Raw genomic sequence first — 255,913 nt, forward strand, 5'->3', positions numbered from 1 at the left:
AAATAGATTTATGAAAAAATATCACATGGAAGAACTAAGGGCCAAATACGTAAACTCTAGGCTGTGAATTTAAAAAAGCTTCTATAAAAACTTGTATAAACACACAAAATCTTGCTTTGGCTTTTCTGTATAGGTTGGGTTCAAGGCCGGTAAAACTGGAAGCAAGGAATTCCATGATAGTAATCTGTGCAAGAGGAAATGACCCAAGCCAAGGGGATAATTGCAGGGAAATATTTAAGGAGTGAGATGTACAGACTTGGTGATTAATTAATAAATATGGGGAATAAGAGAAGGAGAGAATAGGATGATACCAAGCGTTTCAGGCCTGGTAATTGGGTAGATAGTGGTTCCATTTCCTGGGATAGAAAACACAAAAGGAGGACTGGCATTTGGGAGAGAAGATATTGAATGTAGGTTTTGTCGATGAAAATTCAAGTAACTATCAAGAAGAAAAAAAGGGAGTTTTATTAGAGCCAAACTGAGGATGGTAACCCAGGAAGCAGATTCTCAGGAAGCTCTGAGAACCGTTCTGCCTGATAGAAGTCGAAGGCATAGTCGTCTACATTTTTGAGACAAAGGATCGTACATCAAAATGATGTACTGATATTTTACATAAAGTTCCCCAAGGATTCATAGTTCAGGTAAGCATGTACAAAGCGAGCAACAAGTCATCATCACCCCCTACAGAACTGGGAAAGAATGCTACTGTTTAAGAAGTTACATTGCTAACGTCAGAAGAAAGAAAAAAATTTGATCTTTACTGTCGAGCAGGCACTCCTGTCTTTGAGCAGCTCCGGTTAACGTGTAATGTCAATGCCCACTGCACATTAGGGAGGGAGGAGGCCCAAACAGACACACAGAGAGAATTTTATGTTTAATTTTTTCTTGTCCTGATTTAACAGATAAATTTTATTTCATCAGTTTAGACAGAGAGAGTTTGTAATGGATGGGCTCATCCAAGTGGAGCTGTCTGAGAGGTAGTTGACTGTATAGGTCTGAGAGCCCAGGAGAAACATCTGGGCTGGAGACCTAAATCTAGGAATCTAGAACATAATAGAAGCAGTAAGAATGAATGAATATCACCAAGAACGGTCATTAGATAAGAAGAAGGTGTGTTTAAGAACCCAGAGAAACAGGCAGAGCAAGCAAGAAAGAAAAGAGGAACATCCAGAGGGGTGGGAGGAGACCAGAGTCTTGTGCCAAAAGCCAAGGAGAGGGAGCCGAAGGAGTGAGAATGTGGCTAGTGAGCAAATGTGGCTGAAGTTCATGGAGAAGATGACCTGAGTCTGGTCAACTAGATCAAGCAGCAGGGGCATCTTGGGCACTTGGCAAGAGGCCTTTCAGCAGTGCGGGAGGAGAGGAACCCTGCATGGAGGGAGTAATGGCGTGCACCAAAGGCAAGGCAGTGGGGCAGTGACGTTTCTCTCTTAATCAATTTGTGTAAAAGTGTGTGTGGAGGGGAGGTCAACGATTCACTGGTTATGAACAAGAGACTTGGCATCTTGGCCAAAGCTTAGTTTCATTCTCTGTGCTGAGAGGTGGGTGGAGAGAGAAGTTCCTCTTCATTTGTCCTGGACCTATCTGATGAGAATCAGTGATGAATTACAGAAGACGGGAAGGAATCTAGCTGTTCCTCAAAAGGCTCTTTTGCATAAAGCAGGGTACATCCACATAAAAAATCACTCTGAAGACATGAAAAAGAATGGAGAAGATTTCTCTATACAGATATAGGTTGTTCTCTAGGATATATTGTTAGGTGTGAAACCACACAAGACCCTGTGGGGCTCCTGGGCATGGAAGCCTTTCTGTGTCCCCCATTTCTTGTTTGTAGGGAATAGACTCCAGCCTCTATGACCTTCCCTGAGTCCCAAAGGGCAGATTCAAACAGTCACAAATCAGGGAAGGAAGGGGATGCAGAGACAAGGGGGGAGAAGTCAAGAAACAACAGTGCAGCCTTGGGGCAGGGTCCTGGTTCTACCTCAAGGGATACACACAACAATATCTTTGAGCTCTTCTGCAGAACTGAAACCCCCAACAAATGGAAGATGTTAATATTCTTCATTCCAGAGAAGGTCACAGTTTGATAACCTTGAGAAGCTCATCAGGAGACCACCTGAGGCCAGATTAAAGGAGTGCACACCCTGCCCACACCCTGATCCTTATCAGCAACTCTGCCCTTGAACAACTGCTATAAGACTCCTCACCAAATCCTCCCAGGTTGGGACACACAGTTTTGTGAGACATGAGCCCACTCTGTCCCCCTTTGCCTGGCAAAGCAACAAAGCTATTCTTTTCTACTTCACCCAAAACTGTGTCTCTGAGATTTGATTTAGCACTGGTGCACAGAGAACGAGTTTTTGGCATCAGGTGAGAAACACAAGGTGTAGAATGATGTTTATGGTATGCTACTCCTTGTGTAGATATACATATTTACTTGTGTTTTCAAAAAGAGAGACTAGAAGAATACACAAAACTAATAGTGGTGGTCATCCAAAGATGGGGTGTAGGAGACGAGGTAGAAGGTTTCCATGAATATATTTAGTATATGGTTTTATTTTGGAACCATGCACATGTTTTACATAGTTTAACTAAAGAAATAAAAGTAAGATAAAAAGCAATTCCTAAAAACTGAAAATAATTGACCCTACCCCTATCAAGGTGAAGAAGAACCACACAGAAAAAATACTTCCTTGGTGTGACTTTCAACACAATATTTTGAATCCATATCTCTAGGAAAATTCTTCTAAGGATCGATAGCAGATCAAATAATTCTTAAACTCCATTCAGTACTCTTCTTGTTAGTAGTAATATTAATATTGTTAATATGAGACTATTATAAGTTGTTAATGTAAAACAAATACATAATTATTGGACTGTCATTAGAAATTAAGATTTCTAGTATAAAAGAGATACAAGCATAAAATCAAAGAAGTTAAATCAAAACCTTCTAATATTAAATTTGAATGGGATATATCAGAATGGTCTTATGATTTTTTTTCTCTTAAAAGGTATTACCTAGTTCTGTTCATCAAAAGGGCCAAGAGGCAATGACATCCAGATTGTGGTTTCTAGTACAACTTCCCTGTGAAAGGAATCAGAGGTTTTTTTGGGAAAAAAGAAAGACTGACTCGTGGTCTGAAGCAGAAAATGGGCAAGATTTTCACCCTGTTGTGTCAGAAAGCAAGGAGGCTGTTGTAGGCGCCATGGGGGCAGAGTAAGGATATAGGACCAGCAATCCAGGTGGCAAATGGCTTGCTAGAAAACTCTAGACTGGAACTTGACTCCTGTTTTTAGTTCTAGCTCTCGACTTTGGGCAAGATGCTTAATCTCTCTGAGACTAGGTCTCCATGAAATTTATTTTTCATTAGTAAGAAGAAGATAACCACCCTTTCCTTATCCTCAGCTCAGGGCTATTGCCATCCCATAAGACTACCTGTGCATAAAATAGAAAACTGCCCCTTCTTCCTGGCCTCTTAGCTAGGTGCCCTTGGGAACACAGTATAACCAACATTTATTATCTCACAGTTTCTCTAAGAATCCAGATACAGCTTAGCTGAGTGTCTCTGGCTCAGGGTCTCTCATAAGGCTGCAGTCAAGGTGGTGGCTTGTGTCTCATCTGAGGGCTTGACTGGGGGTGGATCCATGCCCAAGCTCACTCAGTGACTGTGGGCTGGATTCATGTCTGTATAAGTTACTGCTCCACCAGAGGGAAACAGAACCAGTAGGATGTGTCTACGCCTATGTCCTTGTCCAAGTCCATGTTCACGTCCACACCTGCCTCCAAACCCACACCTGCATCCACACCTGCACTCACATCTCTATCTAGATCTATATATTGCAAGGACCTGGCTTATGTAATTGTGGGGTCTGACTACGTTAGTCTGAAATCCGTACGGCAGGCTGTGAGGAAGGCAGGTGAAATCTTTTGGGCAGAAGCTGATGCTATAATCCACATCCTCAGGGAAACCTCGGTTCTGTTTTTAAGGGCTTTCAGTTAATTGAATCAGACCCAGATTATCTAGGAAAATCTCTTTTGCATAAAGTCAACTGATTCTAGATGTCGATCACATCTACAAAATATCTTCGCAGCAACACCAAGATGTGTGTTTAATTTAATAGCTGGGTACTGTAGCCTGGCCAGGTTGGCACATAAAACTGACCGTCACAAATTCCTCAAGAGCTGCCAGCCAGCGGGTGTCCTCACTTCCTTGCCTTGTGGGCCTCTCCATAGGGCAGCTCACAACACAGCAGCTGGCTTCCTCGGAGCAAGGGAGTGAGAAGAGCCAGAGAGAATGTCCGAGCAAGACAGAAGTTGCAGCCTTTTGTAACCTGATCTCTGAAGTGACATCTTGTCACTTCTGTTGTATTCTATTTGTCAGAAGCAAAATCTGTAGGTTCAGCCCAAACTCAAGGAGAGGGGATGACCCAAGGGTGTGAGTAGGAGTCTGCAACCATAGGGGTCCTACTCAGTAAATGCTGGGATGAGTAAGTGAGATAATGTGTGTGAAAGAATTGTGTCATCCAGTAGATAAATATTAGCTAGAACCATATAAAATTGCTAGTATTAGATTGTTCATTTTTTTACCCACAAAAATGGCTCTCACCTAACGTAAGTTGTAGTTAAATAGGGAACTGATAGGGTGTAAAACAACTTTATAATTTTGGAGGGGGCCAGGCATGAATGGAATCTTGGATAAATGGCAGCGGTGAGGGGTAGAGAGAGAGAAGCAGTGTCAGTTTTACTAGGTTTGCATTTGGCTTGCTGCTCTCTCTCTCACTCTCTCTCTCTCTATAATTTCTATCATCTATCTATCTATTATCTATCTATCTATCTATCTATCTATCTATCTATCTATCTATCTATCTATCATCTATCTATCTATCTATATCATCTACTACCTATCATCTATCTATCTACCTATCTATCTATCATCTATCTTCTATCTATCATCTATCTATCTATCTACCTACCTATCTATCATCTATCTATCATCTATCTTCTACCTATCTATCTATCATCTACTATCTATCTATCTATCATCTATCTTCTATCTATCTATCATCTACTATCTATCTATCTATCATCTATCTTCTATCTATCTATCATCTACTATCTATCTAGCTAGCTAGCTAGCTAGCTATCATCTATCTATATCTATCCCTATATCATTGTCTACTGATTAACCTGTCTTCCTATCTATCATCTATTTATTATGTATTTTGACTGGTCAGCTGCTGGGATTGATTTGGGCATATTTAAAATGCAACCCAAGGCTAGCGCTTTGCAAAGGTTTTGTCTGCACCTTGAGAAATGAGTTTGTTGTGAACTAAGGGAGTACCCGCAGCATACCCCTCTGAGGCATCCGTCCACAGTGGATTCTCTTCTCTCCTTTCATTTTCTTTTCTTCTTCTATGTTTTCTCTTTCTGATCCATTTGGCACCAAAGGCAATAGACTTCCCAGCCCTTTGTGGATGAGAGAAAAAGAGCAGGTCCTCTGTAACCCTAAAGGTATAACTTTTAAAGCGATAAACCATAGTTAGCTTATCATCCTGAGGCCACCCTCAACGACACACAAGTCCTGTACACAGTCTTACCTAGAGAAACAGACATGTATGTTATTTCTATATTATTCTACAGATAGAAATATTTATCTAGAGAAATAAAAAAATAAGCAAGGAAACAAAAGTGCACATGGAGCAACTTTCCACCTGGAGGAAAGGTGTATCTCTTCTGTCATAAATGATCCTGAATTAGGTTTCTGCCACTGCCAACTGACACTTTTATACTAAATTGTATTTTTTTTAAAGGGGCGTGGTCAGAGGAAAGAAAATTCTCACCAGTTTGAAATAAAGTAGGGCAAGTCAACATACTTCTACCCATTTTCTTTGAGTGCAATTCTTTTGTTCCTCTGTTTCTTCCATAGTTTTTAATGGGCATCATCCTCAGATTCAAAGACCAGATGTGCTTTCTTATCATCCAAGATGAGCTCTTATTAATGGAAGAGAAGAAAATCAGCAATGTGGATTTTTAAATAGAACTTGGAGGGAACAGAAAGTAATGCCACTCTGCATTCAGAAATCCCAAACGTAGTGCCATGCTGACCTGGAGGAACAACCAACTTCGTGGCATCGAACCCCTTCAGTTAACAGGATGGCACCGGGCTTACTCACTTGCTTCCCTCACTCTCTCCCACTCAGTCCCTCCACAATGTGGTTCTTGTCTCCCAAGTGTGAGGAGTAATAAAGTGTGTGAGGTTAATAAAGAGGCGAAATGCGTGGGAAACTGAGGTTTTCCTTTTTCTTTTTCCTCCTTTACTTATTTTCATTCCCCCAAGACTTGTTCCTCCCCTCAGTCCCTCTGTCTGCAAATGAAATATTGTCTTTTTAACCTAAATACAAGAAACACAATTAAGATTCAGTAATCGACATGTTCACGAAAGACATGCACAGATAAGTTCATGGCAGCACTCTCCATTCTAGCCCCAAACAATCCAAATGGTGTGATGGGAAATAGTGACGTGTTTGCACAGTGGGGTCCTACGTGGTAAAGAAAATGAATGAACCAACTCTACATGCAACAGTGTGGGTGAATCTCACACACATGATTTTGCATGAAAATTACACAAACACAAAAGAATAAAATGCATTTACGAAAAGTCCCCAGACAGGCAAGACTAATCAGTGGTGTTGAAAGTCTGGCTAGTGGTAACCTCTGAGAAGAAAGGTTGGAGCAGTAACTTGGGGGGTCTGAGAGGGGCCTCTGGGGTGCTGACAACGTTCGTTTTTGGTCTGACTTGGGTGGTTACACAGGTGTGATCACTTTGTAAGAATTCATCAATTTCTATACTTACAGCTTGTGAAATTTTCTACACGTGACTGACATGGATAAAAAAGTTTAAAATAATACCAATATGCTAATAGGGAAAAAATACAACAAAGGAAGTAGACACTTTGGAAAAGCTCCCCATGAACTGCTCGGAAGTTTGCCAAGGGAAAAGCAAAGGAAAGTTGGGTGGAGTCAGAGTTGAGTGGAAGTGATAGAATTAGTTCCTTTTCTGGACTCCTTGGAGCTTTGATACAGGTGTGTAATTGGAATTTGGGCTTTATAATCAAAACTGAAGTCCTTTGAAGGATTTCCAAATAACTCAGTGTATTGCTAAACATAAAAAAAAAAAAAAAAAGTGCAGGGAATTCCCTGGCGGTCCAGTGGTTAGGACTCTGTGCTTCCACTGCAGGGGGCATGGGTTCAATCCCCGGTCAGGGAACTAAGATCCCGTGTGCCTCACGGTGTACAGAGATCGTAAAAGCCAAAATATGTACATATTTCCAAAATGATTCAGATAAACTAGGAAAGTCAGAGCCAAGTCTAACCCTCCAGGAATGTGTGCACTACTCTGGTAGTTGGGCCTTGGGTCAGAGGAGGAATCCAGGACTGGGTTTGCCATTGTTCTGGCACCAAATTCCATTTAAAAAATTCCAGTGCAAAACAGTGGTATCTATTTAGACCTGAGCCACCAAGAAAATATTTCAGAGAGGGTCTTCTCCTCCTTAAAGTGCAAAATCAACGGGTCCTGCAGGACGGAGGATGGAAGGGATGTATTCTGGCCTTCCTTGCCCTGCAGGGTCTCTGTTGCCAATCCTTTCTGGAGACCAGACCGATAGGAGATGGACTTCTCAGCCTTTTTCCCAGCATCCATCTCCACCTGGCCCTCCATCCTGACCTGCACTGCCTTGTCTCCTTCCTCAGGACCTTGTCTGAGGGCATCACCTTGTCAACGTTCATGGAATTGACCCCTAGGTGCATTTTCAGCTCCTCCCTCTCCCTCCCCCACCCAACGAGTCACCAAGCTCTGTGGCTTGCCCCTTGCCTCAGCTCTGGAAGAGGGGTTCTCATCCTTAGCGAACACTGCAATCACCTGGAGAGCTTTAAAGCACGGATACCTGGCTCTCACCCCTGAAGTTCTGGTTCAGTTGGTCTGCAGGTGTAACGTGGGCATCTATACTTTGAAAGTCCTCCTGACTCTGATATGCAGCCCAGGTTGAGAACCTCAGCTCCAGATCTGGCCTCTTCCTCTCCACTGCTGTCCTGTTTTCCCTTGTTCCCACTGACACTACGTTTCTTTGCCCTATTGAGACAGCCTCCTAACTTTGTCTATGTCTGGCCTCACTATTCTGATCCATATGTGCTGTCCTCTTGATATCCTAACCTAAAATCCTACCTCTGGCATTCAAAGTCTGCCCTAAGTAACTCCTATCTACTTTTTAACTTTATCTTACCCCACCCACCGGTGCCCTGTACCTCCAAGTACGCGTCCCATCCATCTACGTGCCTGCATTTTCCTGGTACCTGTTGAGGGTGTGTCACCCATACCCGCCCCTGAGACCTAAAGGATCCGGCCGGTATTTGTCGAAGATGTTTTACAGCCGTGCTTCAAGAGATATGCAGTGGTTTATGCCCTGAACCGGCTCTGACTTGACCACAGATGCACAGATGAGACCTGGAAGTGTCCGAAAGTTCCCTTTGCTTCATCACCACGCTAAGATCTCCGCAGGGGGTGGAGGAGGTGGGGTGGGGTGGGCTAGAGAGACTTGCCCTCTGCTAGGCACAATTTGTGCCGAGTGCAAAGAAGCCTGGAAGACTGCGCATGCCCTGGCTGCCCCTTTGCTTCTCCCAGAAATCTCCGCCCCTTTCCTAGAGCCTGCCTCCTACCCCTTCAAATCCTTCGCTCCCCTCCCCTTGGAGAGAAGGTACTTTTAGAGCATGAACCCTCCTTTCTCCATTCCTTGATCAATGAATCAAGTTTCTGCTCTGCTCTACCTGACATTTGATTGGCATTTGCAGCTCTGGGCAAAGGACTCATTAAGGGGTCACCCACCCACTGGGGATCAGTAACAGTTGTCTTCTCTCAACACCCAGCTGGATCTCCATACCCCTGGACACCTTCCTTCCGTCAGTTAACACATCTGTTTCTTCTCCATTTTCCCCCAGCACACTGTTTATACCCAGGAGACACAGAGTCTGCCCTGTGTCCCATATAGGTAAGGATTTTCTATTCCGATGAGACTGAGAGATCCCAGGAGATGGGGCCCCTCCATTGCAGGTAATAAGTGACCTGGTCTCCTCTGCATCTAGGATGCTGTGAGTAGTATTCCATCCAAGGGAGAATTGAGAAATAGCCACTCACATCATTCTCTGTGCTCTGTGGTTCCGAACCCAGCTGAGAAAGACATTCTTCAAAGTGGATGCTCTGTAAATGCAAAATTCATGAGATAATACATTCTGAATCTGAATTCCAGAGGCAGTGGGATTTGAATCTGTGTTGGAACAATCACTCCACACCCTTTTCCCCTTTTCTTGCTCTGCTCTGTACTCTAGAGGCTATCGAATGAGAATATTTAATTTTGCAGGCTCCTTTGTAGCTAGGGTGGCTCTTTACAGAACTCTGGCTCAGGCAGAAGTCCCTGGGGGAGGCCTCTCTTGTGCTTCCCCTCTTCTGTCGACCTGGAATGCAGGCGTAATAGCTGGAGGAGCAGCAGCCATTTTTTCACACTTAGAGTCACATGGTAATTATGATGAAGCCAGAAGACACAAGGATGACATTGTTTTGGGTTGGTCTCAGCCTATTAATAATGATGCTATTCACTAGGAATGCCTGGGGGTGTTCATCTGGGACCTTTTGGTGAGTCCTCAGAGACATTTCCCTGACCAGAGCCAGTATTGAGGCTGGACTGCTCTTACAGATCTTATTATAATTGCAAGATGTACCTCAGCAACAACTATTAGGGAACTTTGAAAAAATCAGATTTATTACTCTGGGTTCTGGAGGGTACATGCCAGGTTTAAGACCATACTGTGAGGTTGCAGGTAGAGAGGGAGAGAGAGAGAGAGAGAGAGAGACTGAGCATGTGTCTGGGGTTTTTGCCTTTACTGGGGTTGAGGGTGGGGTGTCTAGGGTTGCAGGTTCATTTTTTTACTGACAAATTTACAACATAAGAGTGGAAATTAAAGCACAGGAAAGGACACACAGGGTCAGTCCGCTGGTCAGTTATCTAGGTCATCCAGGACCTTCTAAAAGGAGAACTTTATGGGTGGGGGGCGGCCTGGCCCTTGACCTAGTTATGTAGCTGGCAATGTGTTTATTTGAGATGGATTTCTTGGCGATCAAAAGCTTAACATCAGCACTTATGCTCAGAAAAGCTACTTGTCAGGCATTCTCACTGCAGACATCTTTGAGTATTGGCCTCGGCCTTGGACTGTTTACTACGAAGCTTCACATTGTATGAGAAAAATAAAACTCTTTACTTCTTTAAACTAGTCTTTGTCAAGTTTTTCACACACACACACACACAAACACGCACACACGCCTGATATCTCTAATGTAGGGGTGGAAAAATTCCTTTCTTCCCTTCTAGGTTCTTTGGATGGTTTAATAATGAAATTGACACAACACAAAGTAACAAGAGAAAATTTAATTACATACATATATACGAGAGTCCCATAAAAATATGAGACTCAAAGAAGTGACCAAAGCAGGAAGCTTTTATATCTTTTAGACAAAGAAAATAAATTTGTGAAGAATTGATAAGACAAAGGGGTTTAGGCTTGGCATAGCAAATTGGTGAAAAAATAACCAGGTTCGTTTACACAGCCTTCTTGGCCCTGAATTCCCAGGCTCTGGTGATAAGCATGCCTTCTCCTCTCCTGGTACAGGGAGGGCACCTTTCACCCTGGAGATTGATCTCCTGCTTTCAGGGACACAGAAAAGGGTCAGAGTGTTATTGCAACAGCTGTTTCTCAAATACCTTTAATTCAAAATAATCAATCATATTTGGGGGTGGCGTATTCTGCTCCCCTTTATCTCCATAAAATCCTCCTCTCCCATGCTTCCAGTTAATTAAAGGAGAGGGTTCTTCAACTCTCCTGCTTTAAGCTAATGCTTTAAGGGCAGGGTGGGCACATTCAACAGCAATAAGGTAATTAATAAGTAATTTATTTTCTGCAGCTCATTTTTCCTTGAACCTCTTATAAGCCTCCTACACTTACTAAGTGATTTCTGAGAACTTACTACCGGCCGTGCTCTGGCTCTGGAGTGGTCAGCCAGCCATGTAGCAGCGCTGGCTGTGGTGTGATGGTAAATGCTTAGGGGTGGGGGGACCCCATGCCATTTGTGCATTTCCCATTTCTACGGTGTAAGTACTACCATCAAGGTGATTTCAAGCGTCCAATAGAGATGCACACAACTGGTCCCTGGGGGCCCTGAATGCCATCTGCAGCACACCTCTGGGACTCGGTGCTCCCAAAGATAACATCAGGGCTCTTGCAAAATTCATTTTCTTAAGAGTGAGCCTTAAACACATTTCTCCAGATAAAAGGCTTTTGATGGCTAGATCCAACCCGAGGGGAATGGCTGGGAGGCTGAGTGGATTTGGTCCTAGACTAGTGGCTTCCCTTTACCCTGAACTCCCCAAAAGTCTTGTCAAGAGCTCCACCACCTTCCCATTTTCTTTCTTTTGTGTCATGCTGATTATGAAACACACCAACTTCACTCTAATTTCTTCTGGGAGGGAATTTAATAGACCCATTTTTTCCAACAGTTATGTTTAATCATCCATTCCAGGCTGATCTGATGTGTTCAAAATTGCTATGAATTATTTCTACCTTTGGTTATTTCACGTACTATTTCCTTATGCTGAAGTTCACATGAGGGATTCTGCCACTAGGGAGTATCTGAACTAAAAGGGACTGGCCACGCAGCATTGACAAAGGCCGACTTGGCTGTTAGTGATGCTGAGGAGAGAGCCTCCCCTAGTGGGTCCTCACCTTCCCCAACCACACCCACTCACTCAGACTATAGGGACTTGCCCTTCCTCTTGGGCTGAGCTGGTGAGATCCCAATTATGTCACCTGAAGTTACAATTTCATTAATTGGGTCTCATTAACCAGGGATTAGTTATACCTCTATTTGTTTAGTTCAGGTTTCCTGTTATACTTGGAAGGAAGTGTTTGCTAAGCAAATTAACAGTGCAATCAAGATCCCAGGGAGAATGTTTAAGTGATTAAACGTCAAAGGTAAATTACAATAGAGTATAATCACTATTTAAATAAATACCCCAGGGTCTTTCCCTAGAAACATCTTGGAAGGCAAATAATTTAGTTATTTTATGCACCTAGAAATCATAAAAGCAAGATTTTTAAAAATGTTATTCTATAATTGAGGATATTCAGATTGATGTGACTGCAGCCAAATTGTGCAAATGAGAACTTTGAGTATACTTCAAAGGATAGTTACAGAAACACTAATTATATCCTGTATGCATTATATTATTTTTTAACCATAAACAAGATGTACAGTCTTTTTTTTTATATATATATAAATTTATTTATTTATTTTTGGCTGCTTTGAGTCTTCTTTGCTGCGCACGGGCTTTCTCTAGTTGCGGTGAGCTAGGGCTACTCTTCGTTGCGGTGTGCAGGTTTCTCACTGCGGTGGCTTCTCTTTGCTGTGGAGCACAGGCTCTAGGCACACAGGCTTCAGTAGTTGTGGCACGTGGGCTTAGTTGCTCCGCTGCATGTGGGATCTTCCAAGACCAGGGCTTGAACCCGTGTCCCCTGCATTGGCAGGCAGATTCTTAACCACTGCACCACCAGGGAAGTCCAAGATGTACAGTCTTTCCATGTGATTCCAACTTAAGTGTGGATCACTTGCTAATCAATTCACTTCTGTTGTTCAGTTTCCCAAAATTAAAAATAGCATTATCTGCCCATACAAAGACTTGGACATGAATACTCATGGCAGTTTTTAATTTAGAGTAGCCCAAACTAGAAGTAACCCAAATGTCCACCAACAGGAAAATGGATAAATAAATGTTGATATATTCACACAACATAACAGTACTCAACAGTAAAACAGGAACAGACTACAGATACATGCACCATGGATAAATCTCAAAAATACGATGCTGAGCAAAGGGAGCCAGACACAAAAGCATTAATACTGTGTGATTCCATTGATATGAATTTTAGAAAAGACTAAAGTCACCTACAATGACCAAGAGTAGAATAATGGTTGTCTTGGGGGGCCAGGGGTTGAGAGTATGGACATCTTTGGGGGACTATTCACTATTCAGTCTACCACAGTCTGCCTCAGGCTCCCAAAGATTCGTGCCCATGCTACATGCAAAATACAGTCACCCGGTCCCAGAGACCCCCAGATTCTCAAATCATTACAGCATCAACTCAAGTCTAAAATCTTATCATCTGTCTTATCAGATCAAAAGTCCCAAATCTCATTATCTAAATCACTGAAATCAGGTATCAGTGAGACTCTGGGTATGATCACACTGGGGCAAAATTCCTCTCCATCTGTGGATACGTGAATTAGAGTCCAGAATTTCAATGATGGGAAGCATCATCCCCCAGGTGAGTCATTGGAAGTGATGGTAAGTAGGGCCAATGTTACTTCCACACTTGATTTCCACACTTACATGTAATACCTACTGGAGACACAGGATCATGTTTTGTTGTTGATTTACTACATCCTGGAGGGTAGTGCCCACGCTTGATGGGTATCACCTGCAAGCTGATGCTTTACCTGTGTCTTCAAAGAATTATTCCATTGTGCTATCAGGTCAGAAGCTTCGGTGTGGTACAGTATGTGATAAGACCAGTGACTTTGTGGTCATTGGCCCACTGTCAAACATTTTTGCTGTAAAGTGAGTCCCTGAGCCCATGAGATGTTACGTGGGATCCATATTCGTAGATCAAATATTCTGTAAACCTTCAGCTAGTGACGCTGCCTGAAGCCCTGTAGACAGGAAAGACAAACACACATTGGCATATGAGTTAATGCCTATCAAGGTGGGCCATTCCCTTCCAGGATAGCTGGTTGGTCTCTGAATGATGGTACCATTTTGAGAGTTCAGGGTGGCACTCTACTGTTTGAGGGTTGGACATTCCGCCATAGCAGTAGCGAGATGAGCCTTGATGAGTTGGAGCCCATGCTGCTGGGCTCTTGCATAGCCACCTTCCTGTCACCATGGCTATTCTATTCATGTATCCATTGTGTAAGGGCTGGTGTGGTCAAGGAATGAGAGGACTGACCTCAGTTGGCTGAGTCATTTTATCTACTTGGTTGCATGGTGAGTGCTCTCTGGTGGATGCTGACGTAGAACACAATGATCTTTACACTTAATGCTCATTCCCACAGGACCATCTACAGACCTCCTTGTCCCTAATCTTCAAAACTTCCTTCCTCCAAGCCACTGAACAGCGAGCCAAGCAGTTCACCATTGCCCACGAGTCCATATATGTTCGAACCTCAGGCCACTTCTTCTGCTCCAAGTGGATGACAGAGGTTTGAAGCTCTTCCCATTGGGAGGAGTTCCATCACCATGACTTTCAGGGCCCCCTCCCTGAGCGCTCAGCGACTGTAGTGCATCAATAGTCTGTTTTCAGGGTGTACCATGTAGCAAGCTGACTCATCAATGAACTAAAACTTAGCCTTTTATCTCCTCTTTAGCAGGTAATAAGGTACAGTCTTCATCCTTGTGGCCACAGGTGTGAACAGCAGCCGGCATTCAGCAGAGGTGGGAGCTAGAGCAGCCTTGGTGAGGGGGCCATGCAGAACCTCCCTCCACCCCTGCCATCTTGGCCACTCCACCCATGGGCCATTGCAGGGGCAATGGGTGACTGAGGACAGAGGCCATTGGACACCACCAGACCGGTCATCCTGTCCGACTGGTTGTAGGGGCACAGAGGCCCTCAGTGGACAGTGCCATGGACACGGGCATCTGCATGCCCCCTGCCCACTCCCAAAAGCCCATCCACATCCCTTTCCCCTGGGCTTCCAGTGTCTTTGTCTGCTGGGGCTGATAAAACACAGTACCATAGACTGGGGGAGGGAGGGAGCTTAAGCAACAGGCATTTATTTCTCACAGTTCTGAAGGCTGGAAGTTCAAGATCAGGGTGCAGGCATGGTTGGGTTCTGAGCTCTCTTTCTTGCTTGTACCTGGTCACCTTCTGCTGTGTCCTCACATAACAGAGAAACAGAGAGCACTCCCTGGTGTCTTCTTGTGAGGACACTAATCTCATCATGAGGATCCAACTGTCATGACCTCATCTAACCCCAGTTACCTCCCAAAGGCCCATCTCCAAATACCATCACATTGCAGGTTAGGGTTTCAACATATAAATTTTGGAAGGGGGAGGGGGTGGAGACACAATCCAGTCCATAGCATCCAGTCTCTGCTCTACAACCCTGCTTCTTCTAGGTCTCCACCAGAGGTCTCCACCCACTGGTGTAACAGTGGTAAATGACATGGATCTCTAGGCCACCTGCAGGCGCAACTTACCTGTGCCTTCTGGCCCTGCTGGTGCCTCATCTGTAGGCTCCGCTTCCATTGTAAGAATTATTTGCTGATTGCCTGCCTGACCTTGTGAGTGTGCAGGTCATGATGGGCAGTGATGGCTACATGGTCACTTGGTGTTCATGGTCAGGTAATCAGTCTCAATCAGGACCCAGCAGCAGGACAAATGCTTTTCTTTTCAAATACTGTGTATTTCTCTGTGGCAGAGGCATGGGCTTGCTCTAGAATCTTAGGGGTCTACATTGTGATTCTCCTGCTGGGGTTTGTCTTAAGTGGCACAATGTATTTCCCCACCGCAGACACACAGGGTCTACCAGGCTGCATGGCCAAGCAGCAGGCACACTTAACACCACAGCCTGGACCTACTGTGGTGCCCTTTCCTTTTCTCAGTGTCCCTGAGAGCTGGCACCTTCCATGCCACACAGTAAACGTGTTCGGTAATATTCTGAAGCTTGAAATATGCTACTTCCAGAAAGCAGAGAACCAAGCTGTCCTTCCTTCCTAGAGGTGGGAGGTAAAAGATGCAATAATTCATCCTTTACTTTAGAGGGGATGTCCCAGCAAGCCTTGGCCCATTGGGCCCTTAAAAATTTACTGAATATCCTGAATTTTTACAGCATTTTCTCCCACCTTCTGGAGCACTTCTATCTTTCAGAAACCTCCAGCATACTTGCCACTTTTGTTCATTCAGTCTACTTACCACGTCATCTATAGAGTGGGCCAACGCGATGTTCTGGGAAAAGTCCAGATGGCCCAGGCCTTTTCGGATTACATTATGACAGGGGGCAGGAGAATTAATGCAACCCTGGGGCAGAGCTATAAATAAATGCTGTTCTCCATCTCATGTGTAAACTGTTTCTAATCCTCTTCCCTGATAAAGATGAAAAATAATGCATTCATCAAATCAAGGGCTGCATTTCACATCCACGCTAATTGATTCTAGAAAAGAGACCACATCTGGCACAACAGCTGTTGTCAAGGCTGCTGTGTGGTTGAGTTTGCAGTAGTTCACGTTTATCTTCCAAAACCTCCACGACTTGGAAGGGTCCCAGTTAGTAAATAAAACGGAGGAGGTGATAGAATCCACCGCCCCCTGCACTGGTTTTTAAGGATCTTTCATTTCTCTGGGAAATATTGTTTTTTATTTAGTCTCTTGGCCTGAAGTCAATTACATGAGTTTCTGCTTGGCTTTCCCACTGTGATAGCTCTGACCACTTAGGCCAAGGAATCCATACGTGGTAGAGCAGAGTCCTAGGGCTACCACAACAAAATACCACCAGTGGGTTAGTTTAAACAACAGATATTTATTTTCTCACAGCTCTGGAGGCCAGAAGTCCATCATGAAGATGTGGGCAGGGTTGTTTCCTTCTGAGGATGTGAGGGAGAATCTATCCCCTCCCTCTCTCTTAGCTTCTGGCGGTTTTGTGGAAATCTTTGGCTTTCCTTGGCTTGTAGAAGCATCACTTCAATCTCTGCTTCCATATTCCCATGGTGTTTTCCCTAAGTGTGTCTCTGTGTCCAAATTTCTCTTTTTTATAAGGACACCAGTCATATTAGATTAGGGCCTGTCCTAATGACCTTAACTGATTACATGTGCAACCATCATTTCCTAACCAGGGAACATTCTGAGGTACTGGGGATTAGGACTTCAAAATGTGAGTTTTGGGGGACACAATTCAACCCACAATGTCTGGGCTCTCCAACTACCAAGTCTGTCCATTCCAGTTATATTGATACATAGAGGATGGGGAGACGGCCACTGGGTGAGTCTGTGCACCTGCCAGACCTGGGCCAAGTCTGGCTTTATTATCAGCCCCAATGTGCCCCCCACTCCAAAAGGGGCACCCCAGTGATGCTTCAAACCCCTGAGTGTCAACCACCGTGTACAGCAGCCCTCAAACTGTGTGCGTCTCCTTTCCGTTAGTGGCTGTGGGTCTCTTTGGGGAACGACTGGGGAATCATTACCAGAGGCATTTGCTGTGGTGCTGAGGGCCCTTCCTCCTGAGAATCCAGCGTCTTCTTTAGTCAATGGGCTTCAGCCCTGAGAAGTGGCTCCGGTACAGAAAGTGGGCAGGGGCTGGGACTTGTCATTGCCCTCAGCATCCCCTTCAGTCATCCTTGATTTTGGTTGAATGTAGAGATGGGGCCGTACCCCACTGGCTGCCTCTCTGTCTTGTTCCTCGGAACTCTGTCCTAGTTTCCACATCCAGGGCTCTCCGAGGGGTGGGCTCTTCTAGCTGCCCTTCCAGCCGTGCTTCCCATCACAGTAATTGCATCCTTGTGGCTGCTGGTGGGGAAATGCTGCCCCCAGGCCTCTGTACTTGGTGGATTCCCTCCTCCCACTGCGTCCTGTGGTCAGCCAGCCCCTAGCTTCCCAGCAGTGCTGGGGGCTTCTCACCTGCGGATTCCTCACCAGTGTCTTCAGATGGTTCCCAAGAACACAGGTGGCACGGTCGCTGCTCTGGACAAGCCCCCCGACAAGTTCCCCCAGCTCCCGCTGGTGCATGTCCGCTGGGTCCTGCAGGTCCAGTGGGGCAGAGCCCCTCTCTCCTCTAGCCGAACCAACCCTTCCCTGGCTGGGTTACGTTGCAAGTAAACCCAGGTTGCTGGCGGGATGGTGAGTTTGGAGTAGATCCCGGGGAAAGGGTGGGGGGTGCATGTTTTCTTACAAGGCAGGGGCCTCTGCATTGTCTTCAAGCAAGGTTGGGGCGGAGATTCATTAATCAGAGAAGAGTTGGCTACTTATATAGCCCAGAGGGTTTAGGATTTTCGTATTGACTCAGCTGTCACCATCCAGAGTGTCTGAGTCTCTGTCCTTTCCCATCAGGGCCCTCACTTTGTTATACCAGGCTTGCGGGGGTGGAGTCAACCTTCCCTGCAGGTTTGTTATCCTTACACTTAATTCCTGGGCCGCAGCCTCAGCTGGTTCAACCCTCCACGCGTCTCTCTACACACGGCCAAGGAGGTCCTATGGCTTTCACCTTTGTCTTTTATTTCCTCTTTTTTAAAAAATTCAAGTATAGTTGATTTACAGCGTTGTGTTAGTTTCTGGTGTACAGCAAAATGATTCAGTTATACATATATATGTTCTTTTCCAGTATGGTTTATTACATGATATTGAATATAGTTCTCTGTGCTCCACAGTAGGACCTTGTCGTTGATCCATTCTCTATGCAATAGCTTGCATCTGCTACTCCCAAACTCCCAATCCACGTTTGCCTTAAGTTGATGATTGACCAACGTCAGGCTTTCGCTGTGTTTCGCCAGGGCTCTGACAGTGCCCAGCCGCAGCCTCTGAGCCCACAGTCCTCATGTGGCTCTGTCCCGAACCTCTTGGCGCTCCCTTCCAACGGGATCTCATCCCATCCATCGTCTGTGAGGGGCGTCACGATTACACTTGGGCTGAACCATCTGAGTACATTGAACTGTTCCAGGAATTGTCCATCGTTGCCCATCACCAGTGTGAAGTCCACATGGCCATCCAGATGGTGGATTATCCAACTACCTACTCCCATTTTAGAGCCCGCTTCTTTGGTCCAGTATTGCCCAGACTGTCCTCAGCAGGACACAGAGATGGAGGCGTGTGTGCGGAGCTTCACTGGGGTGGGGAGGTGCTGTCAGGGCCTGCGCTTGGCAGGGAGTGAGGGATGCAGGACTGGGTCAGGAAGGAAACGGAGCAGCAGGAATGTGTTGGTAACAGAGACCTCGGCCAGCCCCGTGGTGCTGTGAAGGTGGGACGGCCCTTCAGAGGTGTCCCGAATTGAGGCCTGGGGCTGAGCTGTTGTTTTCCCACACTGTGGGTCTTTGGAGACAGGTTGCCCTTGGGAGGGGAGTGAAATCTTGGGCAAGGAAGCTCGCTTTGGCTGAGGACCATTCCTGGAGACACAGCAAAGTGTGAGTCATGCAGGCGACAGTCCTGGAAGCCGGGGGGACATCTGAGGGTCTCCCTCAGCATCTGCCTTGGGGAAGGCTCAGGTGTGCCAGGCAACACATCCCCAGCCCGTCTCAGAAAGGAGCCTGTCCACCTGTGTCCTGAAAGTCACAAAGCCCAGAACCTACTCCGCAGGAAAGAGTTCAGGGGCCCCCAGGCCTGCCTGAGCCCCGACCAGGCCAGCTTCCCACAGGGGGGACAGGGGTGGACAGAGCACATGGGGGCCTGGATCAGGCCCCCTGCAAGTGTGTCCTGATGGGGCCGGGCCGGGCGGGCTCTATCTGTCCCCACTCCTCTCTCCCCAAATCCCTCCTCTTCTTGCAGGAACAAGGTGTGAGGCGCAGACAGAATAGTGGACCTGGCCACAGAGGCTCCAAGAGGCTGGGAATGTCTGCTCCAGGGTCAGGCAGGCCTCTGGGGGAGAGAGGAAGTGGTTCCTCCAATTGGTTCCTCCAACTCGGCACAATGGGCATTTGTGGACATTTTGGCTACACAGCATCCATTCTTACTTGTTAAAAACATCGAATCTCCTCTTGGAAAAGTACTTCTCTCCGATGTGTGTTGCCCTGGGCGTGTCCATCAGTCAAGGTGTTCTGCCAGCTCCAGCCAAAGGGTAGGCACATGACCCAAACTCAGCCATGCAGACTTTCTCTGGGACTTGAATTTTGAGGGGAATCATCTCCAGATGGAAAAAGGTGGTGGGAACACGTTCCTCCCACTGACGGGCCCTGAACCAGAGGGCTGAGAGGTCCTGCCGTGTAGACACCCAGGATCTGGTCCTGTTTCCAGACACTGTTCTCAGCTCCATCTATTCCTTGAGCTGCCCAACTTTCCCCTGAATTTTGCTTGTGACCCGGAGTTAGATGCTGTTTACAGCCAAAACCCTTGAATATGATAAGATGCAGCCCAGTCTGGTCCCCAGACGTGTGTTCATAACCACTAGCTATGGACGTGTTGGCTAAGAAACCCATCCTGGTTCCTCCGGGATTTGCCACGTTGGCTTTCCATGGGGTTCATTTTCATTTGGACCCCAGATCGTTTTGTTGAAATGTTATTGCTGAGAGCTGGGAGGATGGGGTGAGACAAGTTTTCTTATAAAGGACAGATTCAGGTGGGGGAAGGTGTCATTAGCCCTAAACAATCCTTTCTCATGAAGAACTTTCTGTCTTGATGATAACCCTAGATATTCATTTTCTTGTAAAAGCTGTGCTTCAGGCATCATCAGGACCGGACAGCATCAATGCTGACACTGCCGTTGAAAGTGTGTCTTCCATGCTCACTTCGGCAGCACACATACTAAAATTGTAATGATACAGAGAAGATTATCGGGGACCCTGTGCAAGGATGGCACGCAATTTTGGGAAGCGTTCCATATTTTTAAATGTCCATTGACAGATAAATGGATAAAGAAGATGTGGTATATATATATATGTATATATATATATATATATACATACACACACACACACACACACACACACACACACAATGGAATATTACTCAGCCATTAAAAAGAATGAAATAATGCCACTTGCAGCAACATGGATGGACCTAGGGACTATCATACTAAGTGAAGTAAGCCAGAAAGAGAAAGACAAACACCATACGACATCACTTATGTGTGGAATCTAAGATACGACACAAATGAACCTATCTACAAAACAGAAACAGACTCACAGACATAGAGAACAGACTTGTGGGTGCCAAGAGGTGGGGGAGGGATGGATTTGGAGTTTGGGATTAGCAGATGCAAACTAGTATATATAGAATGGATAAACAACAGGTCCTATTGTATAGCACAGGGAACTATATTCAATATCCCGTGACAAACCATAATGGAAAAGAATATGAAAAAGAGTATATATATGAGTCACTTTGCTGTACAGCAGAGATTAATACAACATTGTAAATCAACTATACTTCAATTAAAAAAAAAATGTGCGTCTTCTGTCTGCTTTGTCCCTCAGCTGCCGCTGGGAGGTTATTGTGGATATTCCTCTGATGTGGGAGTGTTTTATTATGATCATGAATTTATTTTGTACTAACAATATACATATTTGGTTATCAGGTGAAATTTTCTTTTTGTTAAATTTTAAAAGGCCAATAGGACTCAGTGTTTGAAATGCTTCTTTTCTTCTGTTTTGCTGACAGACATTTTTTGAGGTGCTTTTGGGGGTGTGTGTCTTATTTATTAATAGAACTGAAAGAGAAATTATTTAATGTTTTTCTTGGTGCACTGGCATGGAAAAATATTTTTATCTTTGACCAGTTCCTTGCTTGGTGTATGCTGGCACCTGAATGCTGGGTCTTCAAATCTCTCTTGAATGTGACTTTCTTTCCTTTCCAATAAGGGGAAAAGAAAACCCTTTATTTTCATATTGAGGGTAGAATAAGCAAAAAATCGAGCTGAGGAAAATTTTAGCTTTTTATTCTAGTTGACCTCTTTTTTCCAAGAAGAGCATTTGATTCTCCCTTAAGACATAGAGTTGATAATCCCTGGTGCCATAAACCTCTCTCTAAATGTAAATAAATATGTGCTTCTGTTTTCAACTGGGTCACATCACTCCAGCTTCCAGAAAATTTCAGTCCCAATTATGGGGGTCCATATATTTATCTGCTTAACGTTCAGCCCTGGCATTCATTCATTCTCCACTGAGCACTTATCATGCTTGGTACTGTTCTAGATACTAACGATGCATTGTAAGCAAATAAGAAAATAGATGTTCTTGTAGAATACCAAGAAAGTTCTGGCTAATTTTAGCCTGAATTATGAAAGTAGAAATACTACTTTATTCTATTCAAGAACAAAATATGGCTGGAGGATGATCATTCATGAGTTTTATGACTAGTGTTGTTTACAGTTTTCTTTTTTTGTGTTCCAGCTTTAGGGTGAGCATTCATAGAATCACTGAGTCACCCAGTATCACCGAATAAAATGAAGTGTGTGTGTGTGTGTGTGTGTGCGCGCGCGCGTGTGCTGGGTGCGCAGGGAACACACCCAGGGATGTTACTAAGGTAAAATTTTATGTACATCTTTCTCGTTCGGCTTATCACCCTGCAGTGCCATCTGGTGGTTGAAATGAAGGAAAACATTCCAACAAACACTGAGATAATGTGGTATAAACATTTGGCCCCTGTACCTGTGATGAACATATAATTTATACAAACTGGGATAGTATTGAATGTAAAAAGGAAAACTATTAATAATTTCCCAGGGGCAACAGGTATAAACTAAGACTGTCAAAGGCAAACCTATACTAGATACAAGAGTAATAATTTTAATATATTGGGCATTTATGAAACACCAATGCTTTACATGCATTATTTAATAAAATCCACATAGTAACCTCATGAAGGGTAAGTTCAATTATCCTCATTTTGCTGTTGAAGGCATGGGGCTTGCAGATTTTCCAGATGACACATAAGATGTCCATTTAATTACAAACAATCAACAAATCATTTTTTACTATAAGTCCAGATATTCAGGTAAGCAACAAATAATTTTTAATATAAGTATATCCCATGCAATATTGGAGACATATTTTTACTAAAATATTATTTGTTGTTTATTTGAGATTTCAAATTTAGTTGGATGGTCTGTTGTTGTTGTTATTGCTATTGTTGTTTTTCCCCTAAATCTGGCAACCCTAGCTTGGAGAGGTGAAGTAACTTACTTAAGGTAGTGTAGACAGAGAGGATGAACTGGTATTTGAAACCAACTCTTGCTCAGAATGAAGCTCAGGCTTTTAACTGCATGGCTTACTTTTGGTGACCACGAGCCACTCCTGGCTAAGCAGGACACATTTGGGTGGGGAGGCCGAATCCCGAGCTATTTAATTGTCTTTCCTCTTCAGTTATATATGTAGGTCCGGACTGGGTAGTATATGAAGATATAATGATTAACCCCACAGTTTGTTTTAATTTAGTGACCTTCATAGAATTTGGGGGCAGAAAGTGCCGTTGGGCCATAGCAACAACTAGACCCAGGCCCCGGAAGGTGCCAGAAGACATGAGAAGATTTCCACGTGGACAAATGGAGATGCCAGCTTGGAACTTTGGGTGCCGAGCAGCAGATGCGAGGGTGGGAGTGTCACATACAGAGTCCAGCGTTGTTGAACACAGACTTCTTAAAGGAAATCCTCCTGCCCGCTCCCCAGCAGGGTACCATGAGGAGGGGCACACTAAGGCCTCCAACAGCGGCCGGCTTCTCTGATCCAGGTCGGTGGGCAGCCCAGCCGTGGCTGGAGGGCTAAGCCTGGGTCACCAACTTCTAGAATGTGTGTTGGGAGGAACTTCTCATCCACGAACCCTTCTTAGGAAACCTACCCTCCAACCCACAGACGAGGCCCTGGCAGCTACTTTTGTTCTTGGTGGCCCAGCCCTGTGTGGCCACGACGGCAGGTGGCAGTGGGGACCCCTGAGCAAGCTGGGTGGTCAGAATCCGTCCCCCAGGAACCTAGAGAATGGACTCAAGACACTAGTCTCTGCTGGTCCCCTGAGGAGGAGATGAAACCTGGAGCTGGGAGGGTCCTGATAGGAGGGAGGGAGGGGGAAGGGAGAAAGGGGAGGAGGGAGGGGGAGGGAGGGGGAAGGGAAGAGGAGGGAGGGAGGGAGATCCTGAGGTCTCCACAGTGCCGGGAGCCCTGGCTTTCTGGTGGCCTCCCAGCCCCCAGTTCTGGACCCCTGCTGCCCAACGAGCATTGTATTCCAGTTCTGGAAGCTCCGTGTGCTCCCCGGCAGCCCCTCAGCCTCCCCGTCTGTGTGACGCTGTCAACACCGTCATCCCGCATGACATCCAGCACGAGGTCCAAGCATCACAGCCCTCACCCATGGGGTCCCCCTCATATTAGATACAGAGAAACACTGCGTTATCTCCATTTACCCAGAGGCGGGTTTCTTTGGATCCGATTTCCCTGGGACTTCTCCCGCATAAGTGAATCTTGGCCTCAGGACCATACTGAGTCCACTACGAGGTGCGTCAGAGTGCCCCAAAGGAGGCCGCCCTCTAGCCTGAGCTGAGGGCTCCTGCTCTGGCCTCCGGGGCTGCTCCCTGCCTGAGCTCTTCCCTGCAGCCTCGGAGTCTGTTACCTTCCGGCCTGGGCGGCAGGCCCGCTCTCCCAGGCTTCCTGGCTGTTCCCTCTGTGGGGCTCGGGGGTCTGGTGTCCCAGAGGATGGGGTGACCAGCTGACTGTGCGGCACGCGGAGGTCTGTCGCCACCTAGTGGCCAGTGGCGAAATAGTGCCCAGAGCAGATGACGTCGTCTTGGGCCCCCGGGGAGAGTTGGAGGACCACTGAGATGAGCAGAAACAGGAGCCACGTAAGTCAGAGAACAGGAGACTCACATCTGTGCGCTGACAAGCCTGCCGCGGATAGGAGGCTGTCGGTAGTGGACGCAGCGTTGGCTTGGTCCCCCACTGCCCCACCGCCCTGCCATGGACCATGTGAAGTGCCATATCCTCTTGTGACCTTGCTCCCCTGGCCACAGTGGACTGGCCTGGAGCTGGATACCAACTAAGACGGATCAATGAGCATTCCACCCTGGAGTTATGGACGTGAGACCTGCAGGATACAGTCAGTCTTTTTCCAGGGCTGGAGGGCAATGCCGATGGACCGTGGCTTTTGACGAAAGGGCAGCAGCAGGAGCTGAGCTTCACCCACACACGGGGAAGGGGAGGAGAGGGGAAGGGAAGCGGGAAGGAATACAGGTGTCGGGCTCCGCTGGGCCTGAAGTCCAGACCTGGTTCTGTCCGTGCCGTCTGTGAGCCACTCTGGGTCCTTATAATAAATCGCTCATTTTTGTTCAGATGACGCACATTGGATTTCTGACACTGACGGCCGACAAAAGTTGGATGAATGCACGTTCAAAGCCAATCGGCAGCCCCCCCAGTGTGTGCCGTCAGATCAGCCAGTGCTGTGTCCGCAGGGAGCCGAGGCACCTACAGCCCCCTGAGGCCCTGGACAAACTCATGGGGACCCCGCCCAGCCGTGGGGTGGGTAGAGGAGCCGAGGCCTGCGGGGGTGACCTGAGGGGTATTGGAAGGCCACCTGCCCCTCCCGCCTACACATCTTCCCTTAGTACCTGTCACAGCACCTGGGATTCTCCCAGTGGGGAAGCATCATTCAGGTCCGGACATCCTCCCTCCTGACCATCCACCCTCCTGACCTTCCCTGATACAAACACCTCAGGGGAGGGTCAAACCGTTACCCTCCACCCCTCACCGCTGTTAGACTACAGGCTTATACTGGTGAGATCTATTTTTATTGTGTGCCTTTCTCCTCCACCTGACTGTAAGCTCCATGAGGGAGGAAACCATGTTTGCTTTATGTCCCTGTTGCACGAAAAACAGGCCCTGACAGGCCATAGGTGCTCTACATGTGTTGAGTAAATGGGTGGGTATCGGGACCACCTGTATTGTAAATGACAACATTCTTGAGGTCACTTCACCTTTCGAGGCTTCACCTGGGCCGGTGTAGGCACAGAAGGAGACCCCAGGCTCTCCCTGCCTGCAGTTTGGCTTGGCTGAGGGCCAGCCTGACCTAATTCTCTTCCAGGTCATGATCAGGCTGATAATTGATGAGCTTAACTGATATGGGGAGATAGAAGAAACAGACAGGAAATATACATGCATCTCCTGTGTATATAATACCCACAGACTCACTGCATACTGCGCTGCTCAATAAATGTCATTAGTCCCTAAAATATTTTCCTACAAATATAGCATATAGAATATACGGAACAACCCATCTGGTTTAGTATTAATGTGTTTTTTTTTCTGCCACGCAGTAAGTCCTTGTGTGCTCTGGCCTTGAGAGCTGGTGAGGCCGACGGAAGCATTGTTCCCACCAGCACACCAACACCCAGAGCTGAGCATTATACTAATAATCACAGAGCAATCTTTGGCCATTTGACATTGTGAAGATGGTATCTTGATGATCTAGTTTTCAATTGACCATTTTTTTTGTCTTAGGCTTTTTAAAATGAACTTTAAATTTTAGAATTGTTTTAGATTTACAAAAAATTGAATATAGTCCAGAGGGTTTCTATATACTCCATACTCAGTTTTCCCTGTAATTAACACCCTACATCTGTATGGTACATGAGGAACATCAAACAAATCCCAACTGAAGGGCATTCTGCAGAGTATCTGCCCGGTAGGTCTCACAACTGTCAAGGTCATCAAAAACAAGGAAAGTCTGAGAAGCTGTCACAACCAAGAGGGGCCCAAAGAGACGTGATGACTGAGTGTCATGGTGGATCCTGGGTGGGGCTCAGGAAAGGAAAAAAGGATTCAGGGAAAACAGGAGATCTGAATGAAGTATGGACTTTAGTTAATTAGAATAAATCAACTTTGAGTTGTTAATTGTGACAAGGGTACCTACTCATGTAGGATGTTAATAAGCAGGGAAGCTGGAGGAGGGGGTACATGGGAACTCCCTGTACTATCCTGGGGATTTTTCTGTAAATCTAAAACTACTCTAAAATAAAAAGTTTATTTAACAACAACAACAAAAAATCCATGTGGAATCCAAAAAACAAAACAAAAAATCCCCTTGAGCTCTATAGATACAGAGAAGAGGTTGGTGGTTGTCTGAGGTGGGGTTGGGGGAAGGGTGCAATGGGGAAAGGGGGTCAAAATGTACAAAATTTCAGTTATAAGATAAATAAGTCCTGGGGGCTATAGCATGGGGACTATAGTAAATAGTACTATATTGCATATTTGAAAGTTGCTAAGAGGGTAAATCTTAAAAGTTCTCATCACAAGAAAAACAATTTTTGTTAACTCTGTGAGGTGATGGATGTTAAGTAGACTTAGTAGTAATAGTTTTATAATGTATACGTATATTGAGTCATTATGTTATATACCTGAAACCAATATATGTCAATTATATCTGTTAAAAAAAGATACTTCAAAACAAAACAAACAAGCAATAGTTGCCCTAACAGAGAAAAACCTTAGTATAAGGTGGCTGATGGATTGAACTGCAAGAGGCAGTAATGTACGCTGTAGAGACAGACATCCGAAATCACATCTTTCATGATAAGGGCAGTTTTCTGAATGAGGAGTTAGATGAGTGAAGCCCCTTATAAACTTTCTCATAAATATCCTAATAAAAAGACAGTGCAGTAGAGCAGGAAAAGAACGGGTAGACTTTGGTGTCAGAGACAGAAGCAGAGCTCCTGGCTTACCGATGGCATGGCTCTTGGCAACGCAATGTCTAGAGCCTCCGTTTTAATCTCTAAAATGGGTATGATACCGCCCTCTCAGGACTGCAGGGCCAGTTAAATGAGACTGTAGAAGCTGTTCCCGACACAGCGCGAGGCCCAGGGGAGGCAACCCCTCCACCCACCACACCTCCACAACAGGTGTGAATCACAGGGAAGGCATTCTGAAAGTGGAAACTCTGTTTGTAGAGTGTGCTTAATTCAGTGAGTTAGTTTTCTTTCTAGTACGTATACTATCTAAAGCTGGAACACCAATTCAATATTTTATTGCCTGTTAGAGGTCATTGGGATCTGCCTGCCAATAACTGAATAAAGTCCTTTAAAAATTATGCCCTCTGTGGGTATCTTACTTGCATCCTGAATTTGGTTCAGAACCGTTTAAATTAATTTCAAGTGTGGTATTACCATACATTCCAAATGAAAGAAATCTAAATCCATGAGATTTTAATTTATGATTAAAATAACCAGGTGCTTAAACAATGAGGTGTCCTTCCCCCATGGCTGACACTCTTCTGATAACATCAGGACTGGATCTGACGAGGCAGCATTAGATACAAATAGTATGCTTCTCTCCCACTGCTAAACTAGAGGACATACTAGTGGGGGGCAGAGAAACTCATTTTCAGAACACCCTGGGAAGCATTCTAAGGACCAAAAGGGAATCAGAGTGATGTGGTAAAATAAGCAGATAGCTAGGTAGCCAGAGTGGTTTAAAAGGGCGTTCATTCTTTCATTTGGCAGAGGGTAATGCTTTATATGTTCAAATGTGTGTTGAGACTCTCTCCAGGGGGGTTGAGTAGATCTTTCTGTGAGAAGAAAGGGCAGAGAACTAGAAGGAATTACAAGGGCTTTCAGAATAATCATCTCACTTTCTCAGATGACAAAGTGGTATGTATATTCATAGCAATCTTGGAATGTACAAATAAAAGAGAGAAAAAGTTTTAAAAAATTTAATTTTACCAGAAGTAACCATTGTCAACATTTTAGTGTATATAGTTTTTTAGTTTCTGCTGTGGACTGAATGTTTTTTTGCCCCCCAAATTCATATGTTGAAGCCCCATTGTGAAGGTATATGGAGATAAGGCCTTTGGGAGGTAATCAGGTTTAGATGAGGTCATGACGGTGGGGCCCCCATAATGGGGTCAGTGTCCTTATAGGTCAGAGACCTCTCTCTCTCTCTGCCATGTGAGGACACAGACAGAAAGTGCTGTTTGCAAGCCAGGAAGAGGCTCTCAGACACCGAATCTGCCAGCATCTTGATCTCAGACTTTCCACCTCCAGAACTGTGAAAAATAAATGTGTATTGTTTAAGCCACCCAATTGATGGTCTACCTCTCTCTAACACACACAAACACCCATAAACACCCACATACTTACACATTTTACAAAAAATTACAATTACATTGCAAAAATTTTTTCTATCATTCTTTTATCACTTAATAATATAGAGTGTACATTGTCACATGACATTCTTCTGCAACTTGGTTCTCAACGATTTTATAGAATTCCATTAAAGGGTTTCCCATTCTTTAGTTAAATTATAACCATACTATAGTTAACAAATTTCTCGTTCGGTTGCTTCCGCTGTATGTAGGTATGTATATATGTACGTACTGTTGACCTAAAACAAATAGACTGCCAGATATTTCTCCAGCAAAGATGGGTTTATTTGGGATCAGCAGAGAATTGCAATTTAGGGTCTGCAACCATGGTGAGCTAGCTTCAAATTCCCTGTACAGGGAGGGAAGGAGAGCGCTTTTATAGAGGGGAAAAGGAAGTTGGTAGGGCTCTAGTAAACAAAGAGTCCGCGGTGTTGCGCTGGCTGAGTCCTTGCCAGGAAAGGAGAGGAGCCTTTTTTTCTTCCTGTTGGGCTCTGCAATCATGGCAGGGTGTGAGAGCTCCCCCTTCTGGTCTCCCGAGGTTATTTAATTGAGGTAGGAAAAACACTGCTGTGTTTCTACTCTACTTTCAATATTCACACTGAACACTTCTGTGGCCAGATATGTGGGGAGGTGTGTTTACCCCCCGCCAAGCAATTCTGTGACACCACCTGGGTGTCCTACAATTTAATTCAATTCTGACACTACCTACCTGGAGAGAGTATCAGATCCCACATGTTAAGAATGTGGTCCTATAAGACTGCCCCTTCCCCTCACTTCAAACACCAATCTCAAGTCCAGGTTGTTACCTGTGCTTCCAACCAACTGCTATACATTGAAGATTTCCATGGACCCGTTCCTTGGGTTTGATTAATTTGTTAGAGTGGCTCTCAGAACTCAAGAAAACAGCTTACTTACTAGAGTACTGGTTTATTACAAAGGAGAGTAAAGGATCAGAATGAACAGCCAGATGAAGAGAAACATAGGGGGAGCTGTGCAAGGGTCCCAAGCACAGGAGCTTCTGCCTCTCTGGAGTCTGGGGTGAACCACCCTCCTAGCACTGGATGTATTCTTGTTCATTGACCTGGAAGCTCTCTGAACACCATTCTTTTGGGTTTTTATGGAAGCATCATTATATAGGCACGATTGATTAAGTCGTTGGCCATTGGTGATTATTCAACCTCCAGCCCTCTCCCTTCCCTAGGTAGATGCAGGGCATGGGGCTGAAACTTCCAACCCTCTAATCACAAGGGTGATTCCCCTGGCAACCAGCCCCCATCCTTAGGGGATTTCCAAACATCACTGCATTCACAAACACAGCCTTGGTTGAAGGAGGCCTTCTGTGAATAAGAAAGCCATCTTTATCTCTTATCACTTAGGAAGTTCCAAGGGTTTTAGGAACTCTGGGGATGAAAACCAGACACATATATGTCTTATTATAAATCACAATATTATACCATCTATTTACCTATCTGTATCAATGAGAGTTCTACCAGAGAAACAGAACCACTAGGAGATGATATATATATATCCAGATAGGCAAGTCTGAAATTCACAATATAGACCATCAGAAAGGGCAGCTGGAACTCCGTATGAGCTAAAGCTGAAGTCCACAGGTGGAATTTCTTCTTCTGAGAAGCCTCAGTTCTGCTCTTAAAGCCTTTAAATTGATTGAATCAAGCCCACCAAAATTATCTACAATAATCTCTTTTACTTCAAATCAATTATAGACATTAATCACATCTACAAAAATACCTTCTCTGTAGCACCTAGGTTAGTATTTAATTGAATAGTTGGGGACAGTGACTTATCCAAGTTGACACATAAAACCATTTGTTATCTATCTATGCATTCATTCATCCATCTGTCATTTGTCATAAACACTACCCTACTATACCTTCTTTTATATAAACTATGTGTACCTTCCTTGTTGTTTCCTCAGAAAGGGGAATTACTGAATGAAAGGTCATGCTCATTTTTAAAAATTCTGAGTATAGATGTAGATCAGGGGTCAGCAAACTTTCTCTGTAAAGGAAGATAATAAATACTTTTGGCTTTGTGGTCCATATATCTGCTACGACTACTCAGACTTGCTTTCAACAGCCATAGACCATATGTAAGTAAATGAGCATGGTTATATTTTAATAAAACTTTACTTACAAAAACACATGCTGAGTTGGACTTTGCCTCAGTATGGACAGATTATAAAGGGATGCTTTTAGAAAACACTATAAATGGAAAAGGAAGATAGCAAGAGACCCTGCCAAAGGCAGAGAGAAGGAAGGGCATCTCATTCGCGCTTAGAGCAAGGACAGGAGACTCGTGGTGATGAGTGTGTAAAAATGGTGACACAGTTGAGCTCCGTGTGATGTTAGCAGTGCCGTTCACTACATGGGGGTTTCCCTCTTTCCAAGCGCTTTGATGTTAGGTGTTGCCATGTGGTTTGATTTGGACAGTGCAATATAAGCAGAAATAACCTGTTACTTATGCAGGGAGTGGCAGGGGGTGGGGGACTTTAAGAGCAAGCACAGGATTTGTCATATTTCTGTCTCAATGAAGGAAAAAATTTTAAGATGAAACTTCCACCAACCTGGGTGTCTGAGTAAGCAAGATGAGCAGAATTCTCCTGAGTGAGATATAAACTTATGCTCTGTGCAGCCACCAAGATTTGGGGATTATTTGTTACCATGACAGAGCCTATCCTATCCTGACTGATATACTTAACAATAGCAACCCTTAACTCAAATCGTATCCTTTGTTACTATTTATCTTTTGTACCCTACCTTATTTGTCTTTATAACATTTACCACCACACAACATACATTTGTCTGCTCATTTATTGGTTGTCTGTTTTCCCCTCTAGAATATGAGGTTCCCCAAAGCAGAGATTTCTATTGTGCTCACTGCTGTCAAAGCTCAGTATTATTTATTATGTGAATTAATCAACATCACTGAAAGCATCCACACTATAAATGAGCACCTTCTAAGTGTGGGGTATTCTCCAAGGAGTTTATATGCAGTATCTCATTTGGTGCTCACAATGGTGTATGAGGTAGATAGTATTGTTATCCTTATTTTTCCTTATAGGTGAATTATTCTCATTTTACTTATGAGAAATATATTTGTTAGCTTTTTCTGTGTAGTAAATTACCACAAAATAGCTTAGAACCACACATATTTATTATTTCCTAGTTGCTGTGGGTCAGGAGTCCAGATAGTTAGCTTGGGCTTTTGCTTAGGGTTTCCACAAGACTGCAATCAGGTTTGGCTAGGACTCAGGTCTCATCTGACGGCTTGACTGGGGAAGGATACACTTGCAAGCTCATGTTGTTGCCAGCAGGGTTCAGTTTCTTGCAGGCTGTTGACTGGAGTCTGCCCACAGTCTCAGTCCCTTGCCGTGGACCTCTCCAACACGACTGCTTGCTTCCTCAAACTGTGCCTGCTGAGAAGGCAATGGAGAGCATTGGCTGGCAAGGTGGAAGTTACCACCTTTTGCAACCACAGAAGTGACACCCCACCACTTTGGCTGTATCTATTGGTTAGAAGGTCCCCTCACACTCAAAGGAAGGACATTACACAAGGGCATGAATACCAGGAGGGAGGTGTTATTGAGACCATCTGGGAGTTTGCCCGCCACAAGGAACTGTATGTTCAGAGAAGGGACATCACTTATACAAGGCCACATAGCAGGTAAGTGGTAAGGACCATGCTCCCCAGAATCTACCTCACGGAGGCATTATTAGAACTATATGTGATTACAGATCAAAAAGTAGCTTGCGTTCACTAAGCAAGACTCAAATATTAATTTTATTCCCATTAGGGTCAGAATCAGGTCCCTGAATAATACACATCCTTTAAAAAAATGAAATCAGAAAATTTAGACTCAATTTAAGAAAGAGATTGGTTTTTGATGGCATGAAATTATGAAACTAATTGCTTGGATCTAGGAGTACTTTGCTTTTTCAGATAATGTAATAAATTCTTCTCTCTACACTGATAACAGAAGTCAGTGGAACTATTTCTATTCACACCTTTATCCTAAGTCCTTTTATTTGGGCCAGAAAGAGTACATTTCTCATCCTCCTTTACAGGTACAGTGGACATTTGACTAAATTCTAGCCACTGTGTTATGTGTACCTCCTGGAAAGGTGCCTTACCACTGGGTGACTCAGCTGGTCAGTGCATCCTCTGGACCTTTCCTTTATCCTGCTCCAGCCACCAGCTGAGGCTGCAGAGCAGAGAGAAGGAAGGACTCTGGGAACTGGTCCAGGACTTTTACCTCTGGACGTTTTTCTGCAAGAGAAAATGCCTACATGAATGAGCCCCTGTTTTCTGGGGTTTCTCTCCTATATATCTGAAGCATATGTGGGTGCAACTAATCCTGACACAATAGGGAATATTTACAACCTAGGGATGTGTCATAAAGAGCAATTTGCCACCTCATCAGGTTAGCAATAAGGCGAGGTTCTCAGTAAGACTCAGGTGGACTGTATTTTGTTTTCTGCTAAATGTGCCTGATTGATCCGTTGTGATTTTCCACTCTTCCAAATCAAGAGATCATGACTCACTTGCCTGGTGGCTTTATTGCAGAGCCTGCTTTACCCATCTGGAATGTAAATCTCTGCTTTTGTATGAGTGCCAACATGCTTAAACATGTTTTAGATACTTTTCGCAGTCATTAAACATGGGAAATGGTAACAGCTCATAAATACTACTTGGTGTTAATCACGTCAGATGTCACTACATTTACTCAAAATGGAACCAGGATATTTTTCCTTTCACTGTGTAAAATCAAGTCCCTTTGTTCCCCTGACTTAGAAACCCCCAAGTGATTTTCAGCATTTGAAAATGGTTCCTCTTTCTTCTCTGCTGTGGTTACAATAAAAGCCCCAAATGTGAACCCAAAATCCAAGTTTTAAACACTTCAACAGATCCAAAAGAAGACAAGTTTCTTCTTCTACAGAAAAAAAAGGAATAAATATAAAAAATCTGACTTTGGGCCAGATGACCATTTTTCCTACAAGTGGTCCATTAGATGATTCTAGATAGCACAAACCCGATTTTAATTTTCATAATTATGACTTTATTTTAGTGTCAATCAGGAAAAAACATTACAAGAAAAAATCATGGTCTTAATTCCATGGATATTATGATTTAAGATGAGACTAAAGTAGGTAGTTGTGCAAATTAAAGTAAAATATGAAGTGAATATTGGCTGTGGGTTACAGCTGCTGTTTCGGAATTCTGGACTCCATGGAAGGTGAAATTGGTCGAGATGGTAAGAGACCATGGGCTCAGGTGAGCTGCAGGATCCCAGAGGGAGTGCAGACAAGGAGGCCCCAGGGGCTGGTTGATGCTTTACATCCCATCAGTCTATGTGAATGAAATGAGATTGAAATGTTTAATATGAAATTCACATTGATATGATTGATAAGAGATTGATATGAGAATGACATGGGGGTTGCGATTTTCCTTCACTGAATGCTGTCTGCTTCCTAACTCCCTCTCATTATACTAATTTTTAACCATATGAGTGTGTGTGCATGTGCACATGTGGGCCTTCAACTCCAGTGGTGGGAGGTGGGGAATGTGAAGAAAGGGGGCTAGAGTAGGAGAGATGATGAGGAAAGACCTCGATCCATAGGTATGGACTTTGAGAGATTTCCCCCTCATTTAGTCTGTGGGTTGGAATTATTTTAAAAAATTAACTGGAAATTCAGAAATTGGATGGAGACCTCTGGTGGAGACCTAGAAGAAGCAGGGTTGTAGAGCAGAGACTGGATGCTATGGACTGGATTGTGTTTCCACCCCCTCCCCCTTCCAAAATTTATATGTTGAAACCCTAACCTGCAATGTGATGGTATTTGGAGATGGGCCTTTGGGAGGTAACTGGGGTTAGATGAGGTCATGACAGTTGGATCCTCGTGATGGGATTAGTGTCCTCACGAGAAGAGACCAGGGAGCTCTCTCTCTTTCTTTGTTATGTGAGGACACAGCAGAAGTTGACCATGTACAAGCAAGAAAGAGAGCTCAGAACCCAACCATGCCTGCACCCTGATCTTGAACTTCCAGCCTTCAGAACTGTGAGAAATAAATGCCTGTTGCTTAAGCTCCCTCCCTCCCCCAGTCTATGGTACTGTGTTTTATCAGCCCCAGCAGACAAAGACACTGGAGGCCCAGGGCAAAGGGATGTGGATGGGCTTTTGGGAGTGGGCAGGGGGCATGCAGATACCCGTGTCCATGGCACTGTCTGCTGAGGGCCTCTGTGCCTCTACAACCAGTCAGACAGGATGACCGGTCTGGTGGTGTCCAATGGTCTCTGTCCTCAGTCACCCATTGCACCTGCAATGGCCCATGGGTGGAGTAGCCAAGATGGCAGGGCTGGAGGGAGGTTCTGCATGGCCCCCTCACCAAGGCTGCTCTAGCTCCCACCTCTGCTGAATGCCGGCTGCATTTGTCCTGTTACTAGCCTAGCCGTGGGGGGACCACCAGCCATTTGTTAGCAAATTGATAACATTGGAGTCCTTCAGTTGCAGCGGGAGGAATTTATTCTTATTGGAATTGACATCTGCTCCTAATATAGGTTTGCCTTTCCTGCTCCTGTCCTGCCAGCACCACCATCAGAGGGCCTCAGGATGAATGATTTATCAAATTGGATCTGCATGACATCAGCTCACACCAAGGACCCATTTTATGGACAAAGGAGTGTGTCATGAGCACAGGACCATATAATCCATTGTCTCTACCATGTACTACATAACCTGGAAGCAATCAGCCTAAGTCAAGAAAGAAAAGGCCATTAACGGCTCAGCAACTGTGCCAGCTCAGAGCTGATGTCCCCTGGAGTCAGACACATCCTCTGGGGCGGCAAACACATGGTGCTGCAACAGTAGCCAACGTGATGCTGAACCAGCAGCCAACATCTGGTGCTTGGTTTCTTACGGTCAGAATCTGCAGGTCTGGGAAGCAAATCTTGGAAGTGGGATCAGCTGCCCTCACTGTCACTCCCAGTGGATTTTGCCAGAAACCTTACATTCTATAGGATTAGAGATCCTGGTTCCTGGGGTTAGAGTTTGGGGGCTTCCACTCAGGTTCACAGTAAAGATTCCATTGCACCTGAATATGACATCACCCCGTCTTTTGGGCCTCCCGTGTGGATGGGTTAGTAAGCAAAGAAAGAAGATACTCTTCCCGCCAGGATCATTAGCCTCGGTTATCACCGGGCCTATGGTTGCTGCCACTCAGCGGAAACGGGGGAGGATGACTGGGGCTTGGAGGTTGTCTGGGCTTCTCTTGGTGCTCCCCCTCTGGTGAGAGTGAGGACTGGACAGCACTTAGGCAAGCGGCCCGGACCAGCGGGAGAGCTGATGGACCATGAGGAAAATGTAGAGCCAGCGGCGGAAGAGTGGGCATGACACATTTCAATCACGGTCCCTGGTTAGCTGCAGGTTGCTTACTCACCCACACCTTCTCTATGGAGTCATCTACAGAGATTGTGGCTTGTCACAGACTTGAAGATCATCACAGACTTGAAGATTCACCAATGGAATTAACATAGAAGAAGAGCAATCTGAGAGGTGCGAGGGGTGTCCAGCAGACATGCGATGCTCTGACTCGTGTCCTCTTGGCCTGGCCACTGGTTTCAGCAGGGGCCGGGACTGCATTTCTGCTCTGTGTTCAAGTCACTTCATGCTGATAATGGCTGATGTTAAGCATGTCTTTCAGGTTTTTACTTTCTATTCCGGGGCTTCTTGGATGCTGTGACTTGGGGGAGCTCAACGTGGGGAGTTATGTCCTTGGAGAAAATCCTCTACCTGGGGAGGCAGAGGCTGGCGGGAAGTGCTCACTCCTCCTGTCCTTTGGTGAATGGTTCTGGAGGCAGTGTGTACACTTCTCAGGAGGTCCAAACGGGATGGAGTACTATGGTCCATAGTGGTTTCCTTGATAAGACTGTTGCTTCCAAGAACACCTACTGAACACTGGCAGAAGACCTCAGACTTCCCAAAAGGCAAGAAAATCCCCACGTACCTGGCCGTGTTGCTGACAGGGTCTTGGTGCTCTGGCTGGGTGTCAGGCCTGTGCCTCTGAGGTGGGAGAGCCGAGTTCAGGACATTGGTCCACCAGAGACCTCCCAGCTCCATGTAATATCAAATGGTGAAAGCTCTCCCAGAGATCTCCATCTCAATGCTAAGACCCAGCTCCACTCAACGACAAGCAAGCTACAGTGCTGCACACCCTATGCCAAACAACTAGTAAGACAGGAACACAAACCCCACCTATTAGTAGAGAGGCTGCCTAAAATCATAATAAGGTCACAGACACCCCAAAACACACCACCGGATGCAGTCCTGTCCACCAGAAAGACAAGATCCAGCCTCATCCACCAGAACACAGGCACTAGTTCCCTCCACGAGGAAGCCTACGCAACCCACTGAACCAACCTTAGTCACTGCTGGCAGACACCAAAAACAACGGGAACTACAAACCTGCAGCCTTCAAAAAGGAGACCCTAAACACAGTAAGGTAAGCAACATGAGAAGACAGAGAAACACGCAGCAGATGAAGGAGCAAGGTAAAAACCCACCAGACCAAACAAATGAACAGGAAATAGGCAGTCTACCTGAAAAAGAATTCAGAGTAATGATAGTAAATATGATCCAAAATCTTGGAAATAGAATGGAGGAAGTACAAGAAATGTTTAACAAGGACCTAGGAGAACTAAAGAACAAACAAACAATGATGAATAACACAATAAATGAAATTTAAAAATCTCTAGAAGGAATCAATAGCAGAATAACTGAGGCAGAAGAATGGATAAGTGACCTGGAAGATAAAATAGTGGAAATAACTACTGCAGAGCAGAATAAAGAAAAAAGAATGAAAAGAATTGAGGACAGTGTCAGAGACCTCTGGGACAACATTAAATGCACCAACATTTGAATTATAGGGGTCCAGAAGAAGAAGAGAAAAAGAAAGGGACTGAGAATATATTTGAAGAGATTATAGTTGAAAACTTCCCTAATGTGGGAAAGGAAATAGTCACTCAAGTCCAGGAAGTGCAGAGAGTCCCATACAGGATAAATTCAAGGAGAAACATGCCAAGACACATATTAATCAAACTATCAAAAATTAAATACAAAGGAAAAATATTTAAAGCAGCAAGGGAAAAACAACAAATAACATATGAGGGAATTCCCATAAGGTTAACAGCTGATCTTTCAGCAGAAACTCTGCAATCCAGAAGGGAGTGGCAGGACATATTTAAAGTGATGAAAGGGAAAAACCTACAACTAAGATTACTCTACCCAGCAAGGATCTCATTCAGATTTGATGGAGAAATGAAAACCTTTACAGACAAGCAAAAGCTAAGAGAATTCAGCACCACCAAACCAGCTTTACAACAAACGCTAAAGGAACTTCTCTAGGCAGGAAACACAAGAGAAGGAAAAGACCTACAATAACAAAACCAAACCCATTAAGAAAATGGTAATAGGAACATACATATCAATAATTACCTTATATGTAAATGGATTAAATGCTCCCACCAAAAAAAATAGACTGGCTGAATGGATACAAAAACAAGACCCATATATATGTTGTCTACAAGAGACCCACTTCAGACCTAGGGACACATATAGACTGCAAGTGAGGGGATGGAAAAAGATATTCCATGCAAATGGAAATCAAAAGAAAGCTGGAGTAGCAATTCTCATATCAGATAAAATAGACTTTCAGATAAAGACTATTACAAGAGACAAAGAAGGACACTACATAATGATCAAGGGATCAATCCAAGAAGAAGACATAACAATTGTAAATATTTATGCACCCAACATAGGAGCACCTCAATACATAGGGCAAGTACTAACAGCCAAAAAAGGGGAAATCGACAGTAACACAATCATAGTAAGGGACTTTAACACCCCACTTTCACCAATGGACAGATCACTGAAAATGAAAATAAATAAGGAAACACAAGCTTTAAATGATACATTAAACAAGATGGACTTAATTGATATTTATAGGGCATTCCACCCAAAAACAACAGAATACACATTCTTCTCAAGTGCTCATGGAACATTCTCCAGGATACATCATATCTTGGGTCACAAATCAAGCCTTGGTAAATTTAAAAAATTGAAATCTTATCAAGCATCTTTTCCGACCACAACGCTATGAAACTAGATATCAATTACAGGAAAAAATTTGTTAAAAATACAAACACATGGAGGCTAAACAATACACTACTTAATAACCAAGAGATCACTGAAGAAATCAAAGAGGAAATCAAAAAATACCTAGAAACAAATGACAATGAAAACACGACGACCCAAAACCCATGGGATGCAAAAGCAGTTGTAAGAGGGAAGTTTATAGCAATACAATCCTACCTCAAGAAACAAGAAACATCTCAAATAAACAACCTAACGTTACACCTAAAGCAATTAGAGAAAGAAGAACAAAAAAAATCCAAAGTTAGCAGAAGGAAAGAAATCATAAAGATCAGATCAGAAATAAATGAAAAAGAAATGAAGGAAACAATAGCAAAGATCAATAAAACTAAAAGCTGGTTCTTTGAGAAGATAAACAAAATTGATAAACCATTAGCCAGACTCATCAAGAAAAAAAGGGAGAAGACTCAAATCAACAGAATTAGAAATGAAAAAGGAGAAGTAACAACTAACACTGCAGAAATACAAAGGCTCATGAGAGATTACTACAAGCAACTATATGCCAATAAAATGGACAACCTGGAAGAAATGGACAAATTCTTAGAAAAGCACAACCTTCCGAGACTGAACCAGGAAGAAATAGAAAATATAAACAGACCAATCACAAGCACTGAAATTGAGATTGTGATTAAAAATCTTCCAACAAACAGAAGCCCAGGACCAGATGGCTTCACAGGCGAATTCTATCAAACATTTAGAGAAGAGCGAACACCTATCCTTCTCAAACTCTTCCAAAATATAGCAGAGAGAGGAACACTCCCAAACTCATTCTACGAGGCCACCATCACCCTGATACCAAAACCAGACAAAGATGTCACAAAGAAAGAAAACTACAGGCAATATCACTGATGAACATAGATGCAAAAATCCTCAACAAAATACCAACAAACAGAATCCAACAGCACATTAAAAGGATCATACACCATGATCATGTGGGGTTTATCCCAGGAATGCAAGGATTCTTCAATATATGCAAATCAATTAATGTGATAAACCATATTAACAAATTGAAGGAGAAAAACCACATGATCATCTCAATAGATGCAGAAAAAGCTTTTGACAAAATTCAACACCTATTTATGATAAAAACCCTCCAGAAAGTAGGCATGGAGGGAAATTACCTCAACATAATAAAGGCCATATATGACAAACCCACAGCCAACATCGTTCTCAATGGTGAAAAACTGAAACCATTTCCACTAAAATCAGGAACAAGACAAGGTTGTCCACCCTCACCACAATTATTCAATATAGTTCTGGAAGTTTTAGCCACAGCAATTAGAGAAGTAAAAGAAATAAAGGGAATCCAAATCGGAAAAGAAGAAGTAAAGCTGTCTCTGTTTGCAGATGACATGATATTATACATAGAGAATCCTAAAGATGCTACCAGAAAACTACTAGAGCTAATCAACGAATGTGGCAAAGTTGCAGGATACAAAATTAATGCACAGAAATCTCTTGCATTCCTATACACTAATGATGAAAAATCTGAAAGGGAAATTAAGGAAACACTGCCATTTACTGTTGCAACAAAAAGAATAAAATACCTAGGAATAAACCTACCTAAAGAGACAAAAGACCTGTATGCAGAAAACTATAAGACACTGATGAAAGAAATTAAAGATGATACAAACAGATGGAGAGATATACCATGTTCTTGGATTGGAAGAATCAACATTGTGAAAGTGACTATACTACCCAAAGCAATCTACAGATTCAATGTAATCCCTACCAAACTATCAATGGCATTTTTCACAGAACTAGAACAAAAGATTTCACAATTTGTATGGAAACACAAAAGACCCCGAATAGCCAAAGCAATCTTGAGAAAGAAAAACGTAGCTGGAGGCTCCCAGACTTCAGACTATACTACAAAGCTACAGTAATCAAGACAATATAGTACTGGCACAAAAACAGAAATATAGATCAATGGAACAGGATAGAAAGCCCAGAGATAAACCCACACACATATGGTCACCTTATCTTTGATAAAGGAGGCAAGAATATACAATGGAGAAAAGACAGCCTCTTCAATAAGTGGGGCTGGGAAAACTGGACAGCTACATGTGAAAGAATGAAATTAGAACACTCCCTAACACCATACACAAAAATAAACTTAAAATGGATTAGGACCTAAATGTAAGGCCAGACACTATAAAACTCTTAGAGGAAAACATAGGCAGAATACTCTATGACATAAATCACAGCAAGATCCTTTTTGACCCACCTCCTAGAGAAATGGAAATAAAAACAAAAATAAACAAATGGGACCTAGTGAAACTTAAAAGCTTTTGCACAGCAAAGGAAACCATAAACAAGTTGAAAAGACAGCCCTCAGAATGGGAGAAAATTTTTGCAAATGAAATAACTGACAAAGGATTAATCTCCAAAATTTACAAGCAGCTCATGCAGCTCAATATCAAAAAAACAAAGAACCCAATCCAAAAACGGGCAGAAGACCTAAATAGACATTTCTCCAAAAAAGATATAGAGATTGACAACAAACACATGAAAGGATACTCAACATCACTAATAATTAGAGGAATGCAAATCAAAACTACAATGAGGTATCAGCTCACACCAGTCAGAATGGCCATCATCAAAAAATCTACAAACAATTAATGCTGGAGAGGGTATGGAGAAAAGGGAACCCTCTTGCACTGTTGGTGGGAATGTAAGTTGATACAGTCACTATGGAGAACAGTATGGAGGTTCCTTAAAAAACTAAAAATAGAACTACCATATGACCCAGCAATCTCACTACTGGGCATATACCCTGAGAAAATCATAATTCAAAAAGAGTCATGTACCACAATGTTCATTGCAGCTCTATTTACAATAGCCAGGACATGGACGCAACCTAAGTGTCCATCAAAAGATGAACGGATAAAGGAGATTTGGCACATATATACAATGGAATATTACTCAGCCATAAAAAGAAATGAAACTGAGTTATTTGTAGTGAGGTGGATGGACCTAGAGACTGTCATACAGAGTGAAGGAAGTCAGAAAGATAAAAACAAATACTGTATGCTAATACATATATATGGAATCTAAAAAAAAAAACAAAAAAAACCGGTTCTGAAGAACCTAGAGGCAGTAAAGGAATAAAGACGCAAATGTACAGAATGGACTTGAGGCCACGGGAAGGGGGAAGGGTAAGCTGTGATGAAATGAGAGAGTGGCATGGACATGTATACACTACCAAATGTAAAATAGATAGCTAGTGGGAAGCAGCCACATAGCATAGGGAATCAGCTCAGTGCTTTGTGACCACCCTGAGGGGTGGGATAGGGAGGGTGGGAGGGAGACACAAGAGGGAGGAGATATGGGGATATATGTATACATATAGCTGATTCACTTTGTTATAAAGCAGAAACTAACACACCATTGTAAATCAATTATACTCCAATAAAGATGTTAAAAAAAAAAAAAAAAGACTGTCACTTCCTCCTTCCCCATCTCACTGTTCTAGGTTGAACTGTGGAATTGTGTCTCCTTTAAAAAGAATGTTTAAGGCTCAACCTGTGGTACCTGTGAATGTGGCTTTATTTGGAAACAGGGTCTTTGCAGATGTAATCAAGTTAAGACAAGTCATACTAGATTGGGGTGGGTCCAACCTAACATGTCTGGTGTCTTTATCAGAAGATGAAGTGAAGATGTGGGGAGAGAAGGCCATGTGACAACAGAGGCAGGGATTGGAGTGATGCAGCCACAAGCACAGGAGCACCAAGGATTGACAGCAAACACCAGAAACCAGGAGGAAGCATCAAGAGTCTCTTCTACGGGTTTCAGTGGGAGCACCGCCCTGCCCACACCTTGATCTCAGACTTCCGGCTCCAGAACTGGGAGGGGGTAGATTTCCACTCTTCTAAGCCCCCAGTGTGTGGTTCCAGCAGCCCTAGAAAACTAACACACTGGTTCTTTTCATTTCCTCTCTCTTGCCCTGGAATCACCTCGCAAATAAACTACCTGCTCACAAATGCTTTTTTCTCAGGATCTTCTTTTTTAGAAACCCAGGCCAAGAAACCCCTATGCTGTGTAAAGAAGGTTACACTGGAGTCTAAGGAGACTTAAGTGTCTGCACAAACTCCTTTTTTCCTTTTTTTTTTTGAAATATTTTATTATAATGATACTTGCCCATTGCTGGCCATCTGTTATGTGCCTAGCACTTTACAGACATATCAAATTTAATCCAATGCAAGCCCATGTACTAGATATTAGTATCACTATTTTACAGAAGAAAAACTGAGTCTGGTAGAGGTTAAGTAACTTGCACCATTTATGACCGCAAATCATTGTTCTTCCTAACCACCTAGGACCAAAACCTTGGCCAGTAAATCTTGAATTTTCCTTATGGTCTCTAGCTTTTATCTATGAATCCTCTTGTATTAGTTGGTATATGAGTGTGGCTGCTATAGAGACCAAAATAGCAGTGGTTTGAACACGGTAGACATTTATTTCTCTCTACAGAAGCCTACATGTGGGGCAGTCCTGCTGTTCAGAGCCCCCGAGGGCTCAGATTCCTTCTCCCTACTCTCTCTGCCATGGATGTTTGGTCTTGCCAGTAGCTGTGCGTGGGACACACTTTGGGCTTGGCACTGTATCAAGCCTCGTTGGGAACAGGAAGGTGAACACATCGTGGTTCCTAAATCCAGAAGAAGGAGACCACAAAGGTAAAGTTTTGCTAGCAGGTAGACACAGCCAATGTGGTCTATGGAATGGCAAGAATACAACAAATGGGGAGAGAAGATATCCAAGTATGATCAGCCAACAGGTCCTGGCTGGGAGAATACACAAAGTAAACAAAGTAATAAAGAGGCAGGGAATTCCCTGGCCGCCCAGTGGTTAGGACTCTGTGCTTTTACTGCCGAGGATGCGGGTTCAGTCCCTGATCAGGGAACTAAGATCCCACAAGCTGTGTGGTGTGGCCAAAAACTTTTTTTAAGAAAAGAAAAAGAGGTGAAGAGAAAGTAATATTAAGCTAGTTCAAGACTTGAGATGCAGAGCTCCTTGGGATGCTATAAAAAATCCCCAAACAATCCACTGACCCCGACTTCCACTTTTGAAGGAAATACACCAGGTGACTTAAGCAGAGTGGGGACATGAGAGAAATGAGACCAGAGAAGTCCACTGGACCAGAGAATTTTCAGCGACTGGTGGCCACTGGATAAACAGTGACTTTAGCAAACCCTGGTGTATGTGTCCTTGGGCTGCCAGGACAAACAGCCACACCCTGACCGGCTTAGTAGAATGGAAATGACCACGTAGAGGGGTGGGATAGGCAGGGAGATGCAAGAGGGAAGAGATATGGGAACATATGTATATGTATAACTGATTCACTTTGTTATAAAGCAGAAACTAACACACCATTGTAAAGCAATTATACTCCAATAAAGATGTTAAAAAAAAAAAAAAAAAGGAAATTTATTATCTCAGTCCTGGCGGCCAGAGTAAGAAATCAGGTTGTCTGCAGGCCCGTGGTCCCTCTCAAGCCTGTAGGGGGGCATCCTTCCTGGCCTCTCCTAGGTTCTGGTAGCCCCAGACTTTCCATGGTTGACGGCAGCATCGTTTCAATCCCTGACTCTGTCTTCCCATGGCCTTCTCCCTGTGTCTCTTCACATTGTCTTCCCTCTGCATATGTCTGTCTTTCTGTCCAAGTTTCTCCTTTCTGTGAGGACACCAGCCAAGCTGGATTAGGGCCCACTCTAATGACCTCATTTCAACTTGACTTCTCTGTAAAGACCTTATCTCCAAATGATGTCACATTCTGAGGTCCTGTAGGTGTGGACCTTTTTGGGGGGAGACACAGTTCAACCCATAGTGGCTTGCTTGATAGACATTCATTATCGGAAGTCAAAGTCAATTTAACTCTCATCCTCAGAAGCAAGAAAGATCCCACTACCAAAGCCCATGTTAGCATCCAGGGAGTGTCATTTCCCAGGCAGCTCTGAGCCCCTGTGCAAGCACTAATTGCCAAAAAAGGGCAATGCGATCGTTTCCCAGACACGCGCACCTGTGATGTGTCAAGCCATTTTGACATGCCTAAAAATGAGAATTCTGTCATAAAAATAGAATAGAAGAAATTAGATGGTGATGTTCCCAAGGCAGTTTATGCTTTCCTATGCTTTGGAATTCATTAAAAAAAATAATTTATTTGTCTTTGAAAATCTGAGTTCACTTTCAAGGACCACTTTTATTTTGCTTTTCATCCAGTCATTAGTGTGTGAACTGTATCAGTGTGTGAACAGGATGGTACCTAAGAGGGGAACTCCTGGCTTGGGGCCAGGGTACGAATAGAAGCCCTTCAATTTAATGACTGCTTTTAAAAGATTTTGCACATTTTTAAAGCCCACTCATCCATCAGCAAGCACTACTCTTTGCCCAGTGACAAAGCCAGATTGACCTCACGGGGCTTCTTGTCACGTGGAGGACACCTGACACCTGAGGTCTAGGGCTGGGAGCCTGCTTGACAAGGATGTACTTGTAGACACAAATCATCCCCTCCCATTCCTTTAGGTCCTCTCCTGAGGCCAAAATTATTTGAGGATGTGTGGTTTTAAAACATGACCCCCGAATTCTTTGACACTCCTCCATAGAGGGGTCTCCCCAAATCTGGACTCTGTGACTTCTTGGTCAATAGCATATAGTGGGATGACTGGGGTTGGAAGAATTCTATGACCCCCAATGACCCCCACCTTTGTACACCCCCTGTCCTTTGAGTGTGGGCGCAAGCTGTGAGTATGCTGTGCCATCGCTCCTGTGATTATGTTACATCATAGGTTGAAAGGGAGATTATCCAAGTGGGCCTCATCTAACCACATGGGCCTTTTAAAAGCAGAGAGTTTTCTCCAGCTGGCTGCACAGGGGAAGTCAGAGATTGGAAGCAGAGGGAGGCCAGATGCACCGTTGCTGGCTTAGGTGGTGGAGGGAGTCACGTGCCAAGGAATGTACATGACCTTGAGGAGCAGGGAGTAGCCCTTGGCTGACACCCAGCAAGGAAACGGGGACCTCAGTCCTACAACCACAAGCAAGTGAGTTCAGATCACAAAAATAATGAACTTAGCAGTGGATTCATTCCCAGAGTCTCAAGATAACCCAGAACCCAGCTAAATCTGCCCAGAGAACCCAGCTGAACCTGCCCAGACTTCTGACTTACAGAACTGTGAGATAGTAAATGGGTATTGTTTTAAGCCACTAAACTTGTGGGAGTTCGATACTCAGTAACAAAAAACTAATACAGTGACACTGCCAATTTCTAGGTCCAGGCTTTAAAAGACTAGCAGCTTCCACATTCTGTCCAATGGGGCAATTGCTCTTGGAACCGAATTGCCATGCTATGAGGGAGCCCATGCAGTGCCACAGAGAGGTCCATGTGGAGAGGAGTGAAGACCCTCACCATTAGGACCAATCTTCCAGCCTTGTGAATGAACCACCTTGGAAGTGGGTCCAGCTCCAGGTGATCTGTCCCAGCTGACACTGTGTGTTGCAGGACAGGCCATCTCCACTGAGCCCTGCCCAGATTGAAAAATAAATGATGGCTTTTAAGGCACTAAGTATTGGGGTGGTTTAAATAGAGGGTGAATTTTCTGCTAATGGTCCAGGGCCAAAATTTCTCATTATGTCCCTAGTGATATGGTTGATGTTAAAAATAACTGAAAGACATGCCTGCATGAGAGGGTGAAATGGCTCCTGCAACTTTAAGGACACATTATTCTAGTCAACTTTCCCCCTAAGATTTCGTGATTGAGGAATGCAATGGGCAGAGGGCATTTTGCAAATTCCTACTTACAGAGGGATTTATTAACTTTGTACCCCAGTTAACCACACTCACAAAAATGATCATCTTCAGTGCTTTTGAGGGTGTGGTGAAATAAGCCATCTCAGACACTGCATGTGGGATTGTAAACGGGCATGGTTCTGGAATCAAATTTAACTCTATCAGTAATTTTAAAGTGAATAATGTTTTGACATATGACTCTAATTAAAAGAGCCTAATGTGAGATAGGGTACCAAATGCAAAATAAAAGAAAAAAAAAAGCCCCAACCCTCTACATGCATAAATACATTCATCTCGGTATTGCTTGCAATATTGAAAAGCTGGAAACAACGTAATGTTTAAGGGCTTGGATATTCTCACAGTTATTATGATAATTTATAATGATATTATGTATCATAGCATATTATTATAAGTCCATTAAAGCAATGCTCATGAATGGTTTTTTAGTGATAGAGAATGTTGCTTATAATATAGAGTTAAATTTAAAATGATATAAAATTGTACAGACATCAACATATTCTACTATGTAATACATGAAAGTACATATGTTTGTTCAAATAAAAGATTTCTAACAGTTAAAATACAGATGCAACTTAATGTTTAGTAATTAAAGAATAAAGTAACTGATGGTACATCCATAAAACATACACTTTTTAGCCACTCAAAATTATTTCATAAGAATACATAAATTTATGGAAACACATTTAAGCCATTGGTTAAGTGGGGATATTAGTTTCCTAGGGTTACTGTTACAAAGTACCACAAATTAGGTGTCTTAAAACAACATGTCTTCATTGTTTCATAGTTCTGGAGGCTGGAAGTCCGAAATCAAGGTGTCGGCAGGACCACACTCCCTCTGAAGGCTCTAGGGGAGGATGCTTCTTCGCTTCTTCCGTCTCCTGGCCGGCAATCCTTGGCATTCCTTGGCTTGTAGCTGCATCGTTCCACGCTCTGCCTCTGTCATCACATGGCCTTCTCCCTATGTCCTCATATAATCTTCCCTCTGTGTATGCCCCTGTGTCCAGATTTCTCTCTGCTTATAAGGACACCATTTATATTGAATTTATCACCTTCTGTAATCCAGTACGACCTCACTTTAATTTAACTAATTACCGAGGCCCTATATCCAAACAAGGTCACATTCTGAGGTTCTGGGTAGACATGCATTCTGAGGCGGACACTATTCAACCCAGTATAGGGGATGAAGTGAAAAAATTCAAATTTTGTGGGTAAAATTATATATAATAATGCAATAATGATTGCAGCTAGGTGGGGGGCTCCCCTGGCCCCCCCACCTAGCTGCATTCAGGTCCCACGAGCCTCTTTAACATCCTCAGGGTACCAAGTCTCCTGCCATCCATCCTGCTGCCCAGATGCACATTGTTCCCTCTGCCCCAGGAGTGGTCCTCCGCACCCTCCACCTTCCTGCCCAATTCACTACTTACATCCCCCTACCCCAATCTGAGCTCAAACCCAGTTTCCTCAGGGAAACTCCCTCCTCACCCCAACCTTCATCAGAGTTCCTTCAGAGATTTTACTGTGATAGGAATTACAGTGTGAATATGTTTTATGTAAATTTGAACTTTACAAGTTTAAAATAGCACAGGCTAAAAATATTAGTAAAATCTCTCTTTATGTTCAAACTTTGAAATAATGCAAATCTCCCAAATTAAAAAAAAAGAAAAAAAAAATCCCTCAGGACCACACAGTTTGAGCTGCATTTCCAGTGACTTGTCAGTAGTGTTTCCACTCTTGCCCTGGGGGAACCTCTCAGTAACTGGTAAATAGGAATACCCCGGGGTCGTCCGAGGAGGACCGTGCATTTGCTATGGAATTGCTGACAGTGGTTTTGATTATTATGTATGCATAGTTGCTATGGCACTTGTGGGGAATCAGAACATACCACCCTAAAATGTGCCACTTTGGCATATGGATTATTTTAAGTTGAAGATGACTGAGAAACAGCAGACACCAAACTCTCCACCCTCTGCTCTTTTGTACCATGAAGGGCAAAGGGATCTTAGTACTGGAGACTTTTATCAGAATCAACACAAACAAACCTTATCAACACAACACTCATCTTCCATTAGTCTCACCCATGTACTCACCTTCCCACAGTTTGCCACCCCAATAGCCTGAACTCCTTTTCCTTTTCTTGTCACTTCTCTACAAATTTATTCTCTTGTTAGATACTAGATAAGCCCGAGTCCTAACCGCCCCTTTGAGCTACCCGGCAATGAGTTTCCTCTGCATGTATCTGTACTGCATGTGTTAATAAATTCTTGTTAATCTCTTGTTTTTCTCTTGTTGATCTGTCTTTGTCAGTTTAATTTCCAGGGTCCCAGCCGCAGACTGAGGAGGGTAAAGTTTGTTTTTCCCCTCCCCTACACCCTCTTTGTTATTATACCTTAAATTTTTCTAGAAGCTCTAATGATATTCTCCAGTAGTACTGCTGAGGCTGAGGGTAGGGCTGGAAATCTTGGCTGATACTGTGCTCCGAAGGCCAGTCTGCAGAACTGGTGAATGAAATTCTAAATGTCAGGAAGGAATGAAGCCAAAAAAATTTAAAAAAGCACATTAGGGCAAATATGAGCTACACTGGCCTTCAATTTTTATTCCTGTGGCTCACTGCCCTGGAATTATTTGAGTTTTGAATTACGTTAGGCCTTCAGGGGCACAGCTCCTAAATAAGATGCTATAAGCCCGTGTATATTTGTGAGATTATTTGACAAACATATTGACTCTCTATCTGCTTGTTCACCATTTTTCTGACCAGCTCCTAGCACCAGAGCCTGGTAGGGAGGGAAAAAAACCTTTTCCTCTACCCTCTTATGTTCATTTCCCGAGGCCTGTGAATTAAACTGACGAAAGAAAGGTGAATGGGAGAAAAAGGTTTATTTTGTGTGCATATGGGAGCCAACAAAGGAAGTAACTGGCTCATTAAATGGTTAAAGACTTACATAGCTAATTTAGTAGGAGAAAGGGAGGGGATGAGAAAAGGTATTTTAGGGGAAGAATACCTATGTTTCTTCCAGACAGATGGGAGTTGAGAAATTTGTGGTAATATTTGTCTATACAGGTATGAGTGGTCTTTCTGTCTTCCTTAGCATCATAAACTCCCCTGAAGAAGGGATTTGGAGTAGGTTTTATTTGTGTTCTCCCTTCTGGGCATAGATCCACCCTGGAGAGGAATTTATGGCAGCCTTATTTCCCAGGAGGTCCTGCTTTTAGTCAGTAAAGGGAAGCTCTGAGAAAGCTGTTTTCCTTTATTTCCTTTTTTTTTTTTTTTTTTGGCATCTGTTGACTCTCAAATGTCTTCAAGTTAAAAATAATCTTTATGCCAAAGTGACATGTTTTGGGGTGGCATGTTCTGATCCCCTTCAACTGGAAGACACAGCATTTCCCCTGTTTATTCGCTTCAGCGTCTTACTCTAAGTATATGGTCCATACCTTCTGTTGTCACCTCTTCTGTGCAGATGCCCTTGACCCTGAGTCCCATGACAGGATTAGAATGCGATGAGGGAGACCAGCCAGATACTCAAAAAGAACCGTAAGAGAGCAGACAATTCAGTACACTGCTGCTTCAGGATTTGGGGGGATGGTTTTTTCCAGGAATTGTCAATGCTCTGAAAAGCCAAGTTCCTTAGTTCACTTCCCAGGGGCTGGGAGTGGGGTCTGGGATGCCTGCAGAAAACCTCTTAGCAGTTCTCCTGCAAACGCTCCACAGGAAACTGGACTTGACTTCTAAAGCTGGCCCCATTCCAGAGGACTTCATTCTCAGGACTTTTTGTTTTTTCTTTCACAAAAGAACCTGTTCTTGTGGATGTGGAGGAGCCGGGCTGCGAGAAGAAACCCGCTTTGCCAGCTCCGGGCCTGTGCCGGAGCCAAGAAACAAGGTTGGCCGGTGGCCGGCCACGTCCACGTGCAGGAGGAGGCCAAGGGTAGGAGGGGGCCACCAGCCTCCCGCTGGCCTCCTGCAGGACATAAGAAAGGCTTGGGGCAGGAACAGGGGGCGGAGGCCAAGTGCAAGGGCAGCCTTGGCCCTGAGGCATGGCGTGGTCAGCCTGAGCAGACCCGGGGCTGGCTGATGATTAACGGGGAATCTGCGGCTCCAGGGCCCGAGGCAGGGAGGCCACCTGTGTGTGCACAGCCCGGCCTGTGACGTGAGCGACTTCCTGGTTACAGGTGAGAGTGGTCCGGATTCTCCGTGGCTGAGAGATTTGTTCCTGTGTTTCTGTGGGGAGAGCTCAGAGGCAGGAGAGGGGCCTTTGGGGACCGCAGTACCTTCGCTGAAGCCCCAACGGGCAGATCCACCTGTCACAGGTGAGACACTGCGTGAGCCTGGTGTGTGTGGCCAGCAGATTCCCCGCAGGTACCCGCTTCCTCCTGCGGAGCCGGTGCTCAGCCCCGGGCAGGCCGCTTGCTGGTCTTGGGGGGAGAAGTGCTGGACGATCCAACACGTATCTGTTTCCCAAATTCCACAGAGTTAAAAATTAAAAGATCGGGCTGCTCTGCGAGTTTAGGAATTTGAGACGATTTCTCCTCAAGCTTCACAGGGAGCTGTTCTCCGAACGCCTTGAAAGCTGAGACTCGCTGGAATTTGGAAGGTCTGGATTCAAAGGCTGGAAAATTCCTGGCACTCCCGTTATTCATTGGACAGACTTTAAATGCCATTTATTCTTCCCCAATGAGAGGCCTGATGGAAAGGAAATTGCTCTAAACCTCTGGAAGTCCTAAGATTCCCCACGTCTAGCAGGCAGGGCCAAGGCACCTCCGAATACGGGGGCGCCCAGAGCTGGGGTACTGGGGTGGAGGAGGGCCCCTGGTGCTTTTGTATGTGCACATAGAAGTTTGTGGAGAGCCCCTTGTGTGTATTTAAATTCTCTCCTGTCCTACTTGTTTCTGGGTTTAGGATTTATGCTGATGCCTAAAAACAGGATGTCTGCAGCCTCTGGATTTTATGATTTCAAGCTTTTTCCAAGAACCCAGACATAAGGGTTTGTGTGTGTGCGTAAATAAGTGAAATGATCGCATCTGGCAATTTTCTTCCTGAGATGACAGGCTTGGTGGGTGCAGACGGGTCTCCTGAGTGTTTCTGCCTTGTCTGGGAAGTAGGAAGTGGTTGTGATTTAAATCCTGTCTTGATGCAATTTTAAAAAATATTTTTATGAGGGTGTAGCTGATTCACAATGTTGTGTTAGTTTCAGGTGTACAGCAAAGTGAATCTGTTATATATATACATATATCCACTCTTTTTAAGATTCTTTTCCCATATAGGTCATTACAGAGTATTGAGTAGAGTTCCCTGTGCTATACAATAGGTCCTTATTAGTTATCTATTTCATATATAGTAGTGTGTATATGTCAATCCCAATCTCCCAATTTATCCCTCCCCCCAGTAACCATAAGTTTATTTTCTACAACTGTAACCCTATTTCTGTTTCAATGCAATTTAATAAGATTTAAGATTTTTGAAAGACTTTGCAGTTTTTCAACTAAAAGTAGGTAATCCAAGTCTTCTGTAACAAAATGAATGAGAAGTAAAATCTCAAACTACTCCATAGAGATATGATCTTGCAAATTACCTGGCAGAGCCTTCCTTTAATTAAAGCAAACTGTCTGAGTTCAGTTACAACTTGGAATCAAGTTCCTTCCTGTACACACCCTTCAAAAAATACTGTCCCCTCAAGATCCACGTCTGGGGTCCTGTAGCACTCGGGGTGTTCCTACGTGCCCCCGCCCGGGAGGTTCTGCTGGGCTTTTAGTAATGGACTCGTTCTGTCACACAGAGAATAAGCGAGTTAAGTAATCTGGTGCTAGTCTGCAGCCTGGCTGACAGACAATCAGTGACTAGAAGCCTTTCCTGGTGGACCTTAAGCTCACGCTGCAGTTTCAGTAATGCTGGGTCCGCACTTCACATTTATTGCTTTCAGGAAAATGTGTGACTTTTATAACTCGGCAGCTCAATCTCTCCTCCATCCTCCGCTTGAGCCTAGATTTCTAGGTGACTCGTAGAGCGATTGGCTGGTCCACTTGTGTTCATTGAACCTTGAAAATTAGTAAATGATTTATTTGGCGCTTGGTAATTTGGGATCTTGGATCCATCTGGGAAGGCCATGATTTCAGTTTGGTTTGTGTTCAGCTGCTGGACCGCTTGGTATCAAGGCGTATTTGTAGGGATTTACTGAATCTTTTTTAGGTGATGTCAGGAGCTGAGTTGCTTGGTGGGAAGGTCCTGCAGCACAGTTGCTGGGACCCTTACATTACACACACGAGCAGTTATGGTTTACTCTACAGGCTGAATTTTGCTTTCCAAAGACATCAGAAATCAGAGGTGGAAACCCCACGTTCCTGCTCGTGAGCTGTAAGCACCCAGTGCTGCCCTTACAGGTAAAGTGGGGTCACGGGCCGGGCATCCCTCACACTCCACTCTATTTGATTCAGCAGCTTGTATGAGGTGCTTTCTGAGGGAGGGGGTGGGGCGGTTCTTACCTGTGTCTATTTCAGTTATTGTATTTGGGCTTGTGGGTTGTGGTGACCTATGTCCTGTTAGAGACGACAATATGGAGCCCGGGGTGTGTGGCAGCTTATCACAGAATCCCGCGCCGGCTCGCTTAGGGAACCCGCTGCCCCCTGATTTGGGGGGAAGGGACATATGCCCGCCAGCGGAGCTGTGAAATCCATGTGGAGGCCAAAGCCAAAGTGAAAACTCCCCGCAGGTCGGGTCGCTGTGCTAACGACGTGTGAAATAAAGAAACCCTTTCCTGGGGCTGAGAAGCTGGTGATTTTGTAGACAGTTCACGATATGTTCAGTGGGAGATTTAACTTACGTACTCTAAGCAGTGCTGGTGACCGCCCCGGATAGGCCTGTCCCAAGGAGAAGGAAAAAATAAAAATAAAAAATGGAGGGATGGAGAGTGAGCAAGAGGGTTATCAAAGAACAAAGGAAGGGCCGAGAGATGTACATGCCAGGATCCAAGCATGTGCTACCAAGGGGCCAGGAAGGCCTTACTTGGTCTACCCTGACCTCTCTCCTGCCCCAGCCCCAGAGCCCCCTCTACGATTCCCCAAACGTGCCAGGCACGGTCCCACCCCAGGGTCTTTGCACCTGCTGTTTTGCCTGGGAAGCTCTTCTGTACCTACCCATGTGCCAGTTGCATCACCGCCTTCCCTGTTCACTGGGCACCTTCTTGGGAGCCTTTCTCTGACCTCTGCATTCGAAGCACCAGCCAGCCCACCAAACACACATCCCCTCACACACACTGCTCTCTTCTATTTGTCTCCATGCCTCTTACCACCTAATAAGCTTATGATCTAGTCCTTCCTTTTGCTGTCTGTCTTCCCTCTTGCTAATGTACACTTGTTGTGAGTAGGATTTTTTTTTCTCAATGATTAAAGCATCCTGATTGAAGTGAGTAGCAGTAAGCCCACACTCTGACCCTCTGGTTAGTGATTCTGTGGTCATGGTATAGCACGTACTTCCCACGACTTATACGTGGGCTTGGGAACAAGGTCGTTGAATACACTGATTCTCACACATGAGCACGTACAGGAATCGGTACCATGTTGAACTTTAGGCAGATTTCTGAGCGTGCCCCCCAAAGCTTCTAATCCAGCAGGTCTGGGCTGGGCCCGAGAATTTGCTTTTCTAACAAGTTCCAAGATGAGGCTGGTGCTACTGGCCAGGCTGACTTATCTCTCCAGGGAAACACACGAGCTGGGAGGGTCCCCATGCGCCTCTGAATGGAGACAGGCTGTGACCTGCCTGCTTTGCTTTCCCAGGTGTGGAGGAGCATGCGAGATGCGGGCAGCTGCCGAGACATCCTGGCCGCGCTGGTCGTCCTGGCTGGGCTGGCAGGTAGGGACCATGGAGCTGGCTGGCGTGATCCCGGGCATCCACCTGCAGTGGGCGGAAGGGACTTGGAGGAGGCCACGGGGGCGCGTGGCTGCCAGCAGATTCTGCCTTAGGCTCTTCCTGTTGGGTCCCCTCCCCCCCCCACCTCCTCCGTTTCCTGCTGCATCGGCCTCACTCCGGAAGGGTCCTTCGGGTGCACAGGAGCCCACCAGCCCTCCTCACCGGCGTCCTTGCTTGGGTACCTTCCCAAGGTCATTGCTCTTGTTGAAGCATCCCATCCCCCTCGCCTGGCTATTCTCCCCTTCCATTTCTACCTGGTCTTCAAGGAAGACCTGACTTGGGCGTCACCTCCTCCCTGAAGCCTTCCTGACCTTGCAGTTTTCTGGGTGATAACCCCAGCTCCCGTTGTTGACAGAGTGAGGGACCCATTGCCTGTGAGACCCCCCAGTCCTCCCCACAGCGCCTCCTCATCCTGGAACTTTCCCAGAGTATCAGTCGGAATAGATTCCAGGTGTCCCAGGCCAGGGTCTCTGGATCAGATTCTGCGTTGCAGGAGATGGAGTGTGCAGACCCCGGGGTGGTTAGGGTAACAGGAGTTTGTACGCCAGCTTTCTTTTGACTATATCTTGTCTTGATTTCTATGGCTTCCGGTGTGTTTGTCTTGTTTTCCTCGCTAGGTTTTAAAGTCCTCAGGGTATTCTTACTGCAGGGATTTTTTTTTTTTTTAAACTTCCATTTTTTTCTTTTAATTTTACTTGTGACAGATTTTTTTTAAAACTCATTTGCGTTTTTTAAAAAAAATTAATTAATTAATTAATTAATTTTTGGCTGTGTTGCGTCCTCGTTTCTGGGCGAGGGCTTTCTCTAGTTGCGGTGAGCGGGGGTCACTCTTCATCGCGGTGCGCGGGCCTCTCACTATCGCGGCCTCTCTTGTTGCGGAGCACAGGCTCCAGATGCGCAGGCTCAGTAGTTGTGGCTCACGGGCCCAGTTGCTCCGTGGCATGTGGGATCCTCCCAGACCAGGGCTCGAACCCGTGTCCCCTGCATTGGCAGGCAGACTCTCAACCACTGCGCAACCAGGGAAGCCCCCTACTGCAGGGATTTTAAGGCGCTGTATTGAAGAATAATATACATACAGAAAAGTGCACAAGTCATAGAGGTACAGCTTGATGAAATTTTACAAACTGAGCACCTTTGTGTATCAACGATGGGCCCAAGAACACTTCACAAATGCTTCCTTCAGCCCCTCCCCCTCCCCCAAAGTGACCATTGTTCTGACTTTTAGTTGTGTAGATAAGTTTTGCTTGCTTTATATTTTACACACCTATAAACTCTGTTTCAGATGGCTAGATAACAGTTTCTTTTTTCTTTTTTTTAACTCCGTCCACGACAGCTTGAAAAAATCAAACAGAATAAAATAGCATAGGAATGATCAGAGTGTGTGATGTGCAGTCAGGACTGTTTTACAAATTTTGGTTTTGGGTGTGTTTACACATTAAGCCAAGGGAACCAGGCTGTGGTGGGTGTTAACGTGTATTTAGGGGCAAAGATGTTTGGAAGCCCGTGCCTTGTAGTATGTGGTGCTAAGCGTTTAGTAGGTTCTTGATATGCATTTGTTTGTAGGGTGGAGAGGAAAACATTTTCCCTGCTTGTGTAGGCACTCATGGGGTTAGCAAACCAGGCTCAGCACACATTTTAGGGATATGGCGCCAACGTGGCTATCTCAGCCACGCTGGCAAAAGTCTCTTCCGGCGGCTTAGTGGGAAACTGATGAACTCTGCGTCTACAATTTTTCTGAGCTATTTTTCCTGAAGTACTGTTTTGAAGGCAGGGATGGCTTGGGTTGAGGTCTGGAGATAGCTATTCCAGGAGGGGAGAGGATTATGGGTAATCCTAGAGCCCCCTAGGGGATGGGGTCCATTGCAAAAGCCTGAACTCCTAGGATGCTTCATCTTGGAAAGTGTTGGGTAGAGACACCTCCAATGGCTTTGAATAGCTGAGGACAACCTCCACGTGTCCCCAAAGGACTCCTGCCAGCCCTCGCCTGTCCACCTTTCTCCTAGCGTGATGGGTTATTTGATCACTCGGTGAATATTCACTGGGAGCCTCTTACGTGCCATTTAGGTGCAGGCACTGGGGTGAGCAAAACCAGGCACAGTCTCTGGTAACAAAGAGCTTAGACATCAACTGACAGAAAAATCAATACAAAATCACCACCATGACAATTGCTTCACTGATTCGAAAGCCTTTTATGGATCATTTGACCTGCATAGGGTGGTCTGGGAAGGCTTCCTGAGGAGGAGACGACTTGGCTGGGAGCTGAGGAGTAAGCGAGACTAGTTCTTCAGGCAGTCACTGCCTGTGCAAAGGCCCTGGGGCCAGAAAGACTTGGTGAGTTGGATAAATTGAAGATGGTCTGGTGGGCAGAGGGCATAGTTTGGGGCAAAATGAAGTTGGAGAAGACGTTGATGTGAGACTAAGAAGGGTCTTAAGATATGATAGTGTTAAGGGTGATCTGGTCTGTATCCTAAAGGATGGAAATATTTTAAACAAAGTCTGGGGTGTGGTGGTGGGAGGTTGGAAAGGGTACCTGGTCACATAGGCATGTTGAGAAGACCCGTCTGGCTGCCACGTGGAAAGCAGTCTTGGGTGATGGTGGTGGCACAGCGGTGATGATGGCACCTCCTGCTATGGTCAGCGGGACATGGGGGGCAGCTCTGATACACCTCGGGACCCCCTCCCTCACTTTCCAGTTTCCTTCTGATGCTCCCAGCCCCCGATGTGTTTTGACTCCCATTTTCTCCATCGGAGCTGTCTTACCTGGGCACTTCCCTTCTACTGCCCTCTGCTTTATTTCCCTTTCTCCCTTCTGCTTTTAATTGTCTGCTTGTCTGTTCATTTCCAATGTTAAGTAAGAGATGGGAGCAGGTGAGGGGTCTACAGGTGCAGGAGGGAAGCTGGAGAAGAGGTAAGTGGAAGAGTAGAGGGGTTAGTTGGTGCAGACCCTCTGTGCCCCACACGCAAAGGAGACACCCGGCTGCTACTCCAAGGAGCTAAGAAGCAGTTGCAGAAGAATGGTACTTATGCTTAGGATCTATCTGCAGAGGACTGGGAGGGGCCAGGCAGCTGGCCCATATGCTACGGTGTGAGTGATTTCAGTTCTGCAGCTGTTCGGGCACAATGAGTAGAAGAGAAGCTTCTCAATCCTGGGTGGCAGCCAGTCATTTACATGGAGAGGCCTGGTGGAGCAGGATTTGCAAGGCAGGAGGAAAGTAAGGGGGGGCAGGGCTGAAGCCCTGGATTTGGAATTGGAGGGTGTTGGCATGAATGAGCATCTTGCAAGTGGATCAACTCCTGCAAGGGAGGACCCGGTGTTGGGTGATCACCATAGCTGGTGGCCGAGGTGGGTGCGGGGACATTGATCGTTCCCATGGCTCTGCCCCTCGTTTGGCCCTTTGCTCTACAAAGTGAAAGGGAGAGCAAAGGGGAAAGCGGACTGTTTGATGAAAGGTCTTATTTACAATTTTCTCATATTTGTCCTGTGTGGGGCAAGTTACACACACCGCAGCTGATAGGATGCAGGTGAGGGAGCAGTGAGATTCCAGGGCCTCACGTTGCCAGAAATAGAGCTTCTGAGTCACAAGGCAGAGCTGGACCGGAGTTTACTCACGGTGGTAGCAAGGATCGCAGGCAACGATGTCAGGGGTGTTTAGTGATTAGGATTTGATGCCGCCTGTTTAATTTAAAGGCCAAGTTCAAAGTGGAAGAGTTTCCATTTGGTCCAGATCCCTCGCAACCTCCCACCTCCTGAGCTGCACAGTAAGGTCTGTACCTGGTGCATTCTTGCTCCCATGTGCAGTCTGCAGGGAATTTAAAGACTGGCTTGGAGTGAACAGTGTTTTGGAGTGAATAACCTACCCGGCACCGGGAAGTGATAGAACCAGGGTTTCAGATGCTTTGCTTATCCTGTTGGAGCGGCCTGGACGGAGCAGCTGGCCGGGCAAGCCCGGGTCTCACCGCCGCTGCACTCCCAGCACCCAGGCCCGTGGGCTGTGTTCAACCTACTCCCATGGACCCGAGTCCGAGTTGGGAAAGATGTTGTTATCACAGTGTGGAGTATGAGGACACGTCTCGTCTTTTTTTTCCTCGGGGTGTAGATTTGGCTGTTTCTTTCCTTTGAGTTTTTTTAAGATGCAATTCAGGGCTCGTGGAAAGAGCCAAGTTGGCACAGAGGCTGTGGCTTCCCTGGGGAATCACTTCTGACTTCCCTTCTTCAGGCTTTTTCCCTTTTTTTTAAAATCCCAGATCAGAGGGATCCTTGGATCAGAAAGATGTGCCCAAGGGTAAGGGAGAATACCCAATATGAGGGGTTATTTAGGGTCATACTTTCTCTCTCTTTCTATCATGCCCAGAGGCAAAACAAAGAATAGTGATCATGTTTATCCCCAAACAGGATTAGTCCTAGTTAATTCTGACCTTCTCTCAGTTCTGCCTCTTTGGAGCCTGGGATCTCCTAGTTGACCCAGTCCTACGGGCCTCAGGGACGCTGCCTGTACACCCCATTCTCTCCCATTGACCTGGCCCTGCCATGGGCATCATCCTTGAAGTGCATTCTGGGTACTCAGGTGAGCGTCAATGTGTTAATGCGTGTCTGGTGGGGAGGTTCCTTCCCAGAAATCTTTCAGGTGGTAATTAGATTCTTTTAGAACCTGCCTTACAACTTGACCTTATAAGATTGGAAGGAAAGAGGGGCTGCAGTTATTTGGGGGCACCCATTGTGGATGGGGGCTGCCTGGTGGACCCGCAGGGTTCATATAGCTCTGAAAGGTGATAGAAACATGTAGTCTTCATTATTTTAAAGATTTTTTTGATGTGGACCATTTTTAAAGTCTTTATTGAATTTGTGACAATATTGCTTCTGTTTTATGTTTTGGTTTTTTTGTCCATGAGGCATGTGGGATCTTAGCTCCCAACCAGGGATCGAACCTGTACCCCCTGCATTGGAAGGTGAAGTCTTAACCACTGGACCGCCAGGGAAGTCCCTGGAACATGTAGTCTTACTGATGGTGGCAGGCGTGGCTGAGAAGAAACCAAGAGTGTGGGCTGTTGGGGGGTCTTTTTACTATAAACTCTGAGTGAGATCAGAGGGCAAAGAGTGGGAAAGAGGGAAAATTCAGAGTGGGAAGGGCTGAGTTTGTGTCTCAGCCCCACCACTGTGGTCACAAGTCCTGAGACGTTGCTGGTCTTGATTTCCTCAGCATTAAAACGTAAGAGGTAACAGATGAGAAATCTTGGAGATTATCAATTGCTCTGCAAGTTCTACTTTGAATTATTATTACAAACATGGGAAAGTCTAGGAAAACTCTGACCACCAATTCGCTCTTCTGGGGTGATAAGAAAATCAGTCCTAAATGGCCGAAAGACTTCTTGAGTTCTTCAGGAGCAGAACACATTCCATCTTGAGTGTTTCTGACTGAGTTCCCATGAGCTGGAGAGGTCTTGATGCCCTCCATGGGGAAGGCCAGTTAGGAGTTGTCATTCCAGTTAAAACCAGTGTCAGAGTGCATCTGGTGAGCAAAAGGTAGAATGTTGTGAGAAGTCTGAAGGAAACATTTTACTTTCCTCTATGATTTTCTTGGTTTGTCTTGTAAGTCACATAGTAGTGACTGCTTACTGAGTGCTTGAGGGTCATGTTAAGGGCTTTATGTGGATTGTCTCATGTGGTTCTTAAAACTAGTTGCTGTGGTACTTTTAACCAACCTTGGGTCCACTTGCGCAACACACAGCCAAGCCAGTCTACTGACATGAGGTTGTGGTGAAGGAAGGTGCAGCGTTTATTCCAAGCACCAAACAAGGAAAACAGGCAGCTAATGCTCAAGAGATCCAGACTCCCTGTTAGCTTTCAGGGAAGGGCTTTAAAAGGCAGTGTGAGGGAGGGGGTCATGGGGTTCATGAACAGCTCATGGACATTCCTCTGGTCGGTTAGTGGGGAGATAACAGGGTAGTATTTCAGGAGTTAACATCATCAGCCTTCTGGTTCCAACCAGTCTGGAGTCTATGTGCTTGTGGTCAGCATGCACTTAACTTCTTTCACCTGGTGGGGGTTTCAGTATCTGCAAAACAACTCAAGAATATGGCTCAGGATATTATCTATAGCCCTGGAGGAGGAGCTAAGTGTCCTTGACTTTGTTTTATGGCTAAACTATTATTATTTTGTCTTGTTTGACTGTTTTCCTTTTTTTCTGCATTTTCTCACTTCTCTGGTTAAATTTGCTATTTGGAACTCAGGGAAGGTCTAAGAGGTTAAAGTTTTTCTACAAACAAGAGGCAGAGGGGATAGGGGAGGGGAGGGTCTGTCCCTGGGAAGGCCCCATAGTATTCTACTGAGTTTCAGTACTAGTGTCCCTGGTTTGCAGTGAGGGGAGTGGTCAAGGAGAAGTGTGACAACATGCCCAGTGAGGCAGGACTCTGGAGTTCACAGTATTATGCTCTAGAACTACCTGCCCACCCGCTGGAGTTTTAAACACAACACTAGATGCTCTAAGACTCTCTACAAGGCTGCCAAATGCATCCCCCCAGTGTTGTCATTGAGGGATCTCACTCTCCTGCATCCTTTACATCCCCACAGAGTTCTCCTTGAGGGATCCCATTCTCCTACGTCCTTCTATGTGTTTTCCCTCTCTGTGTCTCCCCCACGTATCTCTTCTCGTCCTTAGGAAGAGGGGTGTGGCATTAGTGACAGTTCCGTCCTAAGGGTGCAGGGGGTGTGCAGTGGACCATGATCATGGCAAGCTGGGGTCTCCACCCTCTATGCAAAGAGAAGCTTCTTTCCACTTCCCCCTTTGAGCCTTGGGATCTCCTCTGAGGTGGAAATCACATGTCCTTCCCACTTCACGGGGAGGAAAATTCTCACTTCATGGTGAGGCTGAAAAACTTGCCTGAAGTCGCAGAGCTAGGCTAGTGGTGGCTCTCTGGACAGGCTGGGGTCAGATACTTAAGGTAACATCCCGCAGGAGGTGGAGGAGGGACATTTCTCCCTCCAGTCCCAACCTCGCTGGGAGTTCTGTGGACTGTGGAGTGGGGGGAGGGCCATGGAAAGGCGGGCATGGACGTGGCTTCCTGTCCACTGGAAGCTCCTGAGCTACTGGGAGACCTGTTGTTGAGACCGGTAGGACATGGAATCTGAGCCATGGGATGGTCACCCAGTGGTCACAACTGGTACACAGAAGTGCTACATTGCACAGTTGACTTCTGTAGTCATCCCCTCACCACCTCGAAAAATTGGTTGTCTTTTAGCTTGTGGATCTGGCAATGAAATCATAGAGGGTCCCAAGAACGTCACGGTGCTGAAGGGCTCAGAGGCTCACTTCAACTGCACCATCTCACGGGGCTGGAAGCTCATCATGTGGGCTCTGAAGGGCACGGTGGTTCTGAGCATCACGCCCACAGAGCCCATCATCACCAACAACCGCTTCACCTCCGCGAGTTATGAAGAGGGCGGTAACTTCATCTCTGAGATGATAATCCACGACGTACAACTCAATGATACGGGGCAAATCAAATGCAGCCTCCAGAACAGTGACCGGGATGGATCCGCCTTTCTTTCTGTCCAAGGTGTGTATGCAGGTGACTCCAATGGGAGCATTTGGAGTTCACTGGGTTAAATGTCAGGGGGCTGAAAGGGACCTTCTGAAGTTCATGTCATATATGGGGGCATATAGGGTCGACCTTCAGTTAGTGCTGTGCTTAGAATTATTCTGAACTGATGGATATTTTGTTACTTATCACCACGCGCCCTCCCCCTCTCCCTTCTTCCTGGCCTTCCTTCCTTCTTTCATATGTGGACTCGCCTTCAGTTGGTACTATGCTTAGAACTATTCTGAACTGACTAGTGTTTGTTGTTTTTACGTGTTTATTTCTCTCCTCCCATCCTCACTGACTGTCTTGCTACTTTCTTTCTTTCTGCTTCTCTCCCTTTCCTCTTCCTTTTCCTTCCTTTCCCTTTCCTTTCCTTTTTCTTTTATTAAGACTATCAAAGACAGCTTTTATCACTTTTTCATCTGACCAATTTCAGTACTAATAACTTTTCTGGAAGTACATCCTGGAATTCTGGGGCCAGTTGCGGTCACTTGTCTTTGATTTAGAGAGAGAGAGAGTTGACGATCATTGCCCTTTTTCTAGTTTTTCATATACTTGACTCTATTTCTTTGCCTGACATCATTTATCAACTTTGAATCATGCTTTAACTTTTTCCTCTTTCCAGCTGAATTTCCCTAATCTATTACTCTTACTGCCCCCAGTGGTTCTTATAATCAAAGGTGTGTGTTCACTAAGCCCTACCAAGTCTTTTAGAGAAAATAAAAGAGTAAACAAAATTTATAATAATGGATAACTTATTTTTCCTTTTATCATTTATTCATTTTCATCATAGGGCAGTTGTGGGATCAAAGGTAATTTTCAGGTGCTGAAGATTATGCTACTTAGTGAAAAAAATAAAAGGATACAAGAATTCAAAACATCTTTATCAAAGTTTAATCATTTTGCATTCCTTAAAAATGTAATTATGTACTATTTGTAGATGCATTGGAGCTTTTAGAGTTCCTGATTTCTATGGCAGCATTTCTTTTAACAGACTACATTGTGTCTTTGAAATTTTTTCTTATGCCTGTTTATTAGTTTGTTCAGGAGAAATTTCCAATGATTTGGTCTATATTCATACTGCTAGCAAATCAAATTTGATAACGTTTGGTGGAGTTACATGTCTACCTATTTCTATTTGCATTTTTTAATTTAGTCAAATTGTTATATCTTTACTTCTATGTGTCTTTAATTTTGTGTGGTTTAATTAGGGGCACAATGATATTCTCTAAATAAGTGATTCTGTGAAGCTACCTGGATTATTGGCTTAGTTTGCATGACCAAATTATTATTCTAATAATTTGTGGTATAAAGGAAAGAACACAGGACAAGGAACCAAAGATATGGGTTCTGGTTTTGTTTTCATCAGTTACCTACCTTGGTGACTCCTGAAATGGCTCAATTTCTTTATCTTTAAAGTGAGGATAAGGCTCCCCTGCCCACATCACAGGTTTACTCTGAGGATCGGATGGAAAAATGACTGAGGATGGTTTGAAGACTCCAAAGCCCTGTCTGTTTCAACTTACTGCAAATGAAGCTGGTGGGGCAGAGAGGTCTAGTGGTAAATAGCACAGACGTGGGAGCCTGACTGCCAGGTTCAAGTTCCAGCTTTATCACTGACTGTGTGACCTTGGACATGTTACTTAATGACCTTGTGTCCTAGTTTGCTCATCATAGGGCAGTTGTGGGATCAAATGAGTAGGTCTATATAAAGCCTTTAGAACAGCACCTGGTTCATATAAATGCCCATAAAGTCATTTGCTATTATTTGTTGCATTCCCAGTAGGAGCATGCCATTGTGTTAGGCATTTAAGGGGGACCCAAGGTGAATGCAATAAGACACAGTCCAACCCTCAAGAATCCTACAAGAAGAGTAGATAATGCAAGTGCGTGAATAACAGTGGTACAATGTAGATGCTGGCAAGTGCAATGAGAGGGAGACAAGGTAAGGTTCAAATTGGGAAGGGAGATGAGAGACTTAGTGAAGGCTTCTAGCATGACTCCACGGAGCAGGTGCTTACGAGATGTGCCTTGAAGGTCTGTAGATAACAGGCAAAATGGGGAAGCAAGAGAGGAGGAGGGCACCCCTGGATCAAGGAAACAGGGTTAAAGGCATGACTTATTATTGCTATGCTTATGGCATATCAGATTCATAAATCCATGTGGTTTTATAGCATCTTTCCCAAGATGCATCTATGAAGTTGTCTGAATACCCCTAACATGCATTTTTATATGTTGGTAATTACTGTAGCTTTTGGTTTTAACACAGATGGAAGAACAAGAATCTAGGGAAGTTAGTCTTCCCCAAGGTCACGTGGAAGGAACCCATAGATCGAGACAGAACTCCATCCATTTACCCTGGTTGCACTGGGCTGAATGGCACTTTGCTGTTAGAGAAACAAAAATTCTCTGGGCAACAGGGTCTCTTCGAGGGAAAAGAACCATGAAAAAAGAGGAAGCATCCAGTTTATTTTGAAAGTGAATTTTCTAAAGTTTGTTTTTTTCCTTCCCGTGTATCCACAAGGAAAAGAAAGAGAAATTACATAACTCCATGTTGAGTCATCCAAAATCTACATGAATATTCTAGCCATCACCCTGTGTAAAGTGCTTGTCATGCCACTGGATGACCTTTGTGAAAGCCAGTGGGAAAAGGTGGATCACAAATATTGAGAAAGGAAATGCTTCAGATTGCTGTATTTTTGCCCGTACACCAATTAATCACACACCAAACTCTAGACCTCTTGTGTTTTGAAGGCCACTAAGCTAAGATTTGAGTTCAAGATCAACTGTTACTAACTGAAGCAATACCACCCCCCTACCCCCAGTTTCTGTCATCTTAAACCTCTCCATCAATGAAACAATGAATGAACTAAAAAGAATAAACACAAAATTCTGTAGTCTGACGGGACAAATCTGTTCCCTTCTCACTGCTGCGTTTACAGTAATCCTTGAAATAGCTAAGGTGATTTACTTGCTCCAAGACATTATTCAAGAAAGTAAAAACTGGAAATTAACATTTCGGAGTAAGAAGAGCTTTCAGAGCTGATCCAACTCAGTCTAGTTTGGAAACTCCCAGGCAACCCCTAGATTCTTTCAGGGTGGTCTCTGTGGTCATGACTGTTTCCATGGTAATACTAAGATTCTAGTTGCCTTTCTCACTCATTGTCATGAGTGTACAGGGATTTTCCCACTGTACATTGGGAAGGTCTGCATAACTCAGTGGACCGGCGTTTTCCAAATGACTGATGTAAAATGATACAAAATCATACAAGGGTAAAAGATCCATTCAAAGTGCGAACTAGAGCAATGGATTCTAATGTAACAGCATGAAAGTTCCTTAATACGGTTTCAGTTTCCACAGTGTAACTAACCTTTAGGCAACCACTACTTGTCAAGTTTTGGTGTATCAGTGGTATCAAAGAATATCCATGATTATCTGAAAAGCTTCCTCACCATTCCAACCAAATATCCGTGTGAAGTCAGATTTTCTTCATATACTCCAAAGAAGGCAATATATTGCAACAGAATGAAGGCAGAAGCAGATATGAGAATCCAGCCAGATGTTAAAGAGATTTGCATAAATAGAAAACAGTGTCATCTAATTTATTTTGGGTTAAAAATAAAGATATTTTTCATAAAAATATGTTAATCCATATTAACAGGTAATAGGTTATTAATGTTATTTTAAAACAAATGTTGGAAAAAAATAAGCAAATATTTAATTCTTATTTCAAATATGGAAAATATTGATAGAACCCACATAAATCAAAGGTCTTTGCAGTTCTCAGTGGTGTTTAAGAGTATAAAAGTTACTGAAACCAAAATGTTTGAAAACCACTGATCTTGTTAAATCATCTTGTTCACCAGGTAGTAAACAGAGAGCCCGAACATTTCAGTGACTTACCCAAGGTGATGGCAATTTTGTGGGAAAGCCAAGATCGAGAACAGATCTTTTGATTCTTAGTCCAGTGTTCTTTCCATTATATTACATGGCAGGGAGTTTTAGGGTATTTTAATCGGAATGTTTCACTGTCTATATAGTTCACTAACGCTGTGTTTTTACCGGGGCCAATCCTCAGGTTATTTTAGTAATATTAGCAATACAAGTGCTATTTTCAGATGGGTCATTTACAGTGTGAACCCTGGCATATGCAAGCAGGTCTTTACTAAAAACTTTAAAATAATTGATCTAAGTAATATATTCTGAAACAATTTAAGGTAGTTATTTCTATAATTATATTAGATTAGATTTTTATTTAATTTGTACCTAGAAAAATATTTTAAGGCAATATCATAGGAAATTATCCTTAAAAATGTGACTCAAAAATAAAATGAATCTGACTGACCAAAGGCCAGGAGAGACTTGTTTCCCATGAAACTTTGAGATGTGTTCTCCTTACAATGAAAAGAATGTAAAGGTTGTTTCCCTTTTTGCTTTGGCTCCTAGGGCGGCCCAGGGCAAGTTTGCAACTCCACTGCAGAGCTTGTGTAGCCCTCCATGGTGGGCACATCCGCCCTCTCTTTCCCATGTAATTTATATTCCCTTGGATCCTGATTTTTATTTATTCATTTTCTCTGGAATCTATGTTTTCTCGTGAGCCACCTTCCTTTCTTCTGTGAACCTGACAGGTATAAATTAAATACACAGATCAAACCTGAGTTAAGGTTTCCAGATACAGGCACAGTTAATTTGCGCTCGGGAAGATAGTGTTCATGCAATGTGATTTGAAGGAGAATTTTAAAAACATCTATCACTGAGAAACATGATCATTCCTTCCAAACATTTTTCTTTTCTTCTTTAGTTATGGGGCAGTTGTTCATTCCTGAAGGCAGTCTAGTAGTCATGGAGGATAAGCCTTGTAATGTGACTTGCCGCGCATTGGGCTGGACCCCACTCCCACGTCTTTCCTGGGAGATCGGGGTTCCCGTGAGCCATTCGAGCTATTACTCCGTCCTGGAGCCTGAGGACCTTCAAAGCACAGTGAGCGTTCTGGCTCTGACGCCGCAGGGCAATGGCACTGTGACATGTGTGGCTGAGATGAAGGGGCTGCACGTCCACGAGTCGGTAACTGTAAATCTTACTGTGGTTCAGCCTCCCTTGGGTAAGTGAAGACGTTTTGCTTTATACAAAGTGGATTATTATTGCATGCTTTACGTTTTGTATGTTGTGCTGCTTAATCAGTGATGCCCAGGAGAATCACACGGTGATCTTGATCTCAGGTAGGGATGGTAATGGAGACAAATGACTTGTGTCAGCTTCATGACCTTGTAATTTCACTTTTAAAATTCCGTCTTCAAGTGCTTCTCTCTTTTCTACTTACATATGGAAACCATTGAGAATCTTGACAATTACTTATAAAATAGCATCAAGTTCAGATGTAAATACTTGAATTCAATGTTTTTCTCTAGCTTTCATTCATTGTTCCTGTCTGATCCCATCCCCTGGGCCAAGGAAGTGAGCTCTTTCAGTATCTGAGGAGGTCTTGCACGTTCTCAAGGATTCCTTCCAATCTTAGTGGGATTAGGAGGGTTCATTTTTTTACCCAGCAAATCCCCAGTGTATCTCAAAGTACCAGGTCTATGTTTTTTGTGTTTTTTTTTAACTTCACAAAATGACATAAGTTTAAAGTTTAGATCCTGAAGAAAATCTGTTGTAGGGTCCTTGGCAAACACCAAACTCTGACCACACCTTCATGGGGCCTCTGAGCCTGCCTGACCTCGGAGGCCACCTGGGCCAATTAGAAAGCACAGGGGCGGGGGCTGAGTTTCATGCCTTCATTTTACAAAAGAGGAAAGGAAGGGAGGCCCAGAGAAGGACTACACTCCGTTCCAGGTCTTATGCTGATGGCACACGGGGATCCTGAAACCAGGATGAACTTCTCCCTTGGTCCAAAACTCTTCCCACTATGAAAACACTTCTACTTAGATCTTCCAAAGTTTGGAATAAAGTTACAGCCATAGCAAGATTAATAATAACAATAATAAAAATAAAAACCAGTACTACATAGCTCTTATTAAGTGAAGATGTGTGTGTGTTTTTCTTCCCCAACTCAGTGTTTCACTTTATTTAAAAAAAAATTTTTATTGGAGTATACTTGATTTAAAATGTTGTGTTAGTTTCTGCTGTACAGCAAAGTGAATCAGTTATACATGTACATATATCTACTCTTTAGAGACACTGTTTTAAGCAGTTCTCAAATATTAACCAAATTACACAACTTTCTTATGAGTGGATGCTGTTATTATTCCTGATGTAAAGGTGAAGCGACAGAGACACATTGTTTGGAACTTGCCCACGTTTATAGTAGACGGCAGAGGTGGCCTCGCCAGTGTGTCTCCAGAATCTGCTCGCCCGTCCACTCTGCCCTCCCCCTGTGAGCGGCCCTGGAAGGTTTGCGAGTGTCCTGGGGCTGCCGTAACCTCAGACTGGGGACTTAAACAACAGACATGGTTTCTCTCACAGCTGTGGCGTCTAAGAGTCCAAGGTCACGGTGTGGGCAGTGTTGGTTCCTTCTGAGGACCAATCTGTTCCAAGCCTCTCCCCCAGCTTCTGGTGGTTGGCTGGCAATCTTTGGTGTCCCTTGGCTTGTAGACCCTGCATCACCTGATCTCTGCCTTCATCTTCCCATGATGTTCTCCCTGTATGTGTGGCTCGTGTCCATATTTCCTTTTTTTAATAAGGACCCCAGTCATATGGGATCAGGGGCCACCCTATGACCTCATCTTAACTAAATTCCATCTGCAACAACCCTGTTTCCAAATAAGGTCACATTCTGAGGCACTAGGAGTTAGTATTTTAACAAATGAATTTTGGGGACAGACAATTCACCGCATAACAGATGATGTCTCTGTGAACCTGTAAAAAGCCATTTAGAGCCTAAGCTGTGGTTAGCACCAGTCATCCTGAGCTTTGCACTGCAGAGATTGATCCCCAATGCAGTACCATCACAAGCTTGCACTCCTGATGTCTGGCCCTTGTCTCCAACTCAGATGTTTCCAGAGACCAGGCAGACAACAGAAATTAAAGCGTGAGTGAATCCACGTGTCAGGTGGAAGACAGAGTGCAGGGGCCTGCTGGGAACCAAACAGCATCCCCATCGACACGGAGCAGCTGTACAAGCTCCAGCTGGTTGTTGCCATTAGGAATGGGGGCTCAGACTGCCAGCGCTTTGACCTGGTTCCGGGGAATATCAGTGCTTTTGAGGGTAAAGGACACAGAAATCTGTGTTTTCTTTGGTTTTAAGTCGAGCTTAACTTATTTCAGCTTATTAAATTCAAAGGATTTTTGCATATTTCCTACCAAGACTGTATATGAAGATGAAGACAGAATTCAAACCTAACTTGCCTTCTTATTCTTTTGGACAATTAAAAAACCTTTAGAAAAGTTGGTGCAAGAATAGTACAGTGAATACCAACGTATCTTCACTTAGATACAACAGACGTTAACATTTTCTCATGTTTGCTTCTCTCTCTTCGCTTTTCTTTCCCTTCCTCTCTCCTTCCCTTCTTTCCTTCCTTTCTTCCTTCCTTCCTCCATCTTTCCCTCCCTCCTTTTAAAATTTCTTTCTTTCCTTCTTCCTTCCTCCCTTCCTTCCTTCCTTCCTTTCTTCCTTTCTTTACCATTTGAGATTTAGTTGCAGATTTTATGACATTTTACCCCTAAATACCCCAGCATGTGTATCATAAGAACAAGGCCATTCTACATAGCCCCAGTGTAGTTGGCAGTCAGGAAATTTAGCATTGATACAATACTATTATACAATATTCAGTCCATATTCAAATTTCCCCTACTGTCCTTTCTAGATTTTTTTTCCCCCAAACCAGTATCCAGTTAAAGGCCATACATTGCCTCTGGCTGTCAGGTCTTCTGTCTCCTTTAACGTCCAGTGGTTCCCCCACTTTTTGTCTTTCCCGATATAAACATCTTTGAAGGATCCAGACCATTTTTGCAAGATACCCTTCAATATGGATTTGTCTGAATTTTCCCAACATACTTTGATTTCGTTTAAATAGTTTTGGCAAGACATGGGTAATGTCATGTGGGCATGTGATGCCAATTTTCTCTATTATTGGTAATAAGTTTGATCATTTGGATAAGGTGGTGTCCCCCAGATTTCTCCATTGTAAAGGTATCTTTTTGGCCTTTATAATTAATATACGATCTACAAATACTGTGTGAATATCTTGTTTCTTGACAGTCTTTCACATAATAACATTTGCATTCATGGATAAGTCGTTGCCTGAATCACTTATTTCTATAGTGGTTGTAAAAGAGTGATTTTTCTGGTTCCATCATTTTTCTATATTTATTAGTTTGGCATTCTTCTGTAAAGAAGAGGCATTTCTTTTCTTCCTTTTCTTTCTTTCCTTTTTTTAAAAAAAAATTTACAGTTTTAGTACGGACGCATTTTTATCCAATACATTATGATTTATTTCCATCATTACTCATTGCAACGCTCAGATTCCTCCAGATTCGGCCAGTGGGAATCCCTTCCGGCTGGCTCTGCTGTCCTTCCGATGTGTCCCTCTTAGTTTTTTGTGTTTTGTTTTTAACATCTTTATTGGAGTATAATTGCTTTACAATGGTGTGTTAGTTTCTGCTGTATAACAAAGTGAATCAGCTATATGTGTACATATATCCCCATATTTCCTTCCTCTTGGCTCACTAAGATGTTCCGAACTTTCTTCACCTTTCCCCTGTTCCAGCCTGGAATCAGCCAGCTCTCCAAGGAGCCAACCCAGCTTGCTTTTAAGCAATTTAAATATGACAAAGTATGGTCCAGGCTTTGAAAGGGAAGATTGAAAAAAGTTCCATTAGCACCAAATGGAATGAATTTGTTTAAAGCACACACCTTAACAAGGTAATAATGCAGCGAAGAGCTCTGGTCTATGATGATACTTCACAGAAATGGATTTGGATATTAGCTCGCCTGCAAAGCTTCTCTTTTGTAGGGGAAGGGCAAGGGACATTCGGTTTCCCATGATGGGGTTTAATTCGTCTGAATTCTTCTTAGCCTGGGACCAGTGAAGTGAGCGGCCTTAATTACGGCAGCTGGAGTCACGACAGTTTCACAGAGGAGAGCAAGTTAGGGGTGTGTTGCAATGAGTCTGACTTTATTGGACTCATTTGGAGAAGGGTAATTTGTTTCTAAATTGTTCATCAAGATCCAGAGAAGCTGGTGGCTGGCTGCGAGTTGTGTGTTTTATGCAGGTTTTTGTGTCTGAAGGCCTCGTTACTGCCTCGGCCAGGAGAGCTGGCCTGTAGAAGCAAAGCTACGTTTACAGAGAGCTGAAGATGCACGAGGCTGCGCTTGTTCAAGCTTCTTCAGGAATCAGACAAAAGCATCAGTCCTGCCACTCATTCCTAAAAGTGCAAGGAATTTGTGTTCATTTCCGGAATAATCCTTTCAAGTCCTTGAAAGAAGAATAACACTGGCAGCTTAGGAAGTCTAGTGAGTTCAAGCCAAAAGGTTGTATTACACACATTGATTCTTTAAAGAAAAGCATATTGAAAGGTCGCAGGCTAATGTTTTTTTTAAAAAAATCTATTTTCTCCATTATAGAGGTAATACAGACTTTAAGCATCACAGACGTACATACAGCTAGAAGGTGAAGGCCCCCATCATGCCTGCCATGAGCCAAGGTCCCTCAGTCCTCTGTCTGACCGTCTGGATTGTTTTCTCTACATACTTACAAGTGTGTAGGCTGTGAACTGTGAAAGTGAAGCCATATTTTTCGGACACATGAGCACCTTGTAGACTGTAGTGATTCCTGGGATGATCTGAGTTTTGTGGGATGTGGTCATTTCACGAGCAGACAAGAGCAGTGGGAGTGACCGTCCTGGTGGAAATTCTGGCACTAGCTGTGTGATGTTGGGCAAGTCACTGGCCTTCGAGGCTCAGTTTTCTTGCCCGTAAAACGAGGTGGGGAGGAGCATAGGGCAGGCGTTCCCTCTCCTTGGCTGCCTGTCAAGGGAGCTTTAACACATATGCTGATTCTCAGGCCCCACCCCAGAGGTTCTGACTTACTTGGTCTGTGTGGAGTCTGGGAATTGGCATTTTAAAAAAAAGCTCCCAAATTACTGAGCAGTCAGGATTAGGGGCTACTGAAATGGAAACTCTCCAAGGCCCCGTCTCCTGACCCAGCCTCATCAGGTGCTACTATTCACAGACTTGGACACCAGACAGCCTGGACTCAACCCCCAGCTTGCCTACTTACTCGCTGTGTGACTTTACGCAAGTGACAACCTCTCTGTGCCTCAGTTTTCTCATCTGGGAAACTGAGATAGTAATAATCCCTACCTTATTGGGTAGTTGTTATTGTGAGAAGTAAGTGGGTTAAAACACCGAGAGCACTTAGGACAGTCCCTGTCCCAGAGCCCACAAGACAGGAGAGTGAGCGATGGTTATCATTTATTTTATGGATTCAGAGATCTCCTGTGTCCCTTGTAGTCAGGAGCATGCTTTGCCCATGCTGGTGGTGACATTTTGTGGTCATCCAGTTGGTTTTGAGAAATTCTATGTGCCCTTTTAAAACTCTGAGCATTCCTATGAGAGCATCTGGGAAATACTATTTTCCTTGTCTTCACAGATGGGAAAAAGACAATCTCGGAGCTGAGATTAAAATCACACAGTAAATCCAGTCATGCAGCCCTCACGTGCATGTAGTTGTGTGAAGGAACGTAGGGAGGAAGGCGAGCTGTGTTGACCTTGGAGATAATCTTCCTTAGTCACTATTTGTGAGTTCTCAGGTATAGTATACCTATTCTCGCCTGCAGATCTGCCATTCACCTTGAATCATCACACCCACACCCTTCAGTAAGGCTTGGCGTCCAGCTAGATTCCCTGTTTCCTTTAAGACGTGGGCTGTAACTTCCCCAGAAGGATTCTTCCAGATTGGAGACCTAACATGGCAGAGTAGAAAAACATGAGTGAGAGCCCCTGGGGCTTCCCTGCTCTGAGCGCCCTTGACCCTTTTACCGAGCCTTTATCCTGAGTGTCTTATTTGCATGACGAAGGGGTTGGGTCATGGATGAGATCATTCCAAGATTCTGTTTTCTGTCCACTGTCACGATTTTTGCTTTATCAATATATGACTATTGTTTCTTTTTCTTTCAACCCACTGTAAAGGTGCTCATTTAAAAATTAGCCTCATGCTAAACAAAAATACCCATGATATATATGCGTGTGTGCACATATATGTAAGTGCTATATGATAAATTAAAAGTTATTATTAAAGTAAGGGAGGTTCTTCTGTGTAGCTCCAATCCTAAATTACATCTCTTCAGAGTGCACATCCCACACTTTTCTGTGGGCTCCCCTGGAGTAGAGGGTTTAAGTCTTTCTTGGGTAGGAAGCTCCGTTGGAAATTTGACCCCAAGTGGAAGCAAAGAATGAGCCCTGTGGCTGCCATTTTGGTGAGAGCCTGGGGCTTTTAGGTGAGTGCAGGCATCACTTCATTGAACTTGGTGGTTGAATTAAGGGTCATGAGAGGCAGGCAGGGCACAATATCACCCGCTCTCTTTCTTGATTCTGTCCCCAACCCCAGCGAGGTGGCCTCCCATCCTTTAAACAGGCCCTCCCTGGGGATCGCTGGCTGCCTCTGTGCAAGATCAGAGGAAAGTTGTTATGCCAAGACTCAGATGACAGAAGCTGGCGCGCTGAGAGTTTTCTCCAGCAGGGGAGGAAACACCGCTGACAGAGAGGGTCTGAGTAGGTCAACAGTGTGTTGACTTTTTCCAGTAAGAATTTCAAGCCTATCTCTTGGATCTTGAGCCAGACCTTAATGTTTAGCCCCAGCTGGCTCCCCTACTATGAAAGCTCCTATTATTTGCAAACTTCAGCTTGTAAAAGAGTTCATCAGACCGAACTAAAATGACCACGGCAATCTTGAACACGTGTGCTGGACTTTACAGCGTTCTGCACCTTGACCCCCATCTCTCGAGTCTCTGAACAGCCTGGTGGGGTGAGAATTGTTACCGACGAGTGAGCCCAAGGCCAAAGGGAGCACAGGGACACGGTGGCCATGAGATTTGATTGGTTCCACTGACACAAAGCCCAAAGGTCTCTGTCAGTCAGGAAGCTTCCGTAGAGTGGTCTGATTGTGAATATCCTAAATGCAGTTCTGGGCTTAATAATTTTATCATCACATCAGAGAGAGGGAGAATATAGGGGTGCCCTGTAATGTGGCAGGTTGCTTGGGCGGTGCTTACATTTTGGCTGCATTTTGGGATTCTCAAAGTGTGAGTCACTAACCACCTGCCTCAGAATCACCTGGGGTACCATTCCAGACCCCTGACTCAGCATCGCGGGAGGTGGGACCTGAATCCGTGTGCACAATAAACATTCCAGGAGATGCTTGGGATTCTGTTATCTGTGGAGCAAGGGGATGAGCCGTATTACTCTCTGGATGTGAAGGGTCTGGCTTGTTTTGTTGTTTTTGGACCATATACTATATTTTATTTTATTTTTATTTTTAAAAATTGAAGTATAGTTTATTTACCATGTTGTGTTAGTTTCAGTTGTACAGCAAAGTGATTCAGTTATATGTATACATATATATGTATATATATTCTTTTTCAGATTATTTTCCCTTGTAGATTATTACAAAATATTGAGTATAGTTCCCTGTGCTATACAGTAAGTTCTTGTTCTTTATTTTATATACAGGAGTGTGTATATGTTAATCCCAATCTCCCAATTTAGGGACTGGCTTGTTTTAAAGCTGCATTTATGGGACATGGGAAGTGTATAATCCTGTTCCTTCCTCCTTCATTTTTTTGGAGGGTAACTCTTTTCTTATCTCTATCAGTCCCAGCTCACCTCAGAAAAATGGTGACTGATGTGGAGATAGATGGCATTAGTTCTGACTTTTCTAAAGTCCTGTAATTCTTGTCTGAGCATCTTAATATGGGAGAAAGGTGAGTCCTAGGTCTGGCTCAGAAGCAGCTGACTGCCTGGTGTACAGATTTCTCCATGTAGAGTCAGAAGGAAATTCAGCCTCTTTATCTGTCCAGCCATCCATCTATCCATCCATCTATCAATTCATTTGTTCAAGGTGTCCAATATGTGCCAGGTGCTTGGAGTATAAGGAAAATAAGACACGGTCCTTGTGGGGACTAAGTCTAATTTAGATAGGAGCAGAAGTGTAAGAAGAATGGACCTGACAGTGGTCAATTTCATAGACATTTAAGATGGTGTCGAATGTGAGATGTTAAAAAAAAGAAGGAAATGTAAAAACCATTGTAGGTAATGCAGAGAAGCCTTGCACAAAGGGCAAAAGACAAATATCTTTCTATATTACATAGTTCTTCAAAACACAGAGTTCCCTGGATTTTAGCACTTGCTTTGAGATAAGCCTGTGGATCATTCTGCAGTGGGATCCTTGCTCGCCCATGAATCAGCAACCAGATGTCGACACCAGAGCATTAGTGATCATCTCTAACCATTCCTGCAACTTATTCTAAGGCTTTAACTTTGAAACTATGATTTCAAGGAAAACTCTAAGTCAGAACATCCAAGAGACATTTTCCAGCTATATCTCTGGTTCCAAAGTGTGGGAAGGCCGTTGATTTAAAAGCAAACCCTATCTTCCTTCATAGGAAGTCTGTTGTTTTAATATTTTTCTAATGACTAGCATCTAATAAAATAGCACAAATTTACACTGAGATGCTACCCACGTACTCAGGGTTGAGTGACAGACTTTCTTGAATAGCAATTCACATTTAAGCTGACCAACGTAAATGTGGTTTGACTTCAACGTGGTTCAGTAGGAGAAGTGAAATGCTGGATGAGGGCTCTCTGGGACACCCGTGCAGTTCCCACAGCCCATGGCTAGGCGGCCTGGTCCCACAGGACTCCCTGATGAAGGTGAGGGTCTACACCTGTGGCAACTGAGCCCTTGAAATATGGCCACTGTGACTGGCGCTATTTAATTGTATATAATTTAAATTAAATTAAATTTGAATTTAGACAACCATATGATATGTAGTAGAAAGTTACAGCTAGGACATGGCTATGAAAAATCAAAATGGCTTTTCTTCTCTCTTTCCTTCTCTCCCCAGCTCTCCCTCCCCCTTTTTTTTTTGACTGCGCTTTTTTATTTGGTCCAGATATTAACATAATAATCACAAATTTTCTTAGTACTACTAGCTTGCTTAATTAGTACAATGTATTTTGCACAATCACTATTTCAGCACCCTATTTAAAGTAGTGTACGTCAAAACTCTTTTTAAGGAAAATGTCTTTGCTATCAACAACTTGTAGAACACATCATCGTTGCAATTACTTTCTGGGGGAAAAAAACCTTTACATTGTTAAAGTACTACTAGACACATTAATGTAAATAAGATGAAAAGAACTTCAAAAGTGTCACAGTTGTTTCCATTCCTAAAAATAAGTTGGTGACGAGCCATAGCTTGAAACAGGTGAGAGTAGGTGAGAGTTTCAGTTATACGTCCGTTAATCTCTGTACAGATTTGAACAAAATAAGCAGCAAGCGATATCCCGGCTCCTTTTTTTTTCTGCTTGCCTTGCCCCACCTGATCCTTCCTCTCTCCCACCTCCATGACTACTGGATAGAACAAGAGGGCAAAGTAGACACTAAGGAAGGTGGCTCCCAGAGAGCCATGTGAGGGGCAATTACTAGAAGAGAAGCGAATTGCAGGTGAGGTGTGGGTGGCACTGGGGTGGAGACTTGCACTAGGTTCCTTTGGGAGTGACTCTTCCTCAGTTTGCTCTGATTTCCTCTGGGCTTTTGACTCTCCGTGGGTGGGGACATGGAAATGAGAACCAAGGTCACCCTTCCAGTCTTGTCCAGAAGTAGCTGCTCAATAAGTACTTCTTTTTTAAAAAAATTATTTTATTGAAGTATAGTTGATCTACAATGTTGTGTTAATTTCTGCGGTACAGCACAGTGATTCGGTTATACATATATATATTCTTTTCCATTACAGTTTATGACAGGATATTGAATATATAGTTCCCTGTGCTATACAGTAGGACCTTGTTGTTTATCCATTCTATACGTAATGGTTTGTATCTGCTAATCCCAAACTCCAATTTATCTCTCCCCCATCCCCTTTCCCTTTTGGTAACCATAAGTTTGTTTTCTAAGTCTGTGAGTCTGTTTCCGTTTTGTAAATAAGTTCATTTGTATCATTTTTTTAGATTCCACATGTAAGTGATATCATATATTTGTCTTTCTCTGTCTGACTTACTTCACTTAGTATGATAATCTCTAGGTCGATCCTTGTTGCTGTAAATGGCATTATTTCATTCTTTCTTATGGCTGAGTAATATTCCATTGTGTATATGTACCACATCTTCTTTATCCATTCATCTGTTGATGGACATTTAGGTTGTTTCCACGTCTTGGCTATTGTTCATAGTGCTGCTATGAACATAAAGGTGCATGTATCTTTTCAAATTAGAGTTTTGATTCAGCAATCCCACTCCTGGGCTTATATCCAGTCAATAAGCATTTCTTGAATAAGTAAAGGATGTCAGAGCATGGAAACCACTGTTCCAACCTCAGGGAGTTGTGGCCCAGCCCAGCTTATTCACCTCTCAGGAATTTTAGAGGGGTTAACCAGAGAATGCTTGGACTGTGTTACTAGGCTGGTATTTATTGGCAGCAATAAACACTGTAATGGAAAATACTGTAGAGCATTGAATATTTAAGCACACCGAAGGGAACTTGGCCTTTGACATCTGGCTGTAGCAGATTGAATAGTTACAACATTGTTGGAAAACATAATCTAATTTATAGTGTGGCGGAATCAGTGATTACATACCCTTGACAGTGGCAAGCATCACTAAATTATATTTTTTTCTTCTTTCTACCTTATAGACAGTATTGATAAACCAGGTACATCATTGCCTGCCTGGGCCATAGCTCTACTTGCAGTATCATTGTCATTGCTTTTGATCGTGATCATTGTTCTGGTTATAATGTTCTGCTGCTGTGTCTCCAGGAGAGAGAAAGAAGGTAATTTTGTTGTTGTTGTTCGTACAGATTTATATATATTTTTGAACTTTTGGTACAGGCATTTGCAGTTCATTAGCTCATCGGCTCTTTCAAAAGATATATTGGCTTTTAGAGTCCTTGAAAGGAAATGCATGCCATTCATAGAGAGGGAAAGGACTTTCTCAAGGAAGGAAGCCATTCCTCTGGGGCCTGAGTCAACCACCCCCAAGGAAGGCAGATCTTCACACTTTGAGAAGGTCAAGAGGCGGTGCCTTTCTCACCAAAGACACTGACTATTTGAGTTTTGTGTTTACTGCCAAGGATATAAGGCTGTCGCAATCTGTCATTTAGATGCTATGTTTTTTCTAGAATAATACCCACCTATCTGAACACATCAAAAGATTATTTTCTATTTTGTAGAATTCCGAGTCTCCTTTTGTAGGTGAATATTGGTGTAGTGGTAGAAAGAAAAACACGGTCTTCTGTTAACAAATATAGTACAAATAAAATAAATAAAAATAGTTACACATGTCTTCTAAATGAAGTCTTTTGAGATACTCCAAGATATATGAAGGAGTGGCCTTGTTTGGGAGCAGGCCAACATAGGGATGGGCTTATTAATATTAGGGTGGGCTTATTCTGGAGTTAGTTTGTGATTTCAGAAATCACAGGGACTTTGTCATATGGACAGCTCAGAACTTTCCAAGTGTTGAGTGTGTGTGTCCAACTTTGTCTTTCTTTCTCTCATGAAACCTCCACATACTCCTACTGAATATTTAAATTAAATATTTAATATTCAAAATTTAAATTCGAATATGAAATTAATTTTCTTAAAGTTAGAGTTTTGATGTTTAGCTACATGTCAGTTTAATTGCACTTTTAATTTTATTAACACTAACTGCCATTCGATGAGCACTTTTTGTGTGTCTGCCAGGCACCATGTTACCTAACTCTTTTACTCAGAATAGTTCTCTTAGTGAGATATTCCATGAGAAGTTCATGGTCCAGCCTTAACTAGGCTAATTGTCTAGCCTTAGCTCCTGCATGGGTTTGGTTTGTCCTTGGGGAATTAATTCTGTGCTATACCTTTATTCTTTAGGAAACAGAAGTGAGGAGTAGTAAATACCTGTTGACCCATATTTGATGGGAATTTGTTTTTACCTAGGAGTTACCCTGTATGCCACAGATGCGTTACTCAAAAAAAAACACTGGATTTTAATGAAAACTATGAATAACTTAAATTTTAATTTAGAACTGACTAGGATTGTTCATTGCCTTCAGATTATTATTTCTGACATTAGCTATTGTGGCATATTTGGAGAACATTCTGTTTATTTGGACTTCTGCATCTCTTAGGCTTTTGTCTGTCCCACACCAGCCTACTAAGAAGGTTTGTGGCCACACAGGATGTGCACCAGGGAGATTCTCTGATTCTCAGCTTCCTCATTTACAAAATGGGGATAAGTATTATCCTATAGATTGGTTATGAGAATTAAGTATATTAACATAATAAAAGTTTATGTGATCATGATCTGTCCTAGATTTTATCCTTCATTTAACTTTGAAAAGTTGATTCACAATGGACGCTACACTTCACCTTGACATAAATGTATAGGATCCAGCGAAGACTTGGATTGTCCCATGATAATTATTTCCATGCTTAAAAATATTAAATAGCAAGTGTTTTAAAGAGTATTTTCTGGTGCTCTGCTTTGTTGGTGCCTGGAGAATTCTCAGTACTCTGCCTGGTTTACTGGAGACTGACTGAGGACAGCTGAGGACCCCACTCAACGTGGCCTGGAGGCTTTGGGATCGAAGCTTCACAGGAACACTAGCGACATTCCTCTATTACCAGAGGGACACTAGATAATCTCTCCCCTTCAATTCAAAGAAGATTGCTTCTGAGGTTCAATATGAGCTGTGAATCAGTGGATGTTGTCAGAACTGCAAATAAGTGAGAACATTATCCAGAAAATAAGGAAAATGAATATTTTTTTGATCTTGATAAAGCTTGATGCATAGGAGCCCTAGATGGGATGGCAAAAGTGCAAAGCACACTGGCTTTAGTGCCAGATGGACGGGGGCTGCTGTGTGGGCTCTGTTACTCCCCATTGTGAAATGCTAGAGTCCCTCCAGTCCAAGAATTCATTGATTAAAAACATTAGCAATTTAATGAGAGCTTTTGGGGCATGGACACAACTGTATGAATTGATAACATTGGTACATATTGATTGAAAAAGTATTTCAGAACAAAAGAAATATAGTGCCGAGGCAATGAAATTCCTTATCTGTTAAAGACATGATTATACTCTTGTAATAGTATCTAGTTTGTTAAAAATATGATAATGCTAACACCTACCTCTTGGGTTGTTGTGACGATTAGATGAAATAACACCTTGCATAGCACTGGCATGGTGCCTGAACAGGTAAGTACTGAATGATTGACAGCACAGACTGGGAACACAGAGCATCTCTTCATGGTGAACAGTAGAGTCTTTATAACCTCAGAAATTAGATTCAGTACTCACTAAGTACTTACTGGGCACCTACTATATTTCAGGTACCCAAGTATCACAAATACTTATATTTATGATAGTGAATAGCGAGTTCTACTTTCCTTAAGCTTGGAAGCCATTTGATAGTTCACTGTTGGGAAGCTTAATATCTATTGGATCACAAACACTCAGTAATGTGAGTATTTAAAATCAGGGGACCTATAAAAATATATGAGATTTTATTTTCAGAATAACTATCCCGATTTTGCTAATGTGATTTTCTTCCTTTTTTTTTTTTGCAGAATCTAGTTATCAAAGTGAAATAAGGTAAGTAAGTTTGAGATCACATCAATTTTCTGAAAATAAAAAACAAATGAAAACCAACCAACACAGACACACAGAGCTGTGGGATTTTAGGATTATGTTACTCAAAATTAGGTACTAAAAATGGACAACTCTGAAAAACACGTATGCCAATCACAAACTCATAGGGCAACATTAATTGCAGAATAAAATAGGTGGGTTCCTACTGCCTAAGTTCGACTTGCTCACTTAGGAAAGTGGAGTGGAATTTTAGTTGGTGTCTGGCATTCGCAACTCTTTCCACAAGAGGACACTCTGTACTGTGACTGTTGGCCCTCCTGCTTTGAGTCAAGGCTAGAGATGTGAGGGCCATTTCAAGGATGTCAAAGAACCAGGCAGAGGTCCTGCTGGAATTTCTGGGGTGGTAGGGGCTGTGAGACCAGCTGGGTGGTTAAGGCAATGAAACTGACCAGGCAGACAGATTAGGAGTGTTCACAGCTCACTATTCAGGGCGGAGGGACAGAGAAATTCCTGCCATTCTCACGGCTGTCCAGAAGTAACTGTAAACACTTTTTTTTTTTAAATTTTATTTATTTATGGCTGTGTTGGGTCTTCGTTTCTGTGCGAGGGCTTCCTCTAGTTGCGGCGAGCGGGGGCCACTCTTCATCGCGGTGCGCGGGCCTCTCACTATCGCGGCCTCTCTTGTTGCGGAGCACAGGCTCCAGATGAGCAGGCTCAGTAGTTGTGGCTCACGGGCCTAGTTGCTCCGCGGCATGTGGGCTCTTCCCAGACCAGGGATGGAACCCGTGTCCCCTGCATTGGCAGGCGGATTCTCAACCGCTGCACCACCAGGGAAGCCCTGCAAACACTTTTAAGGTAACTATGTCAAGCACTTACTAAAACCAGTTTCAATGTCTGCAATATTTACATAATTATAAATACACTCAGGGGAAGGATTTTTAGACAGTGGTGATTTTGTTGGGGGTGTTAAAACCCCGTCTAATTTCAGTATTTTATTAGATAATTTTAATATGTGAAATGCTGTGATTTAAAATATCTTCTGGCTACATGTGGTGAAGGACGATGTATGTAATCATCATGTAACAGATACCATCCGTTTTCCCTCGACCCCAGTCGCTCCCTGGTGATAATGTGGTTCGCTCTCTCTGAGGGTGCCACAAAGCAGCAATCTGAAAATACACCTCCTTTGGGGCCTGACTTGGGGCAAGAGGAGAGGAAGGAAAACTGACCTCTGTAATGATACTGGAATTTCTCTCAGTTGCTATCACCAGCAGGGTGGCGGTCTGAATTCTTCTGTTCGTCATTATTGACTGTGTAATGTCAATTCTATTCTCTGGGATCTTAGGTGATTTCAAAACGTACTACAGTGATCAACAGCTATTCAAGGCAATGGGTAGAGAACAACAATAACGATGGCAATAATAATCATGACAAAAGTGACAGTAAGAGCTAGCATGAGTGCCTAGCATGCGTGTCAGGCTATTTTACACTTGGTGGAGGTGATCTTCCTTAATTCTCCCAATGATTTTATGAGGCTATTTTTCCATTTTGCAGATGAAGAAGCTGAGGGGTATAGGGAGGTTAAGTAATGTACTCAGTATCTCCTGTCCAGAGAATGGAAGGGTCCGAATGTGAACCAGCTGACCTTGCTCAGGGCCTGAGCTCTTGTCCGTGTGCAGCTCTCACCCTTAGATCCAAGTGCATTGGGCCCAGGGAAGAAAAATGGGGCAGCTCACTGGAGCCCCCGTGTTGCACCTGCTTCCCCTCCCACTGGGTCAACAGTGCTAATGCTAGCTGCTCACAGATTTCTACTGCATTAAAAGAACATGTATATATATTTCGTATATATATTTTTCCTGTAGGATCAATGCATGCTTATTTTAGAAAAAAAATCTTAAGTAAAGATAGTTTATAAGAAATGGTTTTAAAATCACCCCTAATTCTATTGCCCAGAAGTAACTGTTACCTAAGTACGTATATATTTACACACATGTGTGTTCACCAAGATACACACACGTATATGTTTTGTGAAATTTGGATCATAATAAACATCATTTAATATCTGTTTCTCCTCACTTGACACTATTCTGAAGATTATTTCTGTTGACAAATACTTGCCTACAATGTTTTTGTTTCATTTGCTTAATAAAGTTTTTTATTAAAATATAAGTATAGAAAAGTACACAAATCATGAGTACATAGCTTGATTAATTTTCATAACGCATATGCACCTGGACCTGGACTGCTGACGCAGAACTAGGACACCCCCAGGACCCCAACCCCTACTCGGGCTTCCATGAAATCATCTGCTGCCTCTTCCTCAAAGGTCATGTCTTCTGACATCTAACCCCACATCCCCAGAAGTTAGAGTTGTATAAACTTGATATAAATGAAGTCACGTGATATGTCTGCCTTCTTGAACTTCAGGCTGTGGGATCGATCATGTTATTGAACGTAGATGTCAGTGGTTTATTACTATATAATACCAAGTAAGGGGCATATAGGCAGTTGATTTTTCCATTTTACACTAAAGGGCATTTGGGACCATGATGAACATTACTGCACTAAGCGATCTCGTGTGTGTCTTTTGGTGACATGTGTACCAGTCCTCATTCCTGTTTTGCATTCTGTTGGGTATAATCTATTAGTGCAAGCTGGGTCATAGGGCAGGTATATGTTCAGCTTTAGATGATGTTACCATACAATTTTCAAAGTAGGTGTAGCAGTTTACACTTCTACCAGCAGTGTATGAGAGTTCTCACCTGTAATAATTTTTACAGGTGGCATGGAATTCCATTTTAGAGATGCATTGTCATTTATTTTACTAGTTCCCTACCTATGGCTGGGCACCTGTGTTTGCACTTTTGCTAGTATAAATAGCTCATGAATGAACATTCTTTCAGATAAATCTTTGCACATACCCTTGCATATTTCCCTTGCTTATTATAATCAGTTCTTAGTGGTTAAGCATAAATATTTAAAAATCTTTGGGTATCCATTGCCAAACTTCTTTCCCCTGGGAAGCTGCACCAATTTTTGCTTTATTTCAGAGGCTGGCATACTTCTTCTATCAAGGGCCAGACGGTAAATCTTTGGGGTTTTGTGGACCACATGCTCTCTGTCACAACTACTCAACCCTGCTGCTGTAACAGGAAAGCAGCCATAGACAATATGGAAGCAGACGGGTTCCAGTAAAACTTTATTTAAAAAAACAGACAGGGAGCTGGATTTGGCCTGTGGGTCATAGCTGGCCAGCCCTGCTTTATTTGGTCACTGGTGTCTGAGAGTTGAGTACCAACCACCTGGGGACTGGAGTCTATGGGCCTATCATGATAAAGTTCCATTTCTCCCCATAAGGGGAGGGTGCGAGACACAGGCCATCCACACAGCCGTGCTGGTGGCTGTGAGGGTATATCCCGTGGCTAGCCACCCTCCAGAGGCCAGTGCCCGAGCTTCGGCCTCGTGGTGAGCTCACCGTGTGTGAATGCTCTGGGTGGAGTAGTGAGACCCGAGCATCTGTTGCTGATTAACATTTGGCTTTTTCAAATGGTCTAATTCTAGGAAATCTGCAAATATGAAGACAAACAAAGACACTTCTGGGACAAAGTTAAAAAGCGGAAATGAAAACTATGGCTACAGTTCAGATGAGCCGAGAACCACAAGTGAGCGGCCGGGCGGGTGCAGCGGAAAGATCTGGAAGGGAAAGTGTCGGGAGAGAGGCTGGCCTATCAAACACCGGCTTCTGAAGGCGGCTGCCTTAGCGGTTGGCGGTCATTATTTGGGGAGTAATTTTTAGAAGAAGGAGACATTCCAGAACTAGAAATATTCTAGGAGAAGATAACAGTCAAAACCCACCTATTTGTCTAAAGTTTAAAAGAAATCGAGGTGGAAATCTAAGAGTTTTTTAAAAATAATTTTTTTCTCAATGTTTTCTCTCATTTTTTTAATAATATACTTTTTAAAAAATTAATTAATTAATTAATTAAATAATTTATATTTTTGGCTGTGTTGGGTCTTCGTTTCTGTGCGAGGGCTTTCTCTAGTTGCGGCAAGCGGGGGCCACTCTTCATCGCAGTGCGCGGGCCTCTCACTATCGCGGCCTCTCTTGTTGCGGGGCACAGGCTCCAGATGCGCAGGCTCAGTAGTTGTGGCTCACGGGTCCAGTTGCTCCGCGGCATGTGGGATCTTCCCAGACCAGGGCTCGAACCCGTGTCCCCTGCATTGGCAGGCAGGTTCTCAACCACTGCGCCACCAGGGAAGCCCTGTTTTCTCTCTTTTTAAAAAAATGCTTCTACCTTAAAGTGTGTGAGGAGGCATTTGAATACATTGAGGGTAACGGCCCCAAAACTTCAATTAAATCTGCAATTCTGCAAGAAATCTTTTCCTCTTCAATCTGACAGTCATAACGGGGGGTGTCTCTGAAACCACTGTCACTAGTGAGGGGCAAGGGTAGTATCTGAACCAAGATCCTTTTGAAAGCAGTTGAGAGAAAGAGAGATGGTGCAAATTACCCCTTAGAGGTTGGGGGGGGAGACTGGCCCTCACAAGTTGCCGACAAAACAAATTCCAGAGATAGATGTTTGGTTAATTGATTCTTGCTGAGAGGCTAGAAAACTTTTGTTCACTGAGATTGGGACTCTATTCTTGGCAACCCCATAATTTCCATTTTTCCGTGGCTGTCTCCTATGTACATTCCAAATTGTATGCTTCAGATTTAAAAGAATTCCACAAAGCATAGACAGTTTCCTTTGATAATCTGATCAAAGCCTCTTGCAGAATTTCCTGTGATAGAATATTTATTCATTAATATTTTATATGATTAATCAAGTAGCTTGACCAAAATCACGGCCCAAACTGAACCTCTCTGGCTCCTTTTTTTCCCCTGTGTTTATTTCCCTCCATGAGCGGTTAAAGCTATGGATTCATCTTGTCTCTGGATGAGACTAACGTGTCAAGAAAGGAATCGATTTTGAGTCCTTTTGCTACGTTTTAAATTTCATTAGAAAGACAAAGTTCTAAAAATATGTAAACTTAAAAAATACCCGTTTGTGGTTACAGATTATTGATGCCAGGGGTACTACTTAAAAGCAAAGGTATTTCTTTATGGATTGGAATTGTTAGAATAGGTAGTGTGGTTTTGGTCACTTGTGACGCTAAAATCGTTTTTCTGTTGCAGAGACTGCTTCTCTCCCTGCAAAGTCCTCTGAATCCAGTGTTCCAGAACAACGTGGCAGTAGGCAACCGCATCAGGTGACTCAGACCTTCCTCTCCCTTTTGGACTTTTTTTTTGCTACTTAAAAACCCTTCCCCCGTGGTAGGTGATTACATTACATTCATGATGGACAAACGTGGCCTTTGCTCACCTCCAAGTCAACGGGACAGCATGGAGGAATGGGGCTGGAACACGTAGTATCTCTTTGTAGTGGGTTTTTGGGGGAAAGAGCAGAAGTTTAATTGGGGGCTGGTAATCTTGAGGTATCTGTTAGACGTCCACACAGAGGTATGGGGCGTGCAGATGGATGTGTGAGTCTGGGGCTCCAGGCAGAGGCACGATCGCAGGTGTTCCTGGTTGCTAGGCAACTTTTGATGGGCACCTCCCTTCCAAGGGACGTTACACATAAAGAAAACCATCCATTAGGAACCGTGAGGACACAGTACATTCATTTTCCAACACTGAGTTAGCATTGGTTGTCACTCATGAATGAATTAGAGTTCATATGCAGAAAATATGATTCTCTATATCCAAAAATCATATTAAACAAACGTGTATATAATCAGGACCATTTTCTGGCCTGTGCATTTTCAAAGGAGAAGTACTTGGATGCGATTCTGCCATAATATCCCCAGTGGGTGTTTTCCCCATTTAGCTTTTGGGAAAGCCAGACTCACAGATTGGGTTTCCGGCAGTTCGCTGGATCAGGTGGCCTTGTCTTTGTTCCGCCTTGGAGTTGCTACTGGCCTGAGGCGCTACTGCTGAGCGTGTGCCTTCGCAGCCCCATGTTTCCTTCCTGGCGTAGATGTTCACTTGAGTTTCCAGGCAGCTCCAGGCTGTAATATTCCTTCCTGCAGTCGGGATTCAGCTCCATACATACAGCTTGCCAGTGAAGTGTGCCTCCCCGGCCTTTGGGGGGAAGGGGAGTTTTGATTGATGCTCAGCCATGTATCGGGCGGAACGAAATGATGCTATCAGCGGCAACCAAGGTAGCCAGGCGGGAAGACGTATGAGGGGTCTTCACAAAAGCAGATGGGCCTACGTGACAAATTGTGAGCCCCCGGTACGAGTTCAAGCTACTTCCTCAGGCTGGGTGGCAGGAAAATAGAGACGTAAAATTCTTCCCATCAAGGCTGCTCTCTTGGGCACATATATCTTTTGGCTGTAGAGATGCAACTGTTTCCCCTTCGAAGGGCTGGTCTCTTGACTAAGAGATGGTGGGTGAAAGGGAGTAATCGCCGGGCTGTGAAGGATGTTTCCTGTCAAGACCCCACGACTGGACCTGAGTGGGGAATGTAGTCTGATGAAGTGGCTCTCTCTCCCCCAGCGCCAAGCATGGTCACCCCAAGGACACACTTAAGCCAATCTTTACTTCCGTGGCCTTTCTGTGGTTACCTTTTTCTGTTGTGTGTCTTTCCACCTGACAAGCCACAATGCTCAGGTCTGCAGTGGAGGATGGGGCAGGTGGGGAGGAGATACAGAAGAGGGTCATGTCAGTTGATTCCCCTTGATAGAAATGAGGAGAAAGGGGAAGTCTAGATGCATTTGGATACAAGAATGGAGGCTGACGTTTGGAGCTCTGAATGGATGCTCTTAAGCTTGAAGTGTTGTTTTGAAAATATACAGGGAGAGAAATTTAAGAAGTTTCTGCTACCTAAACATGTAACCAGTTAAATAATCTATTGGTGGAAAAAGAACAGTGGCCATTGAGGTGCTGGGCCCTGGGGGCTGGTAACTCACATATTTGTGTTTCTTGAAGTGTATGTAAGGCTACTGGGGAAGCAGGGCATCTTGGCCAGAGCACCAGGGTCCTTAAGGAACAAAGAGGATGAAAGAAAGATGAACTTTTTTTTCCTGAGCTAGAAACTGACAAAGGGTTTTTAAATAGCTGGATTTTTCTAAGCGAGGGAACTTGGACAAGCACGTTTATGAAGAGGCCCATCTTTGGTCATTAAGCAAAGGGTGACTTGCTGGTGTGGGCCCAGGCACTGTGTCCTGGATGTCCATCTGAAGAACCTGAACATGAGATGTACTGTGAGCTATGCTTCCCGTGAGGCACTTAAAGGAGGAAGGGAGCAGACAAATATCATATAATATCACTTCTGTGTGGAATCTAAAAAAGTGATACAAATGAACTTATTTACAAAACAGAAATAGACCCACAGACATAGAAAACAAAATTATGGTTCCCAAAGGGGAAAGGGGGAGGAGAGATAAATTAGGAGTTTTGGATTAACAGGTACGCACTACTATATATAAAATAGATAAACAACAATGTCCTACTGTATAGCACAGGGAACTCTACTCAATATTTTGTAATAACTATGAGGGAAAAGACTCTGAATATATATACATTGGGCGTGGCCAAAAAGTTCATTCGGGTTTTCTGTACCAGTTTATGGAAAAACCCGAACGAACTTTTTGGCCAACCCAATATATGTAACTGAATCACTTTGCCGTACACCTGAAACTAACACGACATTGTAAATCAACTATACTTCAATTAAAAAAAAAAAGGAGGGAGGGAACAAGATGGTCAGTAGAGGAAAGGGCTGGGCCTTCAGTAGGTCCCTTCTGTGTCCTTATTCCAAAGAGGACATAGTCCTGCATGGGATCATCTGGCCACAGAAGAGCCACCAGGTGGTCAAGCCATAGCCTGTAGAAGCAGGTCCAGGCGACCCTTAGCCAGAGGTTCCTTTAGAACTTGCCAAGGCCAGGCCTGCAGCCCAGCCTGGTCTGTGTGGCCACGTCCCCTGCTGTGCAGGCTCATGCGGACTTTCCTCAGAACTCCTTAGGACACGGAGCAAGGACAGTGCAATCTGTCCTTCCTTTCCTCATAACCTTTCTCCATGTGCAATGAGCTTTGCTCCCTGGAGGGCCCAGGACAGGCAGCTGAGAGATATTCAGACCCCGTCCTTTGTCCTTTCATCCTGCCTTCCTCTCCGCGGGTCTCTGTGTGACTCATTTTGTCCACTTTGCCGTCCTTGCTGCTGTGGGGTGTGGCCACCCACGTGGGCCTCAGGGGCCCAGAGCAGGTGACCAGTGAGACCCACATGGGTCTCAGGGGCCCAGAGCAGGTGCCCAGTGAGGCCCACGTGGGCCTCAGGGGCCCAGAGCAGGTGCCCAGTGAGACCCACGTGGGCCTCAGGGACCCAGAGCAGGTGCCCAGTGAGACCCACGTGGGTCTCAGGGGCCCAGAGCAGGTGCGAGGCCCGAGAAGCTGGCTTGTTAGAGTTCAGGGTGGTTGACTACAGATGACACAGCTTTGCAGAAAATCTGCGCTAGGCTCAGGTCCCAAAAAACCTGTCAGTTAAACCGAGAGATCTCAAGCTGTGAGTCAGCCTGCAGCAAAAGCACAGCCCAGGCTCCATCACTGTGGAGCTGGCTGGGTCGGATGCAAGTCCTGTGGGTGGAGACAGGGTGTGCATGACAGCAGCTAAGGCTCCTGCTCTGGGTCAACAGGTCTCACTCAGAGCAGGGCCATCTTGGCTTTGGCAAGCACAACAACTCACAAGTCCACGTGTGTGTGTTCTCTCCACGCTGTCTTCTCTTCTGCTCGGCTGGTGTCTTGTTTGCCCTCTGCATCTCAGGAGGTCTTACGTAGTGGACGGCCATTGACTACACACAGACTGGCACAGCATTCTGGGCATTCTTTACACAGTAATTCCTTCCAGCGGAGAATGTTCTCAATGCCCAGCATTGTGTGTCACCAACAGGGCGACACCAGGAGCCTGTGTGCATATAGACTGATCATCACAGGGCAATCATGACAAAAAATACTATTTGACCAACATAGACGAGTATGCAACATTTTGTTTTGGATCCCTGAAGAAAGTTACATGATTCCAGGTCAAACTGCCATTTTGCTCCTTTGTAATCTTGGTCACTTCGGGTTTTCTTCAAGGCTCTCTCGTTCAAACATGATCCAAGAAAGGGGAAACCCGAAGGGCCTGGGGTGCTTAGGGGACTCATTGCTGTGGCCTTTGGGATGCCCAGGCTCTTGGCCCCACCTGCAGACTTCCTGTCTCAGTAGAGCTGGGGAGGCAGCCTGGGCATCTCTGCGTTTTAGAGCCAGCTGAGGGGGCTCTGACACGTGGCTAGACTGAAGGGTTATTGGCTGCCTTATAGTAAGATGGCAGTGGGGCTTGCAGGAGGGAAGACTTTGCCAAAGATGGACTTGCCTACTTTGTCATTTCATCCCATCCAGTATTTACGATTTGTTCGGCGTCCCAAGGCATTCACGGTAACCACAGTGGGCAGAGGCTGTACTGGACCCTTCCCCGGGGTTGATGGTGCCTGTACTCTTGCTGGCATCATGTGGACCCCCTTACAAGGAGAGAAGGCCCTGGAGTCTGTGACCACGTCCGCTCAGAGCTGAGCACAGGTGCTGAGGAGCGGGCGGTTTTCGGGGTCACTCCCACCCAGAGTTCCACCACCTGTGTCTACATCCGCAGGCTGCAGAGAGCTTCTACATGCTGTGTCTTCATCATGCATTGTCAAGTATGATTTAAATTACATCCTACGCTCAACAGTTACTAGAACAGGAGCCTGGATTCTTAATGCTTTAGGAAGGGGTGAAACCCCGTCCGCCACGGCACCAGCCCCCCATGACCCTCGCTCCTCTGACATCCTTCCCATTAAGGTCCGGAACGCCAGAGGCCCACTCTGCTGTGGGGAAGGGCAGTATGGATGTCGTGGCGAACCTCTTTTCTGAGATTTCCAGGTGTCTCCCGATGTTTTCAGTGCTGACGGTCCTTGAAAACATCAGAGGGGGTGAGGGCTCAGCTCAGGGACAGTGTCATCGGGGACAGGCTGTGGGCTGGAGGTTGGCTCCATAGAAGGCCAGCCACTGCGGTCAGAGGCCACAGAGGGCCATGGCTGATGTAGGCCAGGTCCGTTGGGAGTTGCTGGCTTGTAAACCATGGGAAGACGCCCCCGCTAGCCGCCTGGAGCATCTCCCATGCTCATCCCTACCTCTCAGCCCGCTGCCTTGCCAGGGTGCCCCGTGAACTTGGGGCTCTTTACCAGAGGCTGAGATGGAGAATCCTCGTTCCTATCACCAATGGGCAGAAACGGGGGTAGTGTTTCCTGTATCCTGGGTCCCAAAGAATGCTCACTGAGCGTAGAGGTGCAGCCAGCGCCTAGAGACACACTTATCTGGGTACCTGCTGATCGAGCCGTGGTCTTCAGTACAGAGAAGCTCTTTGGGGGCGGGGGGAGGGCTTGTTAAAATGCACACTCCTGAATCTCTTCCAGAACTTCTGGATCAGAATCTCTGGAAGATACAACCGAAGAAAGGGCATTTCTACACCTTGTTCCCCAGGCAATCTGCTTTAAGGGAATTGTTTTGTGGCTCAGCGTGAAAACAGACACGTATTGCATTGCTTCTAAGGGAAAGTCATTCTGAGTTTTGGGGGTTTGCTTACATCTGTGCATTTGGAATGATCCGTGTTCACAACCTCACTGCATGGAGCTTGCCACAGAGCATGGAGGATCCGAGATGCTTGTGGTGGGGCCGTGATGAGGGTCAAATGGAAGCGTCTCGGCACCAGAAAATTCCATAACCACGTGGCACCATAGCTGAGGAACACTTTTTAAATCTCCCATGTTTTAGGTGGGTCTAAGGCACATCTCATTCAATATATATGAATGATAGAAAGAGGATTTTGGGTTGTAGAGACCCCAGGTCACTCACTAAATTTTAAGAAGGCTCAGAAGGTAAAAAAAGAGACTTATTTTCCAAACTGACATAAACCAAAACATGACACTTTTCTACACTGATTATTTCTATCCTGGCTGCATCTCCAGTTAGAATGTGTAACACTGATGTTATTTTCCAGACAAGAATTTCTGTTGGTGAAGTACAGATAACGCAGGTGTAACTGCCCACGAAACACACTGGTGCAAAACTAATAAATAAAATCAGAAATTCTTTCTGAAAATTACAGTTAATGGGAAAGGGAAACACCTTTTATTTTGATAGGAAGCCATAGGGTTTGCAAATATTTTGCATCATGATGAATATTTCAATCAAACGGTCCACCTTTTCCTCTCCTTGACTCACTGTCAGTCCATTTCTCTGGTTATTTCAGGTAATTCTGTGTCTTTCTTCCTGACTCTTTCAGTTTTGGGGGGTGAGCTTATGAATAACTTGAAACCTGGACGATGTCTTCCCTGCTAATCTTTTCCCCATTGAGGTCAACAGAAATAAACTCTTGACAAACTTAGAAAACAACAATGGTTGGTGCAACCGTGTCATGGGGACAAAAGGCAAACGCCAGCAAAAATCCCAGGCATCATCACAGCAGAAGCACCGTCTTTACGGTGCGATGTAACCCCGTCAGCCCTGTGGGGCTACATCCTTGTGTGATGGGGAGTCAATGAATTAAAACCACGAGTCAGAGTGATTCCACCCCCCAGACTTGCTGACGTTCCATTGTGATGTAAATTATTTATGGCACCCAGTTACATTATTTAAGATGTTAAATGCAGCTCGGGTGCCCTGGAGTCTGAGTCAGCATCCTCAGGGTGGCAGGAAAATACGCTGCATGTATTGTATTTTATTTTAATTATTTATTTATTTTTAATGTAAAGGACTGATGACTTTTAATTAATTAATTAAGTTTTGGCTGTGTTGGGTCTTTGTTGCTGCACACAGGCTTTCTCTAGTTGTGGCGAGCAGGGGCTACTCTTTGTTGTGGTGCGTGGGCTTCTCACTGTGGTGGCTTCTCTTGTTGTGGAGCATGGGCTCTAGGTGCATAGGATTCAATAGTTGTGGCACTTGGGCTCAGTAGTTGTGGCACACGGGCTTAGTTGCTCCAGGGCATGTGGGATCTTCCCGGACCAGGGTTCGAACCTGTGTCCCCTGCACTGGCAGGCGGATTCTTAACCACTGCGCCACCAGGGAAGTCCACTGCATGTATTTTAATAGGGCAACACTCTTCCACAGGCATTGGCCCCTCAGAGGAGTGAGTGGTCTGCTTGGTAGTACATTTCAGAATGTAAGAGCCAGGAACACTGTCCGAGGAGACAGGTGGGTGATCGACACGGAGTCAGTTCTTCAGTTTTGCTCCTTTCCTTTAGAAAGAATGTGTGTTATTTAAAGAAGGTTAGAAATATTTTACATTCTCACACAATGGTGAGAATTTCCATAGTAATATTGAAAAACAAAACAGTGAATCTTTACTGTAATTTGCCTTCATACAAACGCTGGATTCTTTGAATTGGATCGCTCTTTAGGCCCTGAACTTGGGAAACATCTGCAGCGTGTATTATTGAAAATCATAGAGGAAGGACCTGTGTTAACATTTGTGTTCCTCTCTGCACCCTCGTTTTATCTTAGCTGACGAGTTGAGCTTCCTTCTCAAGTGTGCCGTTATGGTGATCCCAACCAACTCAATCTACCCTTTTCTCTCTGTCTCCAGGGATCTGATCAGCACCAGCTGGGCCCAGCAAGTCGCCCACAGGTTTCCTTTAATGTGGCCAGTCCTAAGAAGGTCAGGAATGTGACTTTGGTATAGTATAGGCATCCCTTTGGCTCCACATGGCACTTGGCTGATGACCTACATTGAGATATTGTCAGCACTCATGATGATGTCATCCCTGCTCATGATGATGTCATCATTGCTCACAATGGTGTCGCCATTGCTCTCCATCATCCTGTGGCTGGGCTCCAGCTTTGCCAACATGACCTAGAAGAAGCGACGTTGGCATCATCGGAATGGATATTTTATACGGAGGGGAGGAATCCATTTTCCCAGCTTCTAAAGTGGAATTTGACTTTTAAAATGTTTCGAGATTTCAGTGAATTCCGTAGTTACTAAGTAAAAGCTGCAAATTCATCATGATCGTGCTTCTCACCACTCAACACTCCTGCTTGCTAACCCAACAAATGGTAGATAAGTCTACATCCCACCATGACATTTAAGAAGTTCTTATTATCTGAAATCCTATGAAGTGATATTTATGTATGTTTACTATGTGGGTATTATTGCATATTATCTGTGAAAAAAAGAGGATAAAAATTAGGATCAATCAGACATCTAAAATTGCCCATAATGGGGAGCTCCCTGGTGGTCCAGTGGTTAGGACTTGGCGCTTTCACTGCCATAGCCCGGGTTCGATCCCTGGTCAGGGAACTAAGATCCTTCAAGCCGCGTGGCGTGGCAAAAAATTAAAATTGCCCAGAAAATCAGAACTTACAGGTTATGAGTAATTTTAAATTCTAAAGCTAATGTGTACCTTGAGAAATATCTCATTATTGAATATTGACATGAAGACATTCATTTTTATCTGCTCCCTTATCAGTCTTGTTCTCATGTCCTCGGATGAGTTAGATGTGGATTATGTTTTGTGGGGGACATACCTCCAGCCATGAAAAAACTGGAAATGGGCAATATGTTCTTTCATAAATAAAAGGGAAAACACCAAAAAACTTGTATTGCTTTTCTTAACTCTTTACTATTCAGGGGGTAGTTTAAAGAATCATAGAGTTTAGGAACCAAGAATTTTCTAAGAAACAAAACAGAGACCTCTATAAAATTTTCTTTTCTTTTTTCATGTAGAGATTCTCAGTGTATTTCGCTGTCCACCCCATCGCTTCATATTTAACGTAGAGGCTATTATTTGGCTGTGCTCTGCACTGGTTGGAACAGATTGCTATGATGGTCAGTAATTAGCAACTGCTCTGGGCCCCCAGGCCCAACCACGCTATTGCTGAAGTGGAATTCGACTTTTTTTTTTTTTTTTAACATTTTTATTGGAGTATAATTGCTTTACAATGGTGTGTTAGTTTCTGCTTTATAACAAAGTGAATCAGTTATACATATACATATGTCCCTATATCTCTTCCCTCTTGCATCTCCCTCCCTCCCACCCTCCCTAACCCACCCCTCTAGGTGGTCACAAAGCACCGAGCTGATCTCCCTGTGCTATGCGACTGCTTCCCACTAGCTATCTGTTTTATATTTGGTAGTGTATATATGTCCATGCCACTCTCTCACTTCGTCCCAGCTTACCCTTCCCCCTCCCCGTGTCCTCAAGTCCATTCTCTAGTAGGTCTGCGTCTTTATGGAATTCGACTTTTAAAAGTGTTAAGATTGTGGTGAATTCCTTGAAGTTACCTGGTAAAAGACACAAATTCATCGTGATGATGTTTCTTATCACTCCACACCCCTGCGTGCTAATCCAGTGGTAGAGAAGTCTATACAGGCAGACCTTGGAAATGTTGCAGGTTCGGTTCCAGAACACAGTAATAAAGCAAGTAACAGGAATGTTTTGGTTTCCCAGCTCATGTGAAAGTGACACTTACACTATACAGTAGTCTATTAAATGTGCCCTAGCACTATGTATAAAAAACAATGCACAGACCTTAATTAAAAAATATTTTCTTGCTAAAAAATGCTCACCATCATCTGAGAGTTCAGTGAGTTGCAATCCTTTTGCAATAGCCACATCAAAGATCACTGATCACAGGTCACCATGTCGATTGAATAAAGCTGCACAACCTAAAAGTTGAGAATTACGTTTTACTTGGCAGACTTTCTGAGGACTTCAGGCCTGGAAGGCAGCCTCTCAGTTAACTCTGAGGGAACGCTCCAAAGAGGGCAGGGTGGAGCCAGGATATATAGCAGTTTTGCAGCAAAGAGCAGATAGTTGGAACATCAAAAAGTTACTGTTAATTAAAGAAAACCAGACACCTCAAGCTAAGGAATTTAGTGCTTTTCTATGTATGGGAAGATGCAAGAGTCTGGGCTCATTGCAATCATTCCTTCGATGTGCACCTCAGCTCTCTGGGGCCAGGAGCCTCTTCTTTCCCATCCTGAATCCCCTCGGGGGCACCGCTTGGGGGGGCTGCAGTGGCTGAGGTCTTGATGGCTGCACCACCCTTTGTTTGCTGATATGGCAGGCAACGTTTTTCATCCACAACCATAACGAGTATAATAATAATGAAAAAGTTTGAAATATTGCAAGAATTACCAAAATGGACTCAGAGACGTGAAGTGAGCAAATGCTTTTGGAAAAATGGTGCCGATAGATTTGTGCTGGGTTGTCACAAGCCTTCAGTTTGTAAATAATGCAATTATCTGCGTAGCAGAATAAAGCAAAGAGTAATAAAACAAGGTGTACCTGTATACTACCATGATTTTTAAAGTATTTCTTCATCATAAATCACATTTGGTCTCTACCCTGGACCCCCCTCCTATGAATTGACAACTAACTCAAGGGGTATTTGCTGGTACAAAGTGGGGCTGTGTTCTGTTCTGTACTGTTCTGATTGGTCGGTGCCCCTACACTACCCACTCTGATTGGGTGGTGCCCATACACTATCCGTTCTGATTGGGTGGTGTTCCTGTTTTATAGGTTGTCAAATATTTTGTGTATGCCTGCTACTTAGAGGATCCGAAAAAAAAGATCACCTCTTCTAAGACTGTGTCCCTAATGTGAGGGAATTGGTCACTATTTTCTTTAGAGTAGAACTAAAATGCAAAATTTCAAAACACCATGAATATAGTTATATCACTTTTGTCACCTACAAATTGACACTTGCCATCTAGATTTACAAGGATTAAATTATGAGCCACTGCAGCTGCTGACCTTCAACACCGTCTGAAAGGAGTTCAGGGTGGAGATCAGGAATGAGGCCCTCTGTGCTCTAGAAAAAACTGGCAGAACAGGCCTTCAGATAGTTATTTTCAGGAGATGATTTTTATGAGCCTAATTCTTGCATCTCCACATATCTAGAAACACATTAAAATCCTTCATGGTGACGTCTGCTCCTTGTGACTAGCAGAAACCTTCTGCAAAAAAATATGTGCTTGATTGCATGGACTCCCCCTTCACCACAAAATCACATATATACTGACCTTCTCCCCTGCCTCTTTAGAACAGTTTCTTAGAGCTATCAGAGATGCTGTCTCCTGGCCTATAGTCCTCATTTTGCCCTCAATAAAACTTAACTCACAACTCTCACGTTGTGCATTTTTTTCAGTTGGTACTTTCCAAAGAGTCCTTTTTATGAGAAAAAAAAAAATTGACAATTCAACTGCTTAAAAGTGAGACTCTTGTTTATTATAACTTCTTTACTCCCTGTCAATGTGATCCTGTCTTCTGCCACCATCCTTAAATGGGTACAAGTCAAGGATAAAGCCCAGAAGGTTCAGGAGACCTTCTGGTCTCCTGTTAAGCAGAGCTGTTCAGTGAGTGAATTCCATATTCTTTGCTTCATAGTTTACTCTCCTTAAATTGCCACAGGACACGGATCCCGAGACAAAGCAAATGTCATGTCATTTACACTTTTTGTAACCTTTACAGAACCTAGCATTCTGGAGGCACAGAGTAAATATTGACCTCAAACAAGTCAATATTGAGAAACACAGTATATTGAAGTATAATGAATATTTGCCATCTGCCTACTATAAGAATCATATTCTTGTGGTTATTTTAGAAGTCGGTGGGGGGTTGCATGTAGAATATAGTTGAACGTCAAGTTTTAAACTCTGGAGATCAATGCCGAATGATCTTCATAGAAATTTCTTCAATTTGCTATGTGCTTGGTGAATCAGTCTATAATATTTTTCATTTATCAGGCTCGGGAAGTTTTCCTGTGTCACAAATAAAAAGGTTCTTTCTTATAGTAGCTTATTCTACGAGTAAGTTTTCTCAGAGGGACCCCTGGCTAGTTTTTATTTTGCAAGGGGTATGGATATTTTATAAACAAAACTATCTAGAGCTGCTCTGTCCAATACCATAGACACACGTGGTTATTTGCATTTAAATTATTTGAAATTAAGTAAAATATAAGATTTATTTCCTCAGTCCTACTAGCCACATGTAAAGTGCTCAATACCACGTCTGGCTAGTGGCTACTGTATTGGACACGCAGATTACAGCCTTCATTGTTGCAAAAAGTTTTTCTGGACAGTGCTGACCTAGAGCTAACTACTTGGAAATGACCTTGATGTGTCAAGTGTGGGCTCTTTTACACAAGCATGCAATCCATGTTTTCTCTCAGTGTTATGTCTGTGTACTTGCCAGTTTCTATTTAGGAATCCTGCAAACCCCAGGACAGCTCTCAACTGATAATGGGATTTTGCTGATGTGGTAAATTTATCTCTCACTCCTGCAGTGCAGAGAGCTGAAGCAGCCTCAAGGGGAAGGGGTGAGAGGAGTCAAAACATCACGGCCAAGGGTGTTTCTCAGAAAGATAGATATGGCTCTCTGCTAATAAATGGCTGATGAAGGCCCAGATATATTTAAACAAATGTTCCTCAAAGCCTTGAGTCATAAAATGCTACCCAGGGAGACCACATCTGCCCATCCTTCCAAGGGTCTTTGACCCTGGTTATGCTGTCAGATTCCAAGCCTGCTCTATGGAGTCAAGGATCCTTCATCGTTTACTTACGAGTAGGACTCAAGTCATAATGTCAGCGCATTGAAGATAATTGGAGAGGTCCAATAGAAGCACTTCCTTTGCTCTATGTGGCCCTGTTCTTGGAAAACACTTAGGGGCATTACAGCTGGGTTGCCAGTTCCTAGGCGGTGATGACCTCAGGGTGAATGGATTCTGCCGAGGATACAGCAGATGCTGTGTCAGCATCTGGACCTGCCATTTACGTGAGTACGATGCCCTTGGGGAAGAACACGTGTCCTGTGCAAAGAGGGAGGAAAATGCTCTCTGTGGAACAGATGAGAACGTGGAGTTCAGAGACGAGAGGAATAAGTGAGCGGCAAGACAGGAGGGAGGGTTCAAGGGCACGTAGGATGGGGTAGAGGGCGGTGCAGCAGGCCTGTGAAGGATGTGTATGTCTGCGGAGCTGTCACCATCCATAGGGCTGACGGGATAGGAGAGGTGGCCAGCCCTGTATGGAGAGGGTCTCTGACGGTTGCTGGGCCACAGGTAGAGGGACACAGCCAAGCTCTGGAAAGCTGGCAGGGAGGGAGTCAGGTGACAAAGATGCCACCTCCTCACTCTCCTGCTCACCAAGCCCATCCAGAGCCAGGGGTCCAGGGAGCCCACTGATGGCATCCACACGGGATGGAGAACAGTGAGGGCGGCCAATGGATGGGAGGGGCAGGCAGAAGACACCCAGCCAGGAGGGTTTGGCAACCTTTAGGAAACAAATCAAGGCATGGAGACATGCCTTGTGCTCGTGACATCACGGGAAAAGACGTTTTGCCTTGTAGGGTTCTGCTTTTTCCTCTCCTTGGGGTGAATCCATTTAACAAAAGAGGACACACATGGCGGGGAAAGGAATTTGGCTTCATTGAACTTGAGTAAGTCATGTCTTTGGTGACACATCAGTAGAACAAAGGGATAGAATTGTGGACCCCTGAAGTCCCTTCTGGTGCTTACCCTCGTGGAGATGTTCACACACAGACACACATGCACACATATACGCCCTGCCCTGTCTTCACCTGACATGGCTCAGTTCTTAGGCCCGAGGCTGCCCTGCTCTGAGTGTGTGCAGGCCTCCCTCATCCCCGCAGCATTTGGAGGGAGCTGCGTTCCCCTGCAGATGATAAATATTTAATTCTCACCCTGCACAGCCTGTAAATCATGCCACAGGCCACGGCCTCGGATGAGACTCACTCTCCAACGTTTATGAAGCAGGTGCCCTGGCTTCTCAGCCTGCAAAATGCAGAGTTTGGGGCAGCAGGCTGGGTCCTGAGCTGAAACAACCCCACAACTGTCTTCCTTCTTTTGTTGGGTGAGACATGTTATTTCTAAAACTACAGTGAGATTCAGGACCCTGCGGGCTGGTGGGAAGCTTTGTGAGAATCATTGCTCAACCAATGGCTTCAGAATGAGAGATTCATGCTTGGCCTCATAATCATACTGTGTTGACAAAGCAGAAGATGTATAAGATTCCAGTAAAGTCTATGGGGAAAATGTAGTACAGAATGTATTGATTACATTTCTCTACAGAAACCTTAAGAATGTGGGATGTTTCACAGAGTAACTTAATTTGGGAACTCTTGGTAATAACTGCTTCAATTTCATGGCTAATAAAGTCTGTGGTAGTTCAAATCATAGCACATTATTGTCTAAATCAAAAACCAATTTTAAAAATTCCGGTTGATCTAGTTTTGTTTGTTTTCCTCAGAATGTACAAATTGGACTGAATTAAAAGAAATGCGGTCAGCATGGAGGCTTATCTTATGGCAGCAGCCTCTTCACAGTTGTGTGGTGTGCACGCGTGCATGTGTGTGTGTTTGTGTGGTGTGTGTGTATGTGTGGCTCTATGTGTGGGTGTATATGGTAGTATATATATGAGTGTGTGTGCATGTGTGTGTAAAGAGCAAAGTTAAGGGGAGAGACACTAGTTTTGTGTCTACCACGGGGGCCAACAAACTCTAGGCCATGAGTCAAACTCAGCTGCTGCTTAGTTTTATATGGCCCGTGAACTAAGAATGGTTTTTACATTTTTAAGTGGATGAAGAAAATTGAAAGAATAATAATATTTCATGACATGAAAATTATGTTAAATTCAAACGTCCATGTCCACAAGTAAGATTTTTTCGGAACCCAGTCAATATTTACATGTTTTTTGTGGCTACTTTCAGGCCTGATGGCAGAGTTGAGCCGTTGAGACCATTTGGCCCACAAAGCCTGAGATAGTCACTACGTGGCCCTTTGCAGAAGAAGTGTGCCCACCTGCCTCACGCACACTGGCAGTTTCATGGGCTATTTCCCTTAATCCTCACTCAGTCCTGTGCGGTTCCAATGAACAAAGTGAGCTCATAAGCTGTGGTCACAGAGCAACACGTATGCCTTCTGACCCCAGGCCTTTCAGACTCCTAGGCTGGTGCTCTGCCTACCCTCTGTCTACGGCAGAATCTCCCCTGCATCTCCACCACTCTTAGGACGAAATCTAAAATCCTGCCAAGGCCTCCAGGGATCAGCTGGGTGTATCCCCAACCCTCCCTGGCCAGGCGCCACTCTCTACACATCCCACTGTGGTCTCCGAAGCGCGGAAGGCTCCCCCGGGGTCTGTGGTCCTGCCCGCCCCCCACCCAGGGTCTTTGTTCCTGCTTGGATTACTCGCTCCTTCTCCCTTCACTTTGTCCAACTCCGGCTGATCCTTCAGATTCTCCTTGGTGAAGCCTTTTGGATGCTTCTGTACTCTGTCAGTTAGCCACTCTTCCTGCTGTGGTTCCGGGTGAGAGCTGCCCGCACAGAAAGATGCCCGTGAAGGGCCAGAGGCAATGCACGTGGAAGGGTGGTGTGCAGCTCCCCGTGCCTTGGGAGCTCACACCTGCGGAGGCTGGCCTGCTGCCTGCTGGATCTGCAGCCCCTCCAGCACTGTCGTGACCTTCTCCTTTGCTTCTCTGGGTCCTGGCACGTGTGTGTGGCTCTAGGGGGAAGGGTGCCAGCTTCTGCTGGGCGCCTGCGTCATTGGGGGTGGGTGAGCTGAGAGAAAGGCAGGTGGCTGTGTTTCTCCCCGGGTTCAAGTTTGCGTGGTTGCTGACTGTTGCTTCACACCCCACTCTCTCTTCTACTGGGGCCTGATTGCAGGGACCATGCTTGTGGTGGGCTTCTCAGCTTCCCTTTGTACGCCCTGGTTAGTGACTCTTTTCTGACCATCTAACCCTCCGCTTCTGGACCTTTTCTTCCCCGGCATCTCCTGTGATGTGGCAGGTGGAATTCTGATAATTAATCCCTTACTCTGTATCACTCGGAACTTTCTGCTTCCCTAATGGAACTCTGACTCCCTCCCTGCTGGGTTAATGCTTCCATGCTGCTAATATGTCACTTTAGGCGTCTCCTTCATTGCATTAATGACGTAATTGTGTAATTAATCACTGACTGCCTACTTTCCCATTAAATTCCATGCAGGTGGGAGGGCTTCTCCTCCACCTGCTCCCACATGGCCCTGGCGTTGCTCCCATCGGGGCAGGCGCATTCCGCGTGGTCTATAAATGTTTGCAGAATGAACGATTTATTCCAGAACCAGCAAGGGAACATGGAAATTGGTTTTGCTCTTAGGCTGTGGTTCACATTATTTTCAGAACCTCCAGGCTGTCGAGACCCGTTGACCAAAACACACGTTAGTGGCCACTCTCCCCTCCTTGACTCACCTGGTTCCACAGTGTCCCCAGCCAAGGGGACACAAGCTGAGGCTCAAAGACGCACAGTTAAGGTAATCATCACGATTTAAAAAAATTTTGTGGGGGTTGTTGCAGAGTTAGATTTTTCCTTTTTGGAGCTTAGAAGCCCCCAGAAACATGATGCAGAGGAAACACCCTGCAAAGAAGCGACTGGGCTTGCAGCCAACTTGCCCTGTGACCTCCTCTGAGTCATGGCATCGTTGGTCAAAGGCGTGGCCCTTCTTCTGGTGTAGGTGCAATGCTTGAACTTCTTAGTGATTGACAGTCCTGGTGACTTTCAGTTGAGGGCGGGTTCCTAGATGTCCTACAATACTTGGGAAAAGCCTGAAAAATTTCAAATATCCCATCTGACATCTACGTAAGTGATAACTCTGTTTACTTGAGCCTATATTTCACTATAAATATTTCACAATAAAAAAATCATAAAGTATAGTTATCATGTGTGTAAGGTATATCTAATTTTCTATGAATGAAGCTACCTTGAAAATCAAGGGAAAGTTAAAGTTGGTTTTGGGAGAAGCTTCTTCAAGACTTGTTTGCCATTTTGGAAAACCGCATCACCGATAACACTGTTACTTAGAATATTTGAGTTGCTATTACAGCGTACTGGGATCCATCTGGATTTATAGCTGCTGCATCCTTGGTAATTCTTATTGTAGATTCAGGGATTTGACTACTTCATATGTCTTCTGGTGTTGTCCTACTGGGTATTATTTTTGCTGTCTTATAAATGACTTCCCTTTTATATCTCCTTTATTTTTAAAAAAATTTATTTTATTAAAAGTAGTTGATTTACAATGTTGTGTTAACTTCTGCTGTACAGTAAAGTGGTTCAGTTATACCTATATATATATACATTCTTTTTCATATTCTTTTCCATTATGGTTTATCACAAGATGTTGAATGTAGTCCCCTGTGCTCTACAGTAGGACCTTGTTGCTTATCCATCCTATATACACTAGTTGGCATCTGCTAACCCCAATCTCCCAGTCCATCCTCCCCCTGCCCTTCCCCCCCAACCACAAGTCTGTTCTCTTCATCTGTGAGTCTGTTTCTGTTTCATAGATAGGTTCATTTGTGTCATATTTTAGATTCCACAGATAAGTGATATCCTATGGTATTTGTCTTTTCCTTTCTGACTTACTTCACTTAGTGTGATTATCTCTAGGTCCATCCATATTGCCACAAATGGCATTATTTCATTCTTTTTTATGGCTGAGTAGTATTGCATTGTATATATGTACCACATATTCTTTTTTTTTTTTTGAATTTTATTTTATTTATTTTTTTATACAGCAGGCTCTTATTAGTACCACATATTCTTTATCCATTCATCTGTTGATGAACATTTAGGTTGTTGCCATATTTTGGCTATTGTGAATAGTGCTGCTATTCTATGAACATAGGGGTGCACGTATCTTTTCAAATTATAGTTTTGTCTGGATAGATGCCCAGGAGTGGGATTGCTGGATCATATGCAACTCTATTTTTAGCTTTTTGAGGAAACTCCATACTGGTTTCCATAGTGATTGCACCAATTTACATTCCCACTAGCAGTGCAGGAGGGTTCCCTTTTCTCCACACCCTCTCCAGCATTTGTTATTCCTAGACTTTTTAATGATGGCCTTTCTGACCTGTGTGAGGTGGTATCTCACTGTAGTTTTGATTTGCATTTCTCTAATAATTAGTGTATACCTCCTTTATATCATATACAGGGCATTATGTTGGAGTTTTTATCTTGAAATTTAGGTATGTAGTTAAGTTACATTATCTATGAATTTAATTTCAGAAAAGTAAAATAGACATTGTAAAATAATTGTTACTCATATGCAAAATAATCTTTACTCATATGGCGTTGCATTTGAAAGTGTAAGAGTCTTTAGACTATCTGCTCATGATTGTCGTTTTAGCTTTAAAATATCTCTGTGTGGGCTTCCCTGGTGGCACAGTGGTTGAGAATCTGCCTGCTAATGCAGGGGACACGGGTTCGAGCCCTGGTCTGGGAAGATCCCACATGCCGCGGAGCAACTAGGCCCGTGAGCCACAACTACTGAGCCTGCGCGTCAAGAGCCTGTGCTCCGCAACAGGAGAGGCCGCGATAGTGAGAGGCCCGCGCACCGCGATGAAGAGTGGCCCCCGCTTGCCGCAACTAGAGAAAGCCCTCGCACAGAAACGGAGACCCAACACAGCCAAAAAAAAAAAAAAAAAAAATCTCTGTGTTTCCCCCAGTCCACAGAGTCACATGTGGCTTCTGAAGGAGGTTTGGCAAAGGGAAAAGAGAGAAATCCCCCAAACTGTTTAGGTATGTTCAGGTATTCATTTTTTCTCTTCCCATCTGTTGTTTTTCTTAACTGGATATTTACACATTCCTTGGAAGTTTTCAGAGCCTCGTGGTAATTATTGTGCTGGGCTTGACATTGTCTTTTTGCAAAATGTGTTTCTGCCGGTGCTGAATTCAGCATTTACATGCAGCTAAGGTGCCACTTAAAATTGGATGTGGGTTCCACTCCTGCCTAGGATGGAGAAAGCTGGAAAGAACATCACTCAGACATTCATGAGAAAAAGCCAGATAAGCTACAAAATCATAGCTTTTCCTGAACCCATCAGAGTGGTAATCGAGTAGCCTGAATTCCAAGGGGGCAGAGTCTCTCCCCTGAGAAAAGTCAGGACACAGGTACTGCATCAGAACAGAGAGAAAGCCACCTCTGCCATAAAAGTGTTTCAGAGAAATCAGCAAAATTTAACTAATCGTTACAGGCCTAGTGTGGACTAGCATGGGGACAGCAGAGAGACCCCCAGACTTAATGGGGTTCACACTTACCCCCAGACTCTCTCCTATGGAGCTCCACCTGGGACTCTCCAGGTGGATCGGGTGTGAGGCTGGAGAGAGCCTCGTTGGTGGTGCAGGCCTGCAGACAATCTAGGTATCATTTCAGGGGTAGAGTGGGCAGGAAGTTGGGGGGAGGGTCAGGAAACCCCACCCTAAGGCCTGATCCTTCACTCAAAGCCTTAAGCTTCTGGGAGAAGAGGCAGTGGGATCTGTAGCCTCCAAGGTGCAGGTACACACCCACTGCTGCTGAGGGAAGGAGAGAAGACAGACCCTCTAGCCGGGAGAGGGGCAGAGAAAGCCATGGGCCCGGAATCCTACACACACCACTAGGATCTCCTGTCGCTGGGGTGGGTAGGGAGCACTCTTGTGTAGGACTCACTGAAGATACAGAGCAGCTTGACCTTCATGGGAAGAAGGCTCAGGGATACCCAAAAAGCTCCACCATCAAGTCCCAAGCACACAGGACCATCTGAGGCTGATGCTGGGCTGGGTGACAGAGATGCCGGGCATGTCCTCCTGCCAGCCCAACAAGGACCGAGCAGCCAACAGCAGGCTGCAGGGGAAGGAGCGAGAGCCCCCAGAAGCTCAGGAAACTCAGAGAGGCAGCTGCGCAGGGCTGCGTGAAAGTTGAGGATGGGGCACGAACACAGAGAAGAACCTTTCTGCACTCCAGCCCCCACCTGAGCACAGAGAATCTTAGGGAAAGTCAAGCCTTTGGTTCCATGAAGGTAACTGGATCAGTCAGCTTGGGCTGCCATAACAAAGTACAACCGACTTGGGGGTTTGGAACAGCAGAATTCATTTTCTCACAGTTCTGGAGGCTGGAAGTCCAAGAGCAATGTGTCAGCAGGGTTGGTTTCTCCTGAGGCCTCTCTCCTTGGCTTGCAGACGATGACTGTCTTCTCACTGTGTCTTCACATGGTTTTTTCTCTGTGCACATGCATCCCTGGTGTCTCTTCCTCTTCTTATAAGGACATCAGTCAAGTTGGATTAGAGTTCACTCTTTTGACTTCATTTAACGTTTATTACCTCTTTAAATGTCCATCTCCAAATGCAGTCATGTTCTGAGTTACTGGGGGTTAGGGCTTCAACATCTGGATTTTGGGGTGAGCAACTCAGTCTACAACAGTAACAATAAAAAAAAAACTGAAACCCAGTTCGATCCTAGATTTACTCAATTCCTCACACTTTTAAAAAATCACCTGCCATTATATTATAAATTCTTTCCCAGTTGCTGTACAATCTTTGTAGTTGCCATGTTTAATGGCTACATAATATTTCTTCATGTGGTTTTGTCATCCTTATGTTCCTTATTGTTGTTACACATTTTAGGTTAGTGCCATATTTTTTTTCTGCACGTAAAAATCTTTATGCACATGTTTTTCCATGTGCATAAATGATGATTTTAGAATCATCCCTTAGTATAGATTCTAAAAAGAGACATTATTGCATCAAAGGGCATGACCCCTCTCATGGGCTAAATTGTGTCTCCCCCAAAATTCATGTGTTGAAGCCCCTAACCCTAATATGATAGTATTTGGTGGTGGGGCCTTTGGGAGGTAATAGGGTTAAACAAGCTCATAAGGGTGGGGCCCTAATCCGAAGGGATTGGTGTCCTTATAAGAGGAGGAGGAGACACCAGAGAGCTCTCTCTCTCTCTCTGAGCAAACGCCCACAGAGGAAAGGCCATACAAGCACACAGTGAGATGGCAGCCTTCTGCAAGCCAGGAGGAAACATCACCAGGAATCAAATTTCTTGGCACTTTGATCTTGGATTTCCAGCCTCTAGAACTGGGAGAAAAAAATTTCTGTAGTTAGAGCCACCCCTTCTGTGGTATGTTGCATGGTAGACTGAGCAGACTATTACAACCCATTTCCACACGTGCATTACTTATCTATAAATGTCCATATTAAAAGTTAGCTGCTTTTCTTCTGGCTGTTTACACCAACTTCTCTGTGCCTACCCCTTCTGAATGGACTTTTCTGTCATCTGTAAACTTAAGATATTCAAATGCACTTCTCTCATTTAAATAATTTTTGAAAATCTATGTCAGATCCTAACACTGATATCCCATAATTCAAAAGTATATATTTTGTACTTTTAAGCTTATCAGTAACAAAGTGGTACCCTAATTCTGACATTTCTTTTTCTTTTTTTTTTTAGATCATCCTTTTCATGTACCAGGAAACAAACACATGAGCAAATAAACAAATAAGCAAAACAAAAAACAAAACTGAAAACACCCAAACGCCCCCAAACCAAAACACTCTAGAATTATAGAAATTCATGCCTAAAGCTTATAAATATTTTTTAACATAGAGATTTTTCCAAAGTATATTTTTATATGTTGATACATAAAGACTGTTATTTAAATACTTGTTGTTATGACATGATTTGTGTTCGCTTAAAAAATAGAGGAAAACTTTAATAAAACATTTTTCTGTCATGTGAGTCAGCAAACACTGTGAGCGAGAGTTATATAAAAATTACAAATGAATAACTGAGGAGAGATTTACCACTGCTGGATGATCTGACTATTAAGATAAACCCTTGATTTGCTCTGGGACATAGCTTTTCTGGGACTACAGAAGTATCCTGCCAAATTTGCTTCAGAACCTTTATTTTGCTATCTTCAGTTGAAGAGTCAGTCAATAAACATTCATTGATTTTCCAAGGTTCCTTAGGACACAAAGAATAAGATACTGTTCACATCCAATTTTCAAGTCATTGGTTTGTTAAAGTCTTGTTTTAAGGCTGGCTGCTGCTTACCATGGTCTCCCTGTAGACTTGTGTTTGGGTTCTCACATGAGCTAATATTGTCTGAGAGAGAGAGACATCTTTGCTTCTTGGGTCTGTCTACTTTGTGTTTCTTCAAAGACTGGCTATATTTCAGCCAATGTACAGGCCAGGACTTTCTGAGGAGTTAGGGAAATTTTCAGATGATCCAAAATTGTCACTTAGCAAAATTGGCTCATAAATTCAGTTACCTCCTCACCCAGTTTCTTGAGGACACACATAGCAAAATTGATGGAGTAGGGGGAGAGTTTTAGTGTGAGTCTCCTCCCCTACCAAAGGCCAAAGAAGGTGATTCCATGAGGTGGGAGTTAGGGAGTGAGAGAGGGAAGCAGGGAAGGGGGAAGCCAATGTGTGGGCATGCATGTCACCAGTCTCATCTATAAAGCCAGCAGGGATGCTGTTGACCCAGTGAGGGCTCCTTGAGGAAGGGTACGGGAGCCCCTGGAAAGAACCCCCTGAAGGACAATAGGCTGCAGCACCTGTCACCTGCTCCATTCCCACTGATGGGGACATTAATTTCCTTCTCCTTCTCTCCCAGCTTCTGAGAAGACCCTGCAGCACAAACGGGAAAGACTAAAGGTGGCTGCCTGAGTCGGGAGTGGAAGGGGGCTGCAAAGTGCAAGATGAGTCTGAGGGCGCCCCTAACTCCTCACATCAGTGGACAGTGGGTCGAGGAGGTGGTACTCAGGGCACCAGAAAGCATCTGCCTCAGGGAGCCTCATCTTCCTTTTCCTTATCCTATTGATCGATTGACTCCACAATCAAACAAGCGAAGATCGGGGAGGAGGAGAAGAGGAGGACTTGAAAAAGCTCAGATTTCATGAATATAACTTTGGTACCCAGATTTGAAGACTAAGTCTTTCTGCTTTATTGGCAAACCGCTGAGAAATTGTGCAGAGCTTGCAGCTGCTCTTTGATTATGATAATTATAAGGGAACGAACGAATGAAGAAGCCCAGGGGTATAGATGAGCATGCTTCCCTTGTCACTGATATGCAAGTGGTCCTCTCCATGGTCTATGGGAGTAACTAGACCTAAAAATGAATGAGTGTAAACTCTAAACTCATGCATCTTTTCAGGGCCAATGTGGGCAGATGCAAGGGCAACCTGCAAAACGCAAAATTTAGATCTGTTCTCTGGAAAATGCACGACTCTAAGCTTCAATGACCAATGGAAGATGGTGGTGAGAGCACGTTGGCTACAGTTGGTCATGTGTTGGGTTAGCACCAACGTACCCTTGACTTTTATTTCATCACCAAGATAAAAATAGTTAACGTCTGTCTGAATGTGACATGACATGATATAAAGATGTAATTGATGCCTTCTTAAAAGATTAAAACATAGAACAGATGGCTGAAGTAAGAGACTAGATAATGTAGCATCAACTGTGTAAATGTTTGAATGAATGTTTTGAAAAGTGAGCTGTTAACCTCATTACCAAGTAGCAAGTTTGTAATTGAGGACAGTTGACTTCGGGGAGTGGGGTCTGGGAGATTTTGCTGTTGTTTTCATATAGCAGTGAGTTATTTGGAGAAAATGCATCTGAAGGACTTTTCACATTTAGGAAGAGATAATGCTAAGAGAGGCGGTCAAGGATGGTGAGACTGGGACCCCAAAGGTGACCCAGAGATGGGACTGTGGCCAACGGTCCATCATACATGTTTTCCAGAGAACACATCCTTTAGGCAATTTAGAAAGAGTTGTTTTCAGAGGGCAGGCTCTTAATAATGTTGAATGAATGAGTAGAGAGATGGTGTGTGAAGCAAGGAAGCCCAGGAAAGGTTGTACAAAGAAAGTGATGTGGTGGATTATGTACTGATTCACTGTGTGAGGGAGGGAGGGAGGTCTCCAAGGGGAGAGAAGTCCTTAGAAGAGGAAGGAACATTACCAGTGGGTTAGGGTGTAGCCCAAGAGTTGCTCAGGCAGCAGACAGGTGGTCTAGGGAGGAGCAGGTTCCAACGAGGAGCAGGGTGGAGCCCAGAGCAGAGAAGGTGGGAAACATTACAAAGGACCTGCCCTTGGGCTGGGTCTTCCATGATTCGTGGGGGATGGGTTACTGAGGATCTTCCCAGGGAGAGTGTTTGTATGGCCAGGGTCTCCTCAGATGACATTGACCACGAATCATCTTCCAGTCTGTAACCAAAATCCTGAGTTTCACCTCCTGTTTTCTTGGTAGTAAGAGATAGTCACTGGTGACCTGAGCAGAGCCTGCCTGGTCAGTGTCCCTACAGCCCCCTCCAAGGGCACAGCCAGTGACTCCTGCAGGAGGAGCTGCCTCTCTTGGGCTCATGTGTCACTGAAATATTTAAGGGGACCTCCCTCCCCCAGCCTCCCTGCCCGAGGATGGAATTAGAGCTGCTTAGTCACTTTCTTCTAAAAGGCCACCAGAAAGCATCTCATCACTCTGTATGTACATCTCATTTAGGTCAGTCTCCACCAGAATGCCAAGCCTTTAAGGTGGTCTTTTTCCACCCTGATTTGTGCCCCATAAATTTCTTTATATCCCTTAATAGGATTCAGTCTCCTGTCCCTTCCTTACCACTCAAAACCTTCCAGTGTATCCTCTGCAATCGAGTCTGTCATCCTCAAAATCCCCTGAACCTTCAATCTCTTCTCAGAAAGCTCCCTTCTTTCCCAGAATGAGATCTGCTCTCCCCTGAGGACACTGCCGTCCTTTTGAGTGGTGGCTGTTTCTTCTCCCATTCCCCACGGAACACAGGTTGGGAGCTGGGGTAGCGTCCTTTCTGCTTCATGTGGTTTCTCCCTGACCATTTTCTCCCTGCTTTCCTCGAAGATTCTGGCCTTTTGAGGTAATTGCCATTACCATATGTATTAGTCTTGGATTTTCCAGAGAAACAGAATGGATAGAATATATTTGTATATTTATATCTATATCTATTTATATCTCCTATAGTAGGATATATTATTATAATACAATATAATGTTTTGTATATATTATATATTTTATATGTTTTATTTTAAATATATAGTATATATTTACTATATATATATATATCCACTAAAATTTACTATATATATATATTCTAAAATATGTATATATATTTACTATAAGGAATTGGCTCACACCATTACGGAGGCTGAGAAGTTCCAATATCTGCAGTTGACAAGCTGCAGACCCAGGAGAGCTGATGGTAAAGTTCTAGTCTAAGTTCAAAGGCCTGAGAACCAGCAGAGCTGATTTGTGCAAGGTCCCATCTGGATCCGAGTCTGAAGGTAGGAGTAGACGGCTGTTCCAGCTTAAAGACAATGAGGCAGAGAGAAAGAATTCTTTCTTACTCAGCCTTTTATTCTATTCAGACCCTCAACAGACTAGACAAGGCCATCCATACTGGAAGGGCAACCTTCTTTACTCCCGTCTACCGATTCAAATTTTTTTTTCATTTTCTCACATATACCTTTACTTCTCCTGTCCTATATTTTTTTATTGGAGTATTGTTGATTTACAATGTTGTGTTAATTTCTGCTGTGCAGCAAATTGATTCAGTTATACACATATGTACATTCTTTTCTTTTTTAAAAATCTCACCAAGAAACACCCTTGCAGACACACTCAGAATAATGTTTAACCATATGTCTGGGCGCCCTGTGGCCCAGGAAAGTTGACACATGGTATCAGCCATCACACCACACTTACCTGTCACCATCCTCAGCTCATCTTTTGGTCACTTCTCCTTGCTCATTGAAGATCTGAACACTTAGTTCATTCTTATTATCTGGGCAACTGTAGAGAAGATATTTTTATGTTTCTGTACAGTTAGGGTTTTCTGAGCAAATTTTATTGAAACTCGGGACCTGGGCTAAAAGAACAAGGCTTGGAAGATGAAGGGTGATGAGACAGCGAGAGGCTTTCCTGAGAGACCTACCTCCCTGGAGGTGTGTGTTTACATTTCAAGGTGGGGATGGGACTCAGCACCTTTGCATGTCCCTGGGTTCTCAAGCTGGAGACACTCACTTCCTCTCCTTCTTGGAATCATTTATTTACATTCCAAACAGTAAGAACCCAGGATCCTTTCCAAGGGGAATTTTTTTCCCTAGGGAGTGACAAAAATCCTTTCCTTGACCAATTTCAGTTGGGCTCCTGCACATTCTCCTAGACTCATCTGTGTACTTCCTTCTAGAAGCCAGTTTTGGCAAGACCCTTGCTAAGTCGGTTTAACCAGAAGCCCCATCCTTGATATCTGATCAGGTTCCTCATCCTCCACCATCCCCCAGATGATGTCTGGTCACTCTGGGCTGCCTCTAGCAAGAGTCTTGATAGGTTAGTTTAGCCAGAACCCTCCCTTACCCCTGATGTTTCCTCTCAGTAATTTCACCTCCACTGCACCCACCCTGCTCCTTGACTGTGATTCCCAATTGCCCACTCTGTACTCGGAGTTGAACCTGGTCTATACTGAGGTCTCTTTTTCCCTTTTGCAATAGTTCTGAATAAAATCTGTTTTTTACCACTTTCCTGTCCAACTCTGTTTTTTCTTAGATAGGAGATAAGTTTTAATTTTCTTTTTCAAGAAGGGGAGGAGGGCTACTATACAAGCATCCTATTAAACTACTCAGATGTATATTTCCATTTGCAACTGCAGTACGTGTAGGGGAACATCTGATGTAGCCTTCACTGCATCACTCCAGGGGCAAGAACTGGGGTGTGGGATGGGGAGGGGTGTGGTTATGATAAGTGAGTAAAATTAATTTATTCTTTCTCTGGGGACTCACATCTACCTCCAACTTCATATGAGAAAATATAGATATTGAACACTTCACATTGTCTTCAGTGCTGCTCTAGGTTCTCAGTGATTCAACATTCATGACAAACCTACATGCAGCTCCTTCTCAGCTCCTTCCTTTCCTCACTGCTCACACACAGGTTTCCTCTGTTTCACCTCAAGCACTTGCTCTTTTGGTCATTCTTTAGACCTCCGTAATTTTAATTCTAAATATATTCATCTCAAACTCCTCACTTATCTTTACGTACTTAAGTCCTGTGTCCCCACAACGCTTAGTCTACACCAGGACCACTGGTTAGGGTTAGGTCCTCCTTTTTCACTGAGCATTACTCCTTTTTTTTTTTTTTTAAATTAATTAATTATTTATTTATAACTGTGTTGGGTCTTCGTTTCTGTGCGAAGGCTTTCTCCAGTTGCGGCAAGCGGGGACCACTCTTCATCGCAGTGCACAGGTCTCTCACTATCATGGCCTCTCTTGTTGCGGGGCACAGGCTCCAGACGCGCAGGTTCAGTAGGTGTGGCTCACGGGCCTAGTTGCTCCGCGGCATGTGGGATCTTCCCAGACCAGGGCTTGAACCCGTGTCCCCCGCATTGGCAGGCAGATTCTCAACCACTGCGCCACCAGGGAAACCCTATTCCTTTTTTTTTTTACCCAGTTTAGAGTTCCTGGTCCTTAACTATAACGACTCCCTTGTGAACACCCTCAGCTCTTTGCCCTTCTCAGATTTGCTTGGCAACTTCAGCCGTGGCTGAAGTAAATTTTCTGACTATTTCACCCCTGCTTCCAAGCAACGGAATGTGCTAGAAACAATTGCCAGCAGTGCTGACTGGTCCCACTTTGAATTCATTACATCACCTCACGTAGTTCCTCAGCACTGCCCAGCTATCCTGTTACTTCTTCCATTCAATTCTTTCTATTACATCCAGAGAGAACTACTTCACACTTTCTCCTCTCTCCTTGGAACTGCCAATATCCTTTTGCATCAGTCAGTTTTTGCTGTGTAACAAGCAAGTACAAAAATCCCTGTACTTGCATACAACTGTAAGAATTTGTGATCTTGCTTACCGATCTATGGATCAGCAGGCTTGCTTGTTCCATGTGTCTCTTCTTATTCTGGAGGTCAGGGAAACATTCTTCTCATGACAGTGGGAGAAGTAAAGAGACCAGGCCCAGCTGGGCAAGGTCATTTCAATTCTCTATTCATCTCACATTCACTCACATTCCACTGGCCAAACTAAGTCATAAGACCAAACCCCACATCAACATGGTGGGAAAGTCTACTCCTCAGATGGAGATGTTGGGGGAAGGAAGTAAGTATTTGCTGAATGATAATCACTCCCAATTGATGATCTTGTTTTATTTCAATTGCCAGCCCAACAAGAGTCTCTGTCTGACTCATGCCCTCTGCCTTCTCTCTTGTGATAAAGGGTCTGCTGTGTTTAAACCCCACCCTCCAGAGTGCCCTGGATCCTCTCTCTTCTGGCTACTGCAGGTGGCTTCCCTGAACCATCAATTTTTCCTTCTCTCCTGGGTCACCCCCATCCACAGACATGCTGACCAGCTCCCACACCAAAACATTGTCCTTCTTTGATTTTTCATCCCACTCTTGTCACCAACTCAACTTGCTCTTCTTTATAGCAAAATTCCTCAAAAGAGTTGCCCCAAATTACAGTCCACTGTCTCACCTCCAAATTCCAACAAGTTTTTATCCTCCCATTAGGATCACAGTGGTCAAGGTCACCAACAACCACCATCTTATCAAATCCAATGGATACTTGTGGCGTTCATCTTGCTTGACCCACTGGTGAGATTTGGTAGAGTTGCTCACTTCCTCCTTAAAATCTCTCATTTGGTTTCCATGAGGCTCCCTTCTCCCCCTCCTACTTTATTAACTTCTCTTCCTATGTTTTTTTCTTGTTGGTTGTTTAGGCTTCTTCTCTTCTTGTCATGTCTAAATGTTGGTTCATTTTGGACTGAGTCTTTGATTTTCTTCTCTATCTACAATCTCTCCCTAGGTCTCATGGCTTTAAAAACCAGGCGTAAGCTGATAGTTCCACATTTTTATATTTGTCCTTGACTTTCGTCCTAAGCTTCAGACTTGTTATCCAAATTACTACTTGGCATCTCACTTAGATGTTGAATAGACACCTCAAATCTACCCGTCAGTGCTAAATTTCTCCCCAAGCCCACTGCTTCCCATGTCAGTAAGTGATGTCACTTGGAGTCAGGCCATCTGGTTTTGGTTCTCCTTTTCACATCTTACATCCATTGTCTTATTGGAAATATCCTTCAAATACATCTGGAATCCATCTATTGTCACCACTTCTGTGGTTGACAGCATAATGACCCCCCAAAAATGTCCATGCTCTAATCTCTAGAACCTATGACTGTCACCTTACATGGCAAGAGGGACTGTGCAGATATAATTAAGGTTGCAGACCTTGGATGGGAGATTATTTTAGATTATCTGGTGACCCAATCTAGTTACATGAGCCCTTCAAAGTGGAAGCAGAAGGCAAAAGGTGAGTAAGAAAGATAAGATGTGAGAAGGACTCAACCACTGTTGCTGGCTTTGAAGATGGAGAAAAGAGGCCATGGGCTAAAGAATGTGGCAGCTTCTAGAAGCTTGGCACAGCCCTCATTTTAGAGCCTGAAAGGAAACAGAGACCTTGGTTCTGTACCCACAAGGAACTGAATTCTGACTACTGGAATGAACAGGAAGTAAATTCTTCCCTACAGCCTCCAGAGAGGAATACAACCCTGCCAACACCTTCATTTTAGCATCATGAGACGGTATGGGACTTCTGACCTAAGGAACTGTAAGGTAATAAATCAGTGTAGTTTTAAGGCACTGAGTTTATGGTAACTCATCACAGCAGCAATAGAAAACTAATACAACCTCCATTACTATCACCCTGTAGAAGGCACCATCTTCCCGTTGCTTCTACTTTACAAAATAACCAAAGTGATATTTAAAAATATAAGGCAATAGTCTTCCCGTTGCTTCTACTTTACAAAATAACCAAAGTGATATTTAAAAATATAAACTAGATCATGCCATTATCCTGTTTCAAAGCTATTCTTCTGCTCTAAAATCTTCTCAGCATATTTAGAAAAAAATCCAAATTTTTTTATCATGACACACAAATCTCTACATGTCTGATGTCTATGTAACTTTATAACCTTGAATTCTTTCATGTGTCTTCTCTCTCATTTTGCTTCAAAGACGTTGATCTTGTAATTTCTAGAACAGACCAAGCTCATCCCTGCCCCAGGGCTTTTATCCTTGCTGTAACTTTTCCCTTGAATCCTTGCTGTTTTTCCAGACATTCACCAGGTTTGTCCCCTCATTTCATCCAGGTCAGTGCTAACACGGCACCTCCACAGATAGGACTCTTGGTCGGCCATATCTGCAATCATCCCACGTCCCACTCCTGCCACCTCTATTCCTTCACCTGTTATACTATTTTTGATAGCATTTATTAGTATTCAAAATGGGTATTATAGTCTCTTTCCTTTGCTAGTTTATTGTCTGTCTCTGCCACTAGAAAATTAGCTTCATGAGGGCCCCTAAAATTTTGCCTTGTGTGTTGTTGTTTTGTGCATTGTTGGCTAGAACAGCTTCTGGCCTGTAGTAGGGTTTTAATATATTTTTGTTGAATGAGTGAGGAAGCACAGAATGTAGCTAGAGTATCTGAGTCTTCGAGTCAATGAATCCATCTCTTCTACACCTCAAGTGCTTGGAGAGGGAATGGAGAGAGATGCTCTCCGTTTTCCACATGATTACTTCTTTATCAGACATATCGACACATCAGTTGGCTCACTGGGTGAAGGATCTCTGCAGAGCTTGGAAAGAAGTGGGGCTATGTTGGGCTAGCACGTTGCTCATGTCCCAACACAGCGGAATCAGAGCCCAAGAGGCAAGGCAAACAGGGGGAGCATCTGACAGTGCTGGTCAGCTGCTGTCTCAGAACTTTGGGGCTCAGAGATGCAAGAGGCCATGGCATTTTGCTTGCTTCTTTGGTTTTTGGCTGAACTCACATGCTTTATGAATATAATGATGGCAAGAAGAATGTTCTCCTCTCCTCCCATGTACAGGATGATCTGGTACCATGCTGTTACAGCCTGTGGGAGAGATCACCGAGTGTGATCTTCCAATTAAGTTACATATCTAGCATCTCTCATTTCTGATGACATTGCTGAAGTGCTGAGACATCAGGGCATGCGATGTTAAAAAAAAAAAAAAACTTATTCACAGAACAACTCCTTCATCTAGGGAGGTGTGTACTTGGGTCTACATGACCAGCACAACGCCTCCAAATCACTGTATGCTTCCTCCCACCCATGTTTCAGGACCCAGGTGGCACATTAAGACTCAAGCTTCTGTAGCTTCTTCATTTACATCATGTATTTTCTAGTAGTTTTGATCATCAGTTTTTCACTATGATTGGAAAATAGAAATTTACGTTTTTTTAAATTAAAAAAGTACTTTGTCCTGGTCAAGTTCCTCTGCTGGTACCCTTTTACTGGGTGATGTAGCATTTTGGAGCACATGTTAACTTTAGAATTTCTATCTGTAGCAATCTACAGCTTAGGAGTCACGTGGGGCTGCAGAGGAGCCATGCCCTGTGATGCCTAGAGATACATCCTATCATCCATTGGAGCTTACTCTGTGCCAGGCTCTGTGCTAAGAGCAGCACTTTATATGCACAGTCCCTCCTCCTCCATTCTCTTTTTGACTCAGTCCAGCTTCTTCCCCCAGCACAGTATGGAATCAGCTCATGTCAAGGTCACCAATGATTACCATTTTGTCAGGATCAAAGACATCCACATGGGTTACCTCACTGGTCCTCTTGGCAGTGTTAGATCAAGTTGACCACTTCCTTCTCTTGGAAGACTTTCTTCTTTGGTTTCCAAGTTGATTCATTTTCTTGATTTTCTTCCTCCCTCAAACTGCCTTCATTATTGCTTGTTTTTACCAGATGACATGTTGGAAAACTCCTGGTGGTTGACTGTCCTTCTTTCTTCATTTATGTTTTCCCCTCAGGTGTTTTTTTTATGGTCTCATGACTTTGAATAACATCTAAATGCTGATGACTTCCAAATTGATGTTCATCCCTGACTTCTTCCCTGAACTCTAATCTCATATATGCAACTGCCCCCTTGACATCTCTATTTCAAGGTCTACTAGGCTGCTGAACCAAAAAGTTTAAAACAGAACTTTTGATCCCTCACTATAAAATGAAAAAAAATAATCTAGAAGTAATCCTTGGTTCTTCTCTTTCCATTATCGACACATCCAAATCCATCAGCAAGTCCTGCTAACTCTCCTTCCACAATGTACTTCCCCAACCCATCCACTTGGCTCATCCCCACAGCTCCCAAGCTGGTCCAAGCCATCATCACCGTCTCTCTAGACAACTGCCCTAGCCTCTTCACTGGTCTCCTTGCTTTCACTCTAGCTCCAGTACACGTCATCCTCCAAATAGTAAGGAGAGTCTTTAGAAATGTAAATCAGATAATACTTTTTCCTTTGTTGAAACTATCCAATGACTTCTCATTATGAACTGGAGCAGGATCCTATGGGGCCTTCCTGGGACAAACCCCTGGCCCCCCTGCCCCATGTCCTCTGCCTGCCTCTTGTCTGTAGAAAACTTTAGCCAAAGAATAAGTTGAATCAGAGAAGTGAGAAAATGCAGAAGTGAAGGAAAATAGTCAAACAGGACAAAATAATAATAGTTTAGTCATTACACAAAGTGAAGTACGTTTAATTCCTCCTCAAGGGCTACAGATAATATTCTGAGCCATATCCTTTGAGCTGTTTTGTAGATACTGAAACCCCCACCAGGTGGAAGAAGTTAACTACATGATGACCAGACTGTAGCCATGACATAGCTGCTCCACCTTACACATTTTCAAGAACTGGCCTCAAGGAAATGGGAACAAACCAACCCTGGAACTAAAGATTAACTGTACTTAAAACAATCAAGATGACACTGATCAGACCATCACATGACCAATTTCAAGATGACTGTCCGAGCTGACTGTGCTGCTGTGCATGTAGCCCCCTACTTCTGCCTATACACCCCTGAAACTCCCCTTTAAAAGCTCTTGTGCCCTAATCAGCAGTGGGGAGTTGGCTACTGGACATGAGTCCAGCTTCTCTCCCGGTTGCCAACCTCTGGGATAAAGCAACCTTTCCTTTCCTACCAACACTTTTCTCTTGAGTACTGGCTTTCGAGCAGTTAGCAGCTGGACCTGAGTTCAGTAACAATTATACTTAAGAAAAAAATCCTCCAAGCTCTCTTAATCTGGCTCTACCTTATTTTTCTGACTTCAGTTGGCACCCTTACCCCTTCATCACCCATCGACATACTTATGCACTGGAATACCATGCTGCCAACTCCCCGGCCTACTTGTCTTCATTGGTCAATTTTGTTTCTATCTAAGGGCCTTTGTACTTGCTGATCCTCTGCCTTGAACACTGTTTCTGTACATCTTCACATCACTCAAGTCTCAGATTCATGTCACCTCCTCAGAGAGGCCTTCCTTGCCAGCTGAGGCTCAGAGAAGTACAGTAACTTGTGTGAGGCTGCTCCTCTAGTAAGTAACACGTTTGAGATCTGAGCCCAGGTAATTGAAATCCACATCCTGTGTCTTGACCACCATCTTCTCTGTCTTTATTCTTTCATAGTAGGGGCCAGAGAACACAATATGATGCAGGGCTTGTTGCAGAAGACACAAGGGATGAAGGGAAGCAAAGGAGATGAATAAGGAAGAAGTGAACCTGTGAGCATTTTTGGCAACAGCAGCAGAGCTTAGTAACAGAACAACTGGATGTTGAGTAAAATGAAGAGTAAGACTGTTAACTCCTCAGTACAGCCAAGAATAAGATGCTAGATCATAATTCATAGATTACAAGATCAGGACTACAAAACTAAACTGCTGTCCCCAACTAGAGAATATTATTTATTTCCTAGGAAAGTAAAATACAAGTAAAAACCTAACTCATATTTGTATTGTGGTCAGCGCCTTATTCTTAGTTTAACAACTTAGTAAATACCCTCAGCAATTTATCACAGTGTGATGGTTGTTCTCAAGTAAGTCCTTTAGTTTAACCTTACTATTAAAATAATCCCAGTGGGAACTGGTTTGAGTAGAAATACCTAAAACTGGTGACCAACATTGTCACAAGATTGGAATTGGAAAAGACCAGGGGAATAATAATAGGAACAGTGAATGTATCAACTCTTGTGTTAGATCATTTAGGTGTTCCTTATGGGTGCATCTCTACCCCAACCTTCCTGGGAGAGAGAAAGACATGAGGTTTCTATGACGGGGCCAAGAAAGATGGTAATTATATAAACACACTGAAACACCAGCATGATCTTTAATAGGGTTTAATAGCGTCCTCCCCAAATTCATATCCATCCAGAACCTGTGAATGCGACTTTGTTTAGAAATAGTATCTTTGCAAATATAATAAACTTAAAATTATTTGGTCTTAAGTCCAATATGACTAGTTTCCTTACGAAAGGGAAAATTTGGACACAGAGCCATACACATAGGGAGAAATCCCTGTGAAGACAGAGGAAGAGTTTGGAGTGATGCATCTAAAAGTCAAGGAACACCAAGGATTGCTGGCAACCACCAGAAGCTAGAAGAGTTGGAGGGATCCTCCCCTAGGGTCTCCAGAGAGCATGGCTCTGCCAATACTTAGATTTCAGAGGTCTGGGCTCTAGAACTGTGAGGGAATCTTCCTTTATAAACACCTAGTTTGTAGTAATTTGTTATGGGAGCCTCAGGAAACTAATACAGTGCATCTAAATAATTAGACATCATCAGATGCTCAATATAAGTAAAAATACCCCATAATCACTTTTTTTTGGTTGTTGTTGAACCAGCTTATTCTTATTTTAAAACGTGGTTTCTAGCAATCTATATGAACAGATGGTGCATTCACAAGGTTGTCAATAAAAACTTAAACAAGAATGCATGAAAAGCCTCCCTCCTTTCCCTGCTCTACTTCCCTTCTCCCAGGCAATATTTTTCATTTGTTCCTCGTGTAATCTTCCAGGGGAGTTTTATGCATATACAAATAATTCAAGGGCATATTCTCCCCCCATTTTAAAAGCAAAACATAGCATACTATATACTCTGCTTTGTACCTTGCTTTTTTTTCATTCAACTATTAACCTTGGGAAATTTTCCATATGAGTATATAAAGAACATCTTGATTTATTCTTACAGTTGCAAAAATTTCCATTGCATGCTTGGAAAGATGATTTATTTAGCTGGTGCTCTCATGATGGCCATTTAGATGGCTTCCAATATTTTGCTGTTATAAATGATGCTGCAACAAATAACTGTATACATATGTAGTTTCATGTGTTTGTGACTATATATGTAGGATAAACTGCACAAAAGTAAAATGACATAATCCTAAGGGCATGTGCACTTATTGTTTTTAAAAATTGTTTCATTGTGGTAAAATATACATACCATAAAAGTTACCATTTAAATGATTTTTAAGTGGCACTAAGTATAGTGTATATTTCAGTGGCAATTAAGTACATTCACATTGCTGTGCAACCATCACCACCATCCATCTCTAGAATTTTTCATTTTTCCAAACTGAAACTCTGTACTCATTAAACACTAACCCCTCATTTTCCCCTTTCCCTAGCTTGGGCAACCACCATTCTACTTATGAATTTGACCACACTTGGTACCTCATACAAGTGGAATCATATAATATTGTCTTTTTGAGCCTGATGGATTTCATTTAGCATAATGTCTTCAAGGTTTTTTCCATGTTGGAGTATGTGTCAGAATTTCTTTCCTTTTTAAGGCTGAAAAATATTGCATCGTATGTATATACCACATTTTGTTTATCCATTCATCCATCAGTGGACACTTGGGTTGTTTCCCCCTTTTGGTTATTGTAAATAATGGTGCTGTGAACACTGGCATATAAATATGCGTTTGAGTCCCTGTTTTCAATTCTTTTGGGTCTACACTCAGAATTAGAATTGCTGGATCATATGATACTTCCCTGTTTAATTTTTTGAGGAAATACTATACTGTTTTCACAGCAGCTGCACCATTTTACATTCCCACCAACAGTGCGCAAGGATTCCAATTTCTCCACATCCTCACCAACACTTGTTATTTTCTTTTCTTTTTTTTTTTTTTTGATAATAACCATCTTAATGGGTGTGACATGGTATCTTATTGTGATTTTGATTTGCATTTCCCTAATCATTAGTGATATTGAGCATCTTTTCATGTGCTTTTTAGCCATTTGAATATCTTCTTTGGAGAAATGTATTTTCAAGTTTTTTACCCACTTTTTAATTGGTTTGTTTATCTTCTTGTTGTTGAGTTCCTTATAATTGCATTTGTATATTTAAAAAATCATAATATTTTTGTGCTATTTTTGTCAAAATATATATAACCGGCAGTAGTTATATCATAACCACTTTTCAGTTCATTTATTTAATTAAAATTTAATAAGAAGCTGTTATGTAGCAGTTACTATTCCCGGGTTGATGAAACAAAAATGAATTAGAAATCATCACTGTCTTTGCAGAAGTGGCAGATGAATAAATAAATGATCATAACAGTGTTCGGTAAGGGCTGCCTGTCATGGGGGAAACACAAGGAATCTTCTTGGGCATAAATTAAACCAGGAATGTCTTGGGCTCTATTGCATGAGTCCAGTAGAAGAATGTTACTCTATTAGATAGTCATATATGAGAACCATAAGAAAGGTTATTTTCAATGTCTCCATCCTAAAGTGATCACTTTCCCATAAACTCTTCAGCTACAAAATGGTACAGAAAGTGTGGCATGAATCTCACCAAGTGAACATTACTAGCGTAGAGACTAATCAATCTAATTAAATTTTTCTTGAGCACTTACTGTACGCCCAATACTGGGCTAAGGCAGAGTCAGAAAAAAGCTCTTCTGATCTTCTCCATGTCTGCCTTGTACTAATGTCCACCTCCTAGGGCAGGACTGACAAAAATATGGCATATGGCACCCACGGTGCCTGTTGCATCACTAATTGACGGTGGTCTTTTCCCACTTTGCATATGGCACCCGTGACTCCAGGCAGACACTACCAGCCAATAGGAGTAGCCGTTGGAGACTAACCCCATTTTCTATTTGGCTGTTGAGGGTCTCTGTGTATAGGAAATTTAGGGGGTCTCTATTAATGTCTGCTGTTTCGAGGAGAGAAAAATTGGGGGCTACAGGAAGTGAAATCAGAGAGCCTGTCCTCTCTGGGCCTAGATACTGGTGAGTCAAGGTTGCCACCTCTTTTGTTTTTCTTCCTAAATTTATAATTTCTGTTTTCATATTGCATTTTTTTTCATATAAGTGTATAATTTTATTTTTTTCTTCTAGTTTTATTGAGATATAATTGACATACAGCACAGTATAAGTTTAAGGTATACAGCATAATGATTTGACTTACACACATCAGGAAATGATCACCACAGTACGTTTAGCGAACATCCATCTCATATAGATACAAAATTAAAGAAATAGGAAAAAAAAATTTTTCCCCTATGATGAGAACGTGAGGATTTGCTCTCTTAACAACTTTCAAGTATAACATACAGCAGTGTGAATTATACTTATCATGTTGTTAAACGTATTTTTTTTTCCTACAGGTCTTTCAGAGTTTTTATTTTATTTTTAGTTTTTGCATTTTAAGAGTGAAAAATTCAATGTACTTACCTCTGGAAAAAAACTATTGGAAGGCAAGCTTTGATTTGATTGATGAGTTCACACATTTGTTTGCATCTCATTCATCTTTCTATTCTCAGTGCCTGGGACGTGATAGGGCCTCAGAGAACATGAGCTGGATGAATGACAATTTACAGGAAGCTGGAGTCTGGAGCCTCCCCATTTGGTGAAATAACTGATGTCCAGGCAAGGAGGAAAACTCTGAGACTCAATGACTGCCCCTTGGGGAGCATCATGCATTCATTCAACAAACGTTCATCCTTTAGACTAGCAGAACAATCCCCAGCCTCTTGGAACTTCCAGTCTAGCAGGGGAGACAGACCTTAGACAAATAAACACGTAACTATAAACTGATCAATCAGGAAGGATGCAGTTTAGATGGTTCCAGAATCAGCTGGTGCAGAGGTGGGTGGGGCTCTGCGCTCAGTCACTTACTTTGCCGTCCTCTGAGCCCTGACGCAGGTCCCCTGTGGGAAGGACCAAGGGCACAGTGATAAGCTGCCCAGGCTGCCTTAGAGGCTACGGGTTTTTAAATGCGAACGGCTGTCCTCCAGGAGCTAGAGGTCTGTTATCCAACACGCTCCACGGACACAGCCAGAGGTGAGAACGGAGTGTGCTTTCTAACACCGTTAAAATTTTATCTGCTGAGACTCTGGTTCCAAAGAGGCAATAAACTAAATATTTAAGAGCGCCTGAATTAAAATTGACAGACGGACCCAAAGAAGTCTCCTACTTTGTAATTATAAAAATTAGCATAGCTTCCACTTCATGAAAATGTACACTTACAGGCTTTATTGGTTTTCATTTTATGGTGGCTTAGCTAAATCTGAGCCCTCAGAGTTTGGATTTTTAAAAATTTCATAAAAATAGTGACTTCATTCTCTTCTTTTTAAAGCTTCAATTTCTTTTCTCCTTTTTATGAAATGATGGGCCAGTTTCCAAATCCTCCTAAGATTTTGGGATGCTTATTCTGTTTGATTGGTTTCCTTTTTTGAGTGCTCTGTTTCTCTTTCTTTCTCTCTCTGTGCAAAATATAAAATTTGAACCCTAAAATAAAATCCCTAAAATTAAACGCTAAAAAAAAGTTCGAACCTATATTTTCTTTACTAACACGTTCCATGAAGTATTTGGAGGATAAGACAAAGGAGACCAACTAAAGCCCTCTCTACCAATAAGGATGTTATGAAGACCAAAATGTTTAAACATCTAGTTGTTAGTAATCTTCCTGTCATGTGACCGCAGTATTGATTTCAAGGAAGTCAATACTGTTAGTTTCCCACTTGCTATTGTACAGTCGAGTTGCCCCTTGTGTATTTTTCCTGCCTGATCACTGATGTTTGTGACTCCCTCATTGCTTCATTGGCTTTGGACAGTGTTTCCAAAATGTTTCTCTCAGCGTTCTCTTTGCAGAAGAGAGAGATGTGTGTCCCTGCGGTTCTGGGGGATAACCCAGAATGACTTACCAAAAGCACAACATTTTTGTGTAATCTCCTATTTCAGTTTCCCACTTACCCCTATGATTTACGTTCTTATCACATTCCCACTTGTTTTAACATAAAAATGTCTATTTCCCCAAACCCTCAAGTCACACTGATGCTTTGGGATGCTGTGTCGAGCAGGTGTGCCCTACAGGGGTGTGTCTGAGGGATGGGGTGGTACTTGGCACAGCTGAGCTGCACAGTGTCTGGGGATGGGATTCAGCATGAGGTGTATTGAGCTTTCCATGCGGCAGGGTAAGGAACAGACCCTGACCTTCTCTTGTCGCCCCAAGAGCGTAGCAACTTGTTGTTCTGATGGCTTTTTCAATCTCCTTCTGCATCTCCAAATGCCTTGTCCTTCCTAAGGTTTCCTTTATTATCCCAGCTAGAGGCAGAATCTCCCCTTCCTTCAAATCCACGTGGCAAAAGCAAAACAGAACAAAATGAAAGGAGGAGACAGAATTAGATGGAAAAGGATGGAATTAGAAAATCTTTATTTTGCAATCATGACTATAATGGAGTCAGGTGAAGGTCATAGGATGAAAAATTGTTGGGGAACAGGATAGACACATGGTCTCAGAGTAACACTCCCTGGGTTATTCATTAATTACGAGGGGAAACTTCCCTTCCTAGCCCAGCCGTCTGTCAGCATCAGGGTCATGGGAAAAGCTGACTTCACCGGCTCTTGCTCTGATGCAAGATGAAGGGTGCAGCATCAAATATTTAGCATTCTGGCCCAAGTTGTTTTAACCTGAATCTAACATTGAGGACACAGTCAGACTCAATCAGACTGTAGGACATTCAACAAAACAACCAGCCTGGCCTCTTAAAAAGGATGTTGCAAACAAAACAAAAATAAAAACACATGCAAAGGATCTGTTCTAGGTAAAGGGAGGCCAGAGAGCCATGACGATTAAATACATTGCATGATCCTTGATAAGGTCTCAGATGGCTGGGACATTTGAATATGGACTTGGTATATATTTGGTAATATCATTTATCAGTGTTAAATTTCTTGGATGTGACAATGAGATTCAAGTTATGCAGAAAAATATCCTTTTCCTTAGAAGAAATATTTGGGGATAAAAGATTTGGGAATGAAGTGTTATGATGACTTCAATTTACTTTCAAATGATAAACAAATAGGGAGAGAGAGAGGGAGGGGGGGACTCAAATGTTGGGAGGATTTAATTGGTGAATTTGGGTCAACCGTACGTAGGTGTTTGTTGTAATCTTTGACTTTTTCTGTAAGTTTGAAGTTTTTCAAGCTATTGCAGAAAAAAAAAATCCACATATCAACATAACCATCTACAACTCTCATTTGGCAATTTTAACCTTGTATTCTACTTGTTCGTGGGTGTTCTACTGCCCTTAATGAGATGTTGACTTTTCTAAGATGAAGTCCCATCTCGTACATTCCATAGGCACCCACAGAGGTAATTCATGGCTTTCCACACTATATGTGTTCAATAAGTATTACTTACATGAGTGCCAGAGTACTAATCCCTTGTACACTGAATGAATGAATGAACCTCTCCGCTGCTCACACTAGGGCAGTAAAATAGCTCAGTCTCTGTTGCAAAGGGTAAGGAATTTTAACCTTCGAGGGTCATGAACATCTTGTGAGTGCTTCTGGTATGCAAGCCTCACATTTAGGATGCTGGACTTCTTGGCCTTGAAAGCCTGACCTTCATCTATACAAGACAATGGGATTTGTGTGTATGTGCGCGCATGTGTGGGTGTGTGTGCGCGCGTGTGTGTGTCTTGTGTGAGGGAGCTGCCCAAATAAGTTGAGAGCTCTGCAATAACAATGCTTTTATAATAGAGGAGAATGGTACAAAAAGTTTCATATAATAAAGCTTTTATGAAGTGATGTTTTAAGGATATTGGGCATGAACAATAGGAAGGAAATGCACATTGAAGTTAGAGCAATCATATTTTTCAGAATTACATATTTATCCAAGGTTCAGACCGCTCTGTATTTTTCTCATGTTCATTTGATTTGGGAAGCACTGGTTTATCTTCTAGAGGGGCTTGGTGATGGAGAGGAGGGGCTTTAAATCTTCACATGGCTTTAACCATGTTTTACTAAACTCATCATGGATGGGGATGGAGGCATAGTTTCTTCACTGAAGGGTCAGGTCGATTTCGGGAGACTGCTCCCCTCCCCTTAAGAGGACGGACTTTCTTCAGTGCGGTCCCTTCATGAGGCTTGGATGCTGAGAGCCTCCAGGTTGGTCTGGATGCTGGTGGAGAAGGTTACTGCTGCTGAGACCCCCAAGGGGAAGAGTCAGCATTGTCCAGGGGATGCTCAGGAAAGCAGACTCCCCACCTCTGGTTTGGTCCAACTATCAGCCAGACGGGCAGTTGACTGCCTTCCTAGCTCACCTGCAAAGCTAACACCTTGCCAAGGTGAGTGCTATTTCTACTTGGTGACAATGTACTTGGTCTCACCCAATGAAAGCCTGTCATTCCCATTACACGACCTTTCATTGCCCCATGCAAAACAATGAGCCCTGGCATCACTGTGCCCAGGAGTGTCTGGCTTCTTACCAGGACCAGCTTCCATTACAGGTGCCTCCTCGCTGGCTGTGAATGGGTCTCTCTTTGCCCACAGCGAGGAGGACGCTGCTCTAATGAGATTGTTTTACTTCCAAATCTTCCCCAGTGATTGCACTGTGGCAGCCGCACACGACACAATAAAGTAAGACCACAGTCCTACACTGTGTATCACTGTTGTTGTTTTTCCATTTTGATTCCATTTTGATGTGTTGATTCTACTCTGGGGCATGTAGAGATTCTTCCCTTCTCTGCCCCTTTTGTGGACCAACGGGGCAGGGGAGGAGCAGATGGGTGTAATTCCTCTCTCATTCTGGGTCCCACTGTGTCCCGGTGATTGACTTCCTTGAATATTTAAATTTTCCTTTATATTCATTTATTTGAACAGGAACCCCATTTGCATGACTTGAGTATGAAAGCAATATAAAACTGTACACTGAGATGTCTCCAACCAGCCCACCTCCCACCGGCCCTGTGCTCTGCACTTGCCCTCACTGACCATTCTCCACCACCCTCTTCCTGCCTGCTCAGCCTGGAAGCTGCCCCATGGAGTACACTGACCAGGCCTCTTGACTCCATTTAGTCAGAGGGAGATGCTGACAGAGTTTCCTGAAGTTATTGGTCCTGGGTGGTTAACTTCCTCTGCTGCTTTGTTAATCCTGCCTACACTTGGGTACACAGTCTCGACAGTAAACTCTTTTCCTTTACACCTGTCTGAGCAGACCAACAGCTTGTAGTCAGACCCAGATTGACTGAAGGGAGAGAGAGCAGGGCTCAGAGAGGTCACTCGGCTCTCTCAAAGTCACACAGCTCACTTGCAGAGCAGGGCTCTGCTATGGACTGGATGCTTGTGTCTTTCCCCATCCCCGATTCACATATTGAAGCCCTGACCCACAATGGTATGGTGTTGGGAGGTGGGGCCTTTGGGAGATGATTAGGGTTAGATGAGGTCATGAGGGTGGGGTCCGTGATGGGATTAGCGCCCTTATAAGAAGAGGGAGAGACATGAGAGCTCTCCCTCCACAGGCATGCACTAAATAAAGGGCATATAAGAACGTAAGAAGGAGGTGGCCCGTGCAAGCCAGGAAGCAGGTTCTCACCAGCACCTGATCTTGGAATTCCAGCCTCCAAAACTGTGAGAAATCAATGTCTGCTGTTTAAGCCACCCATTCTGTGGTATTTTGTGGCCCCAGTAACTAAAACAACCCCGAAAGCCAGGAAGTCACGTACTTTTGCATGACTTAGGACACTCTGACTTCCTGAGGAGGGCATTGGGGTCGGCAGGGTTTTGGGTTTCAGCATGAGATGGTCTATAATCAGGAAGAAGCCTTCGTCCTGGCGGTGGCTCCGTGGAGAGGCGAGGCCATCAGCAGGAGGCTGCAGGGCGGATTCTCAGAGGGGGCAGCGATGGGTGAGGTGGAGGGGACACCTGGGCAGGGCTTGAGGACAGCTGGCCCAGGTTGGGGGCAGACTCCAGGCTGAGGCACCCGCTCATGGGCACAGAGGGGAGGAGCTGTTTGGGCGTGTTTCCCCTCCTTCTGAGAATGAGTGTCTTTGATCGCAGTGGGTGGCTGCACTCTGGCTTCACCTTTGCAAACCTTTCTCCTCTGCCCTTTGGTCTGTGAGGCTCGAGCCCTGGGGAGTCCTCAGTTCTGTGACCTCAAAATGTGCTGGGGGTCCAGCGGAGCAGCTAAAAAATGACCTACATTGAGGTCTATCAAGTGAAAGAGGATGGTTTTACTATATTCGATCCAGGTTCTAATTTATTCACGGGGTGGGCGGCCTCTCAGCATGTTGCCATCTGACACGGCTTCATCAGAGGAGCTGAAAGCCTTTGACCTCCCCCCAACCCCCATTTTCCATTCTCAGTGGCTGACTTACTCTTATCAAGTAAACGTTACCAGTTCAAATTTCCTTCCAAGGAAAGAAAGGAAGGAAAGAAAAGGCGGGTTCTGAAAAAACTGAAGAATGTCTCAGAAGGAGAGTTTGGAGAGAAAAAAATCACAAAGAATAAATAACTCAGGAAGAGGGGTAGAGAAGCATTTCTCTCCGCTGGTCAGCTCTGCCACATGAGATCTGTTAAGGTGATGAGAGGAGAGGTCGCCTTGTTTTCCTGCCTGGGAACATTTTTCTTTGAGCTCTAGCAACTTCTGAACGTGGAGAAAATCCTTCCTGACTTTGTGGTATTCCTACCTGCATTTAGAAAGCCAAGCTCTGTGGGGGGCAAAGCAGGAATAAACTTAAGAAAAGAATGATCTGGAAGGGAGTCTAGTGCAGGACCAGCTTCCTAAGGTGACCAGCCTGCCAACAGCTTCCCTTTCCACTGGGGGATGTGCCCCACCTCCTGAAGTTTTCTATAATGGGGCCTTTAAATCTTGAACGCTCCAACAGGAGTTGGGTATGGCTGCCCTGGCATTCAAGCTTCCTGAAACCCGAAGGGAAGAGTGAGGGCAGGGGTATACTTTTATCATCACCTCTTTTCTAAACTGCAAGAAATAATTATCGAGGTCTTTTTTAAACACATTAATTCCCTTGTCTGAATAGAGATTGAAATTTGTTAACCAATAATTAATGTCTTTTTTACCTTTTAATTAAAAGTTAACTGCAAGTGGAAAGTGCCAAGGAACTTTCTCCCGCTCTACCCAGGCAATTCACGCACTCTGGGCTTTCCTGACCTGCTGGCCAGTTGAAGGGCCAGAAGGTGGCCTTTGTATGCAAGTGATGAGGGCCTTGGAGAGCTTGAAAGAAAAGATATTTCTTTTATGGAAAATGATGCAAAAGGTAAGTCTGAAACAATGAAAAATGAAAATCATCTCCAAGTCCACAATCCCTTCAGCTACCCATCGCAGCCCCACTTCCTTGTTTCTGGAGAGGAGAGGAAGGCTTTGTTTTGTCTTCCTGGGGATGACTGTTGAGTCATCACAGATGACTTTCTCTAGCTTTCTCCAGCATCTCCCATAAACGGAGGACAGCTGGCCACCATGCTCTAAGGCTCCACTGGGAAGGTGCCTCCTTTTCGCTCTTCCGATTGTCACAAGCTGTCACAGATGGCGTTTAACTAAAATTTCCCCAAAGGATACTGTCTTCCCATCATTGTTTATACCTTAGTTCATGGCATGTGCTATAGTCTGTCCAAGGTTGGAGGATGGGACACAGAGTCCTTACTTAGAAATTATTTTTTTTTATTGTATTTTGCGCAATCCAAGTTCAACTTACATCCTTGTAGGGTTCATATTTACCATTTATTGAGCTCTTCTTAGGTGCCAGGTGCAGTGCTAAAGCCTTGGGATGTTGGTCTGAGCTCTATGAAATTGCAGATATTCAACTGCAATTGACCTACGAAACCAGACATTTCCCATGGTTTAACCTAATACATAATTCCACTTAATCCTCACAATACGTTTATGGGGCAAGTGTCATTTAATTAATTTTTTGGATGGTGAGGAACCACAGTTCAGGGAGGTTAGGGTATTTGCTTAATCTCGCAGAGCCGGTAGGCTGGCAGAGACAGCTGTCTTATACTAAATAGCTTGCATTATTTTGCACCTTACTTAAGGGCTCGGGAACCATACCTGTGTGTTTCAAGAAGTTTGGACTAAAATTCAGTGCTTTTCAACAGGATGCAGTGCTGTGATCTGAGGAGGTACTTAAAGCAAAGTGGGCAGGTTCAGAGTCACAATGACCAGGGAGGGTCCCCTTTGGCATTTACTGGGTGGGCCAGGGGTGCTAAGCAGCCTGTAAAATGTGGTGTGGTCATGACCCACGATCAGTCATTTTGCTCCAGGGCCAGTTGCTTCCTCTTTAGGAACTTGGGTTCCACGGGGAGTCAACCCCAGGTTTCTTTGGCGTTAGAATCCAATCATTCTGAGCCTTCAAAGGGGGCGTTTCTTTCTGTGAGTAGCTGACGGGCTGTCTGACCAGCCCCCGTTTGAGGATGTGCTGGTCCTGCCAGGCTCAGGGAGGGCTCCTGGGGAACATGATTCTGGTACGTGACCGCATCCCAGGCATAGTTGATTCATCCAGGGGTGTACGCCACGCTGGGCTGATTTCTGGGAAATCTGTGCACACAGAGACTGAATGTGGCTGGAATCACTGCACGTGAACTTGGGCTTGCAGTGGTCGTCCTCCATCCACGTGGGCCTTGAGTAGCCAAGAAGCCCAGTTTGCAGTGAAAGAGGGTAGAAGCCAATCACTAGCGCTTCCTGGTTCCCTAGCAACCTCCACCCCCCACCCCCAGCCTTCTTCGTTCATCCTCATCTTGCCCTTGACTTCTAGGAGGCAGGCTGCTTCCCTTTAATCAATCCTCTTGGGCTTAAGCGAGCTGGATACGGTTGCTATTTTTCAAAACCAAAATAAGCCTAAGCAAGAGGACTCTCTGTGCTCTACCTTTGCACACACAGGGGGATGTAAAAATGAGCATGCTTCAGACTCCCTCTCTAGAAAATAAAGTTGAACTTCATGCAAATGTGAAGATGCTCATCTAAATTTGACTCCACAGGAGGTTAATATTTTTAGAGTAGAAAAACTTATCTTTCATGGGTCAAGGTGAACTTTCCATACTTAAAAAGGCAAATTACTTGTGACACTGAAAGCTGTTATTAATTAAAACAATTTATAAAGGAAAAATTCTTGGTTTCCCAACTTAAACACATTTTTTTTTTCTTGAAATCCTTCTTTGAAATCGGTCTTGTTATTTAACTGGAAGTGGATCCAATATTCACCTGTTTATCGTGTGGCTAATTTTAATAAAATGGACAAGCATTATTATAATTGAGCTACAATTCAAAGTAAGAACATGGGTGCATGCCACATCAAATAACTATGACCTGTGACTGTCTTTCATCCCACTGATTTTTTGTGGGCATGGGGAGCAGCTACTTTCCTTGCATTCAGATTGTTACCGCTTAAGTATTCTAGCTTAATTATCTTCAAGGTTTCCTCTTCATAAAAGTCACCAAACTACTTGGAAATAATAGTTTCAACATCGACTAATAGAATTATATGTGAAAAAGTTCCATCCTCAGATACTGAAAGGAATGATGACAGCAGGAGACATCTACACTACACTTCTTTTCTTTTTTAAATTATAAATATCAGATCCCATTGTTATGAAAAAATAATATACTTAATTTATTTAAAAAATGGATTGTACCTGTTACACAATGGGAATCAAATTCTCAGCTCATCAGGCACTTAGGGAAATTCTTTGAGATTTGAGAATTTTCTGGAACTTTTTTTCTGGAGTTGACTTTCAAGGTGAATCATCAGGATTCTAGATAACTTCTAGTGTTTTGGAACTGAACCCAGCTCCTGCAGAGGCCCTGGCTTTGCTCCAGGCCTTGGTCTGCATTCTTCATGTCTGAATTCACTTCATTCATTTATTTTTCCTCCCTCCTTGGGAGGCTGGGGGAAGGGCCTATTGAGTAGGCCCTGGACTTCCCATGATCCCAAACCTCATGATGGCAGAAGCATATAAGAAACAATAGGAAACCAAGACAGGTCACTTCAATTCTCTGAACCTCAGGTTTTTCTTCATATTTAAAACAGGCTAATTATGCCTAGATCAAGGAGGGATTAAATGTCATAAGGCAGATGAATGTGCTTTAGAAACCAAAATAAGGCATTAGCAACTGAAACCTTGGTAATGTGATCTCTCTGTGATGCTGAGGGGCCATCAGGTGTTTAACCATGGAGCTGAAACACAGGCTGTCCATTGCTTGACTTCTGGTTTCCATGCTGATACTCTCCCTTTGGTTTTGTGGGGCTTACCCTACATTCAAAAAGCAAGCATGTGAGGACAAGAGCCACGCCCACAGACTCCAGAGGTGAGTGGGCTGGCTGCCGAGGCCCCTGGACTAAGGCAGAGTGACACAGTGGTGACCTGAGGCTTTGGAGCGGACTGCCCAGCATTGAAACCAACACCTGTTGGCGCTGGGGCCATGGGCTGTGCTCAGTGGTGGCGAACCTTTCTACCCTATGGTACCACTTACTTCATTGGGATGTGGTGAGAAGTAAATGAGATTGTGTGTGGGAAATGCCGAGTGCAGGAGGCCCTCGGTGGGCGCTGGCCATTTATGACCCACGCTGCATAACTCCTGCTCCCTGAAAAACCTGTCACCTCCACCCTGGCCCAGAATAACTCAGGGATGGAGCGGCGACTGGGTGAGTGGGGGGATGAAATAGCCCCGTTATCTCCCCAGGGGGAATGTGTCAGAGATGAGATTCCTTTATGTCTGCTCTGCAAAACGTACTCTTGTTTTCCTGACATCTGGAGGTGAGCGACCCCAGCGTTGTCCTGGCCCAGAATGATAACCACCCCGTGCATTGCACTGGACAGACACAATGGCCGGTAATAGAAGACGCGTTCCTGGCGGGTGTTCTTTGGGTCAGCTTTCAGGCAGATGGCGCTGGTGCCCGTGAAGTCCCTCCTGGTCAACCGCTTGGTTCAGCCTAGTTTCATCTGTAAGAATTTGTCACACCTAATAGGACAATCCAGGGTCACAGAAGATGCAGCTTTTCCTCTTCAGACCAATGTCCAGAATTGCCTGCCTTTCCTACCTAACATTGCAACCTGGCCGTCTGATTCCGAGTTCCTGACTTCGCTGGCCCTGCCTGACCCCTCTCATTTAAAGCATGATGTATGTACACATAATCTCGGACCATTTCCATTCCTTGGCTCTGGGCCTCTTTCCCTCTCCTGCACTCAGTGATTCTTTGGGAGACGTTTTGGGGAACTTCCCCTGGCTCCTCCCTTCCTGTATCTTGACTCCGCCCTCCCTCCAGTCTCTGCTGGTCCTTGATCCTCCCAGGACAGACTTCACATATGGTGAAGTGTCATGTTTCCTCCCCACTCCTCGGCCCCTCCCTTCTCCCAGGGATAAAGTCCCTCCCTGTAGCCATTCATCTCATACCCTATATCTCTACCCCCCGCCCCCAGGCTGATATCTCACGTGTTTCTGGCTGCTCTTTCAATAGTTCAAGTACTTCATGAAGTTTTAGGTATTTTTCCATGGCCCTAGGGATCAAAGGATGCACAGCCTCCGGAAGAATTACATGTCCCTGTGGATCTTATTAAAGGCATTGCTATTACTATTAAAGAATATGTGTTTATGGGGGAGTGGGCAGCGAGCTCATCCACATTTTAATATTTTGGGTAAGGGAGTTGCTATAAATGACATTCTGGCTCCTATACTGTTCAGGCCAAAATAGGACCACTGAATAGAATGTTATCACTCAAAATATTTTTGACTTGTAGGCACCTGTTTGCAAAAGCTATTTTTCATCAGATGAATGAAAGCTTTTTTCCTAAGTTCTCTATGTGATGAAAATGGCCTTGCCTTTTGGAATCCAAGTATATGATGGCATTTATGCCTTTTTAACCTTCCTTCTCCACAATTACGTCTTAGTCAGAATATCTCATCTATGAGCTTAGTAACTCTGCAGCCACTGTGGGGGGAACATTGCATTCGTCCTCCCCACCCCGCCAGCTGCTTAATAGGGAATTAAATTTTTCTAAAGACTTTATTTCACTGAATTGAACTGACTGAGATTTTTTTCTAATTTTTACTGTATTGGTAATAAGTTCTTTGGCGTGATTTAGTATTTGGAATTATTTAAAGCAAGTGTTCATATTAAATGGAGTGAACTTATTTTTTATGCTAATATTTTACTGTCTTGAAATGACTAAAATGACAGGAAGGTTTTGCAGGAGATCAAATGTGGACAACATTTTTGCTTTCATCTTGAAAGATTCTAGCACAATTTCCCAGCATCTATTGACATATGCATTAGGTCCAGAGAGTGGGCACCATATATAATTCTTTCATGACTCATTTAAATGCTGTTTGACTTAGAAGGTGCCACTGGGGATACGTTATGATTGTTTACTTTCTGCCTGCCCCTCTCTCCAGCCCTTGGGACACACACACGCGTACACACCGCCCGCCCCCCCCCCCAAATCTTTGTCCTGAACAACCCTTGGTACAAGGAAAGGGCTCTATTAAGGGGTTTGAGGGAATGAGACAGGGGTATCCACCAGGTTATACACCCAAGAAGAAAAACCATGATCAAATTTTAAAATTTTACTACCATAAAAGCTATATATTTTTTCTCTTGAGGGAAAATAGGTGGATTGTCTGAACTCAGGGAATTGAAAGTTATATTGTGGGTGAGTAACAACAAATAAACCACATGTTCCCTGGTATTTTTATTTCCGGATCACTTGGGGTTTCTCACGTAGACACTGTCCGAGATGCAAGACTCATTTCATCCCACATGACCCCTGAGGACTTCTCCTGGGTGCTCTTGTGATCACGGGATGACCGTGTGTAGTATTTACGAATCCTCCTAACCCCTCTCTAGCCTCTGACGGACACTTCCCCCAATACATGAGTCCAGCCATGTTATCATTACAGGCTGCCATGCAGTCAGCACACACATTTTGGAGTCATGCTGCTTGTGTCTAAAAACAAACCTTTACAGTTACTAACTGTGGGACTTCAGGCAAATTACCAATTTCTCTGAACCACAGGTTCTTTATCTGAAAAAACGAGCTTAATAGAATTCCCTACCTTATTCAGTTTTGTGAGTACTAAATGTAATGAGGCACCTAAGGGGCTATCCAGGCGGGCTTTATCAGGAGGCAGAAATCACACCAGTTTTTGCTCGGATTGGAGTTGGTATAAAAATTGATAACGAGTAAAGTTGTTGACTAGGGACTAGTTTAACCCTATTACTAAGGCATGGGCTGTTGAGGCCTTGACCTGATGCCCAAGATTGCTCCTCTTTGCCTGGTGCGAACAGGCATGGTTTCCAGTTCTGTGGGACTTCCAGGGATTCTTCAGGGGCTCTTCCCCAGCGCTGGGAGGTTTCTTCCACTTTGGCATCAGGGAGTGACTTTTGCATAGATCACTGTTCAGTCCAAGATTCAAGGGAAACTCTGCAGATCTCTGCAGCTCTCTCCCTGCTGCAGCCTCTTTTCTGCTTTTCAGTCTTGCAAACCTCAGTCTCCCTGGTGCCCTTGGCTTCACACTTAGTCTTCAATTCCTAATTAATCACCCCATCCTTGCCTTATTTTTCTCCAAAGCCTTGATTTCCCCAGCAACAGCCATCTCATTCTGCTGTCCTTATGGTTACCCTTTCCTACCTATTTCTCGAAAGCCTGACACGCGTCTCCTTACCCTGCATGCTCACTTCTGCAGGGGTAGCACCCCACCTCACCAGGGTGAACGTTTCAGCCCCCGCGTGGCTGCACCCCAGGGGCCTCCGCGCTCTACCTGCCATTGGGGGTTTTCCTGTCCAGCTGGCCAGCAGGCGGTCCAGCTCCCATCCCCAGGTCAGGGTCTGCTTTCTCCCATCACAACTGTCTGTGTCAGGTCGTACCTGTAAGTAGACTCTGAGGTGGAAGTTAAAATATTCGCAGGGTGATTGAGGGGGTGTCCTGTCATTAAGGCCATGTGGGGGTTGTGAGTGAAAAAGGGCTGCCTGGCATATCAGAAACAAAAGATGTTTCAGCCATCACGCTACTACAGCCACGCCATCGGTGAGCCCTGAGGGGACTCAGGATGAGACAATAGGGCTGCCCCCTGTCAAGCCCTCAGCCACTGCAGCCGCCCCCAGCTGTGCGCTGTGCGCTGTGCGCTGTGAGTGGATTCAGGGTGGAGAAAAGCAGGATACCGGCCCTAGATGGTTAAGGTGCATATCAAAGGAGTGATTTCAATGAGCCCAGACTCTTGCATCTTCCCATACACAGAAAAGCGCTAAAGTCATTAACTTGAGATGTCTGGTTTTCTTTAATTAACAGTAATCTTTTGATGTTCTCACTAGCTGGTTTTTGTTGCAAAAACTCCTGTATATCTTGGCTCCTTCCTGACCTCTTCAGAGCAGCCCTTCAGAGCCATCTGAGAGGCTGCGTCCCAGGCTTAAATCCTCAGCTTTGCCTGCCAAATAAAATGTCATTCTCAACTTTTAGGTTGTGCTTTTCCTTTTTCCAGTCGACAGAGTGAAGGTCAGGGTGGAGCAGAGGGGGAATGTGGGCCGTGATTCCAGCAGATCCCACAGGAAGCTTCAGAGCTGGGATGGGTAACCCTGCAGAATTGTCCTGAATTGCGACAAGGGGGCCAGGCCTTTGTTGGACGTGGATGTGTCACCGGCATGGCATAGCGCCTTTGGGTGAGGCAGCTCCCTTGGGTTGAGCGCAGGTTCCCCGGGGGACTGAGTAAAGGGCTGAGTCCATCACCATCACCGACACTCAGCAGCCGGGGAATCAGGGCTTCCGTCCGGGGAGCGCGAGGGTCTGGGGTGGCCACTGGAGCGTCCTCCATAGAAGGAACCTCAGCCATGGTCCAGTGTCCAAGTCTGCTTGAGCTTCCATAACACAGGACCACACACTGGGCGGCGTAAACAACCGACATTTATTATCTCACTGTCTGGAGGCTGGAAGTCCAAGATCAAAGTGCCAGCAGGGTTGGTCTCCTGGGACCTCTCTCCTTGGCTTGTAGATGCCATGTCCTCCCTGTGTCCTCACGAGGTCATCCCTCTGTGTGTGTTTGTGTCCTAATCTCCTCTTCTCATAAGGACTCCAGCCATATTAGATCAGGGTCCATCCATATGACTTCATTTCACCTTCATTACGTCATTAAAGGCCCCGTCTGCAAGTACAGTCACATGGGTGTTAGGACTTCAATGTATGAATTGGGGGTGGGGAATGGGGGCCACAATTCAGCCTGTAACGCCGGACAAGTGGGCTGGCTCTGCAGAATCACTGATTTGAAAATATGAGTACAGTTGTTGGAGAGTGAATTGGAGGAGTTCACCTGTGTAGGAAGGAAAGACAGGGAGAATAATTAAGGACTCAACAGAGCACGATTCTGAACGCTGTCATGGCTGCGGAGATGGGACAGCCCTCCCAGCAGGCCCCAACGTTGGCCTTCCGAGAAGGGGCTCTTTGAATACAAACACCCACTGACCTTTCCATCAAAGAGCACGCTGCAGGGGGTGGCACGCTGGCTCTGGGGGCTGTCCAGGAGGCCTCATCCCGGGGCCCCACTTGGACATTTAATTGGGCTAAAAGGGACCACAGGTTATAAGATGACCTTTTCATCTATAAACAGGGAGTGATTTTAAAATGTTTTTTATTTTAAAGATTTTTTTTTGATGTGGACCATTTTTAAAGTCTTTATTGAATTTGTTACAATATTGCTTCTGTTTTATGTTTTGGTGTTTTGGCCATGAGGCATGTGGGATCTTAGTTCCCCAACCAGGGATCAAACCCGCACCCCCTGCATTGGAAGGTGAAGTCTTAACCACTGCACCATCAGGGAAGTCCCTAAACTGGGAGTGATTTAAACCTTGAGAATAGTAGCAGCTTCAGGTAAGACTGTTGCACTTGAAATTAGAAGAAGAGACAAGAGAGAGGGTCCACAGAACCGTGGCAGAGAGGTTTGACCCGTATGTGTCCGTCTCCCGTATAATCCCCCTTTCTCTCCTGCTGGTGGAGCCTTTTGTGAAGAAAGAGTGACCTCACCAAGGGTCAAGGTGGGGTGGAAGTTTGGATAAGTAAACTCAAGTTATTTTAGTTGAGACAGAGAGATATGGGGTGGGTGGGAGAGAAGAGAAAGCTCAAAGATAACAAACTTGCAATGCCTTCCAGAAATAATAAAGTGTACACACATATCATCCAGGGTGGCCAGTTAAGGGTGACCTCTAGAGCAGGGTTCCCCACCCCCGGGCTGCGGACCAGTACCGGTCCACGGCCTGTTAGGAATGGGCCGCACAGCAGGAGGTGAGCAGCGAGTGAGTGAAGCTTCACCTACGCTCCCCATAGCTCGCATTACCGCCTGAGCCATCCCTCCCCCCCGCTCCCCTCCCACCCCGCCACCAGTCCTTAGAAAAATTGTCTTCCACTAAACTGGTCCCTGGTGCCAAAAGGGTTGGGGACCGTTGCTCTAGAGCACAGAAGGTGGGGAACCCACGTGTTGGGCAGGGGCAAAGTAGCAGGGGCAGGATGGCAGCTGTGTGATATTTGCTAAAACCTTGGAAGGCCATGACCGAATATTTCTATTAATCTATTTTTTCTTTAAAAAGGCAGTAAAACACAGTCGTGGAGGTTTACCACAAGTCAATCTTGCCAGCAATTAATTAATTAATTAATTAATTTATTTACAGTAGGTCCTTGTTGGTTATCTATTTTAAATATAGCAGTGTGTACATGTCAAGCCCAAACCCCCTAATTATCCCTCCCCACCTCACCCTTCCACCATTCCCCCTTTGGTAACCATAAGTTCATTCTCTAAGTCTGTGAGTCTATTTCTGTTTTGTAAAAAAGTTCATTTGTATCATTTTTTAGATTCCGCACATGTGATATCATATGATATTTTTCTTTCTCTGTCTGACTTACTTCACTTAGTATGATCATCTCCAGGTCCATCCATGTTGCTGCAAATGGCATTATTTCATTCTTTTTAATGGCCAGCAATTTTTAAAAGTGTTTTAAAAAGTTGGCTTAATAGCATAGAGATTTTTGAAATATCCTCTTTTCTCCTTTTCAAAAGAGAAAATTCTTACACATTAGCTTTGGAGAGTGAATCTAATTTTGTAGAAAAATGTTTTCTTTATATAGCAACATTCACACTTAGTGACCAATAGGATACTTATTTGTTGGAAAGTCGTGTTGGGAGCTGATGCCATGCTGGGCAGGGGCAGTGGAAGAGTGTACTGGGTAGGACGGTTTCATTCTCTTTCAAGAGACTTAAAGTCAAGGAGAGACTAGATTTGTGTAAACAGCAAACACATGAATGAAGCATTATGATAAAGAAATGTTTCTAGGAGAGGTTTGTAGAATTAGGTTGCATTTCCACTTTTGTAGATACAACCAGGGTAGCCTCCCAGCTCTGGACCATGTGACATCCAGAGGTTGGCAGAGGGCTGGGATCTGTAGGAAGGATAAGAATTCAAGGCAGCAGGAAACAAGGTGGGGGATCAAAGACAGGAGCCCACTGGGTCTGCTCATTAGGGTGGGGATGCTGAGACTTGGGGGTGGGGACCTATAGTCCCCAAGGGACCAGTGTTGGCTTCTGGTTGGGGAGCAGTAAAGGCAGAAGGGAGGGGGGAAACCAGCCACTGATGCTGAGCTGGTGAATCTTCCATCATGGGAGGATGACCACATTCTCTGTCCTGAAGCCTTTCATGTTCAGGGATTAGGACAGCACTGCAGCTGCACACGGAGTTCACAAAAAGCCACAAAGGATGAAGCAGTAGAGAAGCAAAGGTGGAGAAATGAAAGAGGAGGTGGATATTTTTAAAACTCCCACATCTCCTGCCATTGTACGCAAGTGATGCGTTGGGTCTGAAAGTCTGATGAAAAGCCTTAGGTCATCAATATATAGTATCCCTCTAAGTAAGTCCAAAGGAAGATTTGAAAGGCTGCCTGGTCCAACTCTGCACCTTCAGGCAGGATCACGTTTCCAAGAAGATGAAAATAATCTATCCATATTGTATATTTTTTCATACATTATAGAACCCCATGTCTGTATTTTAATTCAGCAAGGCTGAAGTATTACCCCAGGTCTAATATATGAAGCTGTAGATCTAATTCTCCTGAAGTTCCTTCAAAATTTATTTCCCAGCTCAGTATATTTAGTGTATATATTTTTGCTTATGTTGGCAGATGTGAGGTTTTAATACTTCTGTATTACCAGTGGAGGAAATGAGACGCTGAGGAATGCAGAGGCTTGGCCAAGGTCATAGGGAAAATGATTGCTCCTGTCAAGGATTAAAGTTCTAAGCTTCTGGTTCCTGGCTCCATCTATCATGTAATATGGTGTTTGGCTGATCTGAGGAGGGTCATAGGATAGGGATGTGTTGAAGCTGTTTAAATAAGACTGGTCCATGTAAGAGTCAGCAATGTCTGTGCACATCCTAACAGGAGGTAAAGGGAGTGGGGGTAGGTGGCAAGACGGAGCCTGAGAAATTTGGAAGGAGTGAGTAAGTGATGTGTGTGTGTGTCCTATCACTGCTTCAAGCAGTGATTCTCAAACCTGACTGCTTATCAGAACGACATGACGAAGTTTAAAGACCATCCGTTTATTGTTTATTACCCTTGTCCTTGGGGAGTCCAAGATGAGGACCATGGAGTCTTTGCCATCCTTGGTCTCATGGCTGGTTGGGGCACCAGTGCCCCAAGAGCATGGATGGGGCTGGCTGAGATTTGTGGTCCAAGAGCCCACCTGGGCACGTGACAGAGGAGCACTCAGTGTCAGGGTGCCCGTGGAACTGGCCAGCGAGCATCGTGGAGACGTGTGGGGCGCACATGCAGATGCGTCCTGTGTCACCTGTGGGCACTGATTTCCCACGGGCAGCTTGCTTCTCCCTCTGTGGCCACACTCAGCGTTTGCCTTGTGTTTTCTTTTTTTTAAACATCTTTATTGGAGTATAATTGCTTTACAATGGTGTGTTAGTTTCTGCTTTATAACAAAGTGAATCAGTTATACATATACATATGTCCCCACATCTCTTCGCTCTCGCCTCTCCCTCCCTCCCACCCTCCCTCTCCCACCCCTCTAGGTGGTCACAAAGCACCGAGCTGATGTCCCTGTGCTATGCAGCTGCTTCTCACTAGCTATCTATTTTACATTTGGTAGTGTATATATGTCCATGCCACTCTCTCACTTTGTCCCAGCTTACCCTTCCCCCTCCCCATATCCTCAAGTCCATTCTCTACTAGGTCTGTGTCTTTATTCCTGTCTTGACCCTAGGTTCTTCATGACCCTTTTTTTTTTTTTTAGATTCCATATATATGTGTTAGCATATGGCATTTGTTTTTCTCTTTCTGACTTACTTCACTCTGTAAGACAGTCTCTAGGTCCATCCACCTCACTACAAATAACTCAGTTTCGTTCCTTTTTATGGCTGAGTAATATTCCATTGTATATATGTGCCACATCTTCTTTATCCATTCATCTGCTGATGGACACTTAGGTTGCTTCCATGTCCTGGCTATTGTAAATAGAGCTGCAATGAACATTTTGGTACATGACTCTTTTTGAATTATGGTTTTCTCAGGGAATATGCCCAGTAGTCGGATTGCTGGGTCGTATGGTAGTTCTATTTTTAGTTTTTTAAGGAACCTCCATACTGTTCTCCATAGTGGCTGTATCACTTTACATTCCCACCAACAGTGCAAGAGGGTTCCCTTTTCTCCATACCCTCTCCAGCATTTATTGTTTTTAGATTTTTTGATGATGGCCATTCTGACCAGTGTGAAATGATATCTCATTGTAGTTTTGATTTGCATTTCTCTAATGATTAATGATGTTGAGCATTCTTTCATGTGTTTGTTGGCAATCTGTATATCTTCTTTGAAGAAATGTCTATTTAGGTCTTCTGCCCATTTTTGGGTTGGGTTGTTTGTTTTTTTGATATTGAGCTGCATGAGATGCTCGTAAATTTTTGAGATTAATCCTTTGTCAGTTATTTCATTTGCAAATATTTTCTCCCATTCTGAGGGTTGTCTTTTTGTCTTGTTTATGGTTTCCTTTGCTGTGCAAAAGCTTTTAAGTTTCATTAGGTCCCATTTGTTTATTTTTGTTTTTATTTCCATTTCTCTAAGAGGTGGGTCAAAAAGGATCTTGCTGTGATTTATGTCATAGAGTGTTCTGCTTATGTTTTCTTCTGAGTTTGATAGTGTCTGGCCTTACATTTAGGTCTTTAATCCATTTTGAGTTTATTTTTGTGTATGGTGTTAGGGAGTGTTCTAATTTCATTCTTTTACATGTAGCTGTCCAGTTTTCCCAGCACCACTTATTGAAGAGACTGTCTTTTCTCCACTGTATATTCTTGCCTCCTTTATCAAAGATAAGGTGACCATATGTGCATGGGTTTATCTCTGGGCTTTCTATCTTGTTCCATTGATCTGTATTTCTGTTTTTGTGCCAGAACCATACTCTCTTGATTACTGTAGCTTTGTAGTACAGTCTGAAGTCAGGGAGCCTGATTTCTCCAGCTCCATTTTTCTTTCTCAAGATTGCTTTGGCTATTCGGGGTCTTTTGTGTTTCCATGCAAATTGTGAAATTTTTTGTTCTAGTTCTGTGAAAAATGCCATTGGTAGTTTGATAGGGATTGCATTGAATCTGTAGATTGCTTTGGGTAGTAGAGTCATTTTCACAATGTTGATTCTTCCAATCCAGGAACATGGTATATCTCTCCATCTATTTGTATGATCTTTAATTTCTTTCATCAGTGTCTTATAGTTTTCTGCATACATGTCTTTTGTCTCCTTAGGGAGGTTTACTCCTAGGTATTTTATTCTTTTTGTTGCAGTGGTAAATGGGAGTGTTTTCTTAATTTCTCTTTCAGATTTTTCATCATTAGTGTATAGGAATGCAAGAGATTTCTGTGCATTAATGTTGTATCCTGCTACTTTACCAAATTCATTGATTAGCTCTAGTAGTTTTCTGGTAGCATCTTTAGGATTCTCTATGTATAGTATCATGTCATCTGCAAACAGTGACAGTTTTACTTCTTCTTTTCTGATTTGGATTCCTTTTATTTCTTTTTCTTCTCTGATTGCTGCAGCTAAAACTTCCAAAACTATGTTGAATAATAGTGCTGAGAGTGGGCAACCTTGTCTTGTTCCTGATCTTAGTGGAAATGGTTTCTGTTTTTCACCATCGAGGACGATGTTGGCTGTGGGTTTGTCATATATGGCCTTTATTATGTTGAGGAAAGTTCCCTCTATGCCTACTTTCTAGAGGGTTTTTAACATAAATGGGTGTTGCATTTTGTTGAAAGCTTTCTCTGCGTCCATTGAGATGATCATATGGTTTTTCTCCTTCAGTTTGTTAATATGGTATATCACATTGATTGATTTACATATATTGAAGAATCCTTGCATTCCTGGGATAAACCCCACTTGATCATGGTGTATGATCCTTTTAATGTGCTGTTGGATTCTGTTTGCTAGTATTTTGTTGAGGATTTTTGCATCTATGTTCATCAGTGATATTGGCCTGTAGTTTTCTTTCTTTGTGACATTTTTGTCTGGTTTTGGTATCAGGGTGATGGTGGTCTCATAGAACAACTTTGAGAGTGTTCCTCCCTCTGCTATATTTTGGAAGAGCTTGAGAAGCATAGGTGTAATCTCTTCTCTAAATGTTTGATAGAATTCGCCTGTGAAGCCATCTGGTCCTGGGCTTTTGTTTGTTGGAAGATTTTTAATCACAATTTCAATTTCAGTGCTGCTGATTGGTCTGTTCATATTTTCTATTTCTTCCTGGTTCAGTCTCGGAAAGTTGTGCTTTTCTAAGAACTTGTCCATTTCTTCCAGATTGTCCATTTTATTGGCATATAGTTGCTTGTAGTAATCGCTCATGATCCTTTGTATTTCTGCAGTGTCAGCTGTTACTTCTCCTTTTTCTTTTCTAATTCTATTGATGTGAGTCTTCTCTCTTTTTTTCTTGATGAGTCTGGCTAATGGTTTATCAATTTTGTTTATCTTCTCAAAGAACCAGCTTTTGGTTTTATTGATCTTTGCTATTGTTTCCTTCATTTCTTTTTCATTTATTTCTGATCTGATCTTTATGATTTCTTTCCTTCTGCTAACTTTGGGGTTTTTTGTTCTTCTTTCTCTAATTGCTTTAGGTGTAACGTTAGGTTGTTTATTTGAGATGTTTCTTGTTTCTTAAGGTAGGATTGTATTGCTATAAACTTCCCTCTTAGAACTGCTTTTGTTGCATCCCATAGGTTTTGGGTCATCGTGTTTTCATTGTCATTTGTTTCTAGGTATTTTTTGATTTCCTCTTTGATTTCTTCAGTGATCTCTTGTTTATTAAGTAGTGTATTGTTTAGCCTCCATGTGTTTGTATTTTTTACAGATTTTTTTCCTGTAATTGATATCTAGTCTCATAGCGTTGTGGTCAGAAAAGATACTTGATAAGATTTCAATTTTCTTAAATTTACCAAGGCTTGACTTGTGACCCAAGATATATCTATCCTGGAGAATGTTCCATGAGCACTTGAGAAGAAAGTGTATTCTGTTGTTTTTGGATGGAATGTCCTTTAAATATCAATTAAGTCCATCTTGTTTAATGTATCATTTAAAGCTTGTGTTTCCTTATTTATTTTCATTTTGGATGATCTGTCCATTGGTGAAAGTGGGGTGTTAAAGTCCCCTACTATGATTGTGTTACTGTCGATTTGCCCTTTTATGGCTGTTAGTATTTGCCTTATGTATTGAGGTGCTCCTATGTTGGGTGCATAAATATGTACAATTGTTATCTCCTCCTCTTGGATTGATCCCTTGATCATTATGTAGTGTTTTTCTTTGTCTCTTGTAATAATCTTTGTTTTAAAGTCTATTTTTTCTGATATGAGTATAGCTACTCCAGCTTTCTTTTGATTTCCATTTGCATGGAATATCTTTTTCCATCCTCTCACTTTCAGTCTGTATGTGTCCCTAGGTCTGAAGTGGGTCTCTTGTAGATAGCATATATATGGGTCTTGTTTTTGTATCCATTCAGCCAGTCTATGTCTTTTGGTTGGAGCATTTAATCCATTTACATTAAGGTAATTATTGATGTGTATGTTCCTATTACCATTTTCTTAATGGTTTTGGGTTTGTTATTGTAGGTCTTTTCCTTCTCTTGTGCTTCCTGCCTAGAGAAGTTCCTTTAGCATTTGTTGTAGAGCTGGTTTGGTGGTGCTGAATTCTCTTAGCTTTTGCTTGTCTGTAAAGATTTTAATTTCTCTGTCAAATCTGAATGAGATCCTTGCTGGGTAGAGTAATCTTGGTTTTAGGTTTTTCCCTTTCATCACTTTAAATATGTCCTGCCACTCCCTTCTGGCTTGCAGAGTTTCTTCTGAAAGATCAGCTGTTAACCTTATGGGGATTCCCTTGTGTGTTATTTGTTGTTTTTCCCTTGCTGCTTTTTTTTTTTTTTTTTTTTCAAAGAGAACTTTTTTTTTCCTTTAAATTTTATTTATTTATTTATTTATGGCTGTGTTGGGTGTTCGTTTCTGTGCGAGGGCTTTGTCCAGTTGCGGCAAGCGGGTGCCACTCTTCATCATCGGTGTTGCGGAGCACAGGCTCCAGACGCGCAGGCTCAGTAATTGTGGCTCACGGGCCTAGTTGCTCCGCGGCATGTGGGATCCTCCCAGACCAGGGCTCGAACCCGTGTCCCCTGCATTGGCAGGCAGATTCTCAACCACTGCGCCACCAGGGAAGCCCTCCCTTGCTGCTTTTAATATTTTTTCTTTGTATTTAAATTTTGATAGTTTGATTAATACATGTCTTGGCTTGTTTCTCCTTGGATTTATCCTGTATGGGACTGTCTGCACTTCCTGGACTTGATTGACTATTTCCTTTCCCATATTAGGGAAGTTTTCAACTATAATCTCATCAAATATTTTCTCAGTCTCTTTCTTTTTCTCTTCTTCTCCTGGGACCCCTATAATTCGAATGTTGGTGCATTTAATGTTGTCCCAGAAATCTCTGAGACTGTCCTCAATCCTTTTCATTCTTTTTTCTTTATTCTGCTCTGCAGTAGTTATTTCCACTATTTTATCTTCCAGGTCACTTATTCGTTCTTCTCCCTCAGTTATTCTGCTATTGATCCCTTCTAGAGAATGTGTAATTTCATATATTGTGTTGTTCATCACTGTTTATTTGCTCTTTAGTTCTTCTAGGTCCTTGTTAAATAGTTCTTGTATTTTCTCCATTCTATTTCCAAGATTTTGATCATCTTTACTATCATCATTCTGAATTCTTTTTCAGGTAGACTGCCTATTTTCTCTTCATTTGATAGGTCTGGTGGGTTTGTGTATTGCTCCTTCATCTGCTGTGTGTTTCTCTGTCTTCTCATTTTGCTTAACTTACTGTGTTTGGGGTCTCCTTTTCGCAGGCTGAAAGTTCGTAGTTCCCGTTGTTTTTGGTGTCTGTCCCCAGTGGCTAAGGTTGGTTCAGTGGGTTGTGTAGGCTTCCTGGTGGAGGGGACTAGTGCCTGTGCTCTGGTGGATGAGGCTGGATCTTGTCTTTCTGGTGGGCAGGTCCACATCTGGTGGTGTTTTTTGGGGTGTCTGTGGCCTTATTATGATTTTAAGCAGCCTCTCTGCTAATGGGTGGGGTTGTGTTCCTGTCTTGTTAGTTTTTTGGCATAGGGTGTCCTGCACTGTTGCTTACTGGTCATTGAGTGGAGCTGGGTCTTGGCATTGAGATGGAGATCTCTGGGAGATTTTTGCTGTTTGATATTATGTGGAGCTGGGAGGTCTCTTGTGGGCCAGTGTCCTGAAGTTGGCTATCCCACCTCAGAGGCACAGCCCTGATGTCTGGCTGGAGCACCAAGAGCCTGTCATCCACACGGCTCAGAATAAAAGGGAGAAGAAAAAGAAAGAAAGAAAGAAGAAGATAACATAAAATAAATTAAAATAAAGTTATTAAAATAAAAAATAATTATTAAAAAAATATTTTTATAGTAAAAAAAAAAAAAGAAAGAAAAAAAGAAGAGAGCAACCAAATCAAAAAACAAATCCACCAATGACAACAAGCACTAAAAACTATACTAAAAACAAATCAAACAAACAAAAAAAACCAGACAGACAGAACCCTAGGACAAATGGTAGAAGGAAGGCTATACAGACAAAATCACACACAGAAGCATACACATACAAACTCACAAAAAGAGAAAAAGGGGGGAAAATATATATATATCATTGTTCCCAAAGTCCACCTCCTCAATTTGGTATGATTCGTTGTCTATTCAGGTATTCCACAGATGCAGGTACATCAGGTTGATTGCGGAGATTTAATCCGTGCTCCCGAGGCTGCGGGGAGATATTTCCCTTTCTCTTCTTTGTTCGCACAGCTCCTGGGGTTCAGCTTTGGATGTGGCCCCGCCTCTGCGTGTAGGTCGCCTGAGGGCATCTGTTCTTCGCTCAGACAGGACGGGGTTAAAGGAGCAGCTGATTTGGGGGCTCTGGCTCACTCAGGCGGGGGGAGGGAGGGGCACGGATGCGTGGCGAGCCTGTGGCGGCAGAGGCGTCGTGACGTTGCACCAGCCTGAGGTGCGCCGTGCGTTCTCCCAGGGAAGTTGTCCCTGGTTCATGGGACCCTGGCAGTGGCGGGCTGCACGGGCTCCCGGGAGGGCCGGTGTGGAGAGTGACCTGTGCTCGCACACAGGCTTCTTGGTGGCGGCAGCAGCAGCCTTAGCGTCTTGTGCCCGTCTCTGGGGTCCCCGCTGATGGCCGCGGCTCGCGCCCGTCTCTGGCGCTCGTTTAGGAGGTGCCCTGAATCCCCTCTCCTCGCGCACCCCGAAACAATGGTCTCTTGCCTGTTCGGCAGCTCCAGACCTTTTCCCAGACTCCCTCCCGGCTAGCCGTGGCGCACTAGCCCCTTCAGGCTGTGTTCACGCCGCCAACCCCAGTCTTCTCCCTGCGATCCGACCGAAGCCCGAGCCTCAGCTCCCAGCCCCCGCCCGCCCCGGCGGGTGAGCAGACAAGCCTCTCGGGCTGGTGAGTGCTGCTCGGCACTGATCCTCTGTGCGGGAATCTCTCTGCTTTGCCCTCCGCACCCATGTGGCTGTGCTCTCCTCCATGGTTCCAAAGCTTTCCCCCTCTGCCACCCACAGTCTCTGCCCGTGATGGGGCTCCTGGTGTGCGGAAACCTTTCCTCCTTCACAGTTCCCTCCCACTGGTGCAGGGTCCGTCCCTATTCTTTTGTCTCGTTTTTTCTTTTTTCTTTTGCCCTACCCAGGTACGTGGGGAGTTTCTTGCCTTTTGAGAGGTCTGAGGTCTTCTGCCAGCGTTCAGTAGGTGTTCTGTAGGGGTTGTTCCACATGTAGATGTATTTCTGATGTATTTGTGGGGAGGAAGGTGATCTCCAAGTCTTAGTCTTCCTCCATCTTGAAGCCGTCTCTGCCTTGTGTTTTCTAAAACAGACACAACCTCACAACTTATTAACAAGAGATAACTGCTTTACTAAAGATGCCCTGGGGAATGAATAGTGTTAAATTGTGTGCCACATGGCAAACACTGATGAAATCCCCTTTAAGGTCCTTCTAGCCTTTCCCCAAAAGTCCTCTGCAAGTGCTTGCTAGGTTTTCTATATGTTTGCTTGAATCACCGTAACAAAGCACTGCAGGATGGGAGGCTTAACCAATAGAAAGTTACTTTCTCTCAGTTCTGGAGGTTGTAAGTCCAATATCAAGGTGTTGTCAGGGTTGGTTTCTCCTGAGGCCTTTCTCCTTGTCTTGTAGATGGCCATCTTCTCCCTGTGTCCTCACATCTTCTTCTCTCTGTAGTGGGACTGTGTCCAAATTTCCTCTTCTTATAAGACACCAGTCCTACTGGACTTGGGACTATCCATATGACCTCATTTTGCCTTAATTACCTCTTTTAAGGCCCTGTCTCCAAACACAGTCACATTTGGAGGTATGATGGGTTAGAACCTTGATGCATGAATTTTGTGGGGGGCACAATTCAGCCTGTAACATCATCCATCCATAACCTTTATACCACCCCCCCCCCAGTTTGTCCCAAACAATTGCACGCTCTACTCAGTAAAGCCACAGCCCACACTCTGCACACCACCAATCCTGGCCCCTCCCTTGGGGAACCCCCACTACAGTGTACTTACTGATCCCTAAACCTCAGCTGTTGCGATTCTATACGTGTGTCTGTGGGAGGAGAAAATCCGTGTCTGCACCAGAGCCAGGGCAGCAGAGCACAGGCTGGTTCTTGGTGTCCCTTCTCTTGTCCCCTCTGCCTGAGCACAGCCTGCAAAACCATGGGACCCCACCAAGGTTGCCGCTGGGAGAGCTCCCCCGTTCCCTCCAGGCACCGGGTGCTCAGAACTCCCAGCCACACAGGCTCCCCTTCGGAGGGTGTGGTTCTGCTCCTCAAGGGGAGGACGGAGCCCTGCTCTCCCTCCTCTGGTCTGTGGTACATTTGCGGATAGCACTGCAGTCCCAGTTCTCCACCTTGACCTTCCTCTCCCCAACTCCACTTTCTAACCCGCTGTGGAGTCCTAAAAGCATCCCACCTGGGCTCTCCCACGTGTGAAATTGGGGAGAGGGGGCGGGAGGAAGGAGAGTGAGAATCTAAGGAACATGCTGTCAGGATGTGCCGGCAGGCAGACGCTTTGATAGCTTGCAAATGCTTTGTGTGGTTAGGATATGTACATGTATGCATAATTTATATATTAAGTCCCTTTCTGTTGCTCTGTGAAATACGATTTATTATAATGAATGTACCAATCTTCCCATTGAAAGGGGCCTTTCTACAGACACAATTCCTACCTAAAGCGGCTATAAATTAAGAAGACGGGTTCCCACGAGCCATAGGAGACTCGTGTTTCTTGCTGCTTCGTGGTCCTGCTCACTTGTGCTCACAAGGCACAGACGAGGGCTCGGACCCAGCGCTTCTGCCTCAGCCTCCTCGGGCAGCCTGTGCTCACAGGTTTTGAAGTTTCCATCCGGTGCTCATGCTGTTGATTGTATTTATCTGTTCTGGTTCCATCTTGAAAAGTGCATTCTGGTTCGAACACTCCCCAAAGAACCACGTTCAAGCCTCTTCTTTGATGGCGTCCAGAGGGGTTCTGTTCTCTCCTTTCACCATGCTTTTATTCTTTGGTATGAAGCTCATCAACCCCCTCATGGGAAGTGGGGAGCTGCCAGCAGGGCCAGGACCAGGCTGGCACAATCCCGGCACCCAGGGCACACAATTTAAGGAGGCGCTGATTCTCGGGTTTGAGCAAGTGCAGCGTCAGCATGTGCATGGACCTGAGAGTGAGCGCCTCCTTAAATCTTGCACCTGCCCTGCGGTCACCACTTCTTACTTCCTCTTCCAAACTCAGGAAGTAGCTTCTGTGGATCCAACAGTTCGGGTTTCAAGCAGTAGGTCACCCAAATATTCCCAGGTCCCACCAGGGCATCTGCGTCCCAGGGTGGCTGCGAGGCAGAGATGGTGGGACTCCACCCCGGAGCAGTCACCGTGGGCCATTCCCAGGCAGTGACAATCAGGAAAGAACAGGGAATGGGGAGAGAATTAAGATTTGCCATGATTGTTGGGGTGCAGAGCTGGGGGTGCCCACTGGGAACAGAAAGCCTGGAGAAGGAGGGCATGGAGGTGGCCTGAGAACCCCATGGAGCGTGAAGTGAGGGAGGGAGGAGCCGTGGAGGAGGAAGTTGAAGGGAGACGCTGCTGAGGTGATGGAGGTGATGGAAGCCGATGGAGGAGAGTCAGAGACGGGGCTGTGACTGGCACTGATTCCAAGAGCAGCTGCTGATTGAATGTCTGTGCTCTGGGTGAAAGGTGAGGCCCGTGGGGCATCTGAGGATCCTATCGCTGTACCCAGGTCCTCATTTATTTATCTACATGAGCTATTCCATAGTCATCACTTGGGTATGTTTGTATTTCCAGTAGGTCCTTGGCATGGGAGGAGTTACTGTTACCCTTCCGAGTATTTGCCATGAGAAGGCGTCGTTGTTACCACTCTGGGGCTCCTGTGCTTGAATCTGGGCCCAGATGAAGCCGGCAAGTTGCAGGAAGGACCAAGGAGACAGGCAGTCACACGCATCTCAGTTCTGGGCATCGGCTACATTCTCACCCGTGACGTCTGCCTTGTGAAAATCAAGGACCCACTCGGATGCTCCTCAGGGTCTCAGGAGTCCAGGCCTGAGCAAAAGGATCTTCACAGCCAGGTTGGACAGGCAGATTCCAGGGTCAGAGCCATTTTCCTCCTGGTTCTTGCGAGGCTATGACGCCCACAGGCAAAGCTGGGGGAGCTGCTCTCCTCTGAGGTCACAGCGTGACTCTCCAAGTTCATGACCCCAACTGCTCACATCCTCCCACCAGGGGATGAGTACCTGGGGTTCAAGCAGGCTGGCAGGTTTGGGGCTGGAGGAGGAGGAGTGGAGAATGCTCGGCTCTGTAGGCTGAGACTGTGCTACAATGATGAGGAAATGGCAGCTCCCGAGAAAACCAGGGGGGTGTGGAACGGCCGGCACCGGTGTTTTCAGAACTGGTCTTCCTTCTAAAAAAAACCCCCTTCTGTCCACCGACATTGAAAGTGCATTTTCCACATGTCTAAATCCTGTACCCCCTGAAATTATGAACAAAGGCAAACCTGTGATGATCCGCGTGCCTCTGACTTTGACTCTTTTGTCATCTCTGGTTTCCTTCCCTCCCTGGCAGGACTTGGAGATGTGACCGAGCCCGCCTTCTTCCTTTGCTCCACTAGGTGGCCCTGGGAGCCCTCAGATATCTGCCAGGCGTTCAGACAGGTGAATGAATCTCATTGGTTCACGGGAGGCATGATGCCACTGGGCAGCCCTTTTTAAGAGAAAAGCCAGGGCCTGGGAGCAGCGACCCCTGAGCAGTGCTCTCCGTGTGGCTGGTAGAGATACCGGAGCTGCTGTTACAGCATCATGAGTGAGGTGAGTGGGGCTTTGACTCCTGGAGGGAAACCTGGGGGTGAGAAGGGGCTCAGTTAGGCTCAGAAAATGTAGAACCCTTCGACCCTGGAACTGTTTGCTTGGGGGACTGACTCTGTTCATATCTGGGTTTGCATGGTAAGTGCAGACATTGGTTAATTTTGCAACTTTTAAAAATTCACCTTAGGTAGAGAAAGGGATTCATCATTTTGCTTGTGATTTAATTGTGACTTTGGAAGGTGCTTTGGGGTTTAGACCTCAGGAGAGAAAACTGAGTGTTTTTAGTCTCTTGCGAAGATTTGCACTCTTGCAGCGTGTGTGTCTTCACGTGTTTTCCTTGGTGGGTACCTGTCAGAATGTGAGCAGGCAGGCCAGCTGGCGAAAGTCAGCCTCAGAAGAGAAGTGAGGGAAGGATTGCATTGTGTGGCCATGTGGAAGCATTGCCTGTACAAACTACATCTGCAGTTAATCAGAGTAAAACCAGTAGAGAAATGCAAATTGTATGAACCACAAAAAATCTGCGTGTATGGGCGTGTGGGTCTAAGACGGGAGAAACTCTGGCTCCAATTTTCAATTGAAAGTCACTGCTCTGTATTTGTTTATCCATAATAGTTTGTTGGGGCAAACTGATAGCTCATTGTATTTTTTAAAAGATCCTATTCTCTGTCTCTCTTTTCAAAAAGGCAGTTTTGGGGTTGTACACCATCACCCTCTAATTCCACTTGGTAGCTGAGACAAATCCACTTTCATATCCTTTTGGCTGGCACTTAAATCATTATTTTTAAAAATCTTTTATTTTGCCTTTTTTTTTTTTTTTTGACAGACGGGTGATCCTTTTTTTGGGGAAATCTACAGTAAAATTAACAACTTCAGAAATAAAATACCTCTTCCCTGCTTTCACCTCTCTGATGGGTGACTTTTGATATAAACATGACATGAAGACGGAGCAGGCAAAGCGTTATAAAATTTAGGAACAGGGTTCGGGATGGAGCCAAGGGATCGGGCAAGGAAGAGTGCGAGTGTGGATGGAAGATGGGAAGGCAGAAACCTTCCAGCAGCAACAAACCTTCCACCACAGCAGCTCCTGTTTGCCCAGTGTCCCCAGTACCAAGCAGGGATCTAGTTACCTTATTTGAACTTCCCCACAAGCCTGTGAAGTAGGTGCTATTATGATTCGCAATTGACAGATGAGGAAACAGGAGCAGAGAAGTTCAAGGTCAGCTGGCTCAAAGCCACCAGCTAGTGAAGGGCAGATCCAGGACTTGGGTGGGTCTTGATGTCCAAATTGCGTATGGAATTTTCTGATCCGTATGAACAGTGCATGCCAGAGAAAGTGAAAGAGGTGGAGGGCGGGGAGCTGAGGCCAGGAAGCTGGGGCTCTGAAACAGAGACAGGGCAATGAGAGCCAGGCCTTCTTTTCCTGAATGCTCAGGTGAGGGGCTTTCTGCAGAGTCGACAGAGATTTCAGTATCTTCTCTGTTTGCATCGGCTCACCTTGCTTGCAAGTAGAAGGGATGGCCGTGTGGGGTGGGTTTTTTTTATACAACTTAATAGTTTCATATAGAAGAAGGACTTAGAAACCTGTGTAGCCCAGGGGGCTCCCTGTCTTCGATCAAGTTAGCTAAAGGGGACCCTTCGGGAGTGGGGATCCTCCTGCTGGCTCTCCCCTCTGGCTGTCACCCCAACTTCAGCAGAGGTTCCTTGTCCCGTGCCATACTCATGAGCTTTCCAGAATGCCTCAGCTTGGCAGTGTCACCTAACTGTGGGTCCCCAGGGAGACAGCAAACTTCCCAGAGCTCACCCATCATTAGGATCACAACCTCGTTTCTGCTGAACATGTAATTAGGGCAGCTCTGCAGCCGCGGCCCCGCCCCTCAGCATTCCGTCAGAGGCCTTTGCGGGCTCTTCCAAGAACTCTGCCTTCTTCCTTGAATGTTGATAAAATCCCACAACGTGAACATCTCACACCTTTGCCCCCCTTTGCTTCCCTTCCAGCTCTCTCTGCCTTTCTCCCTCCTGCGCCCATCCCTCGCCCCACGTCACGTGCAGCCCCGGTGACCAGCTCTGCGGCTCATCTCCAAGTTTCTGGGAGCGTGCCCCTCGGAGGGCGGAAATTTGTCCCTTGACTCAAACTTAAATCTGCTTAAAACATTTAATAAAGTTGAACAGAAGCTCCTTTCTGGGTAGAGGACGGGATCTCTCCCCCCTCCCCCCTAAGCTTTTCTTTAGTTGGATGACTTCCATGTGGCTTCTAATTTTAATAATTCTCAGGCGGGGATGGATTTCAGATGATCATTTACTTAACTGTGTAACTAATTACCCCAGAGGGCCAAAGCAATGGATTTTGTCAGACTTTCCCCTGACTTCAGGATTTATTTGAGTCTGATGGGCACAGAGTTCCTGCTCCAGCTGTCAGGGTATAGTGTAGGCTGCAGAAATTCCCTAGCTCACAGCTGGGCTGGGAGGAGAGGCCCCCAAAGGGCCAAAGGCTCCCTGAGGTGAGCTCTCTCTTTGAGTTCTTGCAGGCTTCGGTGGGGGGACTGAGCCTGGAGCTGGCTTTAAACTGGGTGACTTTACGACACATCTTTTTCCCCTTTGACAACGCTTTTTGGGGGTAAATGGCATGTGATTGAAAAGAGCAGCTCAAGTATAGCAAAGAAAGTCAAGTCCAAATTTAGGGTAACGTGAGGGAGTGGAGGTGGTTTGCAGGGGTGTCCAATTGGCATTTCAGTATTAAAGTGTGTCAGATGTGCCTGGAGTAATCTATGAAATGAGCTGGAAGATAATTTAGCCAGGATCAAGATACAGGCTTAGGTACATTCACTGGATCAAAAATCCTAAACACCAAGGTCGAAGTTTACAAAATGTATTCTCATCTCTTCCCTGCCCAAGAAAGAAAAAGGCTCCTTTTTTTTTTAGTGACCTAAAAATACCATTTGAAGAAAAGTTCCACCAACAATGACAATCAGTTCCATCTTCTCATTCAGGTGTCTGTTTTTAAGTTGCTTTTCAAAAGAACTTATTTAGGAGAGCCAGGAGCAAGATTTTAATGCATAAAAGCACACATTTGGAGAGTTGATTTAAAAAATGACACGCACCATCGCCCTGTTTGTGAGAGGATCGGGGAGTTCCCGGTTGCATAATGCATCCGTTGACAGCTGTGAATCAGACTTGAGACTCCTTTGGGAAAGCGTTCTCCGGACGCTTCCCTGTTGCTGTTCACAGTCTCTTTTCTGGCATCGGCTTGGATGGGATGTTGCAATTTGATGCCAGGTTTCTGGGCCTTTCTCCCATCCAGACATTGGCCACGACAAAAGGACCACACCTGTCAAGGCATGGTTTGAACACACCGAGGAATTTTGTGGGTCAAATCTTTAGACCCACATGTGTATCCTTAGCACAGAATCAGAAGCTACTTGCCTGATACATTAAGTCTCTAAAGCAAGAAGAAAGCAGTGAACAGTATTGTTCTGGACAGAGATTGCAAGGGAAAGCTATGCCCACTTATATTGGGGGGCGGGGGATGGAAAAGACTTGATTTTTTTCCTGGAAGTAGCCATTGGTTTAAAAATCACATATGACACTGGTTTAGGGCTCACCTACTCAGCTCTCAGTGTAACCCTTTGGTGAGAGAAGTAGTAAGATGAAACAGGCCTAAAATGAAAATTAGTATAGTTGTGTGCTTCCTACGATGTAATAGTGAACTGAAACAGGTGCTGACGGGTGAGTAATAGGTTTGCAAGGAACAGTATAATTTAGACCAGTTAAGCACGGATTCTGAGGGTAACTGTACGCAATGTAGATTTTGCAACTGGCCCAAAAGGCTTAGCAAAAGAAGGTCAAATGAAAATGCAATTTCTTACGTAATTTTTTTTTTAAACATCTTTATTGAAGTATAATTGCTTCACAATGGTGTGTTAGTTTCTGCTTTATAACAAAGTGAATCAGCTACACATATACACACGTTCCCATATCTCCTCCCTCCCGCATCTCCCTCCCTCACACCCTCCCCATCCCACCCCCCCCAAGGCGGTCACAAAGCACAGAGCTGATCTCCCTGTGCTATGTGGCTGCTTCCCACTAGCTATCTATTTTACATTTGGTAGTGTATATATGTCCATGACACTCTCTCACCCTGTCACATCTCGCCCCTCCCCCTCCCCCTATCCTCAAGTCCATTCTTTAGTAGGTCTGTGTCTTTATTCCCATCTTGCCACTAGGTTCTTCATGACCTTTTCTTTTTTTTTTCCCTTAGATTCCATATATATGTGTTAGCATACTGTATTTGTTTTTCTCTTTCTGACTTACTTCACTCTGTATGACAGACTCTAACTCCATCCACCTCATTACAAATACCTCCATTTCATTTCTTTTTATGGCTGAGTAATATTCCATTGTATATATGTGCCACATCTTCTTTATCCATTCATCTGTTGATGGACATTTAGGTTGCTTCCATGTCCTGGCTATTGTAAATAGAGCTGCAGTGAACATTGTGGTACATGACTCTTTTTGAATTATGGTTTGCTCAGGGTATATGCCCAGTAGTGGGATTGCTGGGTCGTAAGGTAGTTCTATTTTACATAATTTTAACCTCATTTGGGGATATACCTGAGGGGAGATATAGGAAGCTCCAGCAAGATCCATATGGCTTCGCTGGATCACACATTGATAGCTGCTCTCTCTACTCTAATTGGGAACAATAGGTCTAGAAAGACACCAATTGCAACTTGGGTTCGAGTTTCAACATTTCCTAAGTGGGAAGAGGCCACAGTGAAGCAGGAGAATGTGTTTGCTGGGCTGGTGATGGAAATGGATTATTATAAGATTGATTTCCCCAATCCTGCATTTCATTAACGAATGCTGTGGGATTAAGAAGTCTCACCGTTTTTCCTCTTTTGAATTCTAAGAATGACAGAATGCAAGATGTATTTTTTTTTAGAGAGAAAAATTGAATAAATGACTCACAGTTGATTTTATTAGGGGTTTAGTGGAATAGTGTGATCAAGATGAAGAGGAAACATGAGCTTTTGTAATGGAAAGTGCCTTGAATTTATGATGAACACGTTCTCTGCATTATGTTTTAAAATTCTAATTTCTGCTCTCAGTGCTTTATCAGAGGTGTTGTCATAGGTGGAAGGCATTCACAATTTGCTTGGGGTCTTTCTGTTCTTGGTCCACTGGGCATACTGGACTATTTGAACACCTGAATGATATCATGAACCCAAGCCTGGGGCTTTCCATTAATTTAGAATGACTTTCCAGAAAGGGCTTCATAGTGGGGGAAAAGAAAGATTTTAGGGGATGCATATGCACAGGTATATATTATATTTGATTGATATTTTTATAAAACACAGCAGTAAAGATCATGCTGTTAAAGTATTATCTTGATTTGTCTGGGCTGCTATAACAAAGTACCACAGACTGAGTGGCTTATAAACAATAGAAATTTATTGCTCACGGTCTGGAGGCTGACAGTCTGAGACCAGGGTGTCAGCATCCTCAGGTGAAGGATCTCTTCTGGGTTGCAGACTTCCCACTGTATCCTCACCTGGTGGGAGGGGTGAAGGAGCCTTCTGGGGTCTCTTTTATAAAGGCACTAATCCCATCCATGAGGGCTCCACCCTCATGACTTAATCACCTCCCAAAGGCCCCACATCCTAATGCCATCACCTTTGGGTGTTAGGATTTCAGCATGTGAATTTTGGGGGACACAAACATCCAGACCATAGCAAGTATTATGGGTTGCATTTTATTTATTAGAATTATCCTACCTAGACTTTGAACTTCCTGAGTCATCCACAGACCTGGCTCGTGGTTTGGCACTTTGTAATGTTCAGTAGATTAATCTACTGGATGAATCAGTAGATTTCAGGTTGTGGACTTATCAGTTACTGTGACCAACAGACCAGCACCCTCTTCTCTAAATGTTGAGATTTGTGGTCCAGGTGAGTTTGGAGAGAAAGAAGTTCTCTCTTTTGTTGTTTACGGGTTTGAAACCTGTGTTTGCCATTTAAATCCTTTTAAATTGGAAATGGGTGCATTGTTATACATGCAAAATAAATACTTTCACAGCAGGCAAAGAAAATGAGAAAAACTTAGAAGAATCTCAATAGAAAGAACTCTTGACATTTGGGAAAATGTCAAGGAAAATAGGGAGCTGAGGGAGGGATGGAGAATTCTAATATCCTTCAGTTTGGGGTTATTCTTCATTGAGACTATTTTGCTTCAGATAAGTTCTGTGAAATTCAAACAAAAAGGGGTGGTAACCTGAGGGGCAGAGCCCATGACTACCTTGAAAAACGTCTGCTGTATTGAAATAGAAAACCAATTTGCCTGGGATTAGAGGCGAAAAAGAAATAGTCCAAACTGATCTTTAGTAAGTTAGCTCCATATGCCCAGTCATCATCAGCCAAACTGTGAATTCTGGAGTATTGTTGCAGGTGCAATATACCTAGCATACAGAAAGCAAGTTGCATATTTAAATATTTTAATGAATACTTCAAAATGAAGCACCAATGTTAGTACTAATTAAAACAAATATTTTAATTATAGGTGCATATTTAAATATTTCAAATTAATTTATATTTGAAATAGGAATACAGGACGATTCATATGCAAAAAGACATCAATTCATATTTGTCCTCCTGGGAAGTAGGACATTGAATTGTGCGTCCAGGCTGCTGTGCAGTCTCGTGGGGTCTGTCTCCACTTTTTTTATTGTCCCCAGGCACAAACTACTTACCGTTATTCCAATCTTTGGAATGAAGTGAGGTATAAATAAGGAATGGAGAAACATTTTCCGTTCGATTTGGTACAGGTGCCCTTTGGGTATGGATAGGAGAACGTTCTATAGCTCATTGTTTTGTGTCATAAGCCAAGCAAGCTTGCCACATCTGGCAACGGCCCAAAACCCATAAATCCAACATCCATTTCTGGGCTGTTTTACATGAACAATTCAGTATAAGTTACACATTCCAGGCAACAATCTGCTTGAATATTGTTTGTGCCTTGCAGATAGCCCTAAATTTATGCTTCAGAATCTCACTAAATGACTCCTTGTTCCATATCTGAAAGGGAAATGCTTGGCTATATTTATAACATTGCCAGTGGAAAAATCAAGCACCCACTAAACGCCATTATTTTATATTTTACTCTTAAACTGCCACTTTATAAATAAAAGGAAGACAAACTAGAATCATAAAGTAAGAAGGTAATCATTCACAAATTGAAAACGCCCCTGCAGGACATCTAAAGGGAAGAAGCCAAAAAGTGTGAACTGCCCCACTCAAACAGGGCAATTTTCATATCATGATGGAACTATAAGGAAGAACAGGGGGTCCTTTGCTCTGGGAGGTTTCAGCCTCCAGTTTGAGGACACTGGTGGATTTCCTAAGACTGAAATATCTCAAGTCATCCATATTGCAATCCTTCACCAAATGGCCTGGAATATCTTTTGAATGTTAGTCTTCAAATACTTGTTTATGGCGATTTGATAACTGAGTTTCTATCTGGATTGACGTGAGATTATGTTTTTCTGGCTATTACAATCCAAAACTGTTGTGGAGTGGCACTGTGAAAGAAATGGTCATTTGTCCCCATAACACCGCACCTGTATCGTGGCCAAGGTTCTAACAAAGTGACTAGTTATTTTAATTTTATACAATGCCTGAGAAGAGGACCCCAGAGATTGACAATACTCATTAACATTGGTCTTAACCAACCAAGAGAGTAAAAATATAGTAAGGAAATATGTTCTTTCTCTTTCCCAAGATCTTTTTGAAATTTTTTTTTTTTAGCCAATACACTTTTCTGTCAGTCATGTGGTTAAGTTCCAATATTTAAAAACGAATTAAGAAATTACACTTGTTCTAAAGTTTAAGATTCTTATATATATAATTTCCTTATTAAGTATTATCCACTGTCTCCTTAGGGGTTGTTAGAAAAATGGGTTGTTAGAAAAATATCACTTTATTTTCTTGAGCCTGGCAAAATGGCTAATTGTACCTAGGCTTTTCTTTTTCACATTTCCACACGCTTGTTTGATGTGCAAAAGAATCCCTGAGGCCGTGAACTGGTCAAATTCTGAGCCTGAGAGCATCCACTGTGATGGTCTTCTCATCTGGGAGGGTTGAGAGGTCATCAGTAGACACAGGTGTTGACACAAACCTGCCCACATTCAAGGTGGCAGAGTGTGTTGAACACTCTATAAAGATCCTCTCTCCTCATGAGTCTCAAAGAGCTGTAGATGGAGATGCAACAAGCAAAACTTCAAACTATTATGCCATAGGAACACATCCCTGAAACAATTCAAGGTGGTTTGAAATGATTCTGGTCTCTCCCTAGTGAAACCATTGCTATCCTGCCCCTTCCTTTCTTTGACTTTTTCACCATTAGCTGCGGTAATTCTAATAATAAACATCCACAAGTACTTAAAAACTAACATTCAAAGCTTATCAGCTTTTGGGGAACCATTTCCTCAGTCATCCTGCAGATCCGTGACAGAGCAATGGAATGGTGTACACAGTGACTGTGGGTATCAATTCTCAAGAAGAGTGGTCTTCAAAGCCTTTGATAGTGTACCCTCTCAGGAAAAAAACTGGAGCATGCGTGCACAATAATTTTTTACTTACTTATTTTAAAATTATTTATTCATGCTAATGTGCTCATCTCTTAAGTGCAGTTATGAAACATACAAAAAATAAGCACTGAAAAGAATGAGAGAATGATGAAATAAGTTATACTTTAGATATCTTGCTAATTGTGATGGCTTTATTAATCTTAGTCAAAATTTCAAGGCACCGTATATACTTGTGAGAGATAATTGTTGATGGAAAACGTGGAAATCTATAGTTCAAATAGTCTTGGTAACTGCACTTTTTTAAAAAAAATCATTTATTTATTTATTTTATTTTGTTTATTTTTGGCTGAGTTGGGTCTTTGTTGCTGTGCGCTGGCTTTCTCTAGTTACGACGAGCAGGTGCTACTCTTCGTGTGGTGCGCGGACTTCTCATTGCGGTGGCTTCTCTTGTTGCGGAGCACATGCTCTAGTAGATGTGGCACACGGGCTCATTAGTTGTGGCTCACGGGCTCTAGAGCACAGGCTCAGTAGTTGTGGTGCGTGGGCTTAGTTGCTCTGCGGCATGTGGGATCTTCCTGGACCAGGGCTCGAACCCTTATCCCCTGCATTGGCAGGCAGATTCTTAACCACTGTGCCACAAGGGAAGCCCTGCACTTCTTTTTGAGACGAATTTGTTGACTGTGATTTTTAAGCTTGTATTGGCACTTGTGAAGATATTCTAATAGGAGAAGTGTTAGGTAGTGTTTCCATTGTTTCCCTGTTTCTTTTGCTGGAAGTATTAATATCTGTGAAAATTTTATGCAGGAATTTTTTTATTCCTGTAAAAAACAGAAAATTTACCATCTTTCTCATTTTTAAGTGTATAATTCAGTCGTACGGTTTATTTACTTTGTTGTGAAACAGATCTCCAGAACTTTTTCATCTTGTAAAACTGAAATTCTACCCATTAAACAACTCCCTGTTCTCCTCCCTCTATCCCCTGTTAACCACCTTTCTGCTTTCTGTCTCTATGAATTTGACTACTTTAAGCACCTCATATAAGTGGAATTATACAATATTTGTCTTTTTTTTGTAACGGGCTTGTATTACTTAGCATCAGGTCCTCAAGTTTCATCCATGTTGTAGCATGTCACTATGCAGGAATTTTTTAAAGCCACTTACCTACTGTGGTGGGATTAGGTTGGTTAAAGGTAGGTGTATAAATATAAATCCTCTTACTGGAGCACAAGGAACTGCAGTACAGCATGTGGTGATATTCCAAGAGCAACTCAAGAGTGAGGGAGTCATAGAAAACAAACTCATGGTTACCAAAGGGGAAAGTGGTGGGAGGAGGATTAATGGATACATACCACTATATATAAAAGAGATAAGCAACAAGGTCCATCTGTATAGCACAAGGAGCTATATTCAGTATCTTGTAAAAACCTATAATGGAAAAGAATCTGAAATAGTATATATATATTATATATAATATGTATATATAAAACTGAATCATTTTGCTGCACACCTGAAACTAACACAACATTGTAAATCACTAAACTTCAATTAAAAAAAAAAGGGGGGAAAAAGAGGGAGGGTGTTCTGGACAATCCTCAGTCGTGGGATTTCCACTGTTTCCCACCCACCAAATGATGATGTCGATATCAATCCAGATAATAGCTACTGGTAAAATCTAATTTCTTTCTTACTGATCTTAGATCCTAAACTGATATAAATAGACATTCTAAAATTCTCTGCACCATGCATAGTTGTAAGAGTTGAGCACCTTACAATCCCTGAGGTGCCATCCATACTTGAGTCTGTGTCAGTGGTGCCTTCTGGAATTGTGCAGTGCACAACCTGTGCAGCTGAACATGGTGGCCCTGCCCCTTCCTGGGGCGCAGCTGGCCTGCTTAAAGACCATTGAGCCAGAGAAAGAAGGTTGTTTCTACCGTCCTGCTTAGAATTAAAGGATGCCCTATTGTCATTTCATTCCAAGTAGTCATTTAAAATAGGGAACTGAGTGCCCCAAGGCTAATCCTGTTCAAAATCACAGAGATTCTTGAGGAAAAGTCAGGCTAGGTTTCACTTACACATTTCCTATCCTATTAAATTTCTCATTTTCTGACATATCCTGGATACAGCCCAATTTCTTTTATACCTGTCCCAATTCCATTTAGGACTTGGACATGAAACATACTAAAACTAATATTGTCCTGGATTATTTTTTTCAGAGTGAAAAAAGAACAACCACAGAAATCTTGACAAAGTTATTCTTTCTTTCACCAGGGCTTCCACTTTGTTTCTAGAGATTCAAGTATCCAAGCCGACCCCCCTCACCCTCCCACCCCAATCACACATGAAGTTGGTAAATGTCAGTATTGCTACTCTTGTACAATATCTCTTAAAGATATCTGCTCACAAAGTTTTCTTCTGCATCGTCCAGCAGAGTTTCCTTGACTTTGAGTTTACACCAGTGACCTTCATTCCTTGCCTTACCCTCCTTGGCTCTGTTTGAATGTGCAAGACCACTCTAAACCCCCAAAATCAAACTCTTAGAAAATGTTTGCTCAGTGAACAGAGTCCTTTTCTATGGTCAAAACCATTGCATGTACAGGCAGACCTTGGATATATTTTGGGTTCAGTTACAGACCACTGGAACTGAAATAAAGTGAATATCTCAACAAAGGGACTCACACAAATGTTTTTGTTTCCCAGTGCATATAAAATTTACATTTACACTGCACTGTAGTCTATTATTAAGTGTGCAATAGCATTATGTCTAAGAAAAAGTACCTACCTTAATTAAAAATGCTGTATTGCTGAAAAGATGCTATCATCTGAGCCTTCAGCGAGGCATACTCATTTTGCACAGTCACATCAAAGATGACTGATCACAGATCACCATAACAAATATAATAATGAAAAATTTGAAACATTGTGAGAATTGCCAAAATGTGACACAGAGACACAAAGTGAGTAAATGCTTTTGGAAAAATGGCGCCGATAGACTTGCTTGACACACCGTTGCCACAAACCTTCAATTTGTAAAAAATGCAATATTTGCAAAGTGCAATAAAACGAGATATGCCTGTAATTGGTAATTACTTACTCTCTCAAATTTCTGTGTGCCTTCTAGATTATGAACCTTTAAAAGACAGAGACTGTGTCTTCTACACCCTTCCATCTCCCCAGCACATACCTTTCAACCCACATTGATGGAGAATCCATTATATGTTGGACATTGTGCTGGGTGAACGGGCCCCACCCCTCAAAGAACTTATAGGCTACTGGGGGAGACAGAGTTCACATAAAATTAACTGGATGACAGGGTCCATACAGGGTACGGGGCTACTCACTGTATAGACCAAGCGCCAGGGAAGCATTGGTTAACATCATCGTGCAGACCTGGGAAGGGGAAGAAGGATGTGACCAGCAAAACCTTCCCAAAGAGTCAATGCTTACAAAAGTAGGGGCTCAGTACATTGTGGTTGAAGAATAACCACTATAAATAATGGTTAATCTTAAAAGTCATGTATGTTAGACCCTCATGCAAATTTAGCAATCTTCAGGTCCAATGAATGGATACACATCTATTAGGATACTAGTCAGTTATCCCTTGGTATCCTAGGGGGATTGGTTGGTTCCAGGACCACCCTGCCCACGGATGGATACCAATCCAAAGATGCTCAAGTCCCTTATATAAAATGGCATAATATTTGCATATAACCTACACACATCCTCCCGTATACTTTAAATCATCTCCAGATTACTTATAATGCCTAATACAATGTAAATTATGTCAATAGTTGTAAATACAATGTAAGTGCTAAGTAAATAGTTGCTATCATGCAGCAAATTCAAGTTTTGCTTTTTGGAACTTCCTGGAATTTTTAAAAAATATTTTAAATCTGCGGTTGGTTGAATCTCAGATTCAGAGCTGTCGGATACAGAGGGCTGACTGTAGTTGATTTCTAACTCCTGCTTAGTGATGTAAATTGCTTTAAACATGCTGGACATTTTTTTCATCCTTATTAATGAATAGTTGGGTTCTACTGACTTGTCATATCTTTCTTTAAAAGTGTTAAGTGAAAATAAATCTGTTCAGCACTTTGGAAGCAGATTACATGAGGACAGTCAATAAGATTTTTGGAATTGTGCATATAGTGTTATTTTAAAAGTTCCATATTCTAATTGTGAGAAATGCCTAAGTGAATTTAGATATGCCTGTAATCTATCTTCTGTGAGGGTATTAACATTTGTCCATGGCAGAATATCATTGCACGCTTTGTATCTCAGAGCCCCGGGTGGCTTCTTAAGCATTATTGTTATTTTCTTGTCATTGGAGTTCGTTCAGGGCGTGGGCTCATCCCTGTATTTATAGCTCAGTTCTCACATATGCATAAGTCCTGTCAAAATACCGAGATAATACAGTGCCACATCGCAAATATTATTTCTGGCAATGTTCTATACCTCCGAAATGTGGGCTATTTTACTTCCTCTTGATATCTTCTTAAAATAGATGTACCAATTTGTCAATTTGTACTTCCACCAAATACCTCTTGCAAGTTCACTGTTATTTTTTCATCTAGATTTCATCTTTCCCAACTTCAAAGCAGATTCAGTTCGTTTGGGGGGCACTATTTTGTGAATTTCCATGTCATCCTTTTTATGCTGAGTTCTTGCTGAGAGCCAGATTTGACTGAAATACACGCAAGAGCTCCTGCACAGCTGAATTTTGGATGAGGATTTGGAATTCTCACCTGACACAAATATATATGCCGTGTAATATAACTGTAGGGTTACAAGCAGGGCCCTCAGGGGACCTTGCTCTGCTCCTGTGTCCCTTCAGTATTACAACAAGGAAGCAGGACAGAGGCTGAAGTGTAGAGCAGATTCCCATCAGAAATGAGGCCACTTGAAAACAAGCCACAGCTCTGTCATCTTTTGCTTCAGTCTACCTCCGCCATAAACCTCTTTCCAGGTGACAGGAGCTCAGAGCTGGGCAGTCTAAGTGAGCCTGCCATTGGGTGGTGGGGAGAAGACCAGTGACACGATCTGGGGGGACAGTGAAAAATAGAAATGTAGTGCTCCATGTTGAACATGATAAAGAATTTCAAGAACGTGACGCCAAGTGTGGGCCCTTTAAGCGAGGGACCCTGTAGGGGACTGCAAGTGTCACAGGGCCAGCCCCAGTGAGGTGGGGGCAGGGAGGTGTGGAAATGGGGGCTGCCGATTGCTTTTTAGTGAAAAAAACAAAACTAAAAATAGAACTACCATATGACACAGCAGTCCCACTACTGGGCATATACCCTGAGAAAACCATAATTCAAAAAGAGTCATGTACCACAACGTTCATTGCAGCTCTATTTACAATAGCCAGGACATGGAAGCAACCTAAGTGTCCATCAACAGATGAATGGATAAAGAAGATGTGGTACATATGTACAATGGAATATTACTCAGCCATAAAAAGAAACGAAATTGAGTTACTTGTAGTAAGGTGGATGGACCTAGAGTCTGTCATACAGAGTGAAGTAAGTCAGAAAGAGAAAAACAAATACCGTATGCTAACACATATATATGGAATCTAAAAAAAAAAAAAAAATTGTTCTGAACAACCTAGGCGCAGGACAGAAATAAAGATGCAGACGTAGAGAGTGGACTTGAGGACATGGGGAGGGGGAAGGGTAAGCTGGGACGAAGTGAGAGAGTGGCATGGACAGATATACACTACCAAACGTAAAATAGCTAGCTAGTGGGAAGCAGCCGCATAGCACAGGGAGATCAGCTTGGTGCTTTGTGACCACCTAGAGGGGTGGGATAGGGAGGGTGGGAGGAGACACAAGAGGGAAGAGATATGGGGATATACATATATGTATAGCTGATTCACTTTGTTACAAAGCAGAAACTAACACACCATTGTAAAGCAATTATACTCCAATAAAAATGTTAAAAAAAAACCCCAAAAAAACAAAAGAGAGAGACAGAGTGATGAAACCTAATTCCATTATCCCTTTGCCATGCCTGGAGCCTTTTATATATGGTTTTCCCCTCTCCAAGTGGAGGCTTCCGGAATGGCCACGCCTGACCATGGAAGCAAGGTGGCTTGAGGGTCTTAGCCACCAATCAGATGGAGCTTTCATGCCAGCTTGGAGGAAGCCCACCCAGGGACATGCTTGAACAAGGAATCGATGGTGCTGTCTGACCCCGCGGGACTGTCATGAGGTTGGAGCCATAAAACTGATTCAAAAACACTTGGAAAGCATATATTTTTTAAAGACCATATAAATGCTAAGCTATAACCTTAGTGTGAAAAATTCCCCCAAGTCGGATTCCAAGCATCTTTACTGAGTGAGGTTGCTGACTCTGAGGGGTCCGTTTCGTCCTGAGACTTTTCCTGCACTTAAGCCTTCCGCCCTCACCCTTTTCTCCTTGTGTGTGTGATGTCAGGGGACACAGAGGGCAGGTGTGTTAGGCTTGTCCAATTAAGGGAACATTTTTGGGGTTGGGAAGTGCAAAGCTCTAACCATAGTAAGAACCAGGTGGGCGGGTATGAGACAGGTTGATGGCGTGAGCTTCCTTCATTTTTAACAGCCCCCGTCCCTGGAAGGAAACCTTCAACTAAATTACAGCTGGGTTCGTTTTCCAGCAAATTAAGTTGTTCTGGATTTCAGAGGGATTTGAAAATAAAATTTGGAGCAATATTGCTTGTGAAGAAGGCAGAGACATTAGACTGAGCTGGTCGGTGCTTCTGGGTGTGTGGGACCTGTGTATGTTTTGTTTTAAGTGGAGAGAGTGCTAGAATTTTCACCTCCCCAGAGGGCAGCTGATTCGATGGCCCGTGTAGCTTTTTTCTGTTTTTCATTTTATTTATTTATTTTTGAAGCATAGTTGATTTATAGTGTTGTGTTAGTTTCAGGTGTACAGCAAAGTGAGTCATTTCTACAGACATATATATAATATATATATTCTTTTTCAGATTCTTTTCCCTTATAGGTTATTACAAAATATAGAGTTCCCTGTGCTCGACGGAAGGTCCTTGTTGTTTATCTATTTTATATATAGTATAGCTTTTCTCCTGTCTTCTAATTTCTCTCAAGTCTCTTCTTGAGCTGTGACAGCTGATTTAGGACAAAGCCTTCCCCCCTCTTCCAAGAGTATAAAACCTCAGACTTCTACCCTGTTCTGAAGCTATTTTTGTTTTACTTGAGTGGGAAAAAAAACCCTGGCTGCTTCTTTATTACCAAAAAAGAAAGACTCTAGCTTCTGAAGCCTGGAACAGCCCCCTCCTGGAGAAGCCCACGGAGTAGCAAGTGGGGCTGAGTCAACATCTGCACTGCGTCACGAGAAGTCAACGTACAGGGACCGAGCTTTGGCTCTCTTAGGAGGAGTGTCCAGGCAAGAGTTTATGAAGGTAGTTAAACGTGTGAAAATAAATTGGGACACCCAGACAGAGGGAATTATGGAGAGAGAGCTGTCTGCAGGGTCCTGGAGCCCTGTTCCAGCATCTTATAGATCCTTGGGGCTTCCAAAGATGGCCCAGGCAGGTTGAGTTGACTGTGGCTGTATATTGACCCACACGTCCTTTTATTCAAGCTCAGGCTTGGGGAGAGTCTGCCGATTGGGCGAGAGGCACACACGATGTAAGGGGGTCACTGGGTCCTTCCAGCTTCCTTCCACCTTCCTTCTCTGGTCATCGTCTACCCTCCTCCTGCATCTTCTCTTTCTAGAAAGAAAATAAATCAGTGATTTATACCAAACACACAAATGCATCCACAGCAGAAGCAGAGGCCCAGGAAATTTCAACTGAAAGTAACAACAACAGGCAGAGGCTACAGAGTTTATGAAAAAAAATGAACATGCAGACCAATATTCTGTCTTTGGATTCTTATCATAGCCACGTGAAATACATGCTTAATTTAGTCGTATTTATTTTAATTCTCCACGAAGAAGAAACTGAGCAGGTGAAGAAGAAGCTGAGTGAAATCACTTGTTCAGGGTCCTTCAGCCACATTTCAGAGCTGGGTTTCCTCTTTCCTCAAACTGCTGAGCCCCATGTGCCTCCGTTACCTTAATTTATTGCAAGTTGAATACGATGGAAAAGAAGGACGCATTTGTCTTTCCAAGCCTCTTTTACCATTACTTTGCAGTCTGACTTTTTTCTAGGGACCACATCCAGGCAATGTGACTATTTTTATCTCATTGAATTCTCACAACCTGATGAGGTCGGTGTATTGTTATGCCCATTTTATAGAAGCAGAAACTGAGGCTCAGCGAAGTTAAGTGTTGTGAGCAGGGTCACACAGCTGCTGAGTGACAGGGCTGGAGAGCCTGGACAGCCTGACTCCAGGGCTCTTTCTTTCTTTTCTTTTTTTTTAAAGTCAGGTTTATTAAGGTATATTTTATATATAGTAAAATTACCCTTTTTAAACCTGCACAGTGGATGAGTTTTGACATGTTTACAGTCTTACACTTGAGATATAGACTATCAGACTATATAGACTGTCAGACTCCCAGAAGTTCTCTCGTGTCCCTTTGGAGTCAGTCCCCTGGCTCTACTCTTAGCCCCAGAACCCAGGTTCTTCAGCATCACACCTTAAATAAAAGTAAACCCAACTGGTTATGCAAGGTGTTTACAGTGTCTAGAGAATAGCATGATCACATAGTTGAAAATAATTTAAATCGTATATTGCAACAATTTCCAAATGGTGCTTTACAGTTGAGAGCTCATGTATTAGGAATGTAAAAAAAAATGACCAGGGAGGGGTGACAATCCGGGTCCTCGTCAGTCACTCCAGGGTCTCACAGAGCAGACAGGCTACGCTGTAAAGTAGGAGGTGCTCAGCTTCTGCACAGCAACCTCAGCACAGTCTCCATGTGGGTGTCTGTCCTGGCCCTTAAACTGACGTTCAGCATCACTACCTGATCCCGCTCACGGGGCCTGGCTCTGGCCAGGCTTCTGTGACCACGCAGAAACCAGCGAGGAGCTTCCAGCCAGCAGGGCCCCTCTGCCGCCGCTCTGCCCTGCATCACTCTCTGCCCTGCATCACTCTCTGCACCCATGTGGCTGCAGACAAGGACGTCCGTGATGCAGCTGGGAAAGCCCTGGCTCTGGGCTGGTTCTGAGTCATGTCCTGTGGTTTAAAGAAAACACTTACCTTCTTTCTAGCCCGAGACAGCATCCTGCCTCCGTGCACTTTGGGGTTCAGGAGAGAATTCAGCCCCCTCCCACAGAATGGCACACCCATGGAGAGCAGGCACCCAAAGTGATACAGAAGGAGGGAGCCCCTGTGCGCTCTGGGACCAGGGTCCAGGGCACGCGGGGCAAGGCCAGTGCAGAGCTTTCTTCTATGTGCATCTAGTGTTCAGCCCAAGTGGAGGACTCTGCCCTTTGACGTGATGCTTATTTGCATTATTCGTTTGCCAGGACTGCCGTAACAAACCCCACAGACGAGCTGCCTTAAACCATAGAAGTATATTCTCTCTTGGACCTGGAGGCCACGAGTCCGAGGTCAAGGTGTCAGGAGGGCTGGATTTTGCTGAGGGCTGTGAAGGAGAATCTGCTCTGGGTTTCCGTCCTTGGCTTCCGTCCTTGGCATCTTCTCCCTTTGTCTCTTCATATTGTCCTCCTTTTATGCGTGTCTGTGTCCAAATTTCCCCTTTTTATAAAGACACCAGCCTATTGGATTAAGGCCTGTCCTAATGACCTCACTTTAACTCGATCACCTCTGTAAGGACCCGATCTCCCAATCAGGCCACTTTCTGAGGTCCTGGGGATTAGGGCTCCAATTCTGGGGACACACAATTCAACAAATAACACTGCAAATGTGGTGGTGCCTTCCACCCAATTTCAAAGACCATTTGGAACCTTCCATGCCTTTCATTTTCAAGGATAATTGACAGCAACGCATGTGTCATCGTGACTCTTTGTTGAGCTAAGTTGAATAAATGAAGCAAAGTGATTTTATTGGCATATTTGAGATACTTGGATTTGAAAATTTAGAGGTATTTACTGTAAGTGAATTTAATAGGACATGAACTCATCCCACGATGAACTCATAGGACTTATCATCGCATCTATAAAATTAGAGCATCCCATACAGAAGCCGTTACACAGCAACTATTCTTTAAATTGCAACCTTTACCTGTTGTGAAATTGTATGGGTGGCATATGCCATTTTTATAAAACGGATGCTATATTTATGTATGTCCACACAGAAAAAAATGGGAAGCAAATACTCTGGAATATTTCATGGAAGATTACCTAGATTAACTCTGAATAGTTGGATTATAAGTAGTTTTTTGCTTTCCTCCTTGTGTGTTTATTTTCCAAGATTTTCATCGTGACCATCTCCCACTTTTATAAATAGAAAACAGTGTTATTGGAAAAGAAGATGGGCACAGAGAAGGTTTTTAAGGGTAGAAAATACTAATTTAAAATATACAGCTATAAGATAGAGTATAAAGCAAATTTCAATAAGGCAAACCACCAATCCCTAAAAATGAAGGATCTTTCATAAATGGTCTGCCTCACTATAGCCATGATAATTGCTTCTATTACCATAAAGGTCAGGATGAAAATGCTAGAAGCTGAATATAGTGTTAGAGGCGGAATTATTTGTCTTTCAGAGGTGCAAGCAGGGGGCGGCAGAATTAGGAGGAATAATAAAGGTTAACGCATTTGTCATGCAAGATCCTGTCATTCTCTTTTTAACCAACTTCTTGGCTTTCTTTGAAACCCCTGCAGCTGACGTTCTCTTCTGAAATTGGTTTCTACACCTTTAGGCATTAAATTAGTGGATTTTTTGAATACTCAGTTTTTGGAATGTTACCAGGAGAAATATAGATGGTTTTAAAATACCAGTGGCAAGAAATTAAATCGATTCTGTCCTTATCACAAAATGTTAGCAGAAAAGACCCCTCTGCTCTTCAGACAGATTCAGGGCCTTTGATTTGGAAGGGGCCTTTCACGGTGTGCCTTTGATGTCACTGAGAAGCCACTGGTTTAATGACTGTGGTGGCTCTGAGCACAATCGGCGACCTGCTGGCTGACGCAGCTGTTTATCTTATTTCACTGCACGATCGCTGTGATTTCCCATCTCTGTCCATTTAAAATCTGATATTTCATCTAAGACACTCACAATCTTTCGTCAATAAAACATTATATATAATACCGTAGAAACACGCCTTAATATAATACCCTAGGAACATGCCTTTTTGTTTCTTTATAAACACAGTGATCAAAAAAAACCTCAGAAGGGCGAACTGAGATCTTTGGGGCTGGTTCTCCATCTTGTCATCTCTCCTGTGAAGGATATTGACCCTGGTAAGAATATGCAGTATCTGAGCCTTCATGGTCCCTGTGTCCCTTCTACGCCAGACATGCAGATCGGTGTTTTTCCTCTTATTTATGACCCACTTGAGGCTCTGCTTGTCACGATGCTGCCATTTCAGTGGCTTCAGAATCCCCTAACCCATTAGCAATCTGAATATCAGGATGCAACAGCACAAAAAGAAAACAGTGCCACACGGAAATATAACTTCAGAGGAAATGCGTCATCAGGGGATAGACGGTGTGAAGTAGCACTTGCTAAACAAGAGCTTCCAAGCCACCCTGGGGATGGGATGGATTTTTCTTTCCCTCTTTCGCCAAATCTCTGCAAATCCTTGGTAGACAGAATCCAACAGAGGCCAGATGTTGGGGACAGGGGGGAAAAGGTTAAAAGATGCCTTGAAACATGTATTTTCCTTCCCCTTGATACAGAGATGCCATCCACTTGATATTGCCCAATAAATAGTGCCTCTACTGGAAAACTCCTTCACTGATGGACAGAGAGGGAGAGCACACTTGCTGCGTGTCAGGTCCCTACATGTGACAGCAGGAGGCAGAGGTTAGCATCTTTCCTTCTCAGGAGGGAACAGAGACTCGATAAGGGATTTCCCCAGCCGTGCCCAGCTGGTGGGGTCGCTGGGACTCACGGGCCTCCCTTGAGATGTGGAACCCCCCTTGCCCTCACCCACCCCAGTGTGAGTTGGGGACCCTTCTCCGTGCCCCTGATCTTGGTCATCTTTGGTCAAGCTCTTACCCATCGTATGAGATGGTTGGTTTAGTCTCCGTCCCTCTAGGCTGTGAGCCAAGCAAAGTCAGAGGATGTGCCCTTCTCCTGGGGACCCTCAGGGCCCGGCCCAGTGCCTGCCTCATAGAAGGAAAAGTAAATTGTTAGTCCAGGAGCGAGTCACCCCCCCGGGTTGCTTCCAGGCCTCTGTCTGACACTGAATCCGTGACCTTCGCTGCCCATGGTTTTGTGCATTGGTGAATGTACCTAATTTTGATAATCTGCTTTTGAAAAGAATCTTTTATTTCTTAGCCTGGGAGACACCAGAGTCCTCTAACTGGGGACTTTTCCTAATGCAGCAGCGGTGACAGGCTGACCCCAGGACTGTGAGGAGACCATTCACTTCCTCCCCTGATGGCTGGATAACGGGGCTGAGAAGAAATGCCTCTGTGAGCCAAAGGCTTCTGTGGGCCCCTCTGTCCTTTGTCCCCTGTGGACCTGGCTCCATGAGGGTTGTCGTCTTTTCTCCAGGGTTGTCAAAGCAAATGCATGCATAGAGAGAGCTCTTTCCAGAATTTTGTGGCACAATGGGCGAGTTGCTTGGGAAGATGGAGGAAGAAGGGGTGGAGATTGGGGGGGACCCTGGGGACCCTGGGGATGACCGAGGACCCTTACTGCTTCATAAGGCACTTCGTTCCCCAACTCTAAGGGGCCTTTTGAACTGGTCATCCTCTAGTCATATTGCACCAAATTAAGTATCAAGCCAAGTTCTAGAGTGAAGACAGGTATATCCACTTAATAGGTGTAGATTCAGAAAATATTCTTGGATTGTCCGTTGTGCCCCAAATTTCACCTGCTGGAATTCATTTCATATTTCATTCTTTCCAACCTTCTAGAATGAAAAATAAATATCTTTTCATGGGAACTTGTGTTTTATCCTAAAGATGAAAACAATATATACTGGCTGAATGATTTCCCAAGTAGACATAATCTGTCCAGGGCTCTGAGTTTGCATTAATGAGGAAGCAGGTTTTTGTGATTCCGTGTTCTGTACAACATATGATTGGCATACCCAGTTTTATGGGTATCAATGGCAAAGTGTGAAAGATGAGACCCTCCATGGCAGTATTCTAGAAATCGTATAATAAAAACCCACAAAATGACAGCACAGGTTCATGACCCACAGTCATGGCCCGTGAGAAAGCGGCAGATGAAAAGTTTCAATGGCCGTATTAGAATAATTTTCTAAATCCTTGAAATGACTTGACTTCTTGAATCTGTTACTTGCTTTGGGGAAACATGTGGCCAGTGCATGGTAGCGCCCACAGGAGCCTGAGATAAAAGAGAATTTCAGTGGTACGAGCTACCCGTCTCTGTGTAGAATGTTGCCATTTTGTTTATGACTTTTCGCAGTACTTTTGACTTTCTAAAATATTGCATTAAGATATTATTTGCCTTTTTTCAGCTTTATTGAAGTATAATGGACAAATGAAATTGTAACATACTGAAAGTGTACAACCGGATAATTTGACATATATGTATGTTGTGAAAGGATTCCCACCATCGAGTTAATTTCCACATCCATCACCTCACATATTTACCTTTTTTTTTTTTTTTTTTTTGGTGAGAGCTCTTAAGTTTCACGCTCTTGGCAAATTTCAATTTTATCACAGAGTGTTATCAACGACAGTCAGCGTGTTATGCACTGGCCACTCAGACCTTCCTCATAACGCGGTTTGTACCCTTTTACCCGCGTCTCCTGTTACCCCCACCCAGCCCCTCACAGTCACCATCCTGCTCTCTGCTCCTATGACCCCCAATCCCAGATTGCATATATAAGTGATCCCAGACAGCGTTTGTCCTGATTAATGGGTTTCTTGGTGCCCTCTTAAATTCTGTGCCCAAGGCGAATGCCTCTCTCTCCTAACCCACTGGTGATTACTCCAAGAACTCAGGCTTTGTGATCGATTTCACGGGGAAGAGTAGAGGGCTGAGAGGTGACAGCACATGGAGGCTTGTGATTGACACGCAGCAGGCTTGTGTTTGAGACTGTTCGTGATGGGCAGGACGCCAGCATGCTTCCTATTCAAGCCGGCATCGTTGAGAAAAGTATTCCTGATGTGTGCACGGCCTCTACGTGTAGCACCAAAGTGGTCAGACACACTGTAACGTCCACTCTGAGCTCAAAGTATAGGAGGAAATAGATCTGAAGCCGCTTACGTGCCGGAAAATTGGTGTGGCCTATTCCACTGGTGAAGCATCTAATATGAAAGGACCGTCTGTGACTTTGCAACTTGGTGGAAAAGAGCCACCCAGCCAAACTGATATGTGAGTGAGACACATCTCTCGTGTCACTTGAGGCCCCTGTGGGTGGCCGGCTGGCGTGGGCTCCGCAGACTTCAGGCAGGTCTGAAGTGACAACGTGTCACCTCCTGCCCACACCGTGTGTCCCCACCTCCTTCCCCAGGGCGTCCTCCTTGTTCCTGAGCAGATGCCAGGTTGGAGACGCGACCCAGACTAGACGCATCCGGAATTAAGTTCTGTGGCGCGTGTCTTGAGTCAGTGCGAGACGGGAGCTGGCGGATCCCGGGACGCAGTTCCAGCATTGCAGGAGGGCGCAGGCTCGGGGTCTGGGTGCGCCCGGCGGTGCCAGCGGGATGACGGGTCCTCGCGTGCGCTGTCTGGGCCCCGCTCCCCCTCCTCCCGCCTCATTACTGGCACCTCCCTCCCCAACTGAGTTGTAGCACAAATGGCTCTTGCCTCAGGCTCTGCTTTCTGGGAAACCAAACTAAGACATATTCCTTGTTATTTTCCTGTAGCCCTTGGTGCAAGGGGGCTGTCAGGAAAAATCACTTCAAAAATCATACTTTTAAATACCGATCCTGCCTTTTTACAAATCCTTGGCACCTGCTGGACTACCAGAAGGAACTACAGTAAGTCCCCTACACGTGAAACTTAGTTGCGAACTTTCAAAGATGCGAACGTGCATTCACATGTCCAAACACATAAGTTAGTTCACGTGTCTGGCGTACATTGTCACGTGCGTGCATCCTCTACAAGTGGTTGTGCTTTTGTGTACTTTACTGTACAGTACTGTATAGAGTACAGCAGTACAGTATCTTTATTTCAAGCCCAGGATGTCCAGAAGCAAGCGTAAAAGCAGCAATATATAGCCAATTGTATTCGTTGGGTACCTAGACTAACTCTGTTGGACTTGCGAACAAATTGGACTTACTAGCACACTCTGGGAACAGAACTTGTTCATACGTAGGGGACTTACTGTATATATACTCACTCTTCATTTAGGCTCCTTTTAACTGGGGTTTATTAAAGTCTGAAATGCTATCCTTGTGTTAGTTAACATCACCGAGGAAGGAAACCTCCCTCCCGAGACCCGTGGGAGTTGCCAGGTGAGGGTTTAAGGGCTGAGGACCCAGAGAAGACCTCTCCCGGCCGTTGTTCTGCCTTGTTCCCTCGCATCCCCTCACAACCGCTCTGCAGACTCCCCAACATCATGCAGGCCTCCAGCTTGTGCTGCAGAAGAAGGCGACTCCAATGCTGTATGTCATGTTAACTTCTTGGGCTGTGTACTTAGATGGGGACCTACCATTTCCTGATGGTGAAATGGGCGCAAGATAGAAGGAGCGGGTTTTAATGGTGATGCATTTTCTCTTACGTTATTTGTCTCTGTGGTGCTGTCTTCCTTCCCTCCACGCGGAAATCTCCCCACCTGCTGGGGTGGGGCCTCAGGAGGATATTGGGGGATGCGCAGGCTCAGTGGCTCCCAGGGCAACTCTGGAGCCAGTGCCTCTGGGTTGGAGCTCAGGTTTTGCCACCTCCCCGCTGTGTGACCTTGAGCACGTCCTCTGTGCCGGAGGATACAATGTGTAGAGTGATGTTGATGAGGACAGGGGCGCTATCTACCTGGTTAGGGATGCCGTCAGAATTCACTGATGCCCGGGACCACTTGGAGCATGTTTGGCTTCGGCACCTCAAAATCCAGCCTGACTCAGACCCTCTCCAGGTACAGATTCAAGGGAATTTCAGCCACTTCACCTGGTGATAAAAAAAATCATGTGTGATGACTGCTGTAGACCCCAGGAACAGGAAGGCTCTTGGATGTTCCACCACTGCTCTCAACCTTGCCTTCAAAATGTCGCCAGGTCTCAAAGAGTTCTGAAATGAGGTGCTTTCAAAGACTACTTCTTTTTTGTCAGGATCATTTTCTGATCTGAGACGCCATCTCCTCATGACATCTATCAGCTTCATTTTACCTTCATCATATAAGACCTGACCCAAAACCCCTACCTTAGAAATCCTTAAAAATGAACCCCTCTTCTCCCCTGTGCACACTTCATTTTGGTTTTCTTTAGGTTTCTAAAAGGTGATCTTTTATGGAACGAAGTATTCACAACATTTGAAAAATGTCAGTGTTTAAGGTATTTAAAGATAGTGGGGCTGGGTGTGCACCTATTTTGTGCTTCTATGCCATTGAATTTGACTTTATTCAACTCTAAAACCCTGTCCTTTCATTCCGTGGAATTCACTTTGTTTTCTGAGTCGTCTATGAATTATGTGAGGAAGGATGGAGGGTTTAAACCCTGGAGCGGTTCAGCCCCCAGGGATGGCTCCTGTGCCTCTAGTTTGATCCTTCACAATGGTGATCAGATTTCCATCGAGCAGCAAACTTACCAGCTTTGTGTTTAAAAAGAGGAGACAGAATAAGCACAGGCAAGAAGAAAGTGGCATTTTTACTTGCAAATCTACTGTATTTAAGAAAGGTGTAATTTGGTTTAAATCAAGATGATGTGTATTACAGGTTGAGATTTTAGATAATGATGCTATGACATGGGGAGCTAAATGGAGTTTATTGAAGATCAGTCGATGTTTGGCCAGATGCAGCCTTCTTCCTCCGTGGGAACATGGGCAGGTCTGGATTCTGAAAATTCGAGAACTTTCAAGTGAAATATGAAGAAAGAACCCACACTTATCTAGCCTTTCCTTCCACTTCCTGCCAGAGAGTGGTGGTTTTTCTTCTCAGAAAGAGGCAGAGCACCCCCGTGACCTGGGTGGGAGTTTGTGCTTCTCATTGACTGGGATGGGGCGTGTGTGTGTGTGTGAGTGTGTGTGCGTGCGCGCACGCGTGTGCGGCATGTGTGTGGTGGGGTTGGAAATAAACGGGAGGCTTGGCTTTGCCTCTCTCTCGAGTTATCAAATGTACCAGGTAATAAGCATACACAGGGATGGTTAATTTTGTTCACATAAGTCTATATCATTCATTCACCCTGTTTATTTACACTAATCAGAACTTGAAAGCAAGATTTTCCCACATGATTCGGCTTCTGTTAATCAAGCATTGGCCAAAGACCTGGGAATTTCTCATGACAACACTGAGCAATATTGGGAACTGATTATTATTTTTTTAATATTGTTTTTAGGCTGAAGTCTTGGACCCAAATATAAATTTTAAGGGCACACTTATCCCTGGTGGAAGTCATCTATATTGATTTTCTCCTTGGTCAGTGCCTTGCCTCTCTTCCCACGATCCCATCAGATGGTTACATAACGATGACAATTCCTGAAAGACACTAACCTTGGCAAGGAAGTCCAGTCTCCAGTCATAACTTCCATCCAATTAGCTACATGACCTTGGACAAATCAGGCTCCTTGCCTGGCCTCATTTTCTTCACCTGAAACTTAGAGACTTTACAATCACTTTATTTTTTTTCAACTCGAATCATATTTTCTGATAATGACCAGAAAATTGGATTAATGAGATATTTCTCTCTCTAAGGACTAGAACAATTCCGAACATCATCTTAATTAAAGACAGTCGCTGGACAAGCTTCAAGGAAACATGCTTATACGTTTGCATATACAGTACTGTGCACATAGCTCCCCAAACCACATATCCAGAGAATCATGCCCAAAGATTCAAGACTAACCATAATATATTCATACTTTTGGTCGACCTGGTAAAATGAAAACACACAGCTGTTATCAACATAAACACGGACAGAAAAATAACCCAACAATAGGAGAAACTCTGTTGACATAAGAGTTTTTAGTTGATTCCAATTTATTTGAAGACGAGGCATTGAACATAGTGATTGGAACAAAAATATAGCAGTGTAATCGTTGACAAAAGGGACAGCTCTGATCTTCTCGCAGCTGGCACAAACTCTTGGCTGTTTCCCTCATATTTTTGATGCTGTGCTGCTCCATCAACCGTCTCCTCTCTGGTTTCCTTGTGACTAGTGAGCTGCATGCATAGAGCGGTGGATCTGGTCCGGTGGGGTGGTGGTCTGTGACGTTCTGGTACCTCCTTTCATGGGCTGATCTTTTCCTGGTCTCACGAGCATCATGCTTTAACCATCTGAGCTAAAGTGACATAGAACTTGATATAATGCAAGAGGTATTTGAAACAATAAGAGAGACAAAAATCATCCTGAAAGTGTCTGATAACAATTTCTTTCTTTTTTTTTTAATGCCTTTAGCGACAAGGAGCTGGGGCAACCAATGGAAAAGACAAGACCTCTGGTGAAAATGGTAAGACCCCATGAATAGTCCAACTACTTACTTTTTTCCCATCTGTAGCCTTGGGCATGTGGCAGGTGCGAATCATAACTTCCATCTTAATCGGCTACTATATACGTCTGCACTTTGGTTTGGAGTGGATTTTAGCAACTCAAAGTAAGCACCCGTGGTCTGGTTTTACAAAGAAAACTGAACTGAATGCAGTGATGAGAACACTTTCCGCCCAAAGGAGGACTCCCATTTTGGGCAACATGATTACAATGCAAATATTGTTCTCTGCTTTCTTCATTAGGGTTGGTGAGAATCATCCGAGTTGTTGTGAGGATAAAATGAGATCAAATGAGAGAAGTGCTTTGAAAACTGTGAAGGGCTCAACTTCACAGGAAAGGAGGGTTAAAACTCACTTCGCTCTCCCTCATACACAGAGAGTGGTGCTGGGCCGGGGGAGGTCCTGGATCATGGCAGGGATTCACCAGCAGATAACAATAATAGCAGAGACCAGAGCATTTGCCTCCTTGATTCCAGTCTCCACCTCAGCCTTAAATTGTAGGAATGAGCATTAAATTTTATGGATGGGGAAACAGACTGGGAACAGAAGAGCTGGGATATAGCCAGGAATGGGAAGAGCGTGGACTTGGAAAGAGACAGAGCTGGGAGGAAGCCCAGCTCCCCAGCTTTAGCGGTCGTGATAGAGGGTGACTGGCCATAATAAAAAATCGCCAAGTAAGCACCGAGGCTTAGTTATGGTTCTGGTGAGGTTAGGTTCTGGGTGTTCCTACTTTTTCTTACTTACAAAATGAACACACCTTTTACGGAAAACTACTCCTGCTTCCTGCTGGATGGAATTTAGGCTGGTGTTCATCCAATTGTGGATAATGCCAATCTCAAATACCAACTGTAAAAATTCCTTAGAGCCCTGAAAACAACTTAGGGTCCTCAGTCATGAGTCTGAGTGCAGCCTGAACAAGACTAAGGTACTAGAATCTTTCTCTGTGGTGCACTCATCTGGGGCCTTGCTGACTCAGCTGCCTGTTTGGCACCATCGTACTGGACAGGGTCTGTGTGGTGGTGACTGCTGGGATGAAATGGTCATTATATTAATAAGCAGAGGGGCTGGTGCCCAAGAATGTCCTGATCAGACCTGGGGGGTTGGGGAGGGTGGGGGAGGAAATAAATTCTTTCATAAGCCTTTCATGATGCCCACGGCTTTTCTCATCTTCTCTGTGTGGGTTGCGATGGGGGTGGGTTATTAGCAAGGAGGTCAGGAAGCAGAGAGGAGCAAAGTGAGAGCTGCTCAAACAGAGAAGGAAGGGCTGCCACACGGGTTCTTCCCGGTTTGCCGGGTTCACAGATTCATATCCATCTCATCATTGGAGTTCACGACCATGGAATCTGCCAACCTTGGAATCATTGAATTTAGAGTCAAAAGGCTTCTCAGAGATGCCCTTGTGCAGCAGTTCTCAAACATTTTCCTCTCACAACTTCTTTCCATTCTTAAAAATTCTTAAAGACCCCTAAGAACTTCCATTTTTGTTGGCTATATCTGTTGATGGTTCCCCCATTAGGAATTAAAATGGAGAAATTGTTAAAGGGTTTATTTATTCATTCATTAAAAATAAAGTGACAAACCTATGACATGTTAACATAAATAACATTTTAAAAATAAAAAGTAATGATATTTTCCAAGGCAGAAAAAAAAAATTTAGTGGAAGAGTTTTGTATTTTTGCAAATCGCTTTAATGTCTGGCTTCATGGAAGACGGCTGCTTCTCCATTCAATCTGTTGTAATATCACGTGTTGTGTAGCCTCTAGAAAATTCTATGAGAATTTTCTATGTGCACCTATGAGCAGATGAGATTTTAAAAAGCTACTGATACCTTAGTACCATTAAAAAATAATTTTGATTTTGTGGGCTCCCTCAAAGGAAGGAAGTGCCCCCAGGGTATCTGGTCCACACTTTGAGAACTGCTGCTCTAGGTAACTCCCAGGTCATACAGGAGGAGCCTGGAGTCTGAGATCAAGCAGAGTGGTGACCAAGGCAGGACTAGGTCCTTTGTGCTTGATGCCTCTGCAACGCTGTTTTCCCCTGGCATCCACGGGTCCTTCAAAGCAAGTCTACACGCTCTGCTTTGCACCAGAGGGAATTACCAGCTGTTATAGAAGACACTACTTTCTGCTATTCTAAGGCATGACATTTCCTTCAGATAAAAATTGATCCACTCTAGTGAAAATTGCCTGTGCCTTTTCTGGAGGTATAAAAATTAATGGAAAGAAAAAAATTCAAAGTGCTATGGATAAAACTTTTCTTTATGTAATTCTAGATATTAGAGGATACTCATTTTTGAATAGAAAAAGTTAGAGATTATTTGATAGTTATAAAATAAAGGTGCTGTATACATTCAAATTGTTATTAACATGTTCTGTCTTAATTTCAGATAAAACTGCTGATGTGTGATATACGTACATGGTATTTTTTTTTTTAATAGCTACTTTATTTATTTATTTATTTTTGTCTGTGTTGGGTCTTCGTTTCTGTGTGAGGGCTTTCTCCAGTTGTGGCAAGTGGGGGCCACTCTTCATTGCGGTGCACGGACCTTTCACTATCGTGGCCTCTGTTGTTGCGGGGCACAGGCTCCAGAAGCGCAGGCTCAGCAGCTGTGGCTCACGGGCCCAGTCGCTCCACGGCATGTGGGATCCTCCCAGACCAGGGCTCGAACCCGTGTCCCCTGCATTAGCAGGCAGACTCTCAACCACTGCACCACCAGGGAAGCCCCGTACATGGTATTTTATTATAATATTCAGTTTGTGCTTTTGCCTCTAAAGATGGACAAAGACAAAAGTTGATAACAACCCAACAAAGATTGGGGTAAAGATTTCTAGAAGTGGTCTAAAAGGTGTTTTCCTAAAAATCTAAGTTGTGTAATTCCTTATTCTTAAATTCATAACATGAGATGATCATCTTGGAATTTCTGTTTTAACCTAATATTACATTCCATTGAAATTCAGATTATTTTACTCTGTCATCACGGGTATCTAGAGAGATCTTTTATCTAATGTATATTTCCTATGAATACAAATGAAGCTGCCTACACATGTGGAAGGAACAGGGCCCCATGAGAGCAGAAATATGAGGCGTAGACTATCAAAATGTTATGAGGTTGGGATAGTAGTCAATTAATTGTAAAATGAACATCCCTCAATTTTGTTAGTTGACTATAAGCCAAAGTATTCTTATTTCAAATATTATAAATTTATTTGAGGTCTGTAACACCAAGCAATGAAGACTATCGTAGTGAATTATGTATGACTTGAAATTCTAAATTGGATCACAGAAGACACAAGTCAGATACATTAAAACCTCAGCGGGATCTAAAGTCTTGGGCTCTGCTGAAATTTTGTTATATTGAGTATTATTTCAAAAGAGCCGTTGTCTTGGGATGTGGATTCTTTTAAGGTTTATTTTTGTGTCATTGTTGTTGTTGCTGTGGTATTTATTGATGTGAAATTTGACATATATCCACCCCATACTATCCAGAACAACCCTGAAATTGTCCTTATTCTCCAGGACACCAACCTCTGGATACACAACCCATCAAATCCGGATGTTCCTCATCTCATCTGCAGCGTGAAGACTTTTTTTTTCCAGAAATATTAGGGTTGTGTTATGTTTTAATTTTAAAAATAAATTCATTAGGATCTTGTTGGTTCAGAGATTTTCATTCCTATATGAACAAAGTACCCTTATGATTTGAGTAGTTTAGGCTAAGGACTTCATTTGTTTCTGGATATAATGCCCTACTTGAGTGAAACAACAGTTCAGACCTTCAGTTACAGCTCATCTGCTACATTAAATTCAAACATGTTTATAAATACAGACACTACCATCTGAATCTCGATTAGTCACCAGTAGTCACCAGTTTGGACACAACCAAAAGATTTTTTTGTAAGACAATAATTTCACTGGGTCTCTTGATTTATATCTTGATAGTCATCTTTCAGAGAGACTCTAAGAGTTAAATTCCTTTATTGACCTACAAAAATAGGAAAATACTGGAAGTAGAGTGGCTGCTGGGAGACTTCCAATCCGAAAGAAAGATTATAAGTAATAAACTTCTGATGGAGCTTACTTTTCAGAGCTTGGAGGCTTACCAAAGCTAAATTGAATTTCTAAAACTGGAATGGATTTCTTTTGACATAGTGAACTGTGATATATTTGTTTCCAAAAGTCTGTCTTTGGAGGTGAGAGGCATGTGGACATACCTGAGTTTGATAAGAGAATCCCCCCCACCCCAATCCAGGCTGTAGGTAAATGCCCAGAAGGAAGGTATCGTTCTGAAATACCGTGGGGCTCACTGCCATTGTAGTTTCTTTGAGATGTGAGTAGCCGAGCAAAAACTTAGCACCACTTGAATAGGTGCTTCTTCTTTGGAAAAGAGATCATGGCTTGAGAAATTTCTAGTAGGTGTGGGATTATGCTAGGAGCACCTAAGATTTAGTTTGCTTTGATATGATTATACAATTACTAACAATGAATAAGATCAAATGTTGTACTGGGTACTCTCCTCTCCTTGTTTTGAATAAAACTAAAAATCATAGACATTTAAGTTTATCTCACCTTTGGATTTGAGGCAACACACACACACACACACACACAGTAATTTTGTTTTTCTGCTATCAAGTAAGTAGAGAGAGAAATTGATTGAGGAGGAAATGCATTCATAGACAAATAGATACATTAGCATTTATCTGAGCCTGATTTTTCAAATAAGAAATAAAATTCAAATATTTATTCCCAAAGCACTTTACACACTGCCCGCCGCCTTTCCCCCTTGGCTCCAGAGCACCCAGAAGACACCCCATTTTTTTCCTGTGGCGTTCTTGATGACCTTTCTATGCCTACGCATCGACTTGGGCAGATTGTCTGGGGTGCATTTAGTCTATCACCTCTCTTTGGTTTGTGGAAGTGTGTGGGGCAAGGTCTTGTGTGCAAGGATGGAAGATCAGCTTGGAATAGAAAGGGACTGCTTTGGGGCCGGGAACAGAAGGGGACTGACTGTGTGCTTACTACCGCACCCAAGAGAGAAGGTGAGTTCTGGCAGGAGGTGCTGCCGGGCTGGTCTGGTTCCCGGGCCCAGGGAGGTTAGGATGGAAGGCAAGGGGGGAAATGCAATTTCCAGAAAGGCTGTGGAGGGATCATATCCTGTAACTGCCTGAGGTGGAGACATGACTCGGTTCTGCTTCAAATACCAGATGGGATATATCAGAGTCTGAGGCTGGATGGAGAGAATTTGGATGCGTGTCGGTTCTGCAGGCTGCTGTGTGCAGGGATCTGGAAGCCAGGGGGGCTGTGAAGCTCTCCTCCACCCTGAGGATGTAATATGCCAATTCTGCATGAATCTCAATATGAGTTTAGGTGGAAACTTACTGCACTGAGCCTCTAAGCCCCTTCAAACAGGGAAAATGATAACCTCGAATGTTGAGCTGCCACGGGTCTCAGAAATGTGTAGGTTAAACTTTCAGAGACTGCATCTGGCTGTGGGAAAAGCACCTCCCTAAAGTAATCAATCACTAAGGTGTGCAACGATTCCCAGGCCAAGAAGCTCTAAATCGGTTTCCTGTTAGAGCGCTAAAACCTGCATGAAGTCTCGAATTCACCTGGACTGATGTATTGTGTGTGCTGCCCTGAACCCCAAGTCACACAGAGCTTTCAAGGTGAAAAATCAAATGGCTCTGGTCTCTGTCAGGGGTCGCTTGGCCCTTTCTCCCCTTCTTTTTCTGCATTTGAAGTAACCAGAAAAAAAAATTCAAAACAAGAATGGATGAAATACGAACACGGCTTCCAAATACTATTAGCAGGACGTGCCCTTTGTGCTATTGGCTCTGAACTCTCTAAAGAATCTCTGTTCCGGAAGGAAGATATGGATACACAAGTTTGCTTCTGATATTGATCCAGATGGGGAAGGAATGAAATTGGAATTGCTTATGAAGCCAGGGTTTTAAATCAGGGTATCCACACACACCTGGTCAATGGGTAATATCGTTCAACAAGTGAATTGATTCTTTGTGAAGGTTATTTTAGGGATTAGTGCTGACAGGGAATTTATTACTGCCAATCTTAGTTACAAGGGTGATTTCCCCCCTTCAGGCTGAGCATTATAATAATGTCAATGCGCTAGTAATACCTTGGATAAATACGATGCTTCTAATTCACTGTCCTTGGAGTAAACATGCTTGAAGCATTGTTAATAGACGTGGAGCTTTTTACATGCTCCTGGTTATAATTCTCTATGGCTGTAGGTGTTTGCATAGTTTAAAATTCTCTCACACACAACCAATTCTGTGGCAGACTTGGGAGGTGGGTAGGGGAGGTGATGTCAGGCCAAGTTCCTTGAGAAGTCAGGTGATAGGCCCCAAGGTCACATAAATCACAGGAAAGACAGCAGGTCATCTGGCCTGCTGTCTAAACACACCAGCTTGTCCCCAAGTTCGCTCTCTGGTGAGTTCTCCTTGACCGGGAGTCTTGGGTGTAAACTGGCCCCTGGGGTGGGCTGTGGTCTGAGCCCATAGAACTGAAGGAAGTTAGCAGACTTACACCTTGGCCAGGCTGGAAACCATAGTCTCATCAGCGCCATCATTTCATCAGTTTAGTTAACTGTTCTCTGACAAAGAGGTGTGATCACAGACTAATTACAGGGACAGCCCTGCTAATTTTCAAAACTAAAAAACTGAAGCAATATTCTAATTTGTAGGCTTATCTTTATTTCCTCTTCCCTTCCCTCCTCTCTTCCTGTCTTTTTGAGATTATATGTTTGACAGCTTTAGACCAACTGAAGATAGAATTTTGTATCATATGGAGAAGGCCCATATGCTTTAGCGAAAATAATGAAGTTATAAATTATAACTAATTAAAAGAATTGCCACTCAAGATCTTTTTAAGCCTATGAAGTAGCTTGTTCCAGGAAAATGATGATCCGTCTATCCTTTGCCCCAATCAGGAGATAGGAGTATTTCCTATTCTGCTTATCAATTATTTGTATGGACCTAATACGTCTCAAGTGCTTGAATATGTTTTGCTCTTTTAAGTAGGTGATACATTCATAATTTTATTTATAGAATTAATTTGCACAGCAAACAGCTTTTCAGAAGAGGGAAACAACTAGAATTTCAGCCTGAGCTACATTTCAGCCTGAGCTAAGATGGTTGAAATTTGTAGGGTTCCTATCAGTAGGTGTATCTGTGATTACAAAGGCATGTAGAAATCCTTTTGGGCAACAGAGTGAGCTGAATTGTCTTCAGAGACTGGACCTCCTCTTAGGCTGGACCTGCTCTCTTATCTGAGTTGTGCAGGAAAAGGAAATCTCCGTGTCTCTGTGATCATCTCCTGGCATCCTTAGAGCAACCACAGAGCTCACTCAGACCTGAGGGGAGAAGTCTCCCTGGGTCTCACCAGAAAGTTCTCTGCCAGCGATTCTAGAACGTCATTTTGGGGTGAGCACCGGGGGACTGTTGTGAGTTTCTGTAAAATCCACGCAACACGATTGATTGGTTTCGTCCAACATTCTTAATCAGTAACGAGTTGGAGTTTCCAATCAATACTAATTAATTGCCAAGATTTGGTTCTGAATTCAGATGATTCAGTCAAGAAATGGTGCTATTTCACTCCGAGTACAATTATTTATTCTCTCCTAAGTGGGCCCCTCGTGCTCAGGAAGTGACCACTTTTCACTAAATTCGGCAAGCTGAGAACAGACTGGCTCTGAGTCCTCTTCTAAAAAAATTTTTAAATTGAAGTATAACTACTCTACAATATTACATAAGTTACAGGTGTACAATAGCAATGGACATTTTTAAAGGTTATACTCCGTTTATAGTTATTAGAAAATATTGGCTGTATTCCCCATGTTGTACAGTATACCCTTGTAGCTTTTTTTACACCTAGTAGTTCGAACCTCTAACTCCTCTATCCCTATATTACCCCTCCCCCCTTCCTCTCCCCACTGGTTACCACTAGTTTGTTCTCTATATCTGTGACTTCTTTTTTGTTACATTCACTAGTTTGTTGTATTTTTTAGATTCCATGTATAAGTGGTGTCATAGAGTATTTATTTGTCTTTCTCTGTCTGACTCATTTCACTCAGCATAACACCCTCCAAGTCCATCACTGTTGCTTCAAATGGCAAAATTTCATTCTTTTTTATGGCTGAATAGTATTCCAGTGTGTGTGTGTGTGTGTGTGTGTGTGTGTGTGTGTGTGTGTGTGTGTGTATCTCACATCTTCTTGATCTGGAATCCTCTTCTTAAGAGTGACTTCAAAATGTGATAGTGGGTTTTTAGCCCTGCGCTAAAAGCTAGTCTAGCAGACCAGCTGCATCAATGTAGCTTTGCCTCACAGAGGGCAGGTGCCTCCCACTTTGGGGGGGAGACAGGAGAACAAAGGCCGTGGATCACCACACAGTGGAGTTTGTCTCGAGGTTGGCATGACATCACCCAGCCACAGGCTCTAGAAAACAAGCCCCTATAAGCTCATCCTCAGCTGTTCTCTGATTGCTGTCTCTTTACATCTTTGGCTCTCTGCAAAGGACAGGGCCAGCTGTATCAGTTGTAGGGTCCAGGGAATATTGAAAGCATGGGCTCCTTCTTAAAAATTATTAAGCAGATCATTCAGTCAAGCCCTGGCTCTTCCGAGTGAGGGTCCCTGAACATGTTGCCTGCCGTGCAGCTGGCCTGAGGGGTGCCACATACAAACTCCTTTTTAAAAACAATTCAATATGTATCATTCATTTCACAATACGTTTTTTTCCAGCACTTTCTAAATTGCTACCCTGGTTTAAGCACAGCAGATAGATAATGGGAACTTTTTAGTATGAAAACTGATTTGCATCTAATTAATTTTCCAAGCCAGGGGTGTAAAACTTCCCTTCTCTTTATATGTTTCCTTACCTTTTAATGGCCTTGGCGCATGTTCCCGGATCACTTTGCATATTGGTTGTGACTCCGTATGATTTCTGGTTTGGGTTCTGACTTTGAAGAGGATTAAAGATGGCTACAGAGTCTTCGGCTGGTGGAGAGGGAGTTCTAAATCCCCTCCTCTTGCTTTGGGGCAGCTGGGACTCCTCAGGCCAATAGCACACAGCAGAGGGGAGGCCTGTGAGTTTCCGGGCTGGGGCCTTAGGAAACTGGCAGCTTCTGCTTTTTCTCTCTGGGAATGTTTGCTGTGGGAGTAGCCAGTTGCCACTTAAGAAGTCCTGCTACCTTAAACCATCAGGCTGTGAGGAAGCCCAGCTAGCTCGTGGGGCAGCCATTTGGAGAGATGCCCACCCAGCCAGTGACTGTGTCAGCTCTCCCCACCCGGCTGGCAGATGTGTGGGTGAAGGTCCTCGGGTGACCCCAGCCCCAGGGCCTTCTGGCTGCAACCGTGTAGGAGTCTCCGTCCAAGAGGAGCTCAGCTGAGCTTGCCAACCTACAGAACTGGGAGGAAGAATACTCAGGTCTTGTGCCTAAGCTGCTAATTTGGAGTGATTCATTCCCCAGGAATAGTTAACTGGGACACGCGTAACTCTCTCAGCTTTGCTAACCCGTCGGTTGCTTCTCCTTCACTCACCCCGCCCTCCTTCAAGTACATCCTGGATCATTTTCTTTGCTGGTTAGTATAGCATCCCTTCAGGATACAGACCTTTGGGTCTTTAATAACCAGAAAAGAGATGCTGCAAAACACTCTGGACTCTAGCTTGGTTTTGCTCATTCATTCATTCACCCATTTATTCAGGAAATATTTGCTAAGCACCTAATATAAGTTGGAGATGGTACTCAGAGCTGGGGATGCGATACTTTAGAAAAGCAATGCTGGGAGAGTGAGGTCGGATGTCCTTAGTAACGAATGCATCAGCCACGGTCCTGGGAGGAACTAGAGGGCACCTTCCATGTGAGTAATTCGAGGAGAGTTAACTCCCAAGGGACCATTTGCAAAGGTGCGTGCAGGGTTTAGGGAAACCCACAAAGAACAGTGTAGCACCTCAGACTAGAAACCGCAGGGCCTGCAGGGAGGCAAGAGAATCCAGAGAGGGTGCTGTGTGCAGAAGCAGCCTGACAGGGGCTGTGGTCTTCTGTTGAAGGACATAGCTAAGCCTCGGGCAATTCTGCAAACTTCTAGGGTTGCCAGATTCAGCAAATAAAAATACAGAATGCCCAGTTAAATTTCAATGTCAGATAAGCAAAAAAAAAAAAAAAAAAAAGTATAAGTATATCCCATGGAATATTTGGAGCATACTTATACTAAACTTTTTTGTTGTTGTTTATCTGAAATTCAGATTGAACTGAACAGTCTGTATTGTATCTGACAACCCTAGCAGGGAAGGAGGCAAGGGAATAAATACCCACATCTCGTTCTGTCTGTCCTCTGATTGCCTCTAGGACCACCCTTGGGATGAATCCAACCAAAGCCACAGCACAGTGGTTAGGGAAAGGGTGGAGAGTGAATCAGGAGGGGCGAGAGGTGAGAATTGCCTTGCATCTTACCCCAGCACTTCTCCGACTGGGCTGTGGGCCAGGTCCCCTGTGCCCCTCTCAGTCTTCCCTAATTAAAAATGTAGCCTGTTATACGGTAAGTGATTGCAGCTTTACAAAGACAGAGCAGGAGTAATTTTTGTACCCAAATTCTGGATTGGTTTCAGGAAAAAAAAAAAAAAAAGGAAAGAAAAGAAAAGCAGTCCATCAATATCATCCTTTTATTTTAACTGCGGTGTTGTTGGTTGGCTTAATAATTTTAAAAGAAGGAAAACTGTCAGACCTTTTGGGAAAGATGACATATCTGACATTCTTAGAGCAATTAGGCTGTCCCTGTAAAGGTTAACGTGTGCTCACACAGTCAGTTTTAACCTCCCAGCCCAACTCGGGTGTCATTCAAGGGTCAAGGGAGGTGGCCGGAGATGGGGGGTGCTTACTGGGAATGCAGCCAGGACGGGGGTGAGGGTGTCCGCCTGTCAGTGCAGTCTGAAGGGAAACCCTGATGGAGACAGGCCAGCCAGGAAAGGGGGTGGTGGGCAGAGCAGGCCTGGATCCCCCCTGAAGTCAGGGTTATTGGGGCAGTAGGGAGAGGACAGCAGCTTACAGCCTCCTGGCGTTTGGGGCCACCAGAGCCCAAATAGGGATGGGGCATGGCCAGGCCCCCTCCAGTGAACTGGGGCTGGAAACCACACCAGTTTCCAGAAAAACTGCTTTCAGTGTGTGTGTGGGATCTACTGTGTCTGTGGATAACGCAGCCAGCCGCCCTGGCCACCAGAAAGGTGGGAGAAGGGGGGCTGCCAGGACTCCAGGTGTCCCCTGGGAGGCCTGGACAAACTGCCGTCTGGCCTGGGGCAGGGGTATTGATCTGGGATGGATGGCACTGTGCTCTCCCAGCCAGCGTTGCAGATTAGAGATGCTAGCCTTTGCCTTCACTGTCCTGGGGGGGCATGAAAGAGCAGATTTGCTTTCATTTTGGTCCCTCTTGGATTCCTGGGTCCCAGAACTTTGAATTAAACTTCAAACTTGTGACTGTGAGATCAGCTGCTTAAAAGAATATGAGAAATGACCATCTCTTTCTTTTAATTAAGTACAAACCAGAACCCAAATCTTCATCCCTCCCCTTCCCCACACAACCAGGGAGATTGTTCTTTCGGGCACCACGGTGAAGATATTTCCCAAAGAAATGAGGATTTGAGCCCCTTTAATATAAGCCAGACTTTGAAACTTCAAGAGGGAAGAAGATTAACCAATACTGTGGGATCATTGAATTGAAAAGATAATTATTTATAGACTTCACTTTCTCCAGCATGAAGGTGAAGGAATATTTATTATTATTATTTACAGAAATTGCCACTTATGAGTGAGAAGGCCAGTTGTTTGCATATTACTAGATTTAATTTAATAAGACAATAAAAAATTATATTTTTCTTGAAGATTACCCCCTTTCTCTCAAAAAGCGAACTAAAGAATAGATGCTTCTTATCAACCCGCTGGGATGCTTTTGGGTTCTTGCTACAGCTATCCTGTTCCAGCTGCCACTTTCCTTCTTCCTGTTGGGATCTGGAATTGAGTTGACCAATGATCAGCTGAAATATGTATTGATTCGACAGAGCCAGACCTGGGGGGCCGCAGGGGAAGGACGGGAAATGGGCAGATGACGAGATGGCCTTCCTCACAGTATTTATGAGAACACTCCTTCCAGTAACTTATGATTATGCGAAATGGAAGCTTGCTGCTATTTTTGTGCTTGGCAAGTGGCTTCTTCAATCTCTCCAAAGCACATTCCTCTCTCTCTACCCTTCCCCCCGTCCCAGACCCTGAAGATAATTGAAAAATTGTACTGCGCTCTGGCATTCATTTGGAAAGCAAAATCTTCTCGGATGTCAGAGCGATGCTTTCGTGGCTTTGGTGCTGATGCGAGGGAAGTCACTCTCCCTTTAGACTCGTCCAATCACAGTCAGCTCACAGAGCCAAGCATCCTGCATGGCAGGGCCCATTTCCCACACCACAGTCATCACTGACTGTGCTCATCACAGTGAGATGAGGCTTCTCATCCCTGGCCTTTCTTAGGCTTCAGGGTTTCAGAGTTTCAAGGCAAACATGAACCTCTTGTCAGTTTGAATTGACGTGCACTCACCAAAAGTTCAATTTCCCACCAGCCCATAAAGACCTGGTTTTTATAGTGAGCTTTAAAGATGGGCTGGGTCATCAGACGCAGCCCATGGCGATGCCTGTTGTAGATGACAGTGCATTTTCTGGCCGCCTAAAGCGCTCTAAATGTTCCTCCCAGGTAGTCGCGCTCACTAATTGTTTCCTAGGAATTTCAAAAGGAATAGAGAAATGTTTAGCATCAAATTTTTGCTGGGTCTATCCATGGAAGAGCTGACACCACACCTGCCTCCTCTGCAGGGCTTTTCCCGTTTCAGTCGATTGCTTGTAAGGTTCTTTACTTTTTAGCCATTCCCCTGATTGCAGAGCTTCTGAGCCTGCTTGGCTGCATGGTCTGGCCTGAAAACCCCTTCTGAGTCTCAGTTTTCTTGTGAAGGGAGTGGGGGAAGGGTGAATCCCCAAAGTTTCTGGTCCCTGCCATTCTGTGGTTTGGCCATTTGCTGGTGGTTCACTCACAGTGAATCATTTCACTTTTTTGGTCCCCATGTCCTCTTTGTGGGACGATGTTCTCTTGGGACCCTTGTCTAATTTGGCCACTTTCTGATTCTGTCTCTTTTCTGTACACATCGAGGGAATGTTGCCCGTGAGTCCAAAGAAGAAATGAGATGCTATTTCTTGCTGGAAGCAGGAGAGGGGAAAGAAAGTACAGTGGACAGAATCTGAATCGGATTGTCACTGGCTGTGAACATGTGATAACTAACGTTAACTATTTCAACAAAATGGGTGAAAATGGAAAAATACGGCCTTTTATCTGGACAAACTGCATTTCCGAACATGGCTTATTTCCGTGGATGTTTCTGTGGTGTTCATTCAGGTTGACAACGAGGCTGCCCGGTTGGGGACAGGCCTCCAGGCAAGGACAGGTGTAGACAACAAGAGCCCATGCATGAAAGGGACACAAAGAGGTGGGTGGCCTCCTAGGGCGAAAACGGGCACACCTGTGCACATAAAGAGGTTTGCTGTCAGCGCTCCCTTAACCCCTAAAATTAAATTGCTACTGTGATTTTGCAGCCAGAAGGTATTCCAATTTTCTTTTGAAACTTTACAACCATTTCCCTTGTGGGCCCAGGCAATGCCACCGGGTGCCCTGCATCATTGGAATGGTATGTGAGGTTGTCAGTGGGGTACCCTCCCCAGCCCCATGGCAATTGAATATTGAGTTGCAGCTACTTCTGGAAAATGTCTCACTTGCATTTTCTATCAATCCAACCCAATGACATCTTAAATGACAGCGAGGCGTGCAGGAATGGCACTATAATTTTGAAATCATGAGCTAGATTAGCGTAGGGAAGGCTAGCGTAGGGTCTTCGAAGACATTGTGAGCGAGCTGCAGATAAGATGTTCAGTCTTTTTCTGTTCACACACCTCAAAGGTGAACAAAACAAACCAAAAATCTTGCCTATTACATATCTGGGCTGGAAGCAGCCTGCTAGGTTGGCCATTCACAGCTGGCAAAATAGAAGTCCCTGCTGTGTAGTTTTTCAGTTCAGCTTAAAAGGACTTTAGTGAAAGGTCAGATGCTATGGCTCCGGGGAGCGCTTTGTTCTCGAACAGACTGATGTTAGACTTTGTCTCCCCCTAGCATTCTATCTAAATTGGTTTCTCTCATCAGTTTCTTGTCGTCAGCCTCTACTTAATGCTCCCTTGAGCTGCTGCCACCAAAAATGGATATTTTATCACTGCTTCCATTTTTAATCTAGACAGTAATGCTTCTACTACCTCCGTTGATAATTAGAATGCTTCAAGGGACAATATTTTCATGCCGGTCCTTTGAAAAATTACGTTATTAAAAATTTATTTCAAAATTAAATACTTTTTGATTATGTTGCCTGACACTGGAAATTGTTTTCTTTTTGGAGTTCTTGTAATAAAAATATTCTGCTTTATTTTTGGTCTGTAAGAACTTCTGGATTGGGGGGAGGGGTCAGATGGTCTGTCTGTACAAAGTTCAAGGCCTTGCTTTCCTGTCACAGGATCACATAAGGCCCTGGTTAAGCAGGGCTCGTGGGACCGAGCACAGCCCACATCTGGATTCTTCCCAGGTGTTCTTCACCTGAACCAGTAGAGAGGATTCTGGAGCTTTAGCACATTTCCACTTACCTGGGAAAGCACTTCTTATTCATTTCTTCTTGGGATTACTCGTCAGAACATTATTATTAAATAATGCTTAAAACTAAAACCCAAACTCTACTGTGAGCTAGTCCTCCCGAATCTGAGACGCTCTGTGTGATTGAGCTACCTCGCCCAGAAATCACATCACTTTATTCTTCCTTGGGTGTTTGATTTTATTCTCTTTTTACAAATATGTGAACCCATCTTCCTGGTAAGTAGAATAACAAAGCCCAAAGCTTAAAATGACTCACGTCTAAAAAGCTCTTTCCAACAAATCAGCAAGCACTTGGTCATGGGCTCTTAAGATAGTGTCACTTTAAAAAAGCAAACAGAAGTGATGTGTTTTTGCCTGAAACCTACAAAATGGGGTGTGGAAGGAAGACTGACACTGTGGGATCAAGAGACCAGAAGGTGTTGAGTCTAAACCCACGGGCCGGCAGTTCCCGGAGCTGAATGTACATCTCTGTTGACATGTAAAGACACATTTGTGAACAGAGGCTCATACCTCGATGAAGAGCCCTTCCCTGTCTTAGGACGTTTGTGAAGCACAAGGTGCGTCGCCAGATGGGGAAATCAATGCGGATGGCAGCCTCGGGTTTAAGATGTTGAGCTGTAATGGGTATTTATCGGTCTGGCTGCAGCTGGACCTGGTAGGTACCGAGCTCTGCCTATGCCTCACAGACCTGCTTTCAAAGCTTTGCTCCCAAAGTCAAATTCTATATACATAATGGACACATCTGCCCAATGGTCTTGTGCGTCTAAGAAATCTTGTAATCCCTGAAAATCTGCCAAGGAAAACACCTGTCTGCCTGGATTAAAGGCGCAGGGCTGAAGAACTGGAGCGGGATGTGTCAGGGGAGAGAGCGCACCGCCTTGCTCAGCTGCTGGCGGGGGGTCCAGGAAGGATGCAGAAGCACCTGTGACGCTGCTGGAGGAAGGCCTCTCTAATCTGTCAGTGCCTGCTGCAGAGAGCAAAGGGGAGGAAAAGAGAACCCCGGTCCCAGAGTGTGAAAACAGCTTTGGTCCCTCTCTGGTGTCCATGTGATGATTTTCCAACCCACAACGCTGTTTGCTTTCCACGTCATTCACAAAGCTTGGAAAATTTCACGAGAACCCCAAGGCTTGTCTGGCCTTTGTCTTCATCAGCTTTTCTCCTCCGGCATGGAGTTCTGGAATGCATTCCATCTGCCTTAGCACCTACCTTCCCCCCACCCTTTTTTTTTTTTTTCACTTTTTATTTTATATTGGAGTATAGTTGATTAATAATGTTGCGTTAGTTTCAGGTGTACCGCAAAGTGATTCAGTTATACATACCCATGTATCTATTCTTTTTCAAATTCTTTTCACATTTAGGTTATTACAGAATACTGAGCAGAGTTCCCTGTGCTATACAGTAGGTCCTTGTTGGTTATGTATTTTAAATATAGCAGTGTGTACGTCAATCCCAAACTCCTTTAACTATGCCTTCTCCCCACCCTTCCCCCCTGGTAACCATAAGTTCCTTCTCTAAGTCAGTGAGTCTGTTTCTGTTTTGTAAATAAGTTCATTTATATCAATTTTTCTTTTTTAGATTTGCATATAAGCAATATCATACTATGTTTCTTTTTCTCTGTCTGACTTACTTCACTCAGTATGAGGATCTCTAGGTCCATCCATGTTGCTGCAAATGGCATTATTTCATTCTTTTTTATGGCTGAGTAATATTCCATTGTATATATGTACCACATCTTCTTTATCCATTCTTCTGTCGATGGACATTTAGGTTGCTTCCATGTCTTGGCTAATGTTTACAGCACTGCAATGAACACTGGGGTGCATGTATCCTTTCGGACCGTGTTTTTCTCAGGGTATATGCCCAGGAGTGGGATTGCAGGGTCATATGGTAGTTCTATTTTTAGTTTCTTAAGGAACCTCCATACTGTTTTCCATAGTGGCTGTACCAATTTACATTCCCACCAACAGTGCAAAAGGGTTCCCTTCTCTTCACACCCTCTCCAGCATTTATCGTTTGTGGATTTTTTGATGATAGCCATTCTGACTTGTATGAGGTGATACCTACCTTTCCCCTTTAAATCAAATCTAGAATGATGGAGTGAGGGGAGTTAGAAATTCAATGGGGTCAAGTGAGGTTTTTTAGTATTAATTAGGTGCATTAATGCTGCTTTGAAGCTACTTGAACATGTCCTGTGATTATGATTGCATGTGACTTTTCTTCCTATTTCAAACTGGGGAACTTTAGAAAATTCTCTATATTGGTGAAATTTTCAGAGTTTAATCCTTTAAAGCTGGTATTTTGAAGTTTAGACGCTGGGGCAAAAGTGAGTCTGAGAAGGTTCCATCCTTCTGAAATGGTAAAACCAGGTAACATAAATGAAAGGAAAACCCTCCAATTATTTCAAAGCTCTGAAAGGAAGAGAAAAAAATGGACCTGAAGCAGAATGGAAGGAGTGGGCCAAAACCTGGTTGGGGAAAATGCCTTCCTAGGAGCTCCACCTAGCTCATGTTCATTTCCTAAATTTTCAAGCACTTGAAAAGCTACATACTTTCAAAAGCTAGAAGGGGAAGGGTGTGGTGAGAGAAGCTGATGCCCCATGAGGAGAAAAGGAGAGATGAAGCAGGGAAACCTGAGAGTGATGGTTGGCAAAAGTTACTGGATATGCAGGCAATATTTCTGTAAAAAAAACCCTGAGGTTTTTAAAGTATTAAGTGCTATAAAGAAATGGCCAGCCGTATCAGAAATTGGACAGATGTATATATCAGAAGAACAAGCATATAGTTAAGTGAAGACAATGAAGCCATACTATGCACAGGGATGTGTATCTGAATTTGTTATCAGCTTGAAACAAAATGCTTTTAAATGAACTATACCCTTATAATGACATATGTGTAAGTAGATGAGGTTTATCTATAAGAAGCTGAAACCCTAAAATAACAATGGCTTAAACAAAAACGTTTATTCCGCTCTCATACAAAAGGAGTCTAGAGGTAGGTAGTTGAGGGCAGTCAGGATAATTTCAAGGAACATCAAGCATCTGTATTACTGTTTTGCCATCCTTAGCATAAGGCTTATGGTCCAAAATAGTTGCCTGAGCACCAGCCATTTCATCTGCATTGCAGCTAGTAGGAAGCAGATAGGAATAAGTAAAAAGAGCAAAGGGTTAGCTTTCTTTTAATGAGATTTCTTTCTTTCTACCCACATTGCACTGATCAGAACCTAGGTCACCCAACAGTAAGGAGGATAAAAAGCTTATTCTGGGTAACCATGTGCCCAGCACCAAATCGGGGGTTTTATAACTAAGAAAAAGGGGGTCAATAGAGGCAAGAAATCAACTCGGCCACAACACATTTCTGCTAGTGGAGTTTCTTGAGCACTTACATACCTGGCTGGCTTGCATGGAGGGCAGGTCTAAGGTGTTAGATGACTCGTAAGTTCTCCACATTCCCCTTACCCCTAATCAGCTTGAAGTCTTCAGAGTGTGAAGGAGGGAAAACTGTGGCTTTTCTGAGAGGTCTGCTGTTAAGTAAGTTAGCTGCTGATTCCTGGGAAGGAATTTTCACCAAGTACTCCGAAGAGGAAAGAAACATCTGACGTGTTATCCTCGTGTCCGACAGGGTTCTTATTTACCTACTTTCATTCAAGTTATTCTCCAGCACATACTAAAGAATTTTCTATGCAAATAAAATGAAAGCCTGCTATCTGATGTCATCCCTTTCCTTACACAACTCCCCTCTCCTCCCACAGCCCCACGTAAGCTAGGTGTGCCTGTAGGAAGGAGATGCTGGCACAGACAGCAGAATCCACTCTTGCTAGATTCAGCCGAAAGGGGTTTATTACAGGTTATCGGTGCCTTGCAGAATTTCTGGGAGGCAGAGAACCCAGCCCTGGCTGTACACAGCCAGGAACAACGCATATGGAAACACTCAGCCACACGGCAAGTTCTTCCAGCAGAAGCCCTGCTGCTGTTGCTGCTGCCCGGCCCTTGGCACAGGGCACAGGATGCTTGATGTCTGCCGACTGCCCTGGCGAACCCCTGTGGATGCCTGTGCCTCCGTGTGTGCCAGACGGGGGCTCTTCCTATGTTTGGTTGCCTCCGCTGGGTTCACTTCTGCCTTCTCAGATCCTGCCACGCTGCACCTGTTGGGCTGGCCCTTCACCTGGGCAGCAGAATTCTGCTCCCAGGACACCTGTGGTGGAGGGAGAAGGTGGAAAGAGAGGGTACTGGGCGACCCAGCCTGTAGGCCCCCATCCGTTACCACCAGGAGATAACCCTGCCTTTGTCATTGCTCTTTACGCATTACAAAGCAGCCAGTGCACACTCTCTTGTAAATGTCTTGAGACAGAAACAAGCCTCGATTCATTATCACCCCCATTGCAAACACAGGGGAGGATGTGAACCTCAGAAAGGCAAATCTGACCACACTCAGTCAGTTGGAACTTGAATTTGAGGCTTCTCTAGCGAAGCTGTTTCTTATCATACCTCATCGGCCTTTATTTTTTTCCTAGAAAATGTAGGCATTTTGGCTAGTGTCATGGGCTGAATTATATGTCCTAAAATTCATCTGTTGAAACCCTAACCCCTAATGCTTCAGAATGTGACTGTATTTAGAAATATGGCCTTTAAAAAGGTAATGAAGGTAAAATGAGGTCATTAGGGTGGGCCTTAATCCAAGATGCCTGGTGTCCTTATAAGAAGAAATCAGGGCACAGGTACACATAGAGGGAAGAGTGTGTGAAGACACAGTGAGAAGACGGCCGTCTACATGTCAGGGAGAGAGGCCTCAGAGGAACCAAGCCTGCTCACACCTTGACCTTGGACTTCCAACCTCCAGGACTAGGAGCCAATAAATGTCTGCTGTGTAAGCTGCACAGTCTGTGGTGGTTTGTTAAGGCAGCCCTAGCAGACTAATACAACTAGGAAACCGATTTTGCCTTTCCAATAGAAAAACTTTTTTCAATGATATTTATATCTTTTTTTGGTTCTCTTCCTAGACTTAATGAGTTTGGGGAAATTTTTGGTCTCACCAGTGCTTATTCTTTTCCACTGATTCCCACAGATGTGCACTTATTTGATTACCTAAATGCCACAGCTGGGTAGTCATCTGAGCAAGGTGCATCCAGGTAGGGGCCAGAGAAATGGGATTATGAGAAAGAGAGGCTTTACATTACCAAAGCCCGACATGAGCAGTGGAGGCTGTGGGTTTCAGAATGCCTCTATTTTAGGACAAAAGAGGATTTCTGTCTCTTGGAAAAAGCTGTAAGTACCAAAAGTGCGCTAACTTGGTAAATGCAAAGTTAGGAGAAATGGGAAATGTGTTTTCATTGGATGCGAGAGAGAACACAGCAGATGCGGAAAGCCACCCCCTTGCCCACCGCCGCTAATGCCTGACCCTGCTCGTTAATCTCTGCCGCTTAGCAGAGAGCTGGAAAATTGCAATTCTCCGCACTAGCAGCCTCCATTCAATAAATCCTGAGCCAGCGGGCAGGAGCGAGAAATCGCCCGGAGCTGGGAGCTCGGAGCTGGCTTGCTGGGATTCCACGCTCCCGCCCAGCAAGGGAGGCACTGTTTTAACTCAGGAACAACTGGCTCAGGATGCGGTGGCCTCTTCCTTCCTGGTCATTTCCAGCTTTTTAAAGAATGTGTTGTCTTTGTTTTTATTGGCGTTTCATGAAATGGCTGCTCTGTGTCAACATCGTGATGAACTAGGTATACCAATTTATTTTTATTATTATTTTTTTCTCAGGAGGAATTGACCTTTTCCCTAACACTAGCTGCCTTGTTCTCTGGATGTATTTGATCCAATTTGAGGCTTAAGGGATAAACATTCCAATTCTTGCTTTTCTTATTTGCCCCTTCGCTTTTCCTGCCTGGAGGGCTGGGTTTGGATCCTTACGAAGGAAGCCACGCTGGCTGTCCTTGGGCCACTCGGTGGTAACCCTGGTCTGGAGAGGGTCAGTGGGCAGCTCTCAGAGTCCCCAGGAGCCCAAGCACAATGTCAGTTAGCTTCTATGTATCAAGGGCAACCCAACTGACAGGTGTTAATTCTTTCCAAGTTAACATTATACTTTGAAAGAAGGTAGAACATTCTAAGAAATTTGGCATTAAAATACCCCATTTGCAGGGCATACTTAAGTTAAATGACTGTTATTTCTTGATGGCGTGCTAAAATTTAGGTCCTTTTATAGTACGCTCTATGCTTTGCCTCCTAATCAAGGCAAACTCCTACTCAGGACAATTATATCCCAATTTACTGCTTATGTGCAAATTTCTGATCTACAGGATTAGGCCTTAGGAGATAATATGTTTCTAGAAAATAAATCCTAAAATATGGAGGGTTATAAACGTGTAAACGAAAGCCTTTACCTGTGTGTGTGTGTGTGAGTGTGTGTGTGTGTGTGTGTGTGTGAGCACAAACCCCTGTGTTCATGAAGTACTGCCAGTATCTTTAGGCAATGACTTTGCATCATTGTAAACAAATATGAGTTGTTTACAACTGTCTCAAATGAGAGTTCCTTTGATCAAGCATGGTGGTTAATATGATACATTTTGGAATGATGCTGAATTTCCAACTTTTAAAATCATATCCTGAGCTGTTGCGGGATCCATGAATAGCTCTGTTATACCCTGGATGGCTACATGTCTGTTAATTTCTAAAGCATTTATGCTAATTATTTGAAGTCTGCCACCTTGATGGTAACTGCATGGGTGAAGAATACTTTTTCAACAAGTGAAGAATAATTTTTCAAAAAGTGTTTTCTCATTGGTGAAGGGCCCCTGCCCCCCCTCCCAATCTGGGCAGGTGGGTGTGAGTTTCGCTTTGGGTTCGGGCCTCCTCCCTCCACTCTGTCCCCTTCCCAGAGACCTTACCTGGCCACCTTAAAGCACGCACCCTCACTCTCCCACTCAGCACCCTGCTTTATTTTTGAAATTTCTGAAATTCTAATACTTATCCGTGAATTTACCTCTTTATTTTCTCTTTTCCCAGGAGAGCAGGGTTTTGTGCTTGTTCTCTGTTTTCTCACAGCCCCTAGAACAGTGATGGGCCCGTACGAGGCCTTCCAGGTCATTTGCCGAACGACAGAATTTGGTATAAATTCTCCTGGACCATCTAGTAAACAGGCAGATTTTCCAAACTGGTAGACGGTACCATGTGTTTAGACTTGGGCTATTTAAGATTTCTTTTTCCCCCTAGGCAACATTCACTGGTCCATACAGAAGGCTGTCATCTTGGCCTCTGTCTAAGGCCCTGAAAGTAACAACATACTGGGGAATAAAAACAAGACCTGGATTCTGAATCAGCCCGTGGCCAGCACTCACTGAGTGCTCTTGGGTGAGGCACCTTATGGTCTCTGAACCTTTGTAAAATGGGGACGGTGGATATCCCCTGCAGCTCTCATAAACGTTTGCAGAAGTCAGACAAGGCACAGGATGCAAAGTTACTTTAAAACCTAGAGAGCCCCAAAGTTAGATTAGGTCTGAATTGTGTCTCCCCCCAAATTCCTGTGCTGAAGCCCTGACACCTGCCCCCCCCCCCCAACTGCCATTGTCCCTCAGAATGTGACTGTATTTGGATATAGTGACTTTGAAGAGGTGATTCAGTTAAAATGAGGTCATCAGGGTGGGTCCTAATCCAATCTGACTGATGTCCTTATAAGAAGAGGAAGAGACCCCAGACCATGTGAGAACACGGCAAGAAGGCAGCTGTCTACAAGCCAGGGAGGGAGGCCTCAGGAGAAACCACAGCATCTGACACCTTGGTCTCGGGCTTCCAGGCTCCAGAACTGTAAAAAGAAAAAAAAAAGTCTGTTGTTTAAGGCACCTAGTCTGTGGCATTTCATAATGGCAGCCCTACTGGTTAATACAGCTGCTCAGTAAGAAACTTTGATGGGCTGTAGGGCTGATCTGTGTTTATCAGTTCACAATCTGTGTTTATCATGCAAAGGGGATTTTAGTCTATCAAACCGTTCTCCCATTGGATGGATTTTCATGACAATATCATAGACTGGTCATATCCATTTGGGATTGTCTTTACCCGGTAGCAGTTCCTTCCTTTTATATTTATGATTCTCGATTTTCCATTTGCCATCAAATGATCTGTAAAAGAAAATCCACTTACGTCTAGGAAGGAAGATCCACTTACTGCTCAGGGAAGACTGGTTCTTAACATAACGACATCTTTAAGAAGGACTACCTCAACGTTTCTCTTATGATACAATAAAATGAAAAACAGCAGGGCCCTTCCCTGTCTCAGTTTCTGCAGGGAAAAGGCAGTATTTCAGGAAAATGGGGTAAGGAATACCTAGAGCCGTGCAAAGTATAAATCTGAATAGGACTGGGTTTTTTCCTGGTGGGGAGGTCATGGCAGCACTGAATCCTGAGACATCCCAAGCCCCAGGGAGCACCATTTCTTCATCAGGCTGGGGCCATCGGCAGTGCTCTGTGCTGTGCCTTGGTTGTTTGATGAAGTGTCTGCCCAGGGAGGAAAGTCTAATTGCTTGGGACGCTTTTGCAGCTGTGCCTTTTGTTCTGAGAGAGAAGATGGATGGGGACACGGAGAGCTGGATAACGGATAGGTAGACGGATACTGTGGTGGAAACAGTCAGCTGTCCCGCCTGATGGGTTTTAATCCTCACCTCCTCGGACTGCCTCATGTCTCTGAGACCAGATGCTCCAGGCAATGGGCCTGGCAGTGTTTGGGTGAAGTCTGAAGGTCTGTGGGGGGCCCTGGTCCACGGAACATGGCAGCTGGGGTCCTGCTCACACCTCCTGAGCTCTACGGTCAGAAAGTGGGTTTTCCTCTCATTCTCCAGGGCAGTTGGCAATTGCTATCTTTTTATATCACACCAGCGGATTGGAATAAATAATCTCTTGACCATTCTCCTGGTACGCTTTAGAACTCCTTTGTGGAGGGACACACAGAAATGATCAAATTCCAGGACCCCAGACAGATACAGGTGAGAAGGACTGTTCAGTCCCCGGCAGTTTACAAGGTGCTCTGGTGAAATACTGCCCGCTCAGGCTCAAAAGCCACCGCCAGGAACCGAGTGGGATGTGTTTTGTCCACGTCAGGCATCGAGACCCTGAATAAAAACGTCAGGTGCAGCCCACACAGTGCAGATGTGAGCGGCAGCAGAGGACAAGTGGGGTGGCTGCAGGGAGATCTGGAAGTGAAGACGGCTCAGGCCCCCTGCACAGCTCACCCAGATCTACTGTCCCTTCAGATGGAGAAGTTGTGCAGAGCCTGGTGCCCCCAGGGCCTCCCGCAGCACCGCCCTTCTTCTGCACTCTCCCAGGTGTCTATTCACAGGACCTGGGAGTCCTCTTTAGGTGGAGAAGTCTCTGTGCTCTGTGCTGCTGAGCGGGGACCATCCCAGCACAAGCCCAGCAAACGCCACAGGCCACCTGAGGGGCCTGATGCCTTGATGCCCCTGCCCGGCTGTGTTTGGTGGTTGCATGGCCGGCCCTGCTGGAAAGCATCCCTTCCCCTTCACGTTGGGGCCCAAGCATCCATAAGTCTCACCACTGAGCGGATGCAAGGCCCTGGCCGGGCTGGAGAACCACGTGACTGCCCACATCCTTCTCTGACGTAGCAAGTCGTGCCTGTCACAACTGGGCCTGCGTGCAATTTACACCATGGCCTTGATTTGCACATGACATTGGTGACTAGGTGGAACAGGCTTTAAAAAAAATTTTTTTTAAATTTTTTTGGCCATGCTGTATAGCTTGTGGGAGCTCAGTTCCCAGACCAGGGACTGAACCTGGGCCACGGCAGTGCAAGCCCAGAATCCTAACCACTAGGCCACCAGGGAACTCCCGGAGCAGGCTTTTAAAAAACTATTTTTACTTCTCCATTTTTGAGATGAGCAAACTGAGACTCAGAGAAGCGAGGAAGCTTCCTGAGAGCCACAGAGCAGGCAGAGACACCCCCGGTCCACCTCGCCTTGACCCGCACCCCTGCTTCTGCCAGCGGCCTCATCCGGGGCGGGAGGGTCCAAGGGCTGGGAAGGCGTCAGCTCCATCCGCCAGGAGGCTGGAGAGCTGTGTCTGCCAGACGTGAGGCCTGCCTTTTGTTTACTCTCTGACATGGTGCTGGTGGCAGGCACTGCTCTGGGCACGGAGGGGCTTAGCCCACCCGGAGCTCCCTGGCATGAGAATCCACCATCAGTGGGAGTATCGGAAGATGCCCACCTCTGCACGCCTCGGACCCCCTTCTCCCACCACGGTCCTGACCATTCCCTGTAACCCTTTAGACAACGCTTCCATACGTCATTCCAAGTGGCCACGTTTTCCCTCCGAGAGAGAAACCTCGCCTCTTCTTCCCCATGTCACCTGAGGTCAATGCCCCGCGGAGGCTTTGCCATGGCACCTCCCAGCCTCCTCCTCGAGAGGCCGGGTGGTGGAAGAGGGGCTGAGGACCCCCTGCCACGTGGAAATGAAACGGTTCCCACCCAGGGTGAGTGACTTGGTGAGGTCCTCCAGGAAAGGCCTGCACTGGACAGACGCCTGGCTTATTGATTAATGGACTCACTTGCAATCATCGGTTACTCGTGGGACACCTACTGTGTGCCGAGCCCTGGCTGAGCCACTGGAACAAGGCAAGTGATGTCCCCGCCCTTACGGAGCTCACGCTGTAGTGGGACGATGGACCACAAACCAGGGAGGAGCGCAGGAAGTAGAATAAGATAGTGATCGCCCCAAGAAGAGCCACAATGCGGGGGGGAGGGGATGGGGTGGGCCCTGGAGGGAGCACACCCTCCTGGGGCCCTTCCTGTCCCCAGCGGGCATGGCTGAGGTCCTACCTTTGGGTTTCAGCTGCTGCTGGTGGTAGGCATCTCTCCTCTGCCCTGGAGTGACGGGGAAGGGAGGCTTTCGTATGGCCACCCTGCACCCTCCATGGTCACCATCACCCAAGACATGGGAGGGGAGCCTCGGCAGGCAGCTTGATGACTGAGATTTCTGCAGGGCCAGGGGCTCTGGGCACTGGCAGTGGTCCCTCAGATGCTGTCCTCCATCATCCCTTCCCTCCTGCAGAGTCTGGGGTGCTCAGAGCTCTGCTTTTCTAGCTCCCAGGACCACATGGACCCATCTCCAGGCCCTCACATCATTTGCATTGAACACTGTGCCACCGATTCTAATTAGCTGTCCCCTCTCCATCACAGTCTGGGTCCCCCTCCTGCTTTGCACATCCCTGGACGGCTCGGCAGAAGGAGTAACCATGGCAGACCTTCCCCAAGAAATGCTTGACTCTACAAAGTAAAGAGAGAGTAACGATTCCTGAAATATCAGTGGTTTCTTTTTTAAACACTGGAATACTTTTCAAACGAGGGAGAAATCGATAAATCACTTTTGGCTGAAGATATTAGTTGAAGATATAAATGTGAAATTCATTTTTATGACCCGCCCTTACTGTCTCATTATACATTCCCTAAATATACATAATTTTCCGCATCTTCATTCATCATGTGTCAAAAAATAATATTGCTGTTTTCTTCCATTATCGTAAAAGGGAAAAGATAAACTAGGCTATTCAAAAGCTTCAGGCTGCAGCAGCATTTTAAATCTGAAAAAGAAATCTCCCATCTTCTGTTGAGTCAGAGCTCATTTTCCCCCTTTGCAATCACGGTACAGTAGATGCAAGGGTTCCTCTGGGAGGACAGGGACTTGGGTCTCCAAACCATCTTATGACAATCTTGGTACAGAACCTGTTGCTTCTCCTCCCTGCTGTGGGCAGGTGAGCTGGAGCCATCACATTTCAGGTTTGCTAGATATTTGCACTTTAGTCCCGGGCTCATGTGATAACATTAGTGAAACATTTTTAAAGGATGAACTTGAGGTTCAGGAAACTCCTATCCCTCCTAATGGTCCTGCCCCTTAGAGAGTCTCTGAAGAAAGGGTCCTGCAGTGTGGATTAAAATGTGGATGGCTACCTGATGCAGTAAGAGACGATCCCACTATTCTCCATATCATCTGGGTTCTCATGGGTTAAAAAAGATCGCCCCAAATAGTCCCTGGACATCCGTGCACTCAAAATCTCTGCATTTAGGGGCCTCGGCAGTCAATCTGGGATAGAGGAAAACAATTCTGCTGATTTAGGTCATGGACCAATCAGTCCGGCAAGGCTTACAAAGCCAGCATCCTCTCCTCCCAGATGGAGGTGGGACCGGAGGGCTCCGGGCAGAACCTGCTTAGTCTCTGGGAAAATTGAGAGGGGCCTGCTCAAGGGTCTACAAAGGAAATGTCACACAACCAGATGCATCTCTCTCTCTCTCTCTATCTACTTATTCTATCATTCTATCTATCATCTATCCATCTATCTATCTATCTATCTATCTATCTATCTATCTATCTATCTATCTATCATCTATCCATCTATCTATCTATCTATCTACCTATCTATCATCTATCTACTTATTCTATCATTCTATCTATCATCTATCCATCTATCTATCTATCTATCTATCTATCCATCTATCTATCTATCTATCTATCTATCTATCTATCTATCATCTATCCATCTATCTATCTATCTATCTATCATCTATCTACTTATTCTATCATTCTATCTATCATCTATCTATCTATCTATCTATCATCTATCTATCTATCATCTATCTATCATCTATCCATCTATCTATCTATCTATCTATCCATCTATCTATCTATCTATCTATCATCTATCTATCATCTATCTATCTATCTATCATCTATCTATCTATCTATCTATCTATCATCTATCCATCTATCTATCTATCATCTATCTATCTATCTATCTATCTATCTATCTATCTATCTATCTATCTATCTATCTATCTTTTCTAACTACCTAGCTATCTAGTAGCTATTTGTGAGAGAGAGAGAGAGAGATTGTGTGAGAGAGAACAGGACAGAGGAAACAGGAGAGAAGGAACCTGTCTCGCACATATTCCCAGTGTCCTCTACCCTCTGTGCTGGGGCCGCTGCCTGAATACTATCATCCAAGGGCACTAAGACAGGCATTGAAGAGATGGACCACATTTAGGTTAAGTGATGAACTCAGGCTGCCTGGTGACAAAGTCAAGGAATAGAGCCTTGTCCCTGCTCCCTGGCTGGGCTTCCTCTCCCACCTCAAATGCCCCCGATTTTCCCATCCCCAAGCTAGACGTGCTCTTCACACTGTCCGGCCCCTCTGCTCCAGGTGTGAGCCCAGGGTGGCAGGGTTGCTCTCCGTCCAGGTGCCAAGAGGTGGGTTCTGCCCCCAGTTCTTCCTGGAATTAACCTCAGGACCTTATTTGTTACTTCATCTGAAGCCAGGTAGCTGGATCTCAACTCTGCCTGCATCTTGGAATCACCTGAGAGGCTTTTTAAAAAAGTAGGGCTGTCTGGCCCTACCTCCAGGGACGCTGATTTATCTAACTTGGTCTTGTTCTCAGGAGCTCTTCCACTGTGGCCATACAAAGAGGCAGCCCTGAGTCTGGGGTGGGTCCTTGTGTCTGTATTAAAAAATAATGCCTTTGGGACTTGCCTGGCGGTCCAGTGGTTAAGACTCTGCGCTTCCACTGCAGGGGTCATGGGTTTAATCCCTGGTCCAAAAAAAAAAAAAAGCAAAATAAATAATGCCTTTAATGATTCTAATGATTAACTTTCACTAGACCGAAGGAGTGATTAGAGGGTTTTATTTATTTGTGTGTTTTCAGCATTTAGCTGGAAAGATCACAGCACAAAGGGACAATCAGCGCAGGGGATCACTTCGCTTTGGCTTATATCCTATTTTCAATGCTCTTAACCGTGAATGAGTTCAATCCTCTGCCTTAGCAAAAAAATGCGAAGCCTACCTTGTTGGCACAAAATGTAAGACTTGTGAAAGTCCAGCTTGATTGTGAAGGTCGAATGGTGTCATCCATCTGTGACAATGATAAAAACAGAAGCCCTAATTCAATAAGTAAATCTCATTGGTAATAGAAGGGTGTGTGCACAGAAACTCAGCGACTTTTTTAGCTCCAGCGGTTGTATCACTGGGTCCATATCTGTAGCACTATTTAAATTGTATCTGCATGAGAAACCAGAGGAAAGTAACATCATTGCTAGCATTTAAAAAAAATTTTTAATTGAAGTATAGTTAATATACAGTGTTGTGTTAGTTTCAAGTGTACAGCAAAGAGATTCAGTTAAACATATGTATATATATATTCTTTTTCAGATTCTTTTTCATTACAGGTTATTACAAGATATTGAGTATAGCTCCCTGTGCTATACAGTAGGTCCTTGTTGTTTATCTATTTTACACATAGTAGTGTGTATCTGTTAATCCTAATGTTAAATGGGGCCATAAGAACAGAAAATCATGCACAGAAGATATCTACGATGTGGAGACTGTGTCTCTGAGTTTCATCGTCCCTCCCTGGCAGGGGTAGAGGTCAGGCAGCCAGAAGATACTGCTTCTGAGCTCTGAGAAGGTTCAGGATGCACTCCACCGGCTTGTATTTTGCAAACTAGGTCTTGTGCTGGGGGTGGTGCCATGTGGTGCCCCAGAGGCTTTGTTGATCCAGAGCTGCTGTCCGTCTTCCTGCTTGCAGCTCAGTGATTGCCTTATGTTTGTGTTTTTCTTGCTCCAGATGGGCAGAAGAAGGTTCAAGAGGAGTTCGACATCGACATGGATGCGCCAGAGACAGAACGCGCAGCAGTGGCCATTCAGTCTCAGTTCAGAAAATTCCAGAAGAAAAAGGCTGGGTCCCAGTCCTAGCGGGAGAGCCCCTTCCTAGTCTGCCAGAAGACACCACCTTCAACCATCCTGTCAAGAAATTAAAAGAACAACACCCTCGAGGGAAATCATTTGCACACGATACCCACGTGCACCTCAGTCCCGCAATGCATGTACAGAGACCCGTGATATTTATACCCTTGTAGGAAGGCATAGACCATGCAATTGTGAGCGCTTCATATCTCTTTATCTCCAGTATCATTCCTCTTGCAACTGATTATTTTCCTTGATGTTGTAATAAAATGGAGTTGAGATGCATGATTCAAGTGTCTGCCTCCGCTTCTCCCTTTATATTAACTTGGGAAGTTACCGTTGTTAGAAGTAAGGCTAGATGTCTATTTTCTTCTCCCTCTAAGAGTTAGAGCTGAAATACGGTGCCTTCTGTGAGGAGCTTTCCTGCTGAGAATGGGAGATGCGTTCTCAGCTGTGCCTGTCTCATTTGGAGAGTTCTAACCTCTGACAGGCGATGGCGATGAATTTTCCTCTTATGATGGGATTAGAGCCCTGGATCCTGGGGTGCTAAAGAGTCAGAAGGTTCCCTGGGGAATTAAGACTCATCCAGGAGAACAAGAAGTGGGAGGGCAATGCATCTGTTTAGGGGGAGTCACCCAGGTTTACACAGCAGGCGCGCATTTCGGAGCTCCGCAGGGGATGCCCCACTCTCGAGGGCCGGTCTGCCGCTCACCTGCAGCTCTCCGTACCTGTGCTGCTCCAGGGCCAGGCGGTTCTCTGTTCTGCCCTTCCATCCCCCTCCCCAGCTCCTCACACCCCTCAGGGAGTTATTTTCCACCTGTTAGGATTATTTAGCACATCATGCAATTTGGAGAAGCTGCAAGTTCTCTCCCATCCCATCTCTTCCCCTGCAAACCTCGTAGGTAAATTGCTTCCCACACCCCAAAGGGTAGGCAGGGAGGAGAGGGCTGTCACATGCAGAGAATACTCCTTCGAGTCAAGAGCCAGGGGGCGGGGTGAGTGCCTGCCTTGGGGCCCCAGGTGGCAGGAGCCCCCCGCCCCCGAGACTGGCTGTTGGTTTGAGCTTTGCCACGTGAGAACCTGATGTGGAAGCTGCATTTCGTCTTCATTCCTTTTTTTTTTTTTTTTTTTAAGTATTTAATGTTTTATTTTTGCCTTTAGCTTAAGAAAGCAATTATTCTTTTTTTTTTTTTTTGGGATGCAGCAAAAGCAGTTCTTTTTTAACATCTTTATTGGAGTATAATTGCTTTACAATGGTGTGTTAGTTTCTGCTTTATAACAAAGTGAATCAGTTATACATATACATATGTTCCCAGATCTCTTCCCTCTTGCGTCTCCCTCCCTCCCACCCTCCCTATCCCACCCCTCTAGGTGGTCACAAAGCACCACCGAGCTGCTCTCCCTGTGCTATCGTCTTCATTCCTTTTCCTGGACAGTTCTCTGGGGCTGCTAGGGACAGAGCAAACTCGGGCTCCTCTGATGGGTTTCCAATTAGAGAAGCACTAGTTAGGATCATTGCAGCACTGGCAACCAGCCAGGGCTCCTTGGGACTCCTGATGGCCTGTGGTCCCCACTGAAAAGAGGACGGTGGGTTGAGGGAACTCTCCGTAGAAAGCTTCATTAGGCAGCAGGGGTATGAGTGTGACGTAGTCTTCTTAGGAGTTCCCTGGAGCACCAATGTAAAGAAAGTTGGGAACAGAACAAGTGCTTAAGTAATTCAGATGAATTCCCTCTACGTCCCATCCTCACAGCAACCCCATTGCTCCCTCATTCTCTGAATATTTCACATAAAGGAAGTGGGATATCCCCTTGCTGGATGTGTCTGGACCTGATGGCCAGCACAGTTCAACAAATCTGGAAGCAAATCTGGTTTTATAGTGAGGGTGCTCCCCCTAGAGGGGACTTTTCGTGCAGAGCAGGGAGTCCTAGGGAGGGGTTCTTCCCCAGTGCTCTAAGGGACAGGAAACTCTCCCTCCCTCCCTGACAAATCCCCATGGGAGCAAAAGGAGGGGAGTGGGGTGAGGGCTGTGACGTTTGGAGAGACCCCGTAATGATTCTGATACACCTCCATTCCAATCACAGGACTAGGGTGTAGCTGACTTCTTGTGAACCACAGGGATGAATTTAATTTTTTACTTCCCAGGTGGATCCATGAGAGTCTAAAACTCCAGCCAACAGCAATGGGGGAGACTCCAAATGTGCCCCCCTCTGCATGGAATTGGGTGTGTTGGGTCTATGGATTCGTGGAGCCAGAGGAAAGAACAGTGTCTCATGGCTCCCGCCTTTGGAGGGCCTTTCTGCTCCCGTGGGCTGCAGTGTTCATTGCAGAGAAGAGGATGGAACTTTCCTCTCCAGGGTGCGCCCGAGCTGGGCTGCACATGGTGTCAGTTTCGTTGCATGCATGTTTATTGAACTGCTACTACATGTATGTACTTGGTGCTGTCACGGTGCTGGCAGGCTGGTGGGGAAGAGGAACCGATAAATAGACAGTAAAATGGGGAGATTCACACTGCAGTGCAACAGAGAGAAGATAGCTCATCCAGGCTTGGAGAATCATTCAAGTCTTCCTGAGGAATTGTCACCCTCAGCAGCCATCTGAAAGATGGTGGGAGTTGTAGTTAAATAGCCTGGGTGGTTGGCTGGTGGAAGAGAGTCAGGGCAAAGCCCAGGAGAAGGAGGTGCTGAACTTTGCAGACCCAGAGATACGATGTATAAGCACACCCCAGCTTGGGGGGTGTGTACTGCTACCCAAACTTGGGCAGGCCAGGAGACAGGACCCCAGCACTTGGGACTTGGAACTGGATTCATCTCTGACCTACAGGTCTGGCAAGTGACCGCAGAGAAGTTTACCTTGAGCAACTGGTTTCCTTACCATCAAGGTGATGATAAAATCTTCTTGGCAAGGTAGATGGGAAAATGTTAGGGACTTAAAATATCTCATTGTGGGTGTGTGATAAATGGAAGATTATTAATGATAAACCATGAGGTAAAGAGTCAATCATCACCTACATCACCAGCACCCTTTCTCTTGAGTCAACCCAATTCATGGGACTCTGCTTCTCTCGGCTGTAGCCAGCTGGGCCAGTGGTGGGCACCTGACCCAAGAGGTGGGCTCTGACAATCGGAATCTTTTCCTCATGCGTCTGAACCAATAGTCATGGGACCTGAGCCAGTTAATGGGAAGGAGATATTGAGTAGGGGCCGAAGCTGGTATTATGGCAGGTTAAAGCTGCCCAAAAATCTTAAAACAAACTTTTTTTTTTTTTTTTGCAAGAAGCTGCAAAAGTTCACGTGGAGAGAGATGCAGGGGGATGCATGAGAGGGTCCAAGACCCAAGATATATGGGCCCACAAGAGACGGGAGGGCAGCCTAGGTTGACTCATTTGGTTGAAATGAGCAGAAACCCACTCACACGAACTAAAAAAAGAAAGAATTATTCGGGTCTCACAGACATCCAAGAATAGAACATCCAAGACATGCAGGAAAAAAAAAAAATGCCACGGACAAGCAGAATTACATTGAATTTATAACTAAACTGGGGTACAGTGAGGGAAGAATTGATGTCTTTATATTATTGTCCTTAGAGCATTTTATGACTTTCAGTCAAGTTTTATAGTTTTCTTCATATAGGTCTTGCAGATTTCTTTTTGTTCTGTTTCTAGGGATTTCACAGTTTTTTTTGTCCTTCTAAATAGAATCGTTCCCCAAAGTGTTCTCTAGTTGGTTTTGCTGTTTTCTAGGAAAACTACTGATATCTGTATATTTAACTCATTAACTACTCATCTTACTGAACTACAAAATATCTGATCGTTTTTCAGTGGATTCTTTAAGATTTCCAAGAAGACAGTCTTATCTATGATCTGTAATTAACAATATTTTTTCTCTTCTTTTCTATTATTTTTAGCTTCTTTCTTTGTTCTTTCTTGTCTTCCATACACTCCATCCTTGTGTTTTGAGGGAGGCATAGGGATTTTTTCCATCTCAAGTGACAGTGAGAAACCATCTCATGCATGAGGTAGGCATCTCCATAGGTCATTTATTTGGGTTGTTTGATTTTAACTTCATGGGGTTGTCTTTTCTCAAGTCTTGCAAGCCTATTATTGTACATTTGAATGCACACATTTTGTATACCCTGAAGTTTCACCTCGATGAATTAGTATAATTGTAGGGGAAGATTAGATAGAGGGAAAGAGTTTACGATTAGAGTTTATTTAGAATTTGTGTTTGAGGTGAGGATTCATATTAATGGCATGTCCAGGAGTTTTCACTTGACTCCAATTCCAATCACGGATGATCCAGGTGGGGTTTTTCAGTCACTGCGCAATGTCCAATATCCTAGCTTGGGCTGCTATAACATAATATCATAAACCGGGGGGCTTAAACAATAAATATTTATTTCTCACAGTTCTGGAGGCTGGAAGTCCAAGATCAAGGTGCCAGCAGATTTGGTTCCCCAGTGAGGGCTCTCTTCCTGGTTTGCAGACGGCATCCTTCTTCTTCTTTTTAAATTTATTTTAGTGAAATATAGTTGATTTACAATGTGTTAATTTCTACTGTACAGCAAAGTGATTCAGTTATACGTATATATACACACACACATACATATACATATATATGTATATATATACATACATTCTTTTCCATTACGGTTTATCACAGGATATTGAATATAGTTTCCCGTGCTACACAGTAGGACCTTGTTGTTGATCCATTCTCTACATAATAGTTTGCATCTGCTAACCCCACACTCCCAATCCGTCCCCCTCCCCCCTTGGCAACCACCCGTCTGTTTCTAAGCAGACGGTCTCCTTCTTGCTGTGTCCTCACATGGGGGAGAGAGAGAGAGCTCTGGTGTCTCTTATTCTCTTATAAGAGCACCAATCCCATCATGGGGGTCCACCCTCATGACCTGTGCTAAACCCTGTTACCTCCCAAAGGTACCATCTCCTAACATGATTGTGTTAGGAGCTAGGGTTTCACCCTATGAATTTTGGGGGGACACAAACATTCAGTCCACAATATCCACCTTCTCAGGGGCAGGGCTCACCAGTTCTCCCGAAAGTCCTTTACCGTAATGTGATTGGATTGAATAACACACTGGCCTTGCTCCACAACCCCACTGATCGACCACCTGGTTCTGATGTGTTCTCACTGCCACTGTTTCCTCTCAGTTGCTGCTTTGACGTTTTCCTCACAGCTGTGACAGTGGACTCTGCTCGGTGACATGTTGCCCTTTTGGAAGTAGTTTGTTCTTTTGCTAACAGATGCTTAATTGAATACCAGTGACTGTTGCTTTGTTTTATGTGACCTCCCTGGGAGTCAGGGGTCTGCAGGGCAGGGATAATGATGAGTTTGCATAAGGCCCCATCAGGGTTTATGGATAAAACGACCAGAGGATTGTCAAAAGTACAACACTGAACTAGCCCTCTCTCTGCTCCTTGCCCTGTAAAGCAGATGTGAATATGAAGATTTTGAATCCCCGAAGCTACCATTCTTGTTATTTCTATGTGCCAGTGCTGCAGGGTCTCTGCTGCTTGAGAGTCTAGAAAAATGCCCTCACACGAGTTGTGACGGCTCACAAAGGGTGGGTGGATGGAGAAGGGCTTCTCTGTTATGCATTTTGGGCTTCAGGTAGGGGTTTTTCTTACAACCCCTCAACTAAAGAACCATTTCCTAGCCCACCTGCGAAATGAACTGAGGAGTTCCAGTGAGATGAATGTCTTGTCCCAAGCCAGGCTGTCATTGACTCATGAGATGGATTCCTGCACAGAGACACCTGGTTGCAGGTGAAAGCGCAGTTAGACTGGGAGAAGTCTTCCCTGCCATGTTCTCACGTGTACCTTACCGATGCCAGAAACATCACCCTGACTACATGTTTCCCTCTGGTACTGCCACGGCCCCCCGTGTCCTAGTCCTTTAACCATCCACTGTGCTGTGGAAGCCACACACGGAGCATATCCAGCTCGAGGCAGGAGAGCTTGTGCCCCACTCTCTAATGATCCACTGGTCCAAAGGTCTGGGCTGACCTGATAACTGGGAGAGAGCCTCACCACTCACACCGGGATCACTTCACCATTCCTCTGATTCCTCCACTTTGCACCCACTGTCCTCTTTCTAGAACATTCCCCTGTAGCAGCCAGAGTATTCTTTTAAGAATGTGAATCTGATTGTGTCACCTTTTCCTTGCCTTATTGCCCCCACACTTAAAACCTTGCACCAGCTTCACTGTGCTCTTAGTATAAAGCCAATCTCCTTGACGTGCCTTCTCCCCTCACTTTCTGGATATTTCAGTTTTTCAGATGTGCTGGCCTTCCTCCCATGTCAGGGCCTTTCAGTCTGCCCCTCAGTCTTTGCATCCGGTTACCTCCTATCATGCTTTAGTTCTGACCTGACAAGTTACCTTCTGGAGCAGTTGAGATAAAACTAACTGCTGGAAGAGCTCAGCCTCCAAATCCAGGAGACCGCACCCAATAGAAGCTTATTTCTTACTCAATGCAGAGCCTGATGCAGGTGTTCTGAGCTGAAACTGTCCTCCTCATGGAAGATGGCATCAAAGGTTTGTAAAGGGCCAGGCCCAGAAATGACTCAAAGCAGTTCCACTGGTCTGAACGCAGGCACGTGGCTACACCTATTTTCTAGGGAAGCAGGAAACTCGTCCACCTGTGTGCTCAGGAGGTGGAGGAAACACACCACTGTTTCTGGTGCAACTCCTCCCCTCACACCCCCACCCCACGCATAAGGTCCTGTTCTTGAAGGCTCTTATTACAGCTTCACTTTCACATGCATTTATGTGCTTCTTTGATGAGTGTCACATCCTCTGCTCAGCTCCGTGATGTCAGGGACATCCATTTGATGGCAAGTTAGTTGCTTGCTAAATAGTTGCTGGGAGAGTGAATGAATAAATACATATCCAAGTTGCATGTACTCTGAAGAAATCAGCTCCCATTGTATTTGAGGGCATGAAGATCCATATTTGAGAGACATAAAGGAACCCTGTGTTTTCATTCAGTCAACAGCCCAGCAAGACCTTGATGTGGTCAGAGTTCAAAATCAGCCTTCATGCTTCATTTTTCTTTCTTAAGAGAGTCTTAGAAAGGCAGCCGTGTGGTGGATTTTTTTAAGTCATCTCAGCTGACAATGGGTAGACATACAATAGAATCAGGACAGATGGGCACCAAGACATGTACATTTCTAAGACACCTCCTTCCAAAAAATAAAAATGAAAAAGCAAACAAATCCCCAAGCCTGTGGTGGCTGCAAGGACAGCAGTTGTCTGAACACTGCAAATCCAGGATCCTGCTTAGCATATTTTTTGTCATTCCTTCCATGTGGAATGAAGCTCCTCCTCTCAACCTACCCTCCCAGGGAAGCAGACTGCCCTGCACCTGTGGTCAGAAGAGCCAGGCTTTGGCTCCAACTCAGTTACTTCCACCAGTGTTGTTCTGAGCAAGAACCATAACTTCCACTGGTCTCAATTTCCCCCTCTGTAAAGTGGGTATAATAAAGCCTCCAGGGTGGTAAGGAGGGAATAGAGTCCCTTCTGTGTGTCAGGCTGAAGCAAGCCACTGAGCAGTTTATACATATATTATCTCATTTAATCTTAATAATCTTATAAAGTAGGTGATTTATCCCCATTTTACAGACGAGAAAACTAAGGCTCAGAGAGGATCAGGAAATGCTTAGGGTCATGCAGTTAGTGAGGGGTGAAGTGGAATCTCTCACCTGGGTCTTACTTGAGAGCCTGCGGTCTTTGACACCTGTATCACTCAGTACGAGGTATCAAATACCAACTTCTTATGCACATAGGGTGGCTTTAGGGGTCTACAATCTTTAGTGGTCCCCATGATGCCTCCCTCATTCATTCAAGCCCTTAGGAGTTCCTTTTGCCTCCGAATTCCAACAGGGGTGGTAGATAAAATAATGGTCCTTAAAGATGCTCATGTTCTAATCCCCAGAACATATAAATATGTTACCTTAGATGGCAAAAGGGTCTTTGCAGATGTGATTAAGTTAAGGATCTTGAGGTAGAGAGATCATACTGGTTGTCTGGGAGAACCCAACATAATCGTGGGATCCTTATCAGAGGGAGGCAGGAGGATCATGTTAGAAAAAGATATGATGATGGCATAGAGGTTGGAGAGATGCCCTTTGAAGATGGAGGAAGCAGCTGTGAGCCAAGGAATGCAGGTGGCATCCAGAAGGTGGAAATGGCAGGGAAACAGCTCTTCCGTCAGAGCCTCTAAAAGGAACTCAGCCCTGCCCAAACCTTGATTTTCAATCCTTAAAATGCATTTCGGACTCCTGACCTCCACAGCTGTAATAGTAAATTTGTGTTATTTCAAGGTACTGGTTTGCTGTAATTTGTTACAGCAGCAATAGGAAATTCATACAGTGGTGTTTTCTGTGCTGTATCTCTTGTACCTTAGCACTTGGTGTGGTCTTGTAACTTACCTGCTACGCGTGTGTTAATTATTATCGCACTAGCTAATGGAGAATCCCTTGGCAGGGGGAAACCACAGTTTACCTCTCTCCATAAGGACAGTGCAGACACATCAACGCGTCGAGTAGAAATCTGTTGAGGTCCAAGATGGTGGCCCAGTGATGAGGCCATTGAGATGATCGGCAGATCATCGTGTCACCAGGGTGGGTCTCTGTGGATGGAAGCTGCATAACATCGTCACACCCACATTTTCTGTGGGATCCCCCAAGGTGGGAGGTGTTGATGGCTGAAGTGATCTGGCAGCATCACGGCATCAGCAGCTGCCATGACTGCACAACTGTGGGCAAAGGCCACACATAAGCGTGTCCTGCTGCAGAGGTTGGCCTGGAGCCAGCACTGGCTGTCGCCGCAGATCTTCTCGTGGTTCAGGTGCTGCTCAGGCTCTTCTGTGTGTGATCTGTTTGCAACCCAGCTAGCTGGCAGCCTTTGCAGTGCTAGGGCACGGAGCCAAGCTGATGAACACAGTAGCCACGGGAATGGCTTTGCTACTGCAGAGCTGTGAGTGGGGCGGGGGCAGTGCAGACTCTGCAGCATTTGTAATTTGCCCCCAGCATTGCCGCCCTCCCACTGCAGTGTAGCTCCAAGTGCATCTCCTGGTGGAGATGAATGTTGGAGGGGAGAGCAGGAATCGGGATCCTTTATTAATTTGATAACCTCCGAGGTGGGTGTGTGAGGGTGAGTCCAGGGAGCTGTTTGTGGAGTGGTTTCTTTGACTGTCTGGGTCTAAATGAACTTGCGGGCTCTCAATCCAGCACTCACTGACTCGGTCCTCTCACCCCCATCTACCGCTCCCTTATGTGGCTTCCTGTTCATAAATCAAAAAGCGTTCAATGCTTCAAGCCACCATAGGGATCTCATCCACCCCCGCGTTTCATAAACAAATAAAGCAAGGCTCCGAGAAGTGGAGTGGCTGGTCCACGGCTGCCCCACCTGGGCCCGGCCCCGAGTCCTAAAGGGCCAGCGCGTCTCCTGATGAAGCTTAGCCCACAAACAGGGCTGATTCAACACACCCCCGACTTTCCGTCAGAGACACGAGGCTGTGCTTTCCTCCAGCCAGGCCTCAGGAGGCCCCCCACTTGCCAGGTTGCACAACCTTTTGCTAAAATTCCCTGGGAATGGAAGTGGAAGAAAGCTCAGAAACAAACAAATGTGGTGCCACACAATTGCTATTTTACAGTCCAAATCTCAGAAAAGTGGAGGGTAGGGGGGTTGGCAATCAAGATTTGAGCTCAGCTGCTTTAACCAAGACCCCCAGTAAAAGTGGCTCCAACGACAGGCTTGTCTCACCTGTGACAGTCTGGGTGAAGCCTTCTGGGGCTGGGAGAGCAGCTCCTGGGATCAGAAACACGTTCCTTCTGTCTCATTTGACTCCATCCTGAGGACCTGCCCTTGCCCTTCTGGTTTAAGATGGATCACCATAATGTCCACATTCCAGTTCCAGGAAGGGGACATGAGACGGACACCTGGGAGGATGGATATAGAGGGATGGTACATTCTCTGCCACAAGGGTCACCTTTGGTGGCCTAACTACAGAGATGGGCATGTCTGTGGCCCAAGTTCCCTGGACAGTTGCTGTCTGTCCGCTTCTCTTGGTATGTCTGGTCTGGGGAGGTGGGATTGATGTGGCGAGATGAATGGTCTGCCTGTCTCCCGTGTCTCCCGGCCCTGGTCACTCCAGTTAATGCTTATGGCCTCCTGCAAGCCTCTGCTACTCCCCAGGGGCTGGTCTCAGCCTGCATGCAAGTCTCAGTGGTGATGGGACATCACTGCTACTCAAGGCAGTCCCTGGCCAATGCCCGATGGGGGGCCAGAGGATAACCATCGTGGCTCCCTTGCTCCTCAGGTGGGGTCACTCCGAGGCTGTACCACCCTGCCTTCCAGAGACTCTGGTGGAGGTGAACCCCAATAGCACGTAGTGACCTCCTCGACCACATGCTCTTGATTGGCTTTATCCCTTCCTGCCTCATGTCAGCACTTCCCTGCCCACGCTCCCTCTGACAACCACCCCATCAAACCACCTTCATCCAAATCCCTGCCTTAAAATTTGCTTCTGGGGGACTCCAGCCCAAGACTGTGAGACAAGGGAGACGTGTGGGCATTTTTAGCCAAAACTCCAGGTTCCAAGAATTCTGGACCATATGGAAGATATGTTTTGTTTATATTATATTTTTTACAACCTCCTTTTATGAAGAAATCAGCTTCTTAAGAACTAAAAAATGGGAAGAATTGACTTATGTTTCTGGAGCAGCCTCACCCGCTCCATCACCGGAACTTCAGCCAAGAAACCCTCCCTCTTGTCCTTGGGAATTTCCTGTGAATGCTCCTCTGCTTTTTCAGGTCAGAGAACAGGAATTTCAGGTCGTTTCAGGGATGCTGCCTTCTCTATTGATTTGCTATGACTTGGCGCTCAGGTCTCTGGGACGTGGCGTCTGCATCTCAGGCTGAACAGGGGTAATGCTCTCTGAATGTGTGCACCCATCCCTCCCCCCAGCGATGCTCCCCAGGGCCCACTCTCCCTGCTCCTTCCAGATGTTCACTTCCTTGCTTTTTGTGGAGTCTCCCTCGGCCCCCTTGCCCTCCAGGCTGCTCTCCAAATGATCCTCGCTCCCTTGCATTTGGTCCAGTCTTGTTCCCTCAAGGCTCTCTGCCAGAGGGTTACTGCTTTCCAGGAGGGTCCTTGACGCCTGTGACAATAATTCTCTGATGGACACAAGATCTAGGCATCCTGGCTGCACAGAGCAGAGCCTGTCTCCCTGCACCTATGCTGTCCTAGGACCATGATAAGCTATTCCAGTTAAAATCAGTTCCGTTTGGGATGACATGGATTGCACTGTGGCCCCTCAGAATTTCCTGAGCCCCATCTCTCCTCTTTTCCTATAGTTTCTAAGCCCCAGGCTATGATTCCCCAGTTTTCTTAATGGACGATCTGACAAGCTGAGTTGTCTTCCGGACAGATTATACCATCTTTATCTTGCTTTAACCTGGATGCCTGAGCAGGGTTGGCTTGGTCCTGGGTGTGCTCCTGGGTTGGCTCTGGCCTGAGACCACGCTCCTCCTCTATGTGAGGTCTCCCCTGAACATCATGTCAGTGTTTCTCCATGGGGTCCTGGACTTGACAGCCCTGTTCTGTAATAAGGGGTCTGACTATGTCTCTGAGCCAAAAATAGCTCCAGCAGGTTTTGAGGATAAGGTGGGACCAGCAGAGTTTTGAATGCAACTGAACGAGAAAGACCCAGAACTTTTTTTTTTTTTGGCAGTGACCGCCAGGGAATCCCCAAGACCCAGAACTTGATAGACCACTGAGGGTGAGGAGGGGGAACCGCTTGCCTCCTCTTCTGTTCAACTTTCCTGCTCTTGGGTTGCTCTTCCTTTCTGTCTCACCTGGATTCCTACTTTTGATCCCTTCATCATAATAGTCGTATTGCTTAGGGTAATTAATGCTAGCTGCTGTAACAAACAACCCCACATCTCAGCGGTTCACTATACAAGAAGCGTGTTTCTCACTCCTGTACAATCTGATGAGCGCTGTCAGCTCTCCCGGGCAGCTCTCCACCCAGGTGGTGACTCAGGGATTCAGGCTCCATCTCTTGGGTGAGTCTGCTCTCCTTAGGTCATTTGCTTGTGAGAGAAAGAGCTTGAGTGCTTACCTGGTGTCTTAGTTTCCTAGGGCTTCCATAAAAAATTGACACTAAGTGGGGGCTTAAAACAACAGAAATTTATTGTCTCACAGCTCTGGAGGCCAGATTTCAAGATCAAGATGTTGGCAGGGTCGGTTCCTTCTGGAGACACTGAGGGAGAATCCATTCCATGCCTCTCTCCTAGCGTCTTGTGTTTCTGACAATTCTTGAGTTTCTTTGGCTGTAGACGCATAACTCCAATCTCCGCCTCTATCTGCACTTGGACCTCTTCACTGTGTATCTGTGTTCCTTCTTTCTCTCTCTTTCTCTCTCTCTCCTCTTACGAGGATACCTGTCATTTGATTTAGGGCCTACCCTAGACTCAAGATTATCTCATCTCAAGATCTTTGACTTTGTTACATCTGCAAAGACCCCTTTTCACAGATAAGGACATCTTCACAGGCTCTGGGGGTTGGGGACTTGGATATGTCTTTTTGGGAGCCACTCTTCAACGCACTACACACGGTTTGTTTTACTGTCAGCCCTAGAAGTGGCACAAGAGTCCACCCACATTCCACTGCCCAGAACTAGTTGCACAGTACAGCTCTACTTGCAAGGGAGCCTGGGAAATAGAGTCGTTCTGTTTGCTCAGAGGGAGGAGACAGAGGCGGTGGGCGTCTGGCCAGTCCCCGACATTGGCTGATACTCAGGGAGCACTTCCTCTGAGCCAGGTGCCCTGCTAAGGACTTTGCAAGGACCATCTCATTTTAATCACCTTAAGTCTCACAAGAAACTTCTGGGGTTGATGCTCTTTGTTATCCAGATAAGTAAACAGAAGCACAGAGTCCTCTGAACAACGTCCCATGTCATTTGTAAATGAGGGAACCGCTGTTTTCACCTGAGCAGACTGTTTTCAGGGTCTGTGCCTTTAGCTCCTATGACAAAGCCTCTAACAGCCCTGATGCCTGGCTGTTGGTCTTTGTGGGCACAATTGTTACCCTCCTCCACACGTCCCCTAGTCTGTTCTCAGACCCATACTCATCACTGGGCACTGACTTGGCTGGAGCAAAGTGCTTACAGGGTGACATGCTCTTTCCTTCACTCTGGAGAGGGTCTCATCTTTCTTCTCCCCACAATGACTTGTTCAAGGACATCTCAATGGACAAGGATGAAACAGCCAAAGCTCTTACCGTCTAGGTCCGAAACTGGATGACACCAATCAACGAGGATGATAATGCAGATACCCCAAGTTGATTGAAGTAAATGTTAACAAGATCATCTGTCGAAGAAGAAAAGCTGGCTAGTGGAGCATGATATGTACCCCAAGCACAATTATTGACCTTTGGGTGAGAGGTCACTGAAAATTTATTTCTATTTTGGCTGCTCACAGAACTGCATTTCAGCAGCTCTAGCATAATCTGCACCAAGCTGCAAAACGTCAGTTGGCAGCTCGTTTGAGGTGGATCCAAACTACCTTGTCTGAATAGAGCCATGCAGCGTATCTGTAAGCAAGAGGGCCTTGGATTCACGGAGGGTGGGGAGGAGGGGACCAGGGTTACTGTCTCTCTCCCTGCTGTCCCGTCTGTTCTAGAAAATTTTCTGCTGGCTTGCAGAAGTCCAAAGAGCGAAAAACACGCTTGTGTAATTTTGTACTTCATTACGATTATTGATCCAGATCTGTCTTGTACACATAGACACAAAGAAATAAATATTTGTTTAAGGAAATAAAATCCAGGAGAAGAGTGAGATTGGAGGAAGGGTAAGATTGAAAAAAAAGAATCCAAGAGAAAAAAAAGGGGAAGAGAGGAAAGGAAGAGAAAAAGAGAAGGAAAGAATATAATTTCCCTCTAGCTTGGTTTTGAGGTAAGAGAGAGTATTTCTCACCATGCCCTTGACAAGGGCATAGTTAGGGGACATGCCTGCTAAAAGTTCTGGCAAATCTTCTCTCAGTTACTGTAGATGCAGTAGATTTCATCCTTGGAGCTGGAGTGCCGTGGTCCATCCATGGATGGGGGAAGGGGGCACCTGAGGGTCTGAGTTGGCATCAGTTTACTTGGTACCTGCTATATAGGAGGCATTGTATCAATTCTACAGGAACATAGAGAGAATGATGTAATTAGGTACAAATCTTTCTTTCAGGTCTGCTTTGATTAAGCATGATGTTAAGACATGACCATCTGTCTGCAAGGAGCTTAATTTTTAATGGATGTGATGGACATGCCCACAAAGAAGGTAAAAGTGGCATGTTCTTTGGCAGACAGATAGATGAAGAATGGGAAGGGAGTGAGATACATTTCAACCCAAAGAATCCTTCATGGCAAAGTATGGATCTTAAAGAAAGCACAGAACTTGGATGTGTGGAGATAGGGAAAGGGACGTTCCAACAGGGGCAGCCACAGAGGCAGGAAAACATTTTTTGGGATAATAGCCAGGAAGAAATAGAAAATATGAACAGACCAATCACAAGTAATGAAATTGAAACTGTGATTAAAAATCTTCCAACAAACAAAAGTTCAGGACCAGATGACTTCACAGGTGAATTCTATCAAACATTTAGAGAAGAGCTAACACTCATCCTTCTCAAACTCTTCCAAAAAATTGCAGAGGAAGGAACACTCCCAAACTCATTCTATGAGGCCACCATCACCCTGATACTAAAACCAGAAAAAGATACTACAAAAAAAGAAAATTACAGACCAATATCACTGATGAATATAGATGCAAAAATCCTCAACAAAATACTAGCAAACAGAATCCAACAACACATTAAAGGGATCATACACCATGATCAAGTGGGATTTATCCCAGGGATGCAAGGATTCTTCAATACATGCAAAGCAATCAATGTGATACACCATATTAACAAATTGAAGACTAAAAACCATATGATCATCTCAATAGATGCAGAAAAAGCTTTCAACAAAATTCAACACCCATTTATGATAAAAACCCTTCAGAAAGTGGGCATAGAGGGAACCTACCTCAACATAATAAAGGCCATATACAAGAAACCCACAGCAAACATCATTCTCAATGGTGAAAAACTGAAAGCATTTCCTCTAAGATCAGGAACAAGACAAGGATGTCTACTCTCACCACTATTATTCAACATAGTTTTGGAAGTCCTAGCCATGGCAATCAGAGAAGAAAAAGAAATAAAAGGAATACAAATTGGAAAAGAAGAAGTAAAACTGTCACTCTTTGCAGATGACATGATACTATACATAGAGAATCCTAAAAATGCCACCAGAAAACTACTAGAGCTAATCAATGAATTTGGTAAAGTTGCAGGATACAAAATTAATGCACAGAAATCTCTTGTATTCCTATACACTAATGATGAAAAATCTGAAAGAGAAATTAAGGAAACACTCCCATTTACCATTGCAACAAAAAGAATAAAATATCTAGGAATAAACCTAGCTAGGGAGACAAAAGACCTGTATGCAGTAAACTATAAGACACTGATGAAAGAAATTAAAGATGATACCAACAGATGGAGAGATGTGTTCTTGGATTGGAAGAATCAATATTGTGAAAATGACTATACTACCCAAAGCAATCTACAGATTCAATGCAATTCCTATCAAATTACCAATGGCATTTTTTACAGAACTAGAACAAAAAATCTTAAAATTTGTATGGAGACACAAAAGACTCCGAATAGCCAAAGCAGTCTTGAAGTAAAAAAATGTAGCTGGAGGAATCAGACTCCCTGACTTCAGACTATACTACAAAGCTACAGTAATCAAGACAGTATGGTACTGGCACAAAAACAGAAACATAGATCAATGGAACAAGATAGAAAGCCCAGAGGTAAACCCACGCACCTATGGTCAACTAATCTATGACAAAGGAGGCAAGGATATACAATGGAGAAAAGACAATCTCTTCAATAAGTGGTGCTGGGAAAACTGGACAGCTACATGTAAAAGGATGAAATTAGAACACTCCCTAACACCATACACAAAAATAAACTCAAAATGGATTCAAGACCTAAATTTAAGACTGGACACTATAAAAGTCTTAGAAGAAAACATAGGAAGAACACTCTTTGACATAAATCACAGCAAGATCTTTTTGATCCACCTCCTAGAGTAATGGAAATAAAAATAAACAAATGGGACCTAATGAAACTTAAAAGCTTTTGCACAACAAAGGAAACCATAAACAAGACCAAAAGACAACCATCAGAATGGGAGAAAATATTTGCAAATGAATCAACGGACAAAGGATTAATCTCCAAAATATATAAACAGCTCATGCAGCTCAATATTAAAAAAACAAACAACCCAATCCAAAAATGGACAGAAGACCTAAATAGACATTTCTCCAAAGAAGACATACAGATGGCCAAGAAGCACATGAAAAGCTGCTCAACATCACTAATTGTTAGAGAAGTGAAATCAAAACTACAATGAGGTATCACCTCACACCAGTTAGAATGGGCATCATCAGAAAATCTACAAACAACAAATGCTGGAGAGGGTGTGGAGAAAAGGGAACCCTCTTGCACTGTTGGTGGGAATGTAAACTGATACAGCCACTATGGAAAACAGTATGGAGGTTCCTTAAAAAACTAAAAATAGAATTACCATATGATCCAGCAATCCCACTACTGGGCATGTACCCAGAGAAAACCATAATTCAAAAAGACACATGCACCCCAATGTTCATTGCAGCACTATTTACAATAGCCAGGTCATGGACGCGACCTAAATGCCCATCGCAGATGAATGGATAAAGAAGATGTGGTACATATATACAAGGAAATATTACTCAGCTATAAAAAGGAACGAAATTGAGTCATTTGTTGAGACGTGGATGGATCTAGAGACTGTCATACAGAGCGAAGTAAGTCAGAAAGAGAAAAACAAATATCGTATATTAATGCATGTATGTGGAACCTAGAAAAATGGTACAGATGAACTGGTTTGAAGGGCAGAAGCTGAGACACAGATGTAGAGAACAAATGTATGGACACCAAGGGGGGAAAACTGTGGGGGGGGGTGGGGATGGTGGTGTGATGAATTGGGCGATTGGGCTTGACATGTATACACTGATGTGTATAAAATTGATGACTAATAAGAACCTGCTATATAAAAAAATAAATAAAATTCAAAAAAAGTATATAGTTTCATAATTTTGGTAATTATGTATAATTGTGTAAATAATACCCCTGCAATCAAGATATAGAACAGTTTTATCACTCTAAAAATTTGTCCTTCTACAGTCAATTCTCAGGTAACTACTGCCCTGCTTTATGTCACTATAGTTTTACCTTTTCCAAAATTTCATATTAATGGAATCCTATAGTTTATAGACTTTTGTGTTTGTCCTTTTTCATCTAGTATGTTTTTGAGATTCATCCATTTTTTTATATGCATTAATATTTCTTCCTTTTTACAACTGAGATGTATCCCATAGTATGAATATACTGCAATCTGTCCCTTCACCAACTGATGGACACTGGATTCTGCAATAAACATCGCACACAAGTTTTATATGGACATATATTTTAATTTCATTTCTTTCTCTATAAGTGGGTAGGATTTCTGGGTCATATGGTAAGTTTATGTTTCAATTTATAAAAAAATGGCCAAACTGTGTTCTAAAGTGGCTGTGATATTTTGCATTCCCACCAGCAATGTATGGGAGTTCTATTAATTCCAGATCCTTGTCAACACTTGGTAGTTTCTTAAGATTTTCAAAGGTGTTTTTTATTATTTTATAGGCTCCATTGTTGCTGAAAATAAATCAAATACCATTATTATTTCCAAATTTTTGTCTGTGCCCCAATTTTTGTTATTGAGCTTCCCTTTATCCCAATTTTCTGAAAATTTACAGAGATGTGCTTTGAAGTCAAGTGGCTTTCATCTTCTTGTACTGAATGTCTAAGGCCATCTTTCCAACTGGAGTCTCATGTCCTTCAGTTCCTGGAAATTTTCTTAGATTATATATCTGGTAATTTATTCCCCTCTATTTTTCTCCGAACTCATTTTCTAAAACATTTGTTGTTTGAATGTTGGTTTCTTGAATGATACTTTCATTTTGTTTATTTTTCTCTCCTATTTTTTTCATTTGTCTATCATTTTGTCTAAGTAACTGGAAGATTTCTTTTCAGTTTTGTCTTTTAATTCTTTTCTTATCTTTTCCATTTTGATCTCATATTTTTAGTTTCCAACATCTAGTTTTTTTGTTGCCTCAATAAGTACTCAATATACTTTATTCTTGTTTTAATAAAACTGTATCTACCCATATTTATCAGGATATTAGTTGTAGTTTTTTCTCCCGAAAGATAGATTATTCTCCTTTCATCACCCTAGTTTCCCTTTTCCTGTTTGTTTTAGGATTTGTCTTTCCTTTTCCACTGAGTGAACAGGTTGGCAGGAGGAAGATTTTACCCTCAGGGACTATTTGGCAATATCTAGAGATATTTTTGGTTGCCCCCACTAGGGTAGGGGTGCTACCCTCTCTAGTGGGTAGACGTCAAGGATGCTGTTAAGCATTTTATAGTGCACAGGATACTCACCCCTTCCCCACAAGAAAAAATTACCCAGCTCCAAATGTCAATAATGTGGAGGTTGAGAAACCCTGTGATGCTGGATGCTTCTGTCAAACGTCTGCTGATCCTTGGCTGTCAGTTCATACTTAAAGTGCAATGCATTAAAGAGTATCTATGGGAAGAGCTCGTTGACTGGTGGATTCAAAGAAGAGGAACTTGGCTGGGTCTTTTCATTGCTATGTGTAGGTCATTGTCAGAGCTGAAGAGAAATCCTCAAACTCCCCCTAATGTGAGGACATGGGGGTTGAGTCTAAGCATGGCAACCCATGTGCTCCAAACTAAGGAAAGGGGCCCAGGGTCTTACAATTGAGTGTGTAAACTTTGATTTAATTCCCATGTTTCAGTCTATACTCTGAGCTCAGCTCTATATACTCTCTGTTTCAGTCTCTCCGTAGAATAAGCTTCAGCCTTCTGCCAGGTCCAGGTGGATAACTCAGTTCTTACAGAGACTTTCAATCAATGCTTTTGTTTTCGGTGACACCTGTCTCCCTGTTGCTCACCTGAGTTCTAAACTTGGCCCATCCTCCCTGGGGCCCTTTCCCTCCTTCAGAACCAACTCCGCTGCTTTCCCACGGCAACTGCCACACACATCCTATTGCCAACTCTTCCCTCAGCTCTCAGTAGACGGGCTCACCTCTCATTTTACTTCTCAGACTGAAGCCATTTCAACATAAGTCCCTGACTCCGTTTCTCTCATGGACAACATTTCTCAGCCCCACCTCTTCTCTTGCTCCTGTTTACGAAGAAATACCTATTTCCTCCAAAATGTGCACAATTGCCCTTTTGCGGGATCTACTCCTTCTGGTCTCTTTAGGAAAGGTGCTCCACAGCCTTACTCTTTCTCTTAAATCTTTTTTTTTGTTTTAATTGGAGTATAGTTGATTTACAATGTTGTGTTAGTTTCAGGTGTACAGCAAAGTGATTCAGTTATATATATATATGTATATGTATACATATATTCAGATTATATATGTATTTAGATTATATATGTATTCAGATTCAGTTTATATATATATATTCAGATGCCTTCCCCTAATAGGTTATTACAAAATATAGAGTATAGTTCCCTGTGCTATATAGGAGGCCCTTGTTGTATAGTAGTGTGTATCTGTTAATCCCAAACTCCTAATTTATCTCTCCCCCCCCTTTCCCCTTTGGTATCCATAAGTTTCTTTTTTAAGTCTGTGAGTCTGTTTCTGCTTCTTAGATAAGTTCATTTGTGTCATATTTTAGATTCTACATATAAGTGATAACCTATAATATTTGTCTTTCTCTGTCTGACTTACTTCACTTAGTATGGTCATCTCTAGGTCCATCCATGTTGCTGCAAATGGCATTATTTCACTCTTTTTATGGCTGAGTACAATATTCCATTGTACATATGTACCACATCTTCTTTATCCATTCATCTGTCGATGGACATTTAGGTCGTTTCCATGTCTTGATCTTTCTCTTGAATCCTTGGTCTCTCCGTCTTCATAGCCTCTTTTTTCCCTGTAAAATATGGTTAGATCTGCTCTGTCTTTAAAAACAAACACATCCCATGACCCTGGTATTTCCTAAGACTCCTATCCTACCCTTTACAGACACATATTTTTGTAAAAGTTGTCTAAACTGCTTGAAAGCACTTCCCACCTGACCTTTGTGGACCAGCCCTCGTCACGTCACTGATGAGGACCTTGCCCAGTGTCCTCTCAGAGATGCTCCCATGTTCCTCTGCCCCCTTGTCCCTGCCCCTCCTCTCTGCTGATTTCTTCTCTTCCTCTCCTGGCTCTTCCTCTTCCTCCCACTCGCTAACAAGTGGACGAATTCCTACAGGCTCTACACTCAACCTTCATATCTTCTCTCTGGGATACTCTTATTTATACCCATGGCGTCTATCAGTTGGCTCCCAGATCTTCATCACCAACTTCCTGGTTTTAAATGCTCAGGCTCCATCCATATAAGGTACTCCTGAGGTAAAACGAAAACTTGATTTTAGATTATGTGGGGGAAAAAGATGGTAGTCAAAATGCTGCTATGGTGGCTGGGGTCACATGTGCAGAGGACAGCATGCTGTCCACATGCTGTAATTCCTTAGTGAGCCCACATCATCAAGCGTGGGAAATAGCCTCCAGCCCAGCTAAAGATTCAGTATTTCTGCTCTTTTTCCACATTAAATCCTTACCTTACTCTGTCTTAATTTGGGACCTTTTTCACACCTAAAATATTCACATAATTCTCTTTCTCGAATTACCCTGAAATTACATTTTGTAGTCCATCTGTAACTAGACCAAAGAAATATGGTCTTTCCTTCTTTTTAAGTTCAAAATAAAAGCATGGTTTTGTTTATGCTCTGACTTGGAGCAGAAGGGGCCAGGCAAACCTCTTCTGAAACCCAAATTCAGTCACACACTCATTATGCTGGATTAAGTCTTGTGGCTGAGGTTCTTGGCCCTGACTCACACTATAATCACCTGGGGAGCTTCTGAAAAACACCATTGTTCAGGCTCCACCCTGGACCAGTTATGAGGCTTGAGCATCAGTGCTTTTCATGTGATTCAAATGTGCTGCCAGAGCCGGGAGCCACAGTTCCAGTTAGTGTTTTTCCTTTGCCCAAATTTTGGCCAAGACTCAAATCTTACTTCTAGTGATTCTCCAACTTTAGTGTAATTTAAAATCACCTCGAGCACTTATTAAGACAGATTTCTGAGCCTCAGAGTTTCTGATTCCATAGGTCTAGGGTGGGGCCCAAGAATTTGCATTTCTAACAAATTCCCAGGGGGTGCTGACCCTGCTGGTCTGGGGACCACACTTTGAGAATCACTGCCTAATTCTGCCTGAGGATGTCAGTCTTCTGAAGTTTGCTTCTTACCATTAGGGTAACCAGCTGGTCTTCATGTTGGTGCTAAAAGTCCCACATCTTGGGAAACCCCTCGTCTTCAGGAAAACTGGGACAGATGGTCACCAAAAAGGTGTATCCCCATCCTAACCCATAGAACCTGTGAATGTGATCTTATTCTGAAAAAGGGTCTGTGTAGATGTAATTAAGTTAAAGGTCCTGAAATGAGGAGATCATGATGGATTATCTGGGGGGCCTCAAAGCCAGTGACAAGGGTCTTTAAGAGAATGAGACCAAGGGAGATTATACAGGTGGAAAAGAATGCCATGTGATCACAGAGGCAGAGGATGGATTGATCCCATCATAATCCAAGGAGCCCCGGGAGCCACCAGAAGCTGGAAGAGGCAAGAAGACGCTTCCCTAGGGCATCCAGAGGGAGTGTGGCCCTGTCAACACCTTGATTTTGGATTTCTCTGGAACTGTGAGAGGATTTATTACAGCAGCCATTGGAAGTTAATACATTTGCCCTAACCACTGCTCTTCTATTTGGGGGGTTTCTTGTTTCTTATACTGATCAAAAGGGAGATATTCTCCTATAATAAACCATAAGGAAAAAAATATGCAAAAGAATATATATACACCTATATACATTTACATGTATAACCGAATCATTTTGCTGTACACCTGAAACTAACACAACATTGTAAATGAACTATACTTCAATTAAAAAAAAGATATTCTGAAAATACATTGCCTCCACAAAGACTGGATGGTTGACTAATGAGTCTGTAAAAATGCTTCCCAGAAAGAATAGGCTAGAAACCAATGTGGTACAGCTAATCTGATATATTAAAAATTCTGAAGATTATGTACAGTAGGTCATTAAGCAGCAAATGAGGTAACTAGAAAATCTATTCATATTAAATGTGCCACTCTGTCATGCAGGATATGATGGCCCAGCAAGGGTGGGCGTTCTGTCAGAAATGTCCTGGAGCAGTTGTGCTCTGGGTACAGAACAGAGAGCACGTAGAGAATCTTGGGGCTTGTTAGCACTCCCGACCACGGGGAAAGCACCTTAACACCAGGTGTTGAAGGGTTTTCTGTGTTCTGAGAAGGTGCTGGCACATGATTGGGCCACACAGAGGCAGTGCCCAGGTGAAAGGGCCGGGCCACCCCGAGGATGGGCACATCCTGTCAACTCTAGGTCACTCCTGGGGCCAAAATGCTTGGAAAAGGAAGGTTAAGATACATATGAAAAGCTCCAGAAATGGCAGGCTGCCCAGCAAAAGTCTTTGAATTTTATGCCTTGGGCTGGTTCTGCTCTGGAAAATCAGGTGTGGATCCGTCTGGGGCCCCCTGATTGCAGTCCTCTGTTTTCTGCATCTCTTCTGGGTTTTCTACTGGCTGTTCCTCAGGGGTCTCCAGCTCCTATATCCTTGCTGAGATCTGAGTCTTGGTTTTCTCCTGAGGGTCAACGTCTGGACTATTCTCTGAACGTAGCACTGTGTGAATTACCCTGTCTAGGTTGCCTATACTTTGTACATATCCAGCATATACTGTGACATGTTAGACCTTTTCTTCTGTTTTTTTAAGTTTGTTCATCTATTGTCTCACGTACACTCTTCTGCACACTGAGATGACCGATTATTTAAAGACAAGAATTAGGCTATCTGCCTTTCCTCACTCTCAAGACACTCAGGTCTGGCACACAGTAGGATCTTATCTGGTAGAGATGTATTTATGGTTTCCCACTATGGTTTTTATTATTACTGGATCTAAATATTAATAAAAACCATTTGGTTCAGCTGTGAATTGAATGGGGTCCCCCAGAACGGACCTCAAAAGGGGGCTAAATGTTCCAGAATTTGAGGAGAGAGGGCCAACACAGCAGACCTGGGGGAGGGTAGTTGAGTTGCGGGCACAGCTCAATACCCGGCACCTTTGCAAACATTCAATGGATTTTTGCTGAATGAACGCTGCCCGAGAGGGTTAGCTGTGTCCAACGTCTTATAATAGGGCCAAACCAGCCCAAGGCATAGAATTCAAAGACCGTTGCAGGGCAACCTGCCACTTCTGGAACTTTTCCTATATATCTTAACTTGGGGTGTTTTGCATCATAGAGGAAATCTATTTTGAAACTCAAGTTCTGCAGTGGCTGCTCTGTTTAGACTTATTTTCTGAGACCATAGAAACAAGAACTCTAAGTTAAATTTAATGTCATGTCCAGCCCAAGACATGACCAGCCCAAAGGCCCAAAGGTGTTTGAAATCTGGTGTTCTGGCCCCAAAATTCACATGAACGTTTATTCTATTCTCCAGTGTTTGCGTTGTAAATTACCCCTCAGGAAATACAATCAATCTTTAGGGAAGATGTATCTTGTTCTTTGTTACATTATTTCCTACTCCTTCTGAACCCTGAGTTCAGGGTTCTCCTCGTAGCCTGAGAAGAAGCCTGGCTCAGACTACAGCTCTAATGAATTGTGTTAAAATAGTGATTTTCAAGAGGAAGTGATGAACATAGAGTTTATAAAACATAAACATGTAAGTTTCAATACTTAGCTCTCCATGGAGGATGACCTTAGAGAAAATTAAAGTTCTTATTGCTAAATATAGAAGTAACCGGTGGAGATGCAATGGGCTAGTGTAACAGGCTCTGCAAACATTTCTCAAAAAAGCAGAATTGTTAGTAAGCTAAAATGGCTGTGGGATTTTAATTCACAGGTTTACCGTGGCAACTTTTAATTTGGTAAGCCCAACATTAAAAATATGCTTTGTTTGCAAAGCTATCGACAATGTAGTGATGGTTTCTTTGGGGTTTATTCACTGATTTTATTGAGACTGCAGTTGGCAGAAGAGAGAGTGACTGCTTTTGAATATTGTTGATGTTATGCCACACAAAAGCTCTAAATTGGAGAAAGAAAAGCTTAAAGTCACCCTAGAACAAGCTATCTCTTATCAATGTGGAGATAATGATTTAAGAAACTAAACATCGTGCATTAGTCACTTTGGTGGAAAGCTAGGAAAATGTTTATGTAGGTCCTTACAAATTTCCATTGGATTTTCTTTGGCACTTTGTTCCTAAGTCCCAAATCCAAGGTGAATTTTATAAAATGAACTTATTATGCTACAAAAGAAAAAGTATATCCAAAGATAGTCATGCTTCCTGCTGATAAAAACTGGCCATGTTCTCTCAGCTATTGTTCGAAGAACTATTTCTAGAAGCTTACTAATGTCTTTAAAACTTAGAAGTGCAGGCCAATGTCATGGAAATGAAATGAAGCTTATGAAAAATTAGTCTCTTTCTAGTTTTAGCACTCTCAATAAACACTGCAAAATAGATTTTTAAAATAAGTTCTGACCTTGGGGAGGTATGGTACATGACAGAATAAAACAAAATAGAAATAGTATTTTAGAAAATTATGTAAGTCCACTAACTCTGTCCTTGGCTTTAAAGGTGGATTTTCACGGACATAAAGAATAGATTGGTGGTTGCCTAGGGTGAGGGGGTTGGGGAAGGATGGAGTGGGAGTTTGGGGTTAGCAGATGTAAGCTTTTATGTATAGGATGGATAACCAACAAGGTCCTACTGTATAGCACAGGCGACTATATTCAATATCCTGTGAATAACTGTAATGGAAAAGAATATAAAAAAAGAATGTATATATATATATATATATATATATATATATATGTATAACTGAATCACTTTGATATACAGCAGAAATTAACACAACATTGTAAATTAACTATATTTCAATAAAAAGAAAGAAAATAAAGGTGGATTTTGCCTATAAGTACTCAATTTAAAGAAACAATGGCAAGAAACTAAGTTTCACGAAAAGAAGTGACACTTCTGAGGTTCTCGGAGTTAACTTCATCTGAGGATGAAGACATTTCTATGGATGTGTGATTAAATCATGGAACCCCTTTTAAGAGACATCTAACATGCACTGGAGAGTTAACTGATGCTCCAAGTGCCTTACAACCACAAATCTATAGACTATTTCAACACTATGTTTCACAAATTACCACCTATAACTCCACAAGGTATAGCTCACCATCAGGCAAACAGGCAGCATTAATTATCTAGTCAGGGTAAAGGGGAGGCCATGGTCACACACAGCATTGTTGCATTTTCCAAGTCACCTCTTCTCTAAGTTGTCCCAACAACTTGCTTCTATCAGTGCTGATGTTTTATGGATAAGCTGAGCTGCCAGGTTGAGCTGGATGTTCTTACCTGCTTCTTTTTTTAAAACGTGCTGGCCTGTTTCTCACCTTGAATTTCAAGAGCCAGGTGGAGTTTTTTGGAAGTACAAATTCTATAAGTTTGTATGTTATCTTTAGCTGGGATTCAAAAAGAAAATAGGCAAGCATTTATAAAAGAGTGACTTTTCAAAGATGCTATTTCTCTATTTTTAGTTTTAACCGTTTGAGCAGACATTTAAAAAGAATACTTCATGTCAGCAAGGAAGCTTGCGGAATGAAACTTTCCTTAAAAATTCGAACTTAACTAAAAATCCCAGTAAAAACACTACGTTTTACCTTAAGGTAGGAAACTGTGCGGAGAGATAAAATATAGGGGAGAGTGTAGGGGTCTCACCTGGGTTCTTTCCTCAGATCTAAGGAAATGAAGCAACTTTTGGCTTCACAGTTTTTCAACCATTTTGACATCAACAATCTTCACCTCAATTTCATTTCAAAAACTGTTACTGATGGCCCTTTTCTGGATCTTATAACCACTGAGAGTTACTCTGCCTTCAAGGAGGGAAACTTCCTCACCATGGCTACGACCTTTGGTATCTTCCACTGTCTCACTCTGAATGTCCTTTTTTACCCCTCCATCAAACCAGCAGTCCTGCAACCTTCCCCTACTTTTCCCAGTCCAGCAGTATTCTTTTATCTTAGTTTCCCCACTTTGTCTGGATTAGATAATCAACCATTTTAACTGTTCTATTACTAGTGTCCTAAGTTTCAGTACCTGTTTGATTTCTTGACCCCCCTTTTGCTTTTGCCTAACTTTGATTAGATTCATGTGTGTGTGTGTGTGTGTGTGTGTGTGAGTGTGTGGTCTTGATGTTGAGCTTGTAGATGTTATTAGAAAAAGATACTCAATCACATTCATTGCTCTCATCACAAAATTATTTTATTAAATAACCTCATCTGAGGCCTCCTTGCTACCTGACATTTCTTGTAGTTTATTCTAGTTAATTCCCTAGTGAATTGCCCACAATGGCTGATCTACCCCTTTTCTGTTCTCTTCAAGTTTCACACTGACTTCCTTAAACTGCCTCACTCTCTGAAGGTGAACTTGTGTCCTGCTTCACTGAGAAGACATGGCTTCTTGCACCTCAACATCAGAATTCCTCTTCCTCCTCTCTTCTCTTTCGCTAATTAATATTTCAGAAGATAAAGTATCTCTCTTCCTTTTTCATTGCTGGAAAATTCTCAGCTGTTATCTCTCTATTACTTCTGCCCAATTTTCCCTCTTTTTTTCTCCCTTTAGGACACTGAACATACGTATGTTGGACCTTCTGAGAGTATCCCATAGGCCATTTATGCTCTTGTTTTTCCACTGTTTTATTCTCTCTGCAATTTGGATGATTTCTACTAGCTTTTCTTCCAACTCATTAATACTGTGTTCTGCATGTCCAGTCTGCTGTTAAATCTATCCATTATTATCTCAACTTGAGATATTACACTTTTTTCAATTTTACATGTTCATTTGGCTTTTTATGAACTTAAGTTCTCTGCAAAAATTCTTCATCTTTTTGTCTATATTATGATTCTTCTCCTTCATTTAAAGAACCATATTAATCAAGTTAAAATCCTTGTTTTCTATTTCCAATATCCAGTTTATCTGTGTTTCTACTTCTATTGAATTTTTCTTTTTCGATTGACTATTTGTCATATTGTTGCAGGAAAATGGGGCGCAAGAGGATGGTCATGTCTTCAGTCTCAGGCGAGTCCCTAGGATGGGCCACCAAGTGAGGGTCCTTGGCTTCACGCAAGAAAGAATTCAAGAGAGAGCCATAGTAAAGTGAAAGCAACTGTATTTAGAGAGATACACATTCCATAGACAGAATGCAGTCTGTCCCAGAAGGGAGAGAGGCTCTGAAATATGGGGTAGTTAGTTTTTATGGGTTGGACACTTTCATAGGCTAACAAGTGGGAGGATTATTCCAACTATTTTGGGAAAGGGGGAGAGATTTCCAGGAATTGGGTCACCACTCACTTTTTGGCCTTTTAGGGTTAGACTCAAAACAGTCATGGCAACTGTGGGTGTGTCATTTAGCTAATGTATTACAACGAACCTATAATAAAGCTCAAGGTCCACTGGAAGTTGAATCTTCTGCCATCTTGGGCCTAGTTGGTTCTAACCTGTTTATATTGTATCCTCAATGGCTGTGTCATTCTTTTAAAGGTTGTACCCTGTCCCTCCCCCCCTGTCTCAATATGATCTCCCCTCTTTGCATATCTAATTTTTAAAATGTATACTGTATATATTGATAAAAGAACAGTAGGGACTCCAGGGGATGTTATCTTCCACCAGAAAGACTTGCTTTTTCCTTTGTTAGGCAGAGAAGATAAGAGACTGATCACCTTACTGTAATTAAGATTGAGCTGAGTTAGGTGCTGAGCAGCACTTTTAGTAAGACTCAGCTTACATCTGCTTCACCATGTTTCTGGTTTTTTAATAAATTTTATTTATTTATTTATTTATTATTATTATTATTATTATTTGGCTGTGTTGGGTCTTCGTTTCTGTGTGAGGGCTTTCTCTGGTTGCGGTGAGTGGGGGCCACTCTTCATTGCGGTGCGCGGGCCTCTCACTGTCGCGGCCTCTCTTGTTGCGGAGCACAGGCTCCAGACGCGCAGGCTCAGTAGTTGTGGCTCACGGGCCCAGTTGTTCCGCGGCATGTGGGATCTTCCCAGACCAGGGCTCGAACCCGTGTCCCCTGCATTGGCAGGCAGATTCTCAACCATTGCGCCACCAGGGAAGCCCATGTTTCTGGCTTTTGATAGAGAGCCTAGCAAGACTTCATCTCAGCTGTGAAAGACCAGAAAGTTCAGTTCTGCCCTTCAGAGGTTTTCAAAGTAGCTCTTTAACTTTGTATGTGTAATATTTGTTTATTTCTGCATAACTAATTACCCCAAACTTAGAGGCTTAAAACAACCAACATTATTATGTCAGTTTCTGTAGGTCATGACTTTGGGAGCAGCTAAGCTGGGTGATTTGGCTGAGGGTCTCTCACGAAGTTGCAAGCAAGACGTGGGCTGGGATTGCCATCGAGGTGAAGACTGGACCGGAGCTGGAAGATCTTACAAGCTTTGTCACCTGGCTGTTCACCTGAGCTCTCCTTTTTTCTCTGACTCTTGGCCAGAGAATTTATTTCCTCACTATGTAGCCTCTCTACAGGGCACTTGTGCATCCTTATGACATGGCAGGTGGTTTTTCTCAGAAAGAGTGACTCAAGAGAGAAAGCAAGGGCGAAATCACAGCGTCTTTATGACCTAGGCTCAAAAGTCACACTCCATCAATGTCTGCCACATTCTATTCCCTGGAAGAGAGTCACTAAGGGGAATTAGCTCCACTGAAGGGAAGAGTATCAAAGCATCTGTGAACGTATTTTTAACCGCCACACCTCCACACACATTTTTCAAAATCTGGCAAACGACTTCAGGGAAGATCTGCTTTGTGTTTGAGGCAGACTCCCAGGAAGACTTTGTCTTTTAAGCACCAAGAGAATGCAAGCAAAGTCACTTTGTTGTTGAGAGATCTTGGCTTGCTTCCATCGTCTCCCACACCGCTCCAGAGCCCAGAAGCTGTCCTGAGGCCCCTCTCGTTTCCAGTTTGTCACAGCAGTCTCATTTGCCCTTACATGCTTTGCTGCTTCTCTTCGTTTCAACAGAAGCTCTCTGCTTTTCCTTATCCCCGGCACCCACCAGGAATGGAAAGTGCCCCTGTGGAAACACGGATGGCCACCATCATTTCACCTCAGAATGGTTTTCCCATATGTGGAATCTTAGCTCCTCTAGACCTTATCATTTCCACAGTTCTTTGATGCCTTGAAAATATAATTCTGTACTTTATCCACATTTTTGTGATTGTATCAGTAGGAGCATTGGCCTGACTACATCCTCGCCTGAGGCAAAAGCAGACACTCTTCCTTTGAAAGGAAGCGTCCTGTTTGTTCTCTTGTTTCTGAGCCCTTGAGGCCCTGCTCCATGAAGTGTATGCCCTTTCCCTGGAATCTCCCTTCGCTCCTTTTCTGCTCCTTTGGCTTCCAAACAGCTCTATGTTTTTGCTCTTCTAAACAAATCCATTTTTTCTTTCAACCTTGACAACGCTTTAAAACTACACTCCCTCTCCCCTTTCACAACAGCCTCGTCTCCCACATGTGTCCTTTATACTCTGGTTTCTGAAAGTTCCCTGTAAGGTCCTCAAGTGACCTCTTGACCTCTTGAAGAAGCCAAGAGGCTTCTTCTCAGCTTTCTCCACACCCAAACATCCAGCCGTGTTTACTGTTACAAACTCTCCCCCTCTGTTCTTTTCTTTGGTGTTTCCCTTGAGGGATACTTTTTTTGACACATCTTTCCCCACTTGCTGTGCTTTTTTATCCTGTTCCTGGATGTTCTCTCCTAATTTCACTAAAACCCAGGATTTCAACATCCACTTCTATTTGTGTGACCTCTGAATTTTCAAGTGCTTACCAGACATCTCCATATGATTGGGTCATTATTACCCTATAAACAATATTTTTCCCTGAAATTTTATTTTCATAATATCCACTTATTCTTCAAGACTCAGGTCATGCTGCCCTTCTGGCATCCACCTCTGGTCCCTCAGGCTGCAGGAGGCAGGATGTGGATGGGGCTTCTCTGTGTGTTTCCATCATGCATTCACCACCCGGGATTGCGTCCCCTGCTAACTGTCTCTCTTGCTCCCCTAGAGCATAGTTCTCAACTACTCAGCTTTTGAACCACTCTCCCCACCCAGAGGAATCTGATGATATCTGGAGACTTTTTATGTGGTCACTCTTTGGGGGTTGCTAACAGCATCTAGTGAGTAGAGGCCAGAGATGCTGTTAAACATTTTATAAGGCACAGGATGGCCCCCACAGCAAAGGATTATCCAGCCCCCAAACCAGTTTCTAGTTCTGAGAAAATGACCTCAACTATGAGCCTTTCAGGAAGTAGTAGCATGTTTTCCTAATCTGTGAGCCTGCAGTGCTTGAACTCACTGTTTGCACTCAGTAAACATCTATTAATAACCAAAAAGGGTCTACTGTATAGCACAGGAAACTATATTCAATATCTTGTAATAACCTATAATGGAAAATAATCTGAAAAAGAATAGATTTATATACATATAAGTTTCAATTTTATATTTATTTCAGCATATAAATACAAGAATGTCTTAATATATTGAAATAAAAAAGAAACCAAGCATATCCCTGAATAGTCACACTTGGCTTACAGCACTGAAGGGTAGCAGAATATGCCATCCCCAAATATGACACTTTGAAATAAAGAGTATTTTGAGATGACGATAAAGCCAATATAAGAAAAATTCCCTGCCCTCCCCCTATTTGCCTAAAAGCAGAATATACATTTGTAAAGGTTTCCCCCCTTCCCACACTACCAGAAATGACAGAAGATAGTCCTTGGAGACAACTCTGGACCTTTATCAGCCCAGAGATGCCCCAGAGAAACCTACATAACTCACTCTACTAGGTAGCCCTTTTCTTCCATTAGTGTCCTCATATATTCACCTTCCCAGAGTTTGCCTTCCCTAGAAGTTCAAAGTCCTTTTTCTATGTCTTATCACTTCTATGAAAATGTGTTGTTCTTTTGTTAAGGTGCTATACACGCCCAAGTTCTAACCACCCCCTCGAGTTACTCATCATTGGGTACTCTCTTGTGTATAGAAGCCGCACGTTTCAACAAACTTCTGTGTTTCTCTTTTATTCTGACTTTTGTCAGTCTAGTTTACAGGGTTCCAGCCAATAAGCCTAAGATGGTGGAGGAAAAAAAAGTTAAGTTTTTCTTCCTCTACAGCACACATGCAAAACATTTTGAACAAGTTCAGAAGTATGACTGTTCATTTAACAAGTCCTATGGGCTGGAACTAGGCATATAGTGGTAAACAACAAATTCTTTCAAAGACAGACCCCTTCTTCTCACTGTTGGCAAATCCTTGCTCTTTGATGGTGGATTTTAATTTTTGAAACTGTCTAAAGTCTTTCAGAATTGAGACTAGTGAGTAAAGGGGATTAGCCTGAGGCCTCCTCTGCGAGTTAAAAACAGAGTATAAATTAAAAATTTAAGCCTGTATTTCTTGAATCACTTATAAATAAGTTCAGAAAGCCATTCCAACATGGCTTTATATGTTTCAGCATCACTGAAATAGCTTCTGGAGACAGAAGGTGACTACTTTGAGAGGTTCAAACTCATGTTCATATAGAAATTATGTCATAGTGATGCTAAAAACTTGGCCTCTGTGCACTGGTGCTGAATCAAATTTTGGAGAGTTTTTGGGTGAAGTAGAAAAGAATAGCTTTATTGCTTTGCCAGGCAAAGGGGGACACAGCAGGCTCCTGCCCTGAAAAAGTATGATCCGGGAGGATTTGGTGAGGAGTTTTATAGCAATGGTTCAAGGGCGGGGTTTCTGATAAGGGTCAGGGTGTGTGCAGGGCCTGCACTCCTTTACTCTGGCCTCAGGTGGTCTCCTGATGCGCTTCGAGGTAATCAAACTGTGACCTTCTCTCTGGAACATCTTCCATTTGTTGGGGGTTTTAGTTCTGCAGAAAAGCTTAAAGAATCTGCCCTTTGGAACTCAGGGAAGGTCATGGAGGCTGGAGTCTATTCCCTACAAACAAGAAATGGGGGACAGAAAGGCTTCTGTGTCCAGAAGCCCCACAGGGTTATGCTTTCAATAGCCACATTATCTCTTATTCATATCCTGTTTTGAAAGTGTTTTTAAATACCTTGTGAAGAGGCAATGGTTCCTACTCTATTAGGGAAGACTAGAATAGTCAGAAGATTAGGGAAAAAGAAGAACATTCAACATCCTCCTTGTGAATGACCCCTTAAAGTATTTCTATCACTTTAAATCACGGTGTCTCTTTTTTGCCTCTGGTTAGGAAACGTCCAGGCATTTTAGATTAGGTTTTCTGTGCTTCCAACACAAGCATATCATGGGGAAGCCAAATTACATTTAGAAGCTACATTTTTATTTTGATGATAGATTGTTGATTGACTTTGCACTCAATTTAATAGCATAATCATCTTGCTCCCAAGTGGCGATGACACGCTTAGTGCCCTAGGCCATGAGCCAGAATCAAGATCCTGTGTAAGAAGCCATCAAGCTCTTTAAAGGAAAAGAGAAAGATAATAGATGCCCTGATCCACACTCTCCAGCCCCACCAGCTGTTTTGAATTCATTTTCATTTGGACTCCAAAATTAGTAAATTGTTTTTTTTCAAAATAGTGAGGCTGAAAACTCAGCCTCTGTGCAACAATGCTGAATCGAGTCTCAGAGACAGAGTTTTGGGTGAAGTAGAAAAGAATAGCTTTATTGCTTTGCCAGGCAAAGGAGGACACAGTGGGCTAATGCCCTCAAAACTGTGTGTGCCAATCTGGGAGAGCTTGGTGAGGAGTTTTATAGCAAAGGTTCAAGGGAAAGTTTGCTGATAAGGATCAGGGTGTGGGCACAGCCTGCACTCCTTTACTCTGGCCTCAGGTGGTCTCTTGATGAGCTTCTCCGGAATGAAGAATGCTAGCATCTTCCATTTATAGAGGGTTTTCGTTCTGTAAAGAGCTCAGAGATATTATATGTATCTCTTGTGGTGGAACCAGGACCCTGCCCCAAGGCTGCGCTATTGATTTTTGACTACTCCTCCCTTGTCTCTGCATCCCCTCCCTTCCCTGAGTAGCAATGTTTTGAAAGGCTTCTATGCCCAGGAGCCCCACAGGTTTCAATAGCAGTACCAGTTTATACAAACTGCTGTGTCCTCAATGGACAAAATAGGTGTTTGTTTGTTTTGCAATACGAAAGCAAAGGACTTCCACGGTTATCGTTTTAATGTTAGACATTTAGTTCCATTTTCCTTTTCAAAATACACACACACACACACACACACACTCACATACACAGCAAACTGCCATGAAAACTACTAGAACATCTAACTGAATTTCAATGGACATTACAGTCCCACAGGGCCTTATAATTTACAGCACACATTTTGTGTTTTAGTTGATTTAATTTCCAAAATGATCACTGGAGGTGAGGAAACTGACCAGAGATGAGGGAGTGATGTTCCCAGGACTCGAGATCAAGTCTTCTGACCCAGTTCCTCCACGTTCTTCTTTACTAGTATTGTACAGACCCCTTTGAAAGGGAAAAAGCCTTCCTACGGATCCCTGAGAGAAACACAAAAGGGAAATGCTGCCAGTTTGGTGATCACATTATTACCTGAAAACTGGGTTCACCTTTTGATAGGAGTCCAGCCAAAAGACACAACCAAACCAAAGATGGGAGAAGGAAGGATTTACTCCTTGCAGTAAGTAAGGAGAACACCCAGGAGGTTTTCCCAAAGCAGTGTCTCCCCGGAACAGCAAAATTGGGGATGTTTTAGGCTAAGGGCATGTGTATATTCATGAAGGGGCTTGGGTGGTCAACAGAGTTCAAGTTTTAGTTGACTGAAGTCACGAGGGTCAGAAAAGGTCCACATCGTCCTCCCTTATGTTCCAGTTGATCTGGTGACTGATCTTCAGGCCAATCCTTACCACTGAAACAGAACTGGGAGTCCTTACAACTGATACATTATCTTTGCTATTGTTACTTTGCTTGCCTGATAACAGTTGTTTGTTTCTGCCTTATTTTGTTCCCTTAAGACTCATTACTGAGACCTGTTCAAGGGCAAGCATTGTGACCAGGCTTAGGCCAGAAATGGCTTCTCTTATGTCAAGAAAACCATGCCTGGTTCTCTTTTTCTGGGGACCCCCCTTCCTTATCTGGTTGCAACCTGGTCTAATGTTATCACAGATTCAGAGGCAAACCTGAATGTCCAGGATCTCAGATTATGTTTATGCTTTTAAAGGTTAACATCAATAGAAAGATCCCTATCATTATAGGACTTGAGTGCTCTCCATGAATTTATACACTCCAAACTGAAAAACACCATGACTTATGACAAAGAATATTTTTTAACTTTCCTGAGTGAAGGTGTAGAATTTGTCATGTTAGTATTCGAGCTTCTGCAGAGAGCACGGGTCTCAGTCCTCAAACCCAAGCATCCAAAAGGCAATCTCGTTTCATGTATACCCTAAGCTCCCACTAAATGGTGCAAATGAATGAGTCCTGGTTCATTAAACACAAGCACAGCCAGTTCAGGGGTTCCTCGGGCAATTAAGTGTTCCTCCTTTTCCCCACATAGTGGTGAGTCCACTCAAGGGCCGTGAGTTTAGAAAGTGTCGCAGCCTGGGCGGGAGGGGGCGTCTTGTCCTTGGATGCCATTGTCTACTCTTGCGAGCTTCTGAGACATCCACATTCCCATTTAATTGGGGGGGGTCACTGGTCCACCCAGATCTTTCTACCTGGAGCCCTTGGCAGGTGTCCTTGACCTCCCCTTCAGCATCCACTGAGCATTCTCAGCAGGGAAGGTGTAATGGTTAATTTTATGTGTCAATTGACTGGGCTAAGGGATGCCCAGACAGCTAAAACATCATTTCTGGGCATGTCTGTGAGGGTGTTTCTGGAAGAGATTAGCATTTGAATCAGAAGACTCATCCACCCTCCCAAGTGGCCCAAACAGAACAAAAGGTGGAAGAAAGGCAAGTTCTCTCTCTTCCTGAGCTGTGAAAACCGTCTTCTGTCCATGACATTGGCTCCCCCATTTCTCTGGCCTTTGGACTCCAAGACTTACACCCCTTCCCAACTGGTTTAGCCTGAGGCTGAATTACACCATCAGATTTCCTAGTTTTGTGGGAATTTTGCCTCCATAACAACGTGAACTAATGCTTATAATTAATCTCTGTCTCCCTCTCTGTCCCTCTCTTATTGGTCTCTTGGTTTTGTTTCTCTGGAGAACACTGACTATTACAGAAGAGACACTCTGTTTTGTGCGGAGCTTTGCGGGGCTGCACCAGTGGTCACTTTGCATCACACCACCTGGGGTGGTGGATGTTGGTCCGCAGCTAAGAAGTAAGGCACAGATTGCCTCTACTCTTGGGTGCCCAGACTTGTCTAGGTGGGGAGGGGACGTCTGTCATCCGCACCTTGTATTACTCAGGGGTCTTCAAAGAAGCAGAACCAATAGGATCTCTCTTTCCTCTCATCTATCTGTCTGTCTATTGACAGAGGGGAGAGCAAGAGAGATTTATTCTAATGAATTGTCTCACAGAATTGTGTGATTGTGAGAACTGGCAAGTGTAAAACCTGTAGGTCAGGCCAACAGGCTTGAAATTCCGGTGAGAGGGCTTGTCTCAGTCCTGAGTTCAAGTTGCACAGGGCAGCAGGCTGGAATCTCAGGCAGGATTTCTATGTTACAGTCTCCAGCTGAATTCCTTCCTCTCTGGGAAAGCTCAGCCTTTGTTCTTAAGGTCTCCAACTGATTGGACGAGACCCACCTGCATTATGGAGGGTAATCTGCTTTACTCAAAGTCTACTGATTTAGATCTTTTTCGTATCTACAAGATACCTTCACAGCATCACCTAGGCTGGTGTTTGACCACCCGAGCAGGCACTCTGGCCTGGCCAAGTTGACATATAACATTAACTATCACACCCCTCCGCGCATGACTTGGCTCCAGAGGACAGACCAGCCTGAGCCCTTTTTCAGGACACCCACTGACCCCTAACTGTCAGGCATCCTTTTCTGTGCTCCTTCATCCCAGCCTGGGGATGATTAAAAATTCTCCCATGGGGCAGGGAAAACTGGCTCTCATTTTATCCTATGTTCTTCCAAATCTGTTGTTTACGGTATAAAATGTATATCCCTGGATCCATCAGGATTTTAGTTTCTGTGACTCAAATGGCTTTTCTTGTAAACCATGCTTTCTCCAGTGAGTTGCAAAGGGCATTTTTGAACTCAAAAGCTGAGGGTTGATGCCCTGGTTCTGCTGCACCATCCCAGCAGGAAGGAATCACACAGGGAAAGATCCCATGATGTCCAGGCTGCCTCCTGACCCAGGGGAAGCAGCAGAGGGCACAAGAAGAGTCCCCAGGAGTGAGAATGACAAAGTCAGTCCATCACCACGTTAGCGGCTGCGTGTCTGGAACGTCAGATTGATTGATGGTGCGTTATGTGCACCTGGACCAGAACCTTCTCCGTGGCCACCTCTGAATCTTATTCATTTGTATCGACCACAGTTAGAAGTTGAATGGAACAGAAGGAAGCTTCCAGTTTTTCCTCACACCTGATGACTGAGGCAGGCTAGGAGATATAGCAAGTATAAATTTCCTTAAATGAGAACTGGAATCTCTTCCTCATCTCTGGTTGGCACTGTTCTCTATGGTAGCTGAATGTTTTCACAACCACGGAGACCAAGGGCTGAAGGAATCTGCACATCTCTCTTCATAAAGCCCTTGCCGATGGTTCGATTGTAAAGCCAAAACCCATCTACTTTGTCACTCAGATCAATTATTATAATGATATTTTGAAAAATGAGACTTTGGAAGCACAGACACGGAATGGAGATTTATCTGCCTCACTTATAGTTAGTCCTCTGTGTCCTTGAATGAGTTTCTAATTTCTCTTGGAAAAAGCTGGCTTTGTGAGATATGGCATACTTTTTTTTTTTTTTTTAAGAGTAACCAACACATTTTATTTTATTTTATTTTTTAACATCTCTATTGGAGTATAATTGCTTTACAATGTTGTGTTAGTTTCTGCTGTATCACAAAGTGAATCAGCTATATGTATACATATATCCCCATATCCCCTCCCTCTTGCATCTCCCTCCCACCTTCCCTACCCCACCCCTCTAGAAAGGGGTGTGGGTGGTGGGTGGTGGGGAAACTTTGGCATATCTTTTAATTGCTGATGAAGACCTACGTAAATCTCAGGCTCTATTTCTTTGCTCAAAGACGTGCCATCTTCTAGAACTAGCATAGAGGAGGCTCTCAGTATTATTTGTTGAATGAAGGAATGCATGTTAATAATACAGATGCTCATATGAAATGTAAACTAGTCAGGGAGTCACGGGGGGGGTGGGTGACACACATCCACGTGACTTGCATCACTAGGCATTGCTGGCCCAGATATTAGCATATCCATTTCCTGATTTCCAGGACCATTTAGTCAGTGAGTGAATTGTCAAAATCTCTAGGGTGAAGCAGAGAGGAAGTCCCTGGAAACTTCCAGAACTAAAGGGAGGCCTAGAAAATTTGACTCAGAGAAAGAGCAGTGACCCAGGTAGACTCAGCAGCAGGGCTGGAGCCAAGGGCCCTCCAGTCTGGTCATTGTTGCTGGCAGTGTGGCCCCTCCTGGACACTGAATGCCAATGCTGACATGCCCTGGGGGCAGAGGCCACTCTGGATACCCGCTCTGTTTAGCAGCCACTGTGAGCAACTTTCTCCACCATCCTGGCATCTTTGGGTCACCCTCCTGGATGCAGATGCTGGGGCAGGAGCTTCTTGTTGGCCGAGTGGAGGTCACATGCCCACTCAGTAGCAGTCAGCATGGCACACCAGGCCTGGCCATCCACCAAGATGCACACAGTTCAGGGATCCCTCTCTAAAGGAACTGTGTTCAGAATCCCAGTAAGCAAGACCCGCAAATGATGTTCACTGCTGTGTTGCAACTTAGTCATGAACAAATGTAATTTGATAAGAATGAAATCAGCATTAATACCAAGGAAAGCAACATTATATTTATATGGAGCCACTTACCACTGAGGTGGGCTTGTAATGAACACTCGACAAACATTGTCTATTACTGTTATTTTATGATCATTGTTATTAAAAATATGGAATTGTCCAGATTTAAAAAATAGTAGATAGCCCATGGGCTGGCCCTCGGTAAAATTGTGAAGCGGGGGAGCTAGCCACAGGCACCCACCTCTGTGCGTTCCCAACCCTCCCACCTGCCTCCTCTGCACCTCCAATTTCTTTCCCACATTTCTTTCCCACTTTCTGTTCCTTTTCCCCCATGCCATTGAGTCTTATTCTTGTTGGTGGTCAGCTAAGGTTTGTCAATGTAGTTAAGGCTGAGAATGGCTTAAATGTCAGCTAGGCAGAGCTATTTGTATTGATTACCATGAGCTTGTAAAGATGTTAAAGTTTGCAAGACCAAATGAATGACTCTTTAATGGTGACACACTGCTGCAGGAATAGCTAGCATTCATTAAATAAGCACTTACGTGTTGACACTGAGCTAAATGCTTCGAATGCATTTTCTCCTAAGCGCAAATGCATTTAATCCTCAGAACTCTTGGAGACAGTTACTGTTATTCTTATCATCCTGATTTTCAGATGGGAAAATTGAGGCTCAACCCAGTTTTGACTGATCTGTAGCTCATCCTGAGGGCTATAGATCAAACTACTTCATCCTCAGCCTAATTTCACATACCCCCAGGGCTGATTCTTGACCCTGCAGTACATTCAAGTAATAAAGAAAATAACTTGAGGTATATTGAGGAGTTCTGTGTTAGTCAGGTTCTCCAGACAATGGAAAGGAATTCGCTCATGTCATTATGGAGGTTGGGAAGTCCCAATATCTGTAGCTGACTTGCTGGAGACCCTGGAGAGTCAATGGCATAGTTCAAGTCCAAGTCTGCGTTTGAAGGCAGTAGACTAACATCCCAACTCCAGCAGTTAGACAGAGAGAGAAGTTCCTTCCTACCCAGACTGTTTGTTCTATTCAGGCCTTTAACTGATTGGACAAGACCCACCACATTGGGGAGGGCAATCTGCGATACTCAGTCTACCAATTCAAATGTTGATCTCATCCCAAAGTGCCCTACAGACATACCCAGAACTGTGTGGTTGGACCAAATGTCTGGGCACTCACGACCTAGTCAAGCTGACACGTAAAATTCACTGTCACAAATCCTAATTTTCTAAAGAATTTTGAGTTCCTAGAAGCCAAGGGCAAATTTTTCCTCTGTTTTGAAATTTTTTGTTATTTGTTAATATTCAACACCCAGCTAGTTGAGTTGAATAAATCTTCACCAGACTTAGCTCATGCAGTGGAACAATTCCAGTGGCTCTAGTGGGGAATTCTGAGTCTGGGGTGTCAGAGCCAGAAGAGTCTGGTTTCAAGTCTTATGTCTGCAATCAAGCAAGTGATTCCAGATCCCCAAGCCTCATTGTTTCCTCTGTTGGATGGAGGCTCTGTTTCCCAGTGATGCTGTGAAGGTTAGAGAGTAGGCAAGGGAAAGTTCCAGGCACACAGTAGGTCCACCGTAAGTGGGTGCTGTCACACTTATGAGAAGAGGAAACCAAAAGCGATTTTCCTGTCAGTAATCAAAAATGGCGGCTTTTTACTTTCGCCAAAGTAGTTTAGGGAAAGGGAACTCCCCAAGTCGCCGTCCATCAACTAGCCATTTAAAGGTTTTTCTCAATCTATTCTGGATGACTTCATTTAAAAGACACCCAGCATGCCTCCTCTTAAAAGATAAATCCCTGTAAATATGACCTTTGTGTTCTAAAGCAGCTTTTATCTGTGCAAACAAAATATTGGAAATCCTGAGAAAGCCTTTTAAGTGGAGACATTTGCTGCAGACTGGCATACCCAGGGTAGATGACCTTTTAACTGACAGTGTACCAAGCTCTCAAAAATCAAGTTGAAAGGCAATTTGTCAAATAATGTTCCTTTAAAGAGTTGGAAGCTATGATTTCTTCCTTTCTAATAACAACGTTGGGGTTTACTCTTTCTGCAAAATATTTACTCGCTCTTTTAAGATCCCCTCCTCTTCTCCCAAGCATCCCTGGTGCTTTGATGTAGACGTTAATTCTCGGTGGGTCAGGGCCTCTGCTGAGATAACTCAGAGAAACAGATTAGCCTCCAAGGCTCACAAAGACCTACCAAGAGATCCAGAAGAAGTGGAAGGATAAATGTTGGGTCTGAGGTTGCAGGCCACTAAAAATCCATTTTGGAGTTAACGGTGCTATTGAGTCTTCCTGCTGAATTCCCCTGGCTGAGTCTGCACGGAAAGCAAAGGTCAGTTGTGGCCTTCAGGGGGAATGTTTGCCCCTTGGTCTTTCCAAAGCAAATAGAACAATCATTTAGGAGGAGTGTGTCTAAAGGTATTTCATCACTTGAAATAGACTTTAACTTCCTTACATTACTTGGTCAATCCACCCCTTTTTGACTTGACATTCTTCTACTTTATAACTGCCCTTTAGGTTCTGGACTTCCCTGGGGACTTTGGCTATTCTGCAGCCTTGCCTGTGATCTTATTTCCAAGTATCTCTTATGTTGGGGGAATTTTCTATTCTTTCGGTCACCAGTATCTATGCAAATATTCAGATTTGTTTTGTTATTTAGTGTGTGCTTTAAAAAAAAAAAACCCAATAGAATGTTTGGCTGTGTGGGTTTCTAGAATGCTCCATCTACTGATGAATTTGTTACCTATCGCCACTTTCTGGGAGTCCTGATTTGTCTCAAATACACCGAGGCTGTGAGTACAGATGGCCCGAGATTTGGCCAGCATCCTATGTCGGTCCAAAGGCATGAACTCGGAACGTTTGCCATTCTGGGCTGCCTGTAGCCTGGGGTCTCTCCTTTAATAAACCCCAGATACATGTACTACCTCTCCCAGGAGAGGGTCAGCTTCTTTTCAGCCCTGTGTCTCCCCACCCTTGGGATGACCCACTGAGTCAGGGTGCACAACTGCTCTTGGTGTCCCCGTCCCTCTACCCATGGTGCTCCTGACCCAGGAGGCCATTCTTCAGGGTCCTGCCGCCACGAGAAAGCAAGTACAGTCAACTTCAAATGGCAGGAAATTGCTGCATCCCCACGTATTTTTGTCTCAAGCTAGCTGAAAGCCATGAAATGCTGATTTTATTTTTATTTTTATTTCCAGAAGCACATAACTGCCTCTTTAAATTATTTCAGCTAACTTTTGCTGATGGTCTGTGGCTAAACAGCAGTGTCAGTTGAACTGAATTTGTGGGGTGATTTCACATAAAAGAGGCATGGCGTAAGCAGGAGATCTGTACTCCAGAGTGTCTAATTAGGAAAACTTAACAACAGCCTTGGTAAATATCTCCCAGGGAGCTTGCATCTGGGCTTAATGCATCAATTGCATATTAAAAATTAATAGGATTTGTGAGTCATTAAAAACTATGTAACAATCATAAAGGCACATTCAGCTCTTCGGGAAAACGGAAGGTACAGTTTTGGGTTTAAAAGTCATTCGTTGTGTGCGTGTGTGTGTTTGTGTGTGTGTGACACAAAAATATTCGTAGGGGAACTTTGTTTCACGTGCCTCCTGCCTCGGCCCCCACCCTGTATTCTGCATCTTCTCTTCGGGTACCTGCATGGGATTTCATGACTATAGGTTCTTGTTATTTTGCTAGATGTTATGTTTGGAAGATTAATATCCACTAAGCTTTTTAATATGTTAAGCAAACACATTTTAATATAGAGCTTCTGAAAACTGGGAAACTCTCCAGACCCACAAGAGTCATGTCAAATAATGGCATGTGGGCTTCCTGAAGAGTTGACAGAAAGATGGTTGTGGACAGAGGTGTCTTCTCCTCACCCCATCCTTTAGTTTCCTAGGGTTGTCATAACAAATGATCACAGACTGGATGGCTTACAACTACAGAAATGTATTCTCTCAGTTCTTGAGAAGAAGTCCAAAATCAAGGTGCCAGCGGAGGCGTGCTCCCTCTGAGGGCTCTGGGGGAGGATCCTTCCTGCCTCCTCTAGCCTCTGGGGGCTCCAGGTGTTCCTGGGCTTGTGGCTGCATCCCTCCAACCTCTGCCTCTATGGCCACACAACCTTCTCTTCTGTCTGTATAATCTCCCTCTGCTCCTCTCTTTTAAGGGCACTTATCATTGGATTTAGGGTCACCTGGATGATCTAGGATGACCTTAGCTTGAGATTCTTAATTAAAACCTACAAAGACCTTTTTTCCAAACAAGGTCACATTCATGGTTCCAAGTGGACATATCTTGTGGGGGGAGACACTAATCAACCCATCACCCCTTTCAAACCACAGTGCACAGCAGAGAAAAAGGCCATGACATTGTTCTAACTCAATTTCCAGGAGATATTTGTTAGAAAGTCAAAGCCTGCCGCAGCAGAAGCAGGATTCCACCTGCTTTCTTCCCCCCAAGATATTGTTTGGAAATTCCCTGCCTGATTCCTGGAGGCGGACCCTTTGCAGAGCTTTGGGATTTTTAGTATTTGCCCATAAACATTGGGACTTGGGGGTAAAGCCTTGAATTAGGTGGTACTACTCAGACAATTGCTCACTTAACAAAAGGGTTTGGATGAGTAAAAATCCCAAAGAATTAGTCTCCAATAATGACATTTTAGCTCCCTGGAGAATGAATGAGGGAGATCTTTGAGGTCAGAGGTGACTTCTCCTTGCATCTCAAACCACAGCATGTGGACTTGCTACTGCTGTTGATTCTGGCGGGAGGGGAGGGGCTGGCAGAGCAGCCCACACTCCCCCATGAAGAGGGTCACGGTCAACAGGGATGGATGAGATGATGGGGAGGGGGTGAGGACAGGAGGAGCAAGGGGAGGTTGGGAGAAGCAGAGGGAAAAGTGTAGGAACCACAGTAGCTCAGAACACAGGGAATGAGCCCAACCAAGGGGAGAAATGGGAGCATAGCCACAAATGGAGGCTTCGGGACAGAACATTGTGAGGATGCAAACCCTCTCTTAGGATGTACTACATTCCGGATGTCACTGAATATCACTGGCCCAATCAGAAACCATAGCAGTCTGCTATGGGTCTATAATTCTGGCCTTGGGAATCCTCACTTAGAGTGGACTTGGCTCAGAGCTGATCCAACATAAAGCCATAAAGATCCATCCTGAACTGAAATCAGGGTGTATATTTATTTGTTTTCTTGCTTCCATGTTCCTCATGAGAATGAAAACTCCATGGGGACGGGGGCCTTGTCTGTCATGTTCACTGTTGGGGATGGATACCCAATTCCTATCCTCAGTGTCTGACAGGTAACACATGCTCAACAAATATGTGATAAATGAAGAAATGAGTGGTGACCATCAGGCTTTGTCTGTCTGTATTTTGTTCAGATTTGAACCTTTGATCTTTCTTTGACTTTTACTACCTAGTCTACCTGGGGTTTGAATTGCCTTCTATTCACCCCATTAGTGAAGGATGGACTCTCTCCCTAGGGTTATGGAGAAGTGTAGCAGGCAGGTGGAGCTCTCCCCCAAAATCACTTTCCTCTCACATTATACATGGAGCTCACGTGTTGGATGTTTACTCACATGGGTACCATCGTCCCCTACTGAGAAACAACCAAATAATAATACAATAATATCATTATTATTCTCATATTTTAAGGACAGTATAATATATTTGCCAAGAATAGAGACTCATTTTTGGAGTGAGACTGAGGGAAGTCCAAACACCAGTTGAGCCATTTTCTGGCTGTGCTTGACCCGGAAGAAGTCTCTTGACTTCTCTTAGCCTCAGATGAAGATCTGAGCATGGAGAGTAACATCTTTTATACAGATTAAATGTAAGACAATACCGTGTATAAACTCCTAGCACAGCGCCTGGGGCGTACAAGGCAGTCCACAATCGTGATTATCATGGTTGCAATTTGTGTGGCTAGTTCCTTTGAGACAGATTTCTTAGCATAAAACACCTATGGCTATTCTTGAGAAAATCCCAGTTTGTTGGCATGCATTTTAGAAGATGAGAAAGGTCACTGGGGGCGGGGACACAGGTGTCATGGCCATATTCTAAATTGTAATGGGGTGTTCCTTTGACAAAGTTCTAAGCACTGTTCCCTCCTTTATAATTATGCATACCTCCATGCTTGCTTGAGGGTAAAGACTGTAGTCCCATACATTTTATTAATTCAGATATTGGTCATAAAGGATGGCGTACATCCACTTCCTGAGTCCCAGGGGAGGAGTGCATTGTGGTTAACCCATGCTTCTTGTCTGGCTGCCTCAGAGACACTTTTTTCTTCTTCTTCCCCACCACTCCTAGGCAGTCTCCTCCTAGAACATGGTAACCAGGTCATCTTCAGAGGGAAGATGAAAGGAAATCTGTGGATATTGCTTTACAGCCCACTTGGGAAATCTGTGCCCTTTTTCCAGGGGTTCAATCTTTTTACATTCTGCACCTTATGTCAGGCATTGAATTTCCTTCAAGTCTATTGCAGCACGAAGCTTCTGTTGGCAGAAGTAATTTCTTGGAGCTATAAACATTTTGGCAGAGCTGGAGAAACACTGGTGGTCCCAGCCCATTTCCAAGTGACCATGCCACTAAACCGCAGGAAACAACAAATTTGGTCCAGGCTCCACTGACTGCTAACATGGAGTTGGAATTTATGATACAGTTCAGAGTCTCATGATCCTGGGAAATGAGGAAGAAATAGAGATTAAATTCCCAGCTTTACGGCATATGCAGCAAATGGATACAATCCTGCCTCTTATTGTGAACTCAAAAGACTGACTTTGAAGATCTAGAAGTTTCTGTTGTTGATGCTACTTAAAAGAGCCTGGTTCCAAAATCATCAAGAGCTCTATTTGTAGACCAAATGGAGTTTTAATGGCCTGCAGTGCCATTTGAATATTCATGCTAATAGGTATTTTCCATTAGGAAACAAGTACATGGTAACTAAGAATTAATTCCAGTGTCTGGCTGTTGTTATAGGCAACTAATTTATGCTGATTCTTGACTAGAAGAAACAAATTGCTACATCCATTAAAGGAATTAAAGAAAGCTGTCTTTTCTCCTTTACCTGCACCCACCGCCCACATCTGCTGAGCCTCCAAAGGTCTTCTAAATGTGTTTACCAGTTTTATTCCAACCATTAAGTGCTCTATTTACCATTTACTGTTATTCAGTAAATGGAACCCAGTAAAGGAACCCAATATGGAAGGAACACAATACGAAAAACTTAAAGAGTCCAATTTACAGCACAGTAACTAGGTCCTTCAAATAAGAGTGACACCTTGCAGATGGCACAGGAAATCTTGGAGGTCAACACTGTGTAGATCAGAACTATTGTCACTGAGCCCAATTAACTATGTAAATCTCAAAACGTATAGAACTGATTGGGTGGGAGGATAGCTGTCTGTTTTGCAGAATCGGACAAAGCGGAAGTAAAGGACTCTTGAGAAAAAAAAGCGATGACCTGTTAATGTTCCAGTCTTCAATCAGGACCGTAAAAATCAGGTCTTGCCCTACCTCAAAATCAACGTTAGATATCATAGTCTCTGCTTACAGAGCTTGTCTGAAAAAAGTGATTTGGCTTTTTTTTTTTTTTTAAATCATAGCCATTCCTTAAGGGTAACGCTGCTTTCTGTTTTTCTTTTTAACGGAGAGTTACAGTCTTAAATGCGATTACCTGGACTGAGAGTCAGGCTACCTGAATCTTAAGTCTGGTTCTGCCACTAACTAGTTTTGAAGCAGGAGGGAAGGGGGCAGGGCACCACCCTTTAAGAATGACATAGTTGTTGAAGACAGGACATAAACTGGTTAGAACTGACTAGAT

General features: G+C 44.0%; 2 protein-coding genes across 13 annotated transcripts; both read left to right on the forward strand.

Moving 5' to 3' along the window:
- Positions 1-50,920: 50,920 nt before the first annotated feature.
- On the forward strand, positions 50,921-240,586 carry IGSF5 (immunoglobulin superfamily member 5). 12 transcript variants are annotated; one of them, XM_082458860.1, is made up of 11 exons: positions 51,128-51,235; positions 53,210-53,302; positions 54,695-54,770; positions 62,064-62,381; positions 67,208-67,507; positions 78,255-78,392; positions 81,169-81,193; positions 84,752-84,953; positions 86,367-86,440; positions 104,742-104,814; positions 107,507-107,718. In XM_082458860.1, the coding sequence occupies exons 3-10, from the start codon at positions 54,707-54,709 to the stop codon at positions 104,812-104,814; spliced, it is 1,194 nt and encodes a 397-aa protein (XP_082314986.1). In that variant the 5' UTR covers positions 51,128-51,235; positions 53,210-53,302; positions 54,695-54,706; the 3' UTR covers positions 107,507-107,718. The 12 variants fall into 12 exon arrangements, with proteins under 12 accessions (XP_082314985.1, XP_082314983.1, XP_082314982.1 ...); XM_082458862.1 differs by having other exon boundaries at positions 84,752-84,852; XM_082458857.1 differs by lacking the exons at positions 51,128-51,235; positions 104,742-104,814; positions 107,507-107,718 and adding exons at positions 51,009-51,097; positions 93,827-94,836.
- On the forward strand, positions 152,979-210,029 carry PCP4 (Purkinje cell protein 4). The gene is made up of 3 exons (XM_082458911.1): positions 152,979-153,095; positions 180,209-180,260; positions 209,623-210,029. The coding sequence occupies exons 1-3, from the start codon at positions 153,087-153,089 to the stop codon at positions 209,748-209,750; spliced, it is 189 nt and encodes a 62-aa protein (XP_082315037.1). The 5' UTR covers positions 152,979-153,086; the 3' UTR covers positions 209,751-210,029.
- Positions 240,587-255,913: the final 15,327 nt, after the last annotated feature.

The sequence above is a fragment of the Balaenoptera physalus genome, assembly GCF_965194825.1.
Source record: "Balaenoptera physalus genome assembly, chromosome: 4".
NCBI lineage: Eukaryota > Metazoa > Chordata > Mammalia > Artiodactyla > Balaenopteridae > Balaenoptera > Balaenoptera physalus.

Bases quoted from the DNA above. Each gene is read 5' to 3' on its own strand.
- PCP4 (XM_082458911.1), top strand. The intron at 180,261-209,622 runs GTAAGACCCCAT...TTCTTGCTCCAG, and splicing joins CAAGACCTCTGGTGAAAATG to ATGGGCAGAAGAAGGTTCAA.
- IGSF5 (XM_082458859.1), top strand. From the start codon at position 54,707: ATGCGAGATGCGGGCAGCTGCCGAGACATCCTGGCCGCGCTGGTCGTC. The intron at 62,382-67,207 runs GTGTGTATGCAG...TTTCTTCTTTAG, and splicing joins CGCCTTTCTTTCTGTCCAAG to TTATGGGGCAGTTGTTCATT. The intron at 84,954-86,366 runs GTTGGCGGTCAT...TTTCTGTTGCAG, and splicing joins TGAAGGCGGCTGCCTTAGCG to AGACTGCTTCTCTCCCTGCA.